The sequence below is a fragment of the Xiphophorus hellerii genome, chromosome 24 (assembly GCF_003331165.1).
Source record: "Xiphophorus hellerii strain 12219 chromosome 24, Xiphophorus_hellerii-4.1, whole genome shotgun sequence".
Lineage (NCBI taxonomy): Eukaryota > Metazoa > Chordata > Actinopteri > Cyprinodontiformes > Poeciliidae > Xiphophorus > Xiphophorus hellerii.
Genome location: NC_045695.1, coordinates 4,517,611 through 4,746,816, shown reverse-complemented (window position 1 = coordinate 4,746,816; position 229,206 = coordinate 4,517,611). Strand labels below are relative to the sequence as shown.

At 42.1% G+C, this 229,206-nt stretch overlaps 4 protein-coding genes and 1 long non-coding RNA gene across 12 annotated transcripts; 4 read left to right on the top strand and 1 right to left on the bottom strand.

The window, feature by feature from the left end:
- Nucleotides 1-7,341: 7,341 nt before the first annotated feature.
- LOC116716087 (nck-associated protein 5-like) lies at nucleotides 7,342-162,847 on the top strand. Of its 8 annotated transcripts, XR_004338384.1 has the most exons (21): nucleotides 7,345-7,559; nucleotides 15,983-16,073; nucleotides 50,707-50,780; nucleotides 100,685-100,748; nucleotides 111,091-111,224; nucleotides 127,341-127,434; nucleotides 129,788-129,904; nucleotides 131,068-131,136; nucleotides 133,695-133,733; nucleotides 134,709-134,828; nucleotides 141,980-142,084; nucleotides 143,243-143,431; nucleotides 143,735-147,237; nucleotides 147,533-147,638; nucleotides 148,926-149,013; nucleotides 151,896-152,168; nucleotides 152,685-152,776; nucleotides 152,921-153,014; nucleotides 153,109-153,221; nucleotides 160,217-161,762; nucleotides 161,796-162,847. XR_004338384.1 is itself a non-coding variant. In XM_032556870.1 (20 exons), exons 1-20 carry the CDS (start codon nucleotides 7,438-7,440, stop codon nucleotides 160,490-160,492), a joined length of 5,763 nt encoding a protein of 1,920 aa, XP_032412761.1. In that variant the 5' UTR covers nucleotides 7,345-7,437; the 3' UTR covers nucleotides 160,493-162,847. The 8 variants fall into 8 exon arrangements, 5 of the variants coding, with proteins under 5 accessions (XP_032412762.1, XP_032412761.1, XP_032412763.1 ...); XR_004338386.1 differs by lacking the exon at nucleotides 161,796-162,847 and having other exon boundaries at nucleotides 7,342-7,559; nucleotides 152,921-152,992; nucleotides 160,217-160,351; XR_004338385.1 differs by lacking the exon at nucleotides 161,796-162,847 and having other exon boundaries at nucleotides 7,342-7,559; nucleotides 152,921-152,992; nucleotides 153,079-153,221; nucleotides 160,217-160,351.
- On the bottom strand, nucleotides 115,046-117,556 carry LOC116716092 (uncharacterized). Its single transcript, XR_004338387.1, has 2 exons — nucleotides 117,311-117,556; nucleotides 115,046-117,093 (listed from the first exon to the last, which is right to left on the bottom strand). It is a non-coding gene; the product is annotated as an uncharacterized LOC116716092 (long non-coding RNA).
- Nucleotides 162,848-164,881: 2,034 nt separating the features above from the next.
- LOC116716091 (ly6/PLAUR domain-containing protein 1-like) lies at nucleotides 164,882-173,708 on the top strand. The gene is made up of 3 exons (XM_032556878.1): nucleotides 164,882-165,149; nucleotides 168,389-168,520; nucleotides 170,855-173,708. Exons 1-3 carry the CDS (start codon nucleotides 165,101-165,103, stop codon nucleotides 171,076-171,078), a joined length of 405 nt encoding a protein of 134 aa, XP_032412769.1. The 5' UTR covers nucleotides 164,882-165,100; the 3' UTR covers nucleotides 171,079-173,708.
- Nucleotides 173,709-175,556: 1,848 nt separating this feature from the next.
- Nucleotides 175,557-178,987, top strand: LOC116716089 (actin-related protein 3). Its single transcript, XM_032556875.1, has 12 exons — nucleotides 175,557-175,752; nucleotides 176,409-176,464; nucleotides 176,552-176,676; nucleotides 176,747-176,857; nucleotides 176,944-177,039; nucleotides 177,279-177,386; nucleotides 177,461-177,604; nucleotides 177,692-177,865; nucleotides 177,943-178,035; nucleotides 178,124-178,249; nucleotides 178,317-178,400; nucleotides 178,475-178,987. Exons 1-12 carry the CDS (start codon nucleotides 175,709-175,711, stop codon nucleotides 178,568-178,570), a joined length of 1,257 nt encoding a protein of 418 aa, XP_032412766.1. The 5' UTR covers nucleotides 175,557-175,708; the 3' UTR covers nucleotides 178,571-178,987.
- A 68-nt stretch (nucleotides 178,988-179,055) lies between these two features.
- LOC116716090 (transmembrane protein 182-like) lies at nucleotides 179,056-186,388 on the top strand. The gene is made up of 5 exons (XM_032556876.1): nucleotides 179,056-179,366; nucleotides 180,614-180,710; nucleotides 180,808-180,921; nucleotides 180,987-181,124; nucleotides 182,936-186,388. Exons 1-5 carry the CDS (start codon nucleotides 179,199-179,201, stop codon nucleotides 183,199-183,201), a joined length of 783 nt encoding a protein of 260 aa, XP_032412767.1. The 5' UTR covers nucleotides 179,056-179,198; the 3' UTR covers nucleotides 183,202-186,388.
- The last annotated feature ends 42,818 nt before the right edge of the window (nucleotides 186,389-229,206 follow it).

Below are 229,206 nucleotides of genomic sequence, written 5' to 3'. Positions count from 1 at the left end.
AAGACAGAGGCTGTAATCAGAACTGTGACTATAATAATAATAATAATAATAATAATGGAGGAAGGGGGTTGCGGTCTAAGAGAGAAATTCAAATGATTGATTTGAACACACCCATACACACCGCTAGTAAATATAGAAACGGGATGTGATTGGGCTGCAGCAAAGAGCAGCAACAATACTAAACAGGGTCACAACGTGAGGTTTTGGTGTCAAAAACTGACAAAACTTTATGCATCTACTTTGTGATGGTCAAGCAAACATGTCAGACTTAGTTATTTTTCGGTTATTTTATGTTTCCACGTACTGTTACAGTCACCTGGATGCTACCGGCCATGTTTTAAGCCGACAGCCTGCAATGTGAATTTACAAACACTAGATGGCACTGCTCTCCTTACTTATCCAGACCTAAGTTAAAAAACGTCTTCTCGAAGAAGAAAGCGCAGCGCAGCTGTGTTTGGTTCTTCCGGTCCGAAGTTGCAGCTAATTCGAAAAACGTATCCAAAATACTTATATGTAGCAATTTCCAAAGAACAGGAGACAAAGTGATTAAAGCTTTCTGCAGGTCAGGTGAGCATGATTGATCCCAGCTGTTTAAATGAAGCTCAATGATAAAACAGTAATATGCTTTTGAGTAAAAATGCGTGTTGGCATTACGATAGTTTTTAATTTTCCTTACATTCTGCTTGAAGTTGCAAGTTTGCTTTAAAAACAAAATCCTTGTTTTCTGAGGCCAACAGTAACTGAAACAATTTGCGGGGGGGAAAAAAAATTGTGTTAACTAAATCCCTCTTTTGCATCTAAATAACATCTTGTTCAGGTGGATGAAATAAGAAATATTGCGCAATGACGTCACAATTGACACATGACGTAAGCTCAGCACTGAGGTGGAGCTGTCCCGCATTGTGGAGAATGAGGAACTTTTTCATTATAACGAGATAGATTCTTGTGTTAATCAGATATAAACCTAATAATTGTAGCAAGTTTTACGTAATTAAGAGCTTTATAACTGATTAAAATATGTTTGAGGACCTATTTAGTCAATTATGATGACCCCTGCAGTCAGTCAACCCTTCATTGTCTTCCATTGAACGGCTCTATGAGGCAGATCCCCGTTTCCCTCACCGCTGGCTAACTGTCTCCCCTCTGTGTGGCTGTCTGCAGGCTGACAGGCCTCCACGACGACCCACAATGCACCGGGATGCCCCGGCCCGGGTTCCCGTGGGAGAGCCGGGTTCTGCGGGCTCCTCGGTAACGCCACGGCTCCTCTCATCTGAACAGGAACTGTCATCAGGCGGGTCAGAGGCGGCCCGAGAGCCCACAAGCTTCTGTTTCAAAGACGGCGTCCACCTTCAGATGGGACCGGGCGTGAAAGAGGAGCTTAATCACCACGGTAACCTGTCTGTTGGACACACACATGCAGGACAAGGAGGCCTTTTGGATGGGAAAGGCTGTAGATGTGCTCCCCTCCCTCGTTGTTAGCCCCAAACTCATCGTTTCTCCACTGTCAGCCTCATCAAGAAAAAAAAAAAGAAGAAATTTCTACATTTACTTTGAGTTAGTCGATCTCCACTGACACACGTCTGCCAATGCGGCTCAATCTGGCTGATCATTAACCCGTCGTGTGTGTTACGTGTGACGCGGCGAAATGTAAAAACAGCAACTTGTGGTTTTGGCGGAACGCCGGCTATGAAGGGAGCCACTTTCTGTGGAAGGGAAAAAGTTCACATGAAAGCTGCTGACGAGGAGAAGCAACGTTTAGCTGCTTTACATCCAGAGGACTTAAATCCATCCGTCCATTTGTGTGTCATGAATGTAATTTGCTCTCTAAAAATTACCCACGATGAAACGTTGAAAACTCCCAAAAATTCTGACGTTTTTCTCTCGCTTGCGGATGATTTGTTACCCAAAACCAACTGCAGACCCCCGTTTAGCACACCCTACGTTGGGTCCAGATGGGATTTGTGAGCCAGGCTTTATTCACAGTTGGCTTCTCACACCTGTGTCTCCACGGATAAACGTCTCGGCGGCGAATCCCCGGAGAAACCGAAGGGGGCTGATGATTATTTAAAGATCTGGGCCAGCGCGGGTCAGAACGACACGCTTTCACACCTTCGCATTTCTGAAGCCGCGAGGCGCTGCGAGGCGGCGCCAAGTTCCCCAGCGTCAAAACGGAACAACGAGGAATCAGAAGGGGGTTTGGAAGATCAGCAATAAATAATCTCGACAAAAACATCCACCTTTCACTGTGATCTTTTCCACTTTAAAATGGTTGAATGGAAGTCAGAGTCAACACGATATCTGGGGAAACGAATGCATTTTATACACATTTTGTCTTTTATCACCGTAAAAACTCTGTTTAATATCACTCAAAATGATTGTTTGTCGTTAAAGTGGAGATTTGAGATTCTGTATTTGTGTTTGCATGAGTTTATAAGAAAATGGAGATTTAGGATCCTATGCATTAGAGTATATCCACATACTCACTTTGACACAATTTTCAAACAACATCTAGTTTTATTAATTTTATGTCCTAATACAATGTTTAATAGTAGTTCAGCTTATATGTATATCAAATATGATACCGTATTAGGGCCTTTGTACTTAAGGGGGGGGGGGGGGGGGGGGGGGGGGAAGGAGTAAGTTTCTGTCCAAAACTGTAGAAAATTTTAGATTAATTTCAGAAATCTTCTAGAAAAAAATCTGGAAATTCCTGAGCTCCAAAAGTCTAAAATTTGCAGGAAGGAAACTCAGGAAATTTCAGAATAATTTCATGTATTTTCTAAAAAAAAAAACATTGAAATTTTTTGAGTTTGTAGAGTTAAAAACTTTTGACTTTCAGAAAAATAATCTCAAAATTTCTGATTGTTTTCTTCCAAATTTACAACCTTTTGAACTCAGAGAATTCCCTTGTTCTTTTTTAAAGACAATTTCTCAGATTAATCTCAAAATTTCAGAGTTTTTGAGGGAAAACGTACTCCTCTTTTTTTTTTTTCCTACTTAAAATGGCTCTAGTACGCCGTCGCAGTAAACACAAATGAACCTCGTCGCGCCGTGTTCTTCTCTGAAACCGATCCGTTGTGTTTGATCGTATTATTTTTCCAGAGAGCGCAGTGGAAATGTTAAGTTCTCATAAAACCCAGCAAGGCCCGAGTCCGTAGAAAACTGAAACTGTGAATCAAGTTCTCCAATGAGAATAGTAACTGAAAAAAAAAACAAAAACGAATTTATCTCCTGGGTGTAAAACATTCCTGACATGTCAAAGAGCTGATGTGGTCCGAGCCGGATGACGCCTCCTCCGTCTGGATCTCCTTCGCTCCGTCTCTCCGAGTCGCTGACATCAGCGTCTCTCTGATTTGTGGAAGCTGAGATCTTCTTCGTGCGATGCGTCCGCGCCTCTCTCGGGCCTCCGCTCCTATAAAGCCGCTTCCTGCGCGCTCTGAGGCGAAGAACCAGCAGCGGTACCTGCGTCCCACTCCGGCCGCAAATAACACGGTGATGGAGGAACAGAGCCACTTCCTGCACAGATCCTCCAGGGAAATCCAAACCATACGCCTCTGCCGCCGTTTCTGTCTTGTGGCTTCGACATGTTTGTTATGCAAATTAGCATCGGGGCCACTTTGATCACGTCTGAAGATCGTACTTGTTTTCTCCATATATATCAAATCATGTTCTGTGCTGACAGAGCCGCCGCACATCTGGACCTCTGGGAGCGCCTGGTGCTTTCATTACCATAGTTTGTAGTGGTTTCCATTTCTCGGCATTCCTGGAAGTTTGTTCCAGATTTGTGGTGCATAGATGCTGAAAGCTGCTTCTCCTCGTTTGGTTCTGGTTCTGGGGATGCAGAGCAGAACCAGAACCGGAAGACCTGAGAGGTCTGGAAGGTTGATACAACAGCAGATCTTTAATGTATTGTGGTGCTAAGCCGTTCAGTGATTTGTAAACTAACAACAGTATTTTAAAGTTTATTCTTTGAGCTACAGGGAGCCAGTGGAGGGACTTTAAAACTGGTGTTATGTGCTCTATCTTCCATCTCCAGATGCGCAGAAACTTTTCATTCCCAAACTGATTAAAAGACACCAACAATGGAGGATTTGTCCATCCAGCCGAACACGTTGGAGCCAGAAAACGCTGCGACATAAACGAACACGTCTTTAAACAAGGCCTCAACATAGTTAGTTAGCAAGTTAGCTAATGCTAGTACCAAGAACGTCACTGAGAGCATTTGGTTTACGTGTTCCCCAACACAAAACCAACAGAAATGATACCAAACTATTCACTATGACTGAAGTAATACAGTTTTGTCCTCAAGGAGCTAACAGCTAGCCGACTGCGCCAGCTGCTAGCAAAACAACAGCCGATTAGCTAGTTAGCTGACCAAGACCTTGTTTGGCAGCTCTGCAACAATTAATATGACATATTAGTTTAAAAAATTGTAATGAGGAATAGAGAAACCTGAACGGATTGAGAAATATGATCCACACAACACTGGGAGAGACTACATTTGAGTTTTCTGCTCTCCTAGAAACTCAAAGTACACCACAAAATAAAAAAATATAATTATTTGCAGACTAAAGAGGTGTATTTTATATGATACATCCCCTTTAGAGAATGAAAAATAAAACAGCATTTATATTAACATCTTTGCACTCTTATCTCCGACATATAACGTGTTTAAATTTAGATAGTTAGACCTAATAAGGAGCTGATAATGGTATAATTTCTGTTGAACCTTTCCTGCAGGGTTCTGACCTCTCAGAGCCTGTTGGATGGATAGGTCCGGGTCAAGATGCTTGTTCTGGACCGTTAGCCATTCCTGCCCTACTGGCACCAAACGCAGCTCCCGCACAATGAGAAACTTCAGTCTGCGGCTAGATTGTGACGTAAGGATGGTAGAAATCTCGTTGTCTGGAGCAGATGAGAGTAAATGGAGGGGAGATAATTGAAACCAGGGTGTAGTTTGGGATGGAGACCGAGAATCTAAGTAATGTTTCTGATAAGAGGAGCGTATGCTCACAAGATGTGAATTATTGTCCTGCTGTTCAAAGGTAGCAAACCATGCCAAGGACCTTTAAAGCGACGGTCCCTGTGGTTACCATATGGAAGATATCAGCACCATTTATTGAGTCAATTAAAGGTCATGCATTCTTTGATTAAATTCGGGTCTTTTTCCATTCCGTCTATTGGATTAAGCGCACAAATCGCAAATCTCCAATCTCACAATCAAAGAACTGAGAGCGAGAGAGAAATTATAGGCCGTCTAATCATTTGTTATTACCCTTTTACTTCTGAATGTTTGATCCCAGTGCCGTTTTTATCCAATTAGCTGCTGACATTCATGTTCAGCTGAACCCTTGTGATGAACCCGTGGCTTTCTTTGTCTATCGGATCCTGTGGCAGATTCTCAGCTTCACTCCAACAAAAACACAATAGACAAGATGTCATTTGCAGACATAAGGAGGAATGCATCAGTGCCACGAAAATTATATTACAGATTTCTTTGGTTTTTGTTTTTTATGACCATTTTTAAGAATTCAACCATACCCAACGGTCAAGGTGGCCCTCTCTTCTTTGCAGAATGGCTTTATGTCAGCCATATTGGAGGGTTTCTGAGCATGACCAGCCTGTTTGGGTTAATGCTACAACATCTTTTGTATCCAAAACCTTAAAAATGGTTCTGTAATCCATTCCAGACTAATAGACTTAGCTTCTCATCAGTTCAGCTTGAATGTCTTCAGCCTGCTTCATGTTGTCAGACAGGTTCTATTGTGGTAATTTTCAGTTATTTTTTACCAGGCTTTATTGTAGTGAAGACCTCCTATTGTGAGACCAAGGAGGTCTTCCTTAGCCACTAATACATTTAGTGGCAGAGACCAAGTGGAGATCTAGAGCAGCCCTCCACACTAGCATTAGCTGACATTAGCTTGTGGATCACGGTGGTTAACAAATGACGAGAAATAGAAACTAGTGTCCTAAAACATACAGTATGTAATGTTTTCAGTTAGCTACTAAGTTATGAAGATTAAGTTAGCTACCTAGCACAGATAGGTGCTAGGTACCTACTGTATCTGTGCTGTTGTTAGCTGTTGTAAACAGCTAGCTAAGTTAGCTACTTAGCACAGGTAGCTAACTTAACTAGATAAGTGACATAAGTTCGATAGCTAGCTACCCACAGTAGCTTGCTGCCAAACATATGTTAGCTACCTAAGGTAACTGCCTATCTTGGGTAGCTAGCTTAAAATGTATAGCTAATATTGACTAAATCTCTTTGTGAGGGCTGTGTAAAACATTCTTGTAGAGAGGCATATAGCTAACGTTGCTAACGTCCCTTACTCATAGCTTACCTTTGTTTGTGCTTCCTTTAAGTTAGAATAAAAGTTTGACATATTACCCACTGCTTCTGAAAGCGCTGTTTTCTTTCATGTGGACGTTAATTTCAGTTATATTCTTTATGGTTTATGTAGCCGAGTCGAATTTCTGACATCTTCTGCACTCACTTTGTTGGAGGGTGAGTGAAAACAGGGTGGAGACGGGTGACAGCGACAACAGAAATGCATAATTAGCAATGAGTCACATTATTGCTTGGATTTGAATCATCATATTATGGCATCCAATGACATCAGCAATTTAATTGCAAAAAATATTCTGACATATGCACTACAACACTTCCTCTGGGTCAAGGAGGGTTTTTTTTCCTTCTAGAAATTGAAAGCAAATATGATGGCAGGAATAATTAATGAAGGACTGAAGCTAACTCCAAGATGGGGTTTGGTCCCTTTCTTCCTGGATGGATGGCAGTGTGGGGTCCCTACAGAGAGGCTGATGAAAAGCAGAGCTGTTGGTGGCTCTAAAGAGAATTCAGCCTGGCAGTAAAGCTGAGAGTCATGTGCCTGCATTTAAAGGGAGCAGAGCCAGAGCTTTGGAGGAAGAGCAGGCTGAGCTAGGAGGCTGGAGGACGTGCCAAGCCCCAGACGCTGCAGGAATGTCAGCTTGAGGAGCAGCAGCTCTTTAGTCCAGTCAGCAGCTCTCACTGAGATGACAGCCTAGCATGAAGCTAACCTGAAACTTCTGACTAAGACGTTCTGAACAAGAGTTTTAGAAGAAACCTTCAGTGTTTGATTGTTTTGGAGCTCAGTGCGTGTCAGTCAGCTGGATGAGGCTCGTCTTGAGTGCTGCAGGCATGTGCAGCGCCTCTCAGGTCCTGGCAGTTAGCTAGTAAACACAGGCCTGTCAGCAGCTGCTGCTGATGTAATGAGGAACCTCTCCTCCCCTCCACGCCTCCCTGCCTCTCTGTTTACAAGTTTTACTGGGTGTTGCTGCAGACTTCCAGCCTTGGCAGCGCAGATAGTGGGTTAAAGTGTGTTTGCGTGTGGCTCACCTCCCACCTCATCCCCCCCCACCACCACCGGCTGCAGCACTTCCAGGGGAATTTACAACAGCATGTTTTCAGCTGCCATGAACGGAGAGTCCACATCATCATCATGCTGTCTTCCCAACCCAAACACTCCAGAGAGTCTGGGAGCTGCAGAGCTGCTGAGCGGAGCGGAACCGGCCGGCACTCAGTAAGTTTCACTCCCTACTTGTTTCTGTAGCCATGTCGTCATGGTGAATCGCTTTCTGCTGCTCATACGACGCGGGGCATGAGTAGATATGCTTGGAAAAGTTTCAAAAGTTCAACATTTAACATTTTATTCACCATAAAGATGCTGGGATGTTTCTGTAAGACTAGAAACTCTTCCCTTAAAGCCTGAGTTGTGTTTTTTGGGGGGTTTTATGCAATTCACTTAAATAATAGAGAAAGAAATAAGATGTTTTCCTTGCAAAATAAGGAACTTGTTCCCCAAGTATGTGGAGTATGTTCAGATCCAATAGTTGCTTCCAATATTTCACCTATTACAGTTAACATCATAAACAAAAATTCAATATGAGCACATAAATAGCTGCTTGAAAATATGCACATTTAAAAAAAAAAATTAAAATATTGTCCTCATGCAAGTGCAGTCCATCTCACTAGATATTAAATTAGTTGAAAAAGTAATGATTCTCACTTTGCTAAATCTGTCGAGACTTTGCTGTAGGACATTTGTTGTGAATTGACACTAAATAAATAAGCTGAACTGATTTAAACTGAATTGATTGCAAAACTGTAAAATGGTTTAAAACAGAGCTATGTAAAATCAGTTGGTGGCAGCACAAATTAATGTCATGGATTTGAAGGAAAAATAGATTTAAACTCCTTATTTGTGCACGTCTGCAGTGTTTTAGCTAACTAACTCAAAAGGAAGTTTAAATTATTCCCTTAGACTTAGTCACGTTTCCATTAAAAGACAGATTAAGATTTACATAAGGAATAATAGAAAAAGTTAAATAAAACAACAAGCTCATTCCATTAGTTAGGACATCTAAACGGGGTTTTAGGCAGCCATGCCATTCTTTTACCAGAATAAACAAAAACATGGAAATTTAGTGTAGAAATAGGAGAGACTTTGAGGACTTCCACTTTGTGTGACTTTTATGAAGCATGAAATGTCCTGGTCAGAAAAACTGGAGGTAAAACTACTCAAATCTTTACTCGCGTATTAGCCTTAAATTTGCTAATTAGCCAGCTAATTTACTCAGCATTGTAAAATTAGCAAAAAGTAACTGCATAAAAGAGAGAAGTTGAACTTGCAGAGTTAATCTTGTAAAGACGGGCAAACTATAATTCAAATTATCACAATTGAGCCCAGAATCAGTAAAGCTAGCTCACAAACTAGCCAAGTATTTTATTTTATTTTTTCTAATAATGCTTGCTAGTTAGCTGATTGTAAGAAATTAGCTAGGTAGGTCAAGTTAAGTGAAAGAAGCAAAATGTCTGTCCGTAAAATTGATCCTGACAAGTCTGCTGAATTATCTGCCCAAAAACTAAACTAGCTTCCTACACCTATCTGTGTCCCTTGCAAGCTAGTTAATTTATTAAAGTTTGTAAATTGGTAAAAAAAAAAAAAAAAAAAGAAACATAATGCAATAGGTAGTAAAAAAATGTTGCTGGGTAGCTCATAAGCTAAAGGTATCCAAACTGCCTTTTATAAAAAGTTGGCAAAACTCACTCAAGCTTCCCAGAAATAATGCTACTTAGCTAAAGTTTGGTGTTAGCTTCAGCCTTCCAAAAGCCAAAAACTGCTAAATTATTTTATTATATAAATTAATTAATTAATTAATTTAAAAAAAAACACATTACAGAGTGGAAAGGCCGTTGAAAGCATAATGCAACATTAACAAACAAGTTTAAACTTATAGGTTAAATGAAAAACTATTAAAAAGATTAGCATGTTGGGTTGTCAGTGTAAACGTGTAATGACTAAATATTTAAATGAGCAGTTAGACAACTAGATATCAAATTCTCAGAAAATACAAACATATTTCATAAAACGAATTGCAATTTGTGTGTCATCTTTTGTCTAAAAGACAAAATGGTCTAAAGAAATATTTACTCTTCTATTTGAATTAGGCTTGATAAAAACTACTGCATTTAAACTGTGCTCATATGAAGAAACATTGACTGTTTTGAGTAGTTTTATGTATGTGGGAAAGGCACATAAATGAGTTAAGAATGGATTTTAAAGAGTCCTTTGTGATAAATTAGAATCCAGACAAATTATATTGGTTATGTATTCCCATGTTCCTTAAAGATCAACTTTTGCCATCTAATAATGATGTATTTTTTATGAAACAAGCCTGGCTTTGTGTGCATTTCTTAACGAAACAAGAAGTTGAGTGTCTCCTGGCGAAGCGGCCCTAATTTGGTGCTTACACTCTGTTGTTGTGGGTGAAAACAATGAGCCAGCGCTCGGGTTCACATCAAACCCGTGTGTACAATCGTTCTCTGTGGGGGGGGCGGCGGGGTGGGGGGAACTCCAGTGGAAAATATTCACCCACATAAACACACTGTTGTTTCTCAAGCTGTCATCAGTCTGCTGATGAAATGCATGTGTTCAGTGTTCTGGTGAGCTGCCATCGCATGATGCTCACATACCTAGCTAACAGTGGTGGTGGAGGGGTTGTTGTATATTTTGATAATGGTTGGAAACATTCCTCTACCCTCTCTCTTTCTCTCTCGGCCTGCTGGGCATTCTCGCTTGTTTTTCTGGCGTTTTTGTCTAAATCCGGCTCTCTCATGAGAGAGTTCAGCAGAGAGTCACGCTGCCGCCCTGAGGAACACCAGCCTTGGGTGTCCCACAACAGGAAGTTAATCAGATCTGTTTTCAGGATGCATATTAAAGCATCCAGTCTCTGTTTTGTCCATATTTTTCCACTCACCTTTGACCCCACCCCTCCTCCCCTCCCTGCCGTTTCACCCCCCCAACAGCAGCTCTGGTGACTAAACAAGAGCTGCAGTCACTCAGACAAGTTCATGCGTGTCAGAGAAGGGCATCGTCATGCTAGCGGCTCGTTTCCTTTTGTCTTGTTTGACACAGTTGTAGGTCAAGAGGTGATTAAGGTGTTTGCTTAACGCAACATCACAGAACCTGTCTATTCAGTCTGCCTTTAGCTGTGGTTGAGAGCAGGTTAGATGCAGGTTATAGAAACTAATAAAGGGTTTAGCTTCGCTGTTTCAACCTTAATTTTAAATGTGCAGCGGCTAACAGCTAGCAGTTCGGGCTTATTTCCACACACACAGTAAGATTTAAGGCGGTTTCTGGCAGATTTATGCCAGCAAATCTTCTCTTGATGCAAACCGGATTTTTCTTCAAACATCTGTCTTTGATTGAGACGACTGACAGACTGAGCTTTATGAATTTATTTTGTTTGCATGGCCTCAGTTTGCGATGCTCCGATAATTAACTGCCGCCTCACCAGAAACTCCTAGCCAGGCTAGAAACAGTCTTGTATGCTCCATTGTTGAGCTCAGAGAACAGATGATTGGATTAAAAGCCTCTTTTTGAAAATGCTATGTAATTTCATTTGTAGAAAAAAAAAAAAATCAAGATAAGAAAGGATTTTATGAGGTTTTATTTTTAAGCAATAATCGCCTTTGAAAAATTAACATTGAAGTTTGTATTTAATTTCAGTGCGAGATTATGCTTCCAGTACAATAGGTGAATATATTTTCAGGATTTTACGCTTTTCGAATATATGTTTAAATAATTTAATTTAATATTAAATCCTATAAAAAAAAGTATTCTCTCTGCTATTATTTGTAAATTAATAATAATAATAATAATAAAAATGTTTCACATAAAACAAGTGGTTGCATAAATATTCCCACCCAGTCAGGATTCGCATCCACACTCTTCCAGCTCTGTCAGGTTGGTGGGGATCAGCTGTGAACGGGTCCGGACTTTGACTAGGCCGCTCTAGTCAATCCATGCTGTTGTCGGGTCGTTGTCTGGCTGGAAAGTCAATGATTTCATTGTCATCAATTTGTAGGAATCAGTTTTCATACTATTACTAGATATAAAGCCTTTCCTTTTATACACTGTGATTGTCCCAGCAGTGCCAGCTGTACTGTTACACCTACAGAGTCAGGATCAGGATCAGGGGGTTTTCCAAACATCCGGTGATTGTGAACCATCTGTGCCGCTCTGTCCGCATCATAAACCTCACGTCAAACGCGTGCCTGCTTTCATTTTCTCCTCAGTGAATGCAAAGTAATGGCACCCCTCCCTCCCCTCCTCCTGTGCAACCGGGCGGGGGTATGACCTCTTTTCACAGGGCAGGGGCACTAAATGAACTGGTTCCTGGGGCTAAAAGGGGGTGCACCGATCAATGTCCAATCTCCCCTTCCGTCCGTGTTCTGCTGCCGCCACTTCCTGGGTCTTTTTAGGACGATTGATCGGAAACAATCTCTGAATCCTCCCTGTTCAGACCAGTGAGGCTCCTGCAGGATCCAGCTCCTCTGCCAGTCTCGGCCTGCAGCTGTTTGCTTTAATGCGTGTGCTGCATTATTCCTAAAAGCTTAATGTATAACCCGACTCGCAATGAAAGCTCTTCCAGGCTGCAGGTCAGAGGAGAGTCTTTCTCTGATGTTTCTGTTGCTCAATCAAATGTTTGGTCGATATGAAGAGGGAGCAAAGTTCACGGCGTCTCCTGGCCTAGCTTTTAGTGAGTGATAATAGCAGCATTTCCATTATAAATGTGCTCAAATCTTTGACTATTTTCTGCTAATGTAAAAAAAAACAAAAAACACCCCACACACACACACACACAATTTCGCAATTGCTGTTTCCATTAAATAAGAAATTAAATTGAATTCACACGTGAATAATGTTGTTCATGTGGTAAGTCATTAAAAATCATGGATATAAACAGTTGCATCCATTCATAATTTATATTAATAAAATTCATAATTCAGCCATGGTGCTAGTGCTCATCCATCAGCCATCACTGGAGACGTCGGTGTATTACTGAGGCGTTGGAGCGACGAGCCCCGCCTACCTGGAAGTGTCGACGTACGCGCCGTTTTACAGAAGAGCTACGGATGCCACACATCGGAATGACGCGTAACTTTTTACTGTCGTCTTCGTCTGCGCTCTGGTCAGTAGTAACGTCCAGCTGTCCGTCATGTGACTCGTGACGTGAAAAACGGGTTTTGATATGGCTGAAAAACCACCTCACCCCCAGCTCAAAAGCCTTTTAGCGAAAAGCGCGAGTTTATTCGAAACGGGCGCGCTTCCGTTAGGCGAAGTTATTTTCGTACTTTCAAGTTGCGCAGTTTTATGTTTAGTGGAAGCGCAGCGACTGACGGGAATCTCTCACTAAACCGTTGGAGATGTGATGAGTGTTTTAGCTCCTGCTGCTCATGTTGGAGTCCAGATAACAAAATGGTCTTATAATGAAACTATAAACCTGTCCAGACAGAGGCAACACTTGAGAGTAGCTCAAATGGGTCAAATGTGATGGACATGGTTAACTGGTTAGGTATTCCCACCCTGGTGTTCTTGTAATCTCCTGTTTAATCTCCACAATCTGTCCAATCTGAGCGTCACGCCTTGATGCTCAGCAAGAGTACACTGGAAGAGTCGATATCTAAAACACCAAGATGTTGCATATCACTGGAGCAGTTCAGTCTGTTTTAATCCAACTCTGGTCCGTCTCTAAAGTGAATTCTGGTCCTACAAATGTCAGTCTGGTTCTGGTTGAAATGAACTCTGGTGCGATTTGAATGCATGTGAACACCAGCTGGACCGCAACCCGCTCCAAAAGCAGGAAGTGGACTAGAGCGCGTGGCATTCTGGGTAAACAAACGTTCTGGCCTAGCGCTAGCAGGAGAAATGGCTTGTGGTTTTTCGCCAAAGTCAAAAGAAAAATCCTCCAACTGCTAAAATCTGATGCTACTCCATTTTTGTTTCCATCTGGTGAAGAAGGAAGTAGCGCTCGGTGTCTTTTTTTAGAGGTTAACGTGTCGTCTCCTTCGGTGGTTCTTGGTGCAGCGCCCCCACAGGCGAGGAGGGGGAGCTGCAGATTGAAGCCGGTGTGTGTCCAGCCTGCATTGGACCAGCAGCAGCTCTGGTTCATATTCATGGAGGATCTGCTGTGATTATCAGCAGTTATTTACACACTGAACCGTGATCCGTCTGTAGCTTTAAGAGTTATCATTAAGCTGTTCCCCCCTCCAGTCTGGGGCTCTGTGACCTCAGCTGGGTCCTCCCTTGTTCCTGGAGCAGATGTTACCCCCACCACCTCCACCACCCACCGTCCTGCCTGGCCTTCTCCCTGCACCCTGCCATCTAATTACGCCGCCACACAAAGACTCCCAGATGTCGGCGTGCTCTGCTTCTACTGCCCCCCACCTTCTCCCCATGCTGCTGAGCCGGGCCGGGCCGGGTGTCTCTGGTCATCACCACGGCCTCAGCCTCAGTAATGGCTTCTGTTTAAATCAGTGGAGTCTGTGGTGAAAGGACGAGGACCACCATGGTCTCATGGACTGGGTCTGATCCTCAGATCTGTCGCCCCATTGGTCCAGCCAGCACTCTCAAGTGTTTCATTTGCCTTCTCATCCATCTGAACCGTCAGCCGTCTGGACCGTCAGGACCACAGCCGTGAGCAGAACCTTCATCAGACAGCCAGAGATCCAGGCGACCAGCGCCGGATCGCCGAGGGTTCTTCTGAATCAGAAACATTAGAAACATGAGACTGATTTGGAGCCAGGTTTTATTTTTAGTAGCTGTGTTTACGTCAGGAAATGTCTCTGGATGAACTCGACCTCCTCCTTTCTGTAACGGCAGCAGAAACCAGCTGGAGGAGTGTCCCTGACCTCTGACCTCAGAGCTGTTGGGTTAATCTTTATCACTCCTGATTGATCTCCAAAGATCCAGAACCAGATCCATAGCCGCATTTGTTTCTGCCTCGTTAGAGACATCGCCGCGTCCCACTTCCTGTCCACTGATTGGTGTCTTCCTCCTGGACGGGAGAGAAACGGGGGCAGATCGAGGTTCAGTGGTCCAACCATCAGCGGCGGCGCCCCGGGCGTCCCGGCTCTTGCCGTTGATAAGCCCGGGACCAGCGGGCCGGCGCCGGGTAAAACACGTCGGCCTGACGTGTGCTTATGTTTGACAAGTGCAGTCATGCTGATGAAGCCTCGGCAGGGCTGTAACGGATCCAGAGACGGCTAACTTCAACAACATGAAGCAATGTGGATCAGAACACTGATCCGTTTAGAAACGGGTTCATGAGCGAAGAACTCCTTTAATTAATCAGATGTTTATCCTGTGAAACTCAGTTAAACACACTTTTAGACAGGACTATGTCACAGGACTGAATGATATGACTGAAAAACATTTAATATCAGTCCATATTGATCATTATTTATCAGTTTTTTGTCTTATTTATTTGAAATCCTGCCAAACTGGTGGAGTGACCTTTCCTGTTTCATCCATAGTTTTCTCTCCACGCCGTTTAAAAAAAAAAAAAAAGTTTTAGCAGGCAGTCATGGTGCGCTGTAGAGAAACCTGAAACTGCTGCTGCGCAACTTACTCTATAGGTTGTTTCTAGGTAACCACAGAGTGAGTAGGTTGCCACCAGCCTTGCTCAGCTGGCCATGAGATGTTGGGCAGCTGAAGCCTTTTCTTTGCCTACGTCTCCCAGAATGCTCTGCAGTTCTGTATCAGAGTTCACTGAATATTCTATCACATATCTTATCTATTGATATTGATCATGTTCCGATATATATTATTGATTTATTGTCCAGCCCTAATATATATAAGGAAACAAATCATCATCAAATGATCCCACAGAGATAGTTCTGTACTTTGACTAGGCTGTTCTAAAACTTAGCAAGCTCTCTTTATCTCCATGTACCTGGTAGACATCTGAAGGTCAAAACAGACTTGTATTTGGAACAGTTTTAATATTTCCTCCAACATAATGAAAACAAAACATGTAACAAACTCTTTTATGTGGAGAAAAGTAACCCCACAGCATCATGCTGCTACCACCTTCTTTCCATGTCATTTTTGGAATAGCGTTCATCACATCTTCAGCTATGGTGGCTGAGAGGTCCAAACAAAAACATGAACGATGCAAACTCCAAAACACAAAAGAGACAGAAAAACGCTGCAAACAGAAAGTGTTTTTCGTGTTTTTATTTTATTTTTTCATGTGTTCGTAGCTTGCTTAGCCGTTTGCTGCATGTTTGAACCTGTGGGCCACCGTGGCATGGTTAAAGGGATTAAAAGGCCTCTGCTCCTGCTTCCTGTAGGAATAGCTCAGCCCCCAGTGGGTTCTGTCTGTCCCCAGTGGGTTCAGAAGCCCGGGGTCTTTGTCAAAGCGTAGTCTGCATGAAGCGAAGTGTTTGCTTTCTGCTGTGGGTCCGACTGGTTCCCAGCTCTGTTTAGAAAGGCCTAGAACAACACAGAGGGGTTTGTGTTTGGGTGGAGACGGAGACAGAGAGAGAGAAACAGAGAGAAAAGAGAGGGAGGCATCAGAAAGTGAAACTGGACTCTGCTCTGACCCGGCGGCGGACTCAGGGCGTTCCCTTTTGACTCCTCCCCTCTGTGTCCTGCAGGGCTGCCCAGGTGAGCGGATCGGTGCTGGGTAGAGGGCCGATGAGTGGACGGCTGGAGAGGAGGGAGCAGCTCAAGAGACTGTCTCTGCCGGTAAGTCAACCTGTCTTCTACCCCTCTCTGTCTGGGTCCGTTGGACCGAACCTCCCACCATGAGCTCTTGGGTCAGCTTTCACTTCCAGCAAGGTGGTGGAAACCTTCAACACACCTGTTAGATTACAGCTCTGGACCGAGCGGACCGCCCTCCAGGACCAGCCCAGGCACTGAGTGGCTGGTCTTAACGCCGGGTCGCTCAGGACCAGCAGTCTGGAAGTTTTTACTCTGACATGCAGCAGGTGAAGAGCTGCACTTCCAGGGTTTATAATCTAGGCTGGACCTTCCTCACTGCCGGGTTCAAAGACTCCGACGCTTTAACAACCCGACCTGCTTTGTTTGGGCCGCCCGTCCCAGCTCTGACCCGGCGGACATTGACCTTATAACCGTATTGAACTGAGAACCAATGCTGCTCTTTTCTCAGGCTTTCAATGTGGAGGGTCAGGAGCAGCTTTCAGGTCTCCAGGTTCAGTAGGTGAGGAAGAAACTGTGACAAAATGCAGGACTAGAAATATCAAGGAGTGAAGTATTGTTATGTTTATCCCTAACCCCCGTAGCCTGGGTCACGTCTTAACCAGTAGGGGGCAATGCAGGGAAACCTGGTGTCTAAAGTTAGCAGTAGAGGAAAATAACGCAAAGCTTGCTTAGAGGTTTGAAACTGTTCAATCCACAACATTACAATGAGACACCTTCACTCTGTTGCCGCATTGCTCCTCACCCACAATGCAACCTGATGGGCAACTTTAATTTGGAAGTTCAGATTGATCCTACATTTGTCTAGAGACAGTGAACTGAATTTAGTAAAGTATAATTAATTATCAGTATTGACAGATTATTTATTTATTAATTTTTTCTGTGCAACATAACTCCAAATTATTCACAGATTTTTCCGATAAAGCATATGTAAACTATTCCAAAAGAAAATCCAACCTGGGAGGCAGGAATACCTCACACTAATGCTAGCTGGCATGCTATTGATTGGTGTTAGCAAAGCAGCCAATCACATAGGGCCATTCATTTTGCTTGTTGCTGATTGGCTGAAGAGATAAAAAAGATTGTAAATGTTAGCTTCTGCTTTAGCGCTAGGACCACTGTGGAGTTTCCACTGTGTTTATTAATGGATATTCTGGTTTATTTGGAGTTTTAAACTATTAAGTTAAGCAGCTTTTAGGGTTTTAGCTGTTTCTGAACCAAGAGTTTTGCTAAATTCAAATGTTTTGTTTGCCTTTTCTGGACTAAACTCTAGGAGATGCAGTCTACATTCAACACTTTCTTCCCTCACGATTCAGTTTGTCAGACTGAATTGAATTTTTGTCTTTTCCTTTGGAAACTGGATGCATCATGTTAAATTAAAACGTGCATCCTAATCAAAAGCCCCTTATGCTCTGTACATCTAATATTGATGGAGCTTCCTCTCCGATTTGTTTTTCTGCGACTCTTGGCATCCGACAGCGAACGTGTCCATCATTTTCCAGCAGAGAGAGTCCAGAGGAGCGAGACGCATCCTGATTTATTATTAATTCCTCGCAGTTTGACTCCGTGCGACGCGTCGCGGGCGACGACACCGCGTCTGCCGGCTTCTCTTTATCAGGCTCCGCTCCACGCCGCCGCTTTAATTGCTCCAGAAGCCGGAGCTGCCGAAGCTGAAAGTGGGTCACGTTCGCAGGAACGGCTTTATGATTCAGCACGCTCACATTTGGACACTCAACTATCAGTGCACGTCATTTGCAACAAAAAAAAAAGGAAATCTGCCATATTATTTTCTCTGATTTTCTCTCTCTGCTTTGATTCGGTGGAGAAGCTGAGTGTTGTGATAGGAGGACGCAGAGGAGCCTTTTGGTCAGCGTCCAGCAGGAGAAACCGAAGCCCCAAACATGAAGGATTGGCTTTGAATATGCACATATTTGACACGCAGCAGAGCCGCTCTGTTGGGCTGGAATCACTGGGATTGGCTAAATGTGGATAAATCATGGAAGCCTTAAAGGGGACACACTCTGGCTCTGATAAACCCAGCTGGGCCACAAACACGGAGGGCACGAGAATCAGACGTACACTGCAAAAACACAAAATCTTACCAAGTAGTTTTGGACTAGTTTCTAGTACACTTGAAATAAGACAAACGGAGTTAAAAAGCAACTTCAGCAAGAAATTTGAGCTCATTTTAAGGCAACAATTCCTGAATTTTGATGGGAAAAATGCTAGCTCCATTGCCAGGTAATTTCACTTAATAACAAGATATTTTTCCCATGTTATAAATGAGATAATCCGCCAATAGAACAAGCACATTTTCATCAATACTAAGAAGAACTATCTTGCTGACTAATTAACTTAAGTTAGTTTTGTCTTATTTCAAGTGTACTAAAATATTTACACTAGAAACTGAACCAAAACTACTCGGCAATATTCTGTGTTTTGTGGAGGCGCTGTGGCCAGCAGCCCGAACCTTCAACCCGTTAAAATCAGAGAAACGTTGGCGTCTGAAACGCCAAATGATTTTCGTTTGAAGGAGTCTGTGGAGTGAAGGAGTGATCTGATCCAGCATTACGTTTAGGACTCCTATAATCTGGATGGTCCGGTGCGGCAGTAACTGGGGCAGCCGCCTTACGTAACACGCCGTGTTGCCGGGTTGATTCTGCTGGCCCTGTTTATTTTTATGGTTTGATGGGCGCCTGCAGAGGAAAGTCTCTTCGTCATGCTAGGACGTGCGCGGCGGAGCCGGCGGCCTCGTGGTAAACGCTGCCAGCCGGCTTTAAGTAGGTCAGCTCAGTCAGGGTCCGCTCTGCATGCATCACTTCAGCCGCATCAGGACGGATGCAGGGAAATCAGAGTACTAATGCTGAGATGCAGCTGGATTCTGATTTCAGCAGCTAGCGTATGGAGGATAAGTGGTTCTAAATAAAAAAAAATAAACAAAACAAGCTTCAGAAACAATCGGGTCTGGTTCCTAAATCCAAGGCGCTAAATCAGCTAGCTCAGGTTTACTGAATAGAACCCGACACAGCCTGAAGTAGGAAAAAGATGACATTAGAATCAATAACATCCTGTTATGATATCCTGTAGTATATTACTGGTTTGGATCTGATCAACTTTTAGTGAATTTTCTACAAAGAAATGTCCATACCTGGGGTGCTGTGGTGGCGCAGGGACCAAATCAGCTGGTTCTGCAGCTGATTTGGATATTAAATGTATACTTTAACATCCCAGAGCCTTCATAGGTTTTACCCTCACAGTTCATTTGTCATCAGTCTGTAAAACATAGCTAATCCTTTGGATTAATGATGAGCTGTAGTGGACACTGGGTTCTTCTTCAGTACCAGGAGATTTTAGGTCCAGATCATCATACTGAGCCAATAAAAATAAACTCCAGCAGAGGAAGAGGTGATGAAAGTGCAGAACGTTAAGTGGGAGGTGGAATGATTTAGAGAAAGCTTAATGATTGCAAGTTGGAGCGGAGAAACTGTGAAGTCCAGACCGGTGAAGGTTGTTTCTGTGATCCGCAGCAATTCAATCATCCTTAGTGATAATTGATAACAAACTCTGCAGGGGAGAGTTAATAATCCAGCTCCCTGAATGACTGATTAATCGCTAGCTGAACGGCTGAGAGTCGTATTGAATAATCAGCATGTGGTTGTGTTTCCTGGCTCTCCTCGTGTGAAACTGTTTCTACGTGCTGATTGGCTGCCACAGTCCTCTTGGAGCTCCTTTCATTGACTTGTTCGCCCCAAAACAGACAAATTAGTTGGGTCCACGCTAAATTTAAGCACAAGGAACCGAAGTTGTGCGTTCCGGCGTGAAGTCTTGTTCCTTCTCGTTACAACCGGAGACATTAAAACTCAGTGGTGGGATAGCGGGGGGGGGGGGGGGTTGTGGCTGGGATGGGTAGGAATGCTCCCAGTCGTCTGATTGGCTCCAGCATTGATGTTATTACTGAGCAACTCCAACTAATTGAGTGCAATTGTAGACCACGCCAGCCCCTTTGGGGCCTCCTTCTCACGCATAGCACCCCGGGGTGCCAAGCTTACGGCGCTGGAGGAAGCTGAGTGGACAGTCTGGGTGGGCCTGTGTTATGCAACCATACTGACATCGTCACACATCACTCTGAGGGGCAAATAAAGGCTCTGCTGGGGCAACTGATGGGTCTCTGTGGGCGGGAGGGGGGGAATACCGCGCATACCTGGGGTGGGTACGGGTGTACGGGGCAGACTGGCTCTGAGAGACAGAAGCACTTCCTTGGCTACGCTTCCTGAGCCTCACAGCAAACCATTGGAGCCTCGGTTTTCCCTCCGCTCCCGTCTGAAAGTCGCTCGCAGTCAGCAGAACGCTGCAAGGCCGAGCCGCCACCGTCCGCTTGTAAATTGGTTTAATAATTCTCGAAGCCGCTCGCTTGTTTTTCCACTCAGTTTCAGCTCAGCTCCTGTTTTTATTAGAGCAATTATGCAGCCATTTATGGATCATTGCATCACATCCTGTTAAATCCTGCCCTACATTTCTGCAACCCAGCACTGCAGCGATCTGAGGTCATCTGTTTATTAGTTTTATGTTTGTTGAATAATTAACTTTCACACGGGGTTTACTTTGGCCTCAAACGTGCAAAAGGAAATAATGAATAAAGCATTTTAAAGTTAGACTTTTTGAGGCTTTCTAGAAGTTTATCTTTGGACTCGGGGTGGCTGCTCACTCATCTCCACCCTACTTTGTTTAGTAATTGATCATTCAGGCAGAAGTGGCTCCTAAACTCAGCAACGATCTCATTTTAAACTGGATCTTTAGCTTCGAAGCAGGTAATTTTCCCCGAGGAATTTTAATAATCAAGGTACTCGAATCATTCAAGGAATCGTTACAGGGAATCGTTACTGGAATCAGTGTAGAGTTGAAACTGATTTTCTTAATACCAGTATTAGACTTATTGTATTTGGTCAACTGTAGTGAGTCCTTTAAAGAACCCAGAGTCTTTGTCCATCTATGTTTATGGGTCCCATTAGTAAAACCAGTACAATGTATTACTTCTCTGGTAATAAAAACTTAACGGGCATAAACTGGCTATGTGTATCAGGAATTTTGTATATTGCCAACTCGATGACAGCACAAAGTAGTTTACTGTTTTGGGGCTGTTAATGGTTGGTAAGTAATCAAATTTATGTTGAAATTTACTGAATTCATATGCTGTCCAATTTTAGATGATCAAGAAATCTCATATTCTGGTTATAAAGTGACTGGTCTTCAACTGATAAGCATTTGGTTTGCATGACCCGGCTAAATCTTATGCTGTTTGTCCATCAAGATGGTGGTGGGTTTTTGTTTTGGTGATCTTATGGAAATAATTTGTGATACTTTGAGCATCTTTAGGTTATCTCAGTGATATATTGGTTTTATTTAAAGTAGACATAGTGAAACATTTGTCCTTTGTCCCAAGCTGTTGGTGAGATTAGCTTGAGGCTAATTGCCATTATCTTCATATTCTTGAGGTTTATTGGTCCATCAAAGCCAACAGCAATCAGTGGAAACATAAAAGCGGAATCTTTTGGGTTTGTTCCAGACTCTTACTTTGTAGTGCGTCCCCTCTCGCTCTGGGCCATCGTCCAGCTCATTTAATTGGACATCTATTTTCCTCCGTTCGATGATGCCGCTCTTTTGTCCTTGGAGACGAGGGGCCAATTATGGACTCTGCTCTTCCAATCATGAGTGAGATCAAAGTTGACGCCGAGGTGCCGCGTGCGCTCCGAGTCACATGCATTGTTTTCCTGCAGCGTTCCCTCCGGTCCTGACGGGAACACTGGGCCTTCTGTTGAACCCGCAGTCTGCTGAACGCCCGCGCTCCATCAGCAAGCCTTATCTTCACACACGATCAACTCTTACTCACCGTCTCTTTAGATTTTCTCCAGGTTCAAGTGGAGGTTTGGTGGAGACAAGGGAGCCACGCAGCTGAGGAGGAAATGATTTGTTGTAGGGGTCGGACTGGAAGAGGCCTGATAAGAGAGGAGAGATTGTGACGACTTATGTTTTCAAACCACACCGAGAACCCTAATCAGATCCGGTGTTAACCCTTCTCCTGAAGGGATGCTCACGTCCCTTTCTTGTGACTGTAGTTTCTATTTGCAGCTACCTTCCTCCTCAAGGCAAACGCTCATTATGGCAATGAATGACAGATGTATAACTGAAAATCCCTCCTGCCATGAATATGCCATGTTTGACAGTTGGTGTCGTAGTGTAAGGTTTGGAAGCCTCTCCTTGACTCTTACTCTCATTCCTCTGGTCATTGTGGCCAAATAGTTCAATACCATGACGCTTAAGCTAGTCTTTAAATGAACTTCATCCTACTACCAACACTGCTAAAATCTACCAATACTTGAGACCCCCTCTACCATATAGCAAATGTTAAGAAAACCAAATGGAGCTCCTAGATTGGCTGCTGAACAAACACCAACCAATAGGGAGACAAGTAGCATCGCTCCAAGGTATTTCAGTTTTCCAAGCTGCATTTTATTTTGAACATTTTGGCTAGAATAAATCTGCGAATAGGGAGGTTCCCATGGATAATTTAATCACAATCATGCAAAAAAAAGCAAAAAAAAAAAAAAAAATTGTCTTTGAACCATGAGATGGTTCCCAACAAACTATCTCATTGATCCGTTATGAGATGGTTCATTGGGAACGATCCGATATACTGAACATGGAACCAGTCATTGACTCATATTTCAGTGGAAAGTGTTCTGCCTGTTTAGAATCGCCTTCAAGTCTTCTCAGCCTTCAGCGATCGATCATTTTATTCCACTCCTTGCTTGTCTTGGCAGAGGAACGGTAACCAAACTGCAGGGTGTTAACCCGTCCACCTGGCTCTGAGAGGGGGAGAGGGTGTTTGGGTCCAGCACCGGCACAGCAGGGTCAAGTCTGAAGAAGATGTAACTGGCAGCTAACAGGATCGGATGTGCAGATTATCAACAGATTATCACCCCAAAGCTGAGGGGGAGGGGGCAGCACGCCCTGCGGCCGGGGAGAGGCAGAGGGTGACATATTGGGAGTGTGGGGAAGCCGGCACGCCCCGTTGGATCCATTGATCCATCGTTCTGATCAGGCGCTGAGCCAGAACCCCAGCTGGGATCGCCACGCTCCGTTTCCTAAAACAAAAGATTTAAACGTCCAGTTGACAAGACCGACTGTTTGCATTTTAAAAGCAGCAGCAGCAGCATTAAGCTTTTATGTTTGTTTTGAAATTGTATTTCTTTATCTTAATTAACATATTATTGATTAAATGAAAAAGTTTTAAAAAATAACTAAAAAAACCCATTTCAATTTAGTTTAACTTCTATTTTTATTTTTGATATAATTGTACTCATACTTTTTTATTTTTTAATGTATTAAATTTGGTTTTGTTATTAATTATCCCTTTTGTTCCAATTTACTATAATAATTATTATTATTTATTCATAAAAGTAAATATGAAGTTCCACTGACTGAAATAGTTTGAATAATTATACTAATCATAGTATATTTCTATTTTTTGATGCTCTAAATAAATATTTCATTAAATTTCACCAGTTTTTTCCATACAGTCCATAAAATTAAACAATTAGATGACTTGATGATGTAACTGCAAAATTATTTTCAAAATATGCAGTGGTATAAATGAGCAAAACACAATTTGAATGTTTGCGTATTTGTTGAAATTGTTTTGTGATGCAGGTAATTTTTCTCTTCCAATATTAAAAAATCTACAATAAACGTAAAACAACTAAATATAGAAAATACAAGCTAAAAGCAAAAACACTGGACAGAAACATTTCTGACAACATAGCTGAGATGAGTGTTAAAGTTTTTGCACTTCAGGGCTTCCGTAGTTTTAGTCATTTTTCGACTTGCCTGCGATTTTCTGTCCCGGTCTTTAGTTTTGACGCTGCAGTTTGCTTTGGTCAGAGGTCTGGAAACTTTTTAATGACGCCAGAATCAAATATTAACATGTTTCCACATTAACTCCAGTAAAAGCGTGCAGAAAGCCTGTGACTAGTTGATTTATGAGAGCTCGGGGCTGTTCTCGTTTTGGTTCATGTTGTCCTGCCCGGTGAGTCTACGCTTGTGCTTTAAACGCGTTGTCACAAATCTGTCTGGATTTGCATGCGAGTCTCAAAGCGAGGTCGTCTTGTGTGCGCCTGAGGACGAGGCGGGAGGCATTTCCGGCGTGCCTCACCTGTTCCTCACAGGCCTGTCGGATGGCTTCCCAACAGGTGTTCAGATGCTTCCTGCCACCTGGACTTTCCTCCGTTTTAGCCCTTTTTTTTTGCCGAGAAGTTAAAGAGTTCAGATTAAAATCCATCATTTCCATTTGACATGACGGCATCACTCTGGAATCTGCCTGCCTTGTAATTTACCAACCATTTCTGCCCAGATGATGGAAAATATTCCACTCCCAGCTTTTCCAAGCCACAATTATTGCCCTTAATTTATAATATTACATTTCTGTTATTTTTCCATTAATCTTCCATTAAGCTTTGACAAGCGGCCACTCTCATTTGCTAAAAATAATTTACCCAAACAGACCAGATTAGAGTCATCGTCCCTCTTTTCTGACAAATGAAGCATCCTTAAATTGCCAAAGGATGCATTACTAAAACATAAACTCTTATTACGCAGACATTGTTCCATATATCCAACCTAAATTGCTTGGCTGGAATTGTGTAATGGTTTATAATCATAAAACCAGCGGCTTCCGTCCCTCATCGTTAAAACATTAGTCAGAATATTTGCTCGCACAATATTTCAAAACAGTTTTTCATCTCATGACTGAAGCTATGACAGTAAACAATTAGTCAGCGACAGGAATGCATTTGGGTTTTCACGCCATTGTCCCTTCGGCGCTCTCCAAACAGCTGATCTGTGGTGAGAAGGCGCTGCCAATGAGCTCATAAATTCCTCGAAGAGGTTGGGCCAGGTGCTTGGTGAAGGATGAGTTTGTAATCTCAGTTTGAGCGAGAACATCACCTGTCAGTCAGCGTCCATAAATTAGTTTCATAGTCATCAGCTGAAGAGCCTGTTGGGAGAGGGGGGGAACTCTCTGATAGGTTGGATGGATGTGGAAGTGTTGGAAGATCCTGAGCTTTGTGTTGCTTAATGATCTACATAAATGTAGCATGAACAGGTTGTGACTGGTTAACACTGGGAATGTGCTAAACCCTTGCAGTGCCTACACCATTTGCATGATGGGGATAAGAAAACACAATTTCCTCAAAGTTTCTGGTTTTGCACAGCTAAAGGTAGCGACCTTCCTATACTTAGCAACAAATGGGAGTGTCTACTCAACATGCTGGGGTTCCTCCACATGTATAAAAGCAATATAAGAATTATTCAAGGTAGCAATCACAGATAAATACATAATTTTAGAAATATACGTTCATTTTGAAACCCCTTTTCTACTGTCTCCCTGGGCTACTGCCCATAAAAACTTAGAACCTCCAGACAAGAAAATAGTCCACATACAACATTCTAACTTAGCAAAAAAATACAAAAAATGTGTCCTTCATTGAATGTTTTGTGCTTTTTGTATTTTGTATGTCACATGAAATATAAAATGGAGAAGGAAACGTTGAAAAATTGATATGCAAACTTTTATTTTGTCAAATGTCCTGTAGAGATTAACTGAGCCAAGCTGTGCATACCTTCTGTACATTCATTGGAGGAAATGTTGCATTTTTGTCATACAAAACTTGTTCAAATTCAGCCAGATGTCGATCAAATAACAACTAATAATTTCTTTCTAATATGATCAAATTGAGTTGATGCCATAATGCCGATGTACCAACATATCTAAGGAACAGATGGCATCGGGTTGCGAGCTTTGCACCAAACCCTCGTCCTGAGTCAGCGTTTTGTTCAGACCAGAAGTAAACAATGGTTTCCATGTGGCGTTTTGGGTAATTTCCATTGATTCCACTGGGAAGGCCAACTGTATGGTGTCTGTCTTTCAGAGGTCAAGTTCTCCCCGCTGCATGACTTGGCCTCTGAGGTTCCAAAGAACTTTGTCTCACGTTGTGAGAGTAATTATAAGTCTGCAGGATTGAACTTTGAGAGACATCCTCCGAGGAGAAAAATCTCCACAGTGAGAACAGGAACTTCTCCAATCAAGCAGACAGAAATAAACCCAGATTAGAGGATAGTTGTGGGAGAAACATGGCACAGTTTCCATAACAGCTTCCACGTTTTCCAGTCTGAACGAGAAAACTATCATTATCCATTGTGTTGTCTTGGACAGACCTCAGTGGGAGATAGAAACCCAGCAATCTGACATACAGATTTAATTCATGGGGTGTCAGCGAGGAAGCTGGTGAACAGAGGTTCTGATTCGACCTCAAGCCAAAGAATCATTCAGGAACTGCTGTGACTTTTTGAAAACGTGGCACGCAGAGGTTTAGGTCCTCAGGTTTATTTAAGGACATCCAAATTCCAAATTATAATCCAATCAGGGGAAAAGAACTACCCGAGCAGATCTGGACCTGTGGGGCTACATCTTGTTCTGACCACAGTTTTGAAAAACTGAGTCAGTTTTACTCGACGGGTCAATAGAACCAAGAAAGTCCCCAAATAAAACTCAACTGACAACAAGAAGGAGACGATATATTCTCACACTGGAATGAATGGATTTCAGGTCATTTGGGAAATGTGAAACGACAGAGAACTTTCTGAGGAGTTGTGTTCCAACCAAACTCCAAGAGATCATCAACGACTAATCCAGGAGGTCAACACAACCAAGATCAACGTCGAAAGCTCTTCAAGCTCGAACTGCCTCAGTTATAAAGCCAGAATAACTGCCGAACAAACACAATGACCCATTTCAGGACTTTATGAAAGATCTTCTGTGGACTGACAAAACTGTGTTCATAATGTTACATCTGGCATAGAGCTAACAGTTAAACATAACGGTGATAGCATGATGGTCGGGTCTACACAGATTACACTTCCTCCTTCTGATTAGCCTGTTAGCTGTTGGTGTTACCAAGCTGAGGAACAGGTGGCATACATGAATCCCTTCTGGCCCTGGACTTCTGCTTTGGACTCTCCATGAGAAGCTAGCAGGTGTTTTTGGGTCTTCTGTCCATGTTCCAGACTAGGAAGGACGAGGAAAGTAATAGTTGGGTGGACATGTAGAGTAAGATGCTAGTGACTAATACAAGGCATTTCCTCTAGTTTTTTTCCTTGATTGATCGAACTAAACTCTCTCCAAGCTACTAAATCCTTCCTTTCCTTGAAAAGCATCTGCTAAGAACCTGCTTTACTGATTGAAGACAGACAAAAGAAAAACCATCAACAAAGAGTCTACTTCTCAGACGTGTTAATGTTTTATACCTTAAAGTATATGCACAACCGCCACACTGTACACAAACACCTTAGATCTACTACACACAGATGTGGCGACATGCTGTTTGCTCCAGGTGACTTAATGCGACTTGACTCGGTGGTTAAATATTAACAGGAGCTGATGTGGCCCTCTGTCAGGAGAGACATGAATTCATGCAAGGCACTTTGCTGCACTGCTGCATCATCGTTCCAACACACACACACGTGAAATGCTGTTGAATGCAAACACATACACACACCCCCACACACATACACACACACAGCCAGTGGCAGGCAGCAGCTGAGACTCAGCAAGGCAGCTAGGGCAGAAGAGGGGAACCAAGCGGAAGAAGAGGAGGGCAACAGAGCAAAGGATAGAGGATGAGCCAGTTGGCGGAGCACGGCGTTGGTCGGATCCGAAGTGTTCCTCTACTGGAGCTTCTAGCGGTGAGTGTTGGTTTTCAGATCCATCCGTCCATCCCACAGCAACGCCAGGGAGATATCTGGGAGAGCACATCCAGAGCAGGACTCACTGAGGCAACGATGTTCTACGTTAGGACATTAGAGTAGGGAAGGGTTGCAATCCATCAGCTGAAGTTTGATTGATGACGGTGAGATTTCCATAGAGGAACCAACTGTGTTTTAAACCTGTCACTGGAATCTGGATGGTCTGGTTCTGTTAGTGTGTCAGTGTTTCTCGCCGTTCTGTCACTGTGCATCTCGAGCGTTGCCATCCTATATGTAGGTCACTATCCGACAAGCTGTGGCTGCCTCTAATTAGACGTGAGAAAAGACTCGCTTCGTGTTTCCGAAGCAGTTCCAGGCGGTCCGGATCAGGGGTCCGGCCCACCATCTGTACAGGTTTCCCCACCGCTGTGGATGAGACGCTTCGCGACATGTAATGCTTTATGACGAGGTTACCATGCGTGGCAACAGCCAGATCTAAAAATAAAACAGCTGTGGTTGTTGTGCTTTTTCAGCGGCTTCGGTTCAACTTTTCTCTTCGATTTGGATCTTCATTCAGTGGTGTTTTATGTGTTTTTGCCTTTGCCATCACGTGGACGCAATTAAACAGACAAATGTCTCTGCTGGGCTCCGAAACGCCATCCTTTATGTAATTACATTAACAGGAGCTGGATAGTGACTAATGGCTCGTGCAGGACGAGAAGGGGCGCGAAACACAACATGCATGGTTGCATTTTTCCATCCAGTTTCACCCTCTCGCTCATCCCAAAGCGCAAATCTCTCCTTCCAAACCAACACAACTTGCTTTTCCTTTTTAATTGTCTACCCAGAGAGAAATTCTGAGGTTTATAACCTTTTGTGTGTCCTAATCTGGGATCAACTGTGGCTTAAGGGTTTGCTTTGTGGCATTGTCCACATTAAACCTGCATTCAAACAGAAGAAAAGGCCTAAACAAACGTTTACTCTCACATTTGATCCACACAGGATCAAAATTATATATTCAGGCTCTACAGCATAAGAGTCTCCAACATCTTTTTATTAAGTTGACGACTCAATAGTGAGGTCGGAGGGGTTCTGGTGCCTATCTCCAGCGAACGTTTCGGGTGAGAGGCGGAGTACTCCCTGGACAGGTCGCCAGTCTGTCGCAGGGCAACACAGAGACAGACATGACAAACAACCATGTACAGTACACACACCCCTAGGGAGAATTTAGAGAGACCAATCTCAACCGAACAGTTATATTTTTGGACTGTGGGAGGAAGCCGGAGTACCCAGAGAGAACCCACATCCAGTCTTAGTCTCCATGCAGACTAAGACTCCGGGCCAGGAATTGAACCCAGAACCTTCTTGCTGCAAGGCAACAATGTTACCTACTGCGCCACTATGTTCTAACAATTACACCTAAATAAATATAAGTTATTTAGATGTGTCACCACTTTCTAAACGTCTGAAAAAAAGTCAGACCTTTCTCCCTCAGGGTGCATTCCCAGCAGCCCTCTTCAGTCTGCATTAATCCAACTCCAGTCCTTCCATTTAGAAAGTCTGTTTCATTTGGGGAGGAGTGAATCGAAACAAAAAAAGGGAACTCCGGTCCGGTTTAGTTGAATTGAACTCTGGTGCGATTCGAATGCATATGTGAATTCCACGAAGACTAGAGCAAAGGGTAAATACAACCAAGGCAAATGTGTGAGTCTAGCATTGTGGGCAAAATGGCTCGTGGTCTTTAGCCAAAGACAAAAGAGAAATCCTCCAACCACTAAAATCTCCACTCCATTTTTTCCTCATTTGGCGAAGTAGGAAGTTGTGCACTGTGGTCTTCAGAAGATTTTGTGTCGTTTCCTTCAGTGGTTATTGGTGCAGTGCCCCCATAGGCGAGGAGGGGAACAGGTTGCTAAAAGTGTTTGGTTGGTTTGAGTGAGAATGAGAACCACAGCAGCTGGAAATGGAATAAATGTTTCAGTTTTGGTCTCCAATTAAACTGACTATATGCCATTTTATCTAAATGGCCTAAGATAAAATGAAGTAGTTCAGATACTACCAAGACTCAAGAAATTTCTGACGTGGACAATGCTGGAACACCAGTGGGGTCTCACCAGGAGATGGTGGGGTCTGAATTGAAATAACTTTGTCTGTCTTCCCAGAGATGAGGTAAATGTCATTGGGGAGTGTTTATTTTTTATTTCTTGGTTAAATGACACAAAGATCAATCTGTTTCATTTCAACAACTATAGGAATGTGTGGAGGTCTCAAGATTAGGCTTTCAACCCAAAAGAACTGTACCAGCTGCCAAGCCTGGCAGTGGAATAGAATAATGAAAAAAGGGGACTGTCTTCAAATTCCTTAACGTCTATTGGAGTTTGGACTCAATTGGTAGTCCAAGACCCACATCCATATTGAAGTTGGATCCGATAAAGCAGGCTAACATTAGACTTCTGGAAAGTCCTATCCAAACCCAGACCTCAGCCATCCTTTAAAGCTGTAAACTTCGCTTAAAATCAAAGACAAACAATTATAAAGAAGCCTTCCCTTTTGTCCACAAGTGGTCCAACATTCAACCAGAACTATGCCAGAAAAAAAAACGCATTATAAAATGCTGACTTGATAACTTGCTTTGTTGTGATTTTAAAAGTTTGAATTAAACCTCATAGGCTCACATTTTGCCTTAATTTCCACAGACTGGGATTATAATACCGGCTATGTAATAGAAATTATATGTTGTGCACAAACACGGATCCTCAAGACCTCAGAAAGTATCTCTGAGACAGAATGCCTGTGTCGAATTACTTTTCTCAATAGAGCTCAGTGTCTGAATCAGGAAGAAGGATATGAATTTGGACTGAGCCGCAGAGTTCTGGTGCCACATTGCTTTGGACTCAAAAAGAAGACGAGCGACTTGCCAGCTGCAGAACATTAAAACTAATTATGGATGGTGGCGAGACGACTGGAGGCCGAGCTTAGACAGCAAAGCAAAGCAAGAAATCTCTAGAAAAATATTTTCCTTTTTCTTTGTGAAGTCTAATTACAGTCACAGACTGATTGATGATTATAATTGGTTGTTTGCATAAAACAGAAGTGTTTTGATTTCAACTCCAAAAATGTTGTGTTGAGATATTTAAAGTCTTCTCAGCCTGAATGGTTGGATCAAGTTTTTCAATTTTCCCTTTCATTTCTGGGGAAAGATGAGTTATTATGATGGACAAATCCCAAGATATTAGAATCACTTGCCAAGATACTACAAATGAAGACACATTTATAGCAATAAGGAAACCAGAATGGGAAACATGAAGACAAACAACTACAGAAACAAAAAGACACTGAATTAATGTGACTTTCTACAAAGGTTCCTAACAAAAAAAACCCTAACAATGATAATGATATAATGCCTAATATGTCAAATAGACGCTCAAATATTCTGCAACAGCTCAACAGAAGGCTGTCTTTGAGTTTTTTTTTTTTTTTTTACCAGAACAGTCTTTAAATATTTGTGAAACTCAGTTATGTTTTTTATTCTGGCTTTCAAAAGTTATAAAGTGTAACAACAATTGGTTGAAGTAGGCAGTAGGCACTAAGACCGTTAAACAAAAAACATAATTTTAGAAAATATATTATTCCTATGAAAGACTTTAAATGCCAGGGTTGACTTTCCTAGTTAGCTGTAGCAACCTGTCCTATGTAGCCAGGTCTAGCTTTCCTAGTTGTGGCTAGCTGTCATATCTAGCTAGGGATAGCTTTCCTAGCCATCAAGAGTGAGCTTTCTTAATTAGCCAGGTCTAGATTTCCTAACTAGCAAGAACAAGCTTTACTAGGTAGCTAGGGTTGGTTTTTCTAGCTAGCAAGAGTGAACGTTCCTAGCTAGTCGGGACTAGTTTTCCAAGCTAGCAAGAGCAGGAACACTAGCCCTGACTAGCAAGATCTCCTGGAGATCTTGCTAGTCAGGGCTAGTGTTCCTAGCTCTGGCTGTTTCATTATATTCCTTTTCTGTCTTATTGCTTATATCTATAAAAGCAATTCTTGTGGAAAATAAACTATAAGGAAAATTTTTCAATGAATTATTTCTCCCTGTCTATTCACCGTTCAGTATTTGGTGTTTGATCTATTAAAATAGTCAGCTATGTTTTTAGAGGAGGTTCCTCAGCCACAGGGGTCCATTGTAATCTTTATTCAATCAACAGTTAAATTTTTTATTAATTTTCTTAAAGTCACACATTTTTTTAATTAATCAGAAATAGAAATCAATTACTAATCTTCATTGCTTAATGTAGAAAAAATAACAAATGGCTTCTTTGACAGGCAGCATATACGTTTCTAATGAGCCACAATTACAGCTATGAAAATGTAAATGAAGCTAATTGAGTTTCTTTCTTTTAACTGTCACTTTTCATCATTTTCTGGTCACTGAACAGGGCAGGTGTCAGTTATTTCCTGTTTGTCCCAAAGAGGCTTGCAGCAGACGTACAGGAGCTCAGTGGTCTACTGGCTCACATTACAATATGCTAATGCCCCCCCGAGCTGCAACCTGCACCACCCTCCTGCTCCTTCAAATACACACCATGCACACCCATACACACTGGCGCTCGCACATGCCCCCGGGACAGCCGCGGGGGGGGGCATGAAAAGGAAGCCGAGATGATTAATTAACTCTGCCCTCGTTTTGATACGGCCTTATTGGCTTTCAACACCTCGCGTTCGGCTCCGGAGCTTTGCATAGATTATCCTCCCACCGCCACAACACACACACAACGAGCGTCCACACAGATTCAGGTCAGCTTTGTTCGTCGTACTGCTTTGGACTAAATCACGTTTCATGACGTTTTGATTTTATTAAGGGAAAATTAGAATCCAGTGGACGCCTAGAATCTAGGAATCACTGAATAGAACCTGTCTGACAACATGAAGTAGGGCAGGAGATCTTAAAAGGCAAAAACAGTTGGTGAACAAAACCTTTCACACACATGGCTCTGGAAAGAGTTGTAAAGTATTTTCTAAGGAACTTCATCAAACTACAGTGGAACAATGGCGATCCTTTCTAACCAAAATTACTTAAAGACTTCTGGGAAAACGTTCTGGACTGACATGTTGTGTCACTGACACATGGTGGGTATCCACATGGTTCAAGTTAGCGCTTTAGCGTTAGTTTCCACTTATAGTTATCTCGATGTAGCACTTTATGTAGCAGGACAAATGTTTATAATTAGTGCTTTAAAGTTAGCGCAGCTAACCTTTTAGTTAGTGGTGCCCACCATTGAAAAACATATTTTGAAAATAATTTATACATCTTAAAATGGTTAATCATTACTCTACAATTAATTTGCATTATATGTCAAATGACTTAAGAGTTTCGGATTTTGCCTCGACTCAGGACTCGCATACCTTGACTTCAGTCTCGACGTGAAACTTTTATGTTGTTACTCGGGACTTGTAAAGACTTGACACAGTGTGATTGGAAGCAACAATGTAGCTTTGCCATTTCAGTATCTGGACGACTTGCTGTAATTTATGTTGCAAGTGCAACTCTGGCTTAAAAAACCCCGTACAAAAATCAAATGTTTGAGTAGCCTCGTTAAAGTTTCTAGGTAAATCTGATTTGGATGCTGTGGGATGACCTTATACAGATTGTTAAGAATAGGGCTGAATTCTTTAAAGATCAGCCGATATTCTTCCGCAAAGACGTAAAGAACTCAGTTTGGGTTGTTGTATTTGACGGCAGTCATTGCCATCTTGGGATGTTTACATTTGAGTCAGCAATATGGGTTTTTTTCTTGTTCTGGAAGTAAGCATTCATATGTTTGCACCTGATGGTTCTGGCTGATCCATAAGCAAATACAGTACACTCCTCCATGTGGTCCTTTGTTGTGGCAAGGTCTGCGTGGTTTCTGGACTCCAGGTGCTCCAGCTGGTTGTGTTCGTCCTCTGCTCCCCGGTTCTGATTTCTATTCACGGCCATAAAGTGGCTGTCAGGCGTCAGCGGCGGAGCCAGACAATACAACTGACAGCACTCCTGTATGCGTCCTAGACCTTTCATCTGCTCCCTTTCTCTGCGGGCTGATCCACGGAGCGGCAGTGAGGTTGTGTTTCATTGTCCTCTTCCTCTCTGAACAAAAGATCACCTGCCCGGCTGTGTGATGTGTCACATGGAGCCCTGAGGGGAAGCCCTCAGCATCATGTGCAACGCTGCAACTTGTGCATCATGACAAGAGCGCTGCAGAATGAGTTTTAAGTCCTGTTCTGGTTTAATCCAACGTGACATGCTCTACAGAAACCAGCCGGTGGTTATTTCCCCTTTCCTCTGCCGTCTCCCGAGCCAGAACTCTATGCGCTACGCTACGCAAACACCGCAACAGAACGATGCAACAAAAGCAAAGAGATCCATGCAGCCTCAAACCACCGCTCTACAATGAGGCATTGTTTGCAGGGAACTATGATTCTCTCTGATGTGATCTGTGCTCGCCGTCAAAAGTGGAAAATCTGGCAGGGATTGATTTATTCTCTTGAGGTTCATTAGCCATCATGGTGACATTATTGTCATAAGAGTTATTACCATTATTAGAGGGGAACATTCATGTGTGATGGTGCATCATTGGAAACAATCATCGCTATCCACCAATAAACTGTAGCCATCTTGACAGCCTTCCTCTGTAGAGGGTTACCTTTCAGCTTCTAGGCTAAATACAGACCTGAGTGGTTTCAGACTTCTGTTTGCAACAAATGGAGTTAAACACACCAGACCTGACACCAACGGGACAGTCAGTCATTTAATGCAACAGGACGGTTTTCTTGAAAAGCCGCAGGTTTAAAGAGTAACAAAAGCTTTTACATCATTGGAACATAGGAAGAGATAGACATAAGACATAGCTATTATGTCAAAGGACTTTTTTAAGACTGAAAATTAAAAATTAAGGACTTGGCCTTGAGGCTTGACTTGAAACTTGCATGGAAAGACGTGAGACTTTCTTGTCACTTGCGCAACAGTGAGTTCGTCCCACCTCTGAAGTAAATATTGTAAAAGAAAAGCCAAAGTTAGTAAGTGAATTACCTACCTGGATTTTATTACTCATCTTTGTAAACTTGCGTAAAACCCGGACCAAAACATCATGGGAACCTTTTGATTTTATGGTTTATGTAACTTGGACAAGGGACAATGCGCACATTGTGACAGTTGGACTAAAAGCCAGATTTCAGGTGAAACATTTGGAGGGAGGCCAAGACGAGCTGGTTGCAGAGATCAAAGATAGGAAGCAGTTGTTTTAACACCTGCACCTTTTATTATGAAACCTTCCATGCTCCCACAACTTTTATCTGCTGCTGAAAACAACCTTAGTGCAACGTGAGACGAAGTAATTTCAAGACGTTATTAAAAAGAAGGTAATTCATAGCTGAGCTGAAATCCTTGAGAGAATCGGCACCGTCTGAGTCATCTTCTGGGGTAGACATGATTGAGTCTTGGTCATTTTTTCCATAACTCATCTTTACAACGCTGCACTTCTAGGTTAGTCCCGATTCCCCTCATCTGTTCGGCGACTGAGGGGTTTTTACGAGGCGGCTTGAAGCCTCAGGTGAACTGGACTGAAAGAGTCCACCGTGTGAACGGTCAACAGTTGACCTTTGTGTGTGGCCGGGGGGAGGCCTTTGTGCAGGGGAGCCCAGAGGGCCAATCGAACGGCCCAAACATCCATCTGGCCCCAACAGCTGGAGGAGCCGATGGGCTTCCAGGCAGGAAATTATGCAGGACAAACAAGGCCCCATGATTATTTCATTACCTTCATTTCTTTGGGATTATCATCATTTCGAAGGAAATGGCTGCGATGCGATAACAGCCCAACAAAGCAGTCTATATTTACAATTTGTTCAATATTGCAGAGAGGGGATTTTTATATTTCAGAGGCATTTCCTGACTGGATTTTCCATCTCCTCTGTCATATTCATGGCTGAACAGAAGCAGTCAGGAGTGGGGAAATTGTAGTCTCAATTCAAACCACATGAATTAGTGCATTATTGAGTTTTTTCCACCCCCTGACCCACTTCTCTCACTGCTGCGTGGCTGGGGTCCAGGATGGGCTTTATGAACAACCTGGAACGCTCTCAGGATACTCCTGGCTGGAAAATGGACCTGCTGTGTGCAGAAGAAACCAGTGGAATGAGGAAAGAGGGAAAGCTCTCCAACCATCGCGAGCGTGGTTGCGTAGAAATGGCTTCATGCTTCTGCAACGGAACGATGAAAGATTTAGCACCGTTAGATATCCCTCTATGCTTTTACAGTGTCAAAACAGAAGTAATAATATCTGTAAAATTCACCCAAATATCAATCAAGTGAGGTGGGTCTGATCGTAAATCAGACCTCTCGTGTTTATGTCTAAAGTTGAAAACTACCGAGACCAACATGGATGAGGATGGCAGCGAGACCCAACATCCGCATCAACACTATCCGTTTACATGTCAACCGATTTTGTTTTTTAAAAGTCCTGTCTCCTACCATCACAAACATAAATGAATTACCTTTATCTCTTAACTGTAAGCTCTGAACTGATGAGACGGAGGTTGAGATTCTGAGTCTGGAATGTGGAAAAAGACTACAGAAACATATTTGTGTTTTCAGACTTCTTTCCTTCTTCCATTGCCTAAATGGAAGAGTATCCTCCTTTTGTTTCCTCCTGTATGTCTTTTTTTCTTTCTGATCTTCTTTGCTCCCTTGCTTTCTTTATTTCATTCCTTCCTAGCATCCTTTTGGTGCTTTCTTTCCTTCCCTTCATGTGTCCTTTCCTTCATTTGATGTATCCTCTCCTCCTTACCTTCCTCTCTCATGCCATTCTGTCACTTTTATCTGGTTTCCTTCCTATCTTTACTTCCTTGTGTCCTGACTCCCTTCTTTTCATTTCTTGTCTTCTTTTTCCTTTCTTTCTTTATCGTTTCTCTTCTTTCATTGCGTTCATTACATCATCATCATTATTTGCATCAACTCTTAGATCTGACCCATCTGAACAAAAAAGTGACCTTTGTTCACTTCACCCAGGTAAATGTGTAGAACACGAGCTAATTCTATATCATTAGCTTTAGCTTTAGCATTAGCTTTACCACCAGCAGTGATAGTGATGTAAAGGTTTGGTGGTTCTCTGGTTATTGTGTGGAGCTCTTTAGGCCTAGCATGCTCCACACAGTCTGACCTACTAGGGGACAAAGCAGGAAGCTTTGTTCAGCATGATGCCATGGTAAACAGTTCATGCTGAAGGTAATGCTTTCATGGTTACTGCAAGGCCTCGTCTCTTCAGTCCGGGCTTGGATGGAGGATTGGGGGCGGGTGGGGTGCCCCAGATACAGAGAGGTAGCTGAGCAAACACTCAGTGATAGAACAGGGTTGTTATTGTAAGATCAGGAGGTCCGGCCATGCCGTGGAAGTTTTCCCACAGTAGAGAACATGTCAGGAAGTAAACACAGAGAGACATGCTAGAACACAAGCTAACGCCTTCAGTCGGGTTCCTGTTAGCACAGATGTTATGGTAGCCATGAAGCTTTAATTTATTTACCATCTGGACTTTTGAACCCTACTATAGGACCCTGTGAAGCCCCTCAAATAGAGCGCTGATGTCACCTCGTCTAATGGGGACCAGCTCTGATGTCAGGGTCTTCCTCACGTCCATCTGGATGGAATAAAACATGCATGGCTGCTGAAAATCCTGATACCAAAGACTTAGAGGCTCTAACAGCCTGGATGAACTCCTACTGTATGCCTTGCCAGGAGCAGGCTCCATGATGAGGCACTTTACTCTTTAATGGATTGAGTTATTGAACCCTCGGTCCGGGTTCAGCTGCTCTGAGAGGACGTTGTTTGCATTAGCCCATAGAGCTGATGCTGCTGTGTGGATATGATCTGTCCAAGGCGAAATCACTGCTTTGACATCGAGACTCAGGGAGACAGAAGCTTTACTTTGCAACTCTGGTTAGCTAGAATGGTTTCATTTAGTGATGCGGTATGTGTCTGGCTGGTGAAATAGGTGAAAAATGAAAGAATAACTGATGTTTAGCAGTGAATGAAACCACATGAATTCTTGGACTAGAAGTAATTTGCATTGAATGTTTGGTTCTGCTCAGGAAGACAGGTACTTGGCCTTTCTTAGACCAAGAGATGGATGGATGGATTGATAAATGGATATATTTATAGATAGATCCATTGATGCATGGATGGATCAATAAGTGTCTGGAGATGGGATACACTGGCAGACAGAAAGAATCACAGATGGAAAGATTCCTGATGGATAGTTGATGTCAGGTGGATTCTTGAGTCGGCCTTCTATCACCTGAAGAACATTTCCAGGATTAAAGGACTAATGTCTCAGCCAAATCTAGAGAAACTAATTCATGCGTTTATCTTCAGTCGCATTGATTATTGCAACAGCGTCTTCACAGGTCTGTCCAACAAATCAATCAAACAGCTGCAGCTGATCCAGAATGCTGCTGCTGGCGTTCTCACTAAAACCAGGAAGATAGAGCACATAACACCAGTTTTAAAGTCCCTCCACTGGCTCCCTGTAGCTCAAAGAATAGACTTTAAAATACTGTTGTTAGTTTATAAATCACTGAACGGCTTGGCACCACAATACATTAAAGGTCTGCTGTTATTGTATCAACCTTCCAGACCTCTCAGGTTCTGGTTCTGGTCTGCTCTGCATCCCCAGAACCAGAACCAAACGAGGAGAAGCAGCTTTCAGCATCTATGCACCACAAATCTGGAACAAACTTCCAGAAAACTGTAAAACAGCTGAAACACTGACTTCCTTTAAATCTCGACTAAAAACCCATCTGTTTAGGATTGTATTTGAAATGTAATCAATTACAAATTTATTGATGGAACTTGACTTAATGTCGTGTTTTGATTGTTGATTCTATGTTGCATTGTGTTTCTGTGTTTGATATGATGTAAAGCACTTTGAAATGCCTTGCTGCTGAAATGTGCTATACAAATAAAATTTGATTTGATTTGAGGGTAAACAAAAGGATGGATGAACAGATGGATGTGCTAACTGGCTAACGGATGGATGGATGGATGGTTAAATTGAATGACAGATCGATGTGGGATGTTTGAAGGATGGATGAACAGTTGCTTAGTTTGCTGGATGGATGAACAGTTGCTTAGTTTGCTGGATGGATGAACAGTTGGATGGATGATTGGTTGTTTGAATGGATGGATAAAGTATGAACAGTTGGATAGATGGTTGGTTGGATGTATTAATGATGGATGAACAGTTGGATGGATGGATGGAAAATGGAGAACAGTTGGGTAGATGGTTGTTTGGATGGATGAAGGATGGATGGTTGGTTGGATGGATAAACAGATAGATGATTGGTTGGTTGGATGAAGGCTGGATGGTTGGTTGGATGGATGAACAGATAGATGATTGATTGGTTGGATGGATGGATGGTTGTTTGGTTGGTAGGATGGATGAAGGATGGATGAACATTTGGATGGATGGTTTTGGGTGTCTGTGTTTCATATGATGTTTTTAGCAGCAGTGCTAACTAAAGGCTAACTAGTCACCGTATTCTGCTCTGAGGCTCCGTCAGATGGCTGACTGTAACGACTCTGGTGACCTCACAGAGTCACCAGAGTCACCACTCACAGAGTGACATAGACAGACTGTGTCCTTCATGTCCCACTGTCCTACATGTCCTACATAAGACAGAGCCTGTTCTACATTTTTTATTGATCAGCCTGTTCGCTGACGATATTGTGATTTACATAAACGCCTCCAGCTTGGGGTTTTCCTGGCTCTGCTCCACCCACACCATAGCTGGTCACCTCCAGTGGGCTATACTGTAGGGAAATGCATTCAAAACCTTCACCATCCCCCCACTACCTCCTTCTGCTGCTTCTTCCCCGTCAACCATTCTGAGAAATAATTTATGACTATGAGAATGATCATCAGAGCCAAGCTTAAATCAAAGGTCAGAGGTCACTGAAGCCTATCTCGTTTCACATTTTCCATCGGTCCTCTGCTGTAGGATTTCCATAAGAAGTGGTAGGACTTTATCTGGGTTTTGTGATATTGGCAATCTGGATCTGCTGAGGTTGGTGACAGGAACCAAATGGCCTCCTCTCGTCACATCACAAGTTTAGTTTCCAAGCAAGCCTTCAAGGAGACGGGCAGAAAACCGTAAGCTGATATTAATGCGTCTTCTGGCAGGAATGCAGGCGCTTACATGCACATCTGCCCGGCACCTGGCTTGGTCGGCTGGCTCCCCAGCAGACCGTCAGACCATCAGTAAATCACTTCCTGGATTAAAGAAATAGAGCTGCCGTCAGGCAGTTTGATGAAGGGTTTTTGGCTGGAGTATATGTGGAAACAAACACCTACCTGGAGGTCAGGATGAGCTGCTGCTGCAGCAGCAACGTTGAGGTGTTGACGTAAGGTTTCTGGTTGAACATCAGGTAGTTCCTCAAGTACTTGGCCAGGGGATCAAACTCACACTAACTGGAAACCCCATACCTAGATCCCTTTGGAGTTAGACAAGTTGTTTTTATTGTTTAAAGTCACGGTGATCTTGGCGTATGAAAAAGACAGTAACAACACAACATTTTAACTCTACTTATTCTGCCATTTAGCAACTAGAAATCATTGTGACAGATGACCTATCAGGAAAAGTGGAAGTTTGCTTTATTGTCAGACAGTGGAGAGCATCATTTGTGTCTTTTTATGTTGTGGATGTAAATAGTTGGTTTCTAATGTTCTTCAGATCAGATCTTCATCGTTCAGGACACTGGAAACAATCGCACCAGCAGACTTCTTCAGTTTCCAGCATCTATTGAGCATCTCTGATACCTTACAACAACTTTCCGTGCATCTTTGCTACCCTTCTTTAATTCCCTGATACACTGCATTAGAGATTTTGTTCTTCGTATTTGTGAAGAAATACGAATTTTCCTACTTTCCCCCGCTTTTATGGAACGTTTCTTTGTTTTCTCTGTGAGATTTTGGTTATATTGAAGAACAGGAACTGGTTCTGTTCAAGATATTTATTCCTTTATCTTCTTTTTGTGGATCTGTCATCTTTTTTTCCACCTCAGAAATCCAAATGTTACAATTCTGCATCTACTATTGTCCGATACAACGGACTTTCCTTTCTCTGCAGCCATGTTGAGGTTTTTACCTTCAAATACGGTGAAAATCTCATCATTCTTTACTTTTACTCCAGTGAAAGATTCACCTTCATGATGACTGAGATTTATGCAGGCTCCTTATGCGCGGAGGTGATTTAAGCATTTTCCAGCTCTGGAAAGGTTTGGAGAATGAAACTGGAGAGTATTCCTCCAGTTTTGTCAACATGATAAATGCCAGCGTTTCTAAAATATGTCTCTCCATTCCTTTTATGCTTTTTTTGTAATAACTGATGAGCAATATCTCTATTAAAAAATATTGTCTATTTGTTTTCATCCATCCAAGTTGACTGAAATCTATGGAAATGTACTAATTTACGTGACAGGTCATCAAAGCTATCAGTTTTAGTGGTATTTTGTGCAGCATGTTGATTGTTCTGGTTCTGTCTCTTTTGTCCGCCTGGTTCTCTGGTGGAGCTGCCTGGATTTCGCCTCTCCGTGTTTTTCCTGCCTCCCAGAGGGCTGTCAACTCCAGGCTTCCTCTTCACGTCTGTCATCGCCACGCTCCCTCCCAACCCGACTACACCTGGCTGAATATTGGCCCCCAGATCATAATAAAACCCAGCAACCCTTAGGCCTGTAAAATTCAGACACTGTCACAACGGCATGGAAACCCTCCCCCAGACTTTCATAGATTTCCATCTCGCTTGTCAGCACGTTGGATCCTGCTTTGGCGGTTATTCCTAAAGGGTGGATTTCTATCTGGTCCACCCTGGTGCGTTTAAACTGGCTTTAAACAAAATAGGAAGCCAACTCTAAACAGATTGATATTGGGTATTAGTGCTGAGGGCTCCCAGGTTGCTAAAGACCGTGACTTGACTCCGTGAACACACTCGGGTACAGCCGGTCTTCCTGCGTCGGTCCTCCCTCTGCGGAAATGATTGGTGTCAGCTCCGATGAGTTTCATTCCCCCACAAACAGCTTTGCCCTGTTCCCATCAGGCATGAATGGCCCACTCTGTCAACCCAACCTGCAGAGGAGGAGCCCAAACAGAGGGCCTATCTTAATGTTTGGAAAGATAATCTGGAGGGATCTGGATTCCTGTCGATGGCGAGGTGTTGATGTTTGGGCTGGGCCGGGCTGTAGGTGCTGGCTGGACCAGGGACATCAGATAACCCAAGCTGCTATAACTCTCCCTGGATGATGAACAGGGGGCCTTTTGTGGCCTGAACACACCTCGCTGTTGGCCAGGTAGGCAGATGAAGAATATCCTGCTCACTGGAGGCATTGGTTACATGAATGTCCTCAACTCAATGAGGCCCCTGTGTGGCGTTACAGTCAGCCACTGTAGCCCTCTGCTCCTATTCAATGTTATTGGGACACATTATTCTGTTGTCAAGAGTATTATGTCCTTTCTATTAGAATTCTTTGTTTCAAAGAACAGTTCATCTGAAAAGCTCAGCAACTTCAGCGTTGTTAAGGGTTGATGAAAGTTTTTACATCTCTCCAAAGACTCCTTAACTTTGCTAACATGGAGTGAGATTGTGATCTTTTAAACCATCTAAAGTCGGTCCTCGAGGGCCGGCATCCTGCAAGTTTTAGTTCTCTCCCTGGTGGTACTAACAACCTTTTCACCATGTCAATGTTCTTCTTAGGCCTTCTAATGAGCCATCATTGGATCCAGGTGCGTTAAACCAGGGAGAGAACTAAAACACGCAGGATGCCGGCCCTCGAGGACCGACTTTGGGCACCCCTGGTCTAGATGAATGGTTCTTCAATATCGGGCTTTGGACTTTAGCACTAAAGTCCTGACAAATGCAGAGGAAAGAATCCAAATTAAACTCTTTTTGCAACCTTTCTTTTTCATTCACACACACTATTAACTTTAGTCTGTATTAGATTTATCTTAGCATTGCTCGCTTTTGATCAGTTTCTTTACTTGGCTTTGTTTTCTTTAGCTTGGAGCTTATTAAGCCTGCTGTTAGCTTAGTTTTTCATGTTCTAATTTTGTATTTCTAGGTTTAGTTCACTTTAGCTCAATTTAGCTTTGGTTAACTTCATTTTTAGGCTTAGTTGAACTTTTCTAACCTTTGTTTTGTTTAGTCTTGCTTATCTTACCATGGTGTCTTTTATCACATCTTTCCTTAGCTTAGTTCTTCTTAGCTTCATTTAGCTTATGTTGTTTATATTATTTCAATTTTTAGTTTACTTTACCTTGGTGCCTTTTGAACTATTTAACTTAGTTTATCTTATGATAGTTCAGCTTACTTTAACTTAGTTTAGTTTGTGGATTTAGCTCGGTTGAAGTTTACACTATTTTGGTTTACTTTGACTTAGTGTAGCTCATATCTAGTGAGATTCTTTATTTTTTTTATTTTACCATAGCTTAGTTCTCCTTATTTCAGTTTAGCTTACCCTACATATTAGCGTGTCTTAACCTCGCTTATTTTACTTTAGCTTAGTGTTGTTTTTTTTAATATAATTTAGTTTATGGTGTCTTTTAACTTACTTTATGTTATCTTAGTTTTATGTAGGTTACCTGTTTTTGGTTTATCTTAGCTTACGTTTTATTCTTTTTCCTAGCATAGTTTACCTTAGCTTAGTTCTTTTCAAATACTCATCTAGCTTACCAAGAACTGTTTACTTTAGCCAAGTTTAACTTAGCTTACCTTTTATTCATCTACTTTATTATTAACTTTGTTTATTTTAGCCTACCCTAAGTTAACATATCTTTGTAAAGCTTGTCTTGCTTCAGCTTAGCTTACCTAAGGTTAGCTTAGCATGTTTTACTCTATCTTAACTTATATCTTCTTAATTTTAAGGTTTGTATCAATTTCAATTTGAATGATAAATTCAGAGAAGTTTGTTCTCTTATTAAGGTGGTGAAATGAAGAATTATTTGTGTTTTGGACACTCTGGTGGAGAACTCACTGGAAGACCTTTCAGGTTCCTCCCAATGCAGCATTTGTCATTGTGGTAACCATCCCCAGCGTGTCCACTGTACATTTCTAACCAATCGCAATGTTTATTGTGCGAAGAACAAACTAGAGAAACTCCAAAATTAGACATGTGAGACCTTATCAATCTCATTTTGTGTTTACAAAGAAAAAAAAGTCCTTTCCCTTTAATGTTTAGAGCTTAACTTCTGTTTAGCATACTGTACATCACCTAAACTTAACAGCGAAGGTGATTTTCCTTCAGCAGAGTGAGTCCTGAAGCCATAATAGCTGAATACCTGATACGGTAAATGATCAGCTGGAGACGGTACTATGCCATGTTTTACCTATATTTCATATCATGAAAATAATAATTATATACTGACTGTAGGTAGACAATAACATGTCCGTTGTAAAATGGGCTTTTAGGTTTCTTTGCAAACTTACAATATTATTGATTTCAATCATTTTTCTCTAGTAGTCAACTGGAATAGCAGTTGTTAATGTGGAACAAAATTGTATCTTTCTGGTCAGCTCTGCATACAGATACATTGTTTGGCCTTTCTACTGTATCTAAAATGTCAAGTGCCAGATAAACACGAGTTGAGGCTGCTATCTGATGCTCTAGTGAGGATTAGGGAAGAAAACCAGCTGGGAAATTGCTGTTTTTTCTAATGTATGCAATACTTCCAGGGATTTTGAAATGACAGATTAAAGATAAATATTATACAAATCAGCCATGTTGTGAAGATGCAGTAGCTGGTGCCTGATATAACCGTCTTGAGTCATATCTGTAATGGACGCCAACACCATGGAGATTGCGGTTTCTTCCCTTATCCAAATGAGAAATGACACGCATTAACCCCAGAGGAAGCCCTGTACACCGATAAACGCCACATCTAGCATGAGGGGGGTGATGGGTACTATCATGGTCCGAGGATATGAAAGGCAGATCGCTGAGCTGATAGAGCGAGGCCGGGTCATCAGGATGAGAGTGAAGAATGACCAGCAGCCTCAGATAAGACTAATGAATTTAACCAAGGCTGAGCGATACGTCTTGATATGAACAGAGGCAGGAGGCGATTAGTCAGGCTGATTAGTTCATGGCCTCCCTAAAACTGGATCAGTCATGAATTACATTAACGCATGTTTTTTTTTATTATTGCAGCTGATTAAATTAGTTTGCTTCTCATCGGAGACTTGCGTGGCAGCAGCTGTGGCCTGGCAGGAGACCAAAACCAACACTGGCACATCTGCCACACCTCACGGTCCTAATGCATCTTTAAATAGGCCATAAACATACACCGTGAGAGAAATCTTACAGTCTGTCGGCGTAACCTTTGCCCTGCAGCGGCCCATGTGGGATCTGAGCCTTCTGTCAAACCCGCAGCTCTCGGGTTTTCAATGATGCGGTCCAGGAGGTCAGAGCGCCATGTCGTCGGTCTGCAGGGGAAGCAGAGATAGGCTGGGGAGGATCAAGGTCCTGACCTTGTCTTTGGACGGGGTCTCATTCCCACAACGTGTCTTATCGGCTACCGCCTGCTTGGATCTCTGATCTGCAGACGCGTCGAGGTGGTGGAGGGTGCTCAGCTCCTCTTAAAGAGACAGGACCCGGCCGGTTCACCACCGTTTTTCACTCCAGATCCAAACCAGACGTTCTGCTAGGGTGGGATGACTTGCTCTGACTCATAAATGAATAATGCATCTAATGTTTTATGACTTATAAATCTGGATCATGATTCTTACATGGATGGAGTTCAGTCAATCTCTATGTTTGATTCTGTTCTTTCTTTCCTTAAAACAATCCTGAATTAGAGCCAGAGGTTCATTTGGTCTGTTCATATTTCATATTTCCTGAAGGGAGAAGAAGCAGTTGGACCCCTGCAGTGACAGAAGGCAGGGAGATGTTGACTTATCAGCATAAACATGGTAAACTTTACATTACAAACACATTAACCGTCTGGATGGAACATGTTCAGCCTCTGAAGTCAACACTAAGCGTTTATAGACGTGAGCTAAACGCTGAATGTTCGCTTCATAGTTGTACCCCATACCTAGAACTTTAGTATCGTCTTGTGTGTTTAGACAACTCAAAGACGGGATCAGCAACGAGCTTAGAGAAGCAACTGTTGATCCTTAGACATCTCCTGAGGATTTTGGAGGCATTTTAAACAAATCTGTTGTCATACAGTAGAAAAGATTATTCTATAAATTGATAATTTATGAGGAAACTGCCAGTAATCACTGAGGAGATCTAAGCAAGTAAAGCTCAAGGTCAGACCATCCAGTCAGATCTCTGTTAGCATGTTGGTCTCATCTGTCCTTTGGAAAACTTTCAATCATGGTGGTGGAGGACAGTCTACGTTTCACTTCGTCCAGAGGATCTGGAACCTCGGCTACTTAAAAACAATCGCTTCCTAGAGGGGTGGAATATGTTGAAGTTTGAATCGATTGAACTTGATTTTACCCAGTCGCTAAAGTTTGGCCGTGACTTACGTAATGCTCCAGTTCAACCCAGAAGGAAGCCTAAAGAAAATTGCGTGCACCAAATTGGACAGTCCGTGTCTTAAACATTCCTCTTGCTCCAACTTTAATTGGTTGATATGTGGAAGCCTGGCCAACACGAACTGAATGGCTTCGTTCCTCCACTGCTACATCTAAAACTAAAACAACTTCGCTTTCTGTTCGCTGATCTGCCCAGTTGAATACCTGAGAAATCGAGATCAATGGAAGAAATCCCAAACAGAGCAGTCATCGGAGATGAGAATTGAGCAGAAGGTATGAAGGCAATGGTCAGGCTAGGTGGAGTATGGATTGTCTTTTTTTTTTTTTTGCAGCCACAGGTCAAAGACAACAGGCAGTTAACAATAATCTCCTCTGTATCCTGGAAACCTAAGGCTAAATCTTTAGCATCTAAAGTCAGTCCCAAGCTAAGTCCTGCAAGCAATGATGCAATGTTGTAAACAGGAGTGGACCTGAATCACAACTTTCTCAACTGAATTCAGGAATGCTGTTCTACATCCAGTTCAGATGACATAAAGCTGTTTTCCAACCTATTCATTAGCTGTGATTACGGTCGGCGCTCTTGGTGCCAAACTGCTTCGTTGCAGTTGTTGGAGAACCGGTCCGAAGAAATATACCTTCCATAAAGTCTCGGGTCAGTGGATTTAGCTCATTGTGGTCTGAGCAGCAGTACCTGTCCTCAGGGGAGCGGTGTGGCTTTCACTGGAGTCATAAAGCCGTCAGAAATAATGCGCGGCTGAAGATATAACGCGCAGCATTACATGCATCTAGTCCTGCCTTAAATCTCCACCTTTAAACGCCCGATGTTCTCACATGACCACGGGCGTGCGGCATTCCCTGCATTCCTCCATGTGTGCTGAGGATTATTTCAGTGCCCTGTCATTAGCAGAGGTCTGCCTGATGACAGCACAGACTTACCCGGCTTTGCTGCGCTTTGATGTGGCCTGTAAATATTTCCCTAGACTCGGGGCTTTCGCCCTCAAGGTTCTCTTTCTGGAGTCGCTAAAGGATCACACTTCCTATAAATGTTTAGGACTTATCTGTCAGAAACACTACGCTATCTATGGAAACAAACAGATTATTTAGATTCAGTTAATTAAATGAGAATAAGTTATGACAAGCTGCGGTTTAGAAAGTGTCCATAATCCAGCCAGTACTTTACTAACAGATTAAGTTCTTGCACTTTCCTGTACGTTACCAGAATTTACCAGAGGCACAAAATGCTGAAACATTTCTAAGTTTAAACCTCTGGCTTTGAGGGGAGGACTCTGTGTGGTCCATGCTAGTTTCTGATCTCTACTTCCTGTTTCCAGACATTACCAGACTGGTAATGTACTGCCTGGTTGATTCGACCCAAACCAGTACATGGAAACATGCCTAATTTGCATTTTGTTTTTGGTAGAATTTTAAAAGTTTACTCAAAATTGACACAACATTTGATTGGAAACATAGTAGTATCTAGTAGTAGTAGTTTCCCATAGTTATCCCATAATTTTATATGAACCACCTAGATAGTTTTATGGAGTTACCAGACTACCCTTCTAGTGCTTTCCTTGAACTTGCAAGTAAGTTAAAGGGTACTTTATTGTACTTTATGTCATGTTTGACATACTACAACTTACAGGTTGTACTTCTGAAATCTACAGAGTTTTTTTTTTAGTTTTTTTTTTTTACCTTTGCTGCTTGTAGTTGCTGAGTTGTTCATTTTCTGATTGGTTGATTTAGTCCGAATTTCACCGAACCCTTTGGCGGTCTAATAAGAGATGTGGTCATTTAGACCCCATGAGTTTTTTTACCCTGTGTGCGGCAGGGTTTCACCAACCCTGTGTGCCGTTTTACAAGTTGTTTTTTGGGGGTTTTTTTGTAGATGAGTGGTTTCAGTAACTGACGGTCTGACGGGACAACACTTGGCATCCCCTCTGCCTGACCATGACATTTTCCATGCTCATTTTGAAGATCGCACTAGGAGGGCTAATTTAATAGTGATTTCATTCTCATAATATGTTTTGTTTACTACATTTTCTGCACCATTGATTGTAACTCTTTTCTTATCCTTGTTAACTTAGTTGATGGTCACTGGGCTTACATATAATTTACATTTTGGCACTAAGAGACAACCAGATGGCTTTAGGCTGCTGCTCTGAACTAACATGAATGACTTTTCAGGCTAATGTGTCGCATTAGCCTGAAAAGTCATGATGGATTGCAGTTAACAGCGTTTCATTGTCATTTTTCAGAAGCTATTAGACATATATTGGCAAACTCCACTCCACGCAGCGAGGCATTGATCTGTTGTTGTGTTTTGGTTAAAAGCCCAGCTGGGCCTTCACTCAGCAGGGGGTCCGGGTCTTTGGCATGTTCCCCTGGCACCGGCTGAAGCTGCTGGGTGATGACTGCGTTGGAGTGGCGGTCTCAGACGGAGCCCTGGAGAAGCAGACAAAACTTACTGTATTTAGAACATCTGGCCTAGTGAGAGTTTGCCTTCAGGGCCACAGGTTAAAAAACGCCCATGGAGTGATAACAGCAGCGCTTTAAGTACAGTCGGGCCTCAGAGGTCAGGATGAGCCCAAACATGACTCCAGGCAAATTATTTACCCTCCACACATCTGCTTTACCTCCCACTTGGATTTTTTATGTGAAAACGCCAGCTACATTCTTGGAGCCTTGCAAAACCCTAACACTCTGAATATTTAGCTACGATTAGGTCATGGTGCATGGGTGGGCATCGTCTTGTTTCCAAAAGGCTCAGTTAATCCAGCTGAAGGGTCACAGATCGGATCGGATAAAATAAATGCCAAGGAGGTGAGGCTGCGAGAAAAGGCTGGGGCTTTTCCCTGTTTTCCAGTAGGATGTGCTTTTTCTAGTTGGCATGATCTGTCGGAAAGCTTGACTACTTCCAACCGCTGTCTGTGGACTGATATGGTATATGTGACAAGAGCATGTGTAGTTTTATGGCTAAAAGGCTTTATTTCTTTTAACCAACTGTAACTTCTTCTGACACACAGCTTTTTCACCTCAAAAATGTTAACATTTGTTTGCTTAATGCTAGTTCTCCTGCTTTACAATACCCAGGCAGATAAGAAAGAGAAAGGGTTGGGCGGTCTTGATCTACGATAAAAGCAGCAGGTTAATGTGGAGCAACATTTTGATATAAAGGACTAAATATGAACGATATGAGCTTTCAGGACCTGAAAATTGACAATATCTATAAATGTTGAAAATCTCAACTACTGTCTGTTAAAGTCAAATTCCTTTTCACCTATTTCATTAAAAGTATTTTAAGAATGCATTTAATCTCCCTTCTTCTCAATACTCCAATTAAAATATGCTTTTCAGAGTAGCTGGAGATTTTACAGCTGGTGACCCTTGAATCCATTCAGCCTGTCAAAGTCCGTTTATTTCCTGTAACAATTGGAGAAAATAACTATGTGAAAATATGTTTGCGCCACACCAAAATGGGAATAAAGACAACAGTCTGTCAGTATGCTCATCTGAACCCAGTAGTTTATGCACCCTGGTGTCTCTGATGAATTACAACAGGAAAACTCAATATGTGCTGTTGCCATTTGGGTTTTGTTTTCCTGCTGATTCTGTTTCAAAAAATGAGTTCACAGGGAGTTATTTTTTGCCAGTCACTAATTAGGCAGCTGACACTGAAAGCAAGGCGAAGTAGCTGAGGCGCGGGAGCTGCAGGAAATGTAAAAATAAAGGCTTTATGAGTGTTTTCTTTTTCTACTAGAGTGCGATTTCTTTACGGGACTCTCCAGTTTCTCATGAGCAGAAATCAATGGCGAGCATCTGTCCCCCCGAGATAACCACTCACCCATGGGAGGCGTCAAGCAAACGTCTAATTAATTAGTCCCAAACCTGGGCTGGACGGCTGTGACAGCATCGAGTCACAACTGACTGGATGTGTGAAAAGCCAGATGTTTGAAATGTGGTGGCCTTTTTCTAACGCTAACAGCCCCAGCGTCTGTTTTATACAGCCAGACCACTAAAAGGCAAATCATTAGGCCAAAGACCAGAAGTCCTCACATCTGTTTTCCCCATTTAGCTCTGAGCTGTAGCTCATTCCTGTAACTCGGTAGCGCACAGTTTGTAGGTGTGGGCTATTCCCGAATGACATTACACAGCTGGGGCCGGCTTTGGACGCTGCGCCAAGCTGCTTCTGGATTCGCTCTGTCAAAGAAAGGAACCCTAATGTCACCCCCCGTTCCAGAAGACTTTCCATTAGCAGCGTGATTTAGGAGGATGAATGAAAAGTTACTAATGCGCATAAACCTCTCTCATCTCTTCCTGACAGGAGTACATGGACGCCAACAGATGCATCGACGAGCTCCTGAAGCAGCTTGAGGAGGAGCGGCGAAATGTCCGAAGGTAAGGAGATGTTTTACTGCTGGAAGATGTAATCCATCCCTGACCAGCAGGACAATGTCACCTGCTTCTGAGAGCCAGACAAGCTTTGTAGCTCCGCTTGAGAAATGTGCTTTGTTGCCGGAAGGCCCTGAAAGTGGAAGACAAAGCCGCAGTTGGGTCAAGCGGGACGTTTCTCAGGGAGGAGCTATTGGAGCAGATTTGTCCAGACAATGGGAATGAAGAGCTTATGGAGATGCCAATCCAACGGCCTTGTCCCCTCCGTGCTCCGAGCATCCAGGCTCTTCCAATGACGACAGAAGAAAGAGACGATTTTTTAAACTTCGCCCTCTTTTGTACCAACCTCTCACCATCTCAATGGAGCTGTGTCCCCCAGCTCAAAGTAATTTTCTCCCTGAGTGAGCAGAGAGGGCCGGGGGCTGGACAGAAGGGGATGTAGGTCTCAGGGTAGGTGGCTCGGTGAGGGGGTGGATGACCGCTGACCAGCCCATTTACCAGGCCAGGACAGCCCCCTGAAAAAGGAAGCGATGTGTAAAGGAATGACCCTGAAGTCATTGGTGCCCTGCTTTCTGGACCCCCTTTGTGACCTAATGGCTACTTAGAATGACCAGAATGTTTCTGCATGAGCTGACCTGCGGTTGCACTGCCAGACCAAATGCTTTCATAGCCATGAACTTGTACCAAGCCATTAGACCGAACTACAGCATCGCTGGAAGTCCCAAAGACTCCCATCAATAACAACGTTTTAATTTTAAATTTATTAGGTAACGTGAGTCTTTTTAGTATAGTGAAAGACAGATCCATAAATCCCTTAACAGAAGGCAACAAATGACCCCCAACCGAGGTGCAAATACCATCGTCTGGCACCTCTAAAATTAATTATTCCCCCACTCTAGGGCAACTGGGTGTTCTTGTTTAGTGTGTAGTAAACCCAATGGTTGACTGCAGATGACAGATGTCTACCTCCATCACAACGCCTGATGGAAACGCTCAGATCTTACCCAATGAAATCATACAAATCTCGCTCGGAACTCTTATGTTTTGCATTTTGATTTATTTTTCTCCTTATTTGGGTCTGTTTAGACACAGGCAACACGTATACTTAAGTCTTCTGAGTTGGTCACAGACAATCCCACACTTGGGCTGCTTTTGGAGAAAAACACAGTTTGAATTAGATTTAATTCAACAGACTAGTTTTTGCCAGTGAATCCGTGTATATTGAGGGGAATGGAACAGTTCACCAGGAATATCCACTGATTCCTGGTCAGTGGAGAGTCCTATAGAGGTACAGGGTTTCCCCCAGTGTGTTAGAAGCCTGGCGGGCCACCAGGCTTTACTTGCACCCCCACCAGGCTAAACATTGTTTGTTTATTTACTGCATATTAGTATAAAACAACTGATGTGCAAATAATTGACTTTTATAGTAATTGTCTTTTAATAATGTTTCCCTTTTTTTTAAGACTTTATAGTTGGGGTTTAGGTATTGTTAATAAAGTCCTCCAATAACACATAATTAACAAGTAATATTTTCAAATTTTCTGTCCACTTTGAGCATTTTTTTAACTCAATAACACAATAGGCTGCTGGATGCCCTACAGCCCCTGCCACCAGGCTTGGCAGGTTTTCTGGGGGGACACCCTCAGGTAAATTGAGGTAGTAATCTTCATCTAATTGGCCTTGGTCTTGTGGAAGTTGGCTTCATGGTCCTGTTGATCTAAGCTAACACTAAAGCCAGACTGACTTTAGGTATACAATCGTCCATGCTGCGACTGAGGTTCCTAACCTTCATGACTCTGTGTCTGAAACCTATGGTATCCTTCACAAAGGCTGGAAAGATTGTGTTGAAGTAAGAGTCCTGTGTCTGGAGTTATTTTCTCTAATGGAAGAAGGTTTCCTCCGGGTAAAGTCTGTAACTCAGGCCAAGGAGTTGAGTAGTGTTCTGAAAACATTCTTCTTTAGACTAAAGTCTTCTACAACTTTCTCCGTGCCTACTTGTTGCAGACCCCAGGGGTCCAACATGATGGTGCTGTGTGACACAGCATGACTAAACTGGTTTGCCTAGAGGGAAGTGCTATCTACAAAGCTGCTTTTGTCTTTCAGAGTGCGGTGGCAGACACCTCTGTAAGGAGATTCTGCGCTCCTGAGATGCAATCACATCGGAGGTAGTAAACAAACCCACTGTCGTTGCGTTGAAAGCCACGAGTCTTTGATGCGCAGTTTTTAGGAAAAAAGCAGAACATACCAACCACGAAGGGTTTGTTCCCGTTTCTTCTCCGGCGCTGTTTGATTTAGACGGAGTGACGCTGATGAACGACTTCACAAAGGCTTTTGTTCGGCAAAAACACAACGTCGTGTGAAAAAGAAAGCCTCTTCCCTCATTAGGCGGCACTTTGCTCTACGCCGTCCATGTCTCTCTCCACCCCTAGGAATATGGGCCCCATCAATCCGTCAAGGGCTGAAAGAGAAGCCCTCGCATTCCTCCAGTACCCCGCATCCTTCTGCCACGACCTTTTGACCTGGGGCATTCATGTCACTCATTGTGCTGTGTTATTGGCCCCTTTCACACTAGTAGACAACACCTATAAGGTGATTATGACTTTACACAACTTCAGATCTGGGAGAAATCTACATTTTCACGAGAAATTATGGAGTGAATTCATTTTTAAAGTACTCTGGTTTAAGCAACTTTAAATCTAGACTGTAGATTTCTTCAAGAAACTTCAGTCTTTTATTCAGCAAAATTTTAGATCTAAAACAGTTAAAAAAAATGTCTGAGTTGGTTTCTTTTTCTGGGGCTTTTTTTCACAACTTCAGATCTAAAAACTCAAGATTTTGTAGAGATATTTTAGAATTGTTTCCATTTTCTGCTAAGTTTGCCTTGATCGATTTCTAGGAGAATTGTTCATTTCCCTTTAGTTTAAGCTCAAAAACATTTCTGAGATTTTTGTGGTACTTCAGTTTAAGTAATTTTATACCTAAGGAAATTTCTAACGTATATTTCCAGGAGTTATTGCAGATTAGTTGGCTTTTCTGTAACTTATATTGATGCAAGCATAGATGCTTAGTAAATAGAGATTTCTAGGAGAAATTACAAACTTTTCCATGCAGTATTTTAGTATTGGCTCATTTTCTGGAACTTTTGTCCACGTAACTGTAAAACTTTGAAATATTTGGTTCCTTTTTTGTGGTACTTTACCTTGACATCTACAGGAAGTCTGGATTTCCAGGGGAAGTTGCAGTGTTTCTTCTTTTATTTGGTTTGCGCAACTATAGTTCTAGATTTCCACGAGAGATTTCAGAGTGTGTTCCTTTTCTGGTGCCAATTGTTGATCAACTTTAGGACTAGAAAAAGTCATGGAGTTGGTTTAATTTCTGGTTTTAGCAAAGAAATTCCAGATTTCCGGGGAAAGGGACGGTTTGTAGGTGTTATCCCTGTTAGTGTCCCTTCCTTTAGCTCTGACTGAGCATGGAGAACATCTGTGCCATCTCTTCTGCCGTGAAGCCCGTTCAGACGGAGTCTCTGCATCGCTGCTCGATGGAGAACAAAACCCCAGTGGGACCCATCTGGGCCTCTCCCGCCCGCTCCATTCAGTGCCATCACAACCTCATCAGACACACAAAAGCTCCACAGCGACGTGTCAACGTCAGACGGAGCAGATCCAAATTTGGCAACACCAGACAAAAACATCCAAGGAAGGTTGCGCTGGGGATTGTGGGTATTCATCATGTGTTTGCTCCAGTTAACGGCGAAACGATGACATTTGTCTTTGCTGACTTGAGTTTCTGACGTATGGTGATTGTTGGAGACTTGTGCTGAGTGACAAACGCATATGGAAGCGCCAGCATGGCTGAAAAGCATGACGGGCCGGGATGACCTCTTTCTGGCAGGCTGCTGCGTCAAGCCACCGTGACTGTGTAATCTTCAGTGGATTAAAACAATGCAGATTGGATATTTTCCTCCGCTGGTGTGTCCCTGCTTTGAGCTGGCTCCTGATTCTGACCTTGTTTTTAGTGGGTCAGAGGCTCCGGTGCTGCCGGGTCGGGCTCTTCCAGCTCTCACGTGCCCAGTTCAACCTCCTCCACACCTAGCAGAGCAGAACGGATACTTGGCGGACCGGGGCCTCAGCTGGAAATGCAACCAGCTGCAGCCCAAACAACATCTGCTGATCAATAATCTATCTATCATGGTCAGAGCTTCTTCCAACAGGGATTATAGGTAAAACTAGAGACGTTTGGCGTCAAACAGATCAATATTTCAGCTCATTCATCCTGTTCTGGTCAGAACCAGAGCTGGGGCCACTTCTGACCCAAATTCTCACAGAACCTTTAATCTCTTAATCCAGGAGTTTTCAGGCCGTAATCGTTTTAATCAACACTAATTACCTCGATCCAGTCTCTACTCGTCTTACTGTGCCACACAAACACATAGACACCTCACATTTTTATCAGTTTTCATTTGAGTGAACACAAAGGAGTGCAGAGTTGAATTTGAAAATAAAAACATGAATTTTTATTCATGTTAGAATGACAAAACATGTTCGTTAAATTTTTTTTCCACAAAATCATTCTTAGATAATGAGATTTCAGTCTGCTGAGTTCTGCCCCTGTTGAGCTGTTTAAGGGCCTTCTGCCACTTTAAATCCAAACAATCTGCTCCTGGCCACGCCCCCAACTCATTGTTTACACTTGTTTGTGAAAAAGGCTGCAAACAGAAACACAATTGTACAAGTACTCGTCTTTGAAAAGCAAAAGTGGAGCCTCCTGCACAACCAACCAGAATGCAACATGGCAAGTTGACAACAAAACTTGTGTCTTTTCCAGCAGCCGTTGTACAGCGTATGGGAAACCAGTTGACCAAACGTGTTGCTAGATTACAGGCAGTGTTTGCTAATTTGTGATATTACACTCTTGAAATCTTTGAAATGTCTTCTTTTCCAGACACTCAAAAAGAAAACATAAACTTATTGCCAAAGATGGCTGTGCTTGGGCTGATTTTAGAAGCAGCAGAAATCCAAATGTAGGAACATTCAAAATGTAAATTTTGCTTAATAGATCTTTAATGAATAAAAGTCAGAGAATTCAGCTAGAATTCGAGTAAAACATGTATATGTGTGAGCATATAGTATGAATAATGATTCAATGAGCCAGTTTGAGTCAAATGAAAAGTCCATAACTCGACTCCGTGGCCGGTCCTGATAAAGACCGGGTTCCCCACCAGGACTGGTGCGTTGCCGTGGCGACCGCCGGGCGTTTGCTGCTTTAGCTAGATGAGTTGTCTGATCTGGTTTGGTCCCACTGGGCTGTGAGGAGCAGCCCTGCACCCAGAGCGCCGCGGTGGCCTGGGAAGTGAGTGTAACCCGTCTGCTGGTGGTCGCTTTACGGCCCAGCCCCGGATATCTGACAGGATCAGTCACAGGAAGTCGTTTCCGCTGCTGGAGGAACCTCTCTGGGTTTTTCCTAATGAAAAGCTTGATTAAAGCTTGTGGGCGCTAAATTTGAAGCAGCGTTCGCCTCCTCTAATTAACACCAGCTACCGTTTAGCTGGCGTTAAACGGTAGCTTAAACGCCCCCGTTAAAGCTACCGGCAGCTAGCCGGGGGTCAGCTAGCCGGGGGTCTCCTCGCCCTCCAGCCCACTCCTCGGCGGTCCCTTAAATGCCGCCAGCCGAAGATTCATGGGCGCCGTCTGGGCGCCGTCAGAGTGCCGCTTCGCTTTTACGGCGCTCAGGAGAGACAGAGGTTAATCGAACGGCTTAATGAAGCCTTTTACTGATGCTCCCTCAAGGTCGTCCTCAGAGGCAGGCCTGGCATTCCCATGCATGCTGCTGCTTCTCCCCAACACACAAACACACCACGCTGTTTGGTTTATTAAGGATTTGTTAAATATTCATTTAAAAACAAACAAAAAAAGAGATAAAATCATTTTTATGAACCAAATATACTCAGTCTGTTTGTTACCAATATCTACTGTTTGCTCAGTTGTCTTTTATATTGGGCTTCATAACACTAATTTTAAAATCAACTCAGTTTCCATACAGTAGCAAACTAACTCAAAAATCATTCTTAAACGTATAACTCATCAAAATAAGGTTAATTTGGCAAAATGGGTTTAGAAATTCTGACTCTCCAGGATCTTATTTTAGTATAATATGACAACCATATTGATTTTTCCTTCAATAAAAGTGAATAAACATCCAGTGTGTGTGTGGATGTTTCTGCTGGCATTGAGTTTGCAGTCCTTTACATCCTTGTTATTTATTGATACGAACAGCCAGTCAGTGGGAACCAAAGCACTTTGAACAGCACAGTCCAGATAGTTTTTATAAAATAAACTTTGAGGAAGTATAAAAGTTAATGGGTGCATTAGCTTTATTAATGATTTTTTTCCTCAGTTAATCATGGAGGCTGAGCCAGGAGTACTTTCTATGGCCCAGAAAATCAACCAGTTTTATGGAGTCTGATTAATCGAATAAATGTTTTAGTCGGTTTCTCCAGCTAATGTACAAACTTACGGGTTAATTTAGCGGAAATTACAACAAGTTCTAGAGTAAAGGCAGGTCTGTTAAACTGCAGTCATGTAAAGATGTGTGTGCTCCGTTGTTTCCCAGACAGAAAAAAACCTCTGTGATTAGTGGTTGCGCAGCTTCTATATGTTGGGTTTGAAACAACTTGCGACATGTTTTTCTCGGATTTAGGACTCAATAGAGCATTGTCTGCATTCCTGGAAGAAATTAGCCGTGTTTAAGAGCCGTTTCTTTTCTTTTTTTTTATTCCACTGGGCTCTCGTTTAATCCCTGCTGTAATTACAGTTGTTGGGTTTCCTTAAAATGAGTTATCAGCTGCTTGTTTGATGTCTTGTGGGAAGAATTTGCGCTTTAATGACACACTGATGGAGAATGGCAAAGTTTTAATCTGATTTCAGCGTGTCTGGCTGAATGCAGGTTTGCCTCAACACTCTATTAACCTGAGATCCTCTGATTTGGGTTTTTGTATTTGAGGCCTATTGAAGCTGAAGCAGCTGTTTGGACCAATGGGTGTTCTGTAAAAACATCCTCAGTGTGTGATAAGCAGGATCCAGCGCGTGTGCTGTTCTTGTTGATAGTTTTGGCTGGTGGGAGTCACAGTGGCTGCATCCTCGCTATTCGGGCTCAGGGCCTCCCAAGGGCCCCCCACGCTCTCATTGGAAACAGGAAGAGGCTGAAAATGTGTGAAATCAACAACAAAATGGTTGGGAAAAGGTGAAGAATGAAAACAGGTTTTACTGACTCTTCTTTTGGTAGAATAACTCTAGTTTCTGAAAGTCTGTGGTTCTTGTTTGCTAATTGTTCTGTTGACTTTATTACTTTACGCTTTGAGTCCTTTAATGTACCAGATTACTGGGGAGGTTAGAGAAAGCCATTGGTTCTCTAAGGCAGGGTTTCCCAACCCTGGTCCTCAAGTCACATTGCCCAGCCTGTTTTACGTTTCCCTGCTTCAATCACACAAGCTTCCAATTGATAGCTTTTTAACAGGCTTTTATTGAACTGCAATCATCTGAATCGGGTGTCTCAAACCAGTGAAACTTCTAAAACAGGGCATGTTTGAGCTGCCCTGCATTAAGGACCAGGGTTGGAAAACACTGCTCTAAAGGGGATGAAATGTCGATAAGGAAGGTAAGAATTGGCACAAAATTAAGCTGAAACTGGACATGGCTTCAAAAGTTGGGGTACAAAAAAGCCTGAACTACAAAAGTACAACCTGGTGAAGAGGTTTGTGGTATTCCCTGAAAGGTTGACTTTTTTTTTTTACATCTGATGCTCTTGGTGTTAAATAAAGAGGGACCAATAATTGCATATTAATTGTTTGGGTAGAAATCCAACACAAATCTTTGGAGCTTTAAAAGATACGATGTTTAAGTCATATAAAGTTCAAGTGTCTAACATACTACCACTGTCAGACCTCTTCATAGTCCAGTTCAGACTATGGTTCCTCTCACTCTCTGTTACATATAACTACAGCAGGAATTAGGAATCCTCAAGATATCTGAGTTTAATTAGAGATTAGCGGTGTCCGTGTTAATCCATCTCCTCCCAGCCATTAATGACTCAAGGCATTTCCTGAGATCCAGGCAGAGGAAGACAAAGTCTCGCTGGACCTCCGTCATCCTCTGCCTCATCCCGCCCCCCCATCACCCTGCTTAATGAAACATGACCGGAGCACATTATCGCCTTTCTTGTACCGCACACTTCATCTTGCCACAAAGAAGTTACCACACACACAAATTCAGCCGCTCATGAACACGCATGCAGTAATCTCTGGAGCGGCTCCACCAGATATCTTGTAATTTGCATCAGTCTGGATGTTTAGCGATTTTCCTTCTGTTGGGTAAACAAACATGCTGCCTCTCCAAAGTTTGGCATTTCCTCCGCTTGTCTTGATGTAGACATAACTCCCACCCCTTTCCCCCCTAAACCCCTCTCTGCCTGACAGCTCCATATCTCCTGGACGGATTGAAAGCACAGGTTACCTCTTCCTTTATCACAAATTCTTGTCAGAATCGTCTTTGGGGTGCCAAACAAAGCACTCTGCTCTCCTCTTGAGTGATGAATATCTGAGTGAAAACACACACACATTTGACAGAGATATCAAATGGGGGGATGCGGAGGGCAGGGAGAATCACTCATCTGTGATCAAGCTGCAGGAGATTAATGCCATTGAGGAAAATACGTCTCAGCCAGCAGGATGTTGGGTGAAAGTTTTACACTTTTCTTCACTTCAAGCAAAAGCAGAATACAGAAATATAACAAGGTTGTGTGCCTGCTTAGAAGCAACATATGAACATTTTATTGACAACTCAAATCTTTGGCATAGTTTTGGACATCAACCATGACCCATTTGTCCATGCAGGGTCATGGTACCTATCTCCAGTGGTCATTGGATGAAAGATGGGGTACACTCTGGTTAGGTTGCTAGTCCATCATAGAGACATACTCTCGCCTAAGGACAATGTAGAGACCAACTAAGCTAGCAGTCATGGGAGAACATGCCAGCTACATGCAGAAAGATCGCTTTCACTGGTTCAAAGGTGCTGACACTTGCTTGTTCCCTGCCTACACACAATCACACACCCCCATGACCAGTGTCCCATTATCTCAGACCACCCTCTGCAACATTCCAAATTCATATCAATCCTCCAGTCGCTGTCCCAGTACCGTCCTGTCTCCTTCCCTGTACCTCCTCCATGTGGAATGCTGGCCTCAGTCTGTGTGTGTGTGTGTCTGTGTGACAGTGGTGGAGCCAGGCTGGCTGTGTGGGCGGCCGTGTGTTTCCAAACAGTGGAATATGTCACCGACACCCCTGGCAGAGCAATAAGCGGAGCCTTAATGAGCTCAGCAGATCACTCAGCACATCAGAGACGCTGCAGAATCGACGTGGACTCATATTGTTACGCCACTTTACTGTTGACTAAACATACCCACAACCAGCACACCAATGCAGTCACTCCATGCCGAGGCTTTAGCAGCGCTTATATGCACGGAGCCGTTCATTACTTTAGCATTTCCAGTATAAACCCACACACTCACTCTTAATCCCAACCCTGATCCGTGGAAGTGTCTTTGTTGCTCTGCAGACCGGAGCCATTGCTCAACAACTCTGCTCATTTTTGATCAAATTAGAGCGGAAGACCCCCTTCAATATTTGGGGCCTGCCATGCAAAGCAATGGCAGGAACCTATTGTTATTGTCGGAGAAAGTGTTTCTTTATTGGGGCCTGCCATGCAAAGCAATGGCAGGAACCTATTACTATTGTCGGAGAGAAGCGTCTCTTTAAGTTTCTTTATTTTTCTTCCGTCACCGTTAATGCGGCTCATACCGCTGGGTGCACACCTACAAATGAGGTATCAAAACGTGCAGAAAATTCACGCCATTGGAGCTATTACTTCTGGTGGGATTTGGGCTTAACGTGGCGACATAATTCGCAAAAAACTGCGAAAAAAAACCCATTATAAGTCAATGGGAAAAATCCTGGAAATACCCTATTTTTGAGGATTTTCTGTGTCGTCACAAATTCACCTAGAAATGCCATTCAAATTTCATTTTGTAGATACTTCTGTGATCTCTTCGAAAGTGAAGACGGCTCGTCGATACCAGTTACGGTTTGTCCACAATTTGTCTCTAAGCGACCCAAAGTTTCTCATTTTTCCTAAAGTTAGAGTGCGTCTCTGGCTGCTTAGAGTGAGAGATGAAGACAACTTTTTCAACCCAAATCATTTTTGAAATCGCCATCACGCCCACAAATATCGCACGATTAGTATCAAAATCGGTCCTGACATTGATACGCCTGTCTGCTCCGGTAAAATGTTTTCGAAATTTATCTAGACCGTACGGTTTTCTGTCACGGTGCTTCAGAGCAAAGTCATGCGACAGGATTTTCTGAGGCTCTCAGGCTGTTTCACTAACACTTCACACCTTGGTGTGAAACTTATTTAACATAGCAACGGATCTCAAGAGGCTATTGGCTGCTGATTTGGACTACAAATACGCATCGCTGTAGTTCTATCTATCCTCAGTTGAAACAGATCAGGACTGAGAACTGGCCTTTACAACTACCTGCTGCTATGGGCTGTATATAACTGATTTAACTCAGTAACTGTTACACATGGGATTAGTTTGGAACTTTAAAATTAAGCATATTGAAAATTTCAAAATAAAAGCCGAAATGAAGCATACTGAAAATTTCAAAATAAAAGCCTTGAATATTTTTACATCATGTAATTGCTGTTTTTGGCTTTGTATGACTTTTTCATCCAAAGCACTGTTACACATGGGATTAGTTTTGAACTTTAAAATGAAGCTTAACAAAAATTTCACAATAAAAGCCTTGAATATTTTTACATCATGTAATTGCTCTTTTTGGCTTTATTTGACTTTTTCATCCAAAGCACTGTTACACATGGTATTAGTTTGGCCCTTTGAAATGAAGCTTAACAAAAATTTGAAAATAAAAGCCTTGAATATTTTTACATCAGAAAATTGCTCTTTTGAGCTTTATATAACTGATTTAACCCAGCAATTGTTACACATGGGATTAGTGTGGCAATTTAAAATTAAGCTTGATGAAAATTTCAAAATAAAAGCCTTGAATATTTTTACATCAGGTAATTGCTGTTTTTGGCTTTATTTCACTTTTTCATCCAAAGCACTGTTACACATGGGATTAGTTTGGCCCTTTGAAATGAAGCTTAACAAAAATTTCAAAATAATAGCCTTGAATATTTTTACATCATGTAATTGCTCTTTTTGGCTTTATTTGACTTTTTCATCCAAAGCACTGTTACACATGGGATTAGTTTGGCCCTTTGAAATGAAGCATACTGAAAATTTCAAAATAAAAGCCTTGAATATTTTTACATCAACTACTTGCGTTTTCAGCATTATATAACTGATTTAACCCAATGACTATTACACATGGGATTAAAATAGACTGTTTTGCATGAGCAGCAGATAGATCCTCTATTGCACATGTGTCAAACTCAAGGCCCGCGGGCCACATGTGGCCCGCTACGTCATTTTATGTGGCCCTCTCCCCCCTACCACCGTTTTACAGCCCCATTGATTGACTTAAAATAGGTTTTGAGCACGAATTGACTGCAAACTACATATCCCATAATGCCTTCCGATTCTTACCAACCAACATTACGGCTTCTCGCCACTAGAGTGCAGCAGAGTCACCTCAAGCTGATTATTAATTTTCCCAGCGAATAAAACTGAAACATCGACAAGCTAACGAGCTAAAGAGCGAAGTTTAGCTGAGCAGTTTAAAAATACTGAGCATATTTTTAAACTGCTCAGTTTAAAAATACTGTAATTTTTAAACTGAGCAGTAATTTTACATCCATGCAAACTCAAATGTAATATTTAAAACTTGAATACATAAAATCAGTTATTTAACAATATGAGGTGTTGTTTAAAAATAAAAAAGATAGCAATTTCTTTTTATTGCAGAGACATTAGATTCTTAAATTTATGGTATTCTTTAAATGTTGTAATTTTGGTTCATTGTAAACTTTACCTGTAAAAAGTTTGTAGAAATCTTTAACATAAGGTCAATATATATTTTTAAACTGTGATATGTTTTGTGTGTGTGCATTATTGAAAATTTATATTTGTGACAATCATTAGGTAAATGCTAATGAACTGCCTTCCTGCAGTTTATGAGCATTGAACTGTTACTAAACAGTTCAATGCAAGGTTCATTAGCGTTAGCATTTTAGCTTCAATAAGCTATTAGCTATTTATTTTACTTTTTAGCAATGTTTAGTATACTGAATGGAGTAAATCAATTACAGAAAATATCCTAGTGATTTCCCACATACTGATGAAAGCAATGACGCTAACATTAGCGTTTCTGCTGATTTTAGCTGATATACTTACTTTATAATACTGAATGGTGCACGTCCGCCTCACTTAACGTTCTTGCGATTCTCCGCGTGCCACTGATTACGTTGCGGCGTTCTTTAGCGTCGACGCCGATTTGTGGCGTGACGACGCCGGGCCCATGCCCGACGGGCGCGCCTCGGCAGGCCCCGGCTAAATTTCTTCCGAAATTTTCTAGTTGGGGCCTGCCATGCAAAGCAATGGCAGGAACCTATTACTATTGTCGGAGAAAGTGTTTCTTTCTTCTTCTTTATTTTTCTTCCGTAACCGTTAATGCGGCTCGTACCGCTGGGTGCACACCTACAAATGAGGTATCAAAACGTGCAGAAAATTCACGCCATTCCAGCTATTACTTTTGGTGGGATTTGGGCTTAACGTGGCGACATAATTCGCAAAAAACTACGAAAAAAACCCCATTATAAGTCAATGGGAAAAATCCTAGAAATACCCTATTTTTGAGGATTTTCTGTGTCGTCACAATTTCACCTAGAAATGCCATTCAAATTTCATTTTGTAGATACGTCTGTGATCTCTTCGAAAGTGAAGACGGCTCGTCGATACCAGTTACGGTTTGTCCACAATTTGCCTCTAAGCGACCCAAAGTTTCTCATTTTTCCTAAAGTTAGAGTGCGTCTCTGGCTGCTTAGAGTGAGAGATGAAGACAACTTTTTCAGCCCAAATCATTTTTGAAATCGCCATCACGGCCACAAATATCGCACGATTAGTATCAAAATCGGTCCTGACATTGATACGCCTGTCTGCTCCGGTAAAATGTTTTCGAAATTTATCTAGACCGTACGGTTTTCTGTCACGGTGCTTCAGAGCAAAGTCATGCGACAGGATTTTCTGAGGCTGTCTGAGGCTCTCTCCCATGTATTTGAATAGAATTTCAGATCTGGGCACAACATTTCTTTCTCTCATCGCTGTAAATGCTCTGACTGAGGTACAGATATGAATCTCGGGACTATCGCAGAAGACACATTGAACTGTCATACGCTCCAAACGCTTTTCGAATATGTATTACGGTTCCCGAACACGAAGGATTTGTTTCCAATGCTTTTTTTCAGTAAAACGTGTAGGCTCAAACACACAATTGTGTGTTTGAGCATGTATGACTCACAGCTCACACCTGCTGAGACCATTATTTACCATGGCAACGGAACTCAAGAGGCTATTGGCTGCTGATTTGGACTACAAATACGCATCGCTGTAGTTCTATCTATCCTCAGTTGAAACAGATCAGGACTGAGAACTGGCCTTTAGAACTACCTGCTGCTATGGGCTGTATATAACTGATTTAACTCAGTAACTGTTACACATGGGATTAGTTTGGAACTTTAAAATGGAGCATAATAATAATTTCAAAATAAAAGCCTTGAATATTTTTACATCATGTAATTGCTGTTTTTGGCTTTATGTGACTTTTTTATCCAAAGCACTGTTACACATGGGATTAGTTTGGGCCTCTGAAGTGAAGCATACTGAAAATTTCAAAATAAAAGCCTTGAATATTTTTACATCAGCTAATTGCTTTTTTTGGCGGTATGTGACTTTTTCATCCAAAGCAATGTTACACATGGGATTAGTTTGGAACTTTAAAATTAAGCATATTGAAAATTTCAAAATAAAAGCCCTCAATATTTTTACATGACGTAATTGCTCTTTTTGGCTTTATTTGACGTTTTCATCCAAAGCACTGTTACACATGGGATTACTTTGGAACTTTAAAATGGAGAATAATAATTTCAAAATAAAAGCCTTGAATATTTTTACATCAGGTAATTGCTTTTTTTGGCCGTATATGACTTTTTCATCCAAAGCAATGTTACACATGGGATTAGTTTGGAACTTTAAAATGGAGCATAATAATAATTTCAAAATAAAAGCCTTGAATATTTTTACATCATGTAATTGCTGTTTTTGGCTTTATTTGACTTTTTCATCCAAAGCACTGTTACACATGGTATTAGTTTGGCCCTTTGAAATGAAGCTTAACAAAAATTTCAAAATAAAAGCCTTGAATATTTTTACATCATGTAATTGCTCTTTTTGGCTTTATTTGACTTTTTCATCCAAAGCACTGTTACACATGGTATTAGTTTGGCCCTTTGAAATGAAGCATACTGAAAATTTCAAAATAAAAGCCTTGACTATTTTACATGACGTAATTGCTCTTTTTGGCCGTATATGACTTTTTCATCCAAAGCAATGTTACACATGGGATTAGTTCGGAACTTTAAAATGGAGCATAATAATAATTTCAAAATAAAAGCCTTGAATATTTTTACATCAGGTAATTGCTGTTTTTGGCTTTATGTGACTTTTTCATCCAAAGCACTGTTACACATGGGATTAGTTTGGAACTTTAAAATTAAGCATACTGAAAATTTCAAAATAAAAGCCTTGAATATTTTACATGACGTAATTGCTCTTTTTGGCCGTATATGACTTTTTCATCCAAAGCACTGTTACACATGGGATTAGTTCGGAACTTTGAAATGAAGCATACTGAAAATTTCAAAATAAAAGCCTTGAATATTTTTACATGACGTAATTGCTCTTTTTGGCTTTATTTGACTTTTTCATCCAAAGCACTGTTACACGTGGTATTAGTTTGGCCCTCTGAAATGAAGCATACTGAAAATTTCAAAATAAAAGCCTTGAATATTTTTACATGACGTAATTGCTCTTTTTGGCTTTATTTGACTTTTTCATCCAAAGCACTCTTACACGTGGTATTAGTTCAGAACTTTAAAATGAAGCATACTGAAAATTTCAAAATAAAAGCCTTGAATATTTTTACATGACGTAATTGCTCTTTTTGGCTTTATTTGACTTTTTCATCCAAAGCACTGTTACACGTGGTATTAGTTTGGCCCTCTGAAATGAAGCATACTGAAAATTTCAAAATAAAAGCCTTGAATATTTTTACATGACGTAATTGCTCTTTTTGGCTTTATTTGACTTTTTCATCCAAAGCACTCTTACACGTGGTATTAGTTCAGAACTTTAAAATGAAGCATACTGAAAATTTCAAAATAAAAGCCTTGAATATTTTTACATGACGTAATTGCTCTTTTTTGCTTCATTTGACTTTTTCATCCAAAGCACTGTTACACGTGGTATTAGTTTGGCCCTTTGAAATGAAGCATACTGAAAATTTCAAAATAAAAGCCTTGAATATTTTTACATCAGCCACTTGTGTTTTGAGCATTATATAACTATTTTAACCCAAGGACTATTACGCATGGGATTAGTTTGGCCCTTTGAAATGAAGTTTAACAAAACTTCCAAAATAAAAGCCTTGACAACATTTTAAATCGTACCGAATGGTGCACGTCCGCCTCGCTTAACGTTCTTGCGATTCTCCGCGTGCCACTGATCACGTCGCGGCGTTCTTTAGCGTCGACGCCGATTTGTGGCGCGACGACGCCGGGCCCGAACCCCACGGGCGCGCCTCGGCAGGCCCCGGCTAAATTTCTTCCGAAATTTTGTTTTTCTAGTTGGGGCCTGCCATGCAAAGCAATGGCAGGAACCTATTACTATTGTCGGAGAGAAGCGTCTCTTTAAGTTTCTTTATTTTTCTTCCGTCACCGTTAATGCGGCTCATACCGCTGGGTGCACACCTACAAATGAGGTATCAAAACGTGCAGAAAATTCACGCCGTTGGAGCTATTACTTCTGGTGGGATTTGGGCTTAACGTGGCGACATAATTCGCAAAAAACTACGAAAAAAACCCCATTATAACTCAATGGGAAAAATCCTAGAAATACCCTATTTTTGAGGATTTTCTGTGTCGTCACAAATTCACCTAGAAATGCCATTCAAATTTCATTTTGTAGATACGTCTGTGATCTCTTCGAAAGTGAAGACGGCTCGTCGATACCAGTTACGGTTTGTCCACAATTTGCCTCTAAGCGACCCAAAGTTTCTCATTTTTCCTAAAGTTACAGTGCGTCTCTGGCTGCTTAGAGTGAGAGATGAAGACAACTTTTTCAACCCAAATCATTTTTGAAATCGCCATCACGCCCACAAATATCGCACGATTAGTATCAAAATCGGTCCTCACATTGATACGCCTGTCTGCTCCGGTAAAATGTTTTCGAAATTTATCTAGACCGTACAGTTTTCTGTCACGGTGCTTCAGAGCAAAGTCATGCGACAGGATTTTCTGAGGCTCTCAGGCTGTCTCACTAACACTTCACACCTTGGTGTGAAACTTATTTAACATAGCAACGGATCTCAAGAGGCTATTGGCTGCTGATTTGGACTACAAATACGCATCGTTGTAGTTCTATCTATCCTCAGTTGAAACAGATCAGGACTGAGAACTGGCCTTTAGAACTACCTGCTGCTATCGGCTGTATATAACTGATTTAACTCAGTAACTGTTACACATGGGATTAGTTTGGAACTTTAAAATTAAGCATATTGAAAATTTCAAAATAAAAGCCGAAATGAAGCATACTGAAAATTTCAAAATAAAAGCCTTGAATATTTTTACATCATGTAATTGCTGTTTTTGGCTTTGTATGACTTTTTCATCCAAAGCACTGTTACACATGGGATTAGTTTTGAACTTTAAAATGAAGCTTAACAAAAATTTCACAATAAAAGCCTTGAATATTTTTACATCATGTAATTGCTCTTTTTGGCTTTATTTGACTTTTTCATCCAAAGCACTGTTACACATGGTATTAGTTTGGCCCTTTGAAATGAAGCTTAACAAAAATTTCAAAATAAAAGCCTTGAATATTTTTACATCAGAAAATTGCTCTTTTGAGCTTTATATAACTGATTTAACCCAGCAATTGTTACACATGGGATTAGTGTGGCAATTTAAAATTAAGCTTGATGAAAATTTCAAAATAAAAGCCTTGAATATTTTTACATCAGGTAATTGCTGTTTTTGGCTTTATTTCACTTTTTCATCCAAAGCACTGTTACACATGGTATTAGTTTGGCCCTTTGAAATGAAGCATACTGAAAATTTCAAAATAAAAGCCTTGAATATTTTTACATCATGTAATTGCTCTTTTTGGCTTTATTTGACTTTTTCATCCAAAGCACTGTTACACATGGTATTAGTTTGGCCCTTTGAAATGAAGCATACTGAAAATTTCAAAATAAAAGCCTTGAATATTTTTACATCAACTACTTGCGTTTTCAGCATTATATAACTGATTTAACCCAATGACTCTTACACATAGTATTAGTTTGGCCCTTTGAAATGAAGTTTAACAAAAATTCCAAAATAAAAGCCTTTAATATTTTTACATCAACTACATGCGTTTTCAGCATTATATAACTGATTTAACCCAATGACTCTTACACATGGGATTAGTTTGGCCCTTCGAAATGAAGCATACTGAAAATTTCAAAATAAAAGCCTTGAATATTTTTACATCATGTAATTGCTCTTTTTGGCTTTATATGACTTTTTCATCCAAAGCACTGTTACACATTGGATTAGTTCGGACCTTTAAAATGGAGCATAATAATAATTTCAAAATAAAAGCCTTGAATATTTTTACATCAGGTAATTGCTGTTTTTGGCTTTGTATGACTTTTTCATCCAAAGCACTGTTACACATGGGATTAGTTCGGAACTTTACAATGAAGCATACTGAAAATTTCAAAATAAAAGCCTTGAATATTTTTACATCATGTAATTGCTCTTTTTGGCTTTATTTGACTTTTTCATCCAAAGCACTGTTACACATGGTATTAGTTTGGCCCTTTGAAATGAAGCTTAACAAAAATTTCAAAATAAAAGCCTTGAATATTTTTACATCATGTAATTGCTCTTTTTGGCTTTATATGACTTTTTCATCCAAAGCACTGTTACACATTGGATTAGTTCGGACCTTTAAAATGGAGCATAATAATAATTTCAAAATAAAAGCCTTGAATATTTTTACATCAGGTAATTGCTGTTTTTGGCTTTGTATGACTTTTTCATCCAAAGCACTGTTACACATGGTATTAGTTTGGCCCTTTGAAATGAAGCTTAACAAAAATTTCAAAATAAAAGCCTTTAATATTTTTACATCAACTACTTGCGTTTTCAGCATTATATAACTGATTTAACCCAATGACTCTTACACATAGTATTAGTTTGGCCCTTTCAAATGAAGTTTAACAAAAATTCCAAAATAAAAGCCTTTAATATTTTTACATCAACTACTTGCGTTTTCAGCATTATATAACTGATTTAACCCAATGACTCTTACACATGGGATTAGTTTGGCCCTTTGAAATGAAGTTTAACAAAAATTTCAAAATAAAAGCCTTGAATATTTTTACATCATGTAATTGCTCTTTTTGGCTTTATTTCACCTTTTCATCCAAAGCACTGTAACACATGGGATTAGTTTGGAACTTTAAAATTAAGCATACTGAAAATTTCAAAATAAAAGCCTTGAATATTTTTACATGACGTAATTGCTCTTTTTGGCTTTATTTGACTTTTTCATCCAAAGCACTGTTACACATGGTATTAGTTTGGCCCTTTGAAATGAAGCATACTGAAAATTTCAAAATAAAAGCCTTGAGAATTTTTACATGACATTATTGCTGTTTTGAGCATTATATAAATGATTTTATCCAATGACTGTTATTCATGGGATTAGGTTGGCCCTTTGAAATGAAGTTTAACAAAAATTCCAAAATAAAAGCCTTGAATATTTTTACATCAACTACTTGTGTTTTGAGCATTATATAACTATTTTAACCCAAGGACTATTACGCATGGGATTAGTTTGGCCCTTTGAAATGAAGTTTAACAAAACTTCCAAAATAAATGCCTTGACAAAATTTTAAATCATACCGAACGGTGCACGTCCGCCTCGCTTAACGTTCTTGCGGTTCTCCGCGTGCCACTGATTACGTCGCGGCGTTCTTTAGCGTCGACGCCAATTTGTGGCGTGACGACGCCGGGCCCAAGCCCGACGGGCGCGCCTTGGCAGGCCCCGGCTAAATTTCTTCCGAAATTTTCTAGTAATTCTTTATTTTTCTTCCGTAACCGTTAATGCGGCTCATACCGCTGGGTGCACACCTACAAATGAGGTATCAAAACGTGCAGAAAATTCACGCCATTGGAGCTATTATTTCTGGTGGGATTTGGGGTTAACGTGGCGACATAATTCGCAAAAAACTACGAAAAAAACCCCATTATAAGTCAATGGGAAAAATCCTGGAAATACCCTATTCTTGAGGATTTTCTGTGTCGTCACAAATTCACCTAGAAATGCCATTCAAATTTCATTTTGTAGATACGTCTGTGATCTCTTCGAAAGTGAAGACGGCTCGTCGATACCAGTTACGGTTTGTCCACAATTTGCCTCTAAGCGACCCAAAGTTTCTCATTTTTCCTAAAGTTAGAGGGCTTCTCTCGTTGATTAGAGTGAGAGATGAAGACAACTTTTTCAGCCCAAATCATTTTTGAAATCGCCATCACGCCCACAAATATCGCACGATTAGTATCAAAATCGGTCCTGACATTGATACGCCTGTCTGCTCCGGTAAAATGTTTTCGAAATTTATCTAGACCGTACGGTTTTCTGTCACGGTGCTTCAGAGCAAAGTCATGCGACAGGATTTTCTGAGGCTGTCTGAGGCTCTCTCCCATGTATTTGAATAGAATTTCAGATCTGGGCACAACATTTCTTTCTCTCATCACTGTAAATGCTCTGAGTGAGGTACAGATATGAATCTCGGGACTATCGCAGAAGACACATTGCCCTCTCATACGCTCGAAACGCTTTTTGAATATGTATTACGGTTCCCGAACAAGAAGGATTTGTTTCCAATGCTTTTTTGTCAGTAAAACGTGTTTGCTCAAACACACAATTGTGTGTTTGAGAGCTCAGAGCTCAGAGCTCACACCCTGCTGAGACCATTATTTGCCATAGCAACGGATCTCAAGAGGCTATTGGCTGCTGGTTTGGACTACGAATATGCATCGCTGTAGTTCTATCTATCCTCAGTTGAAACAGATCAGGACTGAACTGGCCTTTAGAACTACCTGCTGCTATGGGCTGTATATAACTGATTTAACTCAGTAACTGTTACACATGGGATTAGTTTTGAACTTTAAAATGAAGCTTAACAAAAATTTCACAATAAAAGCCTTGAATATTTTTACATCATGTAATTGCTCTTTTTGGCTTTATTTGACTTTTTCATCCAAAGCACTGTTACACATGGTATTAGTTTGGCCCATTAAAATGAAGCTTAACAAAAATTTCAAAATAAAAGCCTTGAATATTTTTACATCAGGAAATTGCTCTTTTGAGCTTTATATAACTGATTTAACCCAGCAATTGTTACACATGTGATTAGTGTGGCAATTTAAAATTAAGCTTGATGAAAATTTCAAAATAAAAGCCTTGAATATTTTTACATCAGGTAATTGCTGTTTTTGGCTTTATGTGACTTTTTCATCCAAAGCACTGTTACACGTGGTATTAGTTTGGCCCTCTGAAATGAAGCATACTGAACATTTCAAAATAAAAGCCTTGAATATTTTTACATCAACTACTTGCTTTTTCAGCATTATATAACTGATTTAACCCAATGACTATTACACATGGGATTAAAATAGACTGTTTTGCATGAGCAGCAGATAGATCCTCTATTGCACATGTGTCAAACTCAAGGCCCGCGGGCCACATGTGGCCGGCTACGTCATTTTATGTCGCCCTCTCCCCCCTACCACCGTTTTACAGCCCCATTGATTGACTTAAAATAGGTTTTGAGCACGAATTGACTACAACCTACATATCCCATAATGCCTTCCGATTCTTACCAACCAACATTACGGCTTCTCGCCACTAGAGTGCAGCAGAGTCACCTCAAGCTGATGATTAATTTTCCCAGCGAATAAAACTGAAAGATCGACAAGCTAACAAGCTAAAGAGCGAAGTCCCGTGATGTTTCAATCGAGGACTTTTACCGTCTACTGCCCCCTGATTTGATGCCACAGCTTCGACTCCATGCAGCTCGTGTTTTGTCCACGTTTGGAAGCACCTATCTGTGCGAACAGATGTTTTCAATAATGACTTTAAACAAGACCAAGCACAGATCGCGCATTACTGACGAAAACCTACACGCCGTTTTGCGGATTGCCACAGAATAGAACTAAAACCAGACATCGACGAACTGACCAGGGGAAAACGGTGCCAGACATCCGGCCAGAAAACATTGGTAAGCACGAACAAACTACATTTAAATAGAATGAATGTAAAACCAAAACGCAGTATACTGGAATATGCATATAGTTTATTGATTTTGCTTGTGTTTTGTTTATTTACAGAACACAACGCAATTTTTAAACTGAGCAGTAATTTTACATCCATGCAAACTCAAATGTAATATTTAAAACTTGAATACATAAAATCAGTTATTTAACAATATGAGGTGTTGTTTAAAAATAAAAAAGATAGCAATTTCTTTTTATTGCAGAGACATTAGATTCTTAAATTTATGGTATTCTTTAAATGTTGTAATTTTGGTTCATTGTAAACTTTACCTGTAAAAAGTTTGTAGAAATCTTTAACATAAGGTCAATATATATTTTTAAACTGTGATATGTTGTGTGTGTGCGTTATTGAAAATTTATATTTGTGACAATCATTAGGTAAATGCTAATGAACTGCCTTCCTGCAGTTTATGAGCATTGAACTGTTACTAAACAGTTCAATGCAAGGTTCATTAGCGTTAGCATTTTAGCTTCAATAAGCTATTAGCTATTTATTTTACTTTTTAGCAATGTTTAGTATACTGAATGGAGTAAATCAATTACAGAAAATATCCTAGTGATTTCCCACATACTGATGAAAGCAATGACGCTAACATTAGCGTTTCTGCTGATTTTAGCTGATGTACTTACTTTATAATACTGAATGGTGCACGTCCGCCTTGCTTAACGTTCTTGCGATTCTCCGCGTGCCACTGATCACGTCGCGGCGTTCTTTAGCGTCGACGCCGATTTGTGGCGTGACGACGCCGGGCCCATGCCCGACGGGCGCGCCTTGGCAGGCCCCGGCTAAATTTCTTCCGAAATTTTCTAGTTGGGGCCTGCCATGCAAAGCAATGGCAGGAACCTATTACTCTACACCCAACAAAGTGTCTCTTTATAATTCTTTATTTTTCTTCCGTAACCGTTAATGCGGCTCATACCGCTGGGTGCACACCTACAAATGAGGTATCAAAACGTGCAGAAAATTCACGCCATTGGAGCTATTACTTCTGGTGGGATTTGGGCTTAACGTGGCGACATAATTCGCAAAAAACTACGAAAAAAACCCCATTATAACTCAATGGGAAAAATCCTAGAAATACCCTATTTTTGAGGATTTGCTGTGTCGTCACAAATTCACCTAGAAATGCCATTCAAATTTCATTTTGTAGATACGTCTGTGATCTCTTCGAAAGTGAAGACGGCTCGTCGATACCAGTTACGGTTTGTCCACAATTTGCCTCTAAGCGACCCAAAGTTTCTCATTTTTCCTAAAGTTAGAGGGCTTCTCTCGCTGATTAGAGTGAGAGATCAAGACAACTTTTTCAACCCAAATCATTTTTGAAATCGCCATCACGGCCACAAATATCGCACGATTAGTATCAAAATCGGTCCTGACATTGATACGCCTGTCTGCTCCGGTAAAATGTTTTCGAAATTTATCTAGACCGTACGGTTTTCTGTCACGGTGCTTCAGAGCAAAGTCATGCGACAGGATTTTCTGAGGCTCTCAGGCTGTCTCACTGACACTTCACACCTTGGTGTGAAACTTATTTAACATAGCAACGGATCTCAAGAGGCTATTGGCTGCTGATTTGGACTACAAATACGCATCATTGTAGTTCTATCTATCCTCAGTTGAAACAGATCAGGACTGAACTGGCCTTTATAACTAATTGCTGCTATGGGCTGTATATAACTGATTTAACTCAGTAACTGTTACACATGGGATTAGTTTTGAACTTTAAAATGAAGCTTAACAAAAATTTCACAATAAAAGCCTTGAATATTTTTACATCAGAAAATTGCTCTTTTGAGCTGTATATAACTGATTTAACCCAGCAATTGTTACACATGGGATTAGTGTGGCAATTTAAAATTAAGCTTGATGAAAATTTCAAAATAAAAGCCTTGAATATTTTTACATCAGGTAATTGCTGTTTTTGGCTTTATTTGACTTTTTCATCCAAAGCACTGTTACACATGGTATTAGTTTGGCCCTTTGAAATGAAGCTTAACAAAAATTTCAAAATAAAAGCCTTGAATATTTTTACATCATGTAATTGCTCTTTTTGGCTTTATTTGACTTTTTCATCCAAAGCACTGTTACACATGGTATTAGTTTGGCCCTTTGAAATGAAGCATACTGAAAATTTCAAAATAAAAGCCTTGAATATTTTTACATCAACTACTTGCATTTTCAGCATTATATAACTGATTTAACCCAATGACTATTACACATGGGATTAAAATAGACTGTTTTGCATGAGCAGCAGATAGATCCTCTATTGCACATGTGTCAAACTCAAGGCCCGCGGGCCACATGTGGCCCGCTACGTCATTTTATGTGGCCCTCTCCCCCCTACCACCGTTTTACAGCCCCATTGATTGACTTAAAATAGGTTTTGAGCACGAATTGACTACAAACTACATATCCCATAATGCCTTCCGATTCTTACCAACCAACATTACGGCTTCTCGCCACTAGAGTGCAGCAGAGTCACCTCAAGCTGATTATTAATTTTCCCAGCGAATAAAACTGAAACATCGACAAGCTAAGAAGCTAAAGAGCGAAGTTCCGTGATGTTTCAATCGAGGACTTTTACTTTTACCGTCTACTGCCCCCTGATTTGATGCCACAGCTTCGACTCCATGCAGCTCGTGTTTTGTCCACGTTTGGAAGCACCTATCTGTGCGAAGAGATGTTTTCAATAATGACTTTAAACAAGACCAAGCACAGATCGCGCATTACTGACGAAAACCTACACGCCGTTTTGCGGATTGCCACAGAATAGAACTAAAACCAGACATCGACAAACTGACCAGGGGAAAACGGTGCCTGACATCCGGCCAGAAAACATTGGTAAGCACAAACAAACTACATTTAAATAGAATGAATGTAAAACCAAAACTCAGTATACTGGAATATGCATATAGTTTATTGATTTTGCTTGTGTTTTGTTTATTTACAGAACACAACACAATGAGGATGTGTGTGAGTTATTGACAGGGTGAAGAGGGATCAGCGTTGTGTTCAAGGACAGGCAACGTCACCTCATTGTTTTGTTCTTATGTGAAATGCATGTTCGTTGCGTAATAAATAACGAAAAAGTTTTGTGAATGAAGTTGAGAGTTAATATCAAAACTTGTTTTTTATTATTTGTCTGCTTATCTTCAAAGCAGACAAAGAATAATTTTCCCAGCGAATAAAACTGAAACATCGACAAGCTAACGAGCTAAACAGCAAAGTTTAGCTGAGCAGTTTAAAAATACTGAGCATATTTTTAAACTGCTCAGTTTAAAAATACTGTAATTTTTAAACTGAGCAGTAATTTTACATCCATGCAAACTCAAATGTAATATTTAAAACTTGAATACATAAAATCAGTTATTTAACAATATGAGGTGTTGTTTAAAAATAAAAAAGATAGCAATTTCTTTTTATTGCAGAGACATTAGATTCTTAAATTTATGGTATTCTTTAAATGTTGTAATTTTGGTTCATTGTAAACTTTACCTGTAAAACGTTTGTAGAAATCTTTAACATAAGGTCAATATATATTTTTAAACTGTAATATGTTGTGTGTGTGTGCGTTATTGAAAATTTATATTTGTGACAATCATTAGGTAAATGCTAATGAACTGCCTTCCTGCAGTTTATGAGCATTGAACTGTTACTAAACAGTTCAATGCAAGGTTCATTAGCGTTAGCATTTTAGCTTCAATAAGCTATTAGCTATTTATTTTACTTTTTAGCAATGTTTAGTATACTGAATGGAGTAAATCAATTACAGAAAATATCCTAGTGATTTCCCACATACTGATGAAAGCAATGACGCTAACATTAGCGTTTCTGCTGATTTTAGCTGATATACTTACTTTATAATACTGAACGGTGCACGTCCGCCTCACTTAACGTTCTTGCGATTCTCCGCGTGCCACTGATTACGTCGCGGCGTTCTTTAACGTCGACGCCGATTTGTGGCGTGACGACGCCGGGCCCATGCCCGACGGGCGCGCCTTGGCAGGCCCCGGCTAAATTTCTTCCGAAATTTTCTAGTTCTTCTTTATTTTTCTTCCGTAACCGTTAATGCGGCTCATACCGCTTGGTGCACACCTACAAATGAGGTATCAAAACCTGCAGAAAATTCACGCCATTCCAGCTATTACTTCTGGTGGGATTTGGGCTTAACGTGGCGACATAATTCGCAAAAAACTACAAAAAAAACCCCATTATAAGTCAATGGGAAAAATCCTGGAAATACCCTATTTTTGAGGATTTTCTGTGTCGTCACAAATTCACCTAGAAATGCCATTCAAATTTCATTTTGTAGATACGTCTGTGATCTCTTCCAAAGTGAAGACGGCTCGTCGATACCAGTTACGGTTTGTCCACAATTTGCCTCTAAGCGACCCAAAGTTTCTCATTTTTCCTAAAGTTAGAGGGCTTCTCTCGTTGATTAGAGTGAGAGATGAAGACAACTTTTTCAGCCCAAATCATTTTTGAAATCGCCATCACGCCCACAAATATCGCACGATTAGTATCAAAATCGGTCCTGACATTGATACGCCTGTCTGCTCCGGTAAAATGTTTTCGAAATTTATCTAGACCGTACGGTTTTCTGTCACGGTGCTTCAGAGCAAAGTCATGCGACAGGATTTTCTGAGGCTGTCTGAGGCTCTCTCCCATGTATTTGAATAGAATTTCAGATCTGGGCACAACATTTCTTTCTCTCATCGCTGTAAATGTTCTGAGTGAGGTACAGATATGAATCTCGGGACTATCGCAGAAGACACATTGCCCTCTCATACGCTCGAAACGCTTTTCGAATATGTATTACGGTTCCCGAACAAGAAGGATTTGTTTCCAATGCTTTTTTGTCAGTAAAACGTGTTTGCTCAAACACACAATTGTGTGTTTGAGAGCTCAGAGCTCAGAGCTCACACCCTGCTGAGACCATTATTTGCCATAGCAACGGATCTCAAGAGGCTATTGGCTGCTGGTTTGGACTACGAATATGCATCGCTGTAGTTCTATCTATCCTCAGTTGAAACAGATCAGGACTGAACTGGCCTTTAGAACTACCTGCTGCTATGGGCTGTATATAACTGATTTAACTCAGTAACTGTTACACATGGGATTAGTTTTGAACTTTAAAATGAAGCTTAACAAAAATTTCACAATAAAAGCCTTGAATATTTTTACATCATGTAATTGCTCTTTTTGGCTTTATTTGACTTTTTCATCCAAAGCACTGTTACACATGGTATTAGTTTGGCCCATTAAAATGAAGCTTAACAAAAATTTCAAAATAAAAGCCTTGAATATTTTTACATCAGGAAATTGCTCTTTTGAGCTTTATATAACTGATTTAACCCAGCAATTGTTACACATGTGATTAGTGTGGCAATTTAAAATTAAGCTTGATGAAAATTTCAAAATAAAAGCCTTGAATATTTTTACATCAGGTAATCGCTGTTTTTGGCTTTATGTGACTTTTTCATCCAAAGCACTGTTACACGTGGTATTAGTTTGGCCCTCTGAAATGAAGCATACTGAACATTTCAAAATAAAAGCCTTGAATATTTTTACATCAACTACTTGCTTTTTCAGCATTATATAACTGATTTAACCCAATGACTATTACACATGGGATTAAAATAGACTGTTTTGCATGAGCAGCAGATAGATCCTCTATTGCACATGTGTCAAACTCAAGGCCCGCGGGCCACATGTGGCCGGCTACGTCATTTTATGTCGCCCTCTCCCCCCTACCACCGTTTTACAGCCCCATTGATTGACTTAAAATAGGTTTTGAGCACGAATTGACTACAACCTACATATCCCATAATGCCTTCCGATTCTTACCAACCAACATTACGGCTTCTCGCCACTAGAGTGCAGCAGAGTCACCTCAAGCTGATCATTAATTTTCCCAGCGAATAAAACTGAAACATCGACAAGCTAACAAGCTAAAGAGCGAAGTCCCGTGATGTTTCAATCGAGGACTTTTACCGTCTACTGCCCCCTGATTTGATGCCACAGCTTCGACTCCATGCAGCTCGTGTTTTGTCCACGTTTGGAAGCACCTATCTGTGCGAACAGATGTTTTCAATAATGACTTTAAACAAGACCAAGCACAGATCGCGCATTACTGACGAAAACCTACACGCCGTTTTGCGGATTGCCACAGAATAGAACTAAAACCAGACATCGACGAACTGACCAGGGGAAACATTGGTAAGCACGAACAAACTACATTTAAATAGAATGGATGTAAAACCAAAACGCAGTATACTGGAATATGCATATAGTTTATTGATTTTGCTTGTGTTTTGTTTATTTACAGAACACAACGCAATTTTTAAACTGAGCAGTAATTTTACATCCATGCAAACTCAAATGTAATATTTAAAACTTGAATACATAAAATCAGTTATTTAACAATATGAGGTGTTGTTTAAAAATAAAAAAGATAGCAATTTCTTTTTATTGCAGAGACATTAGATTCTTAAATTTATGGTATTCTTTAAATGTTGTAATTTTGGTTCATTGTAAACTTTACCTGTAAAAAGTTTGTAGAAATCTTTAACATAAGGTCAATATATATTTTTAAACTGTAATATGTTGTGTGTGTGTGCGTTATTGAAAATTTATATTTGTGACAATCATTAGGTAAATGCTAATGAACTGCCTTCCTGCAGTTTATGAGCATTGAACTGTTACTAAACAGTTCAATGCAAGGTTCATTAGCGTTAGCATTTTAGCTTCAATAAGCTATTAGCTATTTATTTTACTTTTTAGCAATGTTTAGTATACTGAATGGAGTAAATCAATTACAGAAAATATCCTAGTGATTTCCCACATACTGATGAAAGCAATGACGCTAACATTAGCGTTTCTGCTGATTTTAGCTGATATACTTACTTTATAATACTGAATGGTGCACGTCCGCCTCGCTTAACGTTCTTGCGATTCTCCGCGTGCCACTGATTACGTCGCGGCGTTCTTTAGCGTCGACGCCGATTTGTAGCGTGACGACGCCGGGCCCATGCCCGACGGGCGCGCCTTGGCAGGCCCCGGCTAAATTTCTTCAGAAATTTTCTAGTTGGGGCCTGCCATGCAAAGCAATGGCAGGAACCTATTACTATTGTCGGAGAGAAGCGTCTCTTTAATCTTCTTTATTTTTCTTCCGTCACCGTTAATGCGGCTCGTACCGCTGGGTGCACACCTACAAATGAGGTATCAAAACGTGCAGAAAATTCACGCCATTGGAGCTATTACTTCTGGTGGGATTTGGGCTTAACGTGGCGACATAATTCGCAAAAAACTACGAAAAAAACCCCATTATAACTCAATGGGAAAAATCCTAGAAATACCCTATTTTTGAGGATTTGCTGTGTCGTCACAAATTCACCTAGAAATGCCATTCAAATTTCATTTTGTAGATACGTCTGTGATCTCTTCGAAAGTGAAGACGGCTCGTCGATACCAGTTACGGTTTGTCCACAATTTGCCTCTAAGCGACCCAAAGTTTCTCATTTTTCTTCAAATTACAGTGACAGCCCATCTCGGTTCATATCTGGGCACAACATTTCTTTCTCTCATCACTGTAAATGCTCTGAGTGAGGTACAGATATGAATCTCGGGACTATCGCAGAAGACACATTGAACTGTCATACGCTTAAAACGCTTTTCCAATATGTATTACGGTTCCCGAACAAGAAGGATTTGTTTCCAATGCTTTTTTTCAGTAAAGTGTGTTTGCTCAAACACACTTGTGTGTTTGAGAGCTCAGAGCTCACAGCTCACACCTGCTGAGACCATTATTTACCATAGCAACGGAACTCAAGAGGCTATTGGCTGCTGGTTAGGACTACGAATACGCATCACTGTAGTTCTATCTACCCTCAGTTGAAACAGATCAGGACTGAGAACTGGCCTTTAGAACTACCTGCTGCTATCGGCTGTATATAACTGATTTAACTCAGTAACTGTTACACATGGGATTAGTTTTAAACTTTAAAATGAAGCATACTGAAAATTTCAAAATAAAAGCCTTGAATATTTTACATGACGTAATTGCTCTTTTTGGCCGTATATGACTTTTTCATCCAAAGCAATGTTACACATGGGATTAGTTCGGAACTTTAAAATGGAGCATAATAATAATTTCAAAATAAAAGCCTTGAATATTTTTACATCAGGTAATTGCTGTTTTTGGCTTTATGTGACTTTTTCATCCAAAGCACTGTTACACATGGGATTAGTTTGGAACTTTAAAATTAAGCATACTGAAAATTTCAAAATAAAAGCCTTGAATATTTTACATGACGTAATTGCTTTTTTTGGCCGTATATGACTTTTTCATCCAAAGCACTGTTACACATGGTATTAGTTTGGCCCTTTGAAATGAAGCATACTGAAAATTTCAAAATAAAAGCCTTGACATATTTTAGATCAGATAATTGCTCTTTTGAGCAATAAATAACTGATTTAACCCAATGACTATTACACATGGGATTAGTTTGGACCTTTGAAATTAAGCTTAACAAAAATTTCAAAATAAAAGCCTCAACATGCCCCTGAGGTTAGTGCACCGCCGCAGGCAGTGCAATAATATTATTCTGCATTATCTGTTTCTCTCAGGTTAGGGAACTGCCTTGCACAGCAAGGCAGTTCATTAGCATTAGCATTTTGGCTTAAATAAGCTATTAGCTATTTATTGGACTTATTAGCCATGTTTAGTATACTGAATGGAGTAAGTCCATTATAGAGAACATCCTAGTGATGTCCCACATGCTAGTGACAGCAATGATGCTAACATTAGCATTTTGCTAACTACTTGCGTTTTCAGCATTATATAACTGATTTAACCCAATGACTGTTATACATGGAATTAGTTTGGACCTTTGAATTGAAGTTTAACAAAAATTCCAAAATAAAAGCCTTGACATATTTTACATCAGATAATTGCTCTTTTGAGCAATAAATAACTGATTTAACCCAATGACTATTACACATGGGATTAGGTTGGCCCTTTGAAATGAAGTTTAACAAAAATTCCAAAATAAAAGCCTTTAATATTTTTACATCAACTACTTGCGTTTTCAGCATTATATAACTGATTTAACCCAATGACTGTTATACATGGAATTAGTTTGGACCTTTGAATTGAAGTTTAACAAAAATTCCAAAATAAAAGCCTTGAATATTTTTACACCAGCCACTTGTGTTTTGAGCATTATATAACTATTTTAACCCAAGGACTATTACGCATGGGATTAGTTTGGCCCTTTGAAATGAAGTTTAACAAAACTTCCAAAATAAAAGCCTTGAGAAAATTTTAAATCGTACCGAATGGTGCACGTCCGCCTCGCTTAACGTTCTTGCGGTTCTCCGCGTGCCACTGATCACGTCGCGGCGTTCTTTAGCGTCGACGCCGATTTGTGGCGTGACGACGCCGGGCCCAAGCCCGACGGGCGCGCCTTGGCAGGCCCCGGCTAAATTTCTTCAGAAATTTTCTAGTTATAGTTCTTTATTTTTCTTCCGTAACCGTTAATGCGGCTCATACCGCTGGGTGCACACCTACAAATGAGGTATCAAAACGTGCAGAAAATTCACGCCATTGTTGCTATTACTTTTGGTGGGATTTGGGCTTAACGTGGCGACATAATTCGCAAAAAACTACGAAAAAAACCCCATTATAAGTCAATGGGAAAAATCCTGGAAATACCCTATTTTTGAGGATTTTCTGTGTCGTCACTAATTCACGTAGAAATGCCATTCAAATTTCATTTTGTAGATACGTCTGTGATCTCTTCGAAAGTGAAGACGGCTCGTCGATAACAGTTACGGTTTGTCCACAATTTGCCTCTAAGCGACCCAAAGTTTCTCATTTTTTCTAAAGTTAGAGTGCTTTTCTCGCTGATTAGAGTGAGAGATCAAGACAACTTTTTCAACCCAAATCATTTTTGAAATCGCCATCACGCCCACAAATATCGCACGATTAGTATCAAAATCGGTCCTGACATTGATACGCCTGTCTGCTCCGGTAAAATCTTTTCGAAATTTATCTAGATCGTACGGTTTTCTGTCACGGTGCTTCAGAGCAAAGTCATGCGACAGGATTTTCTGAGGCTGTCTGAGGCTCTCTCCCATGTATTTGAATAGAATTTCAGATCTGGGCACAACATTTCTTTCTCTCATCGCTGTAAATGTTCTGAGTGAGGTACAGATATGAATCTCGGGACTATCGCAGAAGACACATTGAACTGTCATACGCTTAAAACGCTTTTCGAATATGTATTACGGTTCCCGACCAGGAAGGATTTGTTTCCAATGCTTTTTGTCAGTAAAACGTGTTTGCTCAAACACACAATTGTGTGTTTGACAGCTCAGAGCTCAGAGCTCACACCCTGCTGAGACCATTATTTGCCATAGCAACGGATCTCAAGAGGCTATTGGCTGCTGGTTTGGACTACAGATACGCATCATTGTAGTTCTATCTATAGTGGAACCCTCAGTTGAAACAGATCAGGACTGAACTGGCCTTTAGAACTATTTGCTGCTATGGGCTGTATATAACTGATTTAACTCAGGAACTGTTACACATGGTATTAGTTTGGAACTTTAAAATGGAGCATAATAATAATTTCAAAATAAAAGCCTTGAATATTTTTACATCATGTAATTGCTGTTTTTGGCTTTGTATGACTTTTTCATCCAAAGCACTGTTACACATGGGATTAGTTCGGAACTTTAAAATGGAGCATAATAATAATTTCAAAATAAAAGCCTTGAAAATTTTTACATGACGTAATTGCTCTTTTTGGCTTTATTTGACTTTTTCATCCAAAGCACTCTTACACATGGTATTAGTTCAGAACTTTAAAATGAAGCATACTGAAAATTTCAAAATAAAAGCCTTGAATATTTTTACATCATGTAATTGCTCTTTTTGGCTTTATTTGACTTTTTCATCCAAAGCACTGTTACACATGGTATTAGTTTGGCCCTTTGAAATGAAGCTTAACAAAAATTTCAAAATAAAAGCCTTGAATATTTTTACATCAACTACTTGCGTTTTCAGCATTATATAACTGATTTAACCCAATGACCATTACACATGGGATTAAAATAGACTGTTTTGCATGAGCAGCAGATAGATCCTCTATTGCACATGTGTCAAACTCAAGGCCCGCGGGCCACATGTGGCCGGCTACGTCATTTTATGTCGCCCTCTCCCCCCTACCACCGTTTTACAGCCCCATTGATTGACTTAAAATAGGTTTTGAGCACGAATTGACTACAAACTACATATCCCATAATGCCTTCCGATTCTTACCAACCAACATTACGGCTTCTCGCCACTAGAGTGCAGCAGAGTCACCTCAAGCTGATTATTAATTTTCCCAGCGAATAAAACTGAAACATCGACAAGCTAAGAAGCTAAAGAGCGAAGTTCCGTGATGTTTCAATCGAGGACTTTTACCGTCTACTGCCCCCTGATTTGATGCCACAGCTTCGACTCCATGCAGCTCGTGTTTTGTCCACGTTTGGAAGCACCTATCTGTGCGAACAGATGTTTTCAATAATGACTTTAAACAAGACCAAGCACAGATCGCGCATTACTGACGAAAACCTACACGCCGTTTTGCGGATTGCCACAGCACCAGAACTAAAACCAGACATCGACGAACTGACCAGGGGAAAACGGTGCCAGACATCCGGCCAGAAAACATTGGTAAGCACAAACAAACTACATTTAAATAGAATGAATGTAAAACCAAAACTCAGTATACTGGAATATGCATATAGTTTATTGATTTTGCTTGTGTTTTGTTTATTTACAGAACACAACACAATGAGGATGTGTGTGAGTTGGTGACAGGGTGAAGAGGGATCAGCGTTGTGTTCAAGGACAGGCAACATCACCTCATTGTTTTGTTCTTATGTGAAATGCATGTTCGTTGTGTAATAAATAACGAAAAAGTTTTGTGAATGAAGTTGAGAGTTTATATCAAAACTTGTTTTTTATTATTTGTCTGCTTATCTTCAAAGCAGACAAAGAATAATTTTCCCAGCGAATAAAACTGAAACATCGACAAGCTAACGAGCTAAAGAGCGAAGTTTAGCTGAGCAGTTTTCAAATACTGAGCATATTTTTAAACTGCTCAGTTTAAAGATACTGTAATTTTTAAACTGAGCAGTAATTTTACATCCATGCAAACTCAAATGTAATATTTAAAACTTGAATACATAAAATCAGTTATTTAACAATATGAGGTGTTGTTTAAAAATAAAAAAGATAGCAATTTCTTTTTATTGCAGAGACATTAGATTCTTAAATTTATGGTATTCTTTAAATGTTGTAATTTTGGTTCATTGTAAACTTTACCTGTAAAACGTTTGTAGAAATCTTTAACATAAGGTCAATATATATTTTTAAACTGTAATATGTTGTGTGTGTGTGCGTTATTGAAAATTTATATTTGTGACAATCATTAGGTAAATGCTAATGAACTGCCTTCCTGCAGTTTATGAGCATTGAACTGTTACTAAACAGTTCAATGCAAGGTTCATTAGCGTTAGCATTTTAGCTTCAATAAGCTATTAGCTATTTATTTTACTTTTTAGCAATGTTTAGTATACTGAATGGAGTAAATCAATTATAGAAAATATCCTAGTGATTTCCCACATACTGATGAAAGCAATGACGCTAACATTAGCGTTTCTGCTGATTTTAGCTGATATACTTACTTTATAATACTGAATGGTGCACGTCCGCCTTACTTAACGTTCTTGCGATTCTCCGCGTGCCACTGATTACGTTGCGGCGTTCTTTAGCATCGATGCCGATTTGTAGCGTGACGACGCCGGGCCCAGAGCCACGGGCGCGCCTTGGCAGGCCCCGGCTAAATTTCTTCCGAAATTTTCTAGTTCTTCATTATGATGCATTTATATATGTTAGTGCTGACTCAGTCCTCCATTTGTCTTTCTTACTCCGATGGGACAATGGTGTCAAATTGGTGACCACCTGCTCTGAAAATCACATCATGCTTGCTCTATATTCAGATTTCCCTGCACCAAACCAGCTGTGCGTATGATTTACACAATTACATGGCATCTTTGGTCACGTACGCAATAATCAGGCATCATGAATCTTTGGGTTTTATGATGATGAATGGCTTCATCTGAAAGCAAATGTGACTGAACGTTTTGATCATTTGTCGGTCGTTAAAGCTGGTGTACCTTTCCATGGAGGGTTCCCTCCTCCACCCGCTCCTTCTCTCATGGTTGGTGTCATTGTTCATTGAAGACATTAGTGACAGTGAATGTGGGGCTCTAAGTCAGCCCCATCCTTTCATTCTCCCTTTTTAGCCGAGCGCTCCTGTCACCCAGACCCTTTTAATTCCCCCTTTCACCCGTCCGGTGGCCGGCCCCCTCTCTCACTGGTCCTATTGGGGTGCAGACAATGGAAGCCACCCCCTCTACTCCGTTGCCTGACTCACTTGCCTCTTCATCCCTCTCCCCTCCTGTCCCTGGGCTCTTGTAGGCGTCCTGCGTGGTAGAAACTGCTGGCTCCAGGCTGCAGTTTGTCACAGCCGTTCAGCTGAGACTGATTGTGATTGTGGCAGATGGGCCAGAGCTACTCAACCCAGGCAGACCCAAGCACTTCTGTCTGTCCTTTCTGGCCTTCGCTCCCTTGATCTCGACCTCTTCCTCGGTTGTCCCTATCTGTTCCCTTGTCACTGCCTTCTTTTTGTGTGGCGTTGCTCAGCCCAAAACTCAGTGTTTGCTTCAGAGAAGGTGCCTGTCAGATCATTTAACAGCCTGAAGCCGCCTCACCTATCTGACACTGGAATTAGTAAAGCTGGAGCTTTCCGTTGTTTGGAAATGTTCATGTTCTGTGGGCCCTCGAGGCCGCCTCATAACTGGAGACTGATTTGAAACTTGATATTTCCAAGAGCTGTCCTAAAATCATTACTATCTATTTCTTGGCCTGATCCTGTGCTTTTTCTACCAAAATGTTCCTGCGATGTGGTGATAGTTTTATTTGTTATCCCTAAAATTTTAAGGAAATACAAAAAGATCACTGTCCAACTTTGCCCAAATATGTTAGCATTACTCGTCTTAGTAAGCAAAAAAAACCCCAATTTTTTCTGAACATTTCCAGTAAATTTTCTTTAACAACACGAAAACTGTCACATTGTAAGATAGTACTAAGCTGAGACCAAACTCAGATCTAGAGTTGCATCTGACACTCGTATATCTGCATTTGACCCAGTTAGCAATCACTGGACGTTTCAACCCAAAGTTCAATGCGATATGGTTCCATCAGAAACAGTAAAGCTTAAGAAAATACTGGACTTCTTCCAGATGTGCCGTTGTACAAATGCTTACGTTCAAATCAGCAGTGTCTCTTTGCTGTTCAAGCTATCTTCTTCTATTCCGCCTTTAAGCTAATATACTTAAACCCCCAAACCTGTTCAGCCTGAACACTCCTGGAATAAACAAAGGCTTGTGAACTGTATGTTTTGAGTCTTGTCTGCACTCATCCTGAGGCCATGAGGCTGGGTGGAGTAGTCAGTACTGTAAACTGTAATAGACATCTAAAGCCTCATCTGCAGTTCTGACCTTTAACCTCCAAATGCCTTTTCACATGATGGCAACACCAGCCATGTTTCCATCGACATTATCTTTATGGGCTTTTTTGAAGCATAACATCAGAAGAGGTTGATGGAAACAGCAAAATTCAAAAATAACATACTCAGTTCTGCAAAAAAAAAAAAGTTTTCACATCTGCTTGAGGCGGTTTTTGGTTTTTATACAAGAAGTTCATTGGAAACACATTTGTGTAAGTTCCAATGTTGCAAAGCCTCCTATCTACTGGTGGGTATGTACCTTATCAGAGGCACCAAGGGCTCAGAAATTTCTACATCTAAACCTCCAGCTTAGAGCGGAGGACTCTCTCCAAGTTTTTGAGATGTGTAGTTCATGCTGTTAAGCAGCCTTTGCTTTCTGTGTATTACAGCCATGTGTAGAGCCAACATCTGACAATGATGCATTTCCTTTTTTTTTTTCTTTCTGACAACATTGAGCAGGACTTCATAAACCACATCTATCTCTGGGTGGGTTAGCATTAGGGGATCTCAATAGGCCACTTGCCAAAGTGCAAAGATCTATTAGTTTCTAGTGTTCTTCTCAAGATAGCTCGGTCTATGCAGTCGATTAGGTCATGGCATACACGTCCAGGATGGAAACTGGCTTCATCCTGCAAAACTCACAAAGGAAGGAAACCTGATGAACAAAAGAAGAAGTGAAACAATTTGAGTGGAAACAAAAAAACTGATGTACCAAAGTAAAACAGGAATCAGGCAGACTAGAAAGCAGAACAAGAGCATGATCCGAACTACCTGAGAACAGGAACTCAACAGATCCTGAGGAACAACCTTCCAAGTTTATTTACACAGACTTGTAGACACATAGAGGCGTATAAAGGTTGGAATAATTAGTAAACGAGGCCAACATTGAGGCTGAGACCCTTGAGCTGAACATTACAAGCCGGCTGCTGCTTGTCTCTTCATGTCCCCTAGCTGGAGTTTAAGCCCCCCAACCCCTTCACACTGCTGTCACCCCTAAAAAACTCCTCCCTCTGTGTTCAACCCCCACCCCGATCTGGCTTCTCCTCCCCTGAGGACAGAGCCACCTTCGGAGGGGCAGTGGAGCGGTAGCCCTCTCCCTGAACACATGTCAGGCGTCCTGTAAGCCCGGAGAGGAGGGACGCAGTCTCCGCAGTCCGAGGCAGACGCAGAATGAGAGCGGAACAAGAGATGGACTGAGGAGAGAAATATTCAGAGGAAAGATAGAGGCAGCAGGCTGGATGGGCGGGTGGAGGGACGGCATTCGGCGTTGAAGGGGGAGTGTGTTAGCAGCAGAGAGGAGAGTCGTTCTCCACCGGCAGACTGTGGGAGACGGGGAGGGCAGAGGACATCAGAGGAGAGACGCTGCATTGTGGATGTAAACTTTATCATCTGTGGATCGGCGGGGAGCAGCTGCAGAGCAGGAGCAGAGCGTGCTGCTGGATTACCATGCGTGTCCTCTGAATGCACCAGGATGCTGCCTCTCCAGCAGGGTAAGGAGCGCGCTGTCATCAGCACACATGGCATGACTGAACTGCGTTACGGGCAACGCAACAGCTAGAGTATACTGTCATGTAGGTCGATGCTGCACAGTAAGAGGAGCACATGAGTCTCATTCTGCATATTTCACTCAGAATGATCGCCGTTAGCCATTTGCGTGGGGGTGCTGGTTCTGTTGCGACAGTGTGGGGTCAGGTTAAACTCCTTTGCTTCTGATTGATAGCAGAAGGAAGCAGATCTCTTTAAGAAAGACAATCAGTCATTGCAGCGGATTTTAATCTGCAGGAATGCACGTTTCCCTTCCCTCTGCTCCTTTTGTTTCCCTTCCACTCTCTCTGAGGCAGATTAAGTTTTTCAATCCGGCCCACTAATCCCACAGTGAAATGACAGCATCTGAACAGGGTGCGTGTACTGGTAAATGGCTGGGAATGTCCATGATGACGGTCCCTCTGTAATGGTCAGCTCGTGAACTTTTTCCTGAATTAATGTAGCGTGACGTGAAGTCTTCCCTCAGACTCAGCGGGATGGGATGCTCACAGCCAACACACCAAGGATAGCAGAGTAGGATCCTGGACTCCGTCTTGATATTTTTGGCCGACTGTGTTATCTCTAAAAACAGAACTGTGAGGGAGTGTAGAAATAAGGGCATGGGAGAGTATGGGAGGTATCTAGACTCCCAGGCTGGTGTTGACAACATGCCAGACACAAATGCCATTCTGTGGTGGTTTTTTGAGATGGAGTTTGGTTGTTTTTGTTGCTTGGAACTGGTGCTTCTTTTCACAAGAGGAGCCATGTGTGGGATGCCCTTTACTTGTCGGCGATGATCCCTGTAAACTTCTAGAAAGAATAATTTCGTTTTTATTTGTGTTGAATTTGTTATGTCGAGCAACCAAAATCAAATAAAAACAAAACAAAACAGGCATCCAATAGTAGTGATTAGTGATTAGCAGTCATTGCTAATCAAACCTAACATTTGTTTATAAAGTTAGTAGTATATGTAGTAGCCATTGCTAATAGTAGCTAACAAATATTGCTAATAGATGCTAATACCTCCTCAAACTTTGAGTATTTTGATGTCATTCAGAAAAAATCAGCTTAGATTAATAAAAGGTTGAAATGTCTTTCCCAGTCTGTTGACTGATCCTTTATTGATTAAAACAGAATAAAAACTTAAACGGACGCTAACATCGTGCTAAAGTAACATCATGATCCAGGAGAACACGGTGAACTGCTCTCCACTAATGTCAACGTTTACACTCTTAAGAACAGGAGCACATCGAAAGCAACGCCAGCCTCAGAGACGTGACAACAATTAAAGTTCCTCCAAATCGGCTTCCTTTTTCTCAAGTTTAGAGGAATGAATAGCGTTGTCATAGCAGCTTAACAGGACATATTCTAAAATAGTTGCAATCACCTATTGCTAATTGTAGCTATCTGCTTTTGCCAGAAGTAACACTTATAGCTAATAGTAGCTTCAGTAATTAATAATTGTAACCAACACCAACTGTAAATAGTAAGCAACAACTAGTTAGAGCTTTATTGTATAATTGCTAATAGTACCAGCCATCAAAGAATGATCACAACTATGTCAGATATTTATATTATTTTGTTATGTTTCATATTATCTCTAGAATCTGACCTCAGGTTTCAACTAATCTGCAGTCTATTAGACATCTTTAATGCAAATTATCATTCAAACTGGATAATTCATTCAATATATAAACAGCTACTTCACTCTCTAGTACTCTGGACACCCTGGGCTTGAGTTTGGCATTGGTGGACCAGTTAAAGCCTTTATTTGGAGCAGAGCAGCAGGCCGTCGATATCACCATGCCACCAGGGCAGATGTGTTGGAAGGATGGGCAGTTTGAGCCTGCGGCTCTCTGAAACCTACCTGGGGATTACTGGATAAGAGGATTGCCAAGTGGAGGGATTTGATTTTATAGAATTAAAACTGTAATTCTCTTCATCCCGACTACGCAGACGTATAGCTGTTTGTCCACAGAAATATTTCCCACCACTCTGCTGATGTCATATGAAAACTGTAGCATGTGTGTAACAGTAATGGCTCCCAAAATTTGGGTCAAGACCTTATTTGACGTTGTACACCCCCAGTAGAGGAACATCTTCGTGAACCGATTATGTACCCCCAAGAATTGTTACACAAAGTGTAAAAAGTGGTCATAAAATTTTAAAAAATAAATAAAAGTGAATCTACTTATACGAGTAGCCATTTAAAACCTTGGTATTTTATGGTTCAGCAAGACCGCAACACTTTCCTTGTAAAGATATAGATGTGAAAAGTTTCAGACTGTGCCTGGAGCGCCCACTGGCAGCACTCAGGAGGTGATTGTCATCAGCCTTGAAAAGAACCCAGATTAAGGCAATCCCAACCCATCATGCGTTCTATTGTATTTACTTCCACCCCTCTAACTCCTGTCCATCACATCGCCTCTCACTCCTTCACATCCGATTTTCCCAACTTTCCCTCCTCCTCCCTCTGGCCCTCTCCCAGTGTGTGGCGCTCCATATTTGGTGGTCCTCAGCCGGCGTATTGGGTCCAGGTCAAACAGAATTATTAAGGAATGTTCCCTTGTTCAATAGCTGGCCCAGTAGGCCCCGGCATGGGAGCATTTCCCCTCCATTGACGGCCAGAGGACTCCAACTCTGACTGAGAAGGGGAGGACACTCCTTCCAGACAACTTTCCCATATAATTCCTACTGTCTCTGCTGTGTTCACTGGCGCTGTGGAGCCGTAAGCTAGTTTAATGATGTGTACGTGTGAAGCAAATCTCAGGATCTCACCAGCCCAACCGAGCCTTGTTGAGACACTGCTTGTGTGACTGCAGGCCATCCAGCTCAATTAAGGGTGCTTTGAATGCATTCCTCCCTCTCCCCTGCTCGGCATTTATCTCTCCCAGACTAACTGCTTGTGGGATCTCTGAAGGCAGCCCAGTTCTGCTGAGCTCTCTCTTTCCGCAAATGCAGCATCTGAAGACAAAAGCTTGATGAAAAAAAAATGAAAAAAAAGCCAGACTACGTTTTTATTATCACTCAGACAGAAGAAATGATCATCCGGATGAAACGTCGTGCTTTGTGTCTCCCTGAACGCTCACAAGTTGGAAAAAGCAGAAGGAAAATAAAAGGCACTACCTCATGACTGCTCTCTTTGTCTCCCGTTAGCTGAATTTAGTGTAAAATCACTCAGCAAAGATGTAAAGTTTAATGGTGCAACACAGTTTATAACCAATAAAAGGCTTTTATTTGCTAGCTATCAATGGCTTATTGCATGCACTGACTGTTTAGCCGGGAGACAAAGCATTGCCCAGGCACCCTCGCTGGATGTTGAGTCATGGCGTCATTAGAGCGTTCTTGTGGTTTCTAAACTACCCCAGTGTTTGCATAAGGTGCTCTTGGACTCATTTTTGCATTTTAAGCAACCTGCTTTCTTGTCAGAATCAGACTAAAATATAGTTTGTTTCACAATAGAGCGTACTCTGAGCACCTCGGCTTGCAGACTTCCAACTTCTCTTCTTCTTGTACTGAGGCCTTTTGTTGATGTGTCCCATGGCGTTCCAACTCTTGGAAAAAAAATAATAAATCCCCAAACTGGATTTGTTTTTAGGTCATATACTCGCATGCCAGCAGTTTACAAGATAATATGCTGCTGCCCTTGTTTTAGTACACACAGGCTTCCCGTTGACACACTTTCACTCTAGCATGCAAGTTTTTTAGCGTTCCCTCTTGTTTCGGATTACCTCTCCTGCTGCTGTGAGGCTGTCAGCGGAGCGAGCCGTTTACGAGCTTGGAAAAGGAGTCGGCGTTGCGTTCTAGCTTTCGCGCAGGGCCGGGAATGTCAACAAGCCTCACCTCTCCGCTATCTCCGCCGTAAATCATCGGATAATAGTCGGAGAAGCCCGTAGGGCCACATCCAGTGGCTGGAGGTGTTGGCGCAGCTGGAGAGGAAATGGATGGAGGGGCTGCTGGAGAAGCTCACCTTCTGAGCTGTAAAACTCTTTTCCAAACACCTCTCATGTTGTCTTTAAGGTCTTCTGGTGACAGAGTGAATTACAGCGAGAGTACGGACTTTTAACTGCTGGATTACCAGCATGCCAGAGTGGCCAGGACTCTACGGCAACTGAAATAACACGGCAGAGAGGATTCCTTGTACTTTATCTCTCCATCAACACCGAGTTGCCTGCAGGAATGTTGACATCTTTTATCAAAGGGAAAGCAGAAGCCCTTTTATGGTACATCTAAATCAAGTGATGCTACTGAAACTGACCTTTGTGAACCAGCCAGACAAACAGCCAGAGATGGCTAACAATAAACGCTAAAGACCTTTGGGCCAACTGCTTCTGTTTACTGTATCTTTGTCTGTATTGTGTGTGAAGCGGCCATTTGTCTGCCTCTGCAAATGGTTACGCTTTTGGCTTTTGTGAAATATTGTAGCTCCTGCACATCCTGCATTAGTCAGCAGATCCTTCCAGCTCTCTGGTACAGCAGTGAATGTGTCCCTGTGCCCCGGTCACCTCATTGCTACAGAAGCTGTGGAGTCGGATCTAGAAGTGTCTGGTTTAGCATTTTCTTTAATGATTTTGAACCTTTGTTTTGTTTGAGGCAGAGGATGTTGGGATGTGTCTGACTGGTAAAGACTTGCTGGTATTTGAAAGTTGGACGTTGTGGAAGTGCTTGCAGTAGTTATTGGTGAGTTTGGGTCATTTCTGAGACCAATCTGGACTTTTCCAGACGTCCAACGACTCTTCATAACGACTTATGAAGAGGTGTAAGCAATAAAGATGTTGCACAGTAGAACGCCTACTTACTGGGCGGTCACCTGCTTGATTTTACTTAAACAGTTGACGACCCATTGAGGTCGGCACACTATCTCTTTGGTGTGTCCAACCTAAATCAGCTATAAATGAAGCAATTTGGGGGACACTTTTAAACACCTGTGTGCATGAGTCTTAACTTTTGTAAATGCCTGCTTCTAGGGGCAACTGGCAAAAAGTCTTTGACAGATATTATAATCAATTCACTCTGTGTTGTACCATACCAGAATGGCATAGTACAATGCTATGGGGCTTTTTGGGAGGTCACTGATGACATTTTCTTTTATAGGCATCACAAATCAGATTAAATCATATGACTAATGCATGACTTAACTTACTGCTGAATGAGCCAATAGAAAGGGTTTGAACACCTGAAATGATGTGTGCCTGAAAATAAGGGATTTTTGCAACCTTATATTGAGGTGTTTATCAGTGCCTGCTGATAAACACCAGTGAGAGATCAGAAATGCAGAAATGCAAGGAGACAAACCATCAAGGTGTTTGTCTGTTTGCGAGAAACCACTACCAGAACCACCTTTCGTTTTTACAGAACCAGCTCTGGTCTGGCGCTTGAGCCTCTTTGAAGTGGTTGAACACTGATTAGGCGTTGGCTCCAAGACATCGCTGGCTCCACTCCCCACATGAAACGCACATTAATAAGTGTTTCCCACAGGTCATTATGGCGCCATTAACCTAATTCACTTCTTATGGCCTGTGTGCTGGCGCTCATTTCGAAAACAGTTCAATAATGAAATAAACGCTAGATCTGAATCAGAGATATTGTTGACTAATTGGGCTTCAAGTGCTTAAGAAGGAGATTACTTTGAAAAGTCAGATTATGTAAGAGCATCTAAAACCCTTTTACTCAAACTGATAAAAGTACTCATCTTCTTTATCGAGGTCTCTTCTACAGAAAGTACAACACCGCGAAAGGTGCTGAAGTGAGACATTCCCACCAGCTCGCCCTTAGCATGGCATCTTGGCTCCTCTTCAAACATTCCTGCCTTCAGACATGACTTGGCGTCACATCTCGTGAGGAGCTTCTCCTTGCGGCGTGCAGCTGCCTTTCTGTACAAATCTGTAGCGACGGGAGCGTCTACCTCAACACAAGTTGTCATGTTTGTTTGACTTTTATTGCCCCTCTTGAAAACGCAGGTAAGCATCTAAATCACAAGGCAATGATTATCCAACAAGATCGTCACTTAAACTCAATTATGTGTCATTGTGGGACACGAGCTGACGACTTAGACAAACAAAACCTTGTAGGAATGTGAGTGCGTGGCTTTGAGGGCTGAGGCTGGTGGCTTCCTCCCTCTACTTTCATATCTGTGCAGCTTTAACGCTCACAGTCATCTCTCTTTAATCACTCAGACATGAAAGATTTACAGTTGTGTGCCTGCAAGTATTCGCAGGTCTTTTGCCACCGTGTTTGCACATGTGCGTTCATCCGTGTGCCCCTGGTGCGATCGGGTCTCTCCCCGAGATCTGCTGGTAGGCGAACTGTCTGAGACGGATCGGCCGGAGGAGGGCGTGGCGGCGCGGTGTGTAGAGGCCATGTTTAAAGCACATCTGCTCCTCCTGGACTGGAATGCATCTGAGGCGTGGAGACAATCGAGGTCAGGCCCCGCTCGGAGAAAGAGAAAACACTCAGACAGAAAGGCAAGGGGTAATCCTCGCTCGGCGCAAGCATTCTTGTGAGTCTCAGAGGGCTCCTCATGAGGGATTTCTGCTGCTTCAGATATTTGTGCTGAATTAGTGTTTGACCTACTAAACGGGGCGCTTTCGTCCTTACAACCATCAATCTTTTAGAATCTGCGACCAAATCTTGTGAACCAACAACAGCCAAGGTGCCCAGGCATACTCACAAGGATCCCTGACGTTATCAAACTCCAGGCACTCAGCATTTTGTTGACTTTGGAGGAAAATGTCTCTGATTGTGATGATGTCAGCTTGCACTACCGCATTCTGCAGCAAGTCCAAACATACCTCCTGGTATCAAGTTGTGTTAAGTCGGCCCTTGTTGCTGCTGTTCACAAGGATTGCAAGCATTCGAATCAAAGCAGGATCTGGCCCAGAAACTGCTCGTTTTTTTAAGCATGCGTTAAGAACATGACAGTAATTATAAGTGTTTATTTTCATGGAGTAAAGCGTTATTTTGGCACATGGCGTCCTGAGAAGACAGAGTTTCTTTGTTTGCTCACAGCAGAACCTCATCACATTTCAGCTCGTCAATAATTGATGCTCTGCCGCGGTGAGGCAAGGCTCTCTCCGCCTGGTCCTGGCTCAGTCTGTGTGTGTGTGTGTGGGTGGGTGTGGGCTGAAGGTGCTGACATGTGGCTTCTGTCTTGCCGCTGGCCCTGCGCTGCAGACGGAGCCCGCTGCAGGAGGCGGGAGGTCAGGAACCAGCTGTGCACTCGGGTCAGGCCGCTGCTCGGCACCTTCTGTGGTGCTCTTCATGATTAATTGGAGCTGCCTGATGTGCTGGGCCTGACTGAATGGTCACAGATGTGTGAAGGCCCAACCTTTATATGCGTAAAGCACATGAAAGTCTTCACACTGAGGGCTAAAGCTGTTCTTTGCATCCTGAGTGTTTTAACTCTGCTTTCCTGTCAGGCTGGGTTGGATGTCCTAACACATCAAACGCCTCGCTGGACCTTTTGTCCCGTGCTGCTTTCTGGTTTGAGGGTTTGGATCTGAGCACAGTGGTTACATAACACGGCTGCAGGACGATTAGGGACGGGAATGACTTGTCCAAGCCTAAATCGTAACCTCCGATCTGGCTGGCCTCTCTGCCGTGGGGATGGATTGCGCATCGGGGCCTCTGCAGACACTCAAACTCAACCTGGAACTCCTGCAGGGTTAGAGGCAAACTGTGGAGGTTCATCTGTTAACAGAGCAGAATGGAGCTTATAATTAGATGGTGTTGAGAAGAATCAGAAAACGCATCAGATCCAGCACTTTTCTCCTCTCTCATTATGTGCTTAGCAGCAAATAATGTTTGGATTAAAGCCCCCCTAAACGTCTGCCTCCCACAATACAGTTCCAGAAGAACACGGGTCCAACATGTCGGCTCAGGTTGGCGAATGCCTCCCACCATGACTGATCGTCCCCCCCTAACCCTGACAGGTCGTGCCTTTGCATGTAGTGAAAGCAAACAGGAGCCAGAGGAGGAGGCAGGTGAAGATGCTGTGAATGCTGCGAGGTCAGAGCCCTGTTGGCTGGAGTCACGGTTTGATTCAGGAAGAGAGGGACTACATTGGCGTCGTTGAACAGTGGACATTGTCTTCACAAGGTGACCAGGGCACGTTCTAACGGATGACTTCCTGTTTGCTTCATGGCTCTGGGTTCACTTTCTGTTGGAACGAAAATAAGAGAACCACAACATCCATATCGTCTGAACCACTGATTGGTGGTTCATCCATCCATCCATCCATCCATCCATCCATCCATCCATCCATCCATCCATCCATCCATCTATCCAGCCATCCGACCATCTGTCTGTCCATCCATCCATTCATTGAACCAATCACTATCTGTCCAACTATCCATTTATTCATCCATCCATCCATCATCCATCCATTTATTTGTACATCCATACATCCATCTATCCATCCATGAGTACATCCAACCATCTGTTCATCCATCCGTCCGACCGTCCATCCATCTATCTATCCATCTGTCCATACATCCATCTGACCATCTGTCTGTCCATCCATCCATCCATGAGTACATCCATCCATTCATTGCACCAATCAACTATTTGTCCAACCAACCGTCTGTCCATCCATCCAGTCATCCATTCATTCGTACGTCCATCCATCCATCCATCCATCCATCCATTACAACCATCCGTCCATGCACTGGTCCATCCATCCATCTGACCATCCGTCCGACCATCCATCCATCCATCCATGACTACATCCATCCATCTGTCCATCCATCCATACATCTATGAGAACATCCAACCATCCATCCATTGAACCAACCATCTGTAAAACCATCCATGTATTTGTCCATCCATCAATCAATCTATTCATTAATCCAGCCATCCTTCCTTCTGTCCTGTCTCCCTCCCCTGCTAGTTGGGCAAACTGTTAAACTTCTAAATGTTGAATCCCAAACTTTTAATATTTAATATTCTAGTATTTCTACACTTAACCTCAACATAAGGGTGTAAACTCTGGCGAACAGAACATCTGACCTCGACGTTCACGTTTCCCTGGTCCTAAAACAAGCTGGTTTACTTGCCCCGTTTTTCATGTCACAACAGAAGCTTTCTCCACATCTGGCAGCATCAGGTGATTCCTCCCTGACGTCAGGTGACTCCAGATCCCTGGGAACTGTTGGAGGTCGGCATCCATCTGCTGGTTGGAAACATGATCACATAATCCACTGTGGGTTCAAGTAAAGCTCACGTTTTCCCAGGCGTTCAACTTTAAGATAAACAGTATAATGTACATGTTTTTAATTTAACCCGTTGAATCAAAAGCTACACCAAAACAAATGGGACCAAAATTGTAGTATAGCAAAATTATCCCTCATAATGACTCATTTAATTACTTCGTCCATATGTTCCAACCATTTTAGGTGACATTCGAACAAGTATGTAGTGTTTACAATTTCTCGGACCAACCCCTAACAATAACATGCCAAAGTTCAGCCTTCGACGATGGAGATGACTCAAGATAAACCCCTCCATGTAACAGCCTTGACGTTGCTCCGTCTGGCTATTTTTGGGGCTGGTTTACACAGCTGGTAGAACTTCACAAAGTGAGTAATTGGCCAAAATGGGGGATTGAAGTTTACATGACATATTCAAAGTAGATTTGTAGACAACAGAGGATTATTTGCTGGAATATTGCTCCCCTCTGGCGAGCTGGATATCACTGGTTAAACATTTTCCACCGGGGTTCTGTTTTGACTACTGCTGGTGCCAATTACTATAATTATGTTTAACACAGAATGTCAAACTGCTCTATATTTGTCGATGATTTTCTCGGCGGTGTAGCTGGCTCTCGCTCTGCTGCTTCTGAAACATGCCTGCTCATAAGTGGGCTGAAATTTAACCCCTTAGAGGGCCGACGCTCAGCCATAACACAGACTGGAGGAATGCCAGGCGGTCCGGTTCTAACAAAGCACTATCTGCTGTGAGAACTTCCAGATATGCCATGTTTGTCTTCTCCTTTTTAAGGCGGTGTAATGATGCGTAGGGTATGGGACAACTGTGCAACTGGAGCATGAGCGGATGAGTCAATCAGGTGTGTTCACGTTTAGAAATGGTTTCAAGTAAGCAACACTTTCACACACCCAATTAGCTTCACTTCCCCCCCTCCTTCTCCTCTCCACTGCCACTATGTGTTTTTACACAATCCGTTGGGCTCCGCAGTCAGATTTACCTCGAATCCGGGAGTACTGGGAATCTGTAGCACATTTTTCCCGTCCAGACAGTCGACTCATCCATCAACTAAACATCTGGGGCGGGGTGCGGGGGGGCTCCCGACAGGTAGGCTGCTCCTAAACAGTGATGTCTTGTTGTTAAAGGAGGCCAAGACGTTAGTCATGAGCTATTTGGGGTTGGGGTGTTGGTGATGGTTTCTGGGTGTCTTGTCTGGTTAAAAAAAAAATTGAAAAATGTGCAGGTGAGTGTGATTACTTGTGTCTGTCTGCTGGACGGACTGTTCATTTGGCACAGTGAGTTCAGTATTTGTGGATTTTTCTGCAGAATGTGACTCTTAATTATTCGAGGTAAAACCTCTGTATTGGCTGCTCCCCCCCCCTGCAGCATGCAGCATATCTAAAATATTCCTGATGAAATGCATCTTGGGAAGCTGAAACACATACATCCTACTTGACAAGCTGTTTGCAAAGCAGCCAATCTAGAAACACCATTTATTTTCCTTGGTGCTGATTGGCTGAACCCCTAAAGGCGGAGAAATGAAAAAGTTATGCTTCAGTGATGTGGCTAAAATTGTTTCCACTGTGCGTATTAAAGTATATAACGGTATATTTGGTCTTTGAAACATTAAAACAGACAGTTTTTAAGGGATTTTGGAGGTTTTGCTAATTTAACTATTTGCAGCTTGCAAATTACCAATAACATGAATGCTACTTGTGTCTACATTTACAAAAACTGTTTTAATTCAACATGTTTGATATTTTCTAAGAGTCGTGCAAAATTTGTCCGTTCCGGATGAGATTTAATCCCGTTTTCAGTTGACTTCATGCTTTTGTTTCAAAACTATATGCATTTTCATGGTCACTTCTGGTCCGAGAGTCAGTGTCTTTATTTAGCTCAGAAATATACACATTGAAGACACATCTTGTCCAAATTCAGACAGAGGACTATTCAAATCCAATGGAGTCAAATGCCATATGCTTTAAATTCACTCTAAAATAAAAACACACTTTTTCTGCATAGTAATATCATTTGTAAGTTGTTCAAATGTGCTGACTGAAGTCTCTTCTCATAACCAAAGCAGAGTGAAAACGTGGAGACGTCTTTTCTACGCTTTGCTTGGTGACTCAACGCTTTCAGGTGGAAACCAGATGAGGTGGAAACGTTTTCTCTATACTCCGATGCTTTTTTTTTTATCATAAAGGACGTCCTTTAAGGAATGAAACGGGGGTATTGGTTCTCTTCAGATTAAAAACTTATGTGCCAGATCCATAGCCTCTTTGTTTTGTTGTCAGCAGAATGACGAGCTGGTCTCGGAGCGCCGCTTCTCTCCGGTGATTCCTGACTTTTCTAAAGGGCCGGCTTTAAAACACGGTTCTTTATTATCCCCCGCTAGTTTGCCAAGATTTATCCCATTAAAGTCTGGAATGCCCTCACGTGGGAAAAGGTTTGAGTGTGAACACAGTCGACGTCTTTGTCCCGCCTGCTTCACGCGTAGCGGTGTGTGTATGTGTGTGTAAAGTCTGGTGGAGGATGCCCTGCTTTTTGTTTCCTCTTGGGCTATTTCTGTCTGGACAGAACTGGAAGCTCTGTTCTGTGTAGCGAGTGGGACCGAATTGTCTCTGTTGTGTGTGTTTATGTATGCGTGTGTGTGTGTGTGTATGCGTGTGGGCGGGTTTATCCCCAGGAAGACGCTGTTTCAGCTGTTTGGTGGAAGAAACTTGACAAGCTATGCCGCAAATCAAGACGAACTGAGCAACACGATTTTGATTTGTGCGACTTTGAGGAGACGTAGATTTGTGGATGTGTGTGGGTGTGTGTGTGTGTGTAAGCAGCTGTGTGTGCACAGAAATGATCCGATTCTCTTGTTTTGTTCAGGGAAAAGCTGGCCGTGGCTCGCCTGCAGAGGGAAGTGGCACGGAGCAAGAGTGAAGGAACAATGGTAAAGTACTTCCTCCTCATTCACACTGACATGAAGGCTTTGGGGATTTAAACCACAGAGTAATTGTCAACATTTACTGTGGATCTTTTCTAAAACACACAATGTTAACTATATGCATTTGCTCCAATATATATGAGTTTGACAACGAGTTTCACCTCAGTGACACATCAGAAACTACTGATTGGACATGTGACCAATCTTTGTGTTTTATTGAAACTGCTTGGTTTTATGGCAATAACCTATCTTTAATTGTATTTATCACGTTTCCCATAAAACTAATGTTCAGACTTTGCGTAGACCAATCCCAGCCTGCCGTAATTATTCCACCGGTTTTGGGGAACGGACCAGTTCCAGATCTGAGCGGTTTGGCCACAACCACCATGTTTCTTTGAGGTGTTTGTGCTGACAAGCTCGGTGGGGGCAGCATCGTGCTGTGGGACTGTTTCCCTACCAGAATGACTATTCTGACTATAAATGAGAAGAAAACAGCTGAAAAAATTAGGCTAACATTGGAATAGTTTATCTTATCTCCATCTTAAACCTTACTGATGGTTTGAGAAAAACCAAACAATTTAATTTATGTCAGCCAAGAAGACTTTATAATATCCAGAGGAAACGCACCAGAAGCTCTTTTACTGGTTCAAACATGAACATTAAAACCATCCATACTCATGTTGAGGGAACGTAAACGTAGACGCAGAACTCGCTGTATCTGTTTCTGTAGATCAAAACTTACATTCAGTTTCAGTCATATTATTGTCCAAATATCTGATCAAAATGCTTGTTGGCTGTTAGAGGTTCTTCGGGGTTTAAGTCCTGATTAGTTGGAGTTGAGCAGATGGAACTGTAGGAGCTCATCTTCCTCTTCCTCCCGGTCTGAGCAGCCAGTTTTTCTCTGTGGCAGGTCAGAAAGTCGCAGTATGTGATGGAGCTGCGCTCAGCTGATGCTCCCACCGCAGGCTCAGCTGTTTGGCTTCACCCCGGTGACGCCTCTCGTTCTCTTTATGGCAACAGGCCTGCAGGACCAGCACATATGCACACACCAGGGAGGGATGATGAACTCTCAGGATGTTCAGACTTGGTGTTGGGATTCTCCCTGATGCCTGGAGCTGAATCTGCTGGTTTTCTCTTCCCGCCTCACCCTGCTGTGGACGAGGTCAGCAGCGGAGAGGTTTCAGCCGCAGGGCAGATCGTTTCTACCGTTAACGCTCAGCGTTAGGAGCTGCGCAAATAACCACACACTCTATCCCAGGCACAAATCATCCACACGCTACATGTTTACGTTCGGGAACTTTGAGCACAACGCTGGGGGGCAAAAAAACTGTTCTTTAAGAACTGTTAACTAAATGAAACCTGGAGATGTAGTTGTTATTAATTCAGTGCAGTACGCCACAGCAAAGGGAAAAATAACGCACAAAAACCGCTAAAGAATAACTCAGAACCACTTGTATTATTTTTTCTTGCTCTCTGTTTCAGCTACGATATACAGAGACCTGTTGCCATAGCAAAACACCAAAAAACAGGCAAACATTTCCCACACAAAGAACATAATATTCAGTCCATTTCAGTGTTAATGTTTTAGGCTTTATATTTATTGTGCGATTATCAATAAGTGATGGTCTGAACACAGCTGTGGTTGATTAACTAATTTAAAAACCTGCTCTACTGATGATCTGTCAGACTTGATGTTTAGGTCGCCTTTTTGTTATTTTGCAACTGAACTGAAACGCACCGAATTCCACAGCACGTCTACATGTTGAGGTTTTTATAGTCAAGCTAGCATAACTGAACTACTTCACTCTCTCTCGCTACTTTTTTCGTAACTTTTACTGGACTTTATCTACTTGTCGTAGTGTTGACAATTAGTAGCAAAGCACGGCGTCGCTTAAGATTTATGTTGAGAATTTAACAGCTAAAACCAATGGTAGTCACCGCCAGCCAGCAGCTTTTTTGCCCTCCAGCACTACAACGTGTCTATATTCTGGATTGATGCTTCCAGATATTGTTTTGATGAGATAATATCTGGTGAAATTCTGAGTTTTTATTCCTGCCTTGTTCCTGTTTAATTTGCTGAAGCTAAGGTTGACACCTGTGAGTGTCGGCACTCTCTGATCCCGAGGAAACACTCCTCTGAAGTGGACTGGGTGACATGCTAATCACGGCAATGAGCGTCCGCTCAGGCTGAGTTATCTGTGCCAGACAGGAAGGGGGCGAGGACGGAGGGGAATATCGCTAAGCTCCATTTGAAATTAGGATTATCCCCGTTGGATTCCCCTTTGCTGTCTCTCTGCCGTTCCTGGGAGGTTTCAGAGCTTCAGCGCTGCCTGAAGGAGATAATTGCCAAAGCGCTGCTGGCGTGAAGTGGGAGCTGCTAACCAGAGGAAGACCCCCACTCTGTGCCCACCTTCTGCCCCAGCCCCCCATCTATTCACGTCCACTAAACCCTGTGTGATCAGACTGAGCAGTTCTCCTCCGTTTGAGCTAAAAATCTGTCACAGAGATGTCTTCACAGCTCAGTGCAGCAGACCTGAAGCTTAATGGTGTAAATGACAGATTTACCCAGTGAATGTGTGCTTCTACTGGATCTCCTGATGTTTATTCTACAGGACGTATAGCTCAGTTGAACCGTTTAAGCTAGCATTAATACAATAGATACAGTTCTGAATGTTCAACTGTGTTGGTGTCACTCGAACAAGATGAAATATTGAAAATATTTCAAAGGTTTCACCAGCTAATCTGGTCAAAAAATGACTACAGCTTATTGTTTTTTCATATTTTAAGATGTTACGCATTTCATTTTTACTCTCAGGACAAACATTTCCGAGTTCCATGTTGAAGAAACAGAAAGACTGAAATGAGGGGAGTTCCAAACCAACCTGAAAATCCAATATGGCTTCCCCAGGTTTGAAAAGAAAGACTAGGGGCAGAGTCAAACTTTAAGACAGACAATCAGTCTCTCCAATTTTTCTTGACTCTATTAACGGAAAATGATCAGATTCCCCCCATCTTTCACTCTCATTCATAACTATGAGTTCATTGCATATTTTCTTCAAATACAGTCAAAAACATTGGGTTGTAGTGAATGCTAACTCCTACCCACAAGTAGCAGTATTTCTTACTTCTACTACACCGCTGATATCGCACAAGTAATAATCACAAAACAAATCATAAAAACAGTTGTGAAATCCTGGGGAACAACTGCTATACATCAATTGTTAGGGAGAACATTTATTTATTGCATTTATAAATAAAATGGAAAACATCTGGCATTACCTTGGATTGCTAATAGCAAGATTCTCACTTAGCTTAGCAGTCCAGCTCAGTTGTGACCAATTTGACGTATTTTTCGAACCCATTAGCTTCCTAGCTTGTTAGAAAGCTAAGAAGTTAATGTACTAATTTACAGTTTGAGTGTTAACAGAGCAAACGCTAACATTGCAGTCATTAGTGGCTAACAGTTAGCCAGTGGCAGTATTGTCTGTGCTAATAAATCGTTAATATCGTCTTTCCGCCGGATTAACCTTTGCGCTAACGTAAACAGATGTCTTTAGCTAGCCCAACAGGAAGTCCTTGTTAGCCAACTCTGTCAACAGACCAACTTGAGAACTACTTTCATACTTCAAACTGTGAGTGCTTAGCATAGATAAGTCAGTATGTTGAGCACACCTTTATACCCAGGGTCCATAAACCCAAGGTAAAGTGATACAGGAACCAACATTGTAGAAATCCCTTAAATAGTTCAAATAGTTTGTTGGGGCTCCCCACAAATCCGGCCACACAAGACATATTGTTCATGATGTGGGAAAACAGAGGATTTCGTCCGGAAACAATCCGTCTCTGTCAGTTTTCCAGTCAAGCCCTGTATTGACGGCTTCGCCACGCCGCAGGTTTCCTCTGGAATCCTCCAGGCGTGGCGCGGGGCCGGGCACCTCCCTGTCTCCTGCTCGCCTTTTGATGCCACTCCAAAGTGCAACCCTAGTCCATCGGCGGCAGGATGTAGGGGTTTCCTGAGTCTCATAAAGGCACGCAGCGAGTCTGGGGGGGGGGGCATTTAAGATTACGCCCTGCTGGAAACGCCTGTCTAAACAACACGTGAAAATAAACGAGCCGGCTTTGGAGAAACACTTGGCTTCATTTTTCCTCGGGGTTTGGTGCGGCCGCGCTCGCTCTGACAGAGCCTGTTAGTTGACAGCGACTGATATTCTTCTGTTGAAAATAGCCCTGGATCCAACTGGATAGGGCTACTTTTCCAACATAGTTTAGGTTTTGGATTGAAGCCAGACAGTTAACTTAATAAGACCAAATTACAGACAATTTGGCTTCAGAGTAAAGTTTTACTCTTTCTCAGAGTAAAATGGGCGGACCACAAATGCATGTTACACTTAGTTTTCTTTGCGTTGATCTATTTCTTCCCAAATATGTTAGATTTCGTGGTTGTAAGATGGCAGAATGAATAGTTTCAAACAAATATTGTTCCGATAGCGTAGGGCCACATTAAGACCTTAAAGATCTTGAGAAGTCCTGGAGAAAATAGAATTAGGACAGCTGAACTTTGTTACTGGAGACAGACATCAGAGCAGTTGTTCTTCTATGGGTCAGATAATGAGAAATCCTCTGGTGATTAACTGAAGTTCTCCTCGTCCCAGTTGATGACCACACAAGAAGAGCTACTGATTAATGTCGCTTTAATGAGCTGGCAGACCCAAGGTATGAAATGTTATCTGACAGTGATTTATGAGTGTTCAAGGCACAGCATCAGAGCGGATATCTTTTGTGCTTCCAGCAGATAAAGAAGCGTTTTGAGGGTTTGAAAGACGCGGAGGAAGGCTCCGGCCTCGACCGGCGCTCGGGGCTGGGTTCTGACAGCTGTTTGTTAGAACGGCTGACAGCGTGGAGGTTTGGGGTCTCAGGTGTTGTCTCTGCAGATTGGCCTTATCAGACCAGGCAGGGGCCGGAGCCGAGACGGGGTCCCCCGGCTCCCAGTGCTTGGTGTATTCACCGGGGTGACAAACGCTGACAGCCGGGCCCAAATCACACCTCAACACCGGGCCTTTCTACCTCTATCTATTGGTTTTCCCTATGAAAGGCTGTGTGGGTGTGGGGGGGTGATAGATGAGCCACTCATATGGCTTAGCATATTCTGTATTATTATTATTGGTATTTTTTTCTACAGCGCCAGAGGCTCTCTGAGGGAGAGGTGTTACCCTCTAATGTAGACGCTCTCCGTGATAATTGAATTGATGGAGTCCTGTGGGACACAATTCGCCGACTTTTTACTGAATAAAACACTGTTTAGACTCAAATCCGTTTCAATAGAAAGTCACTTTTATGCTTTTTATTGTATCTCAAATGAAATGGGATTGGAGAGTGTGAAACTCAGCTTCAAATCCCTTCGTGCAGCATGGGTACGGAAGCCCTGCACTGCAAAACACAAAGTAGAAAATAAAAATAAAAAAATAAAACTGTCAGGAAATGCTTCATGTTGATTCCATTCAATTAGTATACCACATTTTAAATATCCATATTTTTTTATTTCTTGTATGGAATACTTTCATTTGAAATACTTGAAAGGCAAAACACCACCTAAAAATAATAATAGAGATGAAGCACAAATAAAAACATATGCCTTACAATTGGAGACAAACGTTAACATAATGCACAAGCAGGGACAATAAGTAACACTGTTTGTGGATTTTCAGACCTATATTTGGGTTCATTGTTTTCACACACCTCTATTTATTGTGACTCAAACACGATTCAGGCTCCAAGTTATTTCAGTGACAAGTACGTTTTATGCATTTTACTGTGTTTGATGTTAAATGGATGAGAAAAGCATATTCCAACTTCGGATACCAAAATTTTAAACAATTTCAAAACAATTGTATGTAAGGCCTGAGCTGCAAAACAAACTAAAAACATGTAGGGATGTAAAACACACAATAATTGTAGATAACAGCAAAATCTAAAATACAACAGCAAAGGACATTGTAGAACGCTTTTATTTTGTGATATAGATTTTTACAGATGCTACTTTTATTAAAAAATACTTAGGCCAAATGTCTTTTCAAGGGAAATCAAGTTTTGTTTTGCTTTTTATTGTATTTCGGAGTGAAAATATTTGTTTTAGTACGGAAGCACAAAGCAGCCAAACACTAAAGAATAAGAAATTAGTACAGAAACTCAAAATGCACCATCGTTTGAGAAGTAAACTAATATTTTGTACAACAGATCCCATAATAACTGGTTCTGTTTTGTATGTTGCTAAACTACTATTTTGTTGCCAATTGTTTTCGTCCTGTGGGTAGACATAGGGTTGAAAAGCAACCCATGTGAAGCAAAGCAAAGATTGAATATCATCGCCTTCCTAAAATAATGGTGTAAGTTATTTTTTGCCAGAAGATAATGTAGGCAAAAAAAAATTACTTTTGGCAAAACATAAGCCATTATTTTAGGAAGGCAGTGATGTGTAGAAAAGCTCCTCATGGCCACTGTTGAGTACTGTACAAGACCTGTGATTTTGTGGGTGTGTTTCTCTCGGAAGGATTCTGGTGAACCTTTTTAACTGGCAGTGATATAAAATATTTTATTTAAAGCATAAAAAATCTGTTTTGTTCAGCTTGTTTTTGCAGGTTCCATGTTTAAATCCCAACAATTCTAGTAATATTTCTATCTCACAATGAACTCTTATATTAATACTTCAACAATGGCTCAAACGTTCTCTTTAGAAATGTGAACATAAGTGAAATGGTTAAGAAACCCTGGATATCTTGGTTGCAGGTTTAGCATCTCAAACCAGCTACCTTAGCTAGTTTCAGCCAAGGACAACTACTAATTATGTTACAGTTCCTGAATGTAGCGCGCACACACACATGCACACGCCGACACAGAGTGAGTGTTGTATTTGTTTTATTTATGAATGAGGGACCTGCACGCTGCCTTGTGTCCCTGATGTTTGCTTTAGTGGCGAGCCCCTGATCTGCTCCCGGCCCTTTGATTAGGCAAAGAGCTCCAGCAGAAGGAGAAAGGGGGGAGGTTTCAGTGTAATGAAGAGATTATTGAGCCCCCCCCCTCCACAAACTGCGTCCCAAACCCATGTACAGTTACAGATGGACGTCCTCTGCCAGCAGAGACAGAGTCAAGGCTGAGCGCTACATGTACAGCCACTTAATGTGATAAAGCTGGCCTTTTACAGGAGACGGCATGGCAGGGACAAGCAGACGGGGCTCTAATTAATTTAAAGTCCTTGGTGGATCATGCAGGGGTATCATGGGGCTTTGAGTCTTTTAATGATTCAGCTTGGATGAAAGTCATTACTGTCTAATGTTGACCGAATTAAGGCAAGGTCCACTCCTGGAGGATTTCAGACGAGACTTCTTTCTACCTGCCTGATCTCAAAACAGCCCCACAGATTCATGGAGATAAACTCTGGAGAAAACCCAAAGTTTGGATCAGTTTTTTTCTTTTCAGAATAGGTAGAGTTCATTTAGACCAGGGGTGTCAAACTCCAGTCCACAAGGGCCGGTGTCCTGCAACTTTTAGATGTGCCTCTTCAAACTGTCTTTTCAGAGCAGATGGTTCCCACTAACCTCCAACTTCTCAGTACATATTGACGTTGAGCTAGCATAACTGTGGATTATGACTATAGTGGTCTAGCATCTTCCAGTAGGAGAGAGAATTGACTTGTAGATGCTCCCTACACATCTTCAGTTTCCTTCCTTAGGAGGGGACAGTTTAGGTCATCGGTTGGGTTTTACTACTCTATCACAATCCGGACCACACACTGAAACTCGTTTTGGAGTAGATAAATCAGGCTAATGTCAGGTTTATGCTAAACCTCAACCTCTGCCCCGTTGAACATGAAAGCCTCTTTGCTGCAAAGAAACCAACCAGACCCACACTGACTCCTTCAAAACTTGTTCTTTCCTTTGGACACGGATGCTGTCGATTCAGCAGCTGCTAGTTTCTGATCTCGTCTCGGTGGTTCCCGGGGAAAGTTTTTGAGAGTGGTGGGTTTGGTGGGTTGAGTGAGAGGTTGTGTTCCTAACTGTCACTCTGGTTGAATTTTTATGCAATAAAAGAAGCTGATGTTGGCTAGCACGCCAGAAGCGGCTCCAAACCCTGAGGTCTTACGTCACGCTTCATCTGGCCCTGCCTGCACGGATACGTTTCTGTGTCAGGCAGAAAATGAAGCTGGTCTCCACGGTGACAGAGGTCACGTTTAATCCTGAAATCCCAGCTCGTTTCAGATATATGGCTCAGCATTCCAGTCCATTTTAAAGATTACTCTCTCTCTCTCTCTGTTCCATTTGCTTTCCCTACCAAGTGTACAGCATTGTTTAAAGGGACAAAGTGAGGTTTTATCACAGGACTGCATTGCCCTCTGCAGGGAAAACCTGGCACTACACTTGGCCATCTTGATGTCAGCCAGTTAAAAAGAGGATTATCTTCCTCAGTGGTTGGATTAAGTAAATAAATTTTCCCACGGGGAGTTTCCAGGCTGGATTTGAGCTGGTTCCCTCCTCGTGGCCACTCTGCTTCTCGCAGAATGTGCTTTCAATTAGCAACAGCAGCAGCAGCAAACCAGTTCAACAAGAAAAACTGGCTTCATAAAGATACAGTAATGTTTGACTTAATGAGTTTTGGCCTTGTAAAGTAGCTGAAATCATCCATATTTACCACAAAAGGCAGCGGCAGGGTTTTACTGCAGACGCTGACTGTTAATCGTGAGGTTGTTGGCGAGCGACGGGTCGGCGGTTTCTGCCTCGGGCGCTGGAGAATGAAGCTTCTGTGCAGAACAATACCTCGTCTAATGAAAGCATGCTTAGCATTTTTACCTCCTATTAAACCCATTTTTCCATACCAGAACATGTTTGCACTTTATTACCAACACAAATAAAGCAAGTTTCTGGGTTGAAACAAAAAGAGGAGAGATCGCTGGTTTCTGCTGCTGGCAGAAGGAGGGAAGACTTTATGCTTCGGTTTGGCTGAATTTATGGCGGCCATTACCGCCCCCTCCCCCGTCCATTCCCCTTTTACCCCCCTCCACCCCCAACAGGAGGAAACCCACTGTTGTGTAAAAACTCAGCCGCTCGTTGTAGCCATGAATTTATGAGCGGAGCGAGAAGCAGGAGAGCTTTTAAAGGTGACTCGGGTTTAATGTCCTCTCCCTGACTGCTGACAGCTGCTGCTTCTGACAAAAACACACAGAATGAAAGACAGCTCCTGATTGGCCAGTTAGCACCATCTACAACTCACGGCAATCCTTGAATATTTGTTTCATAGCAGCTGAACAGTTCAAAACCTTTGATTCTCATTGTTCAGCTGCTGTGCTTATTTCAGCCACTAGGTGTCCTCATAATTCTTTTCCTACAGCTGATTCTGCTATAACCAGAGAGCAGGCTCTCTATTCGTCAGGATTATGGTCGCCCTCTATGCAGCTCCAGCTAAACTCTCTGGGCTTTTTACCGGTTTAGTGACTTTACGAGGATTTATTTAAGATGATATTCCTGGCAGGACTTCTCCAGATAGTCAATAAATGTCCAGCTATGAAACAGGCAGCCAGCTTGCAGCAGACGAGGCCAGAGAGCCTGAAAAACATTTCTCTCTCATTTGCTCCGTCAGCTAGAATTACCTCCACCAAGATTGCGGGAAAGAGTCCAGGATTGGTCGCCAGAGGGTTTCTCTTTTCAGATCCTGTGGATAAACTCATAAATGGGGTGGAAATGAAATAAAACTGAAAACTGGACTTTCACTGGCTTTAATTTGCTCAATCTGTTTGCTTATTTTATATTCCATCAGTAGCCAGGTTCGTATTTCTTCATAAACAGGATTCGTTGTTGGGCCTGTCACGACACTGTTTTTTTGTTCCTAAGTGATAAATTGTCTCGGAAGTTATTGTGATAAACGGTAATTGTTGTTGCGACACCATTTTCCCGTATTATAGTGGTAATGCAAGAGCACGTTCTGAAAGATCAATAAAGTGTAAATTTAACACTGGAACTGGAAGACATTTTAAATATCCAAAATAAACAAAGCAACAAATTAAATGGATTATGAAGTCTCTGTAAACAAAATTGTCCTACTTGACAGGGGGAACTGTGGCTCTACGGGTAGAGTAGTCATCGTCTTGTGATTGGAAGGTTGTAGATTGGATTCCATCTTCCTCCTGCCACATGTTGATGTGCCCCTGGGCAAGGCACTCAACTCCAAACTGCCTTCCGATCTGCACACTGTTGTATAAATGTTTGAATGTGACTCTAGTATAAAGAGGTCGAAATGATTGGAAAAGCGCTATATAAGTTCAATCCATTTACCATTTGGCTACCATCCTGTCTGTCCGCAGCGAGAAAAGCTGATCCACGAGCTAGAGGAAGAGCGCCGCCTGCGACTGGAGAGTGAGAAGCGCCTGCGGGAAGTGACAGAGGAGTCGGAGCTGGGCCGGGAGCAGATGGTCTCGCTGCAGCAGCAGTTCTCCAGGTACGATCCTTCAATGCTTCCTCTCTGCTCCTTCTGACTCTAAATTAGAAATAATCAAAGTTCATCAGCTAGCCTCTCGGCGACGGTTTGTTTCATTTAGACTCCAAACTACATCACGGACAACAACACTCTAAAAGCTAAAATTAGAAACAGTTATGTGTTTTGGGATTTTCCTCTCATTTCTTTCAATTTGACCATTTTGGACAAAAGTTTAATCTCTGCCTTAAACGTTTCCATTCATGCGAGTCAAAGCCTTGCTTCAAGCTGAAGCGCGGTGGCGGTAGTGTCATGATTTGGGTGTCTCAGCACCTCAAAGCAACTTTTTATTAAATGGAGTTTTAGAGCAAATAAATTACCAGCATAGAAGTTGATCGGAGTCTGACTAATGATTAGAAAGTTCTGGAATAAATGAAAGCACAGTAGTGGCAGTATTATGGTTTGGTGCAGTTTTCTTATTCTTATTGTAGATGTCACAATCATTGCATTTTCTTATTACTGGTGTGTTTTCTCTCTTCCTAGCAGCTTTAAAACATTGTTTATCCTCAGAAATGAAGAAAACATTCAGTTTTCTGTCTAAGAAATTACCCGTAAATATTCCTTCAATTCCGCTTTTTCTTCTGATGCTGTAATATTCCTACCAGTCTGAAGATCTCGTCGGTTTTGCCTGGCCCCTTTAAAGCCAGGTGGTGCTCCAGCCCTCCTCCTGACCTCCACTCCGTGGCTGTCCTCCGCTGCTGGAGTGCGACGGCGAATCAGGAGTCAGACGCCATAATTAGGAGATAGGCACGCACCGCTGTACTTGTGCAGGATTTCACATCGACTGCTTATCTTCTCATTAAGTTGGCTGGGAAAATGCAGTAAATTTTAATGGTCCCGGCGTACTCTGCCAGGGGACGGATGAAATATTTAGGAGCTATTAGAAAAGACGCGTCACGTGTTTGATGGCGCTGCGTTGGGCTGGTTGCTCCGCAGGCTCTCGTTGCTGGCGTTTCCAGTTGATTCTCCGGGGGAGTGGGCCCGTACACCATGTGATCCTTTTATGAGCTGCTCCCAGCCGCTCCAGCAATTCATTCTCAGGTGTATAAATCATCGCTGAGCTGCCGTCTCAACTTGTTTTTGTGTTTCTAACACAGCTCGCTGCACCTGTCTGCAACCTCCACTTGGGTCTAGTTGATTTCTATCAGAGGAGACTCCCTGTCTGGCCACGTGGAGTTTCTGTGGTTTCCTGCCAAGAAAATGCAATAAAAACAGATTCCCTCAACTCCAAAAGTGAGAGGTCGAATTAGCACATAAGAGATAGTGAACCGTCTCTCTGATTGGGTCTTCCTCAGGTCGTCCATGAGACAGATAAATCTAGCTAGGGTTGCCCAGGCAGATATTTCTCATTGGGTCTTGTGCGGCTCGGCAATTTTGCAGATCAGACATTTCATTATATGTCCTTAAAACCTGCGATCAGAGCGAAGGAGGGGAGCCTATACAGGTATCTATAACGGAACTTAGCCATGAAGTGTCTGGATCTTCTTCGCTTAAGCAGCGCTGACTATTTACTTGATAGTGTACTGAGTGAAAGTGGAGATTGGGTATTGACACCACAGAAGTTTCTTTGGTTGACTCCATCACCACGAACCGTTGCCCCAGCCACTTTCACTCAATCAACCAACCAACCAATCGTTTATTTGTGTTGCACATTTCAGCAACAATGGAGTTCAAAGTGCTTTACATTATAAAAACACAAAAATACAAAGTCATGAAAACAACGACCAATAAACTATTCAGTTCATTTTATTTATATATCGCCAACAAGTGGTGAGCACTGCTAACTTAAAAGCTAGTTGCGCTAACCCTAAAGCGCTAATCATAAACTATTTCCTGTTTTGTGGATCTGCAAAATGTTTGTTGTCAATTCCTAGCAACAAAAATCAGAACTTCATTTGAAAACTCTTCACGTTTTAAGCCGAGTTCAATGCCCGAGTCTGCTTTTGAGTTGAAGGCTGCTGGATGTTCTTGGCCGTACATTCTGTGGCATTAAAATGGAACAAAAGCAAAAGAGCACGTCAAATGAAAAACTATTTTGTGTTGTACCAAACATTTCCCGTGAAAGAAGATATAAATACGTCGTCTGCTTTGGCTCTTATTTGCCGAAAGCCCCTGGCCGCAGACTTGAGTACGTGGGTTGGACCCATAAAAAAAACAAATCTTCTCTTCCAATGCCAAACAGCTCAGTCTGCTACTGTTTGGTGGTGACATACTGGGAATTTAACATGTAACTCATTTCACAGTACTTTCTTGCTATAAGATGCTATACACCTTTGCAGCTATCGTTAACTTCTTGCATATTTCCTGGTTTTGCCACGGCTATTATTACATTAAAATATTACAAGAAAGTCTTGGGCAGAAAACACAGAGGAAGGAGGGATGACTCAAGACTTCTGCACAGTACTCTCCATCCCAATATAAATCAAACAACAGTTAACTGCATCGCTCCGACATAATATATGTTCTGATCAATTCGGGGCGTGTTATTTGTTGTGCATTAGAGGGAATGGAAACGTCATTCCGTCAATGTGTCTTTGAAACATCCCCGCAAATCACGTCAGACGGACATCCAATCTCTTAAGCAGAGCGGGATCTGTTTGACCTCCGGGCAACAATTGATTTGCGTATTGCTAATTAATTGGTGGTAGTGCTTTGAATGATGAGGAATTAGGCCAGATGGTTAATGGTGAAAGCCCTTCAAGTTTTTTCCAGAGTTCCTACGCAGTCTTGAAAAGATCTTGAATGATGTCAAATTTAAGCTTTTTACGCTATGGGTGAGTCTTTTTTTGTTTCCGTACTTTATTCTCTATTCCACCTAGTAAATAGCTAAATTCCTTAATAAAAGAGTCAAGTTTAAGAGAATATGTTAAGAATTCCCACAGCTAAAAATACCTTTCCTCTGTCACAGGTCGGACCAAAACATTTTCACTCTAACCACTTTGTCTTACACATAGGTGTACACTCACTACATCAAGTCCTTACATGCCCTCCCCCAACCAGTTGGGCTCTTATCCTGTTGTGGGTCACATGCCCAGCCCCTCCTGACTTTGGTCAATCCCCCTAAGGCTTTCCCCACTGCTTGCAAGTCCATGCTGTTGTTAAACTCCAATGGATTAGAGGCAGACTCAGCAGCCAGCTCGGGCCCACCCTAAACGCCCCACAACCCAGACATTCAAGAGCCAGAACTGGGCAGGGGAGACTGAAATATGGGGACAGAGCTACATCCTTCAGCGGATAATGACATTAGATGAATTTAAGAGAATTTAAAAGAAATAATTCAGCCGAGCGCACTTGGGTGTCCTTTCTTGCTATGACGGTTAATTGCCTTAATTCATCTTCCTGGACTCACTTAAAGGATGACCAATGAGAATTCAAGCACTAGCAGGCCTATGGAGGTCCTGGTTCTGGCCTGAGGATGAGAGAGGCAGCTCAGAGGTAATGGAAACTTGGACAGTCAAGAGAACTAATTGTTTTGGTCTTTCTTGATGCGTTTGCTGTATCTTCCATACTTATCCAGGTAGAAACTCTATTTTCAAGCTTTTGCTACTTGTAGAAATAATAGGGTACCAGGGGCGTAGGAATAAGTTTACAATTGGGGGGGACACATGTCGGAAATCTGAGATTCGTAAATATTCAACAGAAATATATCTTAAGTACGCTACTTAAAAAAAAGGCTATTTAATCTTTTACTTTATTCCTTTATAAATTGTGTCTTGCAAAAATAATGCATTTAAAATTTACATAATGCATTTGTTCATAAGATGTGAGCATATCACCAAACAAAATGACTGGAGTCTTTTATTAAGCAAAGGGAGATGTCTTTCAAGGGCTTCAGCCCTTGGCATATTTAGTGTCCGCATACACACTAGAAAATCAAATATTTCAGTTGGATTAAAAACAATTCAGTAGGCCACACAAGTGCAAAGTTTGATATGTTTTATTTTGTCAAACTTGCAATAATGGTCAAAAATGAATTTATATAGGTTGACTGACCATAGAACCATCTCTTTGATTAAACAAAATTCTGAGATGAAAGAGCCCTCACAGACAATGTAGTGAACAAATTATTCACACTTTTAACATTAAGTAAAAGAAGAAAAGAAAATCAATCAAAATATGCTTATTCAGTTTGTCGAACTGTATGACTAATTAAACCAAATCAAAAATGAAGAAATATTTACCAACAATAAATACACATTTAATAGACAAGCTTTTTAACTCACTGACTACAGTGTGCTTTAACTGTTGGAAAAGCAGTTAGCACAGAGATTATAGGCCACATAACCCTAGGTAGAGATCAACACCTCTGTGCTTCTGAACAATTGCACTTTACAGCCATGCATTTATAATTCGCCAAAAATGTGCCGGAAACATAAAAGGATGGTAAACACTGGCTTAGGCAAAAGAGCCAAAATGTTTTTTCCGCCTTTCATTTGCAGCCACAAATTGCCTGCAAACTGACTTCTTGTCCAGTAAATCAAGTTTATCTTTATGTACAAATTTCCAATTTTTAAATCCAGAAGTGATAAAGGCGGGTTCGGATTTTGCACCAAATGGTGTGAGTTTGTCCTGGTAAATTGCCATGCAATAAAAACACAAAATGCCATTTTTCACTGCATCATAATGTAGCCAGGGAAATTCCTTGTACCACTTTCCTTGGAAATGTAAAGTTCTGTTGGCTAGAGCTTGAGGGTCTATGAATTTTGGATGTGGCTGATTTGGCTCTGTTCTCTGTCCACTGACTTCAGAGTCTCTCAGCTGTGTGTCCCTAGTCTGAACTCCCTAGAAGGAAAAGTTACAATGTCACTCAATGCCCCTGAACTACACTTACTACAAGCAAAAGATTAAAATTTTCAACTTTTTTTGTGGACTCTCATGAAGTATCTACTCGTATGAGTTACTCTATCTTACCTGTTGCTCCACTCCTGTCTCTCCCTCACTCTGACTTCCTGCCTCTAGCCCGGTTGCACTATCCTCTCCTTTTCCTGTCTCCTTTGTGCTGTCCCTGCATTGTTGCTCCTAAACATATGAGATGGTTTCAGAAATGAGGTACAGCTCTTGAGCCTAACATGGCCAATTTTAAATCAAACAAAACATTTTATTTGTCACATTACAGACTTTACGCGCAGAGTTAATCGCAGAGGCAAATAAAATAAATCCATTAAAATCCTTTCAGAGTATTATCTTATGGACTCTGAACTAAAGTCTTTCTGACAGGGAGCTGACAGTGTGTTGAAGAATTATGGACAGGGCGCTTTGAAGCATCTGGTTCAAAAACGCATTCTAAACCTTTGGTAGAAATCCATCTATCCTTCCATTTTCTGTACACCCTTGTCCCTTAGTGGGGTCGGGAGGTTCTGGTGTGGGGTACACCCTAGACAGGTCGCCAGTCTGTCCAGACCTTTGGTAGAAATGGCGCCTTTAATTCCAGTTTGCAGTACAGAACAGAGAAAACTACAGAGTTGTCAATGTTGTGTTAATCTATTTATAGTCTAAAAAGAGGAGCCAGCAGTTTATTTGAGGAAATAAAGGTGCAGAAGTTAATTTGTTGGTTAGCCGCTGCTAAGAATTAAAATTAACTCTCCCTGTGGTTTTAACTAACGATCAGGAGCGCGGCAGGTATAATATCTGTCCATTTCGGCGAAGCAAAACCACGCAAAAAATAAAAAATCCTCGTAAAACGCACGCCCAGACCGGGCTAATTTCAACACAAGGGCAACACAGGTGTTGCCCTTGTGTTGTGTGACTGTTACTCACACTGACGTTACTCTTTTTAAAAAAGCTGAGTAAGTCCTGCTGCTGTTTCAGCCTTTTAGTTGGTGGTGGCATTGTACTGAAATGAGATATATATATATATATAAAAAAAAGACATTTTGGCTAGCGTAGCAAACGTCTAGAGAAAGTTAGCAGTTAAATATTGGATGAGTGATCATCCCAAAACTAAGATGATTAAACCAAAAAGATTCAGTTCCTATATATGAAAGTGAACTGACAACAAGACGTTATAAATAAGCAATATTCATAGCAGCATTCCCGACAGACCATTTTACCTCATTCGCAAGTTTCTGACTTCTGTGTCGCTGTTTCCCTCCCTTCTGAGTGCTCACTCAGCAGTTCAGAGAGGGGAGGGGGAGTACCGTGACGTAACGCGATGCTGCGCCTTCAAAATAAAAGCACGCTAGTTAAAAAAATGTCAAAATCCAATATTTTGCGGTACAATTTTTTGGGGGGGACATATCCACCTGGCTTCAATATTGGGGGGGACATGTCCCCCCCGTCCCCCCCGCTTCCTACGCCGCTGTAGGGTACTATCTAAAATGATCCTAAAGGTAAAAGTTTGATACTTTCTTAGGACATTAAATGTCTCTAAAGAAATTTTTTAAAAACTGCGCAAAATTTGGAGACAAGAGAAATGAGATGAGAACATTAAATGGCTTAAAGAGACTTGAATAAAACTTTTTTTGGTCTTTAGCATCTTCTGGGATGCTAAAACAGAATGAGCCACTAGGTATCCTGTTTCTGGCCTAATGATGAGATAAGCAACTTTAAGACAATGACAACGGACAAATCTTTCATGCCATAATTGCAGTTTTTGCAAAGTGAAGAGTGAATAGATCCCTCTTGGCTCTTTGCATTGCCTCAGGTTAGAGACATTGACAGCCAGAACACATGCTTGCACATTGTCAAAACTGTGGTCTTTACAGGCGAACCGCTCAGCTTGACGTTGAATGATTACCGTCTTGAAGGGCCCTCTTCTCGACAGGATATGGGAGACTTACGGCCAGACTAATAACAGGCGCAGACGATGACGGCCGCCTGCAGATTTATGCCCCCTGTTTTCCTTCTGTGCAATACTCGGTGTGTGTAGAACGCCGGCACAGATGAAGTAAACAGACGGGAATTGCTTTTCAAGTCTGGACGTGTTGTTTGGACAGTCATGCTCAGGTTGATCCCTCCACGGTCCGCAGCGTGTAGTTCGGGAGGCGTGTACTGTACGCATTCATGTGCTTCTCTCATCATCATCTGGTCGGACTGCGGCGCTTTCAAACGGTGAGCTTTTTGCTGATGAATGCTGCTGGAGTCCAATCACCCAACCATCCAATCAAAGCTTGTCAAAGAGTTTTAATTTGGTGTGTTGGAAATCGCCTTGGCAGCTGTGAGGATTTAGCTTGTATAAATCAGGCCCCTGTTCTAGACGGCACATCTGGGGTCATTAACAGGAAACGGGGAGGTCTGTCTTTTGAAGTCACTTCCTCATGGAAGCAGAGCTGCTAAATAGTTTATAGGTATCTGGGCTATTTTCGGAAAACCTCATGTTTGGCCATTTTAGACTGGTTTCTACCTTGATTTTGAGCCAGGAATTATATCTTATCAACAGCTTTAACATCAATCCCTAAGTTTTACTTTGAGAGCAATCATTCACTAGGTTTGTGTTGAACTCTTTCTGACATTTAGTTGTGCCACTAATACTTGCTCAAGCGCTCCAACTTCCGCCTTGGATTAAACACACTGGATGTGATGTTTGCAAGGCTGCTGTCAGAGGTCAGATTACAAGCTTCTGTGGAAGTAGGGCAGCCAGCCACATACCAGGGCAATTTGCCTGTTTCATCAAGCTTATATAACTAACTGGTGCTCACAGATTGTTGCCTGAAGCAGAAAAAACATGTTACTGACCTAATGGTCATCATAGATTTGCTTTTCCTAACAGATGCTTAGGTTGGAACATATAGAGCAGCTCTTACTGAGCTATATTGTATCAACAGAGTAATACTCCACTGGCGTTGTTTGAAAGCTACAGAAAATACGGAGAGTTTGTGTTTCGTAATTCAAGGGTCACTTTAACAATGAATCTCCCAAGTTTCTTCTTGTCTCTATTTTTGTCTCATGATGCAATTTACCAAAGAAAATTGAAAGAGCTTTCCTTCATTATGAAGCGTATGAAACTGTATGCTAGATTTATATGTTTTCCAATCAATAATTATTGTATTTTTGCCTGAATTTTGCATTTACAGTTCTGGTACAAGCATTAATTTTTACAGACTGATTGTGTTTCAGACAAATGCTTTAGTTTCTGTTGGATTTTTAAATTAGTTTAGTATTAGAGCAAATGTCTTTAGCTAAATGTGATTTATTTACCTAAAAAAGAAAATATTTAGGTCTACATAATGTTAATGAAGATCTGTCACAAGGCGGGATAAAACAAAATGGAGATCAGATTATTAAAAAAAAAAAAAGCTCCAGAAATGTTGTAAAGTCGATATTATTAATGTTCTAAGAGGTTAAAAATGACTATATTAACAGCCAAGCTACATGAAACCATGATTAAACAAAGGGGGGTTTGGGTCCTTTCTAATAATTTGTTTTGTCTATTAGGCCAGCCTCTCTTTCCTGAACAGTAATATTTCTATTATATTTTCAATGGCATAACTTTAGCTAAGGAAGTAGGACTAGGCTAACAAACTGCTAGCATGGTAGTCAGGCTAAAGTGGTATTATCAAGAGGGGAAACTGGGGCCCAAGACATTGTTAGCATGTTCTAACTCGCCCCTCCTGAACCAAGAGTCCAAAACTCATACAGGCATAACATGTATTTCAGAATGAATTTAAGAAAGGAAGTAGGAAACATGCTAGTAAAGTGCTAGCTTAATGGTTGGACTGCAGTGGTGTCACCAAGGGGAGGAACTGGAGAGTATTGCTTTCCCCTTAAATTATCTAGCTTTTCTCTGGCCCTTTCAGGCCAGACAGTGTGCTATGTTTATATAAATATGTATATGTATAGGAATGGAAGAGGTAAACTGACATACTACAAGCTGGACAGTCAAGCTAGAATTATGTTACCCTCTACAGACCCTCTTAACCAGGCACATTTATATGCATTCATAAACCTGAATTTAAGAAAGAAGATGAGCTTTGTGAAGCTGCTGTGTTTATACGTTTAGGTGTTTTCTATTATTCAGAGCAAAGCAGTTTGAAAGTCCATTACTTACTCACTGCCTGTCCAGCCAACCCCCTGAATATTAGAATAGTGCAAATAAATGTGTTAAGTTTTGTTAACACTCCTCTTTCTCATCCCAAAGATGATCAGAAGCCCAAGTCTTGGTGCCCCCTGGAGTCAAGCTGGTATATTTTCGTGAAACTGAACTAACGCTGGAAGGCCAACGCTCTTGTAACGTTAGCATCATCTTACAAATGTTGTTAGAATTTGGATGGGAAGACAGCAAAGACTACTCACTCCTGTGACTCAAGTCATAGTGATGCATATTTTTGATCTGGATTTTGAATGTTGTTAGGAAGCTGCAGCCTTCATGGGCCGGTAGGTGATTTGATCAGACACAGTCATACTGGGTTTTATCCAGTTCCTTCTGCGATTCACAACTAATTATTTGGTTGAGAGTTGCAGATTGACTGTTGGTGTTAATGCCAAGACCCAAATACAGAAAAGAAAATGCATCACATCAAAGCTACCAGTACGTCTGAGTATCCTAATACCTCATGTTCGGGTCCAACCATAATCACCACCTCTGCTCCCCGTCTTGACCCTGCTTTGAAAACCAAGTGTTGGGCTCCTGCTGTCACCATGACTGAGGTTCCTCCCTGGGAAGTGCTGTATATCTTTCTCCCATGTGGGACGCACATGGCTGTTAGTCACTGATGGAAAACTTTATGGGATACTTCTGAGGACCAAAATGCTTCCTTGCCTCTCTAATGCCTTCCTTTAGCCAGAGGTTGAACTCTGACTACTGTAAGTCTCCCCAAATGCTGGAGTCTGTCCATAGTTATTTTGAGAGGAATGTGACATAAAAAAGGTGATTTCATTATGTTTACTTGAAGACTTTCTGCATGGTATTGTTAAGAAATATGGCGGTCAGAGCATGCTAAATGCTCCTGATCTGTATGTGTGACTTGTTGTGAAGATTAGAGGTCTCCGGCGGGGGTCAGCGGTCACAAGGTCACGGACCTTTTGTAATGTTACTCTGCAGTAACACCCATGACTGATGTGCTTGACTTTTACAGCTCTGGAATGAAGCAAACCTTTCACCGAACGCCTCCGGTCCAGCCCCCGCTGCGTTCGTTGCTCTCATTGATTTAGGTCACGTCTGAGCAAGGGTCTCCAACATGTTTTGCTGCAAAACAGCTCTAAGAGGATAAGAGTGGCTTAGCATTGGGTTAAGCAATCAGCCGGTGGGCGTACATAAGCGATTTGCTGGAAGGGAGTCAGGATAGGAGAATGGAATATTTCTGTGCTGAAACGGACAGTTTGTTGAGTTGGGGTAAGAAGATTGCTGCGGTCATTGGAGCAGTCACGCGAGGTCCCTGGGTTGACCTCGTTTCAACTGGGGGATTGTTCTCCCTATCGCTTCCCCTGCTTAGCAGATTGCAATTGTTCACCTGTCAAATCTGATTAGAAGGTTTTGTTGAACCTGAGCCCCTGACAGAGCCGGGGAAGTGGAGCAAATTCAGGTTTCCTTCAGGAATTTGTGGGCAAAAATTCAAGAAACAGCCGCGTTCTTGGTCCTACATGAAAAATTCATGAGTGACTCCAGAATAAGATGCAGTGCAGAGGTTGCCAAGCAATGATGGGAGCATGCTGTAAAACTCAACTCAATGCTTACATAAAACTAATTTGATGGAGATACAAAACGATAGCTTGGGCGCTTCCAAACCGACCCTATGCAAAGAAGTACATGGTAATTTAACCACATTTTTGGGATTTCTCGGTGAAATGTCATTAGCCCTCCCAGGCCTGATGACTGTCAGACTTGTGGAAACAGGAAATCAATTAAACAGAACATGTGTGACAACATGAAGTAGGCAAAAAGAATCTCAAAAACAATTGAGAAGTGATTGATGCAAACGGCTCTCTGCCAGTTGTTGCAAATGCTTGATGGCAGTTGTTGTAAAGTATCACATTACAAGCCATCGGGTTTATGGAGCAGCTACTTAATCACCTGGTTGCTTTGGTTGGTGTTTTTGCCTCAATTATTGGAATCATCATTTGAAAACATCACTTTGTGTTTGCTCAAAATAAATGCGAGAAAAGGCACTCTGCCTCTAAACGGTGCACATTTGCAAAGACGAGCCCACAGAGACCGGCAATCTGTCCATGCTTTCCTTGCACAGAAAGTGTGGATTTCCTCAAAGCCAAAGTCTCTTTAATCACCGGCACACACGCCTGTGCGCACACACACTCCAGCTGACAAAACAAGGGTGGATCTCCTCATCCCGGGTCGTCCCTCGCCCATGCAAGGCTTTTCCATCAGGTCTCTAGAGTGCTGGCTTGCCTCCTGGCAGGGGGCCTCTCTCCTTCAGAGAGGGCTTAGCGTGGGCCATGTGGGAAAGTTCCTGCCTGCCAGAACGCCGTCTCTGCTCGGCACGGCGCTGGACAATGACACGCCGAAACGCAGCGAGGAGAAAATGAGAGCAGAGGATCGGACTCGGCGACCTGGCCGTGCTGTCGATTGAGCGGGAAAGCACTCAGGCTTATATGATGACCACACTGGCCTATTTGTTTGCCAGGAGACCCACATTTCAACAGCAGGGACTAGGTCAGCGTGAGAGCCGGCTGCCTGGCCGCCCGCATGGAGCTCAGGGATGTTTGCGCCGCACTGCTGGCTTTCTTCAAGAGGAATGGAGGAGGTAAACGTGGAGGCAAAGTCAAAATGGGGTAAGGATTTTTCAACTTCCCTGGGTTACGTCCAGAACTCTTCGAAAAAGGAGTTTACTCAAGACCTGTTGCAATTTCCTGAGCAAACTCCAGGTGCCCGGGCTTGTTCCACATTTGCGTTCACCTGCATACGAGATGAAGAGTTTCTCTGAAGATCATCATAGTCCTGCGGCTGACGATTGATCGGGCCCTTAATTGCATTTCCTGAACTGCTGACGGATGTTTGGAATTCAGCCGGAGTGGCTCAGAGGTCAAAAGAGTGAGAATTGGCTTTCACCTCAACACGCTCTCTCCTACGTCTTTTACTTGCCCTCTTCTTCCCTCAGTGATGCACTCAGTATTTCCTTGGCTCGGTTTGTGATAAATCATCCTTCCACTCCGAGAAAGACTGTTTTAACATTAAGTGATGCTTGTGTCATCCGAGAGTTATTTCCCATCCATCATAAGCATTTAGCACGGGGTGTCGTCCATGTAAATAGGGTTAAATGGAGCTGGATTTACAGTAATGACAAATTACAGAGTTTATCTTCAGGGATGTTTTACGGGAGCTCGTCCAGTGGCGGCCTTAATGAGATTTACTTCTCTGGGAACTGGAATTGATGTATTTTTGTGTGTTTTATAATGAATTTACATCACATTTAAGGGAGTATTTATGCAAATTCACTTGGATTTGCATCGCATCGGGTTTTTCCGAATATCAGGTCCGATTGCCGCCCAAGAACTTTATTTTTCTGACATTCTCATCGAGCTAGGAAATCAATTTGCTAATATGCTAAGGCATTTATTTAAACTGTGAAAAGGATTCCTTTTCTGTGACGACGCTGAGCAGAATGCAAAGTGAGGTTTTATTTCAGTCTCTCCAGTCCATCACCATCACATCTGCGCTTCAGAGTGCCCCTAAGTGCTCTCCCCCAGCCTTCAAATGGACACAAACCGGTCCGCCGAGATCTCATACGTCGGTCGGCAGGGAACTTTGGAGGCAGCGTGAAAGATGAAGCGGATCTTTCAGAAAACGGGAGCTCTTTCAGGGGCGCTGGAACGAAAACACCGGACCATTTCCTCCCGTTCAGCAGGGGTGGAAGTTTCTTCCCGCCCCGCCACTTAGTGACTTGAAGGTCACCGAGGAAGTTTGTCTGCAGGTAGTCGGGCATGCGCGGGCCACACACATTCACCCACTTAATTCCACATTCACTGCTACTCTGGTGTGTGAGATGTTTTTACTCCGCAGCATTAGACTCACTCTGACTCCATCTGTTGGCTAGTTTAATGATAGTTTCTCTCATCTCGGTTTCATTGGCGCGGCCCCCTTTTCCACATTAATCATGCACCTATCTCACATTACCCCTGTCGCCAGGTTCTACCTTAATTTCAGCAGATCAGATTATCAGAAATATTAAGAGCTGTAGAAAATGAGCTGTGAGGAAGTACCAGTCGCAACAAGTTGGACTGTTTTCACAATACAGACACAGAGAAAGGGAATTAAAAGTTGGATGGCAGCAGAAGGATCAAGCTGGAGATTTATCTGTGGGCGATCACCTTCCTGTACGCCCTCAGTTTGTCTGCGATTCCTACCCGCAATACTGATCAGGCCTGTCCTCAAATCCTTGACCTGGGGTCAGAGTCTCAGGCCTTAAAGGCTCTGTATGTCCAGGTCTTCCTTGCGCTATAAGTTGTTCTGATTAAGGCCAGTGTTTAAAGCTCTTTGACGGTGCGGTCAGCAGCTAGAGGCCTGAATACGCCGGCTTTATCGCTCAGACTGGACAGATGGTGGGCATATCGCTACATCCTGCCTGCCTTCGACCGTTTCGCCCACTAACTCGCATCCAGCGTCCACCACCGTTAAACTAAACATTTGCATCTATTTGTTATGTTTGTAATGGGGTGGAAAGGGTTAGGGTGATTTGTAAAGTCACATATAATCATTGTTTGCATTGTTTTTCAAGCTGAACAAAATCTGGCCAGTCTTTTTACACGTTTCATTTTAAAATGTCTGCTAAGCGTTGATAAAAGTTTCATAAACAGTTACATAAAAGCTAGATCGCATATTGTGCACTGGTTGCTTAAAGGAAGTGGCTAACAATTGAAGTTTCTTTTTTTGTCATTACTATTTCTGTTTATCACGTATGAATTAATCACAACGTGTTTTTTTTATTCTTTGGTTTTCAGCACCAAGGTTAATTTTTAATACGTTTGGATGTCTACTCTCTTCATCTGAAAAACTCAATATCAATAATCTAACATAATTGATAACATTTTAGGGTTTTCTTTGATATTTACCAGGTTTAATTCTAGATTAGCTATAGAGAAACCCTAATAAAATCTACCTCATTTTAAAATGTCAACTCTTGGTCCCCTTTCTTAGGCGCTACGTTTAACTTTAATCCACTTAAAACAACCAGATTGTCCGTGCCAAATGTCACTTTGTTTCAGAAATCATGAGCCTTGGTGTTGTTGAATAATTAAGAAACACCTAAAAACAGAGAAATTAAGATCCCTTTCTTCCGGTAAGGACGTTCCTTCTGCTGTAACGGCCCCCAGAGTGATCCCGTCGTCCCCGTCCGAATGTGTCCAGCTTTATCAAGCGGAGATGATCTGATGCTGCGGCGCTTGGCAGGCGAACGGCGGCGGAGCCACGCGTCTGTTTTGCATGCAGCCCGCAGCGTTAGCAGCAGATTGTTTTTGAGCTGATCAGGCCTTGAAGCTCAAGGTTACTCGCTTCGCGTTTGCCGCTGTGATTGCCCTTAATTTGAAGCCCATCAGCAGCCACATATGCGGTGGACTTGCACCTACAAACAATAAAAGTGTTTTTTTTTAAAAAAACAGAAAAAAAACAAACGGTCCAACAAGCCGTGAAGTGGAGCATGTGTGCTGAGCTTTCTCCTCGTGGCAAACGAAGCGGTCCAAAAGCGGCGCCATTCTCTGTTTCCATGCTTGCCGTGTGCGAGTTGATGTGGACGCTCTTATGAAAATATAAAAGAGAAAATCCCACCTGTGGGAAGAGCCATTTCAGACAACAAACGCCTGAGAGAGGTTAGACTCTGCTCTCATTTCAGGAGATTTCAGCCCAGAGTTTAGCCTCCACTCATCACGCTTTCATCTTCGCATCATATCAGACACTGGATTTCCATCGTAAAGAAAACAACGCAACCAGTTCAAACTCGTTCAAAAGACTCACTCAAAAACAATCGTCTACGCAACCTCAAAGAACCTCAAAATATCAACCATAACGTCCGCCTTCCTCTGGGCTGAGGTCTGAAACGTTTCAAATGTTACACAACAGGTGGGAAGAGCATGAGGACTGAATTATTGACAGTGAAAAATATCTCTAATATGCCATGATTCTGCTTTAATTATTAGTCATGCAAAGGGGGAAAAATATACTCCAGTAGTTTGTTAGGGTTAGCAGAGCTCCATATTATGTTAGCTACAGGCTAACTTCAGTGTGATGTGGAACGTTTTGGTTTTGATTCTTGGCACATGCTAATTTCTCTCTTAACACTTTAATACCTGAATTTATATCCAGTTTCACAACAAAAAATGTATTACTTCTGGTTTTGTTCTCATTATTAAGGGGTTATCATTTTAAACCTCGCATTTCCCATTGGTGTAAATTTAGCTGTGATGCTAATTTGATCCAGCAGGCAATTAAGGACTGAAACAGACTGTACAGCTTTGGTATTCTGATTATTTTGTTGATGGTCAAACAAGATTTTGAAGCTGAGTCAGAATAAATGTTTTTGAACATTTATTTACTTTTTCTATCGTACAGAATTTCAACTACAGCTAAAACACTGAAAAATTCCGTTACTGCTCCGTCCTAGAAGCTTTTATTCTTTTATCGGAATTTTGAGAGCATGTTATTTATTTTATTATGTCATATCTAGAAAATACTTGTCATCCTGAATATATTTTATTGCACTGCAAAGCTGAGGGTTTACTCAGTCACCCATTTGAACGCTTCATCTTCCATGAACAACGTGTAGTTCTCATTCCGACCAGTAGATGGTATCAAAGCATGTATGATATCAATCTTAGTATGAGAGGCAGATGCATCAACCAACATTTTTAGTATTCAGATATATCAGAAGTTCCTGGTATGAAGCTAATTAGCACCTAATAAGGGGTTAAATGAAGGAATTGTTATCTGTCTGACTTCGCTCACTTGTTTTGTGACATATCGGATAGCCATGAAGGTCATTGCTGATTGTTTGCCATTCTGACGTAGTGTTAAGTTACCTGAACGCCCCAGGGCGAGCTAGCTGCCAAAAACAAGAGCATTATTTGACATCTCCTGCTTTTCTCCTCACATTTTAAAGCAGTGAACCCCGAGTGACATGAGATATATATTAAAATTTTTTTTACTGCGTTTAGAAGCTCCTCAATGAAAAAGCATTCTTTCCTGTGTGCTGTGTGCAGGATGGAAGAGACGGTGCGGTCGCTGCTGCAGAACCAGACCGGCGTCCTGGAGCAGAGCGCTGTGGACACGGTGGACATCATGAAGGCCTACAAGGTGGGCCACGTTTCTGCTCTGGAAAACCTTCCTGGGAGCTCAAAGTTCTCCTTCAATATGGTTTGAAAACACAAACATCTTTCAAAGGATTTCATTAACAAGTTCTGCCCTGCTGGCAGCAGCATTCTGTAATCGGGCTCACATCAGAGCCTGTGGTTCCCTGAGTGTGAATAATGTTACCACCGTTTACTTTGAAAGGGACCAATGTTTTTTGTTTTCATTTTTTGTTGTACAAACCTTCACACATTAAGGTTACCATTTGAAAAAAGTGTTATATATAAGAATAAATAATTAGTTTTGCTAACATTTAATCAAGCCCTCCAGTTTTGTTTCGTTTGGGGTTTTTTTGTGGAAATTCACGCAAAATCAACACATTCTTGCATTTTTCATGTCAATGTGTAAATGTAAATTTTCCACAAAAACATTGATTTTAATGTGGATTTTTTTGGGGCTCAATTTCTAGACAGAAATTGTGATTCTGATTTCAGAAAAGCACATAAACAATCGTGAACTCCTGTTTCGGGACTGTTTAAAGGTGATCAGATATTAATTTTCCATCCGTTTGTGCAGTTTGTAAACAAACTTTCCTCCTGTGATCAAACTGTCAGAGTGAATAAACATGGTCGCCGTTTGTTCTACTCCCAGCGGGTGTTTAGCGCCCGGGACGTGTCCCCGCCGCTGCGGCCCTGTGTGTATCCAGCAGACTAACTCAATAAGTGGAAAGGGCAGCGCGCGGCCCCCTCCACGCGCCGCGACTCGCTGCGGATTATTACCACAGCGTCCGCCGGCGCCGAGCGGACGTCTCCCAACTGAAGACAAATCAAAGCTGTGAAGTATGGCTGCGGATGCGAGCGGCTGATGGAATCGAACAAGATTGAAAAGCTAATGTGCGTCTGGATGAGATTGAATCAGAGCGAAAACAAAGTTCCCATTAAGAGTGAGCAGCGTTTGGATTCAGATGAGCGCAGCCATCTATCAGCGCCGCGAAGCGCGATCCGTCGGCTCTGCAGCACATTAACTAAAGATACCAGACAGCTGACTGGTGGAGCTCAGGTAGGAAGCACCGGTATGAGTCATGGCCACATACCTGCTTTACTTCTGACTCAGTAAAGTTAACAAAATGAAAAAAGCTGCAAAAATTCATTGTAATTATTGGTATTTGTTTTGATTAAAAAGTTTAAGGGGTGAGCTACAGTTTTATTTTTCAAATATTTTATGGTCGAAGACAAATCATATATATACACATTATGGATTGAAACGGTTAAAAATTGAAGGAAAAACAATATGTCCTTTATTTACCATATTTGATAGCCATGGGTTTATGGCCTGCTGTAATAATCTGTGACAAACCTTTGATCTCTACGGGGTTGGCTAACAATTAAACATAAAAGAGAAATAAGTGCTTTAAAGAATTAAAATGTAAATGAACACAGTGGAAATGTATTACTTTTGTTAAGCTCCAGGCTATGTTTTTTGTTGTTGTTGTTTTTGTTTCAACTTTAACCTAAAAATTCCTTTAGTTATAGCTCCAAAACAACAAACATAAAAACCCTGCAGGCAAAACTTTCCTTTGAAAATGAATGGAAAGCCAAAATCTAAATATTAGACACTCATAATAATGAAGGAGTCCGAAGGAGAAGAAATTAAGCTAACATAGCAAGCATTTAAAAAAATTCCAAGCCACCCATCACGTTCATCTTAAGCCCCGCCCCTCAGACGCTGTGTCCTACCAGGAAACAGACACGCCAAAAATATGGGGACCAGGGAGGGAGATAAAACGTGTTATTAGCTGCACCACTAGGTGGCGTCTGCGTTGTTCATACATTGGTGCATCAAGGGACGCCTTAACGAAGCTCTCACTACCAACGTTTCCATTACAAATGTATATAAAGCTTTTTCCATATTCTGCCAACGTCAAAAAAACACACAATATTGCAATTGTGGTGTTTATATTAAATGAGAAAGTCACTTAATAAATCATGGCGGTGACAGAGGTAAACACATAATCCTGCCATGGCGCTACCGCTCATCATCTATCAGCCAATCAGAGGAGACGTCGGCATCTTATTCAGGTGTTGGAGCGACAAGCTCCGCCCACTTGGGAGCGGCTACTGTACGTATGCAGCGTTTTGGGGACACTGAAGTCGGCCATTTTACAGAACGGCAATGGATTCAGCATGTTAGAACGGCACACACAATTTTATGAACATAGAAGTGTCTGTCTCATCTTTATGTGTTGTTTTAATATTCCGTTTTTTTCAGATTAACCCGAGAAGAGGTTGACACTGGGGAAACTCTGATGTGTAGATGGAGGAAGTGAGGTAAAACTGCTTCCTGTGTCCCGTCTCTGCAGGACAAACTGTCAGAGGAGGAGCAGAAACGGAGCGACGACCCGGCAGAGAGCGACGCGCCTCCAGTGGACCAGGAGGACAGAACCATTCCTCTTCTGGAGCGCCTCCAGGCCCTGGAGGTGAGATTTTATTCTATGGGGGGGGGAAAAATCAATTTTAATTAAAAAAATAGAATTAATTTCAATTTAAATGTAGGACTGAAATATGCTATTTTCATACCTTTCATTTTTGAGAAGGATATTACTGAAACTAAACAATAAAAGAAAAGATTGTTGATCAACAATGAACGCTGATACTGCTCTGGGTTATTTTTAAAGTTTATTTTTATTTATTAAGAAGGAAAAAGTCTTTGTTTTAGTTCTGTGAAAATTGTAAAAAATGCTGGTATTTCCATGCTAGGCCAGCAGGGGGGTCGGCGGGGGGGCAATAACATCCACATGAAATACATGAGAGGGCAAAAAGGCAGCTTGTGATTGGTCCAAAATACCTCTACTCAGAGTTGTGATGTCATTGTTTATGGAGAACATTTATAGCTGAGAAGCTTTTAGAGCTAACATGTGGCTAAATATCCAAACTAGTGTGACAGTTAAAGAGGAAGGTGATTATTTATTTACCGCTGTTGGATATTTCAACCCGTCAACTGGTGGTTCTGGTTCTGGTTGTTCTGGTTGCTCTTTCTGGTGGTGTGTTATCGAAAAGTCAGTGGTGTGTGTGAGCAGCCTGAACAAATCCACTCTCTCTGTTGTTTTAAGATGATCCCTGTTCTAACCGTAACAATGCGGGAGATGTGAGGGGTTTCCTAATAATAGAGGCGCTAACACAACAAGGCGTTGTTTAATTACTCATCAGTCCGCCTCCAGAACCAATCCCCACGCTCCGACGGTTTAATTAGTCAGCGTTTTGGGCCCCAATTACGTTTTCCATGTTTCCGTGCAGGGCCTGGTGGGTTGTGCTGAAAGGGCAGAGGGCGAGCGGAGCGCAGCAGGCTGACAGCTCCTAATGCGCTGCCTGCCTCTGACAAATTGGAAACTCTGGAAGATCAATAGCGCGCCGCCTCGCCGCTCGCCAAGCAAAGGAGATATTCTTATTAGATCCAAACTCTCGCAGCACAAAAGTTCACCATCATAACTTCCGTCCCCTTGACCTTTCTCTCAGTTGCACTTGGTAATGCTTTTTATTGGCCGTCCCAGTTCAAAGTTGACATCTGACCTTTGTTATGGAAGCCGTCCTCTGATTGCTGCCCGCGTTGCTCCGTGTAACTAAAGCGAGCGTGTCGTTTCAGGAGGAGAACTCGACCCTGGCCCTGGAGAACGAGAGCCAGAGGGAGCAGTACGAGCGCTGTCTGGACGAGGTAAGCCACCGCCGGCTCCACCGGCCGGGTTCTGCTGCACGGAGGTCAACACGAGGCCGCCAACGAGGCCCCGCAGAGCACGGCGCTGGCCGTTTACTGCCCCCGCAGGCACCAAACGACAGCCTGAATGCTGAATCCACACGCTGAAACAGACACCGGCCTCATATTTCTCAAATATTATAACAGCAAACAACATGTTTTCAAATCTCTTTGACCTTGTGTTGTGTTTAGAACGAGACAAACAGTGTGAAATCTAAATTTAATGAGCAGAATGTGCACCTACAGAATTGACCTGATTCAGTGTTAAAGATGCAGCAAGTGGAATAGACTGCCATCTGCTGCCACCTGAGGGGGAGTTGTGCCTCGATGGCCAACCAGGCGTTGCCATGGAGATTAAAGGATTCCTCAAACGAGAAGGAAAAAGTCAAAGCAACACTCCAGGCATGTTATAAAGGAATATCATTATAACATGATGATAAGCTTAAAAAAAGTTGATTTCACAAGATACTGTCCCTTTAAAAGTGGAACATAGTGACATCTAGCTGTAAAACCTGCAAACTGCAACAATTTCACCGTAGTCAATCGTAAAGGACTAAGCAACCTTTACTGGCAGAGTCAATCTTTTTCAGCATGCGAAAAACGTGGCAGAATCTGCAACGACAACAAACCAAAGAACAATTTATAACAGAGATACGATCCAGTTTATCGTTCCGTATCTGCAGAGTTGGCAAAGAGTGGCATCTGGTGGCATAAACTGAAAACTACAACGAATCCAAACCACAACCTGGTCTCCTTGAGACTACTGTGCCTACAGAAGACAGGTGGAAACAGTCAGTTCATCTGGAAGGCGCAGCGTTTCTGATGGTGACATCTAGTGGCACAATCTATAAACTGCAGCCAGTGCTTTGATAATAGGAGGGCAGATGGAGGCCGGCATTGTGCGGGTCAAACCAAACCACTAAACTAAACTGAACTTTGCAGTTGGCTTTAAACCACCGTTACTGAGAAATAAATCATTTTAAAGATTTTCAAGATTTAAAGAAATCAGAGGCGTCTGCAGGCACAAAGTGATATCAGATAAACACCTTCTGTTGATTCTTATGATGTCTCTGTAAAGTTACGAAAAACTATTTCTCAAACTGATTTTAAACGTGCAACGTACAGAATATAGTGCCATCAAGTGACCCAATCTGCATACTGCCCCAAACCCGGTAGTATGCAGTACCACCGGGTCTAAACTTTAGCACCAGGGGGAAAGTAGGCAGAAAGCTCTATCCTGCAGTCAGCATTTAGTTGGACACCTGTAGTTGCCATTGTTTTCAAATACTGAAGCATAATTAGCATAATTGTTGATATTTTTCATAGTTGTTATTGCCACAGTCTCACTGATTTTTTTTGTGTGTTTTAGTTTCAGAAAGTACATTTTAAAAATAAATGTAGGTTTTTCTGGGAACACTTTCTGGTGCAGATTATGGCATATCGATGGCACCCTTGCTGAGATCCTCGTCCTCCTGGCCTATAAGCAAACACAGTTCAGTCAGAGTAGAGAAGAGACTTTGACTGAAATCTCTTCAGTCAAAGTCATAAGGAATATAGTGCCATCGTGTGCACGTGCGCGCACACATGTTGCTTTATGCTTTTTTGCAAGCATAAAGCAACAGAAAACCTGTTCAGCAGACGACCAACACCTAAGTTATATGTTGTTAATCTTGTGCGCCTCCCATTTCTGATGCTGCTCTGGGTAACTGCCCACACAGTTAGCATCAGAATCGGGCAGCGCCTGCCGGTAAAAACTTTGGTCTAAATTAACCCCACCAACCCTTCCTGTCGTTGTTCCTGCAGCTCATTTGTAACTTTTCGCAGCTCCGGGGAACATGGGGAAGGTTTAATATCCATAAGTGTGTGTCGGCGGAGCAGATGGAGCCGTCGTTTACATAACAATAGCCCTTCAGAGCCTGCTGGTTATTTGAGAGTGCCTGATAAGCGCAGCTGGGGGAGCCGCAGCAGACTCTGGATCGCTGCAGGATGGCAGGTCCAGCAGGAACGAGTTGAGCGGCTCGTCCTGGAAGCCGCGCAGATTCCCCCGGAGGAAGCGAGGGACTGGGATGAAAGGACGAGGACGAGGAGGAGGAGGCCTGGGAGTGATACCCGACTGCCTCTGCTAGCCTCTGGCTGCAGAAACGCTTAACACACTGATCTCCATGTTTACCCCGCTCTCTGCTCATTCAATAATCCGGAGTGCGGCTTCACACGCTATTAATGAGCAATCGATGATGGTAATGGGAGCTGCGTCTCCATCGGCCTTGTGGTCTGAGTTACACGAGGGCGTGAGGAACAACAGCACTTGATCCAGTCAGGCCTCTGCCCGTACATCAGCCAGCCTGTCGATACAGTCATCAGGCAGGGAGGGAACACGAAGGCACCCGCTGCACCAGAGCGACGCACCACAAACACATGAACAAAACTAAACATGACGCCTGTTTGGGTCTTCCTTTAAATTTAAAGCTAGAGAGTCATTCACTCATAAAGCTGATCTTTCTCTATCTTCTGTCTTTAAGGTTGCCAACCAAGTTGTCCAAGCTCTTCTCACACAAAAGGTCTGTTTCAAATCTTTCTGTTCTTCGTTTCAGTGCAGCTCTCCGCACATTTCAGCTCTCGCTCCGATTTTGACTTATTAAAACGCAAGAAACACAAACCTTCTCAATGAATATTTCTATCATATTTCTAGGTTGGTCAGGCTTGAAATCACATATTCACAGATGAATCATAATACTCAGACACACGGACGTGAAACTTTGTGCACACACATCCGGGCCTTTGTAAAAACGAATGTCTCTGCCACATTGTTTAAAAGAAGAATAAACAAAAAGCAAACCTGAAACTTGCATTGGTTGAACAATGCAAGTTTGTTCCAAAACATGTTGAGGTAATAGATCCGGTGTAGTAGGGTTAGGGCGTGTGTGTGTGTGTGTGTCTTTGTTGCTATTCTGTGTTGTTTACACACACAAAAAAAAAATACAAAAAGACTTTGGTAAGGTAAGATAATTTTATTCATATAACACATTTTCAGCTACAACTTTTATCAAAAAAAAAAAAAAAAAATCCGAGAAGTTTTCATTCCAATCCACCCCATGCGGGTTTTTTTTTTAAACATGCCTAACCCATAGGGGGCAGTGCAGAGCTAAGCTAAAACCTGTCAGCCAATCAGATTCAAAACAACTTTGACTTCCTGTTACGAATCAATCATGGCGCCAGGAGGTTCATCTGTGTGGACACGCAGATACATCAAACTGCGCTTAAAAGTGATGTTGATTGGGAATCGCGTCAAAGACAGTAATATGTGGCTATTGGCGCTTTTATTTGTTACAGGACCTGAAATCTCTGTTTCCCCATGAACACAAATAATTGTTGTTTTTTTTTGTGGTACTAATTTGAGTTTCTGCGGCTAAAACATGTAAAAATGTCTTAGTTTTTCCATTCCCCTCTTTTTCTGAGAGAAGGTTTTTAGTCTTTGGAAGAGCAGTGATCAGAGTTATGAGCGTTAAAAACCCGGCTGTTTGTTTGTGTGTCAGGATCTGAGGGAGGAATGTCTGAAGCTCCGGACCAGAGTCTTCGACCTGGAGCAGCAGAATCGAGCGCTGAGCGTTTTGTTCCAGCAGAGGATCAAGCCCGCCTCAGACCTGCTTCTCCAGGTAAAACCAGCTCCTCTTGGCCTGTCACCTTCCACTGCTCACTTAGGAAAATCCATTTTAATAAAACAATCTTTCTAGATTAGAGCTTTTCAGAAAAAATGTTCCCTCGTGTAAATAATCCATTCCACCGACACTTTACGAAAATACAAGTCTCAGAGGTTTTTCTACGTCATCAGATCTGAGTCAGGCCATTTCCTGCGGAACAGGGAAAAAAACATCTCCATGTCCTTTTAGGGAGCTTGTTTTGTTTCTAATTATTTTGTGGTGAAAAGCTCTGGATCTGACTCAGTCTTTGATTCGACACGTTAAAACCAGGACATAGTTCTGGATGCGTCAGCGTGTTTATTACACAATGTAGGTGGACTAAACCCAGTTGGTGAAACAAGCTGTGTTTTCTGTGTGCATGTAACCCAAGGACAAACCCATGTGGGGCCCATTTTAAATTCATTTACAGCATATATTGGCTCCTATTGTACCTGAAAACGAGCTCTTGTAACAATCTTTTCAAGAATTTGGAACTGACTATGAACACGTTAAGAAAAACAGTTTTTGGTCATCTACAGACAATCGTCCCACATCGGGCCCATTTTCAGATAATTTTCAAACTATATGGGCCCCATCTGGCTTAGCATTTAACAAAAAATCCGATCCAGCCCAAGTCAAAAGCAAAGTAAGTTGCTTTTTCAGCCCCAGGTTACCCATCCCAGCCTTTGAATATTCTCACAAAACATCGATCTCAAAAGGTCTTAACTGTTTTAAGACCAGTTTTTAAATTAGAGCTTAAAATTTCTAATAATAAACCTTCTTAAACCGAATACATCAACTTTAGGTTTAATTCACATCTAAAACCAAGTGGGCTCATTACGGATGTGTTCACACCAGACCTGTTCAGTCCACTTTAATCCAAATCCAGTATGCTGTGAGCTGCATAATCAGACTGTGATGCGGACCAAAAAAAAAAAAATCTAACTATGTTCCTCCTACAAACCTCATGTCTCGGTCTGGTTGAAGTGAACTCTGGTGGGTTTTGAACGCACGTATGAACACTAGGCGGACCGGAGACCGCTCCAAAAACAAGAAGTGAACTACAGCATAGAGCATTCTGGGTAAATACTACCAAAACAAATGCACTAGCCTAGCGCTAGCAGGAGAAATAATTCATATTCTTTAGCCAAAAACAAAAGCGAAATCCTCCAACCGCTAAAATCTGATGATACTCCATTTTTGTTTCAATTTGGTGAAGAAGGAAGTTGCGCTCAGTGACTTCTTCAGAGGCTTTCTTGTCGTTTCCTTCAGTGGTTCTTGGTGCAGCGCCCCCACAGGGAAGGAGGGGAACAGGCCGCTCAAAGGGTTTGGTTAGTTGGACACCGAGCAGCAAGAAAAAACCACAGCGGTTGGAAATGGAACAAATGTTGCTGTCTTGGTCCCAGAAGAACAGAGTCTACTGGACAATAAGGAGGAAAATAGTCAGTTTGTTTGCTTAATCCAGTGGTTATGAGGCAAACACGCTGTAGGCCATAGCTGTGATTCAAATGGATCATCTTCGTGGTCCTTCGTGGTAGAAAATCCTCCCTGTACGTATGAGCGCTCCGATAAAACGTGCGCTTACGAAAAAAGACCTGCCACTCTCCGAAGAAAATGACACTTTCAAATGATTGTTGAAATTGCTGCGGGGCAATTTACTGATCATATTAAAAGAACAAAAAAAGAAAAGCGATAGAAATAAGAGGAGAAAAGAGCTGTCATTCCAGTCAGACAAGAGGAGACGGAGAGAGAGGTGAGGATGGAAACGGGAAGGGAAGATAAGAGAGAGAGGACAGGGGAGTGAAAATGGAGAGAGATGAGATAGCAGAGAGGCTCCGGCTTTGACAAGAAGGTCAAATTATGAAGAGGCAGAAACAGAGTAAATGGAGTAAAGACAAGAGAGAAGAAAGAAATAAAATCTGAGTGCGTTTTAAAGGGATTTGTCAGTTCCTTGCTACCTCCTGTGACTTTATTGAGCAGAGAGGAGCAGCGCTAAGTGAAGCTGTTATATAAAACGGCTCGCAGAGGAATATTGATGATACCACCAAGAAGTCCAATCTCTCTGAAAACGCGTGTAGACCCACAGAAACATGATGGAGTGCAGCTCAGACCGCAATTTGTTTTTTTCCCTTTTCCTTGCGAAGGCAGAGATGCCATCTATAAATTAGCCACGCGTCGTCGTCAGGCAGGTAAAAAGAAAATGAATAACGTTGTTTGTTTACGTGAGTGACTGATCAAAGTTCTCGAGTTCGTGACTGTCTTTGTTTTTTTTTTCTCTTTGAATCAGTAGCAACTTTCCCCACAACCAGCCGGGGGATTTATTGTAAGTATTAATCATAATACGGTGACGCTACAGCGGATGTTCGCTGCATTCATTATGAGTTGCGTTGTGCGTGGGAGAACTGTTAAAAACGGCTAAATCTGTCCATGTCGGCGGGGACATCCTGCGGAGGATCTATCTGTTCTCCCTTCTATTATTTGACTGGTGTCCCAATTACAGAGCTATAGGGGAGGATGTAATGTCTTTGTTGGACGTCTGTTTAATATGAAGACACAAAAGACCAAAGAAAATAGTTTAGCTTCCAGCCTGGAGGAAGGTCTGCTCACTAAACACGTGGCTAGGCTAAAAGACATAAATATCCCCAAGATAAAATTGTGTTCATCTTTTTCTTGTTGCTGTAAAAAGATCCAAGTTGTCAGTGTTTTGGTAAAGAGAATTAATTTTGAGGTAAAGATAAAAAAAAACAAAAAAACCTTGACATGTGATGAGCTGGCTTATTTTAGCCTAGCTATGTGTATAGTTTAGTGACTAAAATGGTCAAATTGATTAAAAAACTGAAGTGAAACTATTTAATTCCTCTGGTTTAGTATTTTTCTTTTAAAATGAATGCTAGCAGCATAGATTCTACGCTAATTACTAAATAGCTCAGCATTTAATATAAGGACAATAATTCTGTGCTCATGAGTGATAAAATCATATTTGTGAGAAAAGAAAACCTTTTTGTTAATAGGAAATTGATGAGCTAGATTTTTCTTTTTATATGTGACATAAAAGCAAACAGCAGATTAGCTTAGCCTTTGCTCAAAGTTTATAATTATAGTATTTCTGAAAAAGTATGCAGGTTTTGTGGTGATGGGTTAAAAAACAAGTTAGATAGATCGACACTAACATTCTGAGAAAAGTGTATTTGCTCAAAACTATTAGAATTTTTATGTTTCTGAAGTGAATGCTAAAAACGAATCATTAGCTTAGCACTAACATGGAGCACAGAACACGTTAGCAACATTGAGAGACACACTACATGTATTTTATGGAGATCAGATGACAGAGTTCAAATATTCACACTATTGTGAACAAAACATATATGGGTAGTGTTCAAAAATGTCCCAAGAAAATTAACTTTCTATTTTTACTTATTACATGTTAGCTACCAGCTGGTTAGCTTAGTTATTACATGGATATTGACGTCTTTACCAACGCTGAGCAAAAAAAAAAAAAAAAGGATTTGTGCTGGACGACATTTTTGTAGGGTATTGTGCTTGCTCTCTATTTAATTTTATTTATAAATATTAAGCACATCTCTGATCCTTTTTTATTTTCATCCAATAAAAGTTAGCTTATTAGCTTAGTCAAAGACTGACAGGTACGTGAGTGAAACAGGTAACAGCTACTTGATTCAACATTATTTGATTTTATTTCTCTGCCTTAAGAGATGTGTGTCTTTTGATTTTTGTTTTATTACCACATGCAATGTTTACCCTATTTGTTAGCATTAAGCTTGAGCTAAAACTCAGGCCTGGAACGTGGGAGCTGAAACTGTTTACTGTCACTCATTTGAACAAAACAATCTGACTAATCTGACTGTTATTATTCTTGTAGTTTTAGCTCCTATTTGACAAAAAATTGAGCTTGAATTCAGACATAAGAAGCTCCCCTGTAAAGGATGACCCTTTAAAATTAATATTTTAGCTCTTATATATATATATTTGTAAGTGGAGTGCCATAAAAAATTATTTTTTCTGAGTATTAACGCTGATAACCTGACTGAATACAAAAAGCAGCTTTTAAATAAGCTAAGTTTGATGAACTGCAATATTTAGTTGTGATTCGATGCAAAAAGAAATTACAGTAGCGAGGTAAAAAAAAGAACAATAAAACACACTTTTTGAAACGTTCTTTCTTTCAGTGTTGTCGTCAGGTCGTGTGTTTGTGCGCGGCAGCAGAATATTAAGAGAATCAGAAGAAAACCCTTGGTTTATGAGAAGTAGATAGTTGGGTGGAAACAGAGAAACGGCCCACATGAGATTCTCCTCCATATAGTCCCCAGGAGCCACAGGGAGACCTAATCAGGCGTATGAGCGTTGGGTTTCTGGACCTTTTTGCTTATCGGTAATTAAACATCCCCGGCTCCCCACGGCCTCTCCGGTTCCTCTGATAAAGCAGCGCTAACGCTCTGGGCGGGAACCGCGGCAGAGGAGCCGAAACGCTTCCCTCTGATTCCATAAAGGTTTTTGGTTCTACATGGATGAAGCAGAGGTGTGTGTGTGTGTGTGTGTGTGTGATTGCAGCGTTATCTGCGTGTCACGTTTGACAGGTGTCACATGAGTGACCCATTGCTGGGGAAAACAGGTGTTTTTTGGGGGTTTTTTGTTGTTTTTTTCACAGATCACAACAGAGGATGTTCAGCTGAACCTCATTAGGAAGAATAAAATAATAATAATAATAATAAGACAGAATGTTAGCAGGCTGCTTACTTCCACAGGAGTCCTTCAATGCGGCAGCAGAGGATTTTTATTGTCGAAGGCCGATTGTAGTAACCTGAACTTAAAGAAAGGCTGTGATGACTGCAACTGTTGATCACACCATGCATCATGCGCTTCCTCTCTCAATGTGTGTGTGCGTGGGCGTGTGCGCGCGTGCGTGTGTGTGTGTTGAGACTCTTCCCCCAATGTGAGTTTTTGACAGCGGTTGCCGATACTGACGGATTTGTTTGGAAGCTGCCGATTGCTGCTATTCCGGGCTGATATTCATTATCTTGAAATATGGCTCCTGTCAAAACAAGACAAAACAAAAAAAAACCCCAACAACAAAAAAAACACACACAGCTAACACACAGCAGAGAGCACTTCTTTCTTTTTCTTTTTTTTTTGGTTTTGTTCGTCTCCCTCGGAGGAAACCTCTCAGGCTGCAGACGTTCAGAGACGCAACTATTTGCATGATGGATTACGGGAACTTTGGAAAAACAAAATCTGTGACTTTGAGCGTCGGCCTTGAGAAAGAGAAGAAGCGAGCGGCTTCGTCATCTTCCATTTCCTTCAGCCTCCCTGCTCCTCCCCCCCCCCCGCCCCGGTGACCCGGTGACACTATCGACTGCATGGCTGATGAGGATGCTGAGGAGGTGAAATGGAGCACCGCGCGATAAGATCGTGGGCCTGCGACGCCGCGCCGGCCACTCCCAGCCTGCAGCAAGGCCAGCGCACACGCAGGCCGCTCAGACCAAACCACGAGGATTTCATCAAAGTGGTGCTTTACTGTAAAGTGGAAGGAAGAAATACACAAAACGTTTCGTCTCCTTTTTACTCTCATTAGCAGAATAATTGTGTAACATTACCAGAAGAAAGTGGTGAAACGATCAGACTGAAGTTGTTTTAATGAGAGCAGAGCTGGGAGAGCGCTCTCCAGCTCAGTCCGTCCGCTTCTCTCTTCTCAACAGAATCAGTTGTTTGCAGAATTATCTCATATTTCTGCTAATTATAAATAATTGGTTTGATGCGGATGTGTTAATAGATGAAGCCAGTGCCGAGGCAGAACTTCACAAGATCTCATTACATTACCGTTTCATTCTCCAAATATAAAACCTTATTCTGGTAATGTTATGAATTTAAATTGGTAATATTATCACCTTATTATCACATCATTTTGACTTTTTTCTACTATTATTTAGACTTTATTGCCATGCAAATTTATTCACATAATATCAATTAGTATGACTTTATTTTTGACTTTATTCTCTTCATATTATCACTTTATTCTGGCCCTCGTACGCCGTTGTAAACTTCAGAAATCCCTTCATGACAATTAATCCTAATTATTTATATCCTAATTCATTATTAGTACACGACGTCCATGACGCATAAGTTGAGTTTTAGTGATTTATGTGTAATAAATGACTTGGATTAGTAATTATTGGGCAGTTCTTCCGTTTTGGTGTAACTTTGTTCTCGTGTTTTCAGACAATAGTTGTTCAGAGGCTGAATGCTCGCAATACAAAACGAGCTTTTCTTTTTAACGTTTTGCAAACACTTGAACAAAAAGAAAGGAAAGAAGAAATAATCAAAGCCCCGATGCTGTCATGCTCCGAGTGAAATAATAATGCAGGGCGTTCAGAGAGAGAAGCATTTGGTAAGGAACAAAGGAAGTCGATATAAACCGAAGCTTTTCTCGCAAATAAAATCGCCTCTCGCCGTTTGTCTGTAGTATTTATGATTTCTAGCAACAACACGAGCGTTCAGTTTTGCGAGCGGATCAGATGAGCAGAGCCGTGTCGGTACATGCGGTCCCTAAGTGAGCGCTGCTGCTGCTGCCAGTGGAAGAGTAGCATAAGATCAAGTGTTCTGCTCCACCTTATTTCCAGCTTAAGTTAATTTGAGCGTGGGGAATGGAGCGTAATTAAGTTCTGAGACGAATGTGTGGGAACGCATTTGGTTTTGAGTCCTTCCCTCTCATGTGCAAGAGTTAACTAACAGAAGAGAGTTGGACATAAATTTAAAGGAAGCAAATCAAATGAATCCCCAAACCCCCCAATGTAATTATTTCCTATTCACACTGGGTTTTTTTTTTTTTTTTTTTGGCCAGCTTGATGACTGTAATGACTTTGAGAGAAGCGGAATCGGCTCCGGCGAAGGGAATCTGATTTGCAAAACAGCGCTCAACCTTGACCCCAAGTGCTCACCGTTTCATATTTGGACTGCGCTTATAATTCAGTTCGGTTTCTGACTTAAAAAAGAGCAAAGAATCGATAAAAATCCTCACATCTTTCTGCGAGGCTTACTTCAATCTCCCAGGCTCTCTGTAGCTGAAACTCACCGCTCTGTGTCCTTCGCTCTCTTTCTGCTTTGACTTACAGAAGCTGCACTCTCGGATCATGGACCTGTCGGCGGCCGACCTGCTGCTGGAGCCCGAGAGGAGCAAGGCTTTCCTGCTTTCCAGGAACTCCGACTCTCCTTCTGCTGTAAGCCCCAAAATCACATCTGCAAAAACCCAACGATCGAGGGTCGTGACCTCTCCGAGTGGAGCCTCTGGTGTCGCTTGGCACTAAGAGGCATAAATCCTCGTCGTGTTACCAGCAAAGCATCGATTCAGACTCTACGTCAGTTAAAATGACTCCACAAGACGCACTGGAACATTAGTCATCTTATATATTATGCATTAAGGCTTGAAGATGAGTTTTCTCCTCCCTTTTTTTTTTTTTTTTTTTTACCTCAGAGAATGCCACCTGATAAACTGAAACCAGGAAAGTGAATTATGAATCCTCTAAATGTCCACATATCCTTCAGACCCAAGTGGGGCTTCTTATTTTTTAACCGCTCTGTTTCTGAGGTTCTAATTTGATAAACATATGCCTGGGATGTGGCAGCGGTGCATGAAAATTAGATTTCTCCGCAACGACTGCAAGATATTTCTCTGGAAAGATTTGGTCGGTCGGTGACGGTCTGTCCTCGCTGAAATACCATCGAGATGGTAATTAGGTATGCAACAGCAACCAGAGCTCAAAAGTGAAGCAGCTCTCTGATTTGTTGGATGTTGAAATGGAAAACTAGAACTGGATGCTAAAGTCTGACTTTTATTTACACAGAGTCTGTGTTATATCTACAATGTGTGATGAAGCTGGATAATTAGGAGGTTTACTTCCCTCATCGTCCCATCGGCACCAGTCCCAAACTCATGGTGATGACCAGTTTTCAGCCTTCAGTCTTAGCAACTTCAAATTTCTACAAAAAATCCTGATCCTGTTAAAGTCTAGCCGTAGTTGTACCCTTTTCTTAGCAGGTTTGGTGGAGCTTCATTGAAGTTGGTTGGTTTCATGGCAGCAATCCCAACGTTGTCGTTGTTGTTGAGGTCAGGCTGTTCCAAAACCAGTTTTGTATACTTGAGGTCACTTTCCAAAGGAGCTCAAGTTTTATCCACCTGAGCAAAATGTTCACCTGAGATGATAGAAAGATTAGCTAACGTGGGTCACCAAGGCCTGGCAACTGCCGCAACCAGTTTTAGCAAAGAGAAAACGTCAAATTAACACGATATTATAGGCCACGAGGAAAGTTTTCCTCTTAATACAGACCTGTAACATTCCACCGGTTCTTAAAAAGATTGTCTTTTATGTTTCTTCCAGGAGGTTCAGCTATGTGGAAAGCCGGGTCTCCCTGTGGCCAAGTGTTTGAGCCAGCTGAGCCTGAGCGTGCCCCCGCCCGTCTACCCGCGCAGCAGCTGCAGCAGCAGCGAGATCTCCCTGTCGAGCGCATGCAGCGAGTTCTCCAGCGGCTCGTACACCTGGAATGACGGACGCTCCTGCGGGAAAAAGGTAAACCCAAACATCGGTTCCACCAAACAATCACGAGTGGCAGCTCGTCAAAGTTCCCCGCTCATTTGAGGCCCTAATTAATCCCATATCCTCCTGGAAGAGTTTGATGACCATGAAAAAATACTCCTTAGAAAACTCTTAAAATAGATAATACATTTAAAGTCTATGGTAGTCGGGAGATCTTAAAAAATGGTTTTGTACTTGGAGTAATCTAACAGTTACTATTAATGTTACAGTAGTTTGACAAAACTGCTAAAACATGACCTATTACAAGCGTTAACTTTGTTTCTTTGTGCTTTAAAGTCTTCTCTGACATGGGAGAAGAGGCTGAGTTTGGGTTCATCGGCTCCGAGTAACATCTGTGCCCCTTCGGAGGAGCAGCGGCCCACGAGATGTAAGGAGAGCCACATCCTGGAGGGACTTAGGAAGCTCCAGAGGAGGAAACACCGGAGCTCCTCCTGTTCTTCGAAGGTCTCCAGATCAGGCTATAAGGACTGTATGAACTCCAACGAGGGCATCTACTCCCTGGGGATCAAGAACAGCAGCAAAGGGGTTTCCAAGCCCAGCCACTGTGGCAGGACTTTCACCGCTCGCGGCAAGCAATTCTTCTACGATTCGGATGATGCAGATGATGAACTGGCACAGTCTAGCCGCAGAGATGACATCCCCACTAAGGACTGCTGGTTTCACTGCAAGAGACTTTCTCACAGCATCTCGGACAGCTTGTGCAGCTGGGACGGGACGCAGGAAGGTGACGCCCCTTCAGGACCGATGGTTGCGAACCCTTGTTCTGGCTGTGACTCCAAAGAGCGTCCGGAGAAGCTTGTAAGTTTCATCAGTTTTCTCTCAGATGGAGAGCACAAGTCAGCTTTTAGTAAACCGACCAAGCTCCACTTCAACCCGCCCGACCCAGAAAGCACCAAGCGCCTCCGCGATGTGGACGGCCGCGAGGAAAAGTGTAGTGAAGTCCGAATGTCCTGTGACCAACCGACAGAGCAAGCAGAGAGGGAGTTCAAAAGACTGTCTAGGGATGCTGCGAAGCTCCTTAAACAAAAATACTTGGGCAGAGACCAGGGACGCACCCAGTCTGCCGATGGGAGGCCCAAACCTTTAAGTCTAATGAAGGAACCAAAAGCCTCCAAGTGTACCCAGTCTGAAGAAAGCATATTGGCTATCTTTGATGCAGAAGGGGAACCTATTGAGCTTTGTCCCCAAAGGCTTCCAGCAGATGCAGATCAAATTCAAGGGAGGAAAATTGCTTCTAACTGTGCAGAATTAGTACCACCAGAGAGACCAACAAGGCAAACATCTGCAAATGCAAGAAATTATAATGTTCTGGAATCTCCAGAGAAACCTTCAGAGTGTGAGAGTAGGACTAGTAAATCAGCCAATAGGAAGGAGGAAAGTACAGAGAGACTGTATTTGCAGCCGACTCCACAAAGAAAGCTAATAAAACCACCAGGCGTCCGAGCAAGTAAGGGTCAGTCCATCCCTCCTTTGAATGATGCTGCCTGTCCCAAGACTAGTGGTTCAAAGATTCCTGGTCGTAACAAACCGTCAGCATCCCCACTGAGGGTGTCTAAAGGTTCAACAGCTGAGCCAAGCAACAGTGGAAACTCAGGATCCTCCACTCAGGAGAAATCCCCTTCCTCTCCTACAGTTAAAATGTCCAGATTCATAAAAACGCAAACTAGCTCTCAGAGCCCAAAGGCTGTGAACTCCAAATGGAGTAGGGGTCCCTCATCCACTTCCCCCCACCTCTCAAGAAGGCTCTTGGAGTTTGGTGACACTAGTGAACAACCAACCAGAGACAAACACTGTGAACCTAGCAAAAATAAACTCAGGTCTCCCTCTCCTCCCCCTCCCCCGGGCCGCACCACCTCCCTACTGATCAGACCAAACTACGAAGGTTCCCCTCAGGCACATAAAACAGGGGTGGCGCCACCATCCACACTAACCACTGGGAGGGGCCCTCCCCCAAGTTACTACACCTCATTGGCACCAAATATGCAAACCACTTTACCCATCAAGGATAAAGACTGTTTGGATTTGGATGCAGGCTATGGGACTGCACTTGCACCTCAGAAACTGATCGAGAAAACCAGTCAGCACCTTCAGAAGTCCCCCATTGTGACTCAGACTCCTACTAAAGGCACATCCAAACGAACAAAAGACTACCTCCCTTCTGCAAACTCAGGGTCTGTTCGAGAACCTGACCATGCACCTAGAAGCTCAAAGAACGTCCCTCCTCCCTACAGTGCCCTCAGAGGCTCCTCACTACAAAACACATTCGCAATTAAGAAAGGACCCACTCATGAAAATGTCCACCAGACAGTTCAGAAGACCTCTATAAGTTTACCCTTATCCCTTCAGGATTCCCCTCAATGTCAGCCAGAGCAGCAAAATGCTAAAGCTATCGTTAGCCCTCCTGCCTCTGCTGTTATGTCACCCAGCCAAGCAGAAAAGGCTGCAAAGACTCGCATCCCAATGGGCTTTAAAGCCTTTTTGAAATCACCTCCAACAAGTAAAAGTAGTCCCACTGTTCCTGGTAAGCAAGAGAAAGACCATATCAACTCAGTCTCCAAAGAGACGGTGACTTCAAATGCCTCGACCCAGTGTGACGGCTTGGAAGCGGCGTTTAGTATCGATTTACCACCCAAGATGTCTTCCACAGAGGGGAAAGGTAAAGGTGAAGTCCAGTGTTGCGTTCCAGAAGAGGACGTACATCCCGCTGTGTTGCCTGAGGAAGCTGATGTGTATGAGAAGGGGAAAAGGACCAGTCAGCTCTTTGGTCGATCCATATCCGTGACAACAAAAACCCATCTAAAGCCCGCTCTGGGAATGAACGGCGCCAAAGCTCGTAGTCAGAGTTTCAGCGCCAACTACATGGAGAAACCGAACATCAATGTGCTGGAAGGACCGGGAAAAGTTCGGACTCAAATCATTACCAACTCGGGCGAGAGGGGAAACTCTCTGTCAAGACAGAGTTCTTTAGAGGTACCAGCTGTTGGCTTGGCTGAGAGTCCGCTCCATTCACCCAGGATGAGGCTAAGCCACTATGGAGGCATGACAGTTTCAACCAGTACCAACGGCCTCCCCGACAAGCCCTCAAAGTCAGGCTCTAACAGGGAAGCTGTCACCTCCCCTACACATAAAGAGGTGCGCAGTCAGCCGACAGGTGAAAGGACGAGTTTCAACAACACCCGGAAACCAAAAGTGGCCTCTCACCCACAGTTTCAGCCTCAGCCATCCTTCTATAGCCCTGAAAACCCTGCCAGAGAGAAGGAGAGCCTGGTAGCCAGCTCCAACGAACCGGGCAAAACCCAGCTGGACTCGCCAACCAAACCAACCGACACAGAGGACAAGAAAATCAGCCCAACAGTTTGCACAATTGAAGAGAAAGTCATGATGGGCATCGAGGAAAACTTGCAAAAATCCCAAGAACAAGAGAAGGTAGCAGCCAGCGAGGCCAAACAAAAAACCGGCCCGTCTCTCGCTAACTGGTTCGGCCTCCGAAAGAGCAAGCTTCCGGCTCTGAGCGGCAAGAAATCCGACTCCCCCAAAGGGAAGGAAGAGAAGAAGGACCTAAAGATCGGGTCTGTCCTCGGAGGGAAACAGGTCAAGCCTGACAAGAAGAAGGACAAGAAGAAGGAGGGCCCGGAAATCCAGAATCTGTCTGAGATGAACAACAAGCTGAGCTCCATCATGGACCACTGCAACAATCAGATGGGTCAGATCGCCAGTCAGATCCAGAGTACCACGGCGTTCATCGGCAAAGACCAGTTTGTGAAAGACCTCCTCGGCAGGTGGGTAGAGAAGTATGATTCTTGTACTGTCCTACAGTAAAACCAGCAGCTTCCAGTCAACTCAGAGTGTGTTTAAGCTAATAAACCCTCCACATCTCCTCTCACAGTTTGTTTTCCTCCCTGAACCCCAGCTGACAGGGTGGAAGGCCTCATGCAGGCTGTTAAACATTATATGAGATGTCTGTGTTTGAGTGTGTGTTTGCCTTCGTGAAAGAGCAGGCTATTTCAGTTTATCAGCTCTCCGGCTTGACGAAGGCACTAGCTGATATATAAACCACTTGCCCTTCCCTCTCAGGACGGCGGTGAAGGTCAGCAGCGTGACCGCCTCACCGCCCGCCATGTCCACACCCAGGAAGCACGGCGAAACCAAGGCGGACCTGCAGATCTGTCCCGATACGGCGGTGAGTCGATGAACTTCCTCCAACTTCTGCTGCAGCCGAATGTTCTGGACTCCAGATTCCCTCAGGTTTCCGTTTCACACTTGAGCGGAACGTCCATCCGCCTCTGCAGCCTCTCGTCCCCTCAAGGCTGGCTATTGATTCGGTTTGTGTTCTGACTCCGGCTACTCTGCAAAAACACTGCCCGCTTATTTTCCTATCTGTTGTTATCACCAACCTCGGCTGATGAGAGGTACCTCAACGAGGACGAGATAAGTTTCAGAGTCATGTTAGGCTTCTCTAATCGTACGGAACCTAAAGACTTCCCACCCACTGAACCATTTTACGGTTTTGTCACGTTAAAGCAACAAGATCTAACAGCTTTTATTGGAATTTTATCAGACTACCAATACAAAGTGCCATATACTAAAAGGTAATTTTATCTACATATCACATTTTCAGCAACAAGGCAGTTCAAAGTGCTTTACATGAATCAGAAGGAAATACAGATCAAACAACAAAACTAATAGACTGAGTTTGGCGCATCTATACACATCAGTTTTCAGTATTCAATTTAATCTACGTGGGGATGATTTAGGGGTAGACTTTGACTTGGCCATTCTAATACGTTAATGATTTAAACCGTTGGGGTCATTGTGCAGCTAGAAGGTAAAAAGTTTCCTTTTGGAGGAACCTGATCAGATTAATTTTTTCCACGTGCCTTGTAGCAAAACCGTCTAATGGTTATGTAACTGACCAACAGGAAGACGTCTGACGGTGGGTAGCTGCTTATTAGGGGGTGCCAGAATAAACGGGACTGAATACAAACCTGTTGAAGATTGTAGAGAAGTTTCAGAGCCTGTTTCGACGCATTTCTGGATCCAGGGAACGACGGTGAAAAGGTGGGAGCAGAGTGAGTCAGCGGCGGTAACAAAAGGAGCGGAGTGAGCCGATGAGAGGGGCCGACGGGTCCGCGGCATAATGTGGGAAATTTAATCCAGATGATGCCGAGTCTCGATAAGGCGGAGGGAGCCATTTACCGCCGCCTCTCCGCTCCACAAAAGGGCCATTTAAAACCGTCCTATCTGCTCCCCACAGAATGCAACAAAAGAGGCGCATTTCATGACCCACAAGCGCCGCAGCAGCCCAATTAGAGCCAGGAAGAAAAAGAAAAAAGAAAAAGAAACTCGCTTCTCTGGCAAAGAAACAATGTGAAGAGTCAGAAATGAACGGCCTCGATGAGGCTTTACAAAACTTTACGTCGTTCTGAGGGTTTCTGTGACCAACATGGAGCATTTGTTCGTTTTTCAGACCCTGATAATAAGTCAGAAGATCAGCCTGAAGGCTGAGGAGGAGGATGGACACCTGGCAGACTCCAGCTGTCAGGACCACATGATAGGTAAGATCATCATGGAAAAAAATCCCCCTCGCTTCTTATTTAGGAGTTATCAATGAGCAAATACGTCTTCATTTCCTTTCTCAAAATGTTTGTCTTTTTTGCTGATTTTCTTCTAGTTCTTTTCAGTCTCCACCATTTTGTCCGTAAAAGGAAGGTTTTATAATAAAATGTTATTTTCCATTCCTGTTTCACTCCTCCACTGGGCGCCTCTGTTCCTTTCTGACCTCTCGCTCTCTTCACACTGAGACTTTTCTCTCTGAAAGCCAGAAGCTTTGTGCCTGACCTGCAGAAGCCAGGATGTGGTTTCTGTGACAGAACATCCAGGTTTTGCAGGATTTCTTTACACCAATTTGGGTAACAAACCCTACAAGACAATTTCCTTAATAAATCTTCTGATTTCCAGTTTTCTTCCAATAGATTTCAATTTACAAACAGAGAAACATTTTGCTCATTTTGCCTTCTTCACTTTAATGTTTGATCTCGTTTTATTTAAGCAACGAGACGCTGACATAACATCCAAACATCTCAGGAAATTAACTCAATTCTCATCATTATTATTTGGAAAAACTAAGCAGACAAAACTGCAATAACGACTATGAATATGACAAAAAGATCCATGGATAAAAATGTTTAAAGAGGGGAAAAATACATACATATGCTCAAAGAATAATATAAAATAATATAGATAACATTAAATAAAATACATAAATGATTAAAGGCATGATAAAAGATATAATCAAAAGGATGCATAAATATAGATGAATAATTGCCCTGATAAAAAAAAAAGTGATTAAATAAACAAACATAATCATTAAGTGATTGAAAACATAACTAAAAAAAATCTTATAAGTACTATTTTAACAAAGGGATCACTATGTAATATAAAATGATTGAAGAAACAAAAAGATAAGTAAAGAAATGCTTAAATAGTTTAATAAATAATGGATAGATTATTTAATCATAAAGTATACATAGAAATTCAACGATGATGTTATTGTTAAAAAAAAAGAAGATGGAGCCGATTTGGTTGCAGAATGACTGAATGCTGCAGCTCCAGTTGTGTCTCAGATGGAGCAGCTAATGATGCTAATGTCTCCTCTGGTGTTTTTACTTCCTGTGGCTCATTTATATTGGAAAAGAGTTTATTTAACCTTTCAACCCAAAGTTTCTAGTTTATTATGTAACAAAAAAAACATTTTTTTGGCATTGCTCCATCTTCCTTCCTACGGTTTGTTTTGGTAGCAGAATCATTTTGTGGCAGTTCTCCTGTCCGCCATGCTGCCGTCCTCTAACAGGTTAGCGTCTTCGCTTTCCACCTGCTCAGCCTTTCCCAGTCAGTCTGAACTAGAAGTGGCTTCTCGGCTGCGCGCGGCGCCACTTCTAACCGACGGCAGGTAAACACATCAGTCATGGAAACGGTTTGCGCTGCAGCCACCTCGTGAATCCGTGCCGGGGTCGGAACTTGCTGGCTTCGGAGCCGCTCGGTAATCGTGTAGAAGAACTTTTGCTCCAGGTGGTTTTCTCTCATAAAGGGACAATAAAACAAGCCCGGCTCTTTCAAAACCCTGCCAGGTGTGGAGCGGCGAGGCTAAGTGAGCGGAGGACTCGGGCTTTAAAGCGTGACATGAGGATGGGCCGCGGCGTGCAGATGCCCGCAGCCTGCAGCCGGCCTGCTGAAGTGATAGGGAGCTCATGAAAGCTAGATTAGGTTCAGTTGTTTCTGGCCGCTGGCTGAAATTACTGTGGACCTTGTTATAGCTGGGATATAGAGGGCATTTTGAACTGCCAGACTTGGCATTCAATTACCCAGCTGGGTAATCTATGGCTCCCTGTTTCACTCTGCAGCTCATGGCTGCATTAGCTGGCTGAACTCTGCGCATTCAGAGCAGCATTCCTGCTAAACTCCACATCATGTCAAGCTGGAGGAACCGTCCTGGACATCTAGATAGACACAGAAAGACCAGGAAGCAGATAACGTCCTGCATTGTAATTGGTTGAGGGCTCCAGGGGGTCATTGATTCAAAAAGCACCACTGCTTGACGGATAGAGACTCTCTACTGAGCCCTACGTCTAACAAAGAGAACTGCAGTGAGCGTTGAGCGTCCACGCTAACAGGAAGTTGGTTTGCCTGGAGTTTTTCAGCCAGTCACCATAAAACTCCACCAAACCAATGACATATATAAGAGTCAATCGTAGTGCACAGGGCGCCCCCTGGTGGTGGCTCAGTCTTTCTTTGGAAAGTGACTTTAAAATATCTAAAGTATCCCAAAGATAATGCATCATGGGAACCTGGAAAACCTAGCCTCAATGCTAGCTGACATGCTATTGGCTGGCAATGGCAAAGCAGCCAATCCAGGAGAGGCAATTATTTTGCTTAGCACTGATTGGCTGAACCCCCTAAGACATTGGACGTTAGCTTTAGCGGTAGCACTAAGGCTGTTTCCACTGTGCATATTAAAGCATACTAAGCTATATCTGGTGTTTAAACTGTTAAAACAGTTTCTGATAGGAGGTTTCAGGTATTAGCTGGTATTAGCTATAGCGTGGGCAGCTGTGACCCTTGACCTCGGTATTGGCGGGAGTATTTTGAGGACCATCTACTGTAAGTTAAAGACTCCTCCTCATTGTAGTACGAACAGAACTGGAAGCTTCATCACTGAATGGATGAAGGTTAGCATTAGCAACCGGTCAGACGTACTCCCTCTGATATTAGCCAGTTTGGCTAACCAGCTAAACTGTACTCATGCTGTACTGTTCTCTGCCCCTCTCTCCGATTCGCCCGCCACAGACTCCCTGTTCTCCCCCCCTCCTTTCCGCTGCATGTAGCTCCGAGTTGCCCCCCGTCTTGTTGTTGTGTCACACTCCTCTCCCTGTTCCTCTAGGCTCCGGTTGCCAGATGCGCACCCTGGACAGCGGCATCGGCACCTTCCCCCTCCCCGACTCGGTCTCCAGGGCCGCCGGCCGCCACGTCCCCAGGTCCCAGTCCAGCCCGGACCGGGTGACCTCCGACCCCTCGCAGCCCCATGTCAAAGTGCTTTCCCTCCCCAAAGTGCAGCCGCACCCCTCCACCAGCAGCGTGGCCCACTCCACGTCTGACCCTGGCGACAGAACAGGCCAGGACACCCAGAGCCATCTGCCCAAACCCTCGACCTCAGGTCAGTCTCTGAGCCTTCAGCCAGGAGAGACATGAGACATGTTCTGGACAAGAACCACATTACAGAACCCTGAGTACACCCAGAACCCAGATTAGACCTGTTAATCCTGCTAGCTGAGAGTCCTCTATCCATGCATTTAAAATTGAAGACTTAAAATGCCTTAAATTCATCATTAAAATGTATTTTGGCCTTAAATCAGTTGATCACAGGTCTTAAATTTTGCCAGGATTATTTAATCTTATATATTGAGTGTACTTTACTTCATGTCAGGCAAAAGTTTGAGTCACCTCACACATCTACATTGCGTTCCGTGACTCACTGCTAACACACCGCTGCTAGCTAGCTAGCTTTTTTGCGTCTGTTGTGGTAAGTGTAGTTTTCTGGCCAGTTGACTGGACAAAGTTTGTACATTTCTTTGTAGGTTTGGGTCTTAAATTCCCTTCATGGTGTTCTTATGAAGTCTTTAGACCAGATTGTATTTGCTGGTCCGTTTCTGATGGACCTGTTTGCTTCCAGACGCCATCCGGACCAAGAGGCTGAGTCTGTTCGCCCAGCGCAGCAGCAGCAGCGACCAGGACAGGAAGAGGACAGCAGAGCAGGACTCAACGGTGAGTCTGTTTCTGCTGCATCTAGAGCAAAGCATGCTGGGATAAAAAAAAAAAAAAAACCTGCTTTAAAACCAGTGGTCTGTGTGGCATTCGCCGTGGTGGCAGCATGGTGATGTGGGAATCTTTTTTTGATGTCATATCCAGGATGGAGTCCAGATGCTGAGGACATTCTCAGGGAGTGACACGGAGACAGAGCCGGACAGAACCGGCGCCACGGTAACCAGGAGAACCGTCTCCGGTAATATTCCCCCCCCCCCCCCCCCCCCCCACCTTAACCCCCTCCGCTCTGTGTCGCCATCTAGAGGTTAACCCTGTCCTGTCCCTCCTCACAGTGGAGCAGAGCGAGGACACCCTGAAGACGTCCCTGTCCATCATGGACTACTACCAGCACGAGATGCTGTCCCAGCTGGACTCCCTGGACGGGTCGGCCCGGGACCGGATCAGCGTGAGTACAGAACCACGCCCCCACACCCTTCACTTTGTTTACACTCCAAGGTTCTGTGCTCCAGGAATTGTTGGCTGATTCTCATGAAAAAAAAACAAACAGCTGTCCTAATTGCTTTCGATCGCCTGGGCTGCGGGTGTCGGCCGGTATTTGCCTACCAGTATTTAACGCAGCTGAATGACAAACGAGGAGCAGGGAGCATGAAATGGCCTCCAACGCTCGGCTCCCCCACGCCGACACCAAACCTGACACAAAAATCCATACGCTGCCAGAAAAAAAGCTCCGACTCAACACAACCCCAATAGAAAAGCAGTTTGTGCTTGAGAAGCCGAGGGAACGCAGCTGGATTTATGGCCTCCAAACGCCTTTTCAAGTGAAATCTGATCCAGGGATTAAACGAAATAAAACACTAGCTCATTATGTGTTCATTTGAGAAATGTTCAGCAGATGTATGTTCTGTTAGGAAACATTAATATTCAGCAGCTCACTCCTGGGAGTCTGAGGTCTAACTGCTGACAAATAGCTGGATATTTAGAAAAATGCAATTCTTAAAACTCTTCATGCAATCAGCTTCAGCTAACCTTGTGGAGTCATTATGTTTCCTTCTGCATGCCTGTTGTTTTTTATTTAACTTTTATTAATTTCAGTTCAGAGAGAAAAACGTTGCCATCCTCACTTCTTATGAGAAGTTTGTCTTCTCTCACTTTGAAAGATATTTATCTTTTCTGTAATATTCTGTAAATTTTTGGCTTGCTTTATGAAAGCGTATTATCTATGAAAAGAGAGCAGCCAACAGGAAGCTGAGAGCAGCTAACAGGAAGCGAAAAAAAGCTAACAGGAAGCTGAGAGAAGCTAACAGAAAGCTAAGAACAGCTACCAGGAAGACGAGAGCAGCTAACAGGAAGCGAAAACAATCTAACAGGAAGTTGAAAGAAGCTAACAGTAGGGTAAATAACAGAGCGAGTTGTGGAGTTAATTAAAGAGTATCCCGCTCTGAGCTGCTACTTTGTGGAAGTATGGATTTATCTGAGCTTAGCTCTGTTAGCTAACGTGTGAGCTAACTGGTTTAGCTCAGCTCTGTTAGCAACAGAAATGCAGAGAGCTGCTGCGTCCTCACACCAGTCTGAGCTTTAATTAGCTGTGGTGAGCTGCCAGGTTGCTCTTATTATGCTCAGCTGGTGCCTTCGAAGTTTTCTTGGAGTGAGTAAAGGAATCCCTCGTTGCAATAACAGTTTTGTTAGAAGCGGTGTGGAGCTGGTGACATTTCTGGCATTAGCCTAATTCCCAGACTGTGAATGAAGCCTGATGATGGATGACTGCTGCTGAACTCATTTACCCTACATTATTCTTTGGGAAAAGACGATCCATCCCACTGTCGCCCCGTCCTCACCCCGGCCGCCCGCCCGCCTCCCTACCTGCGGCGGCCGCCTCCCATTGCTGGGCCGCCGACTCCGGAGACGGCGGCGTGAATCGGTTCCGGGGGAAGTTGGGCGGCTGTGTCGGAGCGGCTGTGATTTAAGCGCCTTTAATAACCTTTCACAAACACTCAGGAGAGTGATGTAAAGCTCAGCGGCTCCCATCAGGGCCCTCACAGCCCACGCTGGCCTCCCATTCATCATCCTGACAACACCTGACAGCCCTGCTAACGGCGGCCCCCGCCTCCTTCTCCTCCTGGCCTCGCAGTCTCTCTTTCTCCCACATGTCTCCCCTTGTCTCACTTTCACTTTTGCCTCTCTCTATTTTGCTTCTTTAGTTTTCCTTCTTACTTGACTTCTGCTCTAAGCGGATTTGGCTTTCCCTTTAATTTTTCTCGACCAAAGTCTCCAACTCGTCTGCCGATATCCATACGTTTCGGGCCTGACAGGGACGGATGGAGCGTCAGGAGAAAAGCCCAGCGTTCCTGATGCTGTGGAGATTCCTGAGCTAGCTTCCACCGTCTCGGTAAGCACGGCGTCCTCGGAGCGCCGTGGCTTGTTAGCTCCAGAATTGATTACCCGGGAAAAGGAAAAGCAACATTTTCAGTCGACAAGCAGGCGGGACGGAGTCCGAAGCCGGGACACGGGGTAAATGAAATTATACTTGTACTAAATTCCAGCAGCAGAAATATTCAGAAGCCATCTGTCGCTGTCAGGAAGCCCATAACGTCCCGCTCAGTCACGCTGGCCTGTAATCAGCAGGGATGCCTGTTTTTTTAGTTTTCCGCTTAATTCAGAAACTTAAACAGGAGGTCAAATTTGTCCACGCTCCATCATAGAAGGTACGATATTTAGTAAAAAAGGTTTTTTTTGTATTTAAGTTCAGAGGAAACGGATTGTTCCACGTCAGATTTCAGGAATGGCTTCGAGTTTTTTTTTCCTCTGGCGCTTTTACGGTCTCACACTCGTCTTCTTGATTTACACTGATGATAGTGGCCGGCTGATAGCGGCTAGCTGCTAGCATAAATCAAGAAGATGAGTGAGACCTTTAAAGCGCCAGAGGAAAACCTGGAAGCAAGGCCTGAAATCTGACATGGAACAATCCATTTCCTCTGCCCTCCCAACTAAATAACAGGAAAACACTTTTTTTTTTCCATTAAATATTATGCTAGCGGTTAGTAGCTAGCCGCTATCGCTTAGCCACTAGCTTCTTTCTGTTAGCGGCTAGCTGCCACCATTTATTTTAACACACCATAAACTGAGAACCAATCCTGTTATGAGTGCTGTGGCTGCTTTTCAGATTTTCTCATTCCTTGTTCCTCGCTGGCCAAGTCTGAACACTTAACAGGTTTAGTAAAAGTGTGACATTTCCTTTCAAAATTCTCACTAAATTCTGACCTGAAAATACAAGCCGACTCTTTCCCGTTATGATGAAAGTGTTATTGGCAGCAGTGTGGTGTTGTCAGTTTTTAAAAGTCTGTGAATTATGGTCTGCGTGCGTCAAAGTCTTTGGTTACTGCAGGTTTTATTATAAGAAACCACTTAGTTTAAAATGTTGCTCTTTAGACATGATAGGTTATGTTTTTGGCTAACTGAAAACTGCATTTTAATCTATATTTTAAGTCTGCTGGCACAATAAACTACACATTGACAAACCGCAGAGATCCAATTTGTATATATCCTGTTTGCATGGAATATGTAAGTTAATACAAGAAAAAAAAGACCCTGTTATGATATAAGGTTTTCAATTTTAGCTTTTTTTGGCATTTAAAGTTAGCAGGCGTTATTAAGAAAGGATGTATTTTTCACTATGTGGTTGCAGTTCTCTTTATTACCATGGTAACGTGCAGGAACGAGGAATTTACTGTGTGGGGGGGGTGAAAGTTGTTTGAATTTGGCTTCGGAGATGTTGCAAATGATTGCCGGAGTAACTGCTTGGAGAAGACAGGAGCGTGTTGAAGAGCTTCGCTTAAAGAAAGCGACTGTTCTGCTGACGTGTGGGGCGAGTGACGAGCATCCAGGCCCGGCAGAACCGGAGGATCGGACCTCTGAAGCAGAAAATACCGGCGCTCTAAAGGGAGGAAATGTGTTCCTCGGGTTACAATAAAAGCCTCTCGCTGAGCTTTTGTCACTGAACTTCAAGTTAAGAGATCCCATTACTGACATGTGATGCAGAACCGATTGGTGGTGTGTGTGTGTGTGTGTGTGTGTGTTCACCTGGCTCCAGCCGGGTTGTTACCTGCAGCTGCGGCTGCTTCACAGCTCCGCGTTTAGAGGCTTCAATCAGCTGCTAAATTACCTTCCTGTGGAATCAAATCCAATTAGAGATCGCACAAACACTTCTCTTCCTCTCGCTGTTCACCCAGAGAGCTTAAAGAGTTATTTTAGAACGAATCGATCCCATCGCATCGCCGGCTCCTTTCTCCCCCCTCGGCTGAAATGTGGAAAAGCAGAAGTCCTGCGAGGCGTGATGTGTGGGAGCTGAACTGCCTGTAATTTAAACTCCACACCTACAAAAACCTGCAGTTTAAACCCACCTCTTCTCTCCCCAAACAATCAATACGACTTAATAACGTTTAAGTTTCCTCCTTTTTAAAAAAAAAAAAAAAACGCTTAACGTTAGGCGTGGAGAAACCTTCTCTGTTGTCGCTAAAAGGAGTTTTCTGAACCACCTGCAAAACACTTTCGGAGCTGCGAATTTATTCCATTTTAATGCTTAAAGTTTTGCTCCTGCCACTTCTTGGTACAAGTTAGAATAAAATAAATGTCTTAATGTAACATTTCAAAATGGCACCGTGCCTCGTTTGATGATCATATTTCACTTTCTGGAAAGTTTCCAACGCCCGGCAGCAACCGGCTTCTTCAGTCTGACAACCCCAAAAAAAAAAAAATGGAAGAATATGAATAAAACAAACAAAAAAGGGATTCAACCTCTGATTATTATTACTATGAATACATCTGCCTTTTTACTGGGAATCTTGGCAAAAACCTAACAAAGACGGGTCAGTCGGAGCAAGAGCCAAAGAAAATGTTTTAAACTTCTTTTTGTGATTCAGTCAAACAAAACTGTTACAATCCCAAGCTTTTCTGTTATGAAATACAGCGAACGCCACATTATTCACAGGTCAGCAGTTGTGTATTTGTTTCTTAAATATTCCTAATAGTATTCCAGAATCTAGGTATCTGAAATGCCTAGATTCAAAGCCATTCGATACACTATTGGCTACACAGCAAATCCAGCAGGTCCAAATGAACTCTGTCAGATTTGATTTCAACACTTTGAAAGCGTCTACATGGGTCCACAACAGAAAGTGTTCGTTTAACTCTTGGTTAAACGAACCAGTTGGTTCGTTTAAGGAGTTGGTACCTTAACTCCAATTATGTGTCAAATATCAAATCTGCTGGAGTTAATTAACACTTACTAACACTAATTCAGTGTTAAATCTTAATATTAACTCTCACCATAAGAGTTATTTATAGTTAATATTCAATAGGTATGTTATTGTTTTGAACTTTTAAAAATTCTATGGAAAATAAACATTTAATAAAGAGGCAACGGTTTTCTTCAATACAATACGCATGAGATTGTTCAAAGTACAAGGTGGAGAAAGTAAAGCAAGCCGTTCATGTAATATGATGGAGTAAATGATCAGAAAGGTTGATAAATCGGACCAATATTCATGTAAAAGTTCAACATCATGAAAAAAAACATACTCCAGATTATTACGGATCTTGTTCGTTAGCCAAGAATTTGACTGAATGTTCACCGGCTCGATTTTTTTTTTCTTCTTCCAACACTTGTACTCCGCAAACATTCGGCATGCTAAGCTAAATATGCTAACGTGACGTCTGTCATACAGCTTGATCGCTACTCAAAATAATAGTGATAAGCCATCTCAGAAAAAAAATTACTCACCAAGCGCAGTGAACAACAACAGTGGCATGTGGAAAGTAAATTCTGTCGCTTCGCTCTCGGTGGGAACCTGTGATTCTGGGACGGAGTCAGTGAATGAACTCCTTTAGTGTTACAGCCGCTGTAGGAGTTAAGAAGTCAAAGAGTCACTGATTCCATTTTAACACCTCTAGATTTGATAAGAAAACACTTTGTTTTAACACTGGATTTTAACTACTAATACCAGAGTTACATAAGCAGAATGTGACTCTATTAGAGTCAAATTAACTCTGCTTTTGCATAAAGTCTACTAACACCAAAACATTTAACACTTTTGAATTTGCTGCGTAGTATTTACAAAGCAACCAATCACTGAGAATAATTTATTTCCCTTCTCTCTGACTGGCTGAACCCTCAGGAGAGAAGATAATGAAGATGTTAGCTTCTGTGCTAAGCGCTAAGATGTTTTCCACTGTTAAAATTAAGGCATATTTGGTGTCTGAAGTGTTAAAATGTTACAAATAATTTGAGATATTTTCAAGTGACAACCAGGACAACCACTATATTTGGGAACAATGTCAAAACCCACAGAGAAAAGCTTCAGCGACCTGTTCGACCTGCTGACTCGCTCTCTGGAGTCCATCTAACTCATTTGGCAACTCTACCTCTCCGAGGTTCTCCAGAACCTGTCGGACCGTGACGCCATTGTCTGGACCGACGTCGGCCTTCTTCTGGTTTCTGGCCTTGTGATCGGTATGTTCTGTACAGCTTAGATGTCTCGTGTAAGGTGGAAAAGGTTCGAAATCGTCTCTTAAGGGGTTGTTTTTTTGATGAGACAGGAAGGTGGAAGGTGCACATTAAATCCTTTTGTTTTGAATTCAGACTGAAGAAAACACCTCCAGCGTCCATTAAAAACACCAGAAACGTTGAATCGCTCTCCCGGCTCGGTGAGCCTTATTACTGAAGCAGCCGACTTGGTGCCTTGACGTCTCTCCACCCTGCAGCTAAATGCTAAGTGGTCCAAGGCAGCGCCTTCCCTGGCGGCTCGTCTTGTCGCCTGCAGCTCGCCCTCTCTGCTGGAGTAGCTGCTTGGACGGCAGCTGTCGTCTCCCCGGCTGGAGGAAACGAGCCGCTCCTCTCTGGATGTTGTTTAGCTCGTCTCTAGAGAGGCGAGGCTGAGGGCTAGCTTGTTAAAGAGCCATTTGAGACGCATTAGGACAGCTGTTTTCAGGGTTTATGTGTTGTTTTGTTCCACCTCTGTCGACATGCAGGCTCTTCCTCTGTAGCTGCTGAGTCTAATCGCTACCAAGGTGCCTATAAGCACTCGCAGTGGAGAAAGCAGCGGTCCGCATTAAGAAGGGACGGATCGCCCTGACAGTAAAACACACTGACACTCGCTCATCTAATCACTAATGGCCTCCAGATAAGACTGCTGCTGCTAATTGAAGTGGAGCGCCAGTTTCTGTCTAATCTGTTGGACGGACGACATTTAACAATAAAAGCCAACGTGGGTAACTGGGAGAGCTGGGAGGCCGACACCCAAGATGTTCATCAGCTCCTGGAGCTCAGTTCCAATCTCTCTGATTGCTTTGCTGGTCGAGAGGAGGAGTGAAGTCGGCGCTTGGTGTACGTTATTTCAGGATGTGTGCAGCGTGTTTGCTCCATGCCTGCTCTTTGTTCTCCTGCAGAAGGAGCTGTCAGCGGAGAAGCTGCCCGTCGGGCCGAGCCGTCCGGCCTCTCTCCACATCTCCCTGGAGTCCCTGAACAAGCTGAACCACTGCGGCGGCGGCGCTCCGGACCCCAACCTGAGAGCTGACGGCGACGCAGGCGGCAGCAGCTGCAACGGCAGTGAGCCTCTACCGTCGTCTGGCTTTGGCAGCAGGCCGGGGCTGGACCACTCCCTCAGCGACTCACTGTATGACAGCTTCTCATCCTGCACCAGCCAGGCCTCCAATGGCGTCTGAGGAGCTGCTGCACCGCTGGATGTGTGGCCCTGTATTGATCTTTCACCACACCCTTTCACTCTAGTGTCAGTGGATCAATGATTTGGATGTTGAAGGGTACAGTCGGCCCATTAGACCTGTTTTTAGGTTTCCATACCTGGTGGCTACAAGACAATGAGAACTATTGTCTCTTGACTCAGTTTCAGTCTCAGGTTTCTAGAACCCAGTGGTACGGATGATTTCAGCATCCTCAGAAATCTCTTGATCTTCATGTGATTCCAGACCATCATGTGTGGTGAGGATGTCTCCTGGTATGAGAGGAGTGCCCACCTCTCAACAGGTCCAACCAGACTGATAAAAAACACCAGGAAAAGTTAGTCCAACTAGCCTAAATTTAAAGACGATTGTCAAAAACAAATTAATTGTCGTTACATAGCAAAGCAGTGCATTCGAAAGTGTCTAGCCAGGCAGAATATTTTGGTAGTTAAGGATATTTTCATGATAATATTAAACTTATAATTTATAAAAAAAAAATTCTCTCAACTGATTATTGGTTGTTTTGTGAGTCAGAGGATAAAGACTACTAGTCTTTGATTTTCACAAGACACCAAAACAGAGGTTAGAAAGTAGGGGTCAGGGCGCTGTTGTAGGTCAATCCCTTTCGTTGTGGTTTGGAGATTTTTAGGAATCTTAGAAACTAAGAGTCAGAGACTGAAACCTTTGAGATTTCCAGTTTTGGAGAATCGCAAAACGGTTTCTGCAGTGAAGAAACGTATCAGTGAAACCGCGGTGAGGCGCTAATGGCACCGTCCTTCACTGCTGGCTGGATAGAGCCAAACCTTGCTTTGGGTCTGAACCTCTTGACTAAATCTCTATTACTTTTCCAAAAGACTTTAGCAGCCTCACCCACAAAGTGACCCGTTAGATTTTCCATACAACCAAAGCACTTAGAAGATCCGTTAAGACAGACTCAACCCAATCCAGAACCTTGATTAGTAGAGAAACATGTTACCAAATTGTCCTGACTGACATAAACTTTATTTACACCCAGATTTATGGTTTATACTTCTGTGTTGAGGAAGATCTCTCTATAACTGCCTTTGTTGAGTTCCAACAATTGGTCATAAGGACAAGGTTCTCATTTGCCAGTCTTCTGGATATTGTCCAACATGTGTTCTACTCCATCCAGTTTTAAGGAGGTGCAATCTCTTTTCATAAACCAGGTTTGGGTAAAGAGACTACTTGGTTAGATCTCGGTTGGGTCTGACTTATGTCTTGGTGACATGGTTGGGTCTTTGTTAGATCTTCATTGGGTTTTGGTTAGATCCTGGTTGGGTCTTTGTTAGATCTTCATTGGGTTTTGGTTAGATCCTGGTTGGGTCTTTGTTAGATCTTCATTGGGTTTTGGTTAGATCCTGGTTGGGTCTTTGTTAGATCTTCATTGGGTTTTGGTTAGATCCTGGTTGGGTCTTTGTTTCATTCACCACACATCCAGAGGACCCATTTGTCCTAAGCGTTGAAGGCAAGAGATCTCTACTCTGACATGGGTTTGAATACTTCCTGATGTGAGTTTAGTTTTCGGTACATCAGTCCTCCGACTGTTTGATCTCTTTTGCTGTCGGTAACTCAGGGAACTTTCTGGACTCACAAAGATTGTAAATTAAAGCGTCTTTCCTCCCATATGAGAAACGTTTGGTCGTCTCGATGAGTTCAGGTTTCAGAACCGGTCTCTCTCCCATGTAGCATCACTGCAAACCTTTCTACTGTCCTCAGTTTCTCCTCGTGTCTGTATATTATGTTGTACATAAAATCACTATGAGTTAATATCAGAAGGGGCATTGCTGATTGATATGTGACTAAAGCGTTTTGTAAAGAAAAGCTGTACATTTTTGCCGATCGTTCGACTAACTTTTCCAGTCGTGCTGTTTGAAAACGGCGCGGATCGTTTCTGATCTTTTATTTTGAATCAATAAATGCAAAAAAAAAAAAAAACACTTTAGGTGTAACTATGCCAAATTGTTGTCTGGAATCTGACAAGCTGGTGCTAGTAATCAACAGAGTTTGGGAAAAAAAAAAAAAATTTCTATGGAACTGTAATTATTGTAAGAAGAGAGTGTGAAGGGGAGGGTTGTGTATTTTTCTAGCTGTCCAATATTTATACCCAGGTTTTGTAGTGTGACTGTCATGCTTCACCTTTTTCCTCACATGTTTCTTTGTAAAGAGAACTGGTTACCAGCAGTGTTACTTCGGTAATTATTATTATTATTAATATTATTATTATTGCTGTGTGCAATTTTTGTCTGTTACTCTAGACTTTAAGGCTATATTTTATGTAACTATTTCCTAAATAAATATGAGAAATTATTTCCTATTTCAGACGGAGCCGCCGGCTGTTTATTGACGTGAAAATTGTAGGTTTAAGTGTTGTTGCCCCCACCACCACCACCACCACCCCACCCCGGTGGGAGGTAGAGGGTGGGGTAATAATCACGGCGTCGCAGTCTGTTGGCGACGGTTCAACGCCGCCCTGTCCCCTGATGGGTGATTACAGGCGCAGGGCCGGACGCAGCCAGCTCACTCACGCCTGGCTGGGTCCGGCTCGGCGCTGCCATTGATCACCGAGCGGGAGGGGGGGCTCATTATGCTGAAAATGGAGGTTAATTTGTGCTGAGTCGATGATGTTTCTATTATTTTAGGGGACGAGGGAAGAAAAAGCGCTGAAATAACGAGGTGGAAATGCAGTTTAGACGACAGGCGGCTTTCGCGGGAGAGGTTAATTAGATAGATTAAAAAAAAGTTATTAACCTCTGCGGGATCGCTTGCTGTTCAGGGTAATTATGTTTGCTCACAACGCTTTTTGATCACAATCCAAACTTTACTCATGTTTGCTCTGATTTGTTCTTTTTCTTTTTTTTTTTTTTTAGTTCCTAATATTTTTAGGCTTAATCTTTACGTTTGGATAATTAGGAAGAAGAGTGTCGGACGTTCAGGTGCAACAGCAGCAAAGTGACATGGAGGTTCTCTCTTTCTGCTCTTAGTTTTCTACTTTCGCACAGCTGTTATGTGTAACCATGGCAACAAGGTTTCTTTTCGTTGTTTTTAACCAGCTGATTAGCGCCGCAAACCTTCAAGTAATACCTGAGCTGAAGAGAGGAGGACGTTCAAAGCATCTCCAGACAGATATTTAAAGAGAAGCAGCAAAAGCAAAGGAGGTGGATTAGCAGAGCTAGCTAACTAGCTAGCAGCTGATGATGTCATCGGAACGTCATGACATTGATATTCATTAACAGTCTTCAGTCAGAGGCCTCTTTAGACTCACTGCAACACTGACTGCTACTGTAGACGCACAGCATTGCCATCACCAATGACCCTTTGAAGACACCTGGATGATACGAGTCGTGTGATTTAATGTCCCTTTCGGATTTTTTTTTTTTTTTTTTTAATTGAATATGATTTTTATTCACATGAAAAGTCAGATTGTGCTCAGTTTTGTTCCCTAGTGATGATGTTTCTATTTAACACTGTGAAAGAAAATCAGTAAAGTCTGATCATGACTGATCATGATCAGGAGTTTTTCTTCTTTTGCCTACCAGACCGCAAACTTTTGATGCTAAACATGCTAGCTTTGTTGTCGCCAGGGATGCCACCAACTTCCCGGTTAAACAACGACGCGCTCGAAGGCGGCGTTTCGGAGTTTTAAAGTCCAGAAAAGTGACGGGAACGCCTCAGGAAGCTGAAAATTCCCACTTGGAAAGTTGAAGGATTCTGACTGCAAACCGATTCCCTGTTTGAGAAACGGAAGGTCGAATGTTTGTGTGACAACAGAACATCTGTCTGCTGCACTTCCTGTAAATAAAGGAGACATTTTTGCACTTTGCCTGCGCGCTGATGTGCAATTTCTCTTTCATAAACTAAACAGTCAAGGACTGTAAGGTAGCCAATCTGGTTCTGTTATGTTTCATACAGGAAGTTCTCATAGACGTTCTGAATAATGGTGCGATTCATCGGCCATATTGGGGTTTTTTTAAAGCTGGAACTGGTGAGTTGTAACCTGGTGGCACAATCGACTGAAAAAGTCGGAAACCTCAAGATCCGGTCTCAACATCTGTCTGCGCTCCAGTCATACTGCAGGTAAGACACTGACTGCTCATAAACTCTCAATAGAATCCCGCTAACCGTCTGGATAGAAATGTGACACCAAATAACTTCAAATTAAAACTTTCAAGACTTTTTTTTTTTTTTTTTTTTTTTTTTTGGTCCGGCAACATTGAGAAAATTAATCACGACAGAATCGACCCTCCAGATTAAAAAAAGCTGATACTTTAGTAAAAAAAAAATAATAATAAAACAGATTTATAACAATTAGGATAATGTGATCTTTGTGTGAAGGGAGAGAGAGGAACGTGGTCACGTGGTGCGCTGGATGCTGCTGCGCTCCAGCTTCTTCCTCTCCAGTCGCTCTGAGCGCAACAACCTGCGCGGAGCTCCGTCTCTCCCTCCCCCACCTCATCCCTCCATCATCCCTCCATCCGCCCCAGAGGAGGTGAGGATGAGCCGGCGGACCGACCCCTGCTCCTGCCGCTGATTCCCTCCCGCTCTCATGGTTCCCCTCCCGGCTGCAGGCAGAGGATGCGGCTGCTCGTTTTTGCCACTTTACTGGGACTCTTCCTGGACGCAGGTGGGTCAACTGGACGCAACAGGAGAAGAAACGCTCTCTCTCTCCCACACACACACACACCCACCCACACTCACACCCCCCCACACACACACACACACACACACACACACAACAAGCTGCATCTGAAATGTTGGGGAAACCGTTTGATTTTAAGCGTTAAATGCACTTTAGTGGAAAAAATGCAACAAAGAAGAAGAAAAAGTGCGTTTTGAGCGCAAGATCGTGCGCACTAATCCATTCTCTGCTGATTCTGAGAAATGATTTTCTTTTTTTGTTGCTTGGATTCAAATGCTCGACTTGTCTCTGGAAAAGTTGCAAAAGTGTTCTTTTTCCCCCCCCCACTGAATTGACGCATTTCTCCACATTTGCGCAGATTTAAGATTTTTAATTTTTTTTTCTTCTTCTTTTTAGCGGTTCCTTCTTAGCGGACGGTTGTGGGTGAATTGAGCTGGATTTCAGCTCCTGCCGAGTTTCCACTAATGTCTTCTGGCTCCCGGCTGCTGTGATCAAGCAGCGCCAACTGAACCCGTCAGCTGAGCTTAACGTGACATTGACTCCGTCTGCGGCGGGATTTCATCTCCAGAGTTGTTGAGTTTATTTTTATTTTTTTTTCTAGATTGCGGCTGAAATATTTTTGTTGTTTTTTTCCCGAGGCGCCAGGTTTCCTCCTGCAGCCGCCTTGCCCTTTCTGCAGGTTCGGTGTGCAGAGCCGACCCCACGGGGAGGTTTCCAGGGGCGATAAGAAAAGCTCACCTGGTGGAGTAAAAAGAAGAGAGCAGAAGCCACAGATGATGGTTTATTTTATTTTATATTACTCGATCCGTTTTGTTCTGTGAATGCTCCTTCTTCTTCTTTTTTTTTTTTTTCTTTTTTTTTATTATCAAACGCGTTTCCACAGAGCCGCAGCCGCCGCTGAGGCTCCAGGTGTGAATTCGTTTCCAAGCGCAGGCTGGAAAATAAAACCAGCTGCAGCTTAAAAAGTAGATGTGTTGGTAGAAACCTGGGCTCTGTGCAGAACTCCAACTAAAAACTAAGAAAAAGAGGAGGTGTGGGGGGGGGGGACTCCTTTTGATCTGAAACAGATGAAAATTAAGCTGTAAAATGAGTGGAATTATATCCACTGTGGAAGGAAATGATGCAGATTTTTCTTTCAGTCGATTCCGGTTACTGATTTTTGTTGTTGTTGTTGTTGAAAACTTCTTTCAAACTAATCTGATAATATTTAAATCCAGACCTGTAATTGCCACCATAACACTATATATATATATTCATTTATCTGTATAGATGGACAAAATTTGATTTATGGTTAATTTTAAACATTTGAGGGGGGAAAATCTGGAGTTAAAGTGGAATCCTGAATGATTTCATTTGTATGTTTAGAATTTTATTAGAAATATTCTCATGCAATTCAAAACAATTCTGCGTTGACCCCAAAGGGGAATTGTTTAATGGGCAGGAAGGATCTCCTGTAGCAGTCTGTGTTGTAGCGAATTTGAAGAAGCCTCTGACTGAAGCCTCTGTTTTTCTAAGACAGTCTGATGGAGAGGAAGGTCAGGTTGTCCGTATTGAACCCATTTTGGTTTCTAATGAGAGAAATATGAGGACCGTTCTCATATTTTCTGCCTCGTGTTTCAGATCAGTGTCATTTCTCCCAAAGGCCATGGCGGCCATTTTTAGTTTCTTCCTGCTGAATGACGTGATGACCTGGAGCTTATTGATGTGATGAAGGAGCAAAAAAAAAAGCAGACGAGATGCGTTCGAGTTTCTGTTAGTGAGATTAAATAATCAATATTGCAGATTATTAATCCCAAAGGGAAATGAAAATGCTGTCGTGTCGAGGCTGACGGATCTCCTGTAGCAGTCTGTATTGCAGCGGCACTGTAGAAGCCTCTGTTGCTGTATAGCGGAATGATGGTGAGTCGTTTGTCACATTTTACGTTTGATGAAGAATCCTTTTTGTTCCTTTTGTTGAAGCTGCTGCAGGGTTTGAAATCCTAAACAGATTAATTATGCAGCTAATTATAACACATTATGAATTAGCTGACATGGTGCCTTCACTGACCAGGGGGGAAAAAAACCCCAAATAGTTTTAAAACTCCCTTTGCAACTTTTATATATATATGAAAGTATATATATATAACATAAATTCTTCTTTTTATTGGATTTCTCATAAATACTGATCACACATTTCATTTTACGCCAACTAAACGTTTGTTTTAAAGTCATATCTATATAAATTTATTATTATCTATGAGAAACACCCTGCTCTTTTCCTTCAACACCAAAAATCTTCTAAATATTGCCATAGAAACATTATATTTTAAAGCTTTTCTTCATTTTTTTAAACAAATGCCATTCGCTCCCCCCCGACACAAAAACATATTTTTAATGAATTTTCTAACAATTGAATCCCTTAAGAGTCAGATTCAGAATCTGTTTGGGGTTTTTTTTATGCTCATTGTGCAGAAACCGAGTCTGAAAATATAACGTTTAAAAAAGAAAACAAAATAAGGAGGAAGGAGCGAGGCGTTTATGTATCTGCTGCTATTTTTTTTTCCATAATGCGAAAAAAATAACAGAAGGATTGTTGTGACAGTTAAAAATGCTTATTGTATGAATTTGTTTTTGCACCGTCACTACAATCCTCCTGAAAAGCAGATTTAGCGAGTAAAGTCTATTTTTCTGCTTAGTCATCATAAGTTTGTGAGAAAACCTTTTTTTTTTTTTCTTCTTCCGTCCAATAAATATTAATTTACAAATTTGGTTGGCATATAAAAATCTACAAACGCCTTTGGCTTGGAAACGTCAAAACATGAAATTATGAGCAGATTTCAACCCCAAACAATAAAATAAATACAAATAATAATCTTGAATGGAACAAACAATTCTTGTTCTATTTAATTTAAAAGGCACATTTAAGATTTAAAAGTGGACAAAAAAACAAAAGAGACAATGACACGTTTTAGCTGGAGAAGCAGAAGTCAACGCTACATCATCAAACTATTTGGCTGTCTGCATTTATTGAAGTTATTGGCTAGAACTTATATAAAAAGATGCATTGAATTGCATATTTCAATGTTGTTCATTCTTCTTGCTTTATTCTAGGAGTTTTTATGCTAAATTTGACATTTTGAACCTGTTAGCTACGTTACTCAGAGCTGGTAAAGCTAACGTTAGCATGAAGGCGGATTCAGCGCCTCTTCCCGAATTCAGGTCCGCTTCCCGTTTGTGTGTGACAGGCGACGGCCTCCAGATCCAGTGCTACCAGTGCGAGGGTGTCAACTACGACTGCTCCACGCCCGAGTTCATCGTTAACTGCACGGTCAACGTCCAGGACATGTGCCAGAAGGAAGTGCTGGTCAAACCTGACGGTACGCCGCCGCTTGCTAACGTAAAGAACATAGCTAGCGTTCTAATAGCTGCCTCCTTCCTGGAGATTTAATTTGTGTTTTCTTCTATTCAGAGCTGAGGATGTAAATGGCAAAGTGTCCAATTAGAGCTGCTAGCTTGTTCCGGCTGATCATGGAGGAACATGAGTCAGCGTAGAAACTTACACGACCTCCAAACTCGGTTTCCTCTGGAGCCTGAGAACCAGGGAGACATTTTCTGCTGTGATGACATTTATGTTGTTTTTTTGTTTTTTTTTTGATTCTGCGAAACCAAACAAAGACAAACATCTCGTTACGTCTGCGTCGCATTCGCACCTTTGACTTTTTTTTTTTTTTTTTTTAAAAAGGTAACATGAAAAGACAGAAATGATTTCCCTAAAGAAGCCAGCCGTCCCCTCTCTCCTTTCTTCCCGTCTCAGATACATTCCTCATGTCTGACTTACCTGGCCCCTCCAGGAGGTCAACGCAATCTCCTGTGATTTTCGCTGGAACCGACATTGTTATCTGTTATTTCTCTCCTCCGCGGAGCTTCAAAGAAAGCTGACGTGTGTCCTCGCAGCTTTACAGCAGGCAACAAATACCAGTCAGTTCAATCTTTCGACTGGATAAATACATGTATCATTTCTCGCTGTGATGTCTTTCTCTGTGCTTCAAAAGGCTGTCATAAAACATCAGAAAATCAACCATTTTATCAAATGGAATAGGCTAGCATTAGCTTCCAGTGGTTCAAAGCTAAAAATCAAACCAAAGAAAATGAATAACGAGGCATTTAACACTGTAATTCAAATGCTGAGTGACTTTTAGCTCAAAAACAAAAACAAAAACAAAAAAACATGGAGAGAGTCTTACATTATGGACTCTGTTAGCCTAACTAGCTTAGCAAACTTAAGCTAATTCAGCCAAATGTTGACTTAGCATTATGAAACCAGCTGAATTTGTTGAAACGCTAAAGGAACATACTAAAAATTAGATGTTGTTCAATAGCATGTGTAAATAGTTGCCTTCAAACGTAATTAGCTTTATCGGATACTTACAGAGCTGCTTGGGAACCACCAACTTCCCAAGCCATTATTATACATTTACAAAACTCTAAGTTAGCACAAAGCTGTGGAAGGCTGTGCTATGTTTTAGTGTTCGAATTTATCTTAAATGAGAATGTTGAGGTCAGCTCTAGTTAGAAAATTTAGAGATTGAAAACTGAGCTTTTCCCTGCTGGTGTTAAATGTCAAACGTTAGTTCGAACAAATGTTGAAACCTCACAATTTAATGCTCTGATGGGCTTTTAAAGTAGTTATAACTGTCTAAATGTAGCAAAGCATAAAAGAGGCTAATTTCTATCAGTCTGATTGTTGCATTTCTGAAACAAAAGCTGGTTGAGTTGTCTCAATGATTAAAGGTATAGCACTGGAAATAGTTTTCTCATTACCTTAGCTTTGTTATTCTTTTGCGAGGACCACATATAGGGCTAATTTGATAAATTAGCATTAGCATTAGGTGTAAACAACAAGTCCTGATGCCTCTGCTAAAAGGGGTTTATGGGAATCTGTACATTTCTTTGCAGATGATTCGCTGCTGTACATCAACATGAACTTTTAGCTTTTGGCCACATTTAACTATTTTAACCGTTTGAAAAGATGAGCTGTTAAAACATAACGAGTGAGACTACAAGTCATGTTTTTATTTAAAAGCAAATCCAAATAAATGTACTTCAGATAATAGAAGTATATGATAAAAATGTTTGGGTAAATATTTCATTTCGGTGTCAAGAAATAATTTTCCTTACAGACGTAAAACTCCCTAAAACAATCGTCTCTCCAAGACTTTCATGTCTAAAAAACTAGACTAAGTAAAAAAAAAAAGATCAGATGTGATTAAATCATAAGTTGGGCTTTGTTTAGACCGTGTTGTCTACAGGGCAACTTAGCTGGTCATTCTGTTTATTTATTGCAAAACTAAGTTGACAATTATTGCCGTGGAGGAAGGAAACTCTTCATCTCTCCATGCTGTTGGTGCAGCTAACGCAGCCCGCCTGCTGCAACATAACAGATGGTGCTAATACGGAGGAGCTGGGCCTGATAACGGCCGGGCTGTCTGCTGTTTTTCTTTAAGCAGAAATATAGAGCCCACAGATAAAAATCAGTTAATAAGATCAGCCGGAGGATCGATGTCTCCATAAGTCAAACAGAGCAATAAACTGCTGCGGCGCGCCACAACAAAGCATAGCTACCTGTTCGCTCTGAGTAATCTGATTACATTGGAGGAAATGTTCCTGTTGTTGGGGGAACCGGAGGCAGTAAAGTCGTCTTCCTCCCGCAGGAACCCACTACAGGAAGTCGTGCGCGTCGTCGTCGGCCTGCCTCATCACCTCCTCCGGCTACCAGCAGTTCTGCACCGGCCGGCTCAACTCGGTGTGCATCAGCTGCTGCAGCACGCCGCTCTGCAACGGCGTCAAGAAGAAGCGGCCCGTGCCGTCGGCCGCCGCCGCCAGCGGGCGGGCCCTGCTCTTCCTCACGCCGCCCCTGCTGCTCCACCTGACGTAGTCGGACCTCGGACTGTCGTGTAGAGCCACGCAGGGTGGACGTAGCTCTTTTTCTGGTTTGTTGCTCACGAGAGCAAAAAAAAGAAAAAAAGGAGCCTAATGTATCCCCTCGATCATTTTGTGTTAATTATTAAGCATAGAAATCATTGGATCAGCTCCTGTGAAGCACGGTAGTGACAGGGTGATGCTGGGGGCCTGCTGGATCCACAATCATGTTAGTGTTACCAGCTTTTGAGTCGGATGCCTAAAGAAAAAGCGGCTAAAAGCTTTGATTCCTAAAACCCCAGTCGGCGTTTCTGCTTCAGGAGGTAAAAAGAAAAGCACGGCGGTGGCAGGGTGGTGATACGGGCTTGTTTTATATACCTGGATCTGTTATTTGTCCGTCCAGGGTGGAACGAAGTTAGCTTGTGATTGTTTTCAAACCTGAACGCTGACGTTCTGTTCCAGGTGGGTCCCAGGGGCTGACAGGTGAACGGGTTTGGATTCTGGTTCCCAGTCCCCAGTCGCCCGTGTCGCTTTTCGTGAATTGGAGTGCAATCGGCAGATCTTTGGATCATTTCAGGCTTTTTTAAATGCTCTTAAGGTTTGAAATGGCCTGTGGAATTAACTTTGTATTGATATAGTCATTGTTATTTCTCAGAATTACACTTTACTTATATTTACATATATATACATATATTTACACACTGCCAGGCGGTATTTTATCCTTCTTTCATTGCAGGAAGTATAAAGGAACTAAAATGCATCTGTTTAAGTTGCTGCCTACTAATCTACCGACACATAATCGAGCTAATTCTTTCAAATAAAAAAAATATATAAAAATTTTGCGGGGCATTTAGATGTATAAGACATGAATTATTATGATTATTATTTCAACGACGGCGCAGCATTACGAGTGAAAAACAACAAATACGCCTCACAGCTTCAAATTAAACCTGCGTGTTCTCTGGACTCCTTACTCTGTAAAAAAAAAAGAAAAAAAGTGTCAAATTCAAGAGGAACCCATTTTAAAAAAAATAAGCACTTTCAATCTTTGTCATTATTTCCCCCAACGCCTTCCATTTCCGCCTCACTCTGCAGGGTCTGAATGTGTTTGTGCTCAACGCGCCGTGGACAATAAAGTGTCAGATGTTGTTTATTTATTCATTTATTTGAGGCTGACTCAACAGTCTGTTTTTACAGTGCTTTAGCTATAGTAGAGGCGGGACGTCCATGGCGTCTTCTGACGAGTCTTCTGTGAAGAGTAACGCTGTATTCTGCTGATATGTGGTTTCAATAAACGTTGCAGAAAAATCTGCTCTTATATTGTGTTTGTGGCAAATCGGCAGAACGTCCTGGCATTTCTTCACGCTGATTCTTTTTCAACATATTTGTTGTGTTCATCATCCTCTGTAACATTTGAGACAAGCTTAATATTTGAATGTTGTTAATGAAGAAAGTAGCTTCTTGTGCGATCAGCCTAATTCACAATATTTGAGCTTTGGGTACTTGAAGCAATTCCAAGATGGCTGATGACGTTTCTGTTTACAGCTAACATGGTTCCGACACACACAAAAAGGAAATGTATGACTAAAACTTTGGATTCATAAGAAAGTAGAACGTTGAATTAGATGGAATCTAACAGACATCAACCCATCAAGTAGAATATAAATAGACGATGGATCCAGTGCAGTCCAGCTGTAGCGGTCTCAATCAGTAACAACTTCAACACCAATGATTGTTGTGTTCAATGTTCTGACATTGATGAAATTCGTACCATTCCATTCACCGGCCTTATAGTCTTATCCTGGCATTAACGCATCAGAGGACAGCGGTCTCCTGTAGACCTTTACTCTGACACTAGAAAAAGTAAAACCAATTCCAGACGTTTCATAATAGATGGAGGTTAAAAAGGTCCAAAATGAGAAACTTTCCAGTATCTTCCATTTTATCTCCTGAAAGTCTTGCTCTCTCTCGCTGTCCCACAGCCTGGTACAGCTTAAAATGGTGTGCTCACTGAAACAGGGTCCTGGAGTTCCAGTGAACAGGGTACCAATATTCTGTTGGTATATTTATTGTTTTTCATAAATTGTGCAGCCCTACTGAAATGTAAAACGAAAACACAGACCGACAGAAACAGAACAACCAAACTGTTGGGAACCAAGACGTTTAATCTGTCCATCGCCGTTTCTTCCTTCCTGGTCTGTCTGGCTTCACCAGCTCTGATTCCTGTCATTTCCACATTGGAAACACCTTCCCACAGGTAACCTGTAGAATCTATGTAGATCTTCTATAAGTCTATTGTTGAGAGCGTCATGCAGAATCAGAGCCAGTGACCTAAAAAGGCTCACCAACCTGATACAGAAGACTGGTTCTGTTTTGGGGACGGCTGTGGAACCTCTGGAAATGATCCAAAGTAGGATTCTTCATAAAATCAAAAAATAACTACGGACAACCCTGACCATTCTCTTCATGAGACCGTCTTGAGAAAACAGACTGTCTTCAGTCGGAGGCTTCTTCAGACTCACTGTAGCACAGACTGCTACAGGAGATCTTTCCTCCCAACAGCCATCACCGTCTTCACTAACTCTTTAATGAGTCACAACAACATTTAATATCTTTTCAGGGTCAATAAAGTATTTTTGAATTTGAGTTTGAAGTCACTTTGTTTCCCCAGCATGTCTCCTGGTGTTCTGGTTCAGGCTCGATGATTGACCTCTACATGTAATTACAGCCCTGATGATGGACACACAACACAACCTCCTACTGGATTAACATGTTTCGTTTTCCAACCCATTGAAGAACTTGGAGCAGCGTGAACAGCATGATGGTTTAGCTGCAGCTAAATAATGCAGGCGGTAGTTAGCGGCCGGCTGTGTGGAGGGCGTCCTGCCGACTGGGTGACTGAGCATCATTAGGCCTGAACACGAAGGGCGGCTGATGATCACAGCGGGAAAGTGCCGACTGCAGCTCTCCAGGGGCTAAGAAGCAGCAAAAACAGCAGATTATTAAAAATAATAAGACCCTCCTCTGCCTGGCTCTAATGGCCGCCGAGCCGGGCCCTGACAGCGGTCATACTTCAGCTGATGAGGGACCTCTGTATACCCAGCAGGCCCGGCTTCGGCGGAAAGAGGGCCGAATTATTTGTTTGTGTGTGGGCGAGGATCAAAAACCTCCAGGGAGTCAATTACCCCTGCATCGTCCTGCTGGAGGAAGCGCCCTCACTTCCTGTGAATCGATGGGGCCGCCGCCGCCGGCCCCCGCTACAAGGCCAGCCCTGTAGGAATTAGAAACTCATTTAGCTGGATTAGGCACCAGGCTGGATTTAGGGGCTCAAACACTAACCTTACTTTGGTAAATGGAGGGAAACGTCGTTCTAGTTAAAGCAGCTCCAACACCGGCCTAGTCAAAGTAGCTCCAAGGAGGGATCATTAACAAGCACCTGACCTGCAAAAACTCTGTGAAAAACTACAAAAACCTGCTATTCATAATGTTGTTTTTTGTATTTCAGTAAATGTTTTTAGATCCATTCTCATTTGGTTTGTTTAGTAGATTAATTGATTCAAACTCTTGGGGTTCCTCGTTTTAGACAGGACGGGAGCTCTGCTGCCCTCTGGTGGACAACATGCAGAGGTTCAAAAACATTCACCTACTCATTTCTTTTTACCCCTCCTTATCCAGACAGCCCTAAATATGAGCCAGTTTCCTTCAAAAGTGAGTTAGCTGATCGAAGATGGAGATGTTTTGATGTGGAGTCTCGAGAGACAGGGTGAGTTGACGTTTAATGATGAAAACTAAATCTTGGTGGAACTGAAGTGTTTTATTCAATTTATTCCAGCCTTCAATACTTTTAATATGCAATAAAAACAATGGTTACATGTAGACTTTAATAAAAATTAAAAAAAACACTGACGGTACCAAAGGTCCACTGTTTATTCACTTCTTCAGCTGGTGCATTACTGCCGCCTGCTGGTGCAAACAGGAGCCAGCATTAAAATCCCTTCACTTAAGCCTGTAATCTGGGATATTAACAGGAATATTAGCTGGGAAAATGATCCCACATCATTGCAACAAAAATAATGACAAATGTCGACATGTAAGTTTACAGATACTATCTTTATTTATACATAAACACTGAAAGAAACACTTTAACCCCCCTGTATTGCATTAATATTTTTATTCTCAATATTCTACTGATTCCTTTAAAAACGTTAGGGTTTTTGAGACTTTAGATTTACACAGTAGTAAGCTATTTTCAGACTTTTCCACCTTCGATGTTAGATATGTCCTGCATGGTTTGACTGAGAAAGGCACACATGAAAAAGTTTGAATAAACTGGCTATTTGTTGAATTCTTGTGAATATATTTTACGCGTTATCAAATGTTCCAAAATCATGTATTTGAAATACTGTAGCTATCCTAAAGCCTTAACATGCTGGTTGCAGTGCCAGCTCGGTCCTGCTGAGGGCGCTGTTTCCGCCATGGAGCTGCTGACTCTGCATTAGAAGCTGCTGCCACGGAATCCGGAAGTGTTTCCGACTCGGCGGCTCTTCATTCAGGCTGCTGCGGTGGAAACTCGCCTCTCCAGCCACTCCTAGCCTCTCTTTGGGGGTCGGTATCTTCGCGTTTGGGTCGTGAAGCGGAGCGGAACCATGGCAGGTCGGCTCCCGGCTTGTGTTGTCGACTGCGGCACCGGGTGAGTGAGGCTGCCCGCTTGCTTCAATTGAAGCCCCTGTCAAACTTCCAGCTAACGCCCTGGAAGCCGCTGTCCGGGACTCCGCCGCGTCCCTCTCCCCCGGTAAGCTCCATCCAGCCGGCCTGCATGGAGCTGGTGAACCCCCTGAAGCGGCTCGAACCGTCCAGCGGCTCGGTTCGGTCCGTTTGAGGGGCTGGAAGCGGTGATTAGCCGCTGCTAGCTGCTGGAGCTAAAGCCACTTCCTGGAGAGTCCACCCCTCAGACAGCAGTTCCTACCTGGGCTGATCACACCCAGAGCGGGCTGACCTCCAGGCTGCAGCACACTTTATCATCATCATCATTATTATTATAAAGTACGCATAATTACACCCTACAAATTTATGTTATACCTTTTTAAAAAATAAATTAAAATTAACTTTACAATCGGAATTTTTTACATATATGGCAATTTCATTTATCTTTAATTAGTGTTTTAAAATTAACTTATTCATTATGTTTGTAAACATTTAGTCTTATTTATCTCACTTTATTTTCTGATATTTTCTAATCCAAATCTATTTTTGAGTTGTCCTGTAGCGAACAGATCCATTGAGCATTTTTCCAAGCAACCAAACTTGAACTCTTATTAAAAGTTCTGTTGTTTGGATCTTCTCCAGGTACACAAAGCTTGGATATGCAGGGAACACGGAGCCACAGTTCATCATCCCGTCATGTGAGAACCCAGGAAGCTGCATCTCTCTGCTCTGATGGCGATGATGATGATGTCATCCTGCTGACAGTCTGCTGGTTTCTGCTGCAGGTATTGCGATCAAAGAGTCTGCTAAGGTGGGAGACCAGGCGCAGCGCAGGATGATGAAGGGCGTCGACGATCTGGACTTCTACATCGGAGACGAAGCCATCGACAAGCCTTCATACGCAACAAAGGTGAGGCGACGCTGAAGCAGCAGTCAGGGTCAGGGGTCTGCTGTGGTGTTGACGCCCCTTTCTCTCGCAGTGGCCCATCCGTCACGGCATTGTGGAGGACTGGGACCTGATGGAGCGCTTCATGGAGCAGGTCATCTTCAAGTACCTGCGGGCGGAGCCGGAGGACCACTACTTCCTGCTGGTACGGACCGGAGGACGGAGGTGACTGGAGGACGGAGCGGGAACGTTCGTGTTAATGATGGATTCTGATTCTGGTTCTGTGTGCAGACAGAGCCGCCGCTAAACACTCCTGAGAACAGGGAGTACACGGCCGAGATCATGTTCGAATCCTTCAACGTCCCGGGTCTTTACATCGCCGTCCAGGTACGACCAACACCTCAGACCCGTCTGACTTTAGATCTGGTTCTCAGAGAGGAAGAGGAAGTTCCTCCAGGAAGCTCTGACTCTCGGTTCCTCTATTAGAGAGTGATTTATTTCTCTGTGTGTATTAATAACACCAGTGTGTTAGTTGGTAACCTTGTGTTGGTTAATAACCATGGTATTGGTTGTTTACCCTAATGTGTTTAGTTAGTAACCCGTTATTGTTCAACCCCTTGGTGCAGGCTGTCTTGGCACTGGCCGCCTCCTGGACGTCCCGGCAGGTTGGCGAGCGGACGCTGACGGGAACTGTGATCGACAGTGGAGACGGCGTGACGCACGTCATCCCGGTGGTAGGTGTCACTTCCTCTCTTTCTGCTGCCTCCTTCCTGTATGCCGCAACCACATTGCTGTCGCCTCCCCCCAGGCTGAAGGCTACGTGATTGGCAGCTGCATCAAGCACATCCCCATCGCCGGTCGAGACATCACCTACTTCACCCAGCAGCTGCTGAGGGAGAGGGAGGTGGGCATTCCTCCGGAGCAGTCGCTGGAGACGGCCAAAGCTGTTAAGGTCCGTACCTTGCTGTTCATCTGCTCAGCCACCAGAGGGCAGCACAGCAAGAGAGATGTGAAAACGTCTGACCTGTTCTCCCAATAGGAGCGGTTCAGCTACGTCTGCCCGGACCTGGTCAAAGAGTTCAGCAAGTACGACACGGACGGCTCCAAGTGGATCAAGCAGTACACGGGCGTCAACGCCATCACCAAGAAGGAGTTTACCATTGATGTGGGCTACGAGCGTTTCCTGGGGCCAGAGATCTTCTTCCACCCAGAGGTGCCTTCAGAACGTGTCCGGATGGAGCTCTCTGATCCAAAACGATGTGTTTTAACAGAGTTCTCTCTCTGATCCAGTTCGCTAACCCAGACTTCACTCAGCCCATCTCGGAGGTGGTGGACGAGGTCATCCAGAACTGCCCCATCGACGTTCGACGTCCTCTCTACAAGGTAGAGACAATTCAGACCCTAGTAGACAACCATAGATGCCACTAGACCCAAACAGACAGTGTTGTTTCATGCGTTGTTTGTCCTGCAGAACGTGGTTCTGTCCGGAGGTTCCACCATGTTCCGGGACTTTGGCCGGCGCCTGCAGAGGGACCTGAAGAGAACGGTGGACGCCCGGCTGAAGATCAGTGAGGAGCTCAGCGGCGGCAAGCTGAAGGTAAGCCGTCAGCGTTTCATTCCCTAACTATGTACGTTTTAATGACACGGGTCTGTTTGGGTCACAGCCGAAGCCCATCGACGTCCAGGTCGTCACCCACCACATGCAGAGGTACGCCGTGTGGTTCGGAGGGTCCATGCTGGCGTCCACCGTGAGTATCCCCCTCCTCTCCACATTGTTGGCATTTAACTGTCAGCAGAGCTAACCTGAGGTCTGTCTCTGCAGCCCGAGTTCTACCAGGTGTGCCACACCAAGAAGGACTATGAGGAGATCGGGCCAAGCATCTGCCGCCACAATCCCGTGTTTGGGGTCATGTCCTAGTTCAAGATGGACCAGAAGTGTTTGTACGACACAGTGACGAATTGGAACACAGCGAGACGGACCAAACAGACTCCCTGAACATCACAGGAACCAGAAGTTCTGGTTAAATGTTTTATTTCTCTTCACAGGGTGGCCATTAATCCCCCTCTCTGTGAACGGGCCATAGCTTCTCTGGGTTGTCATGGGAACACTTTGCAAAAACACCTGAAGCTTGTTTTTATTTGTCTGGTTGAAAGGTAATCTGATACTCAGCAGTGCCCATCGTGTTTGTTAGCATTGATCAGCAGGTAGAGGAGGAAGCAGCCTGATGAATAAATGAGCGACTGTTTCTATTGCCTCTGTCTGTCATTCTGGACAGCCTGGTTCTGTACAAAATCTGGATTTATAAATGTAATAAATGCTAAGCAGGTGTTTCTAGCTGTGACTGTGTCTGTCTATTCCTGCTCTTCTATTCCTGGAGTGTAACCGGACCTCTTCCTGCCGCGGCTGGTCCGCAGGAACCAGTTAACTGCTCTAGTCCTGTAGGACGACGCCATGCCTGGGCGTTAAACTCCTGATTCACAGTGAAGCGAAACAAACTGAAAGACTTGAAGGTACGGAGCTGATAGAGACACCAGCAGAGGGCGCCATGTCTGCTGCAGACAGGATGAAGGTGCTCCTCTTCCTGGCCTTGTTCTCCGGAGCGTCCGGAGCGCTGTTCACGCTGCTCTGCTGCGGGACGGAGTACTGGCTGCTGGCCGCCGAGTCCTGCGGCCGGACCCGAGAGGAGGACGACAGGAAGAGGAACACCTTAAAGGTAAAACTGTGAAAACACTACTGAGCCAATACGGCCAAAGGTACGTAAACTACAACAACGTAAACCCTGAACACCGGCAGCCCATCAAAGAATCACTGCTGTGTTCTTGGAATAAATGGCAAATAATTGGAATCGAGGTCCATTTGAGAGGATAAACATAATAAACTATAACCTACAGGTGTGGCAACATAATAGTGGAAAGACATCCTTGATGAGAGCCGTAAAGAACCAACTGATTGATATGTCCCACCAGTTCTTCAGGCTGGTTCTCTTGAGGTCAGGAAGAAATGTTAAAAAATTCACAAGCCTTAAAACAGCTATTTAAAAAATCACAGTGGAACGGGACTCCCAATTATTTGAGGAATAATTGAGGAATATTCACGTATTTATGATTCAGTAGGTTAGGAAGCGGAAAGACGTAGCGCCATTTAGTTTCCTTGGCGCTGATTGGCTGAGCCCTCAGATTCTAGCTGTTAGCTTATGTGCTAATGCTAAGGCGATTTCCACTCATTATTAGTGCATATTTGGTGTTTGGGAAATTAAAATAGAGTTTTTAGAGGAGATATCAAGTATTTCACCTATTCATGGTGGTCAACAGGGCCTTGCGGAGGCCTTTGAAGTCGCAGGTCCTCAAAGCCCCGCCGGACGTGAGTAATATGGGCCGTCATACCAATACCACGGTATATTCAGACCCATTCACTAAATTAGAATATTAAAAAGTCAAGTTATTATATACTTTTATTCAGATGTGTGAAAGCCTTTATTTCATTGAGTTATGATTTTTCAAATTACAGCTTCTCAAAACTCATTTAAAGTTAGAATATTACATGGGACCAATAGAAAGCTATTTTTAAAAACTGAAATGGGTTTATTTCTTGCCTAAAGGTTATTTCCGAAAGGTATTTTAATCTGATAAGCTATACTCATCCAGACGTCTATTTTAATTTATCGGATGTAGAGTGAAGTCTTCATCTGAAACCGTTTTTATTATTTAACTGAAACTGGAGAGAATCTGTATATTTGTCCTGGTTTTGACAGTTTACTCATCAAATATGGCGTCTGGTCACACCATGACTCCATATGAGACTTCCCGGTCTTATTGGTTGGGCATAGACGTTTCCTACAGAGTTTTCTGGGAAACAGAAAACTACTAAACGGCTCCTGTTGGGCAGGATTGTCCCACAGTGAAGTGATTCCGTTTGCAGCAGGAGCCAGTGTTCATCTGCTGAAGTTTCTGTCTCTGTCAGCCTGAGGACGGGGTGACGATGTTCCACCAGGGTCTGTTCTGGCGCTGCGTTTTCACTGCTGCCTCCTCTGATTTCTCCATCCTGGACTTCTGGATCAGTGAGAACCCCCGCTATGCTTTAGTAGATTTTATTTTATTTTTTTAAAGCATCATATGCCATCATATCAGTTTAAAGCTGCTTTTCTCCTTCCTCAGCGGGTCGGCCTGAGTCAAAGACCTGCCAGCCTGCCTTCCTCTTCCCGTTTCCTGCACCCCACCCGGACTGGACCGGCTTCCCCTCAGAGCCGTACCAACCCGCCTCCGCCATCGGTTGGTACACTCACACAGAGCGCACCCACTCTGACAATCCCCCACTGAATCCGTGTTTTGTTCAGTCTTTAGAACCTTCTGGAGCATCTTCCTCGTCTCGGGCGTGACGGCTGTCGTCATTGGTGGACTCCTGGTGCTATGTGCTGCTCCTCTGACCAATCGTAGCCTCTATAGCGCTGGGGGGGCTCTTCAGATCTGTGGAGGTAACAATCAGCAGAGTCTACCTGATACATCGTCAAAAACGTTCTGTATTTCAAAATAGAGATATTCTTACATAAATCACTAAAGCGTGCATTCATGGAATGTTTGTTGGAAAACAGAACCAGTAGTTGCCTTTAATTCATATAGAGTTTAAAAGAAAACTTTGAAAGTTCTTCAAAAATATGTGAAGACTTATTATTTTTTGATAAATCATTACTCTTACCCAGTAGTGGGTAAGCTGAGCTTGTTTTTTTTTTGTTTAGCATTTTAGCTTCTTTGCTAACTTTGAAGATGTTTGGCACACTTAGCTTCCCCTAAATACATTTTTCCAGACAAAACTGAACAAGTTCGAGGTGCGTTGGTAGGGAGGCTTTTGGAAAACCAACGTATCTGCGACAAAGGCTTTAAGCTCGAGCTTTAGAGTAATGATCTGCAAATATAAACTACACATGTAGCTTTAGGATGGGGCTTAACTTAAATGCTTTGTGTTTCTATGGCATGTAGTAGAGGTTTCACCAACAGCTCCAATGTCTGTGCTGATAATCCAAAAGTAATGTATCTTGTTCAAGATCCAAACTAATGTGTTTAAGGCCTAATGTTTGCTTCAATAGAATCAAAAAAGCTCAAACTGAGTAAAAAATATTCCAAGCACTAGCTTTGATTTCTATCTTGAGTTTAAAAAGAGTACAAAGCTGAATTAGAAAACCAAAGTACCGCCCCGATATATGAGCGTATTAAATATCTTGCTTAAGATTCAAAGACGCGTTTTAGTAAAATTAACTTTCTACAGGATATTCCTAATGTGACGGGCTTTTATAAAAGTGACGCCCTATAAAAATTATTTAATTGCAAGTTTCTTTAGAATTAAATATGTTTTTCTTTTGTTCTTAAAGGATAAAATTCCAGTTTCTTCGTCTAACAAGCAAACCAAGAGAAAAATTACAGCAAAATATCCCCATATGTATTTTTAGATTCCGTGCTGTTGGATGAAATGCTTCCATTCCGCTGGTCTCCTAAAATAATCGAGCGATAACAGAAGCATGTGATCCCGTAAAACGTTTTGTGTCCGGTGTTAGCTTTGAGTGAACGGCTGAAGTCGCAGACGGGCTTCAGAAACGCCTCCAGTTGAATCATCTGCAAATCTGGAAGTAAATGACAGACGGCAATTATATTTTGGGCCCAACATTTGCTGGAGAGGACGATAAAATAAGTTAAAGGAGTGAGCTTGAAGGCAGGCTTTGTATAAAAAAAACCCCGAAGCATCCGGTGAAAACGCTTCAAGGACGACTTCCCACTCCGTCATCTGCCAAAGATCAGCAAAAAATATATATATAACAAGTTCATGTCAGTCTGCGCACAAACAATTCTTTTTGTCATTTAATAGAAAAACAAACCAGCTTTGAACATGACGATTCCAACTAATAATAGTACAAACTGGCTTGTTTCTTCTTGAGACGGAGAGGAAAACATTACCCGCTGAGCCTTGGGAACAGCTGCGGGTTTCCAGCCCCGACGCGGCGAGGACAAAAGCCTCGTAAGCGACGCGGTGACAAAACGCGACAGGCGCGACACGAGACGGGGTTGAACTGAGGGACGGCTGCGAACGGGGGGGTTGGTTGTGAACACGCGGAGCTTCCTGAAACGACGATGTTGTCTGACTTCTGTCGGCTGCGAAACACAAAAGGCGCTGTCACGTCGTGACGCTTCGCTTTGCTATTGTCTCGGTTTTGTTTGGTTCTTATGAAGTTGAGGCGGGGGGGGGGTTAAAAGGCATTATTGACGATTGTTGTTGTCGTCTTCATTTGTCTCTGAGGCGTGTGCCTGCTGGTCGTCATGGCGATGTACCTGGTGTGGGTCCAGGTGCTGGACACCTTGGAGCAGTTCGCCGCCCATCAGCGCAGCGTCTCCGGCTGCCCGTCCTACCAGCTCAGTGTCCAGCAGGGCCCGTCCTTCCTCCTGGCGCCCGCCGCCGGCTTCCTCTGCCTGCTGGCCGGACTCCTCTTCATCCTGGTGGGGCGCGGCGTTCAGGGGGTCCGCTCGGACCAAACGATCCCCGGCCCGTCAGAAACCGAGCTGTGATGAGCGTGTCCTGTTCAACAAACTCTCTGGGACAAAAATGAAATTGTAGCATAAATTAAGAACAATTTATGCTACAGGTATTCAGTAATAACATTTTTTTAATCATCTTAAACCAAAAAAGAGAGAGACATAAATTAAAAGATATAGACACTTTAGGTTTACTTTATATTGTACAAATTGTTTCTTTATTTTTTAGAGAATAATTCTAGAAAAACGCTCCTGTTCTTCGAAATTATTCAGCTAAATGCCTGGAAGCTCAAAGAGAAGCCTTCTACTTTACACCTGTTGAAGTTGTTACTTGCATATTTTGTTACAATCATATCAATCTATGTACATATACTTGGAGTTAAGTTCTTTTTCTCACAAACTAGCAATTCTAGTCAAAATGTAATATCAGCTTCAGTTTGCCGAACTGAATCTTTAACCTGATTTATGATTTGCTGTTGACGTCCAGTGGAACAAAGCAGCTGAACGTCTGATCTATAGTTAGTCTTTGCCTTCCTACGCACTTCCTCTTGATTCTCATCTCCCTTCAGTAGTCAGTCTAGGCTTTCTCCCATTGACCTGGATTCCTTCGGTAGATCTTCCTCCTGGCCAACCAGCAAACTGACTTGTGAACTTCTGCGCCGCTCTAGACCTGTAGTTTAAACGGCGAGTCTAAACTACCCAGCGGATGAAGTGAAGGAAGTCGTTCAGTCCTTTTCAACCAGAAAGTTGGCAGAAGTTTTCGCCGTGGTGGATGGTTGTTTACAGCGCACGTGTTTCCCGTAGCTTCCTTCTCGGTCAAGCTGGCACGTTGCATATGTCACATTCAAACATAAATCAGATCCAAAATTTCAGCAGTCCAGCAAGCAAACTTTTCTCGATATTCAAAACTCCAGACTGTCTGGAGCTTCGCCTCCAGTGGCGAAGTGGCTGTTTTCTACCAAGCTATCACTCCTGGCAGTTTCTATGGAAACCTTTCTTGGAATTGTCAAATGATTTTGTTCTTATTCTCTTTACTTATTTGTGTTACGACTTGGTAAAGCTTCTACCTGGATAATCGGTTGTTCTCTCGAAGCATATCTTCCTCTGTTCATAATATGGAAATAAATTAAAGGAAGTTGTTAAGCAGGACTAAGGGAACCATAAAACTATCCTATCATTACCCCAACACCAGAATGACTCAAAATACCAAAACGGAGAACGTCTGAAATGGAGGTCGCAGTAGAACAGGAAGTTAATATAACACTGAGGATGACAGAGCAACAAAACTAAACAGGAAATTATTGCAAGACATTTCCTGTAATAACTTTAATTTTTGAAGCGAGTTCAAACAGCAATGTTGATATTTCCCTTAAACTAGTCTGATTCCTGAACAAAGGAACCATAAACAGTCTGTCCACCTTCAACCCAGCCTGCTAGTTGATGAGCTTCTTCTGCTTGGTTCTCCACTAATCTGCTCGAGAGCCCACAGAAATAGTTTCATTTTGTTCTGTTCCCATTTTGATCCAATAAAGTCACATTAAACTGATCCGACTCGGCTCGAGAAGCCGGTTCCCCTCCAGCCATCCGACAGGATTCAGGTAAAAATCAAACGGTCAAACACAGAAGTGGAAGTCTTCATTGAGTGTTGGTGACTATGGATTATTTTTCTAATTTATTTACCACATCCCATCGTGATTAGTCCTCCAGCTCTCTCGCTCTGCTTGTATTATCCCTGATGAATCGGTTTTGACAAAAACGTGGCGAGGAGTCCTTGGTTGGCGTCGCCGCCGAACGGTTTTCAGGGGCTGAGTAGATTGACTGTGACCGCGGCTGCCTGTCATCTCCACGTCAGGTTGAAACTCCGGGTCACAGAGATGGATATTACAATAAATTAGACTGTCATAATCCATTTTCTGACTGCAGGGCCACTTCAGAGGTGTGCAAGCCGGTGGCCAGCCAGGAGAGGGCAGTGTTGGTTCAGTTTGGTCCCCACATCCCAATGATGTCCATCAATATTACTGCGAAATGCAAAGTTGCACCGCTCACATCAGATTAGGCCTGCAAAGGCTTCTACATCTCTAAGTGATAATTATTTCAGTTCCTGAAGAACAGAAAGAAAAATTCTTCTGTATTCCTGAAGTTCAGCGTGTTTAACATGATATGAGGAGAAGGGGGCTGGGGGATGTAGCAGTCACACCTTTATAATTGGAAAAGGCAAACAGAAGTGAGACCCTGAAATGATAAAGTGACAAAAGACACTTCGCATCAGTGAGTATTTCAATATTCCTTCATGTCTGACGCTCCTGTTCTTATCCGTCCCTTTGCTTCCTAATCTCCGCTGCGAACTTGGTGAGCATAATTACACCTGAGCATGTCACGCTGGCTCGCCGCTCGTAAACGCCTCAGTCACCGCAAAAGTCCCTACCTTCTAATGAACACCAGGAGATGGAGTCAAATCGACGTTTGAGAACGTGGCAGATTCATTATTTGATCACAGAGCAGAATGCCAGGCGCTGCTGTAGCTGTCAACCGGGCATGCAACACAATCTCTGCTCCGCTATCTGCTCCTCACATCCCGTCACTCTGCGCTTTTGTCCTCCGGAGATGGAGCCGTCTGTCGCAATTACAACAGGACATCGTGAGGACACGAGCGTCCCGCTTCAAAAGACGACGGGACGTCTAAATTAGCTTCAATTGATACTAAGAACTGGTTCAAAACTACAGTCACCTCTCAGTTTGACGTTTGCGTCCAGTTCCTGGAAAAACATTTGCTCCCATCAGAAGAAACATCTTCATATCCGACAGGGAAATCCTGAAAGTCTCCTTTGGGATTTTATGGCAGAGTAAGACAAGCTATCTGGTCCTGAAGCAGCAAAGCAAGCCCTGACCATCACACTTTCACCACCATCATTTTTTTTTTTTTTTGGGTTCGCTTTAGGCCAATGGAACATGAGGCTTCATTTCTAGGAACTTCTGTTTGGTCTCATTAAAGAATTTGGCGAGTTTTCATCTGTTGGTTTGGAGCAAATCGACCAAGTTAGTTGGGTTTCATCAGATGTTGATGCTACTTATGCCTGGAACATAAGTAGCATGTTCCAGCTACTTAGAAGTTACCATTCTAACTTCTAATGGTAGTTACAAAGTCGGCCTTCTATCACCTGAAGAACATTTCCAGAATTAAAGGACTAATGTCTCAGCAAGATCTAGAGAAACTCATCCATGCGTTCATCTTCAGTCGTATTGATTATTGCAACATCGTCTTCACAGGTCTGTCCAACAAATCAATCAAACAGCTGCAGCTGATCCAGAATGCTGCTGCTGGCATTCTCACTAAAACCAGGAAGATAGAGCACATAACACCAGTTTTGAAGTCCCTCCACTGGCTCCATGTAGCTCAAAGAATAAATTTTAAAATACTGTTGCTAGTTTATAAATCACTGAACGGCTTAGCACCACAATACATTAAAGATCTGCATTTATTGTATCAACCTTCCAGACCTCTCAGGTCTTCCGGTTCTGGTTCTGCTCTGCATCCCCAGAACCAGAACCAAACGAGGAGAAGCAGCTTTCAGCTTCCATGCACCACAAATTTGGAACAAACTTCCAGAAAACTGTAAAACAGCTGAAACACTGACTTCTTTTAAATCTCAACTAAAAACCCATCTGTTTAGAATTGTATTTGAAATGTAATCAATTACAAATTTATTAATGGAACTTTACTTAATGCTGTGTTTTGATTGTTGATTCTATGTTGCACTGTGTTTCTGTCTTTGTAATGATGTAAAGCACTTTGAAATGCCTTGCTGCTGAAATGTGCTATACAAATAAAATTTGATTGATTGATCGATTAAGTTAATAATGGAGTGCTAACTTGCTAGCTGTAGCACATTTGGAGTACAGGCAAGCAATACAGTTGAATCTCCACCTGTCGTAAACTTACCGCTCTGCTCTAGTGAATGACCCAGTTGTTGATCCGTTTCACCAAAACGGGTCAAAAACTAGGAATCTCAAAGTGTGAATCCAGTGTTGCAGTTCTTGGACCACATCTGGACAAAAACTGATGGCAACAGTAAAGATTAGCAGACCCTGAGGACGTTGTGTCCACCTGTCCGTCCCGTTGGACGGAGACGCAGTCTGGTCCTGGTGCTGAGTAGAGACGGTTAAAAGAAGAGACGGGTCTGGTGTCGCTGCAGCAGGCGGAAGGTTCTGATGCTGATGGATCAGGATGTTTCTGTTCTCTCAGTGGAAACAGGTGAAAACAGAGACTGTTTTTTTTGGAGAGTTCTTGAAAATGACACCCCCAAAACGAGTTCCATGTATCTCAGGAACTACAAGGTGCATTTGACTGGTTCAGGTATCAGAATAAAAGTAATATTCCAGAGAATACTCCAGAGGTCTAAAAATCAACATTTGTATTACTGAGTAAGAGCAAATACATATGGCACTAAGTGAAAAAAGATATTTCTAATGGAATACATTGTGTAATGTGGCTTTTCCTTAAAAGCATGCAGTTGAAATCCAGAACCTCTAGCAATCCACAGTACAGGTTCTGCCCACTTACTGTGCCAAATTTCATTCAAATGAAGCATAGACATTTTTTTAAAAAGTTATTAGTTGTTGAAATTCCAGGCGAACATTCTAAATGTGCCATTTTTTGACGTTTTGGCACCATGTGTGCAATTACAAATTTCTATCTCTTTTTTTTTTATCTTTATTTTTCCCCCCAACTTATATCTTCCCATAAATATTATTTGCAAGTAATAACAATGGTTTTTGAAACAATGTAAGAGCGAAGTGCTACTTAAAAGCACCGTCCTGGGCGCCCTGGTTACAGGAGCTTTGAGCTTTGCGTCGGAAAAATCAAACCTACAGGGCCGATTTTCCGCAGCCCATTCGTTGATTTGGGTGATTCACACACCCAAATAGCCAATAGAATCAGGGTCCATTGCAAAATCCCATAGCAACATCATTCGCAATGAGCGAAAATGCATTTGCGTAAATGACCGGCGAGCTCCAGCTGCGCGCTAAAGTGAAGGAAGTCGGTCAGGAATAGATTATGGGAGTGTGGTGTGTGGTTCAGCGGCTAAAACTAGATTCAAAAAAATTTGATGTTATTCAAATAGAGCATTGAGAATTTGTTTAGGGGCAGTTAAATCAACTCCAGTATGTGCTTTACAAGTAGAATCAGGAGAGATGCCATTATGTACCAGAAGACAACAGATCACGGTTAATTATTGGATACATTTAAAAGGACATAATGAAGATCATCCAGTTAAGAAAGTATTAGAAAACTGTTGGGAAAGAGGAAAGGAACAAGTTAATATATTTTGGGTGAGTTAGGGATGACATTTAATGTATATAACAAAGAATTTAGTCCAACAGTAGTGTGGCCTTTGAGACCTTCATGGACATGGAAATACATTAATATAGACAAATCATTATCAAATATTAAGGAAAGAAATATAACAGATATCTGCCAAGAATTTTATAATCACATACAGAATAAATATAGTGATTATTTGCAAATTTATACTGATGGTCCGAACCCCCCCCCAAAATGAAGCGACTGGTATAGCAGTAGTGATTCCTCACTTAAAGATTAATATTTCAAAAAGTACATCTAATCATCTCAGTATATATGCAGTAGAATTATGTGCTATATTATTAGCTTTAGAATGGGTGGAGGATACTAGTATAAATAAAATAATAGCTTGTAGCGATTCGTTATCTGCACTGTTGAGTATTGGAGAAGGAAGTACAAATAATCATCAAAATATTTGATATGAGATTATGGCTGTTCATCATAGAATATGTGAAGAAAATAAAAACGTAATATTATTTTGGACTCCTGCTCATGTGGGTATTTTGGGTAATGAAAGAGCAGATAGGTTGGCTAAGGAGGCAGTTAAAAAAGAAGATATTGATATGATAGTAAAGTTATCTAAATCTGAAGGCAAAAGTATAGTTTTTCGAGAAAGCAAGAAGATATGAAAAATTAGGTGGGATAATGAAATAAATAGAAGGCATTTAGGATACAAAATACAGTTGATGTAGTAAGGATTAGAGGAATAAACAGGAGGGAGGAGATAATTATAAATAGAATAAGAACCGGTCACAGTTTTTTAAATGGAACTCTATTTAAGATGGGGAAACATCTTACTGGTTTATGTGGTTGGTGTGATGCTGTAGAAACGATGGAACATGTTTTTATTAGTTGTAGAAAATATGTCCATCAAAGAAGATTATTAAAAACAGAATTGAAATTTGAGAATGTGGTTGATCAGTTAAATAGTATTGAGGGGAAAAAGAAGATTTTTCGTTAAAAAAATTAAAAAAAAATACCGGGATCATTATGAGAATTTGAGGTATAGATATTAGGATCCAATAGATGGCAGTAGTGCAACAATAATTGATGCAAAATGCCGAAGAAGAAGTTTATTTGCGGTATCCACGGAGACAGAAAAGTTGAAAATAGTGAGGAATCACGTCAGTGTGACACAAGGACAATAGAATACAAGACAAGAGTGGAAATATTTACTCTAACATGGATTATGAGGATGACACAGCAAAGGTAGGACTGAATTTATGTTTTTAGCTTCGTGAAATTAGCTGTTTTTTGTTTGTTTGTCTTCTTTGGCTGCTGGTTCAGCGAGTTTTGCACACAGCCTGTTGATTCCGTTATTGTTGGAAATACAGAGCTTTGGTTTTAATCGCTGCTATTTTGTGTGAGTGTCGCCGTGTTGCGCTGTCGTTGCTGCGTGTTCACCAGGTGTGAGTTGTTAGCGTCTAATTAGCCTCTAGTTGTTTTAAAAAAAAAATAAAAAAATCATAAAGCTGATTAGTGTTGGAACTGGGTGTTGTTGAGGTAGATAATTTTTTTAAAATTAAAAATTTATTATTATTTTTTTTTTAATCGCCCCGCAAGGGGTCTTTTTTGTGGGCTCTCATGTCCCTTTTTTCAAAGTAGGCTGACATGAAAGGGGAAGGAGAGGGGGGAAGACATGCGGTAAACGTCGTCGGGTCCGGAAGTCGAACCCGCGACAGCCGCGTCGAGGCTACGTTTGCCTGAATGTGCGTCGCGCTAACCCCTCCGCCACCACGGCACGCCCGAGGTAGATAATATTGTTATCAATTAGATGATCTTTTGTCCGTTACATGGATATGCAGTGTATTGGTTATTGTATAATTTTGCGCTTAGATTGATCTCGGGCTGCTAGTGACGTCAGAGTTGAGCTTCCGTTAAGAGCTGGACCCCTCACCCCCCCCCTTACTGCTTTGTCTCCACACAACCCCAGGGGCAAACCAAGGAGTGGGCGGGGGCAATTATTCAGTCCTTTGCTCAGCCAGGTAGCATAACTGAGACAACCGCGATGCAATGATGCACCTGGACAGCAACTCATCAGTTCAGCCATGAAGGTGAGATGGTCAACAGTTGAGGAAGATGACCAAACCGGGTCCTTTCCACCAAAAAATAAAAACTGAAAGGAAAAAAAAAGAAAAAAAAAGTTTATCTACATAAGTACAGATGTGGAAGAACCAGAGTGCTGGTTCTGTTGGACCTTAGTGCAGCATTTGACACCATAACATTACATTGAAACGACTGAAAAGTTGGGTAGGACTCTCCGGTCCAGCACTGGACTGATTCGAATCTTGTGTGAAAAACTGGGATTTCTTTTGTCGATGGGTAACTTATCATCAGAGCGGGTTTGAATTATCTTTCTTTTTTCCATCCTAAATTGCTGTTGACAAGTCAGTCCAGTTGGTGGTGGTAATGCACCATCATAATTGGTCTGCCCACCACCATTAAGCACAAGAAGAAGTAATTTAGCGTGATTTGTGATTGCTGCGATTATTTATCTGTAAGTTGGATTTTCTAAATTGTTTATATTTTCCCTGATAAAGTTATTGAAGGCACTTTTGCATTTCAGCGGATAAACGGCAGAGCGATGGACAAACGACGTTTTGTTTGGCTGCTGGACTCCCGAAGCATCTGAGACAGAAATGGCTTCAGAAATCAGCAGCACATGGAAGCTGGACATTGAAAAGAATCGCCACAATCACGTGAGGATCTGCTGGATTCATTATTAAGGTAGGAGAAACAACAGCTGGAATGGCACCGAGAAGACTTCTCAAGGTAAGAACTGCTGTGGGTGGTTGCTAAAGTTGTCGATGCTAACGGTGTTGTCGATGCTAATGGTGTTTACAGGAAGTTTAAAAAAAATGGCTGCCAAAGCTTTGGAGAATATAATTAAAAATCAGCGGGAAGAACGTTCTCTCTTAAAGTCATTCAGAGGTTTAGTAACCTCTGAATTATGAAGGTTTCATAAACCTTCACAAAATATCTCAATATTAAGTGGCTTTTCTGACAAAAGTAAAGATGAGACCAATGTATTTTAGTTACAACCAATATAGTTCATGTTCTACAACAATTTGTAAGTTAAACAATAAATATTGTAGGTCTTTTTTGTGTGTTTTTTTTTCTTTTCTAGCACCTGCTTTAGTTAAAGAGGGACCAGACCCTAATACCCTAAGAGACTAGTTGTGGGAGTTCAATTATTTCACACTTATTTCAGTTTAGTTGTAGCACCTTCTTTCCTGTAGGGGGCATCGGCTGAGCTACTGCTGTACATAACTCCATGTTCTCCCTCTGGAGATGATCCAGAGAGCCCTGCCTCTGTTTTTAACCCTGTTTTTCTGGCAGACCAACCTACCAACCAATCAGCTTAGATCTGAACTGTTCAGTCGTGTTTCCGTCCTAGATGAAAATGTTTAGCCAAGTCGAATAACAAACTGATCTTGATGCAGTGTTTGATTATTATGAATGCTTTGTTCCTTTTCTTTTTGTTGTGACATGTCTTGTGAATTTGTGTTTGAATGAACTGAATTGTGTTTGTGACGGCGTGTCACATGTTGAAAGCAAAGTGCATCACCTAAATCAGGTTCTGGAGGAAAATCCTCTGCTTTTTCTTCCCAAAAACTCCCACACCAAAATGAAGAGCGAACCCCTGATCCGCACTAAGCTAAAAATTAAAAACACCCCACTAAATTGATAACCAACACCCCCTCCCCTCCCCCACACACACCAAAATGAAAACACCAAACCCTTAATCCCCCAAGAACCAGAAACACCCCCATGCCAACATGAAAACCAAACGCCAAATTAAAAAGCTCCTAACTCCTCCACAGCAAAAATAATTTTTGAAATTAAATGTATTGTAAAAAATAATTTGAACTGTAAATGAAAATATAGCCCTATCCGCAAATGAGAACGTTGCTTCAACAATAAGAACCATGAGCTGCCCTCCATATGTGTGACAGTCACAACAATTTATTTTTTGATAAACTACCATTTTATTTTATTTTTTTGCCTCTTAATACAGCTGGGCTTGCCTCTTGTCCAAGACTCAGAGCTACTGATCCAGGAGCTCTGAGTCCGTTTCAGGTTTTGGTCTTTGTTGTAGCCATAATCAATATTCCTGATTCACGCAGGTATTTGGTTGTGAATGGGAAGAGGGGTTTCATGGCCCTCACTGCTAGATACAGAAGTATTTTTCTTTTATATACTTTTCCATTACCGCCCATTGTATCCTTGCACCAGGCTTGTTCTTCTGTTTATTAGAGCTTGTTAAACAACTGATGGACCCTCCATCACATCCCTGTCCTCTTATCGTGACATCTGTCTCGCTCGTCTTCAGGAGGCTTAAGAACCTCTTGGGCTCAATAAAGATCTACTACTCCGAACATTTAGTCATGTTAGGATATCTGTTTAAGGCTTTGTGAAAACCTTGGAGGGGAAAATATAAGAATCTTCCTGAAGTTGCTACACTAAGAGCTAATTCTAGCTGGGTTTCAATCAAGTATTTTCCAACTAAAAAGAATCACTTTGTTTTTTTCCTGTTCTGCAGTAAATGTGATTCTTCTGATGTCCAGCAGCAGTGTGTAGCCCACACTGCTGCTAGTTTGGGCTACACACGACTCGCAATAGAAATGACTGATCATGCCACAGTTGAAGATGCAACTGCTAGCATTTAGCCTGCCCTTCAGAGAAGCTAACTGCTCTTTAGGACAACATTGGGATCCAAAGACGCGAGTTGCTTCAAGACTAGAGCCACATGTGTTGTCAGACCTTTTTAGAACCTTTCAGAACAAAGTTGACCTCGTGTTGGAGTGTTTGCTTGCAGAACTTTCAACTGGAACTAAATATCTGTCTCCGTGAAGTCAAACAGGTCCTGCAGAGTCCAGACTCTTTAGGACTTTAAAAATACTGAGTTTTCAAGTCAACACATGGCTTTGATTTGAATCAAGTCTCTGACTGGGTCTTTCTTTCCTTGATTTGCTGGTTCGGAATGACTCAGATCAATATCAGGAATAAAATGTCCCGATCGGGTTGTTAGTTCTGGACTGATCAATGTGGTGTCACGTAAAACAGGCAACCTGCTTCTAGAGCAGGGAATGTAGAAATCAACATTCTAGAAATAAGATTTTGTCCACATCACAGCGATAGTGTGGTAGACTTGGTTCAATTGGGGACCAAAAATGCACCGTTTGTTCCATTTTCATCCTTCACTTCACTCAAACCAACCAAACCCAAAATACTAAATCTCATGTGAAATAAATTGCTTAACGTATTAAATTATATTTTCCAATATATTGCCATATATTTTTGTTTCGTAAGGTTATCAGGCAATCGGATTGAAACGATCTGCTGGACGACCTGCCTTTTTAAAATCATTTCTAATATTGTACTTGGAACCTTTCTGGAAGTTTCCGACTAAAATTCCTCCAAGGTCATATTGGTGAGTCTTCCAGGAGTTCCCAGTAGAATCCACGACACCACCACCGATGGCCTCTCTGGGCTCAGGAAAGGTCAGAGTTCATAGGTCAACACTAAAAGACGAGGCAATAAATGGTTGTCGATCCACTGTACCCTCCTCAGTGGGGCCTCTGATCCAGATGTTCCTGCCTCGCATCCCAGAGATTAAATCCAACTGTCATCCATCCATCATGGCTTTCATCTAAGACAGCTTTTCCTAGCAAACAGAAGGAATCATCAGCTGACGGAGGCTTTAGGTGAGGTTGATGGGATAAGTTGGCGATCAGAGAGTGAATCACTTCCCAATGTTGCCCATGGTGGTTTTCTGGCTAGACGTCTAATGAGAGCCAAGGGAGCAGCTGCTCGTCTCTTCCCACCAGTTTACCAGAGGAGTGTTTATATTGAGTTAATGTCTCAGCTGCAACCATCACAGCCTCTCCTTGACGTCTCAATCCAGGCCAAAACTAGCTGGAAGATGTGGCTAATCCATCCAAAACCCAACCCAAAACTAAACCTGATTTCTGCCTCTGTTCCTTCAGACTTGGCTTCTGCTCTAATCTGAGAATTTTTCATTAAGTTTGTGCCAGGACTAATTTTGTGAGGAATGAATACAGATGTCAGGATGCCATCGGATCCCATCGCAGGGCCTTTCATGAGATAACAGGCTTTAGTCACAGAATTAGCACCACTGAAGGGGAAAAAATGAACCAGATTACTTCTCAGGGCTGCGAGAGTGGAAAGCACGGTGATATTAGACCTGCCCTGCCAAATCACAAATCTATTTCCAACACTCTTATTAATTATCAAACTAAAGCTGCTGTTGCATATTGATTCATCAGCGTGCCCGCTTGCATTATCTTCCATTAAGCAGGGAAAAGAATGAGATTATGTGGAGCCTTTGGGGGCGTTTGAGGAATCCTGCAAGCTTTCTAAACCCGGTTAGGGACAAGCTGGAAACACGGGGGCTCCAGCGCCATCTTAAGCTCTAAATTTGATTATTTTCGGGGAACATTTTTCAATTAACGCAACAGTTACAGCTGCAAATATACTGTCGTCTACATATGTTGTCGTGTGCAAATCTGTTCATTCAAATGTCGGGGCAGAGGGTGATTAGAGGCAACCACAAGGAGTCTGGCTAATGCCGTTATTGAATTCTGTAATTTTGCGTCACATGACTGCTTCATGCATGTAGCCTTGGCTTGGCCAACTCCCAATTGGCTGTGCTTGTTTGGGTGTCACAACTTTCAGAGTAGCGGTTGTTTATCTGGTGTTGATATGACCCCATATCTCATGCTGCCCTGGGGATCAGCCCATCTCAAAATGCTGGATATTTCTGAAATCATTACACAGTGCAATGCTTTTATGATTCTTTAGTGTTATGAGTTAAGTTGTTTACATGAGTCTACCTTCAGAAGGCGTTCATGTCATGACATTTGCCATGAAACTAAGCATTTCATAAACAGACAATGGCCCAGAAGAAAATACCTGAATAAGATCAGCATGAGAAAACGTTTTCAGGAAATCACCAAACGGAGTAAGAACAAACTGAAATGCAAAAGTGACGCGGAACTTTCCAATCATAGCAGCACCTAAGTTCACCAGATTGAGACACCTAATTGATTGAATCATAACTCCATCCGCGCTGACCCAGGCATTTTTCGGAGAATTGTTTCACACCAAACTTGAAACGGAGTCTTCGGTACAGTATGGTGATGATCCGACGGCCCGCCTGGGAATATGAAGGAAAGTGTTCCAACCCGGTCCCTACGAGCCGAAGCGTTGGATACACACTTCAGGAATAATGAGACCTCCAACGGTGTGACACCCATTTCACACATGGATGGCATCTGTGATTGGGAAACATATGTTTGTATTGATGTATAATTATGAGCATTGAGCTTCTCCACTTCCTCGGAAGTTGGTGGGAAGGATTGCGCGGCGCGAATGATTGACTGCGGCGCAATAAAAGACAAAAGAAACGCGACCGGGAAGAACATCAACACCCGCCGACTGCACTCCATCTTTCTTATTTATACAGCGTGAACGCAAGTCGCTGCCTGTCCGGAACCGGTGTCACCAATTCATCTTCAGCTTCTGCATCACCTCCGCACTGCTCAGGTGAAACACAGGTTGTGGAACTGGAAGCTGCTGAATATTCAAGAGGTGTGAAGCCCAATGCTCGGCTCCAGGCTCTGAACAGAGCAAGGAGGAGAAGGTGCAAGAAAAACAAAAAGGGCAGAGGAGGAAACCTGAAAGATTAACAAATTTAAGGGTAAAGTGGGATGGAAATGAGAAAAAAGGAGAGATTGGAGGAGGGAGGGGCAAAGCTGTTAGGAAGGAAAGTCTGAGGGGTAACGGAGGGTGGGGGCTGGCGTCGAGGACGACGAAATGAGACCAAATTTTCCTTGGCAATCTCAGTGTTCCTGCTGCAGGTGCTGGGGCCATTTCACTAACGCAGGGCCAGACGCGAATGTCATTAGTTCCTGAGCCCCAGGTGAATTTGCCACAGTTCCACATGATTAACCCAGATAATTGTGTGTTGATAGCGAGCATGGTCGATGGAATACAATTTTCGGGCCCAGATTCCTAAACAAACAGCTCAGCAGCAGCAGCGAGTCAGAGTGAGGGGATAACGGCAGGTTATCCGTATGTACTGAGGTGTACAGAAACACAGACAGGAAGGAGCACAGTGGAAGTGTTTTATCTGGTTTTTGTCATTTTAGGGATCAAAACATCTCCGTTTGAAGTAAATCCCTTGGCGTCATGATGGTTTTTCATTGCTCAAAATAAGGATTTTATTTGTTCAATGTTTCCCAAAATGGAGAAAAAAGGAAAACATTGTACTTTATCTAAAATACAAGCATATATATTTTTTGTGATGTATTAAGATCTTCTTTTTCCTTCTGTTTCAAAACAAGAAGAATTATCTTAAATGCTGTTAGCAGCTGAATTCCTGTTAGCTACTGGCTAACAATAAAGAACTTGATTTTTATTTATTTTTTTAATCATACCACAATGAGAAGATTGTTGAAGGTAATATTTGAAGCTAAACATTAACATTGCCAGTCTCCCATTGGCTAATGATTAACTGTAACTAGTTTCAAAATCTGGTTGTTTTTACACTGGAATTTGTCCCTATTTTAAATAAAGTATTTCACTGACTAAAAATGATTTAAAATATTCTTTCAACGCTAATTAAACTGGAATTAACACAGGATTTGAAACTAAATGTTGCTAAATAGGAAACGTGATGCATGCTAATCTTTATAGTTACTTTCTTTGACATAAATGTGTAAAATTAAGAGTAACAGCAGGAAACCAACAGCATTTCTTTAGCGCTGAATGAACAAGACTTGTCAAAAATAGCATTTCAACATGAAACTGCTGCCTTCATGTTTTTATCGCAAAGTTTGCAGCCATTAAATTTAAATATCTACCAACTTGTATAATTTAGTTCAGTTATAGTGAATTGAAACAATTCCAGTAACATTGCTTAAAAATAATAAACTTCATTTCTGAAACTAACTTCTACTGAAAGCCTGTTTTACTTCAGTATGTTTGATCTCACTGAACAAAACCTGCTGAGTGAGCAAAGGAAGATTCATTTCCTGGCTTATGTGATCTCGAATGCAGTGGATTCATCAACAGGGTGTGAGAATTAGCCAGAGGTGAGAGACGAACTCTGTGCTGAGTAAACACACTCAGGATACACACCAAGAAACCTGCAAGGTGAACAAAATACATACATGCATAGCTGATATTAAGGCACAGTAGTTTGGATTTAGTCGGCCATATTGTCCTGCAAACCCTGTAAGTCTGTAGAAGAGCTGAAGGGATGAAGAAACGGTCAAATATTATTTATTTAGTTCATATTGTACATTTGAACAATATATGTAAAAAAAATATACATGTGTAATATTTTCAGCAACCAAGTCTCCTTTCTGTTCCCCATCCTCAGTAGTGAAAACTGAAATAAAAATCTGAACTTTTCAACTTGGACCAAAAAAAAAAAAAAAAAATCAAAATTGGAAAAAGAAGGAAGAAATTAAACACCTATCAGAGAGTAATTTATGACAACTTGATCACCAGAGAAGAAAACATTAAGGATAAAACTTATACTGTTTAAATGAAAATTTATTTGATCACAGTTGAAACCAGAAGTTTGCATACAATGAATAAAGCGACAAATTAATTTCATTACTGTGTGAAATTCAATCAGACCAAACTTCTCTAGTTTTATATGAGCTAAATCACAAAAATCATTTTTCTTTGCGAAATGCCACAATAATGAGCAAATATGAAATTGAGTTCTTGTCAAATATGAATGGTAGGGCTTTACATACTCATTCAGTAAATTAGGATATTAATAAAACGTTCATTAAATTCATCATCTCAGTCACACATTATATACAGAACAATTAGACAAAGATTGTTTCAAGACCTTTATTTCTCTTAATTATGAGCAATTTCTGCTAAAGGCAAATGGAAATAGATTTGCGGTTAGAATATTACACCAGACGCATTAAAAACAAAGAAAATACAGTCGATTAACTTTCTAACCTGTGTAAAGCCGCATAGACTTGAAAATGAACCATGTTTGTTTGTCATAGCTTTGGTTAAGCTGTACCTCCAACTTTTGTCTGTGAGGTTTGCCATAGCAAATGTTGATGTCAATATCCGAACATTGAAAAATAAAATAAATAAATATGGGGGAAAAAAAAGGATGAAAATTTGCTTTTAATCTGACAAACGAGACCCATAGGGACGTATATTCCTATTTATTAAATACGATTGTACTGACTGGAAGAACTCCTAAAATGTTTGCTGCCTTAAACTACCAGTAAGTTAACAAACTTTACACTGACTCGCACTCGGCAGTGAATCCAGTTTAAGAAAATACGTTGTGCAAAGGCCGTTAGTACTGTGTTTTTTTTATTTATTTATTTTTTTTTAAGTGAAAGATGTGAAGAAAAAAGTCTGAGAACAAAGCCTCCTGCTCAATCTCATCTGAGCACAAACCCGCCGTTGCATCAGGTAACAAAACAACCCAGTTTAACCAGAGGTGCGCTCCCTAATCTTGTTTTGGCACATCCGTGAAGTCCCCGGCAGACGAGGCGCTCGCCTTCAACGAGCGCCGGTAACGCTGCATCAAAGAGGAGGATGAGCAGGGAGAAACGCTGGGCTCCGTGTTCCCACCAGGAGAGATAAACCAGACAGGGAGCCAGGTGTGGAGGGGAGGAGAAGAAAAAAAAAAAAAGAGGAGGAGGAGGAGGAGGCCGCCAATCTCCCCGCTGCATGCTGGGAGTTGAACCTGGCAGGAGGAGCGAGCGGCGCTGTCGCTAAGTGAAAGGGATAATCCCTGTGTGACGAAGAGGAGAGGTGGGGGGTTCATGATCCCTCCTGTGTTCCTCCGATTCCACTCCCAGCCAGGTTTGTTTATTAAGACGATAAGCCCCCACGGCGCACGCAAACCTGGGAGGAAGTGATGCGGCGTGAGGGGAGGTTCTGCTGGCTGCAGGCCCAGGCAAAGAGCAGCGGATCAGAACCACGCAGCACCTTGAGATACAGCTGCATGTCACATACTTCCTGCTTTCAAAGACAGAAAGGCTTCTCTGAATCTTGATCAATCCGCAGCAGGATTACCGATCTGCTCTTTTAATATGTAAACATCTGAGATCGGTAAATGGAAGTGATGAGGAGAAAGAGGATTTGTAGAACCACGAGGCCAGCAGCTGCTCTGGAAATGCCAGACTGGGACAGATTTAAGAGATAAAACCTTTTCAGCCTGGGCATCCCACTTCCTCTGCAGATTTAACGATCCAGCACGCCAGAACGCCCACATTATTTCATACACATTCTGCTCTGTTGATGTTTTTATTCTTACCTTTAATGAAATTTTTGGATCAAAGTTATTTTTTGAATTTGAATATGGGATCCAACTGGATTAATTTGGAGACAAAATGGAGACAATTGAGTTAAACTTGAAGACCGTGTCAGCTCTACAAATATACAGGTTCTTGCTTTGGTTGCTTTGGTTTGGACGTATTAGGATGAAAAACATAATTTTTCCTCATGAACCTCTTGTGGAAACGGTTCAGTACTGGATGAAAATTTGGAAAAGGGACGTTGCAGCCAAAAGCTACTATTAGTGCAGTTTGTATTGGTGGGGAAATGATTTGGACTTCTCAGTTTTTCTTTGAAAAAACCTGGAAACACAACTTTTAACTACTTCCTGTAAAGCAAAAAGCAAAACAAAATGACACACATCACCTTCAAGAAGACATCCCCAAGGTGCAACATGGCTGTGGCAGTATTATGCTGTGTAAACATTTTTCATAATGTTTTATACTGGAAAAATATAGAAATAAACTTGAGTGAGAATAAAATGTATATTCTGACAAACTGATAGATGTGCTTGAAATAAAACTCAAGATTAAAATTAAACATTTGTTTCTACATTAAAGTACAACAAATGGGAACACTAATAGCTCATACTAATAAAAAGCTCAGTTAAGAACACAACGTTCCTTTATACATCTAAAATAAGCAGTTTGAAAGCAGCATAAAGACCCGACACAAAATCACTATCAATGAACTGCTCAGTTTTATTTGCTCTCTTGCGCCTCAACTAACCCATAGAAACTTATTAGTTTATAATCAGTCGATTAATAGTTATTACCTATTTAGAAGGAGAATGTTTAGTTTGTTTTTATTGAAAGTCTTTTGAAATTCAAGCAAAAGCTGAACTATTTAGCACCACTGAGTTTAACTCCATTATTTGTGGTGCATTTCAAATTCTGGAGTGTTTTTGAGTGTTTGCCCCAATCCACAGTGGAGTTGCGTTTTGCTCCCCTTTCAGGCCAATCTCTTGTCCCTGATGAACATCCTTGGGCTAACGAGCGTCTCATCGATTCGTTAGGACATGGAAAGATAAGAGAAGAACCGTTGAGGGGGGATAAAGGAAGGAGGAGATGGTGGTAAGAAAAGGAAAGAGCAGCCATATTGTGAAGTTAAAAGGTCTTTGGGTTGTTCCACCTGCAAAGGAGATGGGATGAAACACCTTATTATGTGTTAAATGTCAGGCTTGGATTGTTAACAGGCTGCTCACTTGTATGACTGAACAATGATTCACCCAGCTGGAACTGTTGCGGGCGACAGCAAAGTGTGCTGTTCGTGTCACATTACCACTGTACCTGTGAGGAGCCGCTGCTAACTTCCTAATGATTTCATCTCCGTTTCATCTGCTGGGGTTCTGCTCGCTAACGGCGCCCAAACCAAACCTGACTAACGCAAACTTAGCTCAACAAACACTTTTTGCTTTATGGTTCTGTTTCTGCATACTATACCATAGTAATTATATCTCAAACTTTGGCTAAAAATGCTATTGTTAAATTTACAATGAAAAGTTAAATATTATTTTGAAAAAAAAACAACCCTGATTTTTAGCAGTGACTACAAACAAAATTTAGACAGAAACATCTCCAAGAACTGGAACATTTCTGGAATCAAGTTAAATCTTCATCAGCAGAAGGAATCTGGTCCATGTGTAAACCTGCCTAGATCACAACCTGAAGACTAAAGTTTTGAATTTTGAGTAAAATCTCAATTCACAATAAAATACCAAAATGCGCAAAAAACACCAACTGTGTTTAATTGTTAAGTGAGTGAGCTTTTCAGCCTCAGTCTGGATAGCTTCTTTCAACGTTTTGGATTTCACTTCCTTAATTTCAGGTAAGAGCGAATACGGTTTCCCTTAAGGTACCAATAAGTCGGCCAGTGAAGTCAAGCTTTACATTAATGTTTTTGCTGTAAAACATTTGAGAATTTGGTCTGGTCTAACAAAATATTAGCGACATATTCGTCTCAGCTGTAATTCTAGACCTTATATAATATTTAAAGGGAAGATAAAATATGTTTAGGCAGTCAGGTTTGGATCAAGCCAAATAATCATTGCCTAGCTGGTAGTCAATTGTCTTTCAAGTGCATCTTCAAGGAGGGAATCGCACCACTAAATACAAATAGGCATAATCAAAAATCTGCCATGGATTTGTTCTGTCCTTCCTCTCATTAGGTGGATGGAAATCAAATTTTACTACAGCAGATCCCTCCATTATGCCACCCACATCCACCGAGGGGAATTAAATCCTTTGTAAATATCAAACTAAGACCTCCCAGTCACAACAAGGACTCTCCTTGATGGCTGTCTCAAAGCACCAGCTATCAGATGAGACGGCTTGCTTGTTTGGGGGCTGCTGAGAAGAGTGACTAGGATGAGAGGCAATTTTTCTTAGTGTCAGCGATAAAAATCCATCTGATTGAAATTGCAGGCCATTATGATATGAGAAGTAGAGTGCTAGAGAGACGGGCAGAAAGAGAGAGTGGCTGCACAATTGCTGAGCTGCTCCTTTCTTTTCATTTTCAGATGAAAGCTAATTACTCTGTGTGGCGAGAAGACAGGGCGGCGTGCACGGCGCAGGAAACGGGGAGCCGAGGTGGTTAATTGGGGTGTGTGATTACACAGGGCTGTAGTTAGAGGGAATTAGGCAACAACACACTCGGTAGCACAGCTCATCATGGCAAGAGTGAAAGGAGCAGGCAATAACGGGTTGATATCATCTCCACTCAGCAGACCTGCCCTCAGCAGCCACTCCATGAGCCCCACACATGGGGATTTGACTTGGAGATTGGAAAGGAAATATGAGCTTTGCAGATAATATTCACCTCCATTCTCTCCATTTATAAGAGATCTTAAGAGACAGTTGGCCGTTTTGATGGACATCAAGATGGAAACAAACTGGTGAAGGTGTTTGAAACAGAAACTGAAGCATGGAGGTTGCCAGTCATTTGGAAACGAGACAGTAAATATGTCCTTGAAATCAAATATGAATCAACTTACTAAGGACTTTAATATTGGAGCAGGATCTGGATTTAACTGTTTTGAGGCTGTTTTCCCATCTGATAATCTGGTAGACATCAGGCCTACCGGTGGCCAAGCTGCAACATTTGTTCCATTTCCGGTTGGTGTGGTTCTCTTTCTCTCTGCTCTGAGTCAAACCAACCAAACCCTTTCACCAACCTGTTCCCCTCCTCGCCTGTGGTGGTGCTGCACCAAGAACCTCCAACGGAAGGTATGAAAACCTCTGAAGAAGACACAGAGAGGTACTTTCTTCTTCACCCAAGGAAAATAATCTCTTCATGTTGTGAAGGCAAAAAGACCAATCTGTTTTTCTCCTCATCTGTGGGGGCCACAAAAGCCACTGAAGGAGTGTAGCCCTAGCAGACAATGTAAACCTTTATGGAAAACATGCTGCACATACGTATGAACAGAAATCATGAGGTATAAATTCAATTTGTATGATTTCACTAAGATTCATTGTTGAGCCAACCTGTAGCTAAGCAGCTCAAGGGTTTGCTTCAAACCCCGTGGTGATGAATAATCATCCCAAAGCTTGTTCCGCACAGTTAGAGGTGGTAAAAAGTCGTCATTGATCTCCAGTTTTGCTTCATTTACCAGAAAACAAAAGCCACCCTTTCATTCAAACTCCATACACTCAGGGCATTCACAGGTGATCTGTATTGGCAAGGGATGAATGATGCCAGAAAGGGCTTATGAGGACATGAGATAAAGTCATTGGAAGACTAATGTCCCTGCTGTAAGGGTTTGTTCTCCTCTTCCTCCATATATACGTCCGTGACAGATCTTTCATCTTAGAAGCAGTGACACACGGTCGAAACCTCCTTTCCCTTTTGTATCAGATGGGTAACTACCTTTAACTCACTCTGAATGTCTTTCAAAGCTAGTTCTTTTGTTTTTGGAAATAAAAAAGGTAGGAAGTCAACATGAAGAGACAGGAAGACATTGAGAAACATGGTAATCAATAGAGGCAGTCCAACATGGGGAAGATTCTGAAGAGTGCAGGTTGAGTCCTCACAGTGTGAAATGGTTAATGTTGACTGGTTCTGTTGTCCAACAGAGCTAAGGCAGCCCAAAGTGTTGACGGAAAGTCTAATGTCTTAACATGGCTACCACCTATACTGCCCACTTATCCTATAACAGATCCTCAATATAACAGCAGAACTTACTGCTACACCGGTTACAGTACTATTTTATCTATTTACGTTAAAGAACCCTGGTTTAATAACTTTTAAGATTAAAATATATACATTGGAAACTCACTATCTTGCGCACACAAGACCACAGTCTCAGTTTGGAGAACAATGAGGGAATATTAAAGAAGAAATCAATCTCCAACTAAACTTTCTAGAAAATATGTTGAAACAACCTGTGAAGTGTCAGATGTCCCAAATCACCCAAAATGTAAGCAAAACACTTTCTAAAAATTGTAGAACACATCTAAATTTAGATTTAATTGTCTAATAGATGTCTAATTTGAGTTGGAAGTTGGCAATAACTTTGTAGGATATATAATTCTGAGTATGTCAGTTTTGTGCATCCTTTATCTCTAACCATCTTAACAAGTGACATGGTCTGTTGAGGTTCAGCACTTATAACGAATGCCTAACAGTACAGTGGACCCCCATATATTCACAGTTCAATATTTGTCGCCTTGTCTGTTAATTTGTCTGTGGAACGTGACTCATGCAAAGTTAGCCTATTCCCAGATTTTTTGTGAAGTGCCTATGGGCATATCGAAGGGCTTCGAAGGGTAAATACAACCAAAACAAATGAGCTAGCCTAGCGCTAGCGGGAGAAATGGCTCGTCGTCTTTAGCCAAAGACAAAAGAGAAATCCTCTTCCCGCTAAAATCTGATGCCACTCCATTTTTGTTTTCATTTGAAGAAAGAAGTTGCGCTCAGTGTTTTCAGTGGTTTTTGTGTCATTTCCTTCAGTTCTTGGTTGGTTTGACTCAGTGCAGTGAGAAAGGACCACAGCAGCTGGAAATGGGACAAATGTTGCAGTTTTAGTTCCAATCGGGGGAGAAAAGAGCTTTACGTAAATTCAGATGAGGACAACTGAACTCAATCTAGGGGGCTCACAATACCTGCCTTCCTCATCCTAACTCCCCATCCCCAAAACTCAAGTCACTTTCTTGTCTGGTCTTCCCCTAGACATTTTTGAGCTGATCATAAACGCTACCTTCAAAAAGTACCACTGCTCAGCGTCTTCATGTCTTTGGGTCCTGAACAGACCTTCCACCTTGAAAGTTTCCAGTTGGAGGAGACTTCATTGAATGATATGTTCAACGTTTGAAGGAAACGATGGGGTTGGTATTCTTTCTGCTTATCTTGGCCCCTTGAAGCCGAATATGAATCCCCGCCTCTCGTCTCATCATGACCTGGCCTCTCCTTTTCCCATATACCCGCTGTGGCCTCTCCAACGCCAACCTCTTGTATCAAAGCCTGCGTGTTGGGAGGAAACCGCCCACATCAAAGGCGGCAAGGCGTGTGTTGTTGCCGGACCCCGTTAGCCTTTGAACCTCCCCCTGCCGCCTGTCTCGGTGACAAAGCTTCAATTAGGCGGCATGGGAACAGACAGGAAGCGGCGGTTCTTCAGCCTCGGTCTCTCATGACGGCCCTCTTGATTTCCAGATGCTTTGTTTTTGGTGAATTATTCCTGCTCAGTCAGCTGCTGTTATTGTTAATCAATCCTAACCGCCCACACAGTGGTGGAGGTAACACTCAGACAAGAGCAAACACGGGCAGATTAGGCTGAATCTATTAGAGGTGTAGCTTTCAACGTGAGCCTACGTTAAGCTACATTCATGCTACGCTTTTAGCTTTCCTCTCTATTTCTTCTTCTGACAACATTCAAAACGCTGCACAGAAAATTTCTACAGCTGTTTTAACAAGGAGGAAATAAAATACAATTTCTCAAATCTTCTGAGATCTAAAGAGGGAAGGATAATTCCTTTGACTCTGATTTAAACGGCTCAGTCATTTAAATTGCTTGAGGCAGATGTTTCCTTCAAGAGACGAACAACCAGTGGTCAGGTTCATGGGGAGGTCAGAGGTCAAACATGGTGAGGTTGGGGTTGTATTTAAAAAAAAACAAACCCAAAAAACATTATTTCAAAATGTTTTTTGAAGTTACATTTTCAAAAATGACTGATATTAAAGTTAGTTGATCTAAAACAAAGTGACAAAAATTTAAAAATGAATTTGTCAGACTAGTTGGTCCTGCGGAGGACAGTGAGGGGAACTGAAAGGGTGACCATAGCTGTGTGATCTTAGAGCTGGTCACCCTCTGACTCAGACGACAGACCTGCTGTTGTGATCTGGTTAGTTCATCCACTTTACCGATCTATTGATCATGTCTGGTTTTACCACCATGACATTAGTTTGGTTTTACCTGCCATTACTGAGCAGCCTGGAAGAAGCATAGACAGAGAACTGTATTTGCAGTAGTAAATACCACTGTGTCAATCTTGTCCTTTTTTCTATCCTCCCTTTGTTTTTTTTCTTATTTCCAACAATCTTTCAGTTCTTGCTACTTGTTTTGTCATCCCTTCTTTGAGTTCTATCTCCTAAATGCCACTTTTCTTTCTTGTCTTTCTTCCCTTCATTTGATAATCTGTCTCTATTTCTTTCCATTTGTGCAATTCTTCCTTCTTTCTGGTGTTTTTTCTTTATTGTGTTGCTTGTATCTGTCCTTGTCTAGCTCTCTCCTCTTCTTAGTTCCAATATTTATTTTTTGTTTTGTTCTTTCCTGTGTCGCACTTTTGTTTTGTGTTATTGCTTCATTTTATATAAATCATAGATGTTTTCCATAAAAAGTTTGATTTTCTCTGATTCTATTGCTCCTCTGTGACTAATAGCCGAATTGAGTTACTGGGTATTTTGACCAGCATGAAGTTGAATGATTATTCATATAAACTGTATATTTGTACAATGAGAGAGGGTGGGGCCTTACCATGAATCCACGTGTGCACAATTAATTATTCTTCTGGGACAAGAGGGATTAATTCATATCTATGTAAACAAAAAAGATTTTGCTAAAGTTTTGTGGCTTTTTGTGTTGTATGAATGCAGATTTTGGGTAGCCCAAATACGAACATGAAGGAAGGAAAATAAAGGACTGAAAGGACACAAACAAAAAATTCAAACTTGTTTACAACTTTCAGAAAATGGAACACGACAAACCAATTTTTTCATATTTAGGCCTGTCACAATTGTAAATTTTCCTGGACGGCAAATTGTCCCAGAAGTTATTGCGATCAATGGTAAAATTTTTTTGGAACCATTTTCAAATAGTATAATGCTAATAATAGCATAATAACGTAAGTACACATTCTCAAGGATCAATATACTTCAAATTCTAACAAACGTTTACCACTGGAACTGGAAGACGTTTTAAATATTTAAATAAACAAAACAAAAACGACAAAAAGAATTATGAAGTCTCTGTAAACAAAATTATCCTCCAAAAATAGAACCAATGAAGATTTTTGTCATCCAGATTTTGGTAGAAAGACGGAGGGAAAAAAAAAGAAAAAGATAAATCATGCAAATGGAAATTGAGTTTGTTTTAATTTATCGTGCAATTAATTGATTTCTTTGCTTATTGTGACAAGCCTATCCATATTGTTTTTGTCTTACTCAGACAGCATTCAACATGTTAAGTTTTTCTACTTTGTATCTAGTTATAAGCTAAACAACCATTATTACTAGTCTTGAGTGTAGCTGGATGTTTGTACAGTAGTCTCTGGGTGTTGTTCTATCAGTGGCCACTAGATGTCAGTCTAAGACGAGAGAAAACTAAAGATCCCCTTGTTGAAGTAACAGTTTCCCTCAAATAAAAGGAAGAACATCTCAGATATACTTGATTTAGAATTTTAGAACATGAAATGTTTATGATGTTATATTCTATAAAAGTTGCAGGAACCAAACCATGAAGTTATCAGTACTTAGCAGGTGCTAAGTCACAGTTTCATAATGAAAGGTAATGAATAAGCAAGGTTACAGATGCTCCAGTGTGTGGCAGCGCTCAGGTATCATTTTTCACTTCTTGTTGTAAAAGCAGCTGCCTTTTATTGGCCCATTCAGGAACCTTCTCAACAGATTGCCATTGCTCCTAATTTATGCGGGCTAACCTTTTGTAAAATGTCCATATGCTGGCTGTGGCTCCCCGGCGCCGGCGCTCACTAAGCAGCTCACTGTAAACACAGATGGACCCGGCCGCCGCACAACCCCAGCCCGACATCTGGACGCGCTGCTGCCGCGGCGCGGCGTCAGGCCTCGCTTTTTACTTCAAACACGGGAGATGGACGATGTATATTTTTTGCTTGCGACGATTGAGTTCAAACATGGCTCCTATGAGAGCTGACTGGAGGCGTACAAAGGGCGCTGATGAGGTGAAGCTCGCCCCTCTCCCCTGTGATCTGGGCGGAGGGGGGGGGGGGCTCCTTTCACACATCTCTCTGAATGAAGACCCCGTGTTGTAATTTGGCCGTCCGATAGATTGCCGGGTCCATCAGGAAGGGAACGACCAGGGCCCACCGCCCTGAATGGAAGGAATTGCATTATCCGCTCTTTTTTATTTTTTTTGTTTCTTTTTCTTCTTTCTCTCAAGGAGCTGCAGGTTTCGAACTGCCAGCTAATGATTGAATTAATTCCACAAAAGCAAATGATGTTTCTTTGTGAGAAAATTCAAAGAGCAATTCTTCAGGTGCCATGTCAACTCCCAGAACGAGACGGAAAAAAAAAACAAAAAAAAAAACACACACTTGGTAAATAATACAGAAAGGAGCGAGAAAAGGAAGGAAGCGTTTACAATTTAAATAAGCATTAGGAAGTCACAACCCCTCGGAGCGCTGTGGTTCAGGATTCACCCAAATTTAATATAATAAATGCACTGTTTATAAATTTAGATAAACCCATGTGACATTTAAGTGTAATTCTCATTTAAATGGGACACTCTGCCTCCGAGTAAGCTAACGTGTTGGAATAATACGCATGCTATTACACTCGCCGAGCGTGTTTTACATAATTTCACTGACTGTCGGAGAAAATGAATAAACAAAGAATTATGTAAAATGTTGTGATCTGGATTGCTGGAATAATGCACATGATTAAGATGCGTGGAAAAGCGGAGAGGAGGGAGAGAGGAGGCAGATCCCACACCTAGCCGAAACTTCAACGAGTTAAAAAAAACACAAAACTTTTCAATTTTCCAATGATTAAATCGACTTTAAGAGAATGAAATATTACTTGATTAATTATTTCTGTTTTGAATTTCCATATTTCTAGGCAAACACGGCTCTACTCTTCCTGGAAAGCAGGACCACAATCTGTCCAGGATTAGTTTGAGCAGTGAGAAAAAAACAAGAAACATTAAGAAAACGTTTTAATAACAAACATCAGGGCCATAATTATTAGGAGTAATCATAACCAACATTTGAATGTGATCCCATTTTCATGACGTTTTTAAACAGTAAGACTTTCTGCTTTGCGCTATCTTTTAGCCAGTCTTCAAAATAGGAAAGACAAGAGAATGTTACTTTTCTAGAAAATAATTGTGTTGTTGATTTTAAAAAAAAACAAAAACCTTCTCAACTACAGTCAGAACAAAATTAAAACGTTTAGAAGAAACAAGGATGATAGTAACGGAGGGAAAAAACCCACATCTCTCGTTGGTGGAAGGGAATCGAAATTATTTGATAATTTTTGTAGCTAATCTAATTTTTAAAAAAATTTATTTTTTCTTTTTTTTCCAAAAATGTTTAGTAAAATGTTTCCCGATTGCAAATAATGCTAACGACAATTGGGATTGTAAAACTCAGTATCAAAGCAAAATAGTTTTTTTTAATAGATATTTATAATAAAAAAGCTATATATATATATATATATATATATATATATATATATTTTTTTTTTACAGTAAGGAGATTCTTGGCGTGTTTAATTTCTAAGAAAAAAACTTTCAACAGAAATTTTATTTACATGCTTATGTACAATCTTTAAGCATGGTGAGAAATATTAAGTTTCTTAGAATAAATTTAGAAACAATTATTGTAAAGTTTCAAGGTTATTTTTTTATACTCTGAAGGTAAAAGAACTGAATAATTAAAATGGAACCAATGATGTTAGTTGTTTCTATTTTTTTAAAGTCATGCTTTAAATTTTGAACAAATCTAAAAGCCTCAAAACGGAATGAATCAGGAATAAATTTTCTCAGTATATAAGGAAAGCAAATTTCAGCCTCCTGTTGTTCTAAAGCTTATAATTGTTCAGTACATTATATAAAATATTGATGCTATAGGCAGATTTATGAGTTGTTGCATCATTTTAAAAGTAAGACTCATGGTCAAAATAATAATAAAAAAAATGTTTAGAAGCCAATAAATCCAAGACCTTTACGGATTTATTATCTCAAGGGGAAAAACAGTCAGAAAAAGGCAACAACCTTTAGTTGCATATTTCAGCCTCTTCTTGAAATGAAATATTTTACCAACAGGTGTGAGAAATTAGTCCTACCTAGGATTGAATGAAATTAAATGCAAAGTAAGATTATAAATTGTATTTGTCTGAAGTACATTGAAAAGCATTTTTTGTTCGTCTCTATATTAATGAAAAGCATCTCCTGTAAAATCCTGTTATTTGCAGGTAAAACCCCAAATTCAACTGAAAAAACGGAAGCATTTGGTGTTTCTCAGATGATTTTTTTTTTTACTATCGTATTTTACAGAATAAAACCCTCGCCAGCCTCACCAAGTAGACATTTTATTTTTGCATATTTCAGCTTTGACCGAGTTCTACCTGTGCAGCAGCTGGAGTCGAAGCTGAACTTTTCCGCCCTACATCAAGGCCTGTATCCAAAACAAGATGATTGACCTTTGCCACTGGCCCCCGCTGTTGTTTTTAATGGCGATGCATGGATTTTCTTTAACGTGCTGCCAAGCGGCTCGCATTAGCATGCCATTTAGGAACCCGTGATCTTGCCTGAAATAACACTCATTGCATAATATCCCCGACGAACAAGCTCCGGTAATACGCCACAATTAAGCCAGAAAGCGTTTTGCATCTGCCAAGCCTTCCACTAGCTGCCATTATTTGGCAGTAGGTACACAAAGGGGTTATGGGCAGCCGTTTGATGGACACGCAGGGCTTTTGATTTTTAATTGTAATTGTAATCCTCTCCACTTGAGGACTTGGAAATCGTTTGAACCCCCCACCGCCGCCTCCTCCGCCTCCTCCCTGCTCTTCTGGTGGGGATGGAGAGTGTTCACTGGCTGCCCACTTCTCCACTGCATGTTGCTTTTAAAGGTGTAATCCCAATGAAATGTAAATCACAGTTCTTGAAAACAAATTACGCACAAAGATAACAGGGCCAGCGCTCCATCAATAAAGCATCAGAAATAGCCAGAGAAGGTTTTTCTTTTTAATATATATTTTCTTTCAGGGGCCAAATTGCGGCAGACCTGTCATCAGGGGGTAATGGTGAGCTGTCAGGCAAGCCAGGTTGATTACAAGGTGATATAGTAAACAATCCTGTCTAGCTGTGGTGGGCACACATCACATTCATCAAGCAGATTTAAAGGAACCCCTGGTTCAACCGTTCACCCATCAATGGCTGATAATTGCCTCTATTTCTGATGCTGCTCCTCTGCAAACCCTCTGTTTGCTAGCAAGCAGCACCATCAAGAAAAGCCTTCATCTGAACAAGCTGAAGAAGGTTACTGCACAGGTATCGGTGGACTCAGACTTCTGGCCCTGGTTAACGCCAAAGTTTGTCAATTAAAGAGCTGGCCGAACACATTTGCTACAAATCTAGTCACTGACGTGTTAGGAAGCTGGGGAGGAGGTGACGATGGGGAGGAGGTCCGCCCTGATAGAAAGGACACACAAGCAGCCGGGGCAAGAGGCCCGGTTCTCCTGGGCCCTGTCCATTAGACGGGCGGTTGGAACAATCGGCTCCGTTGTTCAGGCCGGGGAAAGTGATGAGGCTGCAAATGGATTCCTGCGCAGGGAAACAAAAGATGAGGAGATCGTTTAGTGCAACCGGACTCTCCGGTAGGTGCCCCTCTTGGACACGTTAATTGATCTCATTTGTTACCTATACCTGCCCGATCAAGCTGCTATCATTGGCCGGGGGGGCGGGCGGAACAGGGGGCAACGGAGTGTCAGCGTCCTGCAAAACAGAGAGAAACCCAAAGAATAAAACAGTGAAGCAGGAGAAACAGAAGCAAAGAGGAATGAAGAGCAGACATTAAGTTCTTGCTGTTCTAGTCTTACAGGCTTCATTTCATCGCCGCTCAGATGGGCCCGAAACTAAACACTCGCAAATATCCCAATTACACCTGCACTTCTTGTCCTTTTGTAACAGGAATTCCTGCTTCTTTCCTCTCCACTCCCTGAATCTCTGCAAACACAAAGCGGACGATTGTCCAGTGGCAGGGCTGCAGCGACCTCGCTCAAACATCCGTGTCTGTTTTTACTCCAGGCGCGCGGATCGGATGTACCTTTAATGGGCCTAATTGCACGCTGTATTGGTCTGGCATTCTGGAAAATGGGTTCTTTTCAGCTGTAGTTTGGTTTGGTGAATTTTCTACACCTTCTGTGAGATTCCAAAGAGAGAGATTCCAAAGAGAGACAATGTGTTTTCAGTTGGCACTATCTGAATAAACTGGATTGACTGGATGGGAGGCTGTATGGATTGATGACTAAATTGACCAATGGATGGACAATGTCTGGACCCGCAAACATTTTGGACCGTATCAAGCACTAGAAACTACTTGTACCCTTCTCCAAACTTTGTCGGAGCCTTGAGGGATGAACATTGGGCTTTGATAAACCAATAATCAGCTGCAGTGTTGAGTTTTCCCCTCCCACTGCTCACTGCTGATGTTTTCTCTGAAGCTGACGCAGAGACACGCTTTCCTCTGGTCAAGCCAATGCTGTACTCTTCTTGTTGCCCTCGGCGACACAAAGTGCAACTTTGTCAGTTCAAGGTCCCTGGAAAGTGAGCGGCCGGTCTCTAGCTGTGCTCTTTTGTCTCAGCGTGTCTTTCGCAACTTTTGCCCCCCTCCTGCCGGCATGTCTTCTGATTCTGGCATGGCAGGGTGAGAGCTCTCCAAGCTGCCCGCAGCTTCTCATGCATCCTGCTTGGCTGTCACAAGACGACATGGGCGCCATTCAACCCAATTAGTGAGATCCACTCTGATGTTGGGAAGGGAGAAAAAAAACCGAGGAAGAAATCACGTTTTTATTTTGCCCCTGTCTGTCATCTGCCAATTTCAGTGGAAGTAAGAGAGTGGCATCAATTAATGGCGCTGGGCCGGAGGCAGCGGTGGCCCTGGCCCAGGCGCAGGGTGGCATCATGTGAGTCCTGTGTCTTTGCCGAAGCTAAAGCAAATGAGATGAGACTAATAGGGAGCTGGTTTCCAGCCACTGATTAGAGGCTGGGAGACCCGAGGCATCGCCCAGGTCCAGGTCCCGGCCTGGTGTCACGTCTTTTTGGACGTCCTAACGTCTGTCTCCCTCAGGTCATCTTTCTTTAGACTCTCTCTCTCCATTTTGCTTGTTCTGCAGCAAAGCTGGGTTAGGAAACCTACGTTCTCCTTTGGGGGTGTTAATTAAGGGAAGCATCCGAAATTAATCAACAAATTCACTAGGGCGAAGGACGATGTGTCTGAAGGCCTGGAAATGGAGTCCGTGGAGGGCCTGCGGAGAAAGAGGCCCTCGGCTATGGCCGGCCCGATAAACAGGCGCACAGACGGTGATCTGACACAAAAATTCATGTAAGTATAAAATTTTACACTCATTTTCCCTGTCAGCTTGTCACAATGAATTATAAAGGTTGATTCGATGGTGTGGCTAAGGGAGATCATCCACTCCGGTCGTCTGAACACCGTCATATGGTCAACGTCTGGTGGTGGAGGCTCGTGGTATGACCACAGTGCCGCGGTGCATCAGCAGGAAAACAGCAGGCCGCTGACCACCTAGTTTCCACTGCCGCCTAGCGAAGAGTCAACCTGTTCAGGAAACTTGGACAACTATACTCCAAGCAACTCGCTTTACTCCAACGGGTTCCTTTCTCCTTTCATTCACCTCGGCTCCACCTTCATTAGGCTTGTGCTCTTAGATAACTCTCCAGTTTTGTCTTTCAATTTATCTTTGGAGTTTTTTTTGCCACATTCTCTAATTAGCACAGTGCCTGCAGGCTATTTGTGACCTTTCCATATGTAAATAGACGGATGCTTCCCTCCCCTCTCCCTTCTTCCTCCTCTGTCTCTGGGTGGCTTGCAGTGACAGGACGAGCGCTCACGCTCTCCGCGCTCCGCACCGAGCCGAGCCGGATGGATGACACCACTCAAGGCGTGTTTTGGCGGGGGCCCCGGCGATATCAGGGAAGCGAGGTGTTTTCTTCTTTTTCTGCGTGGTGAGTGACAGCTGCCAGGTGTGACACCACCAGCTTGCCGCAGTGTGCAGCAACTGTCTGCTGTCACTTCCCCTCTCCTCATGGCCAGGCGCTGCGTCACTCACGCCGTCCTTTAAGTCCTCTCGCCCGCGGTGCTTCAGCAGCTGGAGAGCTCTAACTGCAGAGTGCACTTCGAAGGGCCTCGCCGCTACGCTGACAGAGCTTGCTTTATGCTGGAATCAAAACTAACTTTCATCTCTAGTAGTTAGTAATTAAAACCAATTATATTATATGGAAATGTTGCTGATTGTATCCAAACCATTGACTTAAAATTGTCCAGAGTAGAGCCGATTCTTTTTGGATGACACACTACCACCACTGAGTCTCGGCTGGTCCAGTTCGGCTGGTTGAATGAGACTGAATACGTCCGAATAAACTACAAACACACAACACACAGTAGCAGTACTTTGCTTGGCCAATGGTTTACATTCCAATGCAGCGCATCAGTAAAATATTTTAAGTTAAAGTCCCTAAAATTATACATCTTTATCTTAAACTGATCAAACTTTGGCTCGCCCCTTTAGGAAAACACAAGAAAAGGAAACCATGATTCCAAACTTTATCTTTCTGTAATCTGACAAACGTCCTGTTCACTTCAACTGGAAAACCAGAAAATCTGTTAGAAGAAACTGTAGAAAAGGAGTAAACTTCAGCTCTCTTGACATTCACTGATTTCAAACCTAAAAGCCCCAAAAACCAGCTCTTTGTTTAGCTGATGAAAATAGCTAATGTTCCAGTCATTTGTTTCAACATCCTTAATATGTTGAGGCTGAGATGTGATTCTTTTTCTATGGTTGATTTGTGGTGAGTCATAAAACAATGTCCACAATTTAAGCAAAACTTCTACAGCAGTAACTCAATCTCATACTGAAAAATTAAAACCATAAAGTCATGTGTATCATACTTACCGTATGATACACGGTAAGTAAGTTAGCTTAATGATAACTGTTTAGTGTAATATCACCAGGTAGGAATCACTTACAAAGAGAAGCAGGCCCACAGCATCACAGATCTTCCACTGTACCTGAAGTGTGCTTGGATAACCATTTAGGAAGCTTTAGTCCTTAGTGAACAATTTCTGCTTAGCGATGTGTTTTGAGTCATTAACCTGGAAAATGTCTCGATGGCCGTTTTTTAGTGGCAGAGGATCTCAAGTTTTTATTGAAAATGTTCAAGAACTGAGTATGTATAGGAAACGACCCTAGAACATTAAATATTCTCCATTCTGACCAGAGGGATGGTCAAAAAATCTCAAATTTGATCCCTTCAAAGATCACAATTCCTGTAGCTGACATTGCTAATAGGACCAAGTTTTGTGAAGGGAAGCTCCCCTAACAACCTGTTGGCATGGATACGCCTGCCTGATGGGAGCATCTTGTGGCGTCTCTTTTATTTTGAAGAGTAGCTATGAGAACGAGCCTCTGTTTTGTGTTGAACCTCGATCAAAATAAAGTTCACACTTCTCATGAAGGAATAAAAGCTACTAAACAAATGTAAATATGATGATAGAACACGGCATCATATTTGATCAAAAAGCACAAACAGAAAGTCCAAACCGTTTGATTCTGCTAAAGTTTCTTATCAAAACTTTTCTAAGTTCAGAGAATTGCTCAACCTACTTTAGAAATAAAAATGTCAAGAAGTGCCAAAACTATTTGAGTGACTTCCAGCAGCCTCCAGGCCTGAACCACTGTGAAGAGTTTCACAGTAAAACGTGTTTCTGTTTAACTGGATACTGAGGATGTTGCCTGGATACTGAGCTGTTAGCATGTCATGTCATACAGCAACAGTCTTCAGTCAGAGATATGAGTAATTAGACATTTTTTTGCACATCTTTCTTCAAAATTCAAAGTTTTATCTTTAAACACACATTAACATGAATCCAACATGTAACAAATTGATCAAATGAGGCATTAAATATTATGTTTGAGACATAAATGAATGACTTCAGAGAGCTAAAATCTGTTTATTGCGCTAAAAGTTCTCCCTTTTACGCTAAATAATGATTAGTTCACAGCATGACACTGCCACCACCATGTTTCCCAGCAGGGATGGTGAATCCAGCATTTTTACAGCCGGTGGGCTGAACTCAAAGTTTTCTGGGTTTCAAACGAAGACGAGGCCGCCGCCTTCCTGCTCCTCTGAGACGATCTGCAGTGTTTCTACTCGCATTAGCATACATTACAGGATCGCCAAGCCGCGGCGCTTTAAAACACAAAACGCACACAGAGCATCTGAAAGTGAACCCTGTGATTATGGCATATTAATTGATGGTAATGTTGCGTGCCAGCTCACCACTTAGAACTGGGTAGAGTGCGACCTGCACTAATTATAACTACAGGAACAGATAAACATGAATGGCTCACGCACATATTTACAGCTAATAACTTTGAAGAGTTGTCATCGTCTCTACTCACCAAAATAAAGCTGGAATATTGGTGACATAACGCGACGAGGACGCTGTCGGAGGGAGGAGTATTTACGGAGGCCGGGGTCCCTGGAGGCCCCCGTCGTCTCCGCTCAGCATTATTTAATATCTCTAAAGTGCATAATTGCTGATCAGAGAGTCTCTGTTTGGTGTGTAAAGGACTTCTTTGAACGCGGGGAGGAGAAGCAACGCTACACCTCTGGTATCATGTGCTGTGCTTGTTCACGACGAGGCCAGGCGGGGCCAGACGCAGCAGCATAGGAGCGGCGGGCTCAGTGGCCGCCTGGTGTCTTTTTACCGCCAGTAGAGCAGCTCCAGTTGACCACAGAGAGCCACTTAATAAGTAAAGGCCCCCGGTGATTCTGATCTGGCACCATGACCTCCAGAAAGCCCCCCCCCCCTCCGGCTGCATCAGCACCTGCTCAACCCGCCCCCTCCGACCCCCCCAGCCCTGAGTGGTGTCCCCGACCGGGCCGCGCCGCATTCCAGCCGAACACTGATGCGAGGTGACCGAAGCGGCCGGTTCACACGGCCCCTGCAGTGGCGCTGGGGCCGCAGCCAGGCCGTGATGCAGACAGCTGGGGGCCACAGCGCAGGAGGAGGAGGAGGATGAAGGAGGGCACCAGCAGCCACCAAAGGGAACAAGTGGAGCTAAAGTTGACGGGTTCAGCAGAGCAGCTGAATGTCAGCAACCGCAGCCAAGCCACCGCTCAACAACAGACAAAACTGATTAAAAAGGCTCCTCCTTGATGCCTGCTCACTGTTTTATCAGCACAAAATATGCCTATCAAGTTGGTGTGGTTCAGATGAAGCCGTTTCTAATATTGCTTATTAATATTTCCCCCTGTTAAACCCAGCTTCTTTCCCCTGACATTTGTAATTTGCTTTTACAAAGTGACTAAAAAGCCACAGTGTCATAATTTTTTGCAAAATATCAGTCATGATGTAGATAAACGGTAAATTTAAAGTACAGACCAGACTGCTGCTTCGTCAGAGGTGAAGCTAATGCTAGCATCATATTGTAGAGGAAAAACCTAAAACAATCTTTATCCATTTTTTTAAGCTTAAAACCACAATTTATTTTTACTTGTATATTAATCTTTAAACAAATTCCTGGAGAAATGATAGACAGTTAGCATGTGAGTCACCAAGACTGTTAGCCTAGTGCTTTTTTTTAGAAAAAAAAAAAAATAAACTAGCTCTATTTAGCTAAAACTATAGTATAAAACTTCAGAAATGATTGAGGTCAGTGCTATACTACAATTGACAGACTAAACTGTTACATCAGAACTGAAGCTAATGTTAGCTTGGTGCTATTATTTTCTTAAATCAAGTAAATTGCTAAACTTTTTTCCTCAACAAAATAGAGTGAGCATGTGGGGCAAAAGCTAATAGTTAGCTGGTTGTTTTTATGGTAAAACTAGTTTTCCATTGTTTTTTAAAAACTTTTTATGGAAGTTATTTGTGAACGCTGAAACTAATATTACTAATGTCATCACCCTAATCTTTAACTTCTCTGTCAGACTCAAGTCAGGGATCTGGATGGGTCACTAAACAACACAGATTACGTCCAGTCAAAAGAATCGTGTTGAAATTAAAAGATAGCTTTAAATCTAAAGGGGATTAATAATTTGGGATTACCCATCACAATATTTTATTTTATTTATTTTTTTGGAGGAGAGCTACTTTGTTTCTAACTTATTTTATATTTGCTTTTAGAGGCACCACTTCCAAAGGATTCATATTTTGCCTGTTTTAAATAATTATTTATATATCTGGTACAATTCAGCGAGTTTTCAGTTATGTTGGTTTAAAATATAAAACAATCTAGCTTACAAAACTGTTTTTGTTAAACTCCTAGAAGAAATTTTAAAAAGTTGTATAGTGACTATAACCCAGTCGGTTTTGCCACTAGAAAAATTTGTTTACAAGAAAACCGAAATATGGTAATTTGCTTCAGACATTGACAAAACTGTCAAACAATAGAAAACAAATGACAAATTATCAACTGCACATATCCAGTGACCTATATAAACAATTTATACCAAAGAAGCTATTAAATTACTCAAAACCGAGCTTGCTTTTGTTTGTTATTGCAGTCACCGTCTGTTGTTTTTTTTTTTTTAAGAGTAAAACTAAGAAACAAACGAACCATTAAGGAAGCTGCAGCTTTATTTCCACACCAACAACAAAAGGAGCAATTTACTGTAGTTTTTGCTAACTAAACTAATGAATAATAATGCAGATATAAAAGAAATCCAGAGCTGTGTCTTAATTAAATATATCTGCTTGAAGGCAAATTTTGTCGAGCCGACAAACATTTCGCTCCTCGTTGAATGCAGAGATCAGTCGCGTCGGGAAAGTGTTAATTAACGAGAGACGAACCTTCCCGTCTTTTGTGCCGTACGCAGGCATAACTCCGGCCGCAGTCGCTCACACACCCACACACCGAGCCCCATTAGCCGCCGCCCTTATGTGGGGATCACTGTTTGTTGGTGAGCCGTTGCACCACTACTGTTTTTTTTTTTTTTTTTTTCCCCCAGTGAAGTAGAAACAGAATGAAAAGACGAGGGGGCACGAAACAATTTGTTTAATTTGGAGCAGCTCCAACTCAGCAGGTGAGAGGAAGCAGGGGGAGGAATTGTCTTTTCTGTTTTTATGTTCGCCTCTTCTCGTTGTGTGTTTGAACAGCAGGTCGAGGTCTTAATTCACTTGCCTCAGCTGCCTCCGTTTGTTGGTTTGGGTTAGGAAGACATGAGGAAATCTGCCCTCCAACCTCCCCACCCCCTTCCTTTCCGCCAGGACCCCGCCACCACAAACCAGCTCCTAATTATCTCTGAATAGCAATTTTATTGAACCCTAATTTGTGGTAATGAACTGTGATAGGTGGCAAGGCAGAGTAAAGAAAAGGGAAAACTTGAATACGGTCTCACACTCTGGCCCTCAGCTCATGGTGATAATCACCGTTATTGTTCACGCTTGACCCTGGCTGACCAGATGAGACGTTCATGTGACATTCAGCTGGGGTTTGCTTACATAAAAACAAAAAGAAGTGGAGGCATCGGCCGTAGGACCCACAAACAGGGAAATGACATATTCCCCCAACAGTAAACAATATGCCTTGTATCATTTTTGATATATTTGAAGGCATTTCAGAAACATCAGATACCTGTATCCAGTGGCAACAAATATTTTACATATTCACTGTAAAAACCCCCAAAATAGTAGGCTTTTTCTTTATGCACATTTTGAATTACCGCATTAGAAAGCTTGATGGAAACGGTAACATTCTAAATGACTTTCTCAATTTTGCCAAAATATTTCCTGAAAAATAGAGTTATTGCTCTAAAGTAGAGATGGAAACACTTCAGTCAAATAAGTTCTGATTTAGTGAATACTCCCAGCCACTGGCGGATCGGCGCCTTACCAGATCATCAAACTCTGGAAAATGTCTAAGTTTAAACCTCCAGCTCGAGAGGGAGGACAGGTTCCATTTTTCTGAGCTAGTTAGCAACGTCTACTTCCTGTTTTCTACAGCCATACGTAGCATCAACATATGAAATTACACACTGATTAGCCTGGTTGATTCACTCCAAACCAGTAGATGGAAACAAATAATTCTCTTTTTTTTTGGTGACATTTTAAAAGTTCACTTAAAAGTCGCATGACGGTTGGATAGAAACATAATTACAGCTTGGGCCATCCAATTGCCAACTCTTGGCTGGTACATAGCAACCATCGACCTTAATGATAGTCTAAAGTTTGTCTAATTTCTAATAAAATAAATACATAATGATGAAGTTCACTTTGAGATGCTATGTTTTACACACACCAAGTCACAGATTTCCAACATAAAGTCAATACTGTGACTAAATGTCTCTTTTGGGAAGTCACCATTAATTCTTGACTCCACGGCATTTTTATAGCCAGGAATGTTTTACTGAGTTGGACAATCGTTTCTGTTGCATGGCTTCAGAAATAGTCATCGTTGACATTTTTTTTTTAACCCAAGGATTTCAGCGCCACTTGGAAATAGATTCTGACCAACTTCTTCATCCTCATGAATAAAGCAGAAACTGTGTCTCTGGACTATTAATAAGAAATTAGCATCTCCCTCAAATATAATCAAGAGGTTATGATTATCTTAACTTAACCAAACAACAACTGAAAGCCATATTTACTAGCAATTGAACACAAAGCGTGTCTTAAAATAAAATATCTAAGTGTGAAAAAAGTGTCTAGTCCAACACACAAAAAAATATCCAAATAGAAAAAAGGAATTTGAAAAATTATTTTCTCGGAATCAACTCAAAATAATTTGGTATCCTAAGGTAACTACAGGTGTGTAAAGAGGAAGGTGACAATATGTTGACTGAAATGAAGGGAGAAGCTTAACTTTGAAACGGGGAAAAGCAATTGCTCAAAGTGAACATCGGAATCAAAAGTTCACTTCATTTCAACAAACTTGAAATGAAATGTAGGGAAAATATCCGTCATCAAAGACGGAGAAGCACTTTTTATTCACGCTAAATCTGATCAAAATGTTCAGGTGGAAGTTAATCAAGAGAACATAATTCAGATGAAAAGATGTGGACAGTTTTGTCATCTGTACTAATAAAATGGGGATGACGATCAGCATTTTACCCCAACAAGTGGCATAGGGATCTAAATGTACCAGATCTAAACTGTAAACCAAATTAACAATCTAAAGCAAAAAGTCTTTAAAGTAAAAAGAAGTAAAGTGGTGGATCCAACAGAATCTCTATCGACAAAACGTTCTACTCAATAACTGGTAAAAATAATTTTTAAGTAAGAGACGGTAACCAAAGTGCAGAAAGTGCTGACTCCAACAGAAAAATACTCGATGTCCAGGAATAAAAGGTGATCACTTACCTGAAAAGGTTACATTGGCACTACTGTAAATCTGAATTTATGTAGCTTTATAAGGTAAGAACTGCTGTAAGTTCTGAATTGAATGGAAAAACACTTAAAATACTTTAAACATTTATTTTAGAAAGTGAGGAATTAATGCGGAGTTAAATTAAATCATTGAAGTTTCTAAATGTATGTACAAGTGTCAACCAAATGAATTACTTCTAGAATTTAAAAAAATTCAAGAAACAATCGATATTTACTTCAAAGCCATTCAATTTAGGTTTCTAAACTTGCCGAGAAGAAGGCAAAATACTAAATCCAACAGTTCTTTTATTGGACTTCACTCATTTATCTTAACGGTCGCAAAGAGTTTCACCAGGCCTACATTTTTCAGAAACCGTGAAAAACACAGGAATTGGCATTATGAATAAATCTCATAAGTTTGTAAAGTTTTTAAAATGACGCAGCCAAACTCTGGGTATTTCCATGTCATTTAGAAGGACCTGAATCAGATTTTGAGCAGGAATATAAATCAGGAGTTTGACTGCAGCCAGTTACATATGTCTAAATAAAAAAGAAACCAAAAAAAACTTGACCTTTTAACTGGCTAAAATCATAGCAAAAAACAAGAGATATGTAACCAATCTCAAAGGACATCATCTTGGCTATGATTTCTGAAAGCAGAGTAGAACCTGAATGCAATTGTGGCTTAACGAATGACGTCTAAACGGTAAAAATAATTTCAAGTCCAGCTTTGTTTCATTTTCCAGCCACTCAGAGTGGACAAAGCCCCACACAGCCGAATGATTGGAAAGGATCTGCAGCCTGTATGTGGTCCTACTAGCACTGTTTGCTCTGGGCTTCCTGTCTGTGGGCTTACATTACAATGTGTAGATTTAGAGATTGGGGAACTAAAGTCGCCAGGCTTTCAGCTGGATAAGGTTTTCCTCCGCCGTGCCTCCCTCCCTCCCTCTTCCTCCAGCCCCTCTGTCTGTCACACTGTCGTCCAATACCAGATGGTAGGCGTTCAACACGGAGACCCAAGCTAAAATACCTGATTACAATTCACCAATACAATTCAAATATCATGGGCAGGCTTAAGGGTAATTCCTCTGTAACAATATCATTTATTTCCCCCCCTGTTTCCTTTATCCTTGTTTTACCAGGAGAGGAGGCAGCAAAGCCCTTCCTCAAACAGATAAAAGAAAGGATAACCTATTTTCTTCTGGATTCTTCTTCTGATCCTGGAAGTTAAAAAAAAAAAAAACACCCCCAAAAATTCTATAGCGCTCTTCTCTTCAGCTCAATTTTAAAGAAATGGAACTAATTAAGACGGAAAATATTTATAGGATGCGAACCTCGCCCTCGCTGACATTTTGGAGCCACGACAATAATGAATGAAAATTTTATTCCGACTTCATCTTTATGCGGTTAATTCATATTCGACGAATATATTCAACTCCAGAGGAGTCATACATATACATTGTAGTCTTGTAAATGCATGAAGTACCATAATAATTAAGCCTTACATTAGTCATGACACACTGAAGGAAACCCCTGGGCATTTTGCCTTTTATTTAGCTAATAATACATTTTATTATCATGTAATAATGTTATTGAATATTCTGATAAACCCCAAGATCAACACGCCAACTAGAGGAACATTTACATTTTAAGGATGTTTTATTCAATAGTAAAAGGTTTTGTTTGTCAGGCTAAAGATCACAAAATAAGTTGTTTTATAAGCTGTCTTGAATATTAAAAATTAAGATTATATTTTTGTTTGCTCGTGTGTTTTAATTGATGGGCTACTACATTATTCAAAATCGAGCACATTAGGATTTTTTCTTCTTCTTACTTTGCAGCTGTACAGACCCAACATTCATTGCAGTTGCTACATTATCTTAGGAAAGAAGTGGGAAATTTGAAATTTATACAATTTCTAGATTCTTGTTGTGATTTTACAGCTTATTTTAAAATGAGTGTATCCTTGAATTCAGGTTGGCTGCGACATTATTTGTTGCATCTTCAACAAATAAAATACAACATTTTGTATCTTCTTATTTGATAATAAGATACAAAATGTATCTTTTGTTTTTGGCTCGCAATGATATTTGAATTTAATACAAGCGCAATAAAAAAAGATGGATATTACACAAACTTCATCAAAGTTTAATGTAAATACTTAAATATGCTTTTTTTATACCAGTTCTTAAAATTAATTATGTGCTAATAAAAAAAAAAGCTAAAATTAAACGTATATTAAGTTGTTTTGATCATATATTTTAATTAAGAACTGTCACTGTCTGGAGTTTTGCGTTTTGTAAAACATGACGTAAATAAAACGTGGACTATAATTGTTTGCGTCTTCGGTGCTAAAACTCTGTCCGACAGTCAGAACGTCGCTGTTTTCACTTCTCCTGACCCCAAAGTGACTGTTTTCAAGTTAGTTTTTTGTTGTTTTTTTTTTTCCTAGCTGGTTTTCGAAAATGTTTTAAGGCTCGCAGAACTCTCCCAGAGGAACGTGAACGCCTTCAACCAAACACGAAGCCCGCCCCTCCAAAACGTGGAGCTCCGCTCTCTCTTTTTCCCTCCACGGTGCGCTCCGGCTGTTTTCAGGCGAGTGTTATTCTTTCATGGCCAGAGTGTGTGTGTGTGTGGTTTTTTTTTTCTCTCTGAGTGTGATCTCTGGTGTGGGCAGAGGTGCGTCTTAGCCGCCCACACCGTTGGCACTCCTGCCCAAGTAGCACCCATAACACCGAACCATTAGTGGCGTGGCAGTCTACCCACATCTCAGCCACCTTCATTAGTCATTCAGCTCCTTATTTTTGTTTGGTTTCCCCTCTGGCTCCTAATTAATGCTTAATCGAAACTGCTGAACTGAGCTGGTAGAAAATTCATGAATATTAAAATCGACCCTGACGTTTTTTCTCACTTTCCTCGTTTTTTTTTTTTTTTTCCCTTTTTTTTTTTTCTTCCTCTTTTCGTCTTTGGGTTGTCAACGTTGGTAGCCAGGCGCCATTAATTTCTGTTGCTGTCAGAGATTTAAAGCATCACACTTATCACCACTGTAACAGTGATGAAGGATATGAGGCGGCGCAGTTGTTTGGCCAATTTAGCATGAGTGGAGTTTTTATTGTTTTGATTTATTTATTTATTTATTTTTTTTATTTGAATTTTCAGACCATTTGAATCAGGTGAGGAGAAAAATGCAGAAAGTCGAACCACTTAATCCAGTTTGGATACATTTTAAGGCAATAGAAGATGCTCATTAATATCGCCGGAAAATCAATTTTTATTGATCCGTGCTGGTTGAAAGCAAACCCCAGATATGTTTTTATATGTTTGGAAGTGCCGGCTCAGCTTTCTCTTCAATCCCATCAAATGTTGTTTTCTGAACTGATCAAGTTTCAAAAATTTTCCAAGGCCGTTTTTGCCGGAAGATTAAACAATTTCTAAGAAGCAGATATGCGATGCTATAATGGTGGGAAAACGATGTTTTGTTGTTTTGTTTTATTTTATATTTTTACAAAAGTTGCAATAGAGATATTGTTCTTTGGTTGCTTGAAAGTCAAATGTAGAGATTGGATTTTTGTTCAAAAATGTTAAGTCAAACGTACAAATTAAAAACACATATTGCCCAATTATTAAGCAACTCCTGCGTCTTCTCAGAGATCACTTCTAAACAAGTTATCTAGTCACTCCTAATGGGATGTGATTATTAATATTTCCTCAGAGGATTCTCCGTCAACTCTCTTCAAAGTTTGTGCAGGAAACCGATTAAAAATATTCACCAACCTCTCCTTCTTACCATATTTTAGTTACAAAATCTGCATCTGGAATTAATTTTTCTGACTTTTCTATGTTGTTGTTGTTGTTGTTGTTTCCTTTCAAGGCCTAGCACAAGCTGTACTTATATAATAATGTGATTGTGGAGAAGGCTTCCCGCAACAGCACAATCATGTCGCTCTTTGTAAAGAAATAAACAGATGTCCGTGTTTATTCTGACTAAATTGATGGTGGCATCGCAGGCGAACCAAATTGAAATCTTCGTGACAATTTCTCTGAAGTTGCTCAAATACAATTTGACTTCTGACAAGGGGGAATGCAATTTCTAAAAACAAGAACATGCCATCAGTGGAGGCCGGCATTTGCATAATGAGGATACTTCCATTTCTCCCGGCGACGCTTTTGACAGCCTCTAACTAAAAAGCCGTTGTTGGAGAGGAGTGAGAAACGTCGATACGAATAATCCAGAAGAGGCGGTAAGAGCGGGAGATCGGGGCAGCGGCCGGATCCATCAAACGAAACAAATGCAGTTTGGCAAATTTAAAGCAAAAACAAGTGATGCTAGGTGACCCTGGCAGGAGAGCAACTGAAGGGGGCTTGTGCCCTGAGCTACGGCCGTGACTTTGACTGCGCCGCGGTGGAGTTAGACCGCAGGAAAAACTCCGGCGCTTCTTCTGATTGGTTGACAAATATGACTGAGCTGACACTAATTCCATGTAGCTCTTTTGCTCTAATTGTTGATTCAATTTGCTAATGACTAATTTGATTTAAGTGGCAGGCACATCTCCATGTAAGCAGGACATGGAGAGAAGGAACAGGAAAAAATGGACTGGAGGTGGCGTGATGGCTTGTCACGGAAAGGCTGCTCGCCAATGAATATTCCATGAGAGTTCACACTTAATTGTTTCTGATTTGTTTATTTTTTTATCTTTTTTTTTTTTTCAATATAGTGCTTTAGCGCGCACTCCATCAGTCCTGGTGTTGACACCCCGTGTATCACCCCACCCTTTCCCCCTCTGCACCATCCCCCCACGCTTTCACAAGTGGTGCTCAGATGTCCATCAAACGCAGCAATGAAGGATCACTATAAGTTGTTTGAGCCTGTCAACAAAAGCACTCCAACACTTTGGTCCCCTTCATGTTTTCCCTTGTTGAGCCCGCTGGAGATCTCTGATGTGAAGGACTGGATGAATTTCTAAACAGACATCCGGGGGCCCCCGTCGAGAGCCGCTACCTGTTGCCAATGCAAATCTGCTCCTAAGATCCCGAGGAAGCGCATTGTTCCACCGCCGAGCGTTGGAGTCCACTTGCAAAGTTGTTTGCCTGTGGGAGAGGACGCGTTTCTCGAGAAACAAAACAAAACAAAAAATCCCGAGCGTGACCTCTCAGTTGAGTTTGAGGGGCCGACCACGGCGGTTCAAAGTCGCTCCGGTTTTCCGACGGCGCAGAAGGAAATTAGAGAAAAACCAGTTCAAGCTGATCTAAAATGTGCAGCAGTGGAGATTTCACCATGAGTAGAGCATGAAGGGTACTCACCCACATGAAAGCCACCAGAGACAACCTCAAACCGAGCTCTTGCTTACTGGAAGCATATTGGCGTCCATCCGTTTGTCTTTTGTAGCGGCTCCAAGCCTGTCGAGAGTATGTTTCCTTTTTCTCTTAGCCCACTTTGCCTCTCCCGTTGTGTAGGGGAACGTTTTGTTTTACCCTTGTACTGGACAGACTTGTAAAGACGCAAATCTCAATCCTTTTATGCCTTTTATCCACTCCCTTGACGAGTCTTTCTCACTGCATGACTTGCAAATCATGCTGTGATACTGAATGGGATTGACATTCTCAGATGTAAATACATAGAATACTTCTCATTTTGTAATGGGCGATGGAAAGGAAGCCTAATTGTTGTATAATGATATTTTTTTCCCCCCCTCTCATAACTGTCTGGGCCAAAAATGAGTTGCATTGGAAATTATGCATAAATACAACCATGTATTTATGTATTAATTCAACTGTGTGGATACTTGTTTAGCATTACTACGTAGACTAATTTATTCATTTATACATTGGGCCAGACTAGTATGGAGAGCTCAACCCAAATTTCGAACGGAAAAAAATGGCAATTTTAGTTCGAACACTAATGAACATTTTTAGATTTATTTCTAAAAACAGTCGTTTCAGTGCTTTGTGGGACAGCTTTTAGTATCAATACATAAACATGAGTCTCGAGTTTCCACTAATGTTGATGGAAACAAGCCATAACCACATTTTAATTTTCTTCTTACTTCTATTTCTACTTTTAGATTAGATTAAGCCCAAAGCAAACTGCCAGTTTTAGATAATTTCCCTGGTTTTACGGGATAAACATGATTACCTCGTCTCTGCTTTTCGGCAGTGCTGCAGAAAAACTGGTCAAAAGCGGCTGATCAGTTTCCAGAAACACTGATGAAAAGTTTAGATTTGGTGAGTTTCTGTTTCATACTTTAGCGTGAGAGAATCTCTAGTAAAACGGACATTTTTAATTGTTTAAAGTTTGTGTTGCACATTAAAATATTACACAGACTTTTTATTTGTAGTTTCCACAAACTGAGCAAAAACAACCAGTCGGTTTCCAGAAGCCACCATGTCAACTTTGTGTATTGGTATTTGGTTTATCAATCAGTTCCTAGAAACACAAATCCAAACTTGAATTTGAGTGATTATTGTTCCTCCTTTATGTTGCTTTTATTTGTTTTGAGAGTAAACCCAAAGAGTGTTGGGAGTTGAGGAAGGTTGTTGGAGGTCGTTGAGGTTTTCGTGGCATGCGCTGGCGTAGCCTTTGTCGTTCAGGACGTGACGTCATGCCTCTCATTTGAAAAGATTATCCAGTTTTTCAGGGTTAGAGAGTGTCTGTGGGAGAAATAAATAACGCCCATCAATAAATTCGGAGTGGATCAATGCATACTTACTTTAGCTCATCCGATTTTACCTTATGCAGTGGCACTCGTGCTGATTTTTACAAGAGCAGAAAACTGGGAATTAATGCCCAGAAGCACCACTTTAAGCTTTGAACAACTTCTAGTTTGTCTTGTTTTGTTTTTAACTTCCAGAAGTAAAATTGATGAGAGTCCATTTTACTCTCATGGAAACAACCATGGAAAAGGGATTTTTCCCCCCCCCCCCGTCTGGCTCGAAAGAGACGACAAAAAGAGGTGAATAATTTTAACACAAAGATTCAAACATTTATTTTTAAGTGTTTCTTTTCCTGTTCTCTTTCTTTAAACTTTGAGAATAGCATGACTAAAGTTAAAGTCAACTTTATGTGTTGTTCATTAGGAACTCAGCAAAGTTTTATTTATTCTTTTTTTCCCCCACAAGTGTCACAAGTAACTTCGGGGAAAGAGCATGTGCCATTGGAAACCTCAACTTCCCTCAGCTTATTTAGTCTTTTTTATTCTTTTGCATCGTAATAACCAAAGAAAAGAGTTTGTTTTGAGGAGTTTACATTTCTGCTGCAAGTCATGAGCTCATCTCAGTTTTTACCAGAGTCAGTCTTCCAGTTCACTGGTTTCTGTTTTGTCTTTATAAGTTTTGGATCAGAGTGAAACCAAACAGATTTCTCTGTTTGGCGCATCAGGAGCTTCACAGCCGGCAGCAGGTGAATTCTTTTGGATGAGCATAAACCTAAAGCAGAGAGACAAATAATCACTTTTCAAAGATCCAAAAACATTCCTGTTTTTACTCCTACTCATCTTTTTACATCAAGTTAACCAGAAATGGTGT

Excerpts from the sequence above, each read along its gene's own strand:
- LOC116716091 (XM_032556878.1), top strand. The coding sequence starts at position 165,101 with ATGCGGCTGCTCGTTTTTGCCACTTTACTGGGACTCTTCCTGGACGCA. Across the intron at positions 165,150-168,388 it reads GGGACTCTTCCTGGACGCAG|GCGACGGCCTCCAGATCCAG; the intron begins GTGGGTCAACTG and ends TGTGTGTGACAG. Across the intron at positions 168,521-170,854 it reads AGTGCTGGTCAAACCTGACG|GAACCCACTACAGGAAGTCG; the intron begins GTACGCCGCCGC and ends TTCCTCCCGCAG.
- LOC116716087 (XM_032556870.1), top strand. The coding sequence starts at position 7,438 with ATGTTTTCAGCTGCCATGAACGGAGAGTCCACATCATCATCATGCTGT. Across the intron at positions 129,905-131,067 it reads AGCGCCTCCAGGCCCTGGAG|GAGGAGAACTCGACCCTGGC; the intron begins GTGAGATTTTAT and ends GTGTCGTTTCAG. Across the intron at positions 152,777-152,920 it reads CAGCAGAGCAGGACTCAACG|GATGGAGTCCAGATGCTGAG; the intron begins GTGAGTCTGTTT and ends TGTCATATCCAG.
- LOC116716089 (XM_032556875.1), top strand. The coding sequence starts at position 175,709 with ATGGCAGGTCGGCTCCCGGCTTGTGTTGTCGACTGCGGCACCGG. Across the intron at positions 178,250-178,316 it reads TCAGCGGCGGCAAGCTGAAG|CCGAAGCCCATCGACGTCCA; the intron begins GTAAGCCGTCAG and ends TTTGGGTCACAG. Across the intron at positions 178,401-178,474 it reads GGTCCATGCTGGCGTCCACC|CCCGAGTTCTACCAGGTGTG; the intron begins GTGAGTATCCCC and ends CTGTCTCTGCAG.
- LOC116716090 (XM_032556876.1), top strand. The coding sequence starts at position 179,199 with ATGTCTGCTGCAGACAGGATGAAGGTGCTCCTCTTCCTGGCCTTGTTC. Across the intron at positions 180,711-180,807 it reads CATCCTGGACTTCTGGATCA|CGGGTCGGCCTGAGTCAAAG; the intron begins GTGAGAACCCCC and ends CTCCTTCCTCAG. Across the intron at positions 181,125-182,935 it reads GGCTCTTCAGATCTGTGGAG|GCGTGTGCCTGCTGGTCGTC; the intron begins GTAACAATCAGC and ends TTTGTCTCTGAG.